Here is a 240,814-nt window from a genome sequence, read left to right on the forward strand (position 1 = left end):
AAATGGCTGTTTTTTTCAGCTCACTTTCAATATTTTTTTATTTCAGCTGTTATTTTCTGTAGGAAAACCTTGTTGGATCTACACAAATGACCCCTTGCTGAATTCAGAATTCTGTCTACTTTTTAGAAATGTTTAGCTTTCCGGGATCCAGCATTGGTTTTACACCCATTCCTGTCACTAACTGGAAGGAGGCTGAAAGCACCAAAAATAGTAAAAACGGGGTATGTCCCAGTAAAATGTTAAAATTGTGTTGAAAAATGTGGTTTTCTGATTCAAGTCTGCCCGTTCCTGAAAGGTGGGAAGCTGGTGATTTTAGCACCAGAAAACCTTTGTTGATGCCATTTTCAGGGAAAAAACCACAAGCCTTCTTCAGCAGCCCTTTTTTCCCATTTTTTTGAAAAAAACTAAATTTTCACTGTATTTTGGCTAATTTCTTGGTCTCCTCCAGGGGAAACCACAAACTCTGGGTACCATTAGAATCCCTAGGATGTTGGAAAAAAAGGACGCAAATTTGGCGTGGATGGCTTATGTGGACACAAAGTTATGAAGGCCTAAGCGCGAACTACCCCAAATAGCCAAAAAAGGGCTCAGCACTGGGGGGGGGGGGAAAGGCCCAGCAGCTAAGAGGTTAATACTTACAGGTCTTCAATCTCTTCAGAACATATCAGAGTGGATGGAAGGCCCATTGGTGAACACCCATCAGTTTGTCGACTTTTAAAGGGAGTACGTTTTGCTAAGCCTCCAGTTCCCAAATACAATGTTATGTGGGATGTTAACTCAGTATTTCACTTATTTCTAGCACGGATAATGCTGATTTATCACTGAAACATTTGTCTGCCAAATTGACTATGCTCTTGTGTTTAGTCTCTATTAAACATGTATCCGATGTTAAGGCTCTGGATGTTTCCTCCTTGTGTTTAGATGTCTATTTTCACATCAGTAGGCGTACCAAAAATAATTTATCTGCTGTACATTACCCCTTTTTTCCCTCTCCACCTAAATTGTGTATTGGTAATTGTTTGAAAACTTACATTTCTCGAACTGTAGATCTCAGAATTTCCTCCTCTTCCCAATTACTTACTTCCTTTGAGAAACCCCATAAGCCCGTCTCGGCTCCCATCTTGGCTCATTGGGTTAAATGGCTCACCCTGGCTGGTGTCTCTACCCTTTCTTATGGCGCCCATTCAGTGAGAGGGGCTGCAGCCTCTCGAGCCTTTTGGGCAGGGGCTAGTTAACATGATATTCTCAGATCTGCAGATTGTTAACGTTAGTACGTTTAGAACTTTTTATTGTAAACCTGTTGTTCATCCATTGGGTACTGTTATTTCGTTGCTTTAAACAAGCATAATATGAGCCTCCGGTCTTGTAATAAAGTCTAGCCTTTCAGACTCCAAGGCTAGGAAAATCTCAATTTTCAGAGGCCTTTGGTGCAATGGTGGACAACTCAATGAATGTGAGCAAAGGTGGCAAAAAATGCAATCTTTATTAGTGTATTGAAAATCAGGTCCTTATAAATAATACAGTCCATAAAAATAAGTGATATTATGAAACAAACCGTACATTTCTCAAAAATAGCAAGCCTCATTTAAAAATTGTAATGCCAATACAAAGATTAAAAACAGATCATTATTTTGCCTTGTAAAAAGATGGAGGGAGGTTCCAAAGAAAACAAATAAAGACATCAGAAATATTTCATGCACCGTCCTTACTGTTATTTTGCATGCCATAGCTTATTGTTATTTTGCATACCATGTCACCTCAGTTTGGACCTAGCTGGACCCAAACGGAGGTGACATGGTGTGCAAAATAACAATGGATTGGGATGCAGCCAGAGTAATTACCAGTGGCTGAGAATAATTCAAGCATTCCATCCATCACTTTTTTTGTATAATTTAGTATGTTCCCCTAAGTGGGACGGTCATGCCCAGCTTTGGGACCTTTGCACACTGTGTCACTAGAACCAAGCTGTACCTGGCTGATGACCCCATAACTAGGTCAAAACTGGTCCTGGGTTGCTTGTGTTCTGGTTCAGGGTGGACCTGGGTTGGCAGTTCGGACTGACCTGTTCTGACTGGAGCAGGGTCAAGACTGATTTGCATATGGCTGGGGCCAAGCTGAGGTGTCAAGGGGTGAAATATAATGATGGATTGGGACGCAGCCTGAGTAATTACCAGTGGCTGAGATTAATTCAAGCATTCCAGCCATCTCTTTTTTGTATACTTCATATTTATTTGGGGCACACATCTTAAAACAAATAGGCAAACCTAGTGACATTGTGGTAGAGAGAAGGCAACCAGAACCTGCTTCTGATTAGATCTTCAGTAACTCTTCTTCCTCTTCGTCTAGAGATTAAGGAATCATGACACAAATTAAGTTTTAAACTTTGTGAATGCTTCAAATGAATAAGACGTGTGTTTTGAACAAAAATCAGACCATTCGTATTCTTTACCAAAAATCAAGGATAGTGTTTGTCTAGGTGATGAATATTAAGGCCTTTGATTTCTTGGGTGATAGTCTTGAAAAATTTAGCAGCAATTGATAAAATGAAGGCCTGAGGAGCAAAGATCTTGTCAATCGTCTTGGAAGTCTCTGATTCAGAATAACATCTAGACAGGGAATCATCAACAACATTTTCTGAACCGGGACTGTAGGCTAGAAAAAAATATCAAATTGTTGAAAAAAGAATGCTTAGTGGGCTTGTCTACTATTCTGACATTCAGCCTATCAGAGAACTTGAATATTTCTATGGTCAGTGCAGATAGTAACTCTGAATTGGGCTGTGAGTAAAAAATATCTCCACTCTATAAAGGCTGACTTGGTAGCAAGTAGTCCTTTTTCCAAAACAGAATAATTTCTTTCTGCTGTAGAGAATTTGTGAGAGAAGGTGATGATAGGGTGTTCTTCACCATGTTGCCTGTGCTGAATCAAGACAGCTTCCATAGCTTGGTCAAAGGTATCCGACTCAGGAATGAGAGGCTTCAAGGCATTGGGTTGTTGAAAGACAGGAGATCAAATGAAATCTTCCTTAAGCCTTGCGAAGGCCGCAGTGGCACTATCATTCCATTGAAAGATCTTCTTTTTTAGTAGACCAGTGTTGGAAGAGACTAATTTGAAGGAATTTCTGATTAATTTCCGATAGTAATTCACTAGACCTAAAAGGTTTGAGTTTCCTTTACCAAAGGTATGGGCCAGCTAAGAATGGTTTGAACTTTCCAGGAGTACATTGCTATACCTTCTGAGGGAAGCACATAGCCTAAATATTCTTCTGAATCGTACCCAAAAAGGCATTTCTCAGGTTTAGCAACTTATTCTCTTTTAGATGCTGAAGTTTTGTTCGTGATGGGCTGAGTGGTCTAGTGGTTCTTTAGAAAAAATGAGAATGTCATCTAAATAGACAACCACAGTCTGCAGAATTAGGTCAGAAAATATGGCTTTCATAAAGCGTGGAAGACAGCTGAAGCATTGCAGAGGCCAAATGCTTTTATCCAATATTCATAAAGCCCAAAAGGTGTTCTAAAAGCTGGCTTCTGCTAGTTACCCAACTGAATTTTAGGCTCCTCTTAGCTATAATTTAGAGAATATTTCATCCTCTTGTACCACTTTGAGAATATCAGAAATGAGAGGCAGGGGATAACGATTCTTTAAAGTTACTACATTTAAACCCCTGTAGTCCTGTACTCAAGCTTGCATCACGAGGTCCTGAATCGAAAATCCCCATCACACACTGCCAGGGAAGCCGCTGACTGCTCTGAAGTCATGCTATTTGGTGACCAAGTCCTGAGAGGGTCCCTGTTTTTTTCTTTTTATTGTAGTTTAATTTAAGGCAAAGAGTGGATCCTTCCTATACCAGATCTCGAAGTATTTTGTGCCAGATAGTATCAGTGCATTGCTTTAGTTGGGATAATAGGCATAGCCCTCATCAAATAAAGGGAACGTGAATACATGACACAAATCAATTAAAGCTGTGTAATGGTTCCAGGTGGCTAAATGGAGTGACTGTATCCACCCAAACTGAGGTCTAGCTGGAGCAGCAACTGAGCATGGCCCAAGGTCGGCATAAAGGTACCCGTAGTGTTCTACTTCATTACATGTCCATATTGACTGGAACCCTATCACTCATCCAAAAAACACTCATTGTTGAAGTTGTGTCGCAATGCTGATGCCCTACAATCACTTGTATTTAGCAGAGTGTAAAATTCTGATCGGAATAATGCCACAATGTAGATAAGTGGAGAAGCTTTATGAAGGTTGGAACATATAATAAAGTGTGTGAGCTAATGTTCTTGGGCTTCCTTTCATTTCTGGACATGCAAAATGTTTCCTAATACATTGTCCTGGCACTTCTCATCTGAGTCAGAAATCGACATGGAACCAAACAAGTGCTACCAGAGCAGAACCCCTCTAACTGTGTAGGTGTATCTGCCTGATTGCTGGAAATTCAGGTAGGTTTACCAAATGCAAAATGGAAACCCTTGCCAGCCCCAGTTTACCCTACTCGTCTGAACTGTGAGGTACAACAGCCACCTTATTATGACATGCATTTGGCATCTCAACTGAGTCTTAAGACTTTGGAGATGGGAAAATCCACTGCCCTCCAATGACTATTGTGTGCCCTGTACCTCCAATAACTAATGTGTCTCCCCACTAACCATACCATATTCCACCTGCCCATGCTCAGCTACATGGCCTGTGCAGTTTAAGGCGTTCTGTGCCAATAATTCCCTTTCTTTGTTTCCTTTAAAAACATATTACTCATCTCCTTCTATTGACATGTCCTATGTACTGTACTGGAGAGTGACCCGAATATTAACAGCACTGCCTGGGCCATGATTAATAGGGCGTTGGTAAGTGCATTAGTGTATTATGGGTTTCCAAACCCTAGTATCACAAATTGGGTGACCCTTGTTTAGAATTAAACGTTGAAGGTGTGCCTGGTTATGAATTGTGGGTGAAGTTATGGCTGTGGATACTCAGCCACGGATTCATATTGAAATAAACTCCCCATCTTTAGTAAGGATTGAGTGGCATGACACGATCCACATGTATGTGACTCTCTTCTGCTCCGATTACCGTGTTCCAATCCAGTGATGCAGCTCAAGGTGTTTTCCTTATGCATTACCTTGCCCAGAGGCCTGCATCCCATTCTGGGTGTCGGCAGGGCCAGTGGAATAATGTTGCAGGAAAGGAACACATTATATGGCGGAGTTGACTAAATTATGCGGTCAGAATAATCAAATGATATGTTGTAATTCAGTACATATAGGGGGTCATTCTGACCCTGGCGGCCGGTGACCGCCAGGGTCACCGACCACGGGAGCACTGCCAACAGGCTGGCGGTGCTCCCTCGAGCATTCTGACCGCGGCGGTTCAGCCGCGGTCAGAAACGGAAAGTCGGCGGTCTCCCGCCGACTTTCCGCTGCTCGGGTGAATCCTCCATTGCTGCGGAGCGCGCTCCGCAGCCATGGGGATTCTGACACCCCCTACCGCCATCCTGTTCCTGGCGGGTCTCCCGCCAGGAACAGGATGGCGGTAGGGGGTGCCGCGGGGCCCCTGGGGGCCCCTGCAGTGCCCATGCCCATGGCATGGGCACTGCAGGGGCCCCCGTAAGAGGGCCCCACTGTGTATTTCAGTGTCTGCAAAGCAGACACTGAAATACGCGACGGGTGCAACTGCACCCGTCGCACCTTCCCACTACGCCGGCTCCATTCGGAGCCGGCGTCCTCGTGGGAAGGTAGATTTGCCCTGGGCTGGCGGGCGGCCTTTTGGCGGCCGCCCGCCAGCCCAGGGCAAATCTCAAAATACCCTCAGCGGTCTTGTGACCGCGGAGCGGTATTTTGACGGGGGAACATTGGCGGGCGGCCTCTGCCGCCCGCCAATGTTAGAATGACCCCCATATTTTGAGAATTATTTCATTATTTTGTCATTTTTATCCTTTTTAACACTTTCTTTGCAAAGTTCTCACCTCAATAGTAGGATCCCCCTAAAAGATGACCGATCAACCTATGGGAATGGCCTTCTACTAAGCGGCAACGCATGGTGCTGCATTTTTCATACCTTTTGATCCGTATGAGTCCATTTTTTAATTAGTCTGAAAAAGATGCCGCAGATGATGGATTATCTGACTAATGAGACACGCCCATAATTATGTAAAAAATGCTGCTTTATCGCCTAGAGCCAGTGGGCCTGGGTATAAGAGAAGATGGTCATGTGATCCGGCTGTAAACCAACTTATGTATAGGTGGGCAGTGTTGGGAGTTAACATTAAGGGCCTGATTACAACTTTGGAGGACGGTGTTAATCCGTCCCAAATGTGACAGATATACCACCTACCGTATTATGAGTTCCATAGGATATAATGGACTCGTAATACGATAGGTGGTATATCCGTCACATTTGGGACGGATTAACACCGTCCTCCAAAGTTGTAATCAGGCCCTAAGTGTTAATTATTTAAGCACATGTTTAATTTGGCTACTAGCCTGTGAGTAAGCAATGATATGACAAAGTTAGCAAATATAGAGATGCCATAGGTGGTCTGCTCTGCTGTAATCTGGTGTTCTAGCATTGGTGAAGGCAATTACTGCTTTGGGTTAACCTGTCTGCGGGTATGTACGGCTGGAATATAGTAGAGTGTCTAAACTCTTGCCCTGTCCTAGTGGATGCAGTGTGCTGTGCATTCTTTTGAGATAATCTGACAGGAGCCAGCTTTTAGACTTCAATAGACTATCCTTTGGAAAGTAAAAAACAGACTGGAAACTTGTTTAATGAGTATCAATAAGCAAGCTTCCAAGTAAAGTCTAACCTAAAGTCCAAACTCGCTGTAGACCATGTGACAACCCTTTGAGATACATTTCAACTAAAGCATGATCAGATAATCCCCAGAGGGGAATGTAGGAACCTTCTATTTAATCAAATTCAGCCCCGAAATGAATAGTAATCAAACCTCAAGTGACATTTATGCAGTTGCACTGCTACCAGGAAGGGATGAGGGGGTTGGGGGTGGGGGGACACCACGCAGAGCAGGGGGCACAGGTGGAGCAGTTAAAAACCTTTTTTTATTAAACTTACCTGCCCCTCCGTGATACGCCGCTCAGCTTCAGCCACCTCATCTTCTCTCCACCAATTGCGATGCTTCTTTCATGCTGTTACAGAAACGCCACTCAGGGGGCAATTGGGGCACTGCGCTTGGTCTCCACCCGACTGTAAAATTCAGCCGGTTGGAGAGTTTGTAAGTGCACATGTCAGTTTGGCTGGCCTCAGCCGGCCGGCCGGCCAAACTGACATGCGTACTTAAAAGTGTACATGCCACTCCTCCTCCAATTGACGTGGAGGAGGCTGGCCCGCCCTGCCCTAAAAAGGCATAAAAATAACATGATAATGAAATACTTTTATTATCCCTTTATTTTTCTGCTTTTTTTTTCAGTGGGGCAACGCTCCTCCATTCATGTGAGGCTGAATAATGTGTCTACTGTTTCTTGCTTGTGTGAGTATGCTGCCACATATCTCTCAGTCCCAAATAAGTCACCCATTTAAGTGGGTCCAATGATCTGGTGGTTTCAGCTAGTATTTCTACATCAAGGGTTGCATTCATAATGCCATTAAAATCTCCTCCTAATACCAGCATGCCCATAGGGGATTAGAGCAACGCTTCTGACAGCACCCATAGAGGCCTACCAACCAAGATGGGGTGTATGTAAACACTACCAGTAGTCCATATGGATCCTGCTAATGCACCTTTGAAGATGACAAACTTACTTATGTCATCCAAAACCACCAAGGGCAATGATTTATGCAGTATAATAGCAGTCTCCTAAGCACCCTAGCAAACCCCAAATCGAACACTCAGGTATATCTGCTTTGACCTAGAAAAACTACACCTACGCCCAGTAAATGTGCTTCTTGCAATAACAGTTTTTCAGGGGAGAGACGTCTGGCGTAGGCGTAATCGCCCCCCACTTAATTTTGTCAAGTTTACCATTCACAATTCAAGTCATCAATTTAGAACATCTGTGAGTCCAACAGACTGACATGATCTAACTTACATCTGTTTGTTATTGGCTTGTCTGGAACTCCATCCATTGCTTTGGGTAACCTAGTTATCCCTCTTTTAACAACCCTTCAACTCACATCCACCCCACACTTCCAGCCTAGAAGTGTCTGTTGCCCAATAAAACTCATCCCTAATCTAGAAATCAACAGACTGCTGATCTGTGTAGTTTCACCTCCAGCCTTGCTGAAACACTTGGCATCCATTTCAAAATATAATGTTATCTAATGTAGTTCCTTCTTTCCTCCTTCCTTCCTGTGTTAGTACAAGATTCCTTCTTATTTATATTGTTTGTTTTAATGTTATTTTTTTAAGGGAAGAAGGTGTGCTATGGTCTTTCTTTTTTAGGTCAGGTGCCCAAGCGCTCTGACCTCTTTGTAAGTATTGCAGGCTTTTAACCACACCCAATTCACGCCCATCACTTTAATTCGTTTATGGGCACCGACCCTGTTACTGGGATAATTGCACGATTGCCAATGTACTTCAGTGTGGGCGAACTTCTTTTTTCTTATGTCTGCACTTCTTGGCTGCGATGGCACTCACAGCGCTCAGAGCGAGAACTCGATCAGCAGTATCATTTTTACATTATATGCATTCTGATCTCCTTAGTACATGTTCTTTGCAGCAGGCATATTAACCCTGTACACTACCTTATGGTGACTCCAAGCTTCCACTAGACAAAAGTACATTCTCTTTCAAGAAAGAACATAAATCGCCAGAGTTATTTTGACATTTTTACATTACATGCACTTTGTGATTTGCCTAGTGCACATCCTTTGCAGAAGGCTCATACCACTAGACAAAAGTACGTTCTCTCTCCAGAAAGAACATTGATCGCCAGAGTTATTTTGACATTTGTACATTACAAGCACTTTCTGATCTGCCTAGTACAGGTTCTTTGCAGCAGGCTCAAACTTCACAGACTCAAACATGTGTAGTTCATCTAGTCAGGTTTCTGGTTTGTACTTGCAGCTTCTGTCACTTTATGAAAGCAGATCAGAGTGCATATAATGTAAAAATGTCAAAATAGTTGGTGATGAATGTTCTTTCTGGAGAGAGTATGGCTTTGTATTTCTGACTCCGGGTCATATCTCGAATATGAAGTCACTCGAGGTCTCTGCTACGTGTCCTTGTGACCCTTTGTTTTGTACCCACTCTACCCCATGTTTCTGACTCCACAAAGACCTCATTTCCCACACTGGACACAGTGACACTCGCCTACAGCTTGTCAAGGCATGACGGGGGACGGTGCTCTCAACACACCTCAGGACCTGGAAAGAAAATGCTTTAGAATGTGCCTGAAAGTGCTAGCTCTAAAAAAAAACAAATACATAAATATTCACCATGCATGCATTATCCGAGAAGGTAATCTGGTAACCTACAGATCACTCAAATAAAAGCCAAAAGCAAAAATGAAATGACTCTTATAAGGTAACAGTGTAAACAATGTGAGCAGCGCTCCAATACCACTGATCAAGTTCGCATTCTGAACCATGTGAGCACCATGGAAACCACAGAGCGCAGACAAAAGAAAAAAGTAGTTCGCCCACACTGAAGTTTAATGGCAATTGTGCAATAATCCATGTAACAGGGTCAGTCTGCAAGGCGGTAACAAAACTGCCCCAAGGCGGGACAAAGGTAAAGCATTTATCAATTACATCAAGTGGTTTTTGAAAGGCAAGCCCTCAAAAGAATGAAAATGATGGGTGTGAGGTTGGCGTGATTAAAAGCCCACAATAGTTACAACAGGTCAAAGCACTTGTGCACTCAACCTAAAAAATATAGTCATGTTGAATCCCGGCTTGAACCGCTTTCTATACTGGCTCAGGATGTGATTTCCAAGATTGTAACTTCATGGGTACATTCTTGTCTGACAAAGATTTTATCTCAGTGGTAACAGGGGGCAGGGAGGCACACGGGGGATTATTAATGAAAAAAAAACTTACCTGACTCATCGCTTCCGCCTCTGTAACAACCGCGCTTCTCCTCTCCTGCAGGCACAGGCTCCCATCCTGCCCTGCGGCCAGTCCTGACGCTGCTCAGAGCAGCAGCAAGATTGGCTGGGAGAGCCCAGCTAGGGCGCTCCCAGACAGACTGGGAGCCTGTGCCTCCTCTTCCCAGCTCGGCAACACAGTTGCTGGGCTGGAGAGACCCTACTGCGCATGTGTGTTTGGCCGGCCTGAGATGGCCGGCCCAACATACATGCTCAGTGAGGGGGAGTGCTATGCACTCCCCCTCAGTGCTCGTAAGCACCTGTGGCCCCAACCCATTTTCTAAAAACGATAATAAACATAGTTTATTATCGTGTTTAGCAAAAAGTTTGCAGCAGCTGCTGCTGGCTGGGGGGGCGACGCTCCTCCACCCTATGGAGGAGCCGCCCCTGCAAATAACCATATTGTTTTGCTATTAACCAAATGATTTGTAAAGTCAGCATCTGTTTCAAATCTGGTTGCTTTCAGTCCCTAATTGTACTTTACTGTAGCAATAAAACAGTATCCTCTGCTGGCCACTGTTATTGGGTGGAATCACTCATTTCAATTGTAAAGACACGAAAAGCGCGGCAGCAGTCAGAATGGTGCTCAGAAACAAAGGTTGCTATCTGTACTTGCAACAATTTACACAAAAAAAACGCTTAAATATGACAGGAGAAACACAGTTAAATCTCTTTGTTACATACACTGAAAATGTACATAACACAATCGCAAACACTAGAACAAGGAAGGAAAAAGGTATTAAAAAAAAAAAGCACTTTCAGTGTGCAGTGGGTGTGCACATCACCTGCTGAAATCGATGCTGAAAGTCCATTGGCCCTACTGTCAGGCAAGCGCATATCTCTGTAAGGAAGTTGACCATCACAGCCTAACAAGTTCTAGAGGGGCGGCAAATATAAAATGTCATTAAAGAAAGAGCTCTAAACCCAAACAGTAAAGCTTATGCATTTCCAAAACCTAACCGGTGCCTTTTGCTGTAAGCGTATTTAACACAGGGCAATAGCCATTTAAAATATATTTAATTTTTAACACTTGAACCATCCATTCACATATCACTTCACACACAATCTACAGAACATTCACTGTAACGCACAGCATGTTTCCGGCCTGTGGGGCATGCAGAACAACCGTTTACTGACAATAGGTGCTGCTTGAGGCATAACAACAGAGGGGCGGGTGAGGAGATGGTGTGGAAACAGGGTGTGACAGAGGCCGGCAGTGAGAACTAATCAAGAATGGGACACAGCGAGAAACAAATAATCCAGGGATAATGAACTCTGTCCATGTGGGTCAGTACATAAACCCCTTCAGTCAGCCCATTCCCGTAATATAAGTAGCACATGACTCTTTTATTGTTTTGGGAAATATTGGCCGCAGTTTATTTACAATTGATTTACAACCTGTTTGCCCTGCTTTTATGAGGGCCATAAATCATTCCGTCATTTCCAGTGAATGTGTAACATGGGGGTAATGCATTTGTCATAAATATTCTTTCACCCATGAGGTTAAACAGACCTTGGGTTATTCTTACATTGTTAAGGTTTGTCATTACACACTTTGCAACAGCCCCCCATACATTTTTTAATATCTGCATGTCATCTGTCCATCAATATTTAGCCACCAATCGCTCTCACGTTAGTCCTTTGTGTGTCTTGCCTCTTGGCGTTGGCGTTATTCCTTTTCTATATATAGGAGGGTACTCGTTTCTTTTTAGGCTTAACTCACTACCTTGTTTAGTCCTTGTATCCTGCTCTCTGGCGGACCCAGGCTGTGAGTGCTGTGTTTCGAGTACCTCCCCTGACTGACTTACCCTGCCGTGAGACATCCCAAAGTAAGTAGCCCTGCCACCCTGCTGTGTTGGGTGTGGCCTTTATTGTTCTTTCGCTGACCTTCTCCGCGCTCACCCTTTGCCCCCAGCCTGCGATGATCTCGGTCCTTGTTTTTAGGTGTGGGTGTTTCTGGTCCTTACGCTGCCCGGCTGCCCCAAAAAGGATGAGGGGTTCAGGTCCGGGCAGCCCAATTTAAGGCCTTTAGCCTGGCCCCAGGCGTAAACAGGGCATTTGAAATCCCACAGCAGCCCCCCCATTGGACCAGCATATTTTTATGGCCCCACAGCTTCTTTCCGCTCCGTCCTGGGGCTTAGGGGGGGCTGCTACGAGGGGGGAGACCACTTCCGGTCCCCCGCCGTTGTTCTCGCGACGCTTTTCGTCGTGATTTCTTACTTAAGGGCCTTGGCTGGGTTTATCTCCGGCCCCTCGAGTGCCCTTCGTTTGCGGGCCGTTGTTTATACCTCTCAGAGCCTGAAAGTGAAGCTGCAGAGGAGGAAAGCAGCACACTGGGCAGAGAGGAAAAAGACACAGGCATTCTTATGGAGTGCTTAAGGAGAGAAAAAGTAATTCCCTAAGCATAGCAGTGGAGGAGTGCAAGCAAAAAGGTAATGAATGTTTCAGGGGAGGAACAAACACAAGACGTACAAGGCCAGTCATTGAATACGAGTGACAATAAAGTAAGTAGCGGGTGGGCTTTACGCCCACTGTTAGATTTTGGTAAGCTTACTATAGAGCTTTTCCGACGAGACAGCTTGCACTGTCTGGTTGTCGCAGCCTAAAAGTACATCTTTTCATTTCCTACTTCAAGGGCTTTCTACAACTAGAACACTAACCAACAACAGAAAAACTATTTCATGCTTTTGTCTACAATTCTCTATAGCTTATGCAACACTGTCACCTACTGGCCAAAGTACACTACCACAGAAAACCCAAACTTCCAGCTCTGCCTATTTATTTATTTATTTTATTGCATTTTTTTAATAGAGCACAGACTTGGCCTAGATCTATTACATCGCTTTACAAGACAGAAGGAGGTACGATCTGGTTAACAAAAATCATAAAAACAAACTATTAGCACCAGGAAAGCAAGGAAAATGCAGTTCATGGCAGTAGGACCATGACAGGATAAGAATTTGGCCCTCATTACAACCCTGGCGGTAAATCCCGCTTACGGCCGTGCAGAAGACCACCAACATACCGCTGCTCCCGCAGAATTCTGCGACAGGTATTACAACCCACAGCTCGGAATCCGCAACAATACAGACACCCACACAAGTCCACCACACCAAAGGTCAGTGATAAACTGGTGATAACAAAACCGACACAGTCACACCAACAAGAATATGCCCACACTATCACGACCCACGAATCAACGCGGCAGTCTTTCAACCGAGTAAACCATTGGCGGTACACACCGCCACGCTCAAAATACACACAAATCTACAAAACACAACCACATTGGACAATTCAAAATACACAAACCTGATACACATACACATACCTCACCCACACACCCACAACACTATAAAACACACACCCACATCACCCACAAACCCTTACTACCTGATTTTTTAAAGCAGGCCAGAGAGAGACTACCGAAAACAACACCAGCATCCACAGTCACACAACACCATCACTTACACAACATCCACGCACCTCAAACAACACACACCAACACAACCCCTCACACATCACAACAGACACCACCTCACACATCACCCACACCACATCATGGCACCTCAAAGACACCCCAGGTTCTCTGAGGAGGAGCTCAGGGTCATGGTGGAGAAAATCGTTAGGGTAGAGCCACAGCTATTCGGATCAAAGGTGCAGCAGACATCCATTTCAAGGAAGATGGAGCTATGGCGCAGAATTGTCGACAGGGTTAACGCGGTGGGACAGCATCCAAGAACACAGGATGACATCAGGAAGAGGTGGAACGACCTTCGGGGAAGGTGCGTTCCGTGGTCTCCAGACACAAGATTGCTGTACAGAGGACTCGCCGTGGACCCCCACAAGTAACAACATGGGAGGAGCAAGTCTTGGCAATACTGCATCCTGAGGGCCTCGCAGGAGTAGCAGGAGGACTGGACTCTGGTAAGTCAAATCTTTAATACCTTATCCCCCCGCCCCACCTGCATGCCATCACATACTCCCACCCTTACCCTCACACCCATCACCCCAACAACCCACAGATACCCCACCAACACAACCCACACATCCCCAAAACAAGCCCTGCATGTAACACCAATGCATGGACACCCATCACCAAAGCATGTCCAGTACAGAGACTCACTCATGCCCCAAAATCATCAATCACACAAGGACGAAACCAATAATGCAAGCACAGGAGTAGAGGGTCACTCACCCATTGCACAAGATGGCACACAATGATACAATAACTATGCATTTACACCCAAACAGGACCCATACCCAACGTCACCAGACAGGAGGTGCCAAACATATCCAGTCCCCCCACAGAAGAGGCCCACAGTGATGACAGCAGCTCTGCACACGTGGATCAAGATGACCAGCCCGGCCCATCAGGGACCTCGGGACAGTCGGTTCCCCTACCACTGTCACAAGCCACCACAGAGCCTCCCCCCCTCAGGAAACACCAGCACAGCACCCACCCAGCGGGCCCATCCCTCTGACCCCAGGACACATCAATCAGCAGTGTGTCCACCACTACAGGGAACCCAGGCAAACCCACCAACCCAAGAAAATCAGGGACCTGGGGCAGTGGCAGTGGGCACACGGTTCAGGGGACAGAGGCACAGGATAACAGGGAAACTGGGAGGACTGATGTGCAACAAGGGGAGGACAGGCCCAGGGAACCGACACTCCACGAGGCCCTCTCCAACATCATGGGAGCTTACCATTATTCCCAGGAGACCATGGCAACGGTACTGGCCAAGTTTTAGGAGATCCAGCGGCTGCAGGAGGAACACTACCTGGGGATCAGGGAGGACTTGAAGTCCATTAACACCACCCTGGTCACCGTTGCAGGGGTGCTGGCAGACCTTCTCAACACCAGGAGGGACACAGTAGCACACCAACGGGCCCCTGACACTAGCCTGGATGATGAACAGCCCTCCAACTCTGCCAGCGCTAGCGGACAGGAGGCACTGCCACAAGAACAACAGGACACCAGCACCCCACCCCCTGCAGATGGAGACCCACCCTGCAAAAAGTCCCTGAGATCCAGGAACAAGACAGAGAACATTGCCAAGACCCCCGCCAGGAAATGAGACCCCCCTGAATGTCACCCTTCTGTCCCACTATGTCACCCTGTCCATCCTTAAACTGCCATTGCTCCACTTCCTATGCCCCTTTGGACAATGCACCTGTGAAACAAATAGACTGGACTGTGCCATGGACATACCTCCACCATCACCCCAGCCCATTTTACAACCCCCTCCACTTATTTGCACAGAAATAAACACACTTCAATCACAAAGAGAAGGTACTCGCGCTTTGCATCGTGTTATGCGCCTCTATACTGCGATATTATTTTAAAAGCTACCTTTATAACTATTTGTGTTCTTTTTTAGTTGTTTATTGCCCTGATTTTATAGGACTTATTGTAACCCCCTTACCTGCACTCTAATCGGTTCTCCCACCGCTGTTTGGCGGGTCCGGTCTCTGGGGTATTGATTTTGGGTGCCATCTTGGAGTGGTGGTCACTTTGGGCGCCATCTTGGAGTGGTGGTCACTTTGGGCGCCATCTTGGAGTGGTGGTCACTTTGGGCGCCATCTTGGAGTGGTGATCACTCTGGGTGGGGTTGCTGACGAGCGGTCTAGCGCTCCGGCTGAGTGGAGGGACGCCTATTTAAAGCTCCCCCCAACGCGCAGCGGATATGCGCAGCGGGCGTGCCTTCGCTGTGCCGGAGTCGTGCCAGAGTCCTGCCCGTCTGCGCTAAGGAAGCGCGGCTCGTGGCAGAACTCTGGACCTGGTAATCATGACTGTTCGTTTGAGAACCTATAGTAGGTCCGATTTACTGGCCCTTCGGGGTCAATGTACAGGTTGCGAGTGTTCGCCTGTAGGCCCGTTGTGTGGCCCATATCACTGTAGGTGCGGTGTATGGTCATTGGAACCCCCCTCCCTTATACGCTCCTTAGGGCCTGCTGTAAAGAGGATAGGACAACGGGACTTGAGTATCTGGAGCTTAAACGTCAGATCTGTGGTAAAGCACTATCAGGAGATTTACGACCTTCTTGCTGATGGTTCGCCGGATGTGCTTTTTCTGACGGAAACGTGGCTCCAGGACTCTGACTCCTCGATAACTAACTTAGCTTTTCCCCCAGAATATGCTATTTTTACTTTAAATCGTACGACTAGAGGTGGAGGTATTGCGATGGTCACCAAACGGTGCTATCCCTGTCAGTGGAAAGCCGCTGAACTTTTGGGGTGTGAGGGTGCCCTATTTAAAATAGCGTTTAGTCATCAGTTTACCTTCTCTGGGTTATTAATTTACCGGCCTCCGGGCTGTGATTCTGTTTTTAGGGCTACTCTTCCTGAGTATATTAGCATAGAGGCACTAGGATGCGCAAATTTTAATGTTGTGGGAGATCTTAATCTCCATTTGGACTGTCCTTCATTACCTACTATTAGGAGTTTTTTGGCGGATCTTGAGGCTTTACAGCTCTCGCAGATGATTACCTTCCCCACACATAAAGGTGGTCATATTCTTGACCCGTTCTTCACAAATTTAGAAGGTCTCAGAGTTCTTGGTTCCTCTCAGTTGGTCTGGACAGACCACATGCTGGTGAAAATGGCATGCTCTCTGTCTGACTCTCCTTTTGTATCTCAGGATAGATTTGTTCTTAAACGACACTGGAACAAATTAAGTCTGGAGGATTTTTATCATCAGCTCGAGAAGGCTCCTTTAGGTCCGCTCACCGAGGTCGATTGTGGATACGACTCCTTCTGTGAGTGGATTTCTGGTGCCCTTGATTCTCTGATTCCTATGTGTTGGTCTAAGTGTCACCGGAAGGAGCCGAGCCCTTGGTATGACACTTCCTTGGCATCTCTTAAGAGGGTCTGTAGACAGGCCGAAAGATTATGGAGGAAGTCATATGACTCTGATCTGAAAATATGTTATCTTGCTAAAATCAAGATTTATCACAGGGCAGTGTGTCAAACTCGTGCCTCCTTTTATGCTCAACAGTTTCAGAATTCTATCAATCCATCGAAACTTATTTTTAAAGTATTAAAGGACCTGATGGCGAAGAGAGTAATTGCAGGGGAAATATGCTCGGATTCACATTGTGAGGGTTTGGCCTCTTTCTTTCATGAAAAAGTGCAAGCCATCTATCGCACTTTCCCAACGGGTTCCCTGATGCTAGAGCAGGTTGGTCGCACCTTAGGTGAGGGGGAATGTCTTTCCATCTTACCCCCCTTATCTCTGGAGATGTTTGACTATCTCAGTGGCAAAATTAAGTCTGGCTCTCCGGCTGACCCGTTGAAACCGGCCCAACTTAAGACTCTGGCACCGGTTTGCCGCTCCCCGGTACTGTCCTTGATCAACCTGTCTCTTTCTTCTGGAGTGGTTCCCGTTAGATGGAAGCAGGCAGTAGTTACGCCAATTCTGAAGAAGGCGACCCTTGACCCCCTTAAACCTGCAAGCTACCGCCCTATCTCCCTTCTTCCTTGGGCCACGAAAATAGCAGAGGCCCATGTGAATGCCACTCTTACAGACCACCTTGGTAGGTTTAACATTCTTGATCCTACCCAGAACGGGTTCCGCATGGGTCATAGTACGGAGACGGCCCTCCTTTCGATGGTCGAGCATCTGCGCTCCGTGATGGATTCCGGTCGGACGGCGGCACTGTTGTTATTAGATCTTAGTGCCGCCTTCGACACGGTCTCGCACGGAATTCTGATTCGGCGTCTTGAGGAGGTGGGCGTTTCTGGCTCCGCCTTGCACTGGTTTCGTTCCTTCCTTATGGATAGGTCATTCCAGGTGGGGATCCCGCCCGGTAAGTCGTCACTCTACCCGTTAGACCAGGGAGTCCCACAGGGGTCTTCACTGAGTCCCACCCTTTTCAATCTGTATGTGAGACCGTTGGCTGCGGTCGTCAAGCGATGGGGCCTAACCATGGTATCCTACGCAGATGATACGCAGCTGGCGGTCACACTGAGTGGGGACTCAGACCTGGAGGCTCCCAGGTTTTGTGATGGTCTGCGGGAAGTGGCTAACTGGATGAAATCCAACTGTCTCCAGTTAAACACCAAAAAGACGGAGATTATGGTGGTTGGTAAACAGGTGGTTTTGTGGGATGATAAATGGTGGCCTTCGGAGTTGGGTGTGACTCCCCTCCCAGCGGCAGAGATAAAAAACTTGGGGGTATGGTTTGATTCTTCTCTGAGTTTCATCTGTCATACCAAGAAGGTGGCGGCTTCTTGCTATGGCATCATCAGAGGACTTCGACCTATCCTCAAATTCTTTGATGCACCTGCAAGACAGCTGGTGGTTCAAGCATCAGTGCTGTCTAGGTTGGACTATGCCAACTCCCTACTGGCGGGGATAAACCAGTCAGAATTTCGGCGGCTCCAGCGGGTTCAAAACGCTGCGGCCCAACTGGTGACTGGTCTCCCCAGGCGATGTTCGGTGTCCAATACTCTGCGCTCTCTCCACTGGCTCCCTGTGCAGCAGAGGATTAGATTTAAGGTTCTCTGTTTTGCATTTAAAATCTTAAAGGGTTCTTCCCCGCAAATCATGGAGAAATTGCTGATTCCTTATGTTCCCTCTCGCACTCTTAGATCGTTAGGCCAGAACTTAGCAGTGGTTCCGCGCTTTAAGCTGAGCAGAATTGGGGGCCGCTCCTTTCGAGTCCTGGCAGCGAGTTGGTGGAATTCTCTTCCTCCACAAATCCGGGCCATTGATGAGCTCCTTCAGTTTAGGCGGGCTATTAAGACCTTTTTATTTGTTTAAGCTTATCTGTTGTGTTTTGTCTTCTTTTGCCCGCTTTTAGTGCTGTGTTGTGTTTACCTTCTCAAAGCGCCGGGACGCCCCTTTGCTGGGGCAGCTGTGCGCGGTAAAAATAAAAATAACATAACATAACATAACATAACATAACATAACAAAACAATCTGGAGTTAGTCTGTGCTTTCACAAATGTGTAATTGCAATAACTATGGAATATAGCAATGTCAATTTATTTGTTCACATACCAATGTAACACAGCTGTAGGCCAGGAGTAAACAGAGCAGAGGGCACAAAGTGGGACCCAGATATGTGAAATGGAAAGTCAAAGTGACAAGTCAGTGTCCATACACTTAGTGAACATGACACACTTATGCTAGCTCCAACAATAGTATGAGATGTGGGAAGCAGTTACATCTTCTTACCTGTGTCTCACTGGAAGTATTGCATGTTGATGTTGTTTCGGTTGTCGATATCCTCATTTCCTGCCTCCTCTTCTTCACTGTCCACAGGCTCCACAGCTGCCACAAGACCAACATCTGGCCCATCCTCCTACAGAAAAGGCACCTGCCGTCGCAAAGCCAGGTTGTGCAGCATACAGCAGGCCACGATTATCCGGCACACCTTCTTCGGTGAGTAGTATAGGGATCCACCTGTCAGATGGAGGCATCAGAATCTGGCCTTCAGGAGGCCGAAGGTGCGTTTGATCACCCTCCTAGTTTGCCCATGTGCCTCATTGTAGCGTTCCTCTGCCCTTGTCCTGGGATTCCTCACTGGGGTCAGTAGCCATGACAGGTTGGGGTAACCAGAGTCACTTGCAAATGTGAAGGGACAACTGTTAGACACACACTAACCCTTAGGGACAACCCCATACCCAGACACCTATGTCAACTGGATTTGGAACTTGCCCTCACCTATTAGCCACACACGGTGCCTCTTGAGTTACCCCATCACATAAGGGATGCTGCTATTCCTCAAAATGTAAGCGTCATGCACTGAGCCAGGATACTTGGCATTCACATGGGAGACGTACTGGTCTGCCAAACACACCATCTGCACATTCATCGAATGGTAGCTCTTCCGGTTTCTGTACACCTGTTCACTCCTGCGGGGGGTACAAATGTCACATGTGTACCATCAATGGCACCAATGATGTTAGGGATATTTCCCAGGGCATAGAAATCACCTTTCACTGTGGGCAAATCCTCCACCTGAGGGAACACGATGTAGCTGTGCATGTGTTTCAGCAGGGCAGACAACACTCTGGACAACACGTTAGAGAACATTGGCTGGGACATCCCTGATGCCATGGCCACTGTTGTTTGAAAAGACCCACTGGACAGGAAATGGAGTACAGACAGGACCTGCACTAGAGGGGGGATTCCTGTGGGATGGCGGATAGCTGAAATCAGGTCTGGCTCCAACTGGGCACACAGTTCCAGGATTGTTGCACGATCAAGTCTGTATGTGACTAAGATGTGTCTCTCTTCCATTGTCGACAGGTCCACCAGGGGTCTGTACACCGGAGGATGCCGCCATCTCATCACCTGCCCCAGCAGACATGCCCTATGGAGGAGAACAGTGAGCAGAGGGTCAGCCAACACTGAGGTATCACAATTTGTTATTTGCAGAAACGTTATGAATCCCCAATGTGCCGGTATCTGTCTGTATTCCCGGCCTAGATAGGTGTGACGCAGTTAACATCCATCCCATGTGGCCTCATGAAATGGCGGCTGCCTGACCTGTAAGGTGGGACAAGGGGATATGAGGTAACTGCTCTGGCGTTGTACACCGTCTCGGTGGTGGTCGAAGACCGCGGCGCAATTCTGCATTGGTTAACGTTGGGCCCTATGGGTCCCAGAAGCCAATGACAATGTACGCCGGCAGTGACGGTACGCACTGCCGCGGACGTGACCGCCATTTTCTGTCTGTTCCCTCACTTGATACCTGATCTTCAACAGGGAGGACCTACACTGCAAGTGCTGCTGTGACCTGTGTCTGGAAGCGACCATGGCTTGAGTGTCTGGGGAAAGGGCCCCTGCCTTCACTTCGGAGGAATTGGAGAAACTAGTGGATGGGGTCCTCCCCCAGTACACGCAACTGTACAGTCCTCCAGACAAACAGTTGAGAACACTGTGAGCATGCTGCATGGGCAATGCCTGTTTCAGGTGGTGGGGATGGAAGATAAGGGGGCTGAGGCCTGCATGTGCAGATGCTGAGTGTATATGCATCGGGCATGGGTGGGAACTGGTGGGCAATGAGTATGATGGTCCAGACGGGTCAGTAATTTCCTTTCCCCCTGTACCATTCCTCTAGGCCAGCGCCCACCAGGAGAAGGGTATTTGGCGTGCCATCGCCAAGGACGTCCAGACCCTGGGGGTCTACCACAGACGGAGCACCCACTGCCGTAAAAGATGGGAGGACCCGCACCGCTGGACCAAGAAGAGGGCGGAGGCCCAGCTGGGGATGGCCTCCCAACGTGGAAGGGGTGCCCGTCGCACCATGACCCCCCTGATGTTCCGGATCCTGGCGGTGGCCTATCCGGAGTTGGATGGGCGCTTGAGGGCATCACAGCAGCCACAAGGGGGTGAGTACACTCTCATTCAGCTAACTCTGCACGCATTACGAGGTGTCTGGGTGGGGATTGTGGGCAGTGGGTTCCCCTAGGCCAGGGCGAACTTGGTAGGCAAGGTCCCTTGTGAGGCAGGCTATGTGGCACCCGAACCCCACCAGTGGTAAGAGCCATCTACACCTAGTCAGGCTCCTGTGACTTCCAGGTGTGCAGCAATTGGGCTTAGGCCTGGTACCCCATTGTCAGCTGAAATGTCTATGAACTGTCAGTGCATGGCATAGTGCAGAGGGCTGCTCCATGTGTGTTGTGTCCGCCAACTGTAGTGGTGTTGCATGCACTGAACATGTCTTTCTTCTGTCTTCCCCCCCTTTTTGTGGTCTCCCTGTTCTTGTGTGCGATAGCATCATCAGGCGGAGGAGCATTGGAACCGGAGCAAGAGGGAGCTACAACCCACTTGGCCCTGGAGGGTGAAGCAACGGAGTCTGAAGCCATCAGTGGGACAGAGGGCGAGGAGAGCTCCACAGCAGGGACAGGAGCATACACCAGTGACAGCGACTCCTCCTCTGATGGGAGCTCCCTTGCGGTGGCGGGCACCTCTGTACCCACTGCATCAACAGGTACAGCCGCCACCCCCCCCCCCACCAGGACCTCCCTCCCAGCAGCCCCTCAGCGTGTGTCCTGTGCCTGCTCACCCAGGAGGGTGGGCATCTCCTTCGCCCCAGGCACCTCAGGCCCTCCCCCAGTCAGCCCTGCTGCCCTCAGTGAGGAGGCTATTGACCTCCTGAGATCCCTCACTGTTGGGCAATCTATCATTGGGAATGCCATCCAGGGTGATGAGAGGCATTTGAAACAAACAAATGCATACCTGGAGGGCATTCATTCTGGCAGCCCAACAGAGAGCATTTCAGGCTCTGGCGTCAGCACTGATGGCAGCCATTGTCCCTGTGTCCAGCCTCCCCCCTCCAACTTCCTCCACCCAGACCCAATCCCCCTTACCTCCGCCTATCCCAAGCACACCATCAGACCAGCATGCACACACATCAACAAACTAAAGTGGCTCAGGCAAACATAAGCACCACACATCCCACAGGCACTCACACAAGCACCATACCCATGCACACATACCAACATCCACTCCCTCCACCGTGTCCCCCTCCTCCACGTCTCCCTCCTCCCTCCCTGTTTTGTCTCCACTCACACCTGCATGCACTACATCCTCAGCCACTACCTCCATCACCAGCAGGCCCATCACCACACACCGCTCACATGCACTCACCACCCCCACTACCATTCACACATCCCCTGTGTCCTCTCCCAGTGTGTCTGTGAGCGCTCCACCCAAAGTACACAAACGCAGGCACACACCCACCCAACAGCCATCCACCTCACAACAGCTTCCGGCCCATGCACCTTCACCCAAATTCAGCAGACGTACACCTCTTACAACCACTACCTCTACCTCCAATCCCAAGCCCCCTCCATCTTCCCATCCGAGTGTGTCTAAAAAACTTCCTGGCTAACATTGACCTCTTTTCTATACCTCCCCCCCCGTCCTTCCCATAGGGCCAGGCTTTCCAGGTCCCAGCCCAGCACCTCAGCCACCACATCCCCAGGCACAGTGGTGCCAGCAACTGCGGGGTCATCGAGTGTCCCACCCATCTGGGCTGCCAGTGTGCCACGTAGCAAGGGCAAGGACATTCTGCCACCTGCCAAGGTGAAAAAGGTGCCCACATCCCGAAGGGAGAAGCCGAAACTTCCAGCCCCCAAGGGTTCAGCAAAAACAAAAGGGGATAGTGGCAAGATAACTGCGGCACCATCAAAGGTGAAGAAGGACCAAAAGCAGAAGAGCAGGTCAGGAGAGGGCATGGTGGCACCGACTGAGGGACCAGTGTCACACTTTCTGTCCACGACCATGCCAAGCTGTACGGCGGCAAACGCCACCAGCTGCCCCGCCAAAACAACCGCCACCTGCACCACCCGGCATGTCTACAGCCTCAGCGACAGTCCCCAGCCTCTTCCCCAGTGGGCAGCCGCCCGAGGCTGCAGGAGACGTCCTGCTTTGTCCTTCAGCAGGTGCTGACGCATGCACCAACGCCAGCACCGCCGCCACAGACACCGCCGCCAGCACCGCCACCACAGACATCGCCGCAAGCACCGCCGCCACTGACACCGCCAAAAGCACCGCCACCGGCCCCGTGGCATCCTCGGACAGTGGCACCACCGCTGACATGGCTACCATCCCCAGTGGTCAGTCGTCCGAGGATGGAGGAGAGTTCCTGGACCCTGGGCAGCTTCCATGAGCCATGCCTTCCATCACTGTTTGCACCTGCAGGTGGAAGGCAAAGCCGCAGCAGTGTGGGGTATGTCGCTGCCTCCATGGCGTATCTTGCAACCTGAACATTGCCAATCTCGTGGCACGCACACCCAGGTGAGCGAATTGTACCGGCCACATTGCACGTGGAGCACTCTGGGCACCAGGCCCCCTCCAGAAACTGTGGCTTTGCACTCCCCAGGATAGAGCAGTGGGCAAACCACCCACTGGAGAGACTTGTGAGACTGTGGCTTTGCACTCCCCAGGATAGAGCTATGGGCAAACCACCCACTGGAGAGACTTGTGAGACTGTGGCTTTGCACTCCCCAAGATAGAGCAGTGGGCAACCCACTGACTGGAGAGACTTGAGAGACTGTGGCTTTGCACTCCCCAGGATAGAGCAGTGGGCAAACCACCCACTGGAGACACTTGTGAGACTGTGGCTTTGCACTCCCAGGATACAGAAGTGGGCAAACCACCCACTGGAGAGACTTGAGAGACTGTGGCTTTGCACTCCCCAGGATACAGCAGTGGGCATGGAGCCCCCTCGTGCAGCAGTGGCGTTGTGTGTTCATCAGGCTGAGGTGCCCCCCCTCCCCCTGAGGTGCCTGTGTATTTTCGATCTGATGCCCCAGCAGTGTTCTCTCCGTTTCCAGTCAGGTATCTAGTGTGGGCTTCGCCCATGCATTTTGGGTCCAGTGGTCCATGGACAATGATTGGTACACTATCCGGACTTGTGAAGTTGGTGTACATATTTGTATATACTGAATTTTGGCTTTTGACTATTGGATTTTTCATGATTACAATCGTTACAATCATTTCCTTTTGTCCTTGTGTTCTTCCAGGGGGTGACAGGGTGTAAATGTAATTTTGATGCATGTATTTGTGTGTATGTTGTTGTGGGTGAGGGTGGGGGTAGGAGTGTTGCATGTTGCGTGTGTGTCACTCTCTTTCCCCCCTCCCCTGTGTTGTAGGTGCAGTACTCACCGTGGTCGTCGCCGCCACCGTTCGTACTCCTGATAGAAGAGGAAGTAAACCAACATTGGCAACACCTGTAGTTCGGGCTCCATGGCGTCCTGGTTCCTCATTGGGTGTCGAGAGGTGAGTGGTTTCCCTTCTGTGTACTGTTTCCGCCGTGCTTTTGATCGCGTTGGTTCCGCCCCGGAAAAGGTGGCGGATAGGCATCTTGAAATACAGTGGGCGGTACATTGTCTTCCGCCTGTCTGTTGGCGGTTATCGCCATTGTGTTTGTTTGTACCACCCTGGTGGGTGGAGTGTTAAAGTGGCTGTCTATGTTGGCGGTCTCCGCCATGGTCATAATCCCATTTTTTTTTCCGCCGGCCTGTTTGCGGTATTACCGCCGCTTTAGCACGGACCACCAGGGTTGTAATGAGGGCCTTAGTCAGCTAACCATCATATTAAATCAGAGTAAGTAACCATGACGGCAGAGAGGTCTATTATCTTATAACAAGAAAGACAGATGAAGTCACCATTTGACGTGCGAGCAACAGTCCTTATTTTAACCAAAATGTCTCTCAAACAGAAGAAGGCTGAGTTCCCTTTTGTATGTGAACAAAAAAAGATTGTGCAAAGGGCAGGTGGTCCAAAGCCTTGTTGCAAAACCGTAGAACGCCTGCCCCACGCATTGTTCTTGCCTGAAATTGGGAGATTCGAGCAGGAAGGACTCAGTGTGTCAGTGTGTTTTGATCCTCATTAATCTCCAGAGACTTTCAGTTTTCCAACCAGGTAGGAGGGAGTGGAGTTTCAGTGGACTTTATGAATAATGATTACAGGTTTAAATCAGGCTTTTGCATCGATGGCCAGCCATTGCAGCGAAAGGAGAATATGAAAGATGTGGCTGAATTTCCAGCGGACTGTCACAAATCAGGCAACAGCATCAAACACTGCACTCAGAGTAGTTATATGTGCTTTAGGGAGCGCAGAGATTGGAGAGATACAATGATCTAGTCTGGAAAGAACCAGTGTCTGGGCCACAAGTTTCAAGTCCTGCTCAGCAATGGACTGCCACAGGCTCCAGAACACTCTCAGCTGGTGCTGTGTGCTTTTGGCCATGGTTGAAATTTGATTCTGTCTAAAGAATTTTCAAGGATAAAGTCCAAAGATATTTTTGGTGGGGGGGGGGAGAAGGATTCCAGGAACGCTTGGTTTGAAAGGTTGGATTTTTGGGGAGAAACGAGTAGAAATTCAGTTTTTGTTGGATTGAATCTTGAGTGGTGTTGGGACATCCGTTTGGAGAGATGGGGGAGAGAAAACAGATATCTTCAGGGGATCAAAGCATCTGGTAGATCTAGGTATCGCCAGCATACTGATGGTAAAGTAGTCCACAATATCTCAAAAACTCGCTAAGAGGTTCAAGGTGTAGATTAAACAGGGTTGCGGAGAGGAAAGAGTCCTGTGGAACCCTTTGTTTTAAGTTGGTTTTGCCCGAGACAACTCCATATTTTCACTAAGTAAACAGGAGTTAAACTACTTTAGGGCTGTTGTATCGATACTCATCTATTCCTCTAGGATGCTTATCACAGCGTGGTGAATGACTGTATCAAAGGCAGCCGAAATGTTCATGAACACAAACAGATGGTAGTTCCCTGAGTTATGGAGGCGGAGTCAACCAAACTTGGCAGAAGGGGCATTTATGTGCTACAATGCTGCCCGAAGCCACATTGGCTGTGCTGCTATGCTTTCAAATACTGCTAGGCCTTCAGATACCTTCCCTAAGGAGGGAAATGTAGAAACCAGATGAAAGCTGTTCAGGTCTTTGGTGTTGGCATTGCTTTTTTTCAGGACGATGACTATCCTGACCAAATTTCAAACTGTTGGGTAAAATACTTTGTTTCTGTGAGGAATTCAGTATTGAGGTCAAATAAGGTAACATCATCTTGGGCACGTCCTTGCTCAGAGAGCCGGGCAAAGCATAGGAGAGGTTATTGGAAGGTTTGACCTTAGTTATAGTTACAATTAAGTCTGACTCCGCGATTGTGTCAAAGTGCAACCAGGTCCACTGGGCTTTGCAGGTCAGTGTGCAATCATCTGGGATAGGGGTTTTGGCAGCAATTCATAGCTTAATAGACTTTATTTTCTTTTCGTAGGAGAATACCAATTCTTCACATTTTGACGCTTGTGTGGAAACTGTGCTAGTGGAGAAGTGAGAATTTGATGATATTGAAAAGTAGCACTGAGCGTTATTTAGCTGTTTCAATTATGGATTTAATGTGGCTAGATTTAGCTTTGAAGATGTTTGATTTGTAACTACTACTGACATTTCAGAGAATTGTAAGATTTAAGGGTGACGTTGTCTATCTTCAGATTACCTCAAGATGTCTCACATGATCATGGGCGTCTGTAGGAGGTTTTGGGGGGCAGGGGGGCGCTCCCCCCCCTCCACCCCCCGCTCCCCATTTTAGGTACAGCCGGGTGTGCAGGCTCACAGTGCAGAGTAGTGTGATACTGCCTGCACTAGTACTCCCCCCCCCCCCCCCCCCCTGAAAAACATTCTGCGGACTCCCATGCATATGTTGTCTTGTTAGTTAGGTTATTGATGTCAATAGTTTTAGTCTCACTTTTCCATGATTTTTCTCCCCTGAAATGGCCCAAAATTTTGGGGTGGGCAACTTCAAAGGGACTTCACAGGTGGTCGGACCAGTACACAACAACGGGGTCAGAACGGAGCCCCGCCTATGCTCTGCTCGGTGCGGCTCCTCGGTAAACCCGCAGCCCAAAGGGATAAAAGATGGCACTCGATGGTGTGACTTGAACTGCAGCCCCCAGCTCCAGGGGCGGCGTTCAGCCCCTGAGCTCATCAACCACCAGGACGGCGATTCTCCTCCCGTGACCCCTGCAGCCCCTCATCTGATGGGTGTCGAAGGTTGCCAACCGGCGGGCAAGCTGCTGCGGGAGGTGAGAGGTGGCTGGCTCTGTGCCCTGCAGCGCGACTCCGGGGCTTGACGGTCGCATTGGACACATCACTAGAGACAATTAGGGAGGTGCTCCCCCTACTCCCCCCTACTACATGCGGCGCCTCCCGTCACTGGCACACAGGGGCCCTCCCTTCATCGCTGATTGAAGGAGAGCGCATTTATGAACTGGCCCCCACGGCCATGAAGCAGTGACTTGGAGCCTGCTTCCCGGGGGTAACTATGGCCCCCACCTGCCTGCACACGAGACCAACACAGAGACAAATCCAGGTACTGCCATACTCCTTCTGCCCCCCTGCTTTGCTAGCCATCATCCTGGGGCCTGACAAAGGCCGCTGAGTGGTGTGGGACCCCCTTTCTGTACTATTGCATCCTTAGGGACCCACCACGAATGCGCTGAAATGGCTGGGGCCATCCTCCTTCCGCCACTGCATAGCGCCTACACTCTGGCCTCTCCCCACGGCCATTCAGGCAATTGGACTTGAGGCGCTACCCCTGACAGCCCGGGAGCCTATAAGCAGCATACTGGATAACTATCCTGTGCCATATCAGACCTGTCGCTTGCCCTTCCACCCACTGGCATCTTTGGGGACCCTTCTCACATATTGTAGCGGGGGCCCTCTACACTGCCGGCCTACCACTGCCCACTCCGGGACGTGCTGTCACCTCAGTGCACTGCATCATCAGCAACTCTGCTATCGCCCTCATGGGCTGAAATGTGCCAAACACGGGCCTTGTGGCCAACCAATGTAACATGATTTTCCTGACTCAACCAACTGGCACATCCCCAACGGCGAGGTGTGACCTGAACGTCGGAGAGGGACCCCACACCTGGAGGCACTGGGCACGAGTAAAATCCTTCCTGCAGGAACACCATCAATGCCATGGGACACTCGGTGCCTGGCTCGGGGCACCACACAGCAACTGGTTAATCACCTGGAGGTAGCAGGCAGATTCCGTGTGCCGTGACACAGCGCAGGAGGCCAGAAACTGGAGGGCGTCAGAACGCTGGGTTGTGCTATGGGCCTAACCACAGCATCATCTAGTTACTGTTCCCTCCTCTTTCCACTAATTTACTTTCCCCAGGCCTCACCCGCTCACAGTCAAAGCTCTGCACCTATGAGCTCTGCCACAACGGTCTGGACACAGGGAACCCTCTACTTCTCGAACCACTCCCCATGGGCTGTCCAAAGACCAACGTACCAGCAACTAACCCAGTGGCACCCAACCCCTCCCTCCACCATACCAGACACTTTCCAACCCAGTGGCACAGACAACCCTCCTATACCTCCTCAAAACAAATTGGACCAGGTACTCGCAGCCATCGAAAGCTCCCAGAACTCCATGGAGACCAATCCGGGATCCCTGGTTTCAGAACTAAGCTTCCTCCGAGACGACCATCGGAAGCTCTGAAGTGACTGAAGGGGAGAAGACCCTAGCCACACTGCAACCTAAAAACCTTGGATAACTAACAAGCTATCCGTGACCTACAGGAACGGGTCCAGATCTTGGAGAATAGGGCAGACGATGCCAAAGGAATGCTATAGCAGGAGCAATATCTACATCCTGGGTATTCCAGAGAGGCTGGAGGCCAGCAATCCCCTGAAATTCCTGGACGCTTGGCTCAAATACTTTGTACCCTCCTTGGATTTCACACCCTTCTTCTCCCTGATAACAGTACTTAACAACCTGCTGTGTGATCCCCACCTCACCCTATGCTTGCCAAACTTCTACACTATCGAGGCCAAGATGCCATCCTGCAAGCAGCTTGAACAGCAGGTCCCCTACATCTTGAGGACAAACACATCATGATTTTCCCAGACTATACAATGGCAGTACAGCAACAACGTGCCACCTTTTTGGAGGCCAAACTGCGGCTTCGACAACTGGGAATCCAGTACTTCTTACTATTCCCAGCACACCTCAAAATTCTAGCCCAAGGCACTCTCCTCTTTTTCTCCAAACCCAAGGAGGTCTGAGAGTGGATAGATCATCACTCAGGCACTACCCCACACACCTGTAGAGAGTACACCTCGGCCTCTTAAACCTAGACAGAACCACTGCAAGTAAGCCCAAAGGGCACCATTCGCAAACCACTAACCCTCGAGGCCCAGGTGCTTGAACAAAGTATAGCAGGCCACCATCAAGCCCTCAAGGCTGTGACCAGTCTGATCACTGAGTTGGCCCTGTCAGAAATCCACAGTGGCTCCTATATATTCTCCTCTGATGAAGATTCAGACTCATCCCTAGGGTTTATGCAAACTACTCCTCCGCTTCCTCTGGTAATGCCTCAGACTGCTAAAGACATAATATGATTACTCAAAAAATTATGACTCATGATTTGTATCCTTCATTAATCTGCATGTAACACCCCACACTCACTTCTATTTACTATGGCACACATAGGGGGTCATTACAACATTGGCGGGCGGCGGAAGCTGTAACCGCCATGCGGCCGCCAATGCGGCCGCATTCCCGCAGTGCCCATTACAACATCCCCGCTGGGCCGGCGGGCGCAAACCTAGTTTACGCCCGCCGGCCCAGCGGGGATGCGGCCGCAACATAGGAGCCGGCTCATAATGGAGCCGGCGGTGTTGCGGCCGTGCGACGGGTGCAGTTGCCCCCGTCGCGCTTTTCACTGTCTGCTGTGCAGACAGTGAAAAGCTGCACGGGGCCCTGTTAGGGGGCCCCTGCACTGCCCATGCCAGTGGTATGGGCAGTGCAGGGGCCCCCAGGGGCCCCAGGACTCCCCTTACCGCCAGCCTCTTCCTGGCGGTGCAAACTGCCAGAAACAGGCTGGCGGTAGGGGGGTGCAGTGCTGCCCTGGCGGATTATCACCGCCGGGGCTAAAACGGCGGGAAACCGCCGGCCCCGGCGATGCGACCGCGGCGGTCGTAATACTGGTCTCCGTACCGCCAGCCTTTTGGCGGTACGGACACCACATTACCCCTGGCGGACCCCCATAGTCCTTACATTTAAATGACTCCTCATACTCTACATGGGTACCTCACTACCCCTACCCTGATGCATGCAAGCTCCTCCATAGGTTGACATACACAATGCCTGTCGACCGCCTCCCTTGGGTGGCTGACCCTACAACACTCCTGAACCCCCTTGCAATAGCACTCTTGTCGGGCCAAATACATACACTTACATTGTACTCACATGGGGTGGGCCGCAAGTGCTCTCATCCACACCAACACATGGCCACGCTCGACACTGTATCATTGGTTATTTCACCCACCCAGTTAGGGCATACTGACGGTTGCGGTAGGCCCTGCGTATTTTTGGTCAAGCACCAACCTTTATCACCTGCACCTTTCCCCACCAATACCAAGGAGGTGGCTTACCACGCATTCACACAAATGATGCGGGGACTCAGACATGGCTCCTGGGTGGCATCTGGTGGCCCTCTATGCCCGCAAGGGGACTACACCCCCCACTCTTCCTACTCTATATGATATGGCTCCACTATCTGCCACTAGAGTTCCTACCCTAAATGTAGGGGAGGTTCACATAGCGCATAAGCGTTACTCTGTCCATGTATAACTCAAGAGGCACCATGCGCACATCACCTTCCTTCAGGAATTGCATACTTCAGCAGCAGAATTAACACCTTTCCAGAATTGCTGATGGGGATCAGTTTATGCAACAGCCTATTCTGCCTACCCTGGGGGGCTGATATGGATACGCCTGCGAACCCACTTCCAAGTCTGTGGCCACTTTATTGACAAGGAAGGGAGGTACGTTTTCCTGGACGGGCAACTCAATTATATACTGGTGCTCCTCAGGAGCATACATGCCCGAACTCCGAGCAAGACATGTTTTGGACCAGGCTTTCAGACAATCTGGCCCAAAGGACACGTGCTGTGGATACTGGGACTCAACCAGAATGGTGTACTAGATCTGTACCTAGCTCGCTCCCATCCTCCATTACAACGAGCCACCCCTGCCTCTCAAACGGAATGTTTTCTTAACTGGGTAACACAAAGGGCCCTGGCCGACTCATGGAAAGCCATACATCCCACTACCTGAGAATTCTCCTTTTATTCTGTGTCACATGATCTCTATGTGAGCCTCAACTGGATTCTGTGCTCCATTTCTCTGATACCCCTAGCCCGTGCTTTGGACTACCTGGGCTGTCTTGTCTCAGACCATGACACCCACATTGTAGCCTTACAGAGAGGGGCCCTACATCCCCCACAGGGTGCCTATCTTGGGGACTCTCTGGATGACCCCCCTTTTCGGGAGGCTCAAACCATACATATATGCAACTACTTTGCAGAGAATGACGGTACCGCATCCAACAAGACCCTGGAACGGGATGCCTTCAAGGTAGTCACATGGAGGGTATGTATTCATGCGATTGTGGGTTTTCGCAGAGCCCTCGATAAAGATATTCAGGAGGCTGAACGTCACCTACCACAACTACCACAAGAGGAGCGGTGGGCAGAATGCAATCCATCCTGTCAGGCAACACTGCAAGAACCGAAATGACAGCAGGAGGCACTCCTAGAACGCCTTCGACAATATAACCTCACCACCTATGTCACAAAAACCCACAGAGAGGGTGACAAATCTGGCCTCCTCCTTGCTTGGCCGATCCACCAAGAACACAGAGAGACTTCAATTCTCAAACTCCGTACCCCAACATGCCTGACCACGCAACATGCTATTCTTCTGGAATTACATAGGTATTATTCCGGCATCTACCAAACCCCAGCACTGTTATCCCTTGGGGGCACAGCCTCATTCCTCATGCATTTGCTGATACCACAGATCTCGGCAACTCAGAGGGAGGACTTCGATGACATCAAACAAGAGACACAGGACATGGCAGGGAACAAAACCACTGGCCTTGATGGCCTCCCTCTAGAATATTAGAGCACCTTCGCGGGCAGTCTCGCCCCTTGTCTGGCCGCAATATAAAACGAGGCACAGCACCTCAGGTAATTACCACCATCTTTCTGGGAATCATCATTTAATCTCTCTCCCCATGCCTGCTAGGGGCCCCACCAACATCTCATCATACCACCCCATTGCTATTCTAGGGGTGGATTACAAAATACTGGGCAATATTCTTTCAACCAGTTACGCACAGATCCTCCAGGAACCTGTCTACCTGGACCAGAACGGATTTGTCCCTGGTCGTACCACATTACACAATCTCCAGCATTTCTTTCATGTGCAGGATAGGGTACAGGACTGTTTTCCCCACGTCGCATGGCTGATCTTGGACTTGGAAAAGTGTTTGAATCTCTCAACTGGGACTACTTGTTTCAGGTCATTGGTGAGCACTTAATTACCGATACTCAACTGCTATACACCAGAACCCTCCCTTTGGTCTGGCTTAGGCGATACATTTCAGACCCAATAGCCATGGAACCACGAGCCATCTGACTTCTGAAGGGATGGATGGGATTGGGCCATTCCCCTCGCGGACAGGACACATGCAGTGTCGCTGTACGCAGACAACCTCCTGCTGTACCTCCAGGACTCTCTCATGGACCTCACCCCTATCCAAAGCGCGCTGCACTCCTTCGCCATTTGCACTGGCATGGGGGGAAACTGGGCCAAATTGTCCATTTACTCACTACGCCTTGAAATGCCCCCACAGGAGATAAGTATTATTGAGGCTCCTCTTGCTCGGTGCAGCTCCATGGTCAGGTACCTGGGCATACGCCTCTATCACACTGCTGCAGATCTCCTTGATGGGAATCTCAGACCTATCAAAACAAAAGCACATAGGAAGAAAGTCATAGGATTTGGGCGCTCACAGTGAGTCCATATAATAGCATTAACATTCCAATTGTGGCATGGTGCTCCTGGCAAGAGGATCTTCCTTATTCCTCAAATGTTTCAAGGGAAACTAACAGTGAAAAAGACAACTGTCAGGGCACTCATGATCATATGATTAGAAGTTAGTGATGTATAGAATCTTCAGTGTGGAATGGCAATAACACCATAGAGAGTTCAAACTCAATTTATTCTTGAAGCAAAAGGTTCATCATAACAATAGAAGATCGTCCTTGAGTTCAATATTCATGTAGCAACCACAGCCAACACGTGTTTCGTCCTATGAGAAAACACTTTCACAGACTTCATCAGGGCTGCAAAAAATGAAAACAATGACTACAACTGTAGTATATATTCAAAAACTGTTCAGAGCAGAACACAAACCACTCTTATCGTGATATTTGTAAGAGCCTAAACATGCCATTCGTGAGTTAATGTGCCAAACAATCTAATAGAAACTGATCTATTATCTATTAGCCGAACAGAAAGTTACCTACAAAAAGGATAACCACATTTTCTAGACAGTAAAACACTAAACTGGAACCACAATGTGACATCTCCATGTGTAAAGGATATCATAACATGAGTGTGCACGTCTCCATTTTAGAGAAAACAGTCACCCAAAAACCCAAGTAATAAAAGAGTGCCAGAAAACCAAAGATAAGTGAAAACAGTCAAGAGGTACTTAAACCCACGCCCAAATATCAATGAGAAAACCTTTAAATAATCAACACTAAATCTCCCATACAATTCAAGACATACCTTAGTTCAAGTATGTCTTATGTAAGAAACCAGTCTTTTCAAAACACTTGTAAAATCTGCGGAAACAACCATAAGCAATCTCTGTAATTATCCAAGTCTCATGCAAAGCCCGAAATAAACATCTCCACCTAAATGTCATCATATAAGTATAGCCATTGGGCCTGGACTGACCTCAATCAAGTACAATCAGTCCCAAATTAAGTCATATAATGAAGAATTCCTCTGACGTTACCTAAATGCGAAATAAGAAGAGAAAAATAATCAATACACTAAATATAAGTCTGGTGAACCTAAAAAAGACATAATCCAAATCGATCCCCAATTGTACCCTAGAGTATAACTAGGTCCTAAACAGCCACTCAGGATCACTCACCTATCATTAAAATAAGTATCTATATAGTAGGAAAACACTCCGTGGTCCAATAATCCCACGGCGTTCTCAGTATCGGAGAGCCATTATCGAAAGTCGACCGTCTGAGGCGGATTCAATTTAAATCGTCCTCACGTAAGTGGTAAGGAAATAGAAAAAGGACTAACCCAATTAACGGGCGCCATCATGGAACTGTGTGAACACCTAGTTCCGAAGTAAAGAACTAAAAACGGTACGAACAACGAGCGGACAATAATGCCCCCATAATCTTATCCTTCTTATTATCAGGCAAACATCAATTACCTAACGGGGAAAGTTTAAATAAGCATCTCCCTAATTTAAGGCGGGGTATTGACCACTAGGGATAACAACAAACATCCGGGCTCCATAAATCTAACCATAGCTGGTAATGACAGCATCTGACATTAGGTCCAAACATATATGTATATTATTAGAATGTCAACTACACATACCAAAAGGAGAGAAATATCAAAAACTAACACAAAAGTGATTGAGTAACACTCTAGTGGAATAAAGAGAGAGAGGATATAAAGTGAGTAAATGTGACGTGCCACAATCATATCATGTATAAACCCCACAATGGCAGGTCTATATACTGTATATAAAACAAAGAAAAGCAGATGTATGAAATATAAATTACTAATATTCCATTATAGTATTGTTACTAATGATATATTACAATGAATACCAAATAATACATATAGAGAAATGTTTATGCCTACTAAATATGTAGAAATGTACAACCTTAGGTTAACAAAATTTCATTATTCTCCCAAATAGTATTCCATTTCGAAATTGGTGGAATACTATTTGGGAGAATAATGAAATTTTGTTAATTAGCATGTTAATACATATTGTTTGTGTAATGTGTTCTCTACTTGTATTAACTTACTATGTTCAGTAATACTGCATTGATCATTAGCCCATTTCTAATTAGCCTCTATATTAAATTGTGACTTAGCTACATTAGGATGCTTGATATACTGAGAAATGTGCTGTTTTATTGAATGATGCTTAACCTAAGGTTGTACATTTCTACATATTTAGTAGGCATAAACATTTCTCTATATGTATTATTTGGTATTCATTGTAATATATCATTAGTAACAATACTATAATGGAATATTAGTAATTTATATTTCATACATCTGCTTTTCTTTGTTTTATATATATAGACCTGCCATTGTGGGGTTTATACATGATATGATTGTGGCACGTCACATTTACTCACTTTATATCCTCTCTCTCTTTATTCCACTAGAGTGTTACTCAATCACCTTTGTGTTAGTTTTTGATATTTCTCTCCTTTTGGTATGTGTAGTTGACATTCTAATAGTATACATATATGTTTTGACCTAATGTCAGATGCTGTCATTACCAGCTATGGTTAGATTTATGGAGCCCGGATGTTTGTTGTTATCCCTAGTGGTCAATACCCCGCCTTAAATTAGGGAGATGCTTATTTAAACTTTCCCCGTTAGGTAATTGATGTTTGCCTGATAATAAGAAGGATAAGATTATGGGGGCATTATTGTCCGTTCGTTGTTCGTACCGTTTTTAGTTCTTTACTTCGGAACTAGGTGTTCACACAGTTCCAAGATGGCGCCCGTTAATTGGGTTAGTCCCTTTTCTATTTCCTTACCACTTACGTGAGGACGCTTTAAATTGAATCCGCCTCAGACGGTCGACTTTCGATAATGGCTTTCCGATACTGAGAACGCCGTGGGATTATTGGACCACTGAGTGTTTTCCTACTATATAGATACTTATTTTAATGATAGGTGAGTGATCCTGAGTGGCTGTTTAGGACCTAGTTATACTCTAGGGTACAATTGGGGATCTATTTGGATTATGTCTTTTTTAGGTTCACCAGACTTATATTTAGTGTATTGATTATTTTTCTCTTCTTATTTCGCATTTAGGTAACGTCAGAGGAATTCTTCATTATATGACTTAATTTGGGACTGATTGTACTTGATTGAGGTCAGTCCAGGCCCAATGGCTATACTTATATGATGACATTTAGGTGGAGATGTTTATTTCGGGCTTTGCATGAGACTTGGATAATTACAGAGATTGCTTATGGTTGTTTCCGCAGATTTTACAAGTGTTTTGAAAAGACTGGTTTCTTACATAAGACATACTTGAACTAAGGTATGTCTTGAATTGTATGGGAGATTTAGTGTTGATTATTTAAAGGTTTTCTCATTGATATTTGGGCGTGGGTTTAAGTACCTCTTGACTGTTTTCACTTATCTTTGGTTTTCTGGCACTCTTTTATTACTTGGGTTTTTGGGTGACTGTTTTCTCTAAAATGGAGACGTGCACACTCATGTTATGATATCCTTTACACATGGAGATGTCACATTGTGGTTCCAGTTTAGTGTTTTACTGTCTAGAAAATGTGGTTATCCTTTTTGTAGGTAACTTTCTGTTCGGCTAATAGATAATAGATCAGTTTCTATTAGATTGTTTGGCACATTAACTCGCGAATGGCATGTTTAGGCTCTTACAAATATCACGATAAGAGTGGTTTGTGTTCTGCTCTGAACAGTTTTTGAATATATACTACAGTTGTAGTCATTGTTTTCATTTTTTGCAGCCCTGATGAAGTCTGTGAGAGTGTTTTCTCATAGGACGAAACACGTGTTGGCTGTGGTTGCTACATGAATATTGAACTCAAGGACGATCTTCTATTGTTATGATGAACCTTTTGCTTCAAGAATAAATTGAGTTTGAACTCTCTATGGTGTTATTGCCATTCCACACTGAAGATTCTATACATCACTAACTTCTAATCATATGATCATGAGTGCCCTGACAGTTGTCTTTTTCAATCTCAGACCTATATTGATGGCGGTGAAGTCCTTGGTTCATTTCTAGAAGAAACTTCCGCTCGCCACTACAGGGAAGATCACCCCGTCAAAATTGTTGGTACTCCCCCACCTACTATCCTACTTCACCAACTTACCCGTGATCCCACCCTGCAGCTTCTTTCGAGACTTAGACACAGTACTGATAGAATTCATCTGGGGCAATAGCCTCACCAGATAGTCTTGAAAATACTACCACTGCCTTTTCATGAAGGCGGCCTGGGTGCCCCGTCCTTTGAGGCATATCACCTGGCAGCCCAACTGCAATGGGTCACTAGGTGGCTGGCGAACCACAGCTTCAAAGAAACATAACTTACTGTACCTCCCCCTTACTAAGGATGATATACTCAGATTCCTGCTCCCACGGCTTGTGCCAAACTCCCTATGCTTCATACACACCGCAATAGCCCACAAATGTATCAACAGAATGCGATTTTTCACACGTCATGTCTTATGCTCCGGGATTCCCTCCGCACGGCCATCCCTGATACCCAGGGACATACTCTGCATCGACTCAGAGAGACTGGCACAAACACTCCCTGACTACTGCCAGCGAACTGTTATCTAATGGCCACCTTCTATCATCTGACGAGTTGCAGGCCGACCATGACCTTCCGCCAGGCCAATTCCTCACATGTCGACACCTACAAAACACATTCTACCTCCTTGGGGTTATGAGCCCCCTACCCACGCTGTATTGCAGGCACTCCTCACTATGGAAGGCGGATGTCATCTGATTACGTGGCTCTGCCAAGTCCGACGGACCCATATGGGTGCTTCCCTTGCCCCTCCCCCCCATGTGCGAGTTGGGAGGAGAACAAGGGGAGGGCCTTTCACAATGCAGAATGGGACCAGGCCCTGGCCTTTCCGCAGTCTGTCTCCAGAAATGCCAGATTTAAAAACTTACAATTTAATATCCTGCACGCTGCCCCAAGTGTATTTGACCCCCGCACCGCTCCACCACTATTTTCCCACAGCTGACTACCGCTTCCCCCATTGTCTGGCTGACGATGTATACCTCTGCCATATGCTGTGGTCCTGCTCTACCCTCACCACCTGACGGCGCGGTGTCCTAGCCATGCTGAGTGAAGTTACTGAACTCACAGACATTTGCACCTGGGAGGCCTTGGCCGTAGGCATATTTAAACGTAGGAAGAACCACTCCCTGTGTACTCGGTTTTTGGGGATGGCTCTCCTCCTCGCCAAGAGAACATTCTTACTGCAAAGGAAGGCCAAGTGTGCGCCCTGCTGGCGGCCTGGCAAAATGCTGTGCACCACAAATGGGGGACAGCCGAGGGAACAGTTCTCCAATACAAAGAACATCCACATCTTCGCAAATGCCCTATTTCCCAGGAATGGGATACACTGCTCGACCAATTCATCCAACACATGCCCTTAGACGACCATCCCTCCTGAGGCCCATGCCACAAAACACCGACCCTGCACCCTCCTCGAGTGCCCCAACCCTACATATTGCTGGAATATATACTCACAGTCCAGTGCTTCATTTGTGCTTGTTGTTTCCGGTACTGAGCACCGGCACTTATTTTTGCGGGCCGGGGCTTAGTTTTCTGCCTCAAGCATTTGTTGCGAGCAAAAGACACATATGGGAAGACGGAGAAAGGGAAAAACAAAAAAGCGTCACAAAGGGAGAAAGCAGAAAGCTGCAAGAGTGAGCTGAAGCGCTGGGAGTGGCTTTAAATGGGTTAAAGAAGCCCGAGATAGTTTTAGGATTATGCTGCCTCCGTATTTTGTGCTCACACATTTAACTGCAGCAGCCGCGTGATTCAAAGGAGAGCTCTTAGCACCGGCACTTTTCTATTTACAAATTAAGCACTGTCACAACCATAACTTCTGGTATCTTCCCCTCGCTCCTGTTAACGGAAACGTGCACCGACTCTAACACTCAGACCCGCCTTGCCTGCTCCTCTAATGCTGCCTGTAATCATATCCTTACACTGTAATGCAATGTCTACATCCCTACCGCATGACTGTCACCTCCATCCCTGTCCTTCCTCCCTCTCCCAGTTCCAACTGTTTAATTTAGAGGTATTCTATTTGCATTGCTCACAATGGGGGGAATCAAGTGCATTTTACCACTGCACCATTTGCATATTTTGTGTTACCCGTGAAATGTTTATATATCATTGTTTATTTACCAGAGATGTCTGTCCTCCGGACTCCCTGAACAGGTATTCGTTTGGTACCCTACACTGTTTGTATATTGATTAAAATATGCAAGAAAACATAAATAAAAATAAAAAATCAGCTCTGTTGTTATCTTCACCCCAGTGAAGACTGAATTCTTCGAGGAAGATGAGGGGCACTGAGCATAACAGCTGTGATGATACAAATTCAATGCATTCCTCGACTAACTATGTTGTTTCACCAGGAGGGTGGTATATGAGATTCATGCTGAGACTTAAGGTCTTACGGGCAACGATTTCAAGATACAGGCACTGGAAAGAGGGAAATAATCAGTTGGAAGTAATCTGCAGCCAAGTGTGCTCCTTTGAATTATTGCTACACCACCACCGTGCCTAATTTTACAGTTACAGTGAAGAATCGACTAGTGTGGAGGGAGAAGAAGGTCTAGGACACGGTTCGAGGCATCATTCAGCCACGTTTTTCTGAGGACTGGGCTATCAGTTGTGTCTGAAAGCTCCACAAAGTCTTTAATTACAGATCAGCAGTTATGTAAGATGAATCGCATAATTGAGTGAGTGGTCTTGGAAAAAGGGCATTTGGGAATTTGGAGGGAACCCGACTGAGTTTGGTGAATCCCATATTCCAGGTTGGAGGGTATGATTGCGGAGATATGCAGTTCTAGATGGTTGGGATGAGGGGGTTCCTTGGTTATGGTTGTGTTTATTAGTTACTGTGTAACTAAATGGCTTGTTGTAGGGTTCACCCTTACGTTTTGGTAATTTTGGATTGGTTTTTCAACTCTGTAAGTGCACTGCCAAACAGGCCTCAGTGCCAGTGCTCTGACCCTTCAAAAAGTATATATTTAATTGGCATAATGTAACTTACTTATAAGTCTGTGCACGGGGTACCCAGTGCTTATAAGTTCAAGTGTCCCTAATGAACTGCACCACTACTTGTGTCACCACGAGTGTGACAAATGAAAGGCCAGGATTTGTGCGCCCAGCACTGCCATTAGGCCCCTAGACATTCCTTCTGGGCAATGGACGGCAGCCCATAACGTGCCTACAAATTGGTGGCGAATGTCAACCTATCCCTCCCGTGTGCTATCTGGCGAGTGGCTCTGTGGGAGTCCCCTGGGCCTCTGGGCCGCCTACAGTTGTTGAAGGGTCTCTCCAGTGGGGGAAGACTTTGCTGGGGATTGAGGGCATCCCCTCCTCTTGGGCTACCGGAACTGCAATTCCCCCAGTCATCCTGCGGGCCCACACAGGCTGTGTGACCCCACATAATGGCACTGGACCTCCGTCCCTGGATGTGGCAGGTCTGGTGGATGACGTTGGACCAATGGGCCCAGTATTCCTTTGGACTCACTCCATCTGTCTGGCCTGGGGTGTGTGCCCCCCGTTTGTGTGATCTTCTGAGCACATGGATTGCCTTATCTTGACCCTGATGGCCATCTTTGACATGGCGCTTGTTCCTGGAGGGAATGCCTCATTATTGTTGTGGGGGCCGCCCATGTGCTGTGGGACCTGGTGTGGTGGCGTCCATCCTCCCCCCGGTCCTGCTGGCCATATGAGCAATACTGGAGTTGTGGTTACCCTTCAGGGGGTAGAGGGTTAATCCCTGCAGATCCAAGTTGTACCCTGGCCGGAACTGAGTCCCCTCCTGATCTAGGGGCCACCTGGGGCCTTACTGGACACTGTGGCAGAGATGGTGTAGTGGCGTAAGACTCACTTGATAGCTGGGGGTGACAATGCTAGTGGCCCTTGAGTGTGGCCTGCGGGGCTGCTGGATCCTTTAATTTTTCCTTTTTGGGAGGAACAGACATCTAGGATCCTCACACGGGAACACCATTGAACAATACACTATGCCGGTGTCCAATTCGCAATGACACATGCACCAGGCTACTCATAAAGAGAACCAGCAGCTGGGCAGCCTGCTGAGGAACCTTCTAGGGCAGAACTGCTGGCTACTCTACAGGGTTCCAGAGTGGCCCTGGAGGGGAAAATAGAAGTCAGTGGCACTTGAGGTGAATCTCTTCCGTACAGACCTCAGGAAGGTATGGGACTGGTGTAGCTTGGGAATTCACTATTGTGGAACTCTAGTCCGAGGTTGCCGCATTGAGGAAGCAAGTGGCCACGGTTACCTCCAAGACAGGGGCCCTAGGGGCTCGAGTGGAGGAAGTGGAGGGTAGGTGCTGTCACAATAAAGTCCTTTTTCTGGAATTCCCAGAGCGAGCTTAGGGGAGTGCCCCTGAGAGTTTTGTGGAGCGATGCATCTGGGACATGTTGAAACCTACTGGACTCTCCTCCCTTTTTGTGATAGAGAGAGCAGATCGAGCACTGGTGGAACCCAAACCTGGGTCACTGTCACGGGCTATCATTGCCTACATTTTGAATTATATAAACAGAGACTGCATCCTCTGGGGGGCCCGGGAGACGGACACAGCCTACTTTGAAAATCACAGGATTTGTATTTACCCAAGTCACACTAACAAGGTCCATGGGTCCCACATGGGCTTCTTATAAGTCAAGTCTAAGTTACGATCGAATGGGTTTCCGCTACATGTTATTGTACCCGGTCCATTTGAAGGTCTTATCTGGGGGCAGATCCAGGTGGCTGGAGGTATGGGAAAAGGTGCCCAGAGACAGGGTGGGTCCGCGGCGAGCCGGGACTGGAGGCACCATTTAATTGTATCCTGGATGGAACCCCCAGATGACGGAGTCACTTGTTTGGGTCATGCACAATTTGGGATTGCTGGTGTGTTCTTTACCCTTAGAGGAGGGAATTTACTGGTCACTCCCTTACGCACAATAGGTATAGTCGACTGGACCGTCTAGCATGGGCAGATGCCAAGATGCAGAAAGGGGTTGATCATTTGGGAAGATTCCTTTCTGATCATACAGCAGTGCTATTTCAGATTCACGGGGGGGGAGATGCTCGTGCTGTTAGATGATGGTGCATGCCTCCTGAGCTCCTGACAGACCCTGCTAGCAGGGAAACATTGGCTACTGCACTTCAGGACTACCTGGAATGCAACTGCCTCCAGAGCTATTGAATGGGACACCCGGTGATTCAAGGGGTGTGCATAGGGACCGCCTGCGGAGTCCAGAGACAACTACTAGCAGATATTGGCGACCCGGAGCGACAATTGGCTGCTCCCTGGGGGCACGTGGGGAGTTGCTCTGTGTCCAGTGTTACTTGTTGAAATTATGGGAATCCCTGGATAAGCACACTCTTACCTCTTACCGCAACGTCTGCATAAAGAAAGCAATAAATCCGGCTGGCTTCTGGCTTGGATACTGAAATGTGAAAAGGAGGGCCCCCGATACTGCATTTACGAAACCCTGAAAGGGAAACGAGTGACTAAGTGAAGGGAAATCCTGCAGGTCCTTGCAGCACACTTCCAGGACATTTATCATACTGAAGTGGATGAGCATCTGAATGCGTCAGAGGGTTTCCTGGTGAGAATAGATCTGACACGCCTCACTCCTGATGAGGTGACTGCCTTCGAAGAGGCTCTTACATTGGAGTAGCTGAGGGCTGCTCTTCGAAAGCTAAACACGGCAAAAGCCCCTTGTAGGGATGGTTCCCTACTGAGTGTTTTCAGGCCTATGCTGCAACCATAACAGAGAAACTTCTGGAGGTCATCTTAGAGGCGCAGGGGGCCGGGATCTTGACTCCCACTAATCTAAACACACTTTATGACTAATGCTAAAACCAGGGGGAGATCCAGAGGACCCCTCCTCATACAGACCACTCACTATTATCAACTCTGATGTCAAGGTCCTCTGTAAAATACTGGCAAAACGTTTGCAGGGAGTGGTTCATGGCCTAGTAAATGAGGACCAGTGTGTATTCATGATGGCCCGCAGCACAGCATACAACCTTAGGGGGTTGACTCACGTCCTGCATGAGACTACAGGAATGGATCAGGATATGCCACTGGTATTGATCGACCTGGAGAAGGTCTTTGAAACAGTCAAGCGGAACTATCTCATGGCAGTGTTGCAAGGAATGGCCTTCCGCCCGGCCTTTCGAGATTAGGTGCACCTACTCTACACATTTCCCACAGCCTGAGTCAGAGTGGGAGGGGAGATTTCGAAGACCTAGCGTGTGGAGAGGGGAACCCGTCAGGGATTTCACCTGTCACCACTCCTGTTTGCCCTGGCGGTAGAGCCTATGATAATTCTGCTGCGTAGGGAATTGGAGCTCTGGGGAATAAAAGTGGGTTAGCAGGTGCAGATTGTCTTGTTGTATGCACATGATGCACTGATTTATGTCTGGTCACCTGCAGAGGCAGTGCCCCTACTGATGGTGCATATGGAGGACTTTGATCGTATTTCAGGCTTACGTGTCAATATTAGGAAGACTTTGCTATTTCCACTGGGGAGACTGACATCGGTATCACAGGAACAGCTGCCCAAGTTTGGGCTGCAATGGGAGGGTGAGGGTTTCCGGTATATGGGACTGATGGTCATGCACTCGATGGTGGGCATCAGCATATTAACCTGGATAGAGTTCTTAATGGGCTGACCAGGTCGACTGAGTTCTGGAGGATGTTGCAACTGTCAGTTATGGGAAGGGCAGCAATCATCAAGATGGTCTTCCTCCCCAGGTGTCTATATCTAGTTCAAAACTCATTGGTCCCTCTTGAAGAAAACCTTTTTCGAAAACTCAATAGTTTTCTGATTTTCCTGGTGTGGGATGAAAAGCAGAGCCAAGTGGCCCCTTGGACCTGTAGCGTGATATGGAGATGGGGGGGCTGGCTCTCCTGGATATGCAATTATACTATTTTGCAGCGCACTTGCAGCATGCGGCCCATTGACGGACACTGATAACAGGGAACAGAGGCTGCTGTGGGGTGCACTTGGAGATGGCACCCTAGCATGCCCACTGATGAGGAAGGGCTGTTTGGGAGATTCAGTTCCATATCAGGTATGGCATACAGTAAAAATATTGGAAACAGTGATAAAGAAAGTACAGCAGATGTCCCCATTTGACAGGGAACTGCAGTTGTCGGACCTTGAGCTGTTAAGACCCATAGAGCAGGATATGTCAATGGACAGATGGAGGGATGGGGGGTGCCTTTTGGCGCATGGCCTATACCCAGGTAAAGTATTTATCACCTTTCAGGACGCATAGGACACGTTCATTGTGAGGTGGGGACATTTCCTTCTCTATGCAAAGCTAGATAATACAGAAAAAGAGACATGGGGGGTCATTCTAACTCTGGCGGGCGGCGGAGGCCGCCCGCCAGAGTTCCCCCCTCCGAAATACCGCACCGCGGTCAGTAGACCGCGGAGGGTATTCTAAGTTTTTCCCTGGGCTGGCGGGCGGTCGCCAAAAGACCGCCCGCCAGCCCAGGGAAAAACTCCCTTCCCACGAGGATGCCGGCTCGGAGTGGGAAGGTGCGACGGGTGCTGTTGCACCCGTCGCGTATTTCACTGTCTGCCAAGCAGACAGTGAAATACTTGTAGGGGCCCTCTTACGGGGGCCCCTGCAGTGCCCATGCCAGCGGCATGGGCATTGCAGGGGCCCCCAGGGGCCCCGCAACCCCCCCTACCGCCATCCGGTTCCCGTCGGGCGGACCGCCGGGAACTGGATGGCGGTAGGGGGGGTCGGAATCCCCTCGGCAGCGCAGCTAGCTGCGCCGCCTTGGAGGATTCCAAAGGGCGGCGGTACACTGGCGGGAGACCGCCAGTGTTGCCGGTCCGACCGCGGCTTTACCGCCGCGGTCGGAATGCCCTTGGGAGCACCGCCGGCCTGTCGGCGGTGCTCCCGCCGACCCTGGCGGTCTTAGACCGCCGGGGTCAGAATGACCCCCATGGTGTACTCACCCGGTGGCTCCGTCTTACTCTCAGACATTAGGAGATGGATTAGAAGTGAGAAGGAAGGACCTCACTAAGCTCTTCTACAGGGCCTTCCGGGGGGATATGACACACTGCCCATATCGAGCGAGAGTAGCCTGAGAAACAAATTTAGGGGCATCACTTGAAGATTCGGATTGGGACTATGCTTGTGGTATGGTAAGGGCTGTTTCCTGTTATAATAGGTTTAAGCTCTTACATTTCAATTATCTAAGCGGAACCTATATGACCCCTCCCGGCTTAACACAATAGACTCCAGCATGGAGGCAAAATATTTGTGCTGTGGGGAAGAGAATTCCTCCTTTTTACACTTGGCTTGGCAGTGTGCAGAAGTGCATGGATTTTGGACCAGGTGGTGCCAAGGATTGAGGGGGCAGCGGGCATTGATATCCCCTGTAGACCTGGGGCATGCCTGTTAGACATAGTAAAGAAGCCCAAGGGCCGCAAGACATAGTGTAAATTTCTTCAGCTAGCGCTGCTCTTGGTGAAACGTAGGGTGGCCATTGGATGGTTGGAGTCCCCGGCAACCAGTGTTGACATGTGGATTAGAGATGTATTGGAATAGGAGGGTCACAGAACAGCAGCTTATACGTTTCTCCCGCAGACAACACGAGACACACAGAATGGCACCTGCACTTCTGGATATGCACTGAATGTTCTGTTTATTTGTTATCTTAAATGCTAAAATAAAGACTTTAAAAAAAGTATCCCAGATTACCATTGCAAAGTGGTAGAGCTAGTGCTGACTTGACTTTGCCATATAAAGTAATGTCAAAGTTCAAACCTTCCTTTTTAGGTCTAGCCTAGACAGCGCTTGCACTGTTGCTTAGTGACCTGTTGTAGATGGTTTGTGAGGTTCAGCGCCATTCAGTCATTGTGATTTGTGAATGCCTGTGTGTTAAAAATCCTTGCTTGCTACTGGGAAATCTTACTCTTTGTCCCACCTTTTTTTAGGGTGGAGCCTGCATTGCATGCGCTCGCGCATGCGTATCGCAGCGAGACGCTTTAGTATTTAGAAAAGGGCTCGGAGCCCTGTTAACTTCATGTCAGTGTTTTTTATTGGTTCGTGGGCTTGCTTAATAAAATTTGCTTGCTTTCATTAGTCGAAGGCACGCATACCTCATGCCTTTTCCGGTGCCAAGCCCTCCTCGAGCGCAGCGACCAAGTACAGAAAACATGCGAGGCTCGCTGTTTTCCATCGGGCTCGTGGACTTCTTTTTCTCTAATTTACGAGCGCGATCTCGCTTGGCAGAAGTCAAGCGCTTTACATAGTTAATTTAACTTTTTCGGGTTATGTACATAAATGCACTTTAGCCCGATAGGTGAAAAGTCGGGTTAGGAGTTTACAACGCGATCAGCTCTAACATGAGCAAACGGGAGAACCGTTGCATTGTAAATGCTTGTCTTTTTTGCCTCCTCCCAGGAAATAGGACCAACTACTATATAAATACACTGCTCACCATTTTAAGATGAGTTCAGGGAATACTTTGAACTTTCACTAGTGCACTTGAGAGGAGTACTCGTCTTTTTGAACTCTGCTGGAAACAGGGCTGTAAATCGTAATCTTATCTGGTCATATTTGCTATGCATTTCAAGATGTTTCTCCCTTCTTCATGGGAAGGCTCTCCTTACACACAGCTGCACCCCCTGCATTTCAGTGTGAGTGAAAACAAGCCTGTAAATCCTGTCACAACGCCGTCACCATTGCGAGGTTTGCACTTGATTAGCAAGGCGCCCCACAACTGCTCCCTCAGTGCTCTGGAGACTGGGTAATTTTTGTTTGTGCATTCCTTTTCTCCGATCGAGTGTGCACTTTACAGTGCCCCCTAAGCACAAGCAGGGACTGGCGATAGTGTTTGTTTGTTATTGGCAAAACCCATTTGCTGAGGGGTTCCCAGAGACCGGCGTGCCTCTTAGAGGACTCAGGCTGCACAGATGGTAAGGGCTAAGTCCTCCAAGCCGCACTCTACTCTGACATCAGTGCTGCATCGGAGAAAAGGTATTTCCCCGATCAGAGCGGTGAGGATGCCCCTAGAGCTGATAATGTCAGTTCTTCTGTTAATAGTTATGAATTTCCTATGATCATCCAGACATGCACATTCTTCTACAGCATTCTTGCAGGCGTCTCTCAAGCTAAGGCATAACAGCGTGGACGCTAAGAAAATTAAAATGTGACAAAACATGCAACATAATAAACGAAATAAAGATTGCTCTCGCCTGAGTACTAGCATACAGCTACCGGTGGGTTACACAGATGAAGGCGAGCACATTAAAATGTGTCTTCTATTAAACAATTCACCCTCTCTCGCTCTAGAAGTAGCAATTGCTAATGAATATGCACATTTCGGATGCCGCTCATAAGAAATTTAAAAATCGCCAATGTATAGCGGAAACTGTTACAACATGTGATCATTATGTTTTTTCTGCACTGTTTCCACATTTCAGGACAGGGTTTCCAACGAGGCAAAACAAGCCCATGCTAAATATACCATGATGTCTTCCTCTCCCGCATAAAAACACAAAAGAGTTCAAAAGTTATAGTCTGCCGAAGTCAATAAATGTAATGCCTTCACCGGGTTCTGTCACTTTGCATCCATTGCTCCCATCATCCATTGTTTAAGTTTGTGTGTCTTCCGTTTGGGTACGTGTCACAATCAAGTTTTAATGGGTCTCTGTGTGAGTGCCCTGCCATCTATTGATTTTAAATCCATCCCTTTGCGAGGCGCATTCATCGTCTGCATGGCTGTATGGATACATGGCACTAGTGTGGGTGCAAAGCATGGTATTTCATTAAATGTCCTTAAGCGTAGGATCACATACACCAGTTTGTGTAAGTGCTCCCGATAGTCTATTGTTTCAATATTAGCCATTAATACAGGTGCGCATCCATTATTGTTCAAATACCTTCTACTCGTAAACATGCCATATTTAATGGATGCCCTCTGTACAAGTGTGCACCCTTTGTTTGATTACCTGTCTATTTGGAATAAAAAAAAAATGCTACTCAAACACCAGACCAGTTACATATGAAGGATTTCAGCAGCCCTTTTACATCAGTTGGTCTGTTATTGTCATTCACATCACTCCACATAACTCAAAAACACCAAATACCACATAATTAACCCACATAATTCAACTGCACACCATACCTCATAATTCCACCACATACATCCTCGCCATTCCAAAACACATAAGTAAAAAACATTTACATTTACGACGCCAATAGCTCTAACTCTCACAAATGTGAGACCTATTGCAATGCAAATGCTTGTTAATATTTATAAATGACCCCTAAGGCAGGCCTTCTGAGCCCTAAAGACAGAGGCCCTTATTATGACCCTGGTGGTGGGTGATAAAGTGGCGGTAATGCCACCAACAGGCTGGCGGTAATTTCCACCAAATTATGACCATGGTGTGGCGGCCAATGTACTACACCAACCGCCACGGCGGAAACAACAGCCACCACGGCGGTAGCCGCCAACAGCCAGGCAGAAGATGAAGTACCTCCCACAATATTTTGACCCTGCAATCCACCACCTTTTCTGGGGCGGTACCAACGCCAACAAAAGCCTTGCGGAAACAGAGCTCAGAAGTGAAAGGACTCACCATTGGAGACACTGGAAAGAACCACGCCGCCATGGATCCCGAACTGCATGTTTTCCCGATGATCTTCTACGTTATGGTCCACCTGGAACACCAACGCCGACGAAGACAACGACGGTGAGTACAGCTGCCTAGCACACAAGGGAGGGTGGGAGGAAAACAAGAGTGACACACACACGTACGACACACACCCGACACACACACCATACACACAACCAGCTGCACAAGGAAAACAATTTGTCCCTCGAAAAACTGCAGAATAATGCAAGGACAACAGGAATTGACCAAAGTGATTGTAATCAGATCAAATTCAAAACTAATTATTTGATTTATTGGTCAATGAAACAGATATGTACACATAGGGACACTGCCCAGTCCAATGTTCAAAGGGCCCACATGGCCACAGGGCACAGTCTAAGGCCCAACTCGAATCCTGACCACATCCGGATAGTACACTGCAGAGGTATCAGTTTGCAAATAGGCAGGCACCTCAGGAGGACGGGGTGGGGCACCTTAGCCGGATGCGGGAACAAGCCCACTGGTTCTGGAGGGGGCAACATGCCCATTGCTCTGTCCTGGGGAGTGCAAGGCCACAGTCTGTCACGTGGGTGTCTTTCCCACTGGTTCTGGAGGGGGCAACATGCCCAGTGCTTTGTCCTGGGGAGTGCAAGGCCACAGTCTCTGGAGTGGGTGTCTTTCCCACTGGTTCTGGAGAGGGCAGCATGCCCATTGCTTTGTCCTGGGGAGTGCAAGGCCACAGTCCCTGGAGTGGGTGTCTTTCCCACTGGTTCTGGAGGGGGCAACATGGCCAGTGTTTTGTCCTGGGGAGTGCAAAACCACAGTCTCTGGAGTGGGTATCTTTCCCACTGGTTCTGGAGGGGGCAACATGCCCATTGCTTTGTCCTGGGGAGAGCAAGGCCACAGTCTCTGGAGTGGGTGTCTTTCCCACTGGTTCTGGAGGGGGCAACATGCCCAGTGTTGTGTCCTGGGGAGTGCAAAACCACAGTCTCTGGAGTGGGTATCTTTCCCACTGGTTCTGGAGGGGGCAACATGCCCATTGCTTTGTCCTGGGGAGAGCAAGGCCACAGTCTCTGGAGTGGGTGTCTTTCCCACTGGTTCTGAAGGGGGCAACATGCCCATTGCTTTGTCCTGGGGAGAGCAAGGCCACAGTCTCTGGGGTGGGTGTCTTTCCTACTGGGTCTGGAGGGGGTAGCCCGCACAGTAGCCCCTGGAGGGTGGACTAAATGGCGTCTGCCGGCAGTGATGGCTGCACTGTGGTGGTGGTTGGAGGAGGCTCCTGGGCAGTCTCTGCACTCACTGATGGCTGTACTGTGGTGGTTGTTGGAGAAGGCTCCTGGACAGCCCCTGCACTCACTGATGGCTGCACTGTGGTGGTTGTTGGAGGAGGCTCCTGGGCAGCCCCTGCACTCACTGATGGCTGCACTGTGGTGGTTGTTGGAGGAGGCTCCTGGGCAGCCCCTGCACTCACTGATGGCTGCACTGTGGTGGTTGTTGGAGGAGGCTCCTGGGCAGCCCCCTGCACTCACTGATGGCTGCACATCCACAGCAGGCGGTGTGGGCCCCCGTGAAAGCTAATGGTGGTGGGGGTGTTAGCCTGACATCTTCCGCTGGCGTAGGGTGCCTAGTCTCCTCCTGTTCATGGGTCGGGGATCCTTAACCCTTCTTGACAGGGGTGGATGGGCTCTTCCCCTCTCTGCCTGGTGGTGCAGGCTCCTTCCCCTTCTTCACAGCTGGTGCAGGCTCCTTTCCCTTCTTCACAGCAGGTGCAGGCTCCTTTCCCTTCTTCACAGCTGGTGCAGGCTCCTTCCCCCTCCTCACAGCTGATGCAGGCTCCTTCCCCCTCTTCACAGCTGATGCAGGACTCTTCCCTTTCATCCCTGGTGGTGCTGGCTCCTTCCCCTTCAGTGCCGTAGGTCTGGTATCCCTACCACCAAGTGTTGGTGGTGCTACCACTGTCCAAGTGGACTGTTTGGCTGAGGTGCTGGGCTGAGTCATTGGTACCCTGCCCATACAGGCAGGATGGAGGGGAGAGGTAGGGAAGACGTCAAGTTGGGAAAGGATAAGCTTTTTAGGGATGTTGGGGCAGGAGGAGGAAGAAGTAATGGGAGTGGAGGATGAGGGAGTGGTTGTTGAAGATGTATGTCTGCTGGATTTGGGTGCAGGTGCATGGGCTGTATGCTGATGTGAGGTGGATGGCTGTTGGGTGTCTGAGTGCTTGTGTTTGTGTCCTTTAGGAGGGGGGACAGACACAGTGGGAGAGGACACAGGGGACGCATGCATGGCTCTTGTGGAGGTGTCTGCCAGTGTGGTGTGTGTTCTGCATGGTGTGGTGATGCTGATAGTGGATGTAGATGTAGTGCATGCAGGTGTGAGTGTGGACGTAACTGGGAGGGAGGTGGAGGAGGAGGAGGGGGAAGACAGTGGAGGCTGTGGATGTTGTCATGTCTGCGACGGTATGGTGTCTGTGTGAGTGCCTGTGGGATGAAGTGTGGTGCTTGTGTTTGCCTGTGCCACTCTTGTGTGTTGCCTTGTGTGCATGCTCGTCTGTCTGTGTGCTTGGGATGGGTTGGGGTTGAGGAGAATGGGACTGGGAAGTGGACGTTGGAGGGGGGACGGTAGAAACAGGGACAATGGCTGCCATCAGAGAGGAGGCCAGAGCCTGAATGGATTTCTGTTGGGCCACCAAACCACCATGAATGCCCTCCAGGAATGCATTGCATTGCTGCATCTGGAATGCCAGCCCCTGGATGGCATTCACAATGGTTGACTTCCCTACAGAGATGCATCTCAGGAGGTCAACAGCCTCCTCACTCAGGGCAGCAGGGCTCACTGGGGCAGGGCCTGAGGTGCCTGGGGCAAAGGAGATGCCCACCCTCCTGGGTGAGCGGGCACGGGAAACTCGCTGAGGGGCTACAGGGAGGGCGTTGCTGGTACGGGGGTTGGCCGATGTACCTGCAGCTGGGGTGGTCACAGATGTGTCCGCACCACCAGAGAGCTCCCATCGGAGGCGGTATCAGAGTCTGTGTTGTGCCCTCCAGGATCCACTGTGGTGCTCCTCTCGCCCTCCGTCCCACTTGTTCCCTCGGCATCGGTGGACTCTGCCTCCAGGGTTCTGCGGGATGCAGCTCCGTCTGTCGCTGGTGCCCCTGCTCCTCTGCCAGATGATGCTAATGCACACAAGGACAGGATGACAAAACAAGAAAGAGGGGGAGAGAGACAAAGGATACATTGTGTCAATGACTGCAACACCACCACCATTGGCGTACACAGCACCCTCACACACAGGGAACAGGCCTACGCACTATGCATTACACTACCAGTGAAATGGCTAGTCACTATGGCATGAGGAGGAGCATACACTGCCAACTGCATCACACCTGGGACCCACGCAGCCCTGCCTAGAAGTGAATACTTACAAGCTAGGTTACCTGTATTTGCCATGTAACCATTACCCTTCAGAGGACACACAATGCAATGTCTGGCCTGGCCTTAGGGGCACCAACTAACACACCACCACCACCCGGATACCACCCCACCAGCCATAAGTTGTAATGATACCCACTGTACTCACCCCCTTGTGGCTGCTGTGATTCCCTCAAGCGCCCATCCAGCTCAGGGTACTCCACTGCCAGTATACAGGCCATCAGGGGGGTCAGGGTCCGACAGGCACCCCTTCCTCGTTGGGAGGCCATCCCCACCTGGGCCTCCGCAGTCTTCTGTGCAGTCCGTACTGGGGTAGGACCCCATCCACCAGTCGCTCCAACTCCTCCAAAGTGAAGGCTGGGGCCCTTTCCCCAGTCACACGGGCCATGGTAGGTTCCAGACACAGGTCACAGCAGCACATGCAGTGTAGGTCTTCTCCTGTGGAGTTCAGGAAACAAGTGAGGAATGATAGAGAAAATAGCGGTCACGTCCGCGGAAGTGTGCACCGTCACCACCAGCGCAGATCCCCATTGGCCACTGTTTCCCATTTAGCCCAATATTATCCAATGACGAATTGCACTGCGGTTCACGACCGCCTACTGCCACGGCACACAATGTAGGCGGAATTACCTTACTTCCACATGTCCCTCCAAACAGGAAAGGCGGTCGCTATTTCAGGGGGTTGAACAGGCCTATCGATAATTGCTGCGTCACAGGATAAATGGGCACATACTTTTAAATTACACTGTCCCAAAACATGATTGCACGATGTGGACTGCTGTTGTGGTATAGTTGTTCAAATTGTGACAGCCTACTCACTCTTGTGTCCCTTAGATACCTACTGCTGCGGATGAATAGGGGATGGAGACATACCCCAGTGTACACACCCCTGGTGGACTTAGCTACACTGGAGGACAGGCACATAATACTGACCTATAGACTGGACAGGACCACAATCACAGAGCTGTGCGCCCAGTTGGAGGCTGACCTGCTATCAGCTATCCGTCATCCGACTGGGTTCCCCCTCTTGTGCAGGTTCTATCAGTGCTCCATTTCCTGGCAACAGGTTCTTTCCAAGTGACAGTGGGCTTGGCAGCAGGAATGTGACAGCCAATGTTCTCAATCGTGCTGGCAAGAGACTTGTGTGACCTGGTAAAACACGTGTGCAGCTACATTGCTTTCCCCCAGGTGGAAGATTTGGCCACTGTGAAGGCTGGATTTTATGCAATGGGACGTATCCCCAATATTATTGGGGCGATTGACGATACACATATTGCGTTTGTCCCCCCCGCCAGAATGAACAGGTGTACAGGAATCATAAGATTTTACACTCCATGAATGTGCAGATGGTGTGCCTGGCAGACCAGTACATCTCCCACGTCAATGCTAAATATCCTGGGTCGGTGCATGATGCCTTTGCCCTAAGGAATAGCAGCATCCCAAATGTGATGGCCCAACTACAGAGGCACAGGGTGTGGCTTATAGGTGAGCCTTGGTTCCCACCCAGTGTATGTTGGTATGCTTCTGCTGTTAGTCTAATAGGATAGTGTGTGGCTAAATGTTGTCCCTCAATACTTGCAGGTGACTCTGGCTACCCAAACCTATTGTGGCTGCTGACCCCTGTGAGGAATGCCAGGACAAGGGCTGAAGAACGTTATAATGAGGCACATGGGCGAACCAGAAGGATAATTGAGAGGATCTTCGGCCTCCTGAAGGCCAGGTTCAGGTGCCTCCCTCTGACAGGTGGATCCCTGTGCTACTCATGCAACAAGGTCTGGCAGATAGTAGTGGCATGCTGCATGTTGCACAACCTGGCCCTCAGACAGCATGTACCTTTTCTGCAGGAGGAGACTGGAGATGCAGCAGTGAACCCTGAGGACAGTGAGGATGAGGAGGCAGAGGATGAGGATGTGGACAACAGAACATTAGTGATCCGGCAGTACTTCCAGTGACACACATGTGAGACAGTGCAACTTCATATTACTGTTACGACTCGGTCGTCCCATTTCCAGGGGGCGCTGTAAGGGGACTGTCAGAAGCCTGGGAATCACCTTGAACACCTATCTAGAGTCCCTTGCTGACTCCTGTTTGTTTCTCTTTTCTCCATGGAACACTTGTGTAGGACTACATTTGCTTCTTGGGACTGCAAATCTCATAATGCACAGCTTGGTAGTCAGGAAAACCCGGATTCTGTTTCCCATTGTTTTCAATGGGAGAAGTCCAGTTGCTCCTTTTCACTGGATCCTCTCCTCCAGAACTTGCAAGAGTTCGAAACCACACACACCTGAAACCTCTCCTGTGCAGCCCAGCTTGGAACTGCTTATAAGCAGCCATTTCCTCAAGCTCCCCGTCGTGCATCGGACTTCAATTCCTTTGTGTTACAGACCCCTTGTCGGATGGTGTTCCAGTTTTGTTCCTGTTCTGTTCCAGCCTGATCCTGTTTCCTGTTTCTCTGCCCTGCTCCTGATTGTTCCAGCCAGAGTCTGCTCCCTATCTCTTAGCCTTGTACCTGTTTGTTTCTTCCAGAGCCTGCTCCCTGTTTCTCTGCCCTGCTCCTGCCTTGCTTCAGCCTGAACCTTCTCTCTGTTTCCCAGTCCTGTTTACTGCTCATTTCCAACTCCCTGTATTCCAGTCCTGTCCTTGCCTGTTCCAGCCAGAGCCTGTTCTCAGTTTCCCAGTCCTGTCTCTGTTTGTCCCAGCCAGAGGTTTGCGCCCTGTTTTCAAGTCCTAGTCCCGCCTTTGCTTCAGCCTGAGCCTGTTCCTAGTTCTTGCCTCTGCCTCTTTGTTTGTTCCCTTCTGTTTCTGTTTCTTCTTGGTTCTTTGTGTCTGGTAAGTGTTCTATCAGTCTTCACCAGTGTATACGTGTCCTCCTGTGTACTGGGGTTGGCTCCTGGTTTCCAGGAGGCAATTCCAGCCCCCATCCTTGTCCAGTGTTATACGTTGTATTTCGTGCCTAACAGTGACAGTGTGCTATTGCTGTTTTCTCAGGAATCGCCACTGTGTTTCGAGCTGGACCCACAAGAGCGTGTTCTGTGTATGTAAGTACTATCCTTGTTTGTGCTCTAGGGTCCAGAGACAGAATCACTTCTGCTGCCTCCTTTCTATGGGGCTGGCAGGGTGACTATCTGTAAGAGCAAACTGCACAGAGGCATTGAGATTCCCTGTCACTGTGGGAGGTTCTGCGCCTTACTCTGTGTACAACCCCAGCGTGTTTGTCCACTGGTAATCCGTTTCCGGTTTGTTCACACAAGGGTTGCTCTGCTTTTACTTTCCTGTTTCCTGTGCCTATCCATAGCTGTCCTTTCCGTGTATGCCTTTAGCTGCTCCTCTGCCCCAGTGTACTACCTCTTTAGGATATTCGGTGACCTCAAGGGGTGTCCCAACCAAAGTCCTGATCAGACCCGCCCGAAACCGTGACAATTTCTATGACTATTGCTGTATTCTGTGAGGCAAAGGCATGCTGGCATTACCCACTTGTTCCCGCTACTTACTGTCACCTATGGATTATCATTTTACAGATGTTGGTGATATGACAACAATGTCGTGATGTGATCAATACATCCAGCAACAGGTCATTCATTCTATGCTCCCACTATGTACAGTTTATTTGCAATGGATGTAGCTGTTTCAATCAATACAAATTTGCAATACATGAAATTCTAATAGTCAAGTTTTATCCAAGGGATTTTTATTGTAGTGCTAAGAAATTGAGGGGAAAGTGCAATGGAATGGGGTGATGATGGAGGAAAGTCCAGGGTATTGTTCCAGTCTGTCTGTAGCACAGGTGCAGTGTCCAAGGGGACATAGGAAGGGGAGCAATGGCAGTTCAAGGTGGACAAGGTGACTGAGTGGGACACAAGGGGGACAATCAGGAGAGTCTCATTTCCTGGCGGTGGTCTTGGCAAGTGTCTCTGGCTTCTGTCTGGGTCGCAGGGAATGTTTGCGGGGTGGTTCACCTTCTGCAGAGAGAGGGATGCTGGTGGCCTGTGGGTCGTGTGGCGGGGCCTCCTGGCCACTAGCAGCAGCGGAAGTGGAGCTCTGTTCAGTTGACTGGCTAGTGGTAGGGTCCCGCTGATGTGCTGTTGCCTCCGTCATGATGCTGGCCATGTCTGCCAGCACCCCTGCTATGGAGATCAGGGTGGTGTTAATGGCCTGGAAGTCCTCCCTTATCCCCGATACTGTCCCTCCTGCAGCCGCCTGTTCTCCTGCACGTTGTCAAGGATCTGGACCATCATGTCCTGGGAATGTTGGTAGGCTCCCAGGATCTCAGAGAGCGCCTCCTGGAGAGTCGGTTCCCTGGTCCTGTCCTCCCCCTGGCACACAGCAGTCCTCCCAGAGTCCCTGTTGGCCTGTGCCTCTGTCCCCTGAACGGTGTGCCCACTGCCACTGACCCCAGGTCCCTGATTGTCTTGTGGGCGAGGTGTGGCCTGGGGTTCCCATACAGGTGGGCACACTGCTGATTGACGTGTCCTGGGGACAGAGGTGTGGGTATGCTGGGTGGGTGCTGTGGTGTTGGTTCCCAATGGGGGAGGCTCTGTGGTGGACTGCGAGTGGGCTTGGGTGTCCGGCTGTTCAGTGGTCCCTGATCGGCCAGGTAAGTCCTCCAGATTCAGAAGTCCAGATTTACTGTCATCACTGGGGGCCTCTTCTGTTGGGGGACTGGATAGTGGTGGCACCTCCTTTCCACTGAGATTGGCTGGGGTACCTGTGGGGATGTAAATGATGTATTATGCTTCAAGTGTATGACATTTGCACTTCCGTAGCTTCCCCTCTATGGTTGGTATTGCCCTGCCAGCTTTTGCTTGTGTATGGTGATGTATTGTGGGATTGTTAGTTTCCCTATGCTGTGCATGCTTTAGTGATGGGTGTCCATGCAGGGCTGGGAGGGGTGTCCATGCATTTGTATGGCATGCAGAGCTTGGCATTGGGGTTAGTCATATGTGTAGGTGCAGTGTGTGGGATGGAGTGGAGTGATGAGAGTGAGGCTGAGGGTGTGAGATGGCATGCAGGTTTGGGGGTGATGATTAGTAAATGTTGACTTACCAGTGTCCAGTCCTATTCCAGCGAGTCCCTCAGGATTCAGTATTGCCAGTACTTGCTCCTCCCATGCTGTGAGTTCTGGGGAAGGAGGTGGGGGTCCATCGCCAAGCCTCTGTATGGCGAGCTGGTGCCTTGCTGCTATGGAATGTCCCTTTCCCCATAGGTCCTTCCACCTCTTCCTAATGTCATCTCTTGTTTTTGGGTGCTGTCCCACGGCGTTGACCCTGTCCACAATTCTTCGCCATAGCTCCATCTTCCTTGCTATAGATATCTGCTGTACCTGTGCTCCAAAGAGCTGTGGATATACCCTGACAACTTCCTCCACCATGACCCTTAACTCCTCCTCAGTGAAACAGGGGTGCCTATGTGGTGCCATGGGTGTTGTGTGATGTGTGTTGGTGAGGGTGTGTTGGGTGATGTGGTGGTGTGTGTGATGTGGAGTGAGTAAGGGGTGTATGGATGTGAGTGGTGTGTTTCTAGTTGTCTCTGTGCTCTTCTTCTCAGTCTCCTGGAAGTAATTGTTGTTGCTAAAAGGTTGTGGGTAATGTGGGTGTGTGTCTTATAGTGGCGTGGGGGGGGTGGGTGTGGTGTATGTATGGTGGTCAGGTGTGTTTATTTAGTATTGGCCAATGTGGTGTTACTTTGTAGGTGAGTGTCCATTTTGAGCAGAGCGGTATGTACCGCCAATGGTTTACCGCCTGTTGAATGTCCACTGTGGTGATTTGTGGGTCATAATGTGGTGGGCATTGGTTTGTTGTCATAACGGTATGGGTTTTGGGACCGCCACTTTATCACTGACCTTTCGGCTGGTGGATTTGTGTATGTGGCTGTAATTCAAATGGACTTCCAGGGGCATCGATCCCTGTGGCCAACATCGCTCCACTGTGTTTGTGGACCGCAGTATGGCACCAGGAAGATCCCGTCACCAGTTCAGCATCCTTGAGTACCTCCAGCATCCTGTATTCCTTGCATCAGGACCACTCCTTTAAAGTATTTGACGGTTTGCCTATAGAGCCTGGAACTGAACTGGAGACTTCTTCAACTGCGAGGTGACGGTTCTACTCAATCTTATTGGTTACAGTGACTGGCTCCATGTCGGAGTTGGTCACCAGAGGAGTGCCTTTATAGCTGTTTTTGAGTAATATGTTGTGGCTACACCTTAAACAGTGAGTCGCTGTAGAAAACAATGATTTATTGCTCTAAGTCAAAATCTGTCATTTATTCTTCATTTAAAAACTTATATCTCCAGAACCCTCCAGTGGATTCATGTCATTGAAAGGTCTATTTAAAGATACACATACACCATATTTTTATCAATTGGTTTCAGATTTTTATTGTGTTGTGTTTGCTTCTTATTCCACTGTTTTGGTACTGCTTGATGCTTTACACTTGTCCCTTTGATAAAGCCTGACTGCTCAGAAGCACACCTACCCATGGTTGAAATGAGGATTTTCAAAATGAACGTGACTGGATCCAATATGGATGTGTGTGTTTTATACACTGTGAGGTCACACACCACACCATATAGTAAACCGCTTCCCTGACATGGGTGCCTAGTGGTGGGATCCAGAACGTGTGCTCTGCACTACCATTTGGTTAATAAATTAGAGAACTTAAAATCCACCAAGACACACAGTTTGCCAACAGTATGCAAACTTTTGAAAGGTTTTGAGAAAGTCTGGAGAAGTTTTTCAAAGCTTGAAAAAGTTTTGCAAATGTTTCTGAAAGTCGCCTGAACTTCAGGAATCATGGAGCTTGACTTGGCCACTCTGTCCACCCTCAAGATCAACAAATTGAGAGGACTATACAAGGACAGAAAGCATAATCTAGGCTCTTCGGCAAAAAAGGAGGATCTTGAGGAAGCTTTTGGGAAGGTGGGAGAAGGCTTGCGGAGAGCAAGCACTCCTTGAGTTTTAACTTTTAAACTGTACAGAATATTCATGTTTCTGTTACTGTATTGTACAGTCATATAAAGGTTTTCATACACCAAATGTACAATATAGGTTATGTGTTACACCTACACTCTCCAGGCCTTGTGCATTCATGACTGCATTTGAGGACAGCCAATTAGAAATTCTGGGTCTGGAAAAGTGTCAATTAAAAATGAGCATCGACTTGAAACAGTGAAGAGCTATAAGTAAAAGAGAAACTATTAAATACCATAAAACACATACAGTAAAGCAATTAGGTCTGCACACCCCCTATACATGTGTTTGACATACATGTCTGAGTGAAATAAAAATGATCTAAGAAAATACATCCAACACCTCGCATGCCAGATGCCCATTCTGCCAATATAATACACTATACTACACCACACCATTTGTAATGTGTCTGTCCACAAATGACGTGCTGCAGGTTTAATCCCTAGTTACATAACAATAAGGTGACCCAGAAAGTCGCAGGACGTGGGTGTATTGTAGTACATATAAAAAAGTGGTCCTGCGAACACACATAAAGGGTATATACCTCAATTCATATACCACAGTCCTGTACAGTGAGCACATTATTATTTGGAAAAAGAGAAGAGAAAGCATAGAAAATGACGGAGACAAATCCATGCAAAATTCTTCAAACTATATTCGAAAACAACTATAAATACACTTCCTCTTGAAATGCAATGGTTGCTCATTTGCTATACAAGGTGCCGATAAGTGATTGTGCAAAGTTATAAAATCAACATACAGTTAATCGTACAGTTTGTTTGTAGTATACAAAGAAATAGCGGGACACTCGTAGTAAATGTGATATGTATCTAGTATATTGTGATCCAGGAAATGTACAATAATTAAGTAGTAATGTCTAGTATGTGCATAGCAACGTTGACAAGAGTTCATGTGTACCAGTCTGTATATACTCCTGATTACCAATATATAGTCCACCCAAAAGGTGGGGGTGGCAGCTTTAATTCTAACATTCCCTGTTGGAAAAGGAATCCAGTATAGGCAAAATCACAAAAATATCACTGACGTTTCTCAAAGAAAGGAGGAGCCACTTAACATCCTAAACGAAGGGATTTTTTTTGTCCCAGACAATTTACATGGATGCAGAAAGCAAATCTGACAGGAGTCTCCTAGAACTAAATAACAGGATGCCGTGTGAATGAAATTCTCAAACAGGGATTGGGTCAGGAATGTAGGACAGAGTTAAGTAATGCAGTGGATGCCATTACTGTATGTAATCATGAAATAAGGAACTGTTTAAAGTGACCTATGCATGCTTGCATACACTCAATCAGTGAGAATGTGTTCCATGATGTCGATACACAGACGAGTGCGGCTGGTGCTCCAGGGTGTGATGCTCATATTCAATAACTGAGACTGGGCATCTCAGTCCAAGACTCACAATAAACACCAAACACTGTTTCACACTGAGGTTTACAATATGGAGGCTGTTTCCAACAGTGAGATTGTGTTTCACTGAGTAAACTCTCAAGACGTCAACCAATCATAATATGCCCTGTGTAACACCCACGTTGCAAAAATTGCTTATGGGGTTGGACCCACTGCCTACGCACTATTTTATATATTTTTTACAAAAGCTCAGGATAGACAACTAACGTGGTTTCTAGTCCAGAACTACAATGAGGGCTGTAATATCAAATTAATATTTCAACTGCCACAAAAAATCCCACTAACATGGAAAAAAACTAGACTAAAAAAAGGTCTATTAATATTGTAACTGCTTTAAATTCTACAAAGAATAGGGTAAGTGAAGCACAGAGTGAGGGATGAGGAGGACGAGCAGGGTAAAACCTCTGCTAAAGGCAATGCTCAGGGTATTATCTAAATGCCTCAAAAAACATTTGGAACAAGCCAACCTGATACATATAGGCCCTCATTACAACCCTAGCGGTCAAAGACCGCCGGGGCTGTTTCGACGGAAGCACTGCCAACAGGCTGGCGGTGCTTCCCATGAGATTACGACTGCGGCGGAAGCGCCGCGGTCACACCGCCGTGACCGGCGGTTTCCCGCCACATTGGTCCCGGCGGTTTAAATCCCCCAGGGCAGCGCTGCTTAGGGGATTACCAGTCCCCTTCCCGCCAGCCTTTTCCTGGCGGTATGAACAGCCATGAAAAGGCTGGGGGAAAGGGGAGTCGCAGGGCCCCCTGCCACGGCCCCATGGAGCTTTTCACTGTCTGCATAGCTGACAGTGAAAAGCGCGACTGGTGCAACTGCACCCATTGCACTGCTGCAACACCGCCGGCTCTATTTGGAGCCGGCTCCTGTGTCGTGGCCGAGATCCCCGCTGGGCCGGCGGGGGATCTCCAAATAGCCACTGCAGGAGTGCGGCCGCGCGGCAAATTCAACCTGGCGGGCGGCGCTTGCCACCCGCCAAAGTTGAAATGAGGGCCATAATGTCTTGTTTTCTTTGTTATTTTTATTCAACCCAATGTTGTTGAATGAATTTCTGTTCAAGGATAATATGAGAAAAAATATTTAAAGCTCTTTCCAAATTCACCTCCACTGAAGTTTACACCAACCCCCAGAAGTGTACAGACACACATTCAATTCACTCAGAGGTAAAAATTAAAATGTATCTTTTATTAGCTGTCATTAAACGGAAGTTGGTGAAGTGAAAAGGCATCTTCAAAGGGTTCTCTGGCGCTTGCTCTTGGCTGCGACATAATTGGCTAGCCTGTAGCAGACGAGGGCACCCTGGAGACTCTTCTGGCTGTGAAGAAAACATCAGGAAAGAGGTCAATCTGGCACAGGCACAGTAAGAAGGCGATGTAGATGATACAGGAACTACGTTGTGTCAACTCCATACCCCCCAAAAAACGTAAGACACATATGTGTTGTGCTTGAACTCTGAAAGGCCTTTCCGTGTGTTAGTAGATTATCTTTTATGTTCTCAGTTCAATTTCCTAAGCTAGCTGTGGCAGGAGCTTGTCTACTTTGTGATCTTAAGGATCCGCACGAGGTAACAGTTGCGGATAAAGAGTGATGGGGGAATCATATATCCACCCAGATACATTGCTTTACAGTCCTCCTTTATACTATGTCATTAGGGGAAACTAATTCAAGAGATATGGAAAGATGTACTGTGCCATTTTCAACTTTTTTGTCATAATAGGATGTCAATACTAAGAGTACAAGACTATTTTTTGGCCGGCAGGATGCACTGTTAGAATCCTCCACTGACCAGCAAATTGTGGCAAATCTCTTTTCTCTTGGCAGGCCTGTATGGACAGTATTGTGTGGTTTTTAGTGTTTACAGTTCTTCTCTTTCAGTATCTGGTGATTTGTCTGCAGACCATGTTCAGGACTTCAGGTCACAGTTTACTAGATGCAAAACCACCTTTGAAAATATCAAGGGGGAGTAGACAGGTCATTGGAGACCTACTACGTTAAATATGTATGACCAGACAGTAATTAACACACATCAAGACAAATGAAAACGGGGAATAGAAAAGGTATGAGAAATAAAGGGAGGAATGAGCACAGTTAAAAGAGAGAAAGAGACACCACACAAAATATTTGAAATTTCACAGGTAAACAACCTGAAAACTTGAAAATGCAACATTCAAGTAATCCAGATAGTTGGCTACTGTGCAGCAAGAAGACCGATGGAGCAGGAAGAGGGTAATACTGGGCAATGATCTGTAACTCTTCACTATGCAACATAAGGAGATACAGAATCCTAGGACCGAGCAACTACTTTACTATGAAAACTGCAAAGTCACAAGAGCGTGCTGCTCTAGAACAATGTTGCTGCAAGAGGAAACAGTTGTACACTTGGCTATGAGAGATTGGTACCCAGCCACATAACAGTGCTCATTTACACAGATGTTTATATTCTAATGTCCAAAACCAGCACACCACTCCCACTCACAAGGTCTTCATACCAGTGCCTAACTATTGACTACTTTTGCAGACCTGCAAATAGTGCATCTCTACTGCAGCACTTAAGAGGATTGTAACAGTTGTAGTCCCCAACCTACCACTAACCTGTAGTTGTAGATGCTTTTCGACTGGTGAAAGACGGTCAGAGACAAATTTGAGTGTGACTGTGAGTGTCAATGGCATGTCTGTAGGAAGGGAAAGTCCAAAAACGACAGATGTGGATTTGACATGGACAAGAGCTGGAAGAAGGAACGAATCATAGACAGACTTCACAATAAGAGAATGTGAGCCGGTCCTGGACATCCACATAAAAGTAGGATTAGATGAACTCACATCCTGTAGCATTAGATCGTTCACAAAGGACCATTAAATGGAGTGAGGAAGTATTTGGAGATGAACCTACTCCTCCAGATACCCTTCACCCACTCCCGAGCTAACTGCTGTCTTTCGATCTCTGATATTTAGACCTCCATCACCCCATTCTATCATCCTGTTTTCTTCCTCTGTCAGTGGGTTCCCCTCCCTTTCTTGTCTTCCCCTTCTCCTTTGTCCTAAGATGAAGTTCCATTTTTGAGGACACTGAAGTCACATCCTTAGCACTAGAACAGTTAATTGGCTCATTTGTTTTACCCTAAAAAAAACATGGTTGTAAGGCAAGGCAAAAATATGAGAGATTTTGGCCCTCACTATGATCTCGCTGGCGGTCAATAGATGACCGCCAGCGTGACTACCCCACCACTGGCCACATAATGTTTTCCCTGCTGGGCCGGCGGCCAGAAACAGTGTTTCCACCCACTGGGCAAGCAGGGAAAAGGGCCGTAACATTGACAGCGGCTCCAAATAGCGCAGATCACTGCCGACCTGCGCGATGGGGCACTGCACAAGGGCCCCTGCACTGCCCATGCCAAGTGCATTGGCAGTGCTGGGGCCCCCTGGGGGCCCCCAAATCACCCCAAGTTACCCATGCTGCCAGCCTTTCTCTTGTGGTGTGAACCGCTGGGAAAAGGTTGGAAGAATGGGTATCATTAACCGTATTAATATATTGTGATTTTGAATACCCTGGACTATGATCTAGAGATTTATAGACAGCTTGAGGATGCTACTTGCTATGAGAAGATCTCTACGGATCCTATTCCTGCACTTGCAAATAAGATTAACAGATTTTTGCAAGAATGTTTAGATGCTGTAATTCTAAGAGAAGATGAATACATGTATCTTCGTGTCTTTAGACCTAGGAACCCTTGCATTTATATATTACCTAAGGTACACAAAAACCCTATTTCTCCACCAGGTAGGCCTATTGTATCAGGTATGGGTGGCCCTACAGAGAAACTTTCGGAATATGTGGACATCTTTTTGCAACCATTTGTGGTTAATTTACCTTCCTACATCAAAGATACTAAACATATCTTAAGCATATTGGCAGACATCACTTGGGAATCAGGGATGACCCTAGTAACATTAGATGTTACTTCTTTGTATACGAGCATTAACCATGAACTAGGTATAGATGCCTTGCGTCACTTCCTTCACAGGAGACCTGCGAGTCTCTATGGTCATACTGAAATGTTACTGAATATGGTGAAACTAATTTTGAATAACAATGTCTTTTTATTCAAAAATGATTGGTACCGCCAGAAGCCGGGCGTAGCAATGGGGTCTAGATTCTCACCAGCCTATGCAAACCTGTTTATGGGATTTTTTGAACAAAAAATGATTTGGAGTAAGGAGGGTAGTGAGTGGAATTCGGACATACTTTTTTGGGGTAGATACATAGATGATTGCCTTATGATTTGGACGGGTGATTTACTAAAACTCAATGACTTTATAACTTATTTGAACACCAATGATTTCAATATTCATTTCACCTCGGAACACAGTGCGACCAGTATTGCCTTCCTGGATGTGGAACTGTTTGTTCAAGATAATAAAGTAGAAAGCCGGTTGTTCAGAAAAAGCACGTCATGTAACTCTGTTCTACATGCACAGAATGCCCATCCGATACATCAAATCAATTCAATACCGTATGGCGAAATGGTACCGGCAAGGAGGAATTGTAGCCTTGAGAGAGATTTTGTTCAATGTATTGAGAATATGAGTAGTAGATTAAAATCACGGGGTTATCCTTCTCAAGTAATTGATAGTGCTCGTAATAGAGTAATGCGCCTTAAAAGGTCAGACACGCTAAATTATAAATCTAGACCAAGGGACAATAACATCCGTTGCATAGTTAGCTACACTGCAACAGCTACTCTATTCCGTAAATGCATGAATAGACATTGGCATATATTAACGGCAGATTCCACATTTAAGAAGATGATCCCAGATGCCCCGGTCTTTACGTTTAGAAAAGGTAAAACTCTCAAGAATATGTTATGCCCTAGCTATCGCATTAAGCATCATCAGGAAAATTGGCTTACATGTCGTAACAAAGGTTTTTTTAAATGTGGACATTGCGGCATGTGCAGATAGGCCAAATCAGGCATTTCTACGTTCAGGAGCTCTACCGGTGTACAATTTGACATCAATCATAACATCACATGTGACAGTAATTTTGTCATCTATATGATTATTTGCGAATGTGGTCTCTACTATGTAGGTAGCACAATTAGGTCACTTCGGGTAAGGGCAGGTGAACACTTTAGGGCTCTAAGACAGGATGATGAACGATACCCTATAGTGAGTCACATGAGACAGTGTCCTAAACAGGGTCCCACGCGTGGGTTTAAATTCTTTGGATTTGATCATATTGTTAAGGATCCCAGAGGGGGCAATAGAGAACTAGCCCTAAGAAAAAAAGAGTGTTACTGGATCCTAAAACTTAGGTCTCAATACTAACTTCGAGATGGAATATTACTTAGGAGACTAAAGTGATAACTGTACAATATGTGATATTATAGATTGATATAATTATATGTTATGTGTTTTTTTAGTAACACATTTTGATATTCTGTTTTATCTCAATAATCTTTGTTCCCTTGGTATTATGATATTTTGATCTATGGATTGTGTTTATTTCCTCACTTGAATTATTTTGCCGTGTTGTTCCACATTCCTGTAACGGTTGATTATTCTCATTTTACCCTGCTTTACTGTATGTAAATATGGTGTAAACCTTTTGTCTATACACTTTACATGTGTATACACACAGGAGTTGTGCATGGCATAAATGTTGCATGTCTTCTTTTATTCATGATGCGTCTAAATTCGATTTGAATGTGTTTTCTCTTATTGTTATTCAGGTATATTCTCCTGTTGTTATAGACTTAGTTGTGTTTAATCTTTGAGTAAGGATATTGCCAGTCAATATTATCTGCTCAGCTCGTTGTGAATCTTAGTTCATTTTTGTACTTTTGGTTTGTTTACATTTCAAGATGTCGCCCGCGCTAGCTTTTAATTAGTTTCGACTTTGTTAGAAGCATCTGAGTGGACGCTATCATTAGATTTCCCCCTTAGCTGCCGACTTTGTCTTGATCCAACTTATTTTATTAACATAAGTTGTGAAGGCAGGCTATTTATTAGCCTGATTTAGTGACTTTAATCTTATCGCATCCACTTTGGATGTAGGTATAGTATTTAAAGATGGCGCCGGCGTGTTAATAGAGTCCGTTTTCAATTTCAATAGAGGAGCGTCCTTGTGGACGCTATAAATATGGTTTCCCCCAGGTTGCCGGTTTCGATGTAATTAATTTTGGAATCAGAAGCGCCGCGCGAGGATTTGAACACAGCCTTCGGTGTTGAAATACTTAATACCGGTGAGTGTTTATACATTGGCTATTGCTTTAGCCCGCAGTACATTGAAAATGTTCCTTTTTTTGGAGCTGAGCATTTTAGTTTCAGCTTATTACTTATTGACTTTTACTTTATTTCAGTTACCCCACACGCTAGTGTTTGAGATTTCAGAATACTTTTGATTATGTTATATGAAGGGTATGTTGGACCATATAATTAATTCTATAACTTAGTGTAGTACTCGTTTTTTCTTATAATTGGTTGTGATAATTAATTTGGTTTACTTAGTGGGTTATTAATTTTATTTTTTCAGATATCCAGAGCAAATTAAAAATTTAAGATTTTGGATTTACGAGCTGTATCTTATTTTATTAAGGTATGCAATGTTGTTCTTTTAGGTTAATTGTAGGTCATATTATTTGCTAATTATTTAGGGTGCTTTGGTTGGTTCTGGTGTGTTTTTCACGTATCACTTTTCATTTTGATCTCACTTGGGACGGTCTTATTAAGGTTTATTTGAGGACATGCACATTTATGTCATGACACTCGATTGGTTATGTAATACTCTTTATTCAAATTTGTACTTACAAGTCATTTGAGGTAACAATTCTATGTTTTGGTTGTATTTTATTAATTGTTGTTAATGGTGACCTTCTGTCCTTTCCTATGTATTACTATTCTCGTGTCACACAAAGTCACTAATTATAATAGTTATGTTTTCACGGTTGTCACTGTGATAGGGTTTCAAGTTATACAATGAGATTATTGCGTATTTGAATTACAGTCATTGTTTACATCTCTTACAGCCCTGATGAAGTCTTTGAGAGTGATTATCTCATAGGACGAAACACGTGTTGGCTGTTGTTGCAATAAGGATTTTGGTTCAAGGACGACTGTTTTAGCTTTGATGGACTTCCTATCTCAAGATTAAAATTGTGTTATTTTCTCACGAATCCCGGTTTGACTGATATCTTGATGCCATTTCCATGGAACAATGATTTTGGAATTTAAGCAGTTTTATTTCATGAGTGCCCTGACACCTGTTTATCAGTATCATTAACCGGAGCCCTGCCGGATTGGAATACACCGGTGTATTCCGCAGTGGGGTTTAAGGAGGATCATTATATGGCGGTCTTGGCCGCCATGCCAGATGGTGGTATTTACCGCCACCGTCGGCATGGCGGCCCAGACTGCCAGGTTCGTCATGACGGCCAATGTCTGAATCTTGAAATAAGAAATAAGAAATAAGTGGCTATCAGGTCCAGAATGCCATAGGACCGGGCAAGTGCTATTTTTCTGAACCCGGGGACCAAAACCAACAGCATTTAGGCATTTTTTACTTCACGACTATTAATCCATTTTCTTTTCAATTATAATGCCCATGTCCTTCACTTGGTGGACAGGAGTAGGGTGTGAACCATGATGGTTTACATGTCATTAATGCCTGGCTGTACAATCGTCATAACTGTTAGTGCTAGGTTTTAGATAATTTGCTTCATAGCTAGTGTGAGAGAACGGTTCAGACAATCTGGTCGCCCTGATTTTTCACTTGTGGATCACCTGGTTTTTGACATTTGGGACTCCCCCACAGTAAACTCATGGTAAAATGGACTGAGCGTATTTACTGTTGGTGCCACCTTGTTAAGCAAAGGCTGCTGTGAGGCAGCAAGGGTAGAAGGTTCAGTGCTGGCTACACGTGATTATGTGTCCACACGTGCGCACCAGTGTGTGGGCTGTGCGGGGAGGATTCCTGGTTTGCGCAGTCCAAGAACTGCGCTTAGGTAGCCTGGTGTCGAAGAGACTATGCAGAGTGGTGGTTACCTGGAGTAGGCCTTATGAGATGGGTGTACACATGTGAGGGATAGATAGTCAGTGTGCTTACTGTCTTTTCATTGTAGTGACACTCCATTAAATGCCAATGGGAAACGATAGCCTAGGGCGCAGCTCCAGTTCCCTAGGGTCCACAGACTCCAGTCACCCCAATGCACACTGTAACATGTATGAAAAGAATAATGTAGTAGGTTACAAAAGCATACTTGTACAGCTTATGGATCATCCAGGAATGTCATCTTTCTCTGACTCAGCTCAGGATTAGGGTCAATACCAGCTAGTAGGAAAGTACCCTCTTTCTTGGCATGGTTACCCCCATTTGCTGCATGTTTGCAGTGTGTTTGACTGTGTTCACTGGGATCCTGCTAACCAGGGCCCCAGTGACTATGCTCTCTCCCTTTAAACTTGGTTACTTGAACCACATACACCCCACATTTGGCATACTGGTACCCCCTTGTAAATCCCTTGTATATGGTACCCAGGGCATTGGGGTACCAGGGGATCCCCATTGGCTGCAGCATGTATTATGCCACCCATGGGGAGCCCATGAAAAGTGTATCTGCAGGCCTGCCATTGCAGTCTGCGTGAAAGGGTGCATGCACCCTTTTTACCTCAGGTCACTGTATGTCACCTCTGTGGTAGATTCTCCAAGCTCAGAGGGCAGGATGGAAGTTACAAACATGTCGGACTCATACCCCAATATTGTTGCCAGTATTGGAAGTATGATTCCATGCACTCTGGGAGCTCCTTAGAGAACCCCCAGCATTGCTCCTACCAGCCTTCTGGGGTTTTCCGGGCAGCCCACGCTGCTGCCACCCCTCAGACAGGTTTCTGCCCTCCTGCTGCTTGATCTGCTCAAGCCCAGGAAGGCAGAACAAAGGATTTCCTTTGGGAGAGGGGGGTAACACCCTCTCTCTCTGGAAATAGGTGTTACATGGCTTGGGGGGTAGCCTCCCCAAGCCACTGGTATGCCTTGAAGGGCACATTTGGTGCCCTCCATGCACAAACCAGTCTACACCGGTTCAGGGACCCCCAGTCCCTGCTCTGGCACGAAACTGGACAATGGAAAGGGGAGTGATCCTGCCCCTGTCCATCACCACACCAGGGGTTCAGGGAGCTCCTCCAGAGAGTCCCTTGATTCTGCCATCTTGAATCCAAGGTGGGCAGAGGACTCTGGGAGCATTTAAGTGGCCAGGTCAGGCAGGTGACGTCAGAGCCCCCTCCTGATAGGTGGTTACCTGGCTAGGTGACCAATCCCCCTTTCAGGGCTATTTAGGGTCTTCCTCTGGGGTGGGTCCTCAGATTCAGCTTGCAAGATTCCAGCAAGACTCCTCTGCAGTCTCTACTCCAACTTCTGGCCACTGAAACTGCGACTGGACCTTCCAGGAACTGACAATCTGCATCCACGACAAAGACTTGCAACATTGTTTCCACAGCTCCTTCTAGCTTTTGCAACATTTACCCAGCTGTGCATCCTCTGAGGGCAGCAAATCTTCAGCATGCATGAGAAGGAAGAAGGAATCTCCCTTGGAGTGAAGGAGTCACTCCCCTGCATCCACAGGCACCAACTGCAATGCTGACTGGCTGCGTGGATCTCCTCTCATCCTGAGCTGTCTGGATCCTGCATCATGAGTCATGGTCTGAAGTGGTCCCCTCAGTCCTTTCTGCCAGTTGTCCAACTTTGGTAAAGGTAAGCCTTTGCCCTCACACGCAGGACAGTACCCCTGTGCACTGTGTCTCTTGCAGCTACCAAGGCCTGTTGGCATCTCCTCCAAGGGATCTTCAGGCTCCGTGTAGCCCCAGCCCTGAGCAATCTTCCCTGTGATGCACAGCCCTCTGCGTGCTTCCCCTGCGGCGTGGGACCCTTCTTTAGTTATGCTGCGTGGGCTCCTCTGCGACTCCTGGTTCCTCGTCCAGTGGGTCTCATGTGGGGGCTGCCATTTCTTCTGTGGACTCTCTGCCTTGCTGAGGGTCCATCCAAGACTCCCTCCATGGGTTGAGTCCTTCTGGACCTTGCTGGTCCCCGGCAGCTCCACTATTGCTTCATCATGACTTCTGCCTTTGCCAAGACTTGTTGGTGATTTTTCCACACCAGTCACCGACTGCAATCTTCCAACCAGTGTGAGACGTTGACTGCATCCTCCAGGAACCCTTCTCTGGCTCTAGGGCTGCATTGCTGACCGTCTTCATCCTATCGTCGACCAACTCCTACAACCACAGTCGAGTGGGTAGTGGCACCTGCCCCATTGGACACTTCTGTGACTTCTGGACATTATCCCCTTTTTCCACAGGTCTTCCTCTTCAGGAATCCACCGCTGGTTTCTTCGAGTCTTGCCTGGGTGTTGCAATATCTTCATTTTAGTCCTTCTGGGTGGTTTGGGGAAAATCCAGTAACTGACTCCTTTCTTCCTGGTCGTTGGGGGGCAGTTGTACTTCCCTTTGGGGTTTCCTAGTTCCTCCAGCTCCCCTCTGCGCATTCCACCTACCTAGGTGGGGATCCTGCATTCGCATTCCATTTATTTAGTATATGGTTTGGGCTCTCCCTAGGGTCACTACTAGCTATTGCTATTGCACTGTTTTCTATTGTTTTTGTATGCCTATTTCTGATTACTAGTGTACATTTCTAGAGTGTTACTTACCTCCTATTGGAGAGTTGCCTCCCTAGTACTTTTTGGTAATTGTGGCACTAAAATAAGGTACCTTTATTTCTGTAACACTGAGTGTTCTCTTTCATGTATGTAAGTGCTGTGTGACTACAGTAGTATTGCATGAGCTTTTCATGTCTCCTAGATAAACCTTGGCTGCTCATCCATAGCTACCACTAGAGAACCTGGCTTCTAGACACTGCCTACACTACTCAAATAGGGGATACCTGGACCTGGCATAAGGTGTAAGTACCTTTTTTTTCCAGTTAGTTTTTGCATATGAATAACAACAAATGACCAAGCAGCAAGAAAGCAAGAGCCCCATTGTTCGTCAACATCTCTCCAGTCACATCGTGTGAACCATCTTGTAATATGTACCCATAACAGCCCCATTTACTAGTTGCAATAATCTCAATTTCTTGTGTATAACAAGACAGGCTATCTCCAATGACTATATTAGCAAGGCAATCCAGCTCACCTAGGTGTCAAGCAGCTGTACCATGACTCCTAGGTCTTAAGTATAAGATATGTCTGGAGGGGGGACCAAATGTCCGCAGGCCGAGAATGAGCCGGCATCAAATCCCAGTAGGCCGTTAGTTGTTCCTGACAATACACTGCATCTTTCAGCCAATCCACCTTACGCGGTGCATGATTTTTCCCCCAGCACATTGCAACTCTGCGCTTCGCCAATACAAGCAGCAAGCCTACTAGCTTCCTTAACTCAGGCTCTATGTCCTTTGTAGACTCTAGGAGTGCAACAAAGGGGGTGTGCGGGGTTACCAGTCATATTGCCAATCACTTCCAACACTTCCTGCCAAAATTCCTGTATCCTGCTGCAACTCTAAGCAGGGTGCAGAAAGTCTACATCAGGTGTCGAGCACCTAGGGCACCTTGCATCTGCTCGCAGTCCCATACACCAGAGTCACTATGGGCTGTAGTATGTAGGATTTATGAACTTGAAATGTATTAACTGTAACCTGTAATTAGGAGAGAGGTCACACATATGCATGCAGCAGTACCTTCAGACATCATCCGGGAGGGGCACATCCAAATCTGATTCTCATTGTAACCTGGCCCGAGGTCTCATGGAAGGAGCGGTGGTCTGCAAGATAGCGTATAGACCAGTAACTAGCCTCCGGGACATTGGTCCATGTATAACAGGTCAAGCTCCTGAAATGTCTGCGGTGTGGAGGGGAAGTCAGGGCTCCACGCACACACTGCTGCTATAACCTGGAGATACATCAGACAGTGCAGTGCGGTATTGTAGCGTTCACGGAGCGCAGCCTCTGGAGAAATAAATTGGCCATCGGGATACAAAAAATTTCATAGTAGTCAACTGCATGTTGCGGAGGCATATGCGAACCACACTGCCTCCCACCAACTGCAATCCAGGTTAGTCTAATATAGGCACTGAGGGTGCATATAACATAGGGGTATCCGTACATCGGAATAGCGCTTGCCAGGCCAGGGCTGTACATGCCACCGTATCCATGTCCGCATGAGTCTGCCCCAGAGGATAGTATGATGCCTTAGAAAGCCTGCACGGCCATATGAAATCATGTTCAGAGGCCGAGTGGGGTAAGTATCTAATGGGGTGGATCCAGAAGTGTGCATAATGTGCCTGAGCACCATTGTAATAAAGCTCCAGGTCAGGGGCCGCTGTTCCGCCGCCCCGTTTCAAAGGGTTGAATCAGCATTTCCCCACGCGATCCTGGGCTGCTTGCCTGCCCAAACCAGAAAAATTAGTAGCAAGCAAAGTCGCTTCTTGAAACTGGTTGTGAGTGGGAGAGGAATATTAATGAATAAATACAAAAATTTGGGCAATTTCACCATCTTGGTGATCGCTATTCAACATTAGTGAGAGAGGGAGAGAACACCAGGCCAGGACCTTGTCCTCCAGCCACGTGATCGCCCAGCCGTAATTTTCAGCCCAAACCTCATTTACATCTCTGCTCAGCTAGATCCCTAAGTATTGAACCAGCTCGGACGCCCAACATAGAGGGTAATCCGAGAGGTCTGGGGTTGTAACATCCATCAATGGGAAGATCGTGGACTTGACTCAATTTATTGTGATGCCCGAGAGAAGACCAAATCGAGTGAATTCTTCTATAATGGGGTCTAAATGAACATGTGGGTCTCGTACGTACAGGGTAACATCATCAGTGTACATCAGTACTAGAATTGAACATTGCTGGAACGCTAGCCCGGATTAGTGTGATGCTGCCGTAGATAGGCTGCTAGCGGCTCCATCATTACAGCGAACAGCAGAAGTGAAAGGGGGCATCCCTACCTAGTGCCCTTCGAAATCCCAGAAGGGTTTATTAATGTATCCACTGATTTTCAGTCTAGCCGTTGAGTTTGAATACAGGAGGCAAATTAATTGGATAAACCTAGGGCTCAGCGCCAACTGTGTGAGAAGGGCAAATAGGTAAGGCCAAGCGAGAGAATCAAAGGACTTCGTGGCGTCCAAGAAGATCACCGCAGCACGGCTCTCCTGGTCCACCATGCGGGCAGTCAGAAAAAAGGCACGCAAATTATACAGGGTTGAGCGGCCCGGCACGAATCCCGACTGATCCAGGAGCACTATAGTTGATAGTAATGGTGACATTCTGGATGCTATCAGCTTCGCCAAAATCTTTCCTGTCAACATTTATAAGCGACAGCGGTCTGTATGAGTCGCATAGACAGGGATCCTTCCCGGGCTTCAGTACAGTGACTATGAGGGCTTTGCGGAGTGAAGTGGGAAGTATGCCCCACTCCATGGACTCAGAGTACATTTCTAGCAGGTGAGGTGCTAAAAGTTCTGCATATGCCTTTTAAAAAGCTGCTGTGAGTCCATCCAGACCCAGTGCCTTATCACTCAGTAGATCATGAATGACCAGAGTAAGATCCTCCACCGAAAAGAGGAACTCCAAGTATTGTCTGTGTGTCCCCTCCAGCCATAGCAGCTGATGGTATCAAAGTATTCAGTGTACTTCTCAGGGTCCAGCTCCTCTGAGGTGGAGTATAAAGAGGCATAGAAATCCTTCATAATTCACTGCACTTCCACTGTATCAACACAGCGCTCCCCCCACGTCTCTAAGTTCAACAATGTAGTCACCTGCCCAGGGTTTCCACAAAATTGCAGTGAGCCTCTTCCCAGCCCTCTCACCCTCCCCATAATGCCACTCTGTCACCTCCTTCCCTAAAAAATAAGCTTTGCACTGTGCTGTTTCCTCATACTGTGACATCTTGTCTCTTGCCTCTCCCAAAAGAACGCTATACATACTCTCGCAGTAGCTGCTCTCCAGGGATGCAAACTGGGACTCCAATTCAGCCAACTCTCGGCGCCGCCCCAGAAGCACCCCATGCTGCTTGGTGAGGCATACCCCACGAATCACTGTCTTAAAGGCTTTCCAGAGCACGCTGGGGGAGGATACAGAGCCCTGGTTATGAGCAAAATAGTCCACAATTGCCTCCCGAGCCTCTTCCCTAAATACCTGATCTCGCAGTGCCCCACTAGGGAGGTGCCAGGTGAACTCCCGACGGACATTCCTGGAAATCAATAGCTCTAGGAACACCAGGGAGTGATCCGATAATGTTCGTGGCAAGTGCTTAATGTCTGCTGTCCAGAGCTCTACATCTCCAGTCCCAAGCCACATATCTATGCACGACCAGCTGTTATGCACTGTGTTAATGCAGGTGCCCTCCCTGAGCAAGCTATGCCTCGCACGCCAAATATCTACCAAAGCATGTTGCCATTATGTCAGTCAAAACCTTTGTAGCTGCCTGAAGTGGGGGTTTCACGTGGCTGTCCCGGTCAACAGCTGGGTTGAGCACCACGTTAAAATACTGCCCCACAGCAGGGTCTCAGATCCAAGCAAACACACCAGGCAACAAACCTCTGCAAAAAAACTCTGGATTGTCCACGTTGAGGCAATATAGCGATAACAGCCTAAAGCAGAGTTCTTCAAACTTTTTGATGCCGGGAACCACCCTCTAAATATGTTTTAGGTGTTAGGCCCCGGTCTGACAAAAAGTTCAAAAACCTGATACTCCTCATCATTGACAATCATCTCCAATTCCCGCAGCAAATCAATTGTACGGTGAGGAAATAATATTAAACAGTGTTTAGCAAACCAAAGGTCAGTAGTGTGGGGGTGTGGTCAAAGATGTGGCTAAAAACTAAGGTCTGAGTATATGAGTAATTGGCATAGGGCAGTGGCAAGTCTACTTGCTACACTGCCCTACGGCAATATAGAAGGGCAGGAATGGACCGTATTTATGAAATACAGTGCATTCCTGTCCTTTCCCCTTGTGTTGGTGCACAAATTGCTGCCTAGAGCCAACAAGGCCAGGATTGTTTTTGTGCAGGAAGGGATACCTTCCTGCACAAAAACAAGCATGAGAGGCATTTTCCTCTTTCTATATGTGCGGCAGATAGCAACACACATGGAAAGAGGAAAAAACAAAGAGAAATTAAAACATTTTTCCTCATTACGCCTGCTCTGGGGAGGAGTATGGTTTTGGCACTGCTCCAATTTACGTGATTATGTAAATCTGGGGCAGCGTCAAAATCCATGGGTGTTGCGTGGGAACACCCACCACAATGCCCATGGATTTCCTCCTCGACACAAAGTAAGACAACACAGCAGCTTGCGCTGCTTTGCCTTACTCCATATCTATGAGGCCATGCAAAGCCATGCAGGGTGGCTTTGCGTCGCCTCATAGGTATGATTTTGTGCTGCCAGAGCATCAAAAAAAGTGATGCTTTGGCGGTGCAAGCCTCTCATAAATAAGACCCAAAATATTCAGTAAGTTTTTTTTGTCTCTCACCATCAGGTAGCTATATATAAAATAACAGTGAGCTGAAATGAAAAAAAAAAGATGTTACTCATTGGGAGATGCACTGTAGTGCATTATGAAACCTGTATTAGTTAGTGCACTGAAGAGGTCTGGTTGTAACCAGAGAGCAACATAATTAAATCTTGGTTGGTGCAGTGGAGAATAGTGACTTGTGTATTTTTAGTGCCACAAGGTCACAGCCTGTGACAGAAAGCACTGTGAATATGTAAGGCATTATTTTATACTTGCATTACACACAGTATGATAGGCCACTGCAAAAAGGTTTACGATAAAACTGTGCTTCCAAAATGTAGATTAAAGTAATATCAGAGCATATGCAATGCCATATTTAATAGCTGTCCCCTCAACACCTCCAGGTGAACTAAGTGCTGTGTAAATGAAATTACAATTAAAATCACACACTTCACAGTACAGTTGTTAACTCTGCACTACCACTCATAAAGAATAAATTTTGTCATAATAAAGCTTTGAATGACTGGATGATTTAAATGCAAGAATCCGCTCCCAAGCATCCTTTACAGTTGCAGATTACCCTTTACATTTGCAGAGCAACTCCTAGCGCACATTTGCATTTCATTCAAGAAGCAGGCACCCTGGCACAAAAGCGTTTTAGCTGTCTGTGAGGCTTTATTTCACAGCACAAGTGTCTCAGTAAATCAAAGTTTAGCTGAGGTATATTAATGATGGGACGAAGTGAGACTGGGGGAATGTGCGACCCCCTGCCCATGTCTCCACAGCCCCCCTGGGGGTCGCGACCTCCAGATTGAAGACCTGTGGCCTAAAGGGATGTTCATAGGCATGATGATGACATCATTACCTAGCAGCTGTTTGGGTCACAGAGCACCTTCTCAGTGCGCCACGGCAGCCCCTTGCATTTAATTATGGCCATTCTCCCATCCCGCCCTCTTGCAGGCGCAATCTTGTTTCAGCAGTTAAGTGGACTTCCTGCAGCATGCAGACATCAATCGCATGACGGCGTAGGTATGCCAATATTATTTGCATTGTGCGTGTTTCAATCCCCTTACATTCCAAGACATACATCTCACTTTAGCATGGTTGCTTTGGTATTTCATTCAACAACCCACACCTCTCATAAGCAGCGGCCCCCTCCATGGTAGCACCTACTGATTCTGAGTGCAAAAACAGGAAGAGGGAAGGAAAGGACAACAAGGGGTAGTTACCAAACTTCTAATCAACATATCCCATCCCACCCACTACCCACGTTGGTCCCCCAATTGGGCCAGACTCTCACTCTGTCTTCTTGGACTCTTCCCACAGTGCATTGGTGAGGCCGTAGTACCCACCTCCAAAGTGGGTGGGAGGGCAGGAGATCCAACAGCATGGGAAGCTGAGTGGGCGATGAGTCTCCCTAGCTAGAGACATAATATACATTGCTCCAGGCCCAGGGGCCCCCAGCATTTCAACACCTGTTCAACAATTAATGTATTGCTTAGTGATTGTCACTTAGGCGGTCCTAGTCTTCTTCATTGCCAGGTGCTTGAGCCAGGTCCACTTTCTTTGGGAGGGTTTTGAAAAACTTTGTGGCCTGCTTCGGATCAGTGAAGAAATGCAGTTTGCCGTTATGCTGGATTCTCCTCTTGGCTGGGTAGGGTAGATTAGGGAGTATTTTGCTTCTGTTTGATTCAGGGTTATTGTTGTAGACAATAGGTCTACGCTCACGGGCCAATTGTAGTACTGAGTCTCGGTCTCTACAATTTAACAGGCGTGCTACAATGGGTCGGGCGGTGGTCCCGGGAGGCGGTCTAGTGCTTAATGATCTATAAGCCCGCTCCTCCAACAGCACCGGGGGGAGCTCACGAGGAAAAAGCGTTGTCAACATAGTCTCCATATAGTCTTCCATTCAACCCATATCCATCGATTTGGGGACCCCCAGGATGCGGAGAATATTCCGCTGTGAGCAGGCTACAAGGTCTTCATTTTTGCTATGGATTAGTTCAAGCACCTCGCTCCATCCAAAAGAGGCACTTGTCCTCAGTACACCCTCCATCCTCCAAGTCTGAAGTTCGGGACTCCACCTGATCTAGATGTGTATCATGGTCATCTACTCTATTCTTCAGACGGTCCATATGATCACTGAGATGGTCTAATTTACCATCAATGCCTGGAAGGCTCTGCTTGAAGTCCAAGTCATAGCCTTGATGGAGGATGTCAGTACCTCGCCTTCCTGAAGCTGGTCCGTATCCCCACCTCCTCAGCCATTCTATCTGCCTGCCCAGCCTTCCTCCTGCTCTCAAAAGAGTTTGGCTTGTCTGTGATCTGCCTTCCCCATACCATAGGTTCAGCTTCATCTGGCCTCACTCCTAGTTGTCCAGCAGACTGTTACCAAGTGGCCAGCAGCGTTCCCAATGTTGCAATCATCGCAGGCCACTCCCGAAGCGACTTTGACTGCTTAAACTGCTGTGCAGTGTCACCCGCTGCTTGCCTCTGGGGGTTTACGATGCCCTCTGCAAGTCTTCAGTGCACCTAGGTTCCGCACACTCCAGTTGCAGTTCTCAATCGCCACTCCATCCAAACACCAACCCACCGCTCTGGCTCTGTCCTCGCCCCCCCCCATAATGCAGCGAAGGAATGGCTCCAGTTCCCCAGGGCTGCCCCAGTATGATTCCTACTATAGAATCTAGGTGGCTTCCATGCCATACCTCACCTGCGATTCCATACCCCCAGCTGATACCAAGGGTCCGCAGGCCTCGGCGCCACCAGCACACAAGGACTCTCTCCACCAGGAGGGCCTAATATTCCCTCCTACCTCCAGGGTAGGCCCTCCCTGGGACCAGTGGGCACCTGGTCGGGCAGCGGGTCCCCCCTATAGCAGGGCCCCACACACCCGGGCCCGGCACTTAGTTCCTGTGCTCCAACGGCACCAGACACACTCTGCTGCCCGCGTCTCAGCCTCAACTAGATCGCTGCCACGGATGTGCCTGTCACCTAAGGCCTGTGCACTCACCACTGCGACTCCTGGATGGCACCAAAAATGAGTCCTCAGCGCAGGGCGTATATTCCTCCAGCCAGATCACCGACCTTCCCCCGCCAGCCATGGGCTGGACGACTGTTCCAGCTATAGCTTCTCATCTCGCTGGGAGCTCCAACTCCGCACCTGGCACAATGGTATTTAGCCTCCCCTCTGACTCCCTGGGGCAGGCCGGGCACAGGGCGACCAGGCCCTCCACGGCCCATAGTCCTCGCTGCAGCTCTCCTCACAGCCGGACCAGCACCAGGCCTCTGCACGCCCTCGCCCCCCCACCGCGGCTGACTCACAGGTCCGGTGGTCACTTCTGCTCTCTCATGCGTTGGGGGGGTGCCGAGGCAGCCTCCGCTACACTGCGCGCCCCAACAGCGGCTCACGGACAGTGCCGGGAAAAGCCAACGCCATGCGGCAAGGCCCGCACCTCCACTGGGCCTTCAGGGCCTTTGATACCCAAGCGCGGTGCACCACATTTCAATCAACTTTCCGGAAATTCTGCCTCTGCTCCTGTTTCTGCCAGATGCATGGCCCTGCCGCCAAGCGGTTCCTGCGGCAGATGCCTCCTGGGCCAGGATAACTATAGGATTAATTCTCCTGCCCTGCGGAGCCCCACAAGGTGACGGCCATCTTGCAGGCCGCCAGACCACGCCCTCCCCAGGTGTAACTATCTTAGGTACCCACCACACACCAGGCCAGCTTCCTACACTGCTTTGTCCAGCTGCCCCAGCAGGGCCTTGCATCAATCAGCCAGCTGTCATTCCGTGCCAGGATCTGGGCCTGAGAGACCCTGGAAGGAATGTCAGGGAAGAGGGGGTGGAGTCTCTCCAAGCACATGTGGGAACTAACTCCTGGATGACACCATTTTGAGCTATCCCAGAAGACTGTGCAGGAAGGTTGGTACAGGGGCGGAGAAGTAATGTGGAACATCTGGATAGCTCAGAGGTTCAACTCTGCTGGACACTTCCACCCCCATTTAAAACTTCTTGCACAGGGGAGGGCTCTCTCTCTTGGCTGTTCTTTGCTGCAGGACACTGGGACTGAAGATGGGCATCATGGACAATTGGAAGGAAGAACCCCCTGACTGCCCACTGGGGCAAGGACTTTGCCCCTGAATGACTTCAGATCCAGTGAGGCACATGCAAGGGCCAGGTCAGCTGTCCCCCTTACAACCCTTGAGGATCAGTTGGGGGAAAGACTGGGAGCTGGTGCAAGGAGAGCACACAGCACCGAAGAAAAGAAGGCCTGCAAATGAAAGGCTGGCACAGGGAGTCAGTGGGACTGGCTCCATACTGAGTAGGGAATCTTCTAAGCCAGGAGGTCTAAAGAAAGTGCTCCTGGTGGCAAGGGCTCGCCATCAGGAGCAAAATGACACAGAGAACACCCAAAACGGCCCAAGAGGGCCTGAGATATCAAGATGAGAAGGTCCATGACCTTTCAGGAGCGAGCGATGAAGCACGTGGGGCTCTGCCCTGGTCCAGACTGTGCCCTCTGGGAGCCCCAAAGAAAAAGCACAGTACAGAGTAGTGCTGTCACACACCCCCATTGCAGAGGGAGGGCCCCGTGGAGTCTGGCCTGCTCATGAGAAAGGGGGGTCTCCATTGTACCCTCCCACCCCGTCATAACGGTGAAGGGGCCCCAGACCCAAACCAGGGACCTCGTGCGAATGGAGCAAAGTCGGGGAGCGGCATTCCACTCCCCATGAAGCTGTGGGCGGGACCGCAGCCCCGAAGTAAACTGTGAAGGTCGAAGAAGGGCCCAGACCCCATTCTGGGGTCCCTCAAAGAACAGAAGTCGGGGGATGTCATAGCGCCCCCTGCAAAATGACCGCCGGCGGTGGGCAGGGCCGGTGTCCGAAGTAAAGCTGGAGAGCCCCCATCGCGCTCCGCATGATGATCCTGGTAAAAGAGGGGACCCAGGAGCAGCCAGTAGGCAAGGGGGAGTGCCGCCGCTCTCCCCCGTGGGGCCCGCCTCCACCCACTCCCAATGCCCATGTTTGGTTGGAGCGTGGAGGGCGGGGCCACTGTGCATGCATGCCCGCAGGAGTGAGCAGACTGAAGTGAGGCTGCCAGCTCCCGCAGCAGCCTATGAACGCAGCGTGCCTGGCGAGCCGCTGATGGCAACTGGGAATGGGCTCCCCGAGCTGCCCTCCAATGAGGCAGCATCACGTGGGGTGTCTGGGTGGGACCATACGCCCCCAAAGAAGAACGCAGCATGAGGCCACATGAAGAAAGTAAAAAGGAAGGTGAGGCGCCTCTCCCCAGCTAATTAAATAAGCAAGCTCCAGAAGGAGTGCCCCATAATGCCCTGCGAAGCCAGGAACAGCTCGAGCACCAAACCTGCTTGTTTTGAGCTTGTGGTGTCCCCAAGAAGATGGGGTCACCCCTAACATGACCAAAATGGATGGGGAGGCTGCAGAAGGAGTGCTGCCTCCCCGCAAGGAGTGGCCTAATGTCCACACCCTAGGTTGGGTAGGGCTTAAAGATGATGTATGTATATTGAATTTATAGAGCGCATTCCGGCTCACAAAGAGCATCGAAGCGCTAGCATAGGGTGAGGAGAACGCCAAAAACCATCAGGAGAGACACCAGAAAAAAAAAGAGACCAGCAGGGAGAGCCTATAAAGAGGCTAACAAGGAAAAAGACATGTTTTAATCAGTTTCCTAAAGCATAAGTAACTGGATTCTGACCTAATATTCAAAGGAAGTGAGTTCCAACATCTAGCTGCCGCTATGGTGAACGTTTTATCACCCCACTTAGCTCTGTTGGTCCGCGGAACCTGAATTGTGTAGGCTTTGGATGACCTGAGATGTCTCTTAGGTTCATACCAACAGAGCTTAGTGGTCAGATTTTGAGGACCAATGCCATGAACTGCTTTATAGGTCAAGCAGAGAGATTTAAAAGTAATCCGCTGAGCCACCGGGAGCCAATGTAACTGTCTAAGGCTACTTCTGAATGAAATCCAGAGAGAAAGATTAAGAACAGCTCTGACCGCCGAGTTCTGGACCAATTGTAGCTTGTTCAGCGAGGCTTTGTCTAGATTAAGAAAAAGGGCATTACAGTAATCTACTTTGGACATAACCAGAGCTAGAGTGGCAGAGACCCTCCATTCATGTTGAAGATAAGGAAAAACTTTCCTTAACATTTTGATCAGCCATAAACATGTCTTTACAATATGGTTCACCTGACATTTAAAAGATAGTTGATTGTCAAAGATAATACCCAAATTCTTACTAACAGTGGTGGGGGTTGGGAGGAGGCCACAATTTGTCAGCCACCAACGTAGATTCCATTGTTTTATACCTGACCCAAAACAGAGAATTCCAGTTTTGGCAACATTCAGTTTGAGCCAGTTATTCCTCATCCAATTGCTGACTTCTTTCATACAATTATTGAAATGGTCCGCCACCTCCTCTCAGTTCTTATTAACTGGGATAATTAACTGTGTATCATCCGCATAGGAGGTGGGGATGAAGCCAAAGGATCGAATCAAAGTAGCCAGCGGGGCAACATAGATATTAAACAAGGTGGGGCTTAATGAGGAACCTTGTGGAGTCCTGCAGGGTAATAAGTAGGGTGTGGAGTTGAAATTCCCACATCTCACAGTGGTCCATCTGTTATTCAGAAAAGATTCCAGAAGTTTCAGACCCCGCTCTCTAATGCAAGCTTGATAAAGGCGGGTCAGCAAAATCTGTAGAGAGATGGTATCAAAAGCTGCCGATAAATCTAGTAAAACTAAGACAGCACCTTGTCCCTCATCCACCAATCTTCTAATGGAGTCGATGGATGAGATAAGAGCGGTCTCCGTGCTGTGCGCCTTTCTAAAGCCATGCTGAGAGGGATCTAAGCCTTCCACTTCCACAAGAAAATCTGCTAGTTCCTTATTCATGATTTTCTCCAAAATCTTTGCCAGAAAAGGGAGAAGAGCAATTGGCCGAAGATTATCTAGGTCCTGCCTGTCACCATCTGGCTTCTTTTTCAGGGGGACAACTATAGTCTCCTTCCATCTAGCGGGATAGAGCCCAGAACTAAGGACCTCCTGAAAAATCGTAACTAGAGCCCGGGCCATAAGATCAGGTACCATTTGAAAGATGGAAGGAAGGCAAGGATCAAGAGGGGAGCCAGACTTGATGTTGAGAATCAGTTTTCTAATGCTGTCCTGGGTCGGGCATTAAAAATCAGACAACATTTTACAACTAGCTTTGGGATCAGAGGAGGCCGAAGAAAATTGTTTTCTGCTTGCCTCATAAGGAGTAAAGTTTGCATGAGTACAGAGAATTTTATTCTCAAAGTGCCTTGCTACCTTATCACAGAACTCCTGGGAGTTTTTCAGTTCAGATGGCCTGGAGGGAGTAGATAATACCTTGATCACTTTAAAAAGCTCCCTCGGGCATTCAAAGCCTGCTTAACTTTAGCCGCATAGAAGTTAGATTTAGCTTTAAAACGCGCCGCTTTATAGATTTCAAAAGTGGACTTAAGTATGTCCCTTTCCTCTGGGACAGGATTCAATTTCCACCGTCGCTCCTGTTGACGACATTTCCTCTGGAGAGATTTTAGTTCACTAGTGAACCAGGGTTGACTCTGCTTATTCCGACTAGAGGGCCTAAGAGTCTTCGGGGAGCCAATTGAATCATAGCAGTCTCTACACCCTGATAAAAACTTTCTAACGAGGGCAAGGACAGCTTATTGGCCCAATCCCAACCCTCCTCCAGGGCATGTGTCAACTCTTCCAGTTTGATCTGTTTCCAAGATCTAATTACTTTACTCCCCGTATTATATGAAGGGGAGGAGCAGTTAATCACAGTTTTGAAATTCAGAAGATGATGATCAGTCCAACTTAACTGGGTGTTAATTAGCGCCATCTGTACTTCAGTACGAGCAAAAACCCCATTGAATATGTGACCCGCTATGTGTGTGGCGGAAGAAACTCTAAGGGTCCAATCTAGGGCTGCCATAAGGTCAAGAAATTCCTTAACCACTGGATTAAAAGTCTCATCAAAATGAATATTGAAATCTCCTAGTATGATTGCCTTAGTAGACATAACCATAGGTTCCAACAGTCACCCAAGTTTGAAAAAAATTTGCGAAGGGACCAGGTGGCCTGTAAATCAATAGCCCCTCAAGAAGCACCTGGTTATTCTGTGAAATCTTAAAGGCCATCACTTCATATGTTTCAGAAGGAATGCCCGTCCAAGTGCATGAGAGGGCAGCCCTGCAAATGATAACCAAACCACCTCCCCGACACAGAGGTCTATCTAATCTATAGCACGTGTACCCTGGAGGAGTTGCTCAAATAAAGTCAAGATCGGATTCTAATTTACCCCAGGTTTCTGTCATAAATAGACAGTCAATATGCCAAGCATCAATCAGCTCGCTAATTTCTAATTTGTGTTTAGGGAGTAAGCGAACATTAATTAATGCCTGACAAAGCGGCTTAGCATAAGCCACCTTATTCCCGTGGGTTGTGTTACCTGACTTCACAGTCCCACTATGCTGATCTCTAACTTCCTTCAGGGTTAGGGGAGCATGTAGTTTCCAGTTGCATGCCTTACACATCCAGTCTGACCTACAATCTACTGGTACCTTATGCTTGCAAGGTTTGGCCAACACCTTGCCAGTAGATGCATGAGGAATAATATCATTGTTAAAGTAACGGCCAGAACTTCTGGCCCCTGGGCCCGTTCGGGCGCGGACGGGCGCAGACGGGCTTGCTCCTTTCATTTTATGACGCTTGGTCAAATGACCCGCGTCAGCTAGACTGCGTCAACTAGACCTCTGACTCTTCAGTCAGCGTCTATAAACAAAAGCCGGAAGAAGGGCTCCTACAGACCCTTACTTCCACCTAAAGGTATGCCCCACTCCAGAAAAAAAGATTTTAAAATTAAAAGAAAGTGACCCCAATACAATCCCCCTGTGCCCCCAAAAGCGCTTCCTCAAGAGTTATAGATTTTTTTTTTTTTAAAGATTTAAAACGCCTAAAACAGCACTCCTCGGAATGGCGCGCGCTCACAAAGTCTCCAAAGCATTTTAAACAAAGTACCCAATGGAACTTTTGGTTCAGGGTGCTGGAACTGTGCTCTCTAGGGATGAAGATCATGGCTGCAGTTCTTGTGGCTTGAATTTTGATAACAACAGGATTGTTATAATGGTGAACATCCTCTAGGGGTGAAAGGCTGTAATTGGCGATGTTTTTACAGTAATGATATCCTTCAGGGACAATGGTACAAATGGCAGCATGTTATGCTATATGGGTTTTTAAAAATATTTCGTCACAGTTTTGAGGCCAATGGTATGACCTGTGACAAGGCACTCTCTACAGGTAAAAGATAGTATTGCACGATGTTTAACGAGTAATCTGAGAGTAATCGTAACAGCACAAGTCATTCCAACATGCCTATACAAGCTTCTTGTTCATGCTTATTTGAGTTATGACACTGACAACCACCAGTAATCATAGTAGACATACTAAAATTGCCAGTACTAGGTGCTCTCAATCCAAGTTACAGTCAAATGTTGCATTGGGTTACAAGTAAATGTTTTGCCATGTGAGTTGTTGAATTATCTCTCCCCTCTGGAAAGACAAGAATGATTATGCAATGTCATCCAAAAGTAAATCCATCAACCTGTATATATTTGTAAATTGTTGCATAGTACTGAGTAGTGTGACTGTGTAATAAATGTACTTTTACTTTATCAATAGAAAAAAGCAGACTGGACAATTGTTTAATGTGTTATTCTTGTGTGCTCGTAAATAAGGATAATTAGCAACACAACCTCCCTTGATTTAGCCTTGGACTGCTCTGCAACGCTACCCTATGAGAGTCAAGCACTAAAATGGGCTGTTTGGTTCCCATTGGTGGTCGAGTGCGGACCCATTACTTGTATAGGCCACACAAATAATGACCCACCCTCCAACAGCTAGGTTTTAGATAATGTGGTTCCATTGGAACACAGATGTCCCCAAGCATGCCTCAAGCTTATTTATTGATTCCACTCCATCAACCTTAAACTGTAGCATAAATTGGGCATCTCATTTGCACATACATAATTGGTTAAATTGAAAAGGAGAGGTGAGTTGGTACTTGTATGCATTATAAAGAAGAAAACTAAACTCCCCGTCAGTAAAATCGCCTATCATGTGACAGGAGGCAGCAGCACTGTCGAAGTGTGCTTTGAAAAGAAGAGATATCAGAGTCCCGTCCCAGAAAACACATTGATGGTTGACTGAAAGCAAGATCTGATGATCCATGGCACGAGACCATTTAGCATCACCAGGCTGAGGGACATACACTCATATTAAAGAAGCTACTGTAGAAGGCAATGCCTTTGCCATATTCTACATCATAAAACAAAATGTCTTGGGAGCAGAGATATCCTCTACAGAACTTGAAATTATCAGTCTCAAGTCAGCAACACTACATTGTCTACTATACATGAACCACCAGGTATTATCTATGTGATTTCCACAAAAGTTGCATTAAATCTACTCTAAGAAGGGTGACCTAGAAATGTTTCTAGCTGCTATACTACCCAATACACAATTACAGAGAACCTACATGATAGGCCTAGGAAAGTTGTGATGTTGTGGTCATGAGTCTAGTTGTGAGATCCATCATTTCATGCGATATTAACGTTGGATTTTTACAAAGCCCTTGAATTCTAAGTGTTAGACTTTTTTTTTAAAAAAAATCTTAATTTATACAGTCTTCACTGTTTCCCTTCTTTCTCCATCTTTCGCTAACACTCCCTAATTCTATGCTCACCTGTCCATTGTATGCTCTTTATAGGATCCCTTTCTATTTTAACTCACGGTTCAGTACCAGTTAAGAGACTGCATACTTTTTTTTCAATTGTACAAATCTCCCTTAAATACTATCATCAATTAGCTAATTTCATATTCTAAAATTAAATATATTAGCAAGGAAAGAAACTGAGCAGAACAGGACTTTATACTTTGTTAGAAATGGGGTTTCTGATTGGCTAGGGTATGCACCTATGCCAGGTAGAACCCACGACTCTAGTCAGGGCAAGTAAGTTACACAACAAAGATAACCTGTGATCAACCATGGTAGCTTGCCACAGAGCAGTCAGGCTTATCCCGAGAGGCAATGTGTAATGCGTTTTCACAACACACTTACACCAGTGACATAATAAATACACCACAAAAGAGACTCCACACAGGACTATATAAAAATATATGCTTTTTATATTGTAACTATATATCAGAGGTCATACATGACATAAGTCATGAATACTTGTGCATATCGAACAAGTACTGGAATAGTATTCGCTATCCTTACTAGGGCAAGAATCACAACGACATACATTAGGGCATCAGTGCATGAAATGCAGAAATAGATTTGGAGAAGACACCTAGATCACCATATATTACTAGCAGTACATAATTCACAAGAAATCACCATAAGGGCATGGGGTGCCTGGCCTCCTATTACCTATCATGTGTCAGTTAAAGACTCTGTGTAGGGTACTGGAGCACCTGCGCTCCTTCTAGTTATATTATGGTAATTTTCTCGTGCTGGGGTAGGCAGCAAGTTCCTTAGTTACACTCGGGAGCCTCTGTTGAGGTTCCCTCATAGCGTCACCAACCAAGAGAGACCAGAGCCTCCCAAGGTACGAGCTAACAAGGGTTGTGGGCGCTCTCACTATACAGATTGGTGGGGAGGCCTCACTGGGTCCCCCCCACCTGCAGCGTTGCTCAACAGCCGATGCCCGCAAGCGCACAAAACAGCTGCTGAGCTTCCGTTATCCCTGAAGATGCGGGTGTGCGAGAGAGATCTCCCGCACTCTCCAGGTAACACAAGGCCAGCAACTAGGTAGCTAGGGATGGCTTTACTGGCGCTGTCAGGGCTCACATATCTTCAGGGCGATTTCCTCCTCTCAGCGGGTGCAGCGGTACTGACAAATCGCAGAAAGGTGGTGCCTCCGTAGTGGCACGGGTTCCCCTGGCTTTCGCTCTGAACAAGCATGGTGTTGCCTCTCTCCCTTGGAGGCCCCGTTCTGCAACATGCAAGCCAGTCTCTCTGCCGCTCTTGAGGAAGAGGGGCTCGGAAGAGGTTGCCAAGTAATGCAGCTCCGGAACGGGACTCCTCTCTGCCCTCGGTGTTTCCTTGTGGTGCCAAGGGAGGGAAAGACGCATTCAGCTCCGGGGCACAGGCGACATGGGGCCAGAGACCGCGCCCACTGCGTGCTTTTATCAGAACCAGATAATGCACTCACTACGCGCTAGTGATGAACATAAGGTGAACGGAAAAACGCTCATCAAGCACTGCGGGAAAGAAAGGCGCTCTCCATGCGTAAGAGGTTACAAAGTGGCTAGAGTAGCGCCCACCATGCAGTGTGCTTTGCAGAGGTCCAGGGAACAGGATACAGCCCTCCCCACATGCTGGGTTACTTGGGGGGCACTTGAGGGGCACCAAGAGGCAGGCAGGTCGTCACACAGAAGTAGGTAGGCTATATGGCAGTTCCTCCTGGCAGCCCAGCAGTGCCTTGGAAGAACAGAGTCAGGGAGCAGCTGAAAGCTGGGCAACAAGCAGAAAAGCAATCCAGTGAGTCCTTTATACCATCCAGCAGCAGCAGGTAGCAGGGCAACAACAGAAGAGCAGTCCAGTTGAGCCCCTCAGGGCAGGGCAGCATTCCTTCTGACAGAGGTTCAGTCCCAGTTCCAAAAGTGCTATAAAAACATGGGGCCAGAGCCGTTGTACTTATACTCCAAAATGTCTTTATTTAAGGGTTGACTTCAAAGGAACCCTTTCAAGTGTAACACAACCCCTTTCAACCCAGCCCTGGCGCCACACATCAGTAGTGGGTACTTCAGCCCTTTGTGTGAGTGGAAGACCCAGCCTATTGACATGTAAGGTGAACCACCTCTCCCTCTCCTAGCTCAGGAAGACTATCAGTATGCAGATGAATGCAGATGCCCCTCCTGTCACACACAGCCCCTCCTGTGTTATGGCTGTCTAGAAAGTATGTACAAAGTGTAGCTGTTACTCTGCCCTGGACGTTGACTGGAGTCAAGAAGTTTAGGACTTGGCAAGTAGTTTGAATTGCCAAGTCAATGTGGTAGTAAACTGCCCATGCAGGCACTGCAGTGGCAGGCCTGAGACAAGCTTAAGGCGCTGCAGGTCCACTAGTAGCATTTAATTGAGATTTTCCTAGCCTTGGTGTCAGAAAGGCTAGATTTTATTAAAGACAAGGAGGCGAGTATTATGCTCTTCTTTTCATGCTTTATTTTAAACAGCAGCCAAGAAACTACAAATCCCAGAATCCCTGGGAAAAAACTACAAAACTGCGTCACAATGGGATCCACCAATCACACAACGATCCCTATAATAACTATCTTGACTGAGAGCAACAAGCCCTCTTTTCTTGCGAAAGTCAGTCAATAGAACGATTCGAGAAAAACAATAATAGACCATAAAGAGTCAAAAATGCTGAAAGGACGTCCATACAGAAGGCCTTGAGGAAAGGATAACCCTGTGTAGATCCTGTTGGTTGAAGAGAAGGTCCAGAAGGAGTTGAAAGAAGCTGATCAGACGGTAGCGCTGTTATTGGTTGCGGTGGAGGCAACTAGAATAAAGAACAGGGAGGGTTAAAAGAGGCGGGATAATACTCGCCTCCTTGTCTTTAATAAAATCTAGCCTTTCTGACACCAAGGCTAGGAAAATCTCAATTTTATTACAAGACAGGAGGCTCATATTATGCTTGTTCAAAGCAATGAAACAACATTTTGCAGAGGATGATCAACAGGTTTACAATAGAACGTTCTAAACGTATTGACGTTAGACCAATCTGCATATCTAAGGATATCCTGTAAACTAGCCCCAGTAAAGAAGGCCTTAGAAGCTGTAGCTCCTCTAACAGAATGTGCACCGTAAATGTTAATAGGGACACCAGCCAAATCCATCAGCCACTTAAGCCAACGGGCTAAAGTGGGAGATGATACAGGTTTGTGGGGTTTTTGATAGGAAATCAATAATTGAGAAGAAGATGTTGTCCTGAGATCTGCAGTTCGTGAAACGTACTCTTTCAAGCAATTAGCCACACACAACTTAGGTTGGGAGGGAAAGAAAGGGTAAATCACAGAAGACAAATTGGTCTTAGTGCGTCTAGCCACATTAAAAGACACACCGAAGGCAGAGAACTGAAAGGAGGAAACATCCAGAGCTCTGACATCAGAAACTCGTTTGATAGAGACCAAACAAAGGAGCATAGTGATTTTAGCAGACAGATATTTTAACGAGAGGTCCGAATTGTCGGGCCAAGAAAGGAGAAGACAGAGGACGGAGTTCACATCCCACATAGAATTATATTTGGGGGTTGGAGGTTTGGAAAAGCGTATTCTTTTTAGTAGGCGGCAAATTAAGGGATGTTCTCCCACTGGTCTACCATCCACCCTGACATGTTCCGAAGATATTGCTGATCTGTAGGTGTTAACGGTACGGTATGCTTTGCCCTGAGAGGCTAAGGAAGCTAGAAAATTTACAATTAAGGTAACGCTAGCTGAAACGGGATCGGAATCCCTGCCCATACACCAGCTACACCATACTGACCAAGCCGCTCTATAGACCTTTGAGGTACCCGGCGCCCAAGATTGTTGGATGAATTGGACAGCCTGCTGCGAAATTCCTGGGGTTCTCCAGGAAGCCCCGAAACTCTCCAAGCTATGAGGAATAGAGAGCCTTGTAATATGAGGTTGTGAGGATGTCCCTGAGGATTCAACAGAAGGTCTGGGAAGGGGGAGATCAGGATTGGAAGATCCGACGAGAGCTCTAATAGGGTCGGAAACCAGGGTTGAGACTGCCAGAATGGGGTGATTAGAACTAGAGAGGAGCCCTGACGGCGTACATGTGCCATGACTCGGGCAATAAAGAGAAAGGGAGGGAAGGCGTACAAAAGGGAAGGAGGCCACGGCTGGAGAAAAGCATCGGAAGCCAAGGCTAAGGGATCTGGTCTCCAGCTGAAGAATTTGGGAAGATGGGAGTTGAGTCTTGAGGCAAAGAGGTCTACGGACATTATACCGAAGATAGAAGAAAGACGCTTGAATATAGAAGGGTGAAGACGCCAATCGCTCGAGTCGTGGGAGTGTCTTGAGAACCAATCGGCCACCACATTGAGATTGCCTGGTAGGTATTCCGCTCTGACCGAAATATTTTTGTGAAGACAAAACTCCCAAAGACTCTTGGCCAGAAGGGCTAAAGGTTTGGATTGTGTCCCGCCCAGGCGGTTTATATAAGATACTGGAGATAGATTGTCCATTCGGAGAAGAATGGAATATTTTACTCTGTCTTTGGTAAAGGATTGGATGGCAAAGGAACCTGCAAGCATCTCTAAACAGTTTATGTGCATTGACGACTCCTGAACGGACCATGGCCCGCCAGTCGAGTGTGGACCACATCTTGCGCCCCATCCTGTCAGACTTGCATCTGATTCTAAGACAAGATCTGGGGCGGCAGAGAAAATCGTTCTCCCGTTCCAGGCGTCTAAATGACTCATCCACCATGTGAGTTCTTCCCTGGAGTCCGCGTCGAGAACAACCTGATCCGAATAGGACAGTCCCTGTTGAAGATGGCGGATTTTGAGTCTCTGAAGGGCTCTGTAGTGAAGAGGGCCCGGAAATATGGCCTGGATGGAGGAAGAAAGGAGGCCCACTAGACGAGCTAGTGCCCTGAGGGAAGTATAAGGGAGAGACAAGGCATGACGAATTTCTTTCTTTATTAAAGAAACTTTGTCCTGCGGAAGCTGGAGAATCGACTCGGCGGTGTTGACGAGGAATCCAAGGAACTCAAGAGTTTGGGAAGGAACAAGAGATGACTTTTGGAAGTTTATAAGGAACCCCAACTAAGAAAGGAGGTCCTGACAAATTTTTAGATGAGATGTTAGGGAAGACTTGTCTTGGGCCATAAGTAGGAAATCATCGAGATATACGATAAGGCGTATTCCTTGAGCCCTGAGAAAGGCCACCACTGGTTTGAGTAACTTGGTGAAGCACCAAGGGGCAGAAGAAAGGCCAAAGGGAAGAGTTTTGAAACGAAAGAAAGAATTTTCCCACCGGAACTGGAGGAATTTTCTGAATGAAGGATGCACCGGTACTGAAAGGTAGGCGTCCTGGAGATCTAAGCGAACTAGCCAGTCGTTGTGAAGAAGGATATCCCTTAGATGGAGAATAGTCTCCATCTTGAAGTGGTGATAGACTACGAAGTTGTTGAACTCCTTTTAGTTTATGAACGGTCGATGCTTTTTGTTTTTCTTTTGAACCAAAAATATATTGCTGAGAAATCCCGAAGGATCGAACACCACTTCTTCTATAGCTTGCTTTGACAGTAAACCTTGTATCTCGTCCTGAATGAGGCGAGATTGATCCTGAGAAAAATGAAGGGGGCGAGGAAGGAAGGGTTGGAAAGGGGTCTGATAAAGTTCTATGCAATAGCCTTGGACGGTCTGTATTATCCAAGGGCGGAAGTTATTGACAGCCAAACGTTTAAACACAAAGCTAGTCTGCCTCCTACTGGAGGAAGGCCAGAATTGAAAGTTCTTACCTGCAAGCTGTTCCCCTTTGGCTCTGAAACCCCTGTTGCGGCCGCTGCGGTATCTGCGAGGGTAGAATTGGGGTTTGTATCCTTGATACGCTTCAAGCTGGTTGGACTGGATGTAGGAGCCTCTGTTGAGGGATTGCCCCCTTGATGAGAAGCGGCTGGCAAAACGGCTCCTTCCTTTGCCGGCCCTTCCAAAAACCCGACTGGAAAAAATTCTCTTCATTGAATAATGAGCTTTGTCCAGGGAATTAAAAGTAGAGACGTATTTGCCCATCTCCTTTATGAAAGAGTCCCCAAAGAGTAGACCATCAGCATTAAGGCCTTCCTCTTTAGAAGCCAGAGTGCTGAGTTTTGGATCAATCCTGAGGAGGAGGCTTTTGCGATGTTCCTGGGAAATGTAGGAGTTGGCATTGCCCAACATACAGATAGCCCGTTGAGCCCAGTTGGAGAGAGTATCGGGATCCACTTGCGAGCCTTCCATCTTGGCTTCTTCAGCCAGATCGAAAATCCTGGTGAGGGACCTACCAGGTCTAGGAGTCTATCTTGACAATTTGACCAGGCCCGGTCAACTCCTTTCTTGGGATCCTTACCAAATTTTGTGAAGAAAAGGAGCATATTGGGATCAATGGCAGGGGTATCAGTGACTTTACAGGGTAGGGAGGGTCTAGGACATTCAGATTTCAATTTATTTCTGGATGATTTATCCAGGGGATGTCGGAGATAAAAGGATACATAATCGGAAACATGATCTGAAGGGAACCATTACGAAGAATTGGGATGATGTATAGAAGTAGGGTCAAACAAAGGTTCACCAACCGGGTCAACTAGGTCATCGGGCACTAAGTGAGGGGAGTACTCATGAGGAGAAATTTTACGCCTTTTCTCCGAAGGCCCATCAAAATAATCATCATCAAGATTGTCTTGTACGACATCATCATCCCCATCACTATCCGTGTCCCGCAAATGGAGGATATTAAGGGGGGAGGAGGGGAGACCCGAAGATTTCGCCTCTCGGGTTGGAGGCCCAAATTTACTAGAAACGCCTTTTGAACTGTCCCTGGAGTAGGACACACGTTTTTGCCTCTCAAAAGAGGGTTCGCTTTGGGTGCGTGAAGCAGCTTCGAGATAGAGGCTTCCAAATTTTTTGAGACGTCCAACATAGACACTGATACAGCGTGTTGGACCGAATCTTTGATAAAGGATTTCAAATTGTCCTTTATGGACTGGGTTTGGTCGTCCTCTGACATAATGGGGAAAAGGAGAAGGTCTAAATTCAATAAAAGGGAAAGGAACAGGAAAAAATCATGTTTAAACCAAGGGAAAAACAATTAGGAAAGAGTTAACTGACCTGGGAGGCTGGCCGGAGTTGAGGGAATGTGCCACTAACCTTAAAGGAAAATAACGCGCTTGGAAAACAGCAAGCGTAATGAGCCAGAGTCAAAGGATTAAGCTGGGCAGTCGAGCGTGTAAAGCTTAACACGCTGAGGAGTTGAAAGACGCTCGTAAAAATAACTCGAGCGTGAAGGCTGAACGCAGCTGAGCACACGCTGGGCTGCCGCGTGTGGAAAGGAATTCGAGAAATGCCGTTAGTTGAGGCGCGGCTGTCAGAACGTTGAGAGAACGTTCTGACAGTCGGCCTGCCAGCGCGGAATGCGCAACGGAGCGCGCGAGCGCTAAAAATTAAAATTAAATGGAAACTAAATTACGGAGGGCATATTATCCAGGAGAAGGAAAAAATCCCCACAAGAACAATGACAAATAAGGATATAAACACATAACACATCATATAATTACATTATAAAGTCATAAAAACAAACAAGAATGAGAGCAGTGTACTTATCTTGACTGCGAGCAGCAAGAAAAGAGGGCTTGTTGCTCTCAGTCAAGATAGTTATTAAAGGGATCGTTGTGTGATTGGTGGATCCCATTGTGACGCAGTTTTGAAGTTTTTTCCCAGGGATTCTGGGATTTGTAGTTTCTTGGCTGCTGTTTAAAATAAAGCATGAAAAGAATAGCATAATATGAGCCTCCTGTCTTGTAATAAAATTTACATGCTGTGGGTATATGGGATACCACTTTACAATGGACATACAGGTAAACTAAAGAAGCCAAAAAGGTGTAAGCTAACTGTACCAAGTTTTAGGGGAGACAGCACATGCACTTTACCAATGATTAGCAGTGGTAAAGTGCTAAGACTCCTCAAGCGAACAAAAAGAGGGCCAGGAAAATAGGAGGAAGGCAAACATTTTGGGGATAACCCTGCATAAAGTGCTATTTCCAAAATACTTGTTGATACAAACAAATGCCTTTCTATTACAGATATTGCATGGACAAGATAGATGAATAATATGTGCAGGTCACCAGTCCAGTTCCACTGCTTCTTTTAAACGAAACACTGAAGGCACTCAAGGCATGGGAGGCACACAAAATTTGCATATGGCTGCTATGCAGGATACCTGGGCATGAGTGCCATGCAGAATGCAACCCGGGTAAAGGTTCTATGCTGAATGTCGGGTGCCATTTTGGCATGGCTGCCAAGTTTTGAGTTTAAGTTTGAGTGACATTTCCAGGTTTTCAGTATGGTTATGTGTGACACTTCAAGGTATGATGTGTGACACTTTGAGTAGCACTTTTCTTACCAGGAAAACCAAGTAGGTATGTCAGAAATGATAAATTTTTTAATATGTTAATGGTCCTAAAATATCTGATATACCCTGTGTTTTGCACAGACAGTGATCTTGGACTTACGACTTCCCCATCCTTACCTTCTACTCACACTTAATTATGATGGACAGAACCTCAAGACCATTTATTTCTTCCAAAATTATGTTTTTTTAATATAATTCTGGTGGGAATTGAAAAACAAGTCATTACAACATGGTGTGTGCTTGCAAATTCGAGATTATCTGGGTTATTCTGGACACTCGACCCTTTTAATCTTCACCTTCAGTACTCTTTAAAATGTACATTGCTCACTTAAACTTTACTTACACTATGCTTTAAGAGAATCAAAGCCGCGAGTAGGTAGGTAACAAGACGTGTGTGCAGCGCACATTGGTGCTAGTAACCAACAAATCACTTAATTGCACTGAAAGGGAGGGTCGCCAGCCAAGTTCCCAGGGCAATAGTGCTCTCCAACGGAGCAGAGTCTAAACTGATTCACATGGTGTATAATAAAAGAGCTCGGCCTGGCAGCTGGGGAGAACGCGACTTTGCAGGTAAAGCATTGTTCACTCAGATTAGCCATGCCATATGCATGATAATTTCCGATCGGGAGGGTTAGTGGGGGGTAATATCACTGATGTCAGTTACATTAACCCGAGCTGAGATGCGTGGCACTTTATAAGCCTGTTTTAAACAGGATATTTGTATGGACGTTGTGTCGAATGTGACCTACCCAGTGTGAAAACTGTCATGGCCAATCAATATAAAGCAGCACGTAAAAATAACCACTGTCAAATAATTCACTCATACACCCCAACAGACCTGATTTTTTATACTAAAATGGCTTTGTTTCAGCAGTCCCTCATCTGAAGTCGTCTCTGGTTCAATGAAAGTCAACCCTATTTTTCCCAAAATCTCTCACTTTACAGGTTTAAATGTTGGCATGTATGCGCCAGTGCTTAATTTGTAAACAACTTGCCAGTGCCCAAAGACATCCTCTTAAACACGCGGCTGCTGCAATTAAATGTGCAAACACGGAATACTGACGCAGAGTAATCATGAAGCCATCTCGGGCCTCTCCAATCCTTTTAAAGCCACTCCCTGCCCCTTCATCTCACTTTGGCAGCTTTCTGCTTTCTCCCATTGTGACTCCTTCGTTCTTCGCTTTCTCCGTCCTTCACATATGTGTCTTTTGCTCGCAGCAAATGCTTGAGGCAGAAGGAACCGGAACAAGCACAAATTAAGCACTGGTATGTACACAATTCAGTTTCAATAAATTCTAGATATGCCACGCCAGATCCTGCCGATGTCATTCACTCACTTGACCGGCCTGGACCCCAGAAATGGAAGCTGAAGCAAACAGGGCTTATCCCGCTAGTAGTCAAAGATAAATCGGTCCGTCGCCCACCCTAATGACCGAGGAGGGACGGTCTGTGATCGGGTCCTAACATAACTCCGTACTCCGCTGTGACCACCAGAGGTCAGCCCGCCCCACCCCTCATTCGGTTGCACGTGCAGCAGCAGCCTGTGGCGAGACAGGTTAAGCCCCGACCTGAACGACCACCAGCCAAGCCCGCTCCAAACTGAGCGGCACGCGTAGGCTAGTCGTAGGACCGCTCGGACGGAGGCACGTGCCAAGTCCACAGCACGCGGAATTGTGTACAGCGCACCTGGATTGGCAGAGAACCTACCATGCTTTAAAACAAGAACTCATTTTAGACATTAACCGGTCCACTCATAGGCAACTTCAGAATATGCTCTGGCGTGGATTGGCTGCTCCACGACCCGGAAGTGCTCATATTACGAGCATATGACATACGCAGAGAGAAAAACAACGCACATTTGGCTGCGTTTATGGACGGTGCCCGTAAGAACAGTACGTGTGGTCACCCTAACGCGGTTGCAGTGTTTCCGTTCTGACTGTCCAAAATCATCGATGGGTGCACGGCTGTCTAGCTACTCAGCAGTATATTCGTCTTTGATGTACCGTTCTAGAGTAATTGCTGAACAAGGTAAGTACACTTGTCTGCAGTGAAAATTATGCTGTCATCATAGTTGAGATACAGGCAAAGCGCCTGTTTCTTAATGTGCTCTATCCCAGTCCTGAACGATTTACGGAGATGAGCATTGCACGTGTAACCTAGGCATTCCAGTGCTAAGCCAGAAAGAGCGTTTTCAAAATACCCCCCTCTTATTTGGGGAGAGGATGTGGCATTATGGCGAGAGGTATCCACTTTGCAACAGGGGACCAGGAGAGGTTCTACAGTGCACAAGTCATAAAAAAAGAAGTGGGGGGGGGCTAACCAAGTTGGTCAGTATGCAAGTGACTGCGCGTGACTGCCCTTGGCTTCTCAGAAAGTGGCATCACAGCTCAAGACCTCACAGGAGTTTATATTACAAGAAGTAGCATCAGATCTAAAGACATCACATATCTGTTTAGCAGGTCTATTATGAGTACATTTGAGCGCGTTACAATATTTAACAAAGGAGGTTTTGCTTCAGGGATGTGCCAAAAACGTGACGCAACCCCAACTCAAAATATGGGCCTCAGTTCATACATTTATTTTTTAAAACCCTACCACAAAGAAATTAACAACACAGAGACAAATGGCCATAAATCTGTTCTGCCTAATTGGCCGCAAAGTCTGCATTTTAAAATATTTTATGAGTGTAAGACATCTGCTGCAGAGATCTCTGTGTGCCCGGTAAATCATCTGTGATGTAAAGTGCTCTGACACCCTGCATTTGGATTAGTAGCGCTATAAAAATAAATACAACAAAATTGTGGCATTTAAATTGGTATTTGTGTAAATACTGGCACAGACCAACACTTCTGACATTCTTACAGTTCATGCATATGTTTTAAATACAGGGACTGAAAAAAGTCAGAAGTGTGCCTCTCTTAAATACCAGTGAAGTGATAAGCTGGGTGCCTTTGTTTCCCCTCCATTATATTTAGGTGTGAGGCTCCCCATCTCTCCCAGCCAGGATACTCCCAACAAAAGGAGGACTAATGACCCATTAACATCGGCCTTTGTAATGGGCCCAGCCATCCGACAAGCCTCCTCCTCTACTTAATGTAGTTCCTTGTAACGAAAGCAGTCAACTTGCAGGCGGTGCTGGATGTGTGTCAGTGTCTAAAAATCACACCGGGATAAAAAGTGGGCAGACGCTGTCTACCCGCATCTTCCCTTGACTCATGCCCTGAAGTTCGAGTCTCTGCATCGGCTCAACGTCTTGTGATTCTGGGCACATCACTTAATCTCCTCGAGCCTACTAAAAGGAATGTGACCTTGTGTAATGTAATTGGTGCTCATGTAAAGCGCCGCAGTACATTCAGGTAGAGTTTGCACTGTATAAAACTGCATTAAAAAAGAGTGTGTGTAACACACTTGTCGAGCTAAAGTGGTCTTGCAATTCTTTATTGAATGTACAAGTACAAAGTCCCCTACAGAGCTGTCATACTGCTCTTATATTCTACATTGCTTAGTGTATCCAGTCGATCTGGATGAAATCTCACACACAGTGCACGGGGTGATTTGGTATTTGATATTATCCCATTGCAGATGCCATTCTATAAGTCTTTTTATGCCACTGGAACCTTTATTCCTGTGCAACAGATGATGCATAATTTTCCTAACAACCATTTTGTTTTACTGAGGCCCACCAGTGCTTTAAATTAAGTTACTGCTTCTTGTTGTTTCTATAAATTAAATAGCACTTACTGACCATTCATCTGCATGCCGAATTGCACTACTTAAATGTTTGAAGTGGTTCATCCTTGAAATGTCCTTTCCAGACTGCTCTAAATACATAGCCTTTCTCTTTAGAGTAGGGTAGTCTATGGCCTTGGCCACCCAGAGCAGAGGCATAAACAGGTGTGAGATTTCTCCTCATAGATATTAACTGAATTCGTAATCATGATAAGACAAAAGGCAGGGCCTCACCTAAAGGGTCCCCTTCTCGTTGCACCTCCGACTCTGTGGTTACGCTCCCGCCCCCCAAACAAAATGTTAATTTGATTTCTAAAGCGTTCCTTGTCACCATCCTCCTCAAATCTGTGCCTTGATCTCAACAATCCAGCCACAGAAATGTAGGCAACACACTTCACTGTCTTGAGGTAGCTGCCCTCACTCTCCATCTTATGCCATACCAAACCAGAGGCATCCATAATGGCTCCTATTTTGCGTTGTAATTAATACTATTAGTCAAACTTGAGGATGAGCATCAGAACACATATGCTCCTGCATGAGCAAAATCTCCTTTCATTGCTTGGGTCTAGCCATTACTTTATTCTTTCAGCCTCTTAGCTGATCAGCCCCCCTTGCGGAAGCCATGGTCTAGTGATGGCTTAGAAGTGGTCAGAACACTCACCGGATTCTAGTGCCTACCAAACGTACCTATTATTGCACTATCTTCACATGGAATTAATGTTTTCTTTCTGCAATCTTGCATTCTCAGATTGCATGCTGTTTCAAATAGCATCCATTAAATTCCTAAAAACTGATCTTTACTTTAAATTTCTGATTTTCACCTTTCAGTTTTTCTTTCAAACTATCCTTTTATTCCCTTCTATCCAGTGCGTACCCCCTATCTGAACAACCCCATCTCTAAATAACATGCACATTTGCCTTTATCTCTATTAATGTATTTCTGCAACCTGTTCTTTTTTTTAGTCATACCTCTATGCCCTAACAATATGTAATCTCCTCTAGCTCATTGATAAACCCCACCAAACATCTGCGTGAACTCACATACCTTACCCCCCACTAATGATAACACCTACCTCCGATTAATGTAACATGCTGCAGAGAAACTGACTTGAATGCATAGAATGGTTTTAGCGCATAATACTAATCCCAGAAATCAACAATAATCAATAACACTGGACTACCCCCTAACCTAGGGTTTAGGAGCAGGGTGTTGCCTGGCGTAAAGCTCTTCAATGTCTCATTCGGGTAGGTAAGCCCTATATTAATGCAATTACAATTCAGTGCACTGCGATACCCAAATCACTTAAAAAAAATATATATTTGTCTTGAGTTAACACAAGTCTTTACTTCTGGTAAAGATAACTCAGGAGAAGGTCCACACCCTGCAAAAAAATATCTGTTTAACTTTCATGATCATAGGCTCGAATTTTCATTGAGCTTGCCAGTGGCATCATTCTTCTCTGTTGAAAACACAAGCACCTTTTGAATTTGAAAATGATAACTTCTCTTATTGAACACTGCAAGATAATTTTGCCAGTCAAGCAAAATGAGTTCTGTTGTTTGTGTGTGTGCTTTTAGTGTATGTAACTATACATCATCAATTATCCAAGAGACATATTTTTCTATTTAAAACTAACATTATTTCACAGCTAAATTCAACCAAAATGTTCTCAAGCTGTGTCTTGTTTTAAGTTTTTTGCCCTCTCATTAGATAACCTACACAGACTCATCAAACAGAATACCAGACCAAACTGAACATAGAGGGTGACTGAGGCGAAACTAATGAGCCATAACCAATGATCTTTGTGCCATTACTCCAGTCTTCCATTGCTTTTCTCGTTTACACTTTGCTTCATGAGTTTCGAATCCCAAAGAGATTGTTTTATTTCTGAAAAGGCCATCACAGCTCTAGGCCATCCTTTTTTATAGATACCAATGCATGCATGGCCAGTGCATGGAAGAGTGTGGTGGGCTGACAACGTGCCTTGAAGATTCATACAAGCAGGAAAACCGCTACGCATAAACATGTACAACTAGAAAAGGACCAAGCAGACTTTGAAAGATCTAGAAAGTAGCTTCAAATTATGTTTTTCAGCCATGCTTTCTACCTGGATCACTGGTAGTTGGTTTACATCTCTTCTCTTGAAATAATAGGTCTCTGCCAGCACCCTACTGCAGAAAAAGGCCAAGCAGACTACACCAGTACCGAGTAGCACAGCACAACAATGCATACTGTATCTAACAGTGCTAAAATCTGACCAATTATTGAGACAACTCACACCAAATATGGGACAGCTGATCTCAATCAGGTATGTCAACTTCATGAACTTTCGACAGCTGGAGACACAGAGCATCCCAATAGACTCGATAAATCATACTTGCACTGAACCTTAAATACAAATGAACAAACAACCTTATTTATAACCTCTGCTCTTGTGAAGATGGCTAACTTGGTCATTCATACTTGGTGGTGTGCCTCACACAGTAAACATCCTGGCAGCAGCACGAATAAAATAAAAAACAAGTGATCCTGTATGATCCATTGCTAACCTAATTCCAAACCACAAACTGCCAGGAGACCACTTGAACAAGGAAATCACAGCACATCTTTGGTATTTTCCAGTTCCGAGGGGTTTCCCACACTGTTCTTCAACATATCAAAGAACATTGAGTCTCCAATGTTGAAAAAACTTTAATTATAAAAAGTGGAAGTTCTGAAGTCAGTAATTCCTTCATCTTGGTATCCGTCTGTGACGCCTATGAACAAAACTACTCAATAGAATACTTAATATTTGCTAAGGCCCAGTCACCCTTCAATTGTCATTAAGATAAAAAAAAAAACTGAATTTGTGTCATAAACAAACCAGGGAGAAACAGCAATTTTTGAAACAGCAAAACACCTTTTTGGGATAGCTGTCATTAAAAAAAAAAAAAATCTGTTCTGGCAAGTCAAGATGATGTGAGATATTTCCATTTTGCAATTTTTTTGTTCCTCGTGTAGATGTTACCAAAATTAATGTTAAGTAAATCTTTGTATAATTGTGTAAATTGTATGTACAAATAATGTATTGTATTATTAATTACAATCTTCACAATAAAATGATTTGTTTAAAAAAAACAAAAACAAAAAAACATAGAAGTACAATATTGTTAAAATAAAAAAGATAAAAGTTTACATTATTCACACGCAGCACTATTGTGCCTGTTACTGGCACCACCACTGTTAAGTGCGATAAACTGCTGGTTTATAAAAATCAATCAGGTTTGTACCTGTAATAGAGTGCAAGAGGTCACTGAATGTAGTGGTCATATGTAACCACCCAGTGAGTAATAATAGTCCATGAATCGGAAGAACAGGATTTTCGGACCTTGTAGTCAGCATAGTTTTTGCGGCCACCCAGTGCAAATGCTTGATTTAGCACATGACCAATTTTGCAGGATATAAAATGCAAAGTTTGCTCTAAAGTGGAGGTATATAATAAGCAACGTTTCTGCAACCACTTAATGCAAATACTTGATTAATTCTAGGACCCTTAGTGCATAAAGAAAAAAGATAAAGTGCAGGGTTTAGTATAAAGTTCAGGGTTTCGGGTTTAAAGTAGAAGTGTGGTAATAACCATCGTATACACCATTGTAATTAACCAAGGGGTAGAAAACTGAAAACACGTTTTAAGCAGCATTTCAGGACCATACAACAGTGCAAAGTTCCTTGATAAAAGTCATCGTAATCAACATCCACGGGCTAGTGTTGCATGGGGTCAATAAAACAAAGTTTAAGGTAGACCATTCAATGCTTCTAGGAACCATGATTTTGGAACTTGTACTCAACAAAAATGTGTATGAACGCATAGTGCAAGCACTTGATTAAATCCATATGACGCACAGTGCAAAATATAAAGTGCAAGGTTAGGTCTGAAGTACTGGTATAGTAGCTACTGCCTTATATAGCTGTTGCATTTTGCCTAGGGCGTTGAAATATGTAAGGAAACATTTTGAGGAACATTTCAGGACCATACAAAAGGGAATGAAATAAAGTATTTTCCCCTTTTATCCACACTTCATCTTAAGGGGAGTTCTCTAGTGGTTCCCACTGTCCCTTTCCAGATCCTGCACCAATCAGTCTTAAAAAAATTGAAAGTGGAGGTGAATATTTGCAATGCAGCCACTCAACTTAACTCTGTTTCCTCTCTGCTGTCAGATCACAGCTTTGCTGTATGGGCATTGTCGCCACCCTCAAGAGTGGAGCAAATGAGGCTAGTGTCCTTGTGCCAAATGGCAGGAGGTTATTTGACACCAATGGGTGGACCTCAGGGATGCCGAGATGTGCAGTTCACTTTCCAAGGGTCAAATCCCCACCGACCCCTGGAGTTTACCTTCCCAGGGTCAAGTCTCCTCCTGCCTCTACAACTGAAAAATGTCTTCTGAATCCTCAGTTAAGCCATGATGTGCACATCAGTCCTCGCTGGATCTCAAAACATCTCCTGCTCCAATATTGTTTCTGTGGCGTCCAAACCATCCTCCACTTTGTCTGCCTTTCACATAAGATAACCTATCTGAACCTGAGCAGACATTCCTTTCTCTCTTTATTTGTATGGCAAACTCTACGCAACTGATCTGCTTCTAGGAAAGCATGCAACTTCTTACCTATGCGAAAACACATAAGATAATCCAGCTCTTTTTCAGATACCTGCTCTCACTTGTATACTTTTGAATGAAGGGGAGAGCAGACTCCAGAGCACAAGCTATCCACCCCGTCCCAATCAACATCTATTTCTCTTAGAGACAGAGTAGTATGGGAGGGAGTAAGCAGGCTTCCACGGTGAGGTGTGAATAGAGCTAGGGACAAGGACTACTGTTTTTTTCTGGAGGTAGTGATGACTGCAGATGAGGTTACACCAAACCTCTTGTGAAACTCAAATACAGCAGGGTTTACGGAGTGTGGCTAGACCTGTATTTTCTTTGAATGAAAGTGCTCCCTACTGCAGAATGATGTTAAAATCTAATTCCTGGTGATGGTCACTGGAAACAACTCGACAACACCTCTTACCTCTCATCAAACTTTGGGGCAGCCCAAACTTGCTCCAAAGAGCAAAATTCTTGGGCGTTTAATTCACAGTACTAAATGAACTAAAGTCAGGAAAATGAATCTCTAACTACACATGTTCAGAAAAGTCTTCCAAACTCTTGAATATCTGCGCCAAATGGCATGAAGCCATTTGGCACCCCATGTCACAGGTGGAGCCTAATGTTGTAATGAATTGCTGGTGCTTAAAGCCAAGAGGAGTTCATAAACTCAAATCTTTATACACATGATTTAGTTTAGTGTAATTTACGCTGGTCTACCTAAACACCTGATCCATTAAAATTAATAAATAAGATTGAGTAGGCTAGGCGTTACCTCAACTAGAAAAGAGACTTCCCAGATCACATCAGTTGACAAATTACTGATTCAAGGTCAAGTCATTGTGCACCATGAGTAAGGCCCTATAGGACAATTTCTCTATACCTGCAGAACCTGTCCAAGGCCCATGGTTAAACCATACCATCGCAATCAAAGTACATTTGAATAAAACGGCTCCTCTGTTATATTAGGACCACAGAAACTGAATGTTCTCATTTGTTCAATGAAAGATCAAAATGATAAACTCAAGAAACATCAATTGTCAGGCAAGCGCTCGGACTATGCTTTGATCAATGAAGCAATACTCCCCAATCTCCCAAGAACCACCATCTTCCGATGTATTTATATTTTAACTGATTGCAGAACAACACTTCACAACTCTCACTCTTATGATGTAGCGTTCTGAAGCTAACTTAAAGTAAACACACTGGGGCTACAGATAATCGCTCAAACACCTCGAAATGTAAAGTTAACATTTCCTAAAGTGCACAAAACTCTGGGAACTCATAGATATTTGTGCCATACACAGAGTGTATAGCGGAATGTATATGTTCCATTCAGCTCTTTTTTTAGGGTCGAGCACGCAAAGCGCTCTGTCCCTGTTGTAATCTCCTGTGGGCTTTTAACCAAGCCCATCAGCTTGGTTGGGGGCGTGGCCTTGCCTTTTAAAAATCACTTGATTTCATTAGTGAAAGACATGCATACATCACGCCTTTTTGGGTCTTTAACCCTCTTCGAGGGCACCGGCGAACTTCTGTTTCCTTTTGTGTGTCTGCTTCGCACTCGTAGCAGCTGTCGGCTCGCTTATGTGAAACTGTTTTACTTTTCATTTTCAGTTTATGTGGCAAGAAAAGTCCGGTTAGCAATTTACTGCGCTAATAGCTATATCTCAAGCAAATGCGAGACCCATTGCATTGCAAATGCTTGTTGAGATTTGTAATCCTCAGTCGAAGGAGTTCTGAATGAGAACTGATTATTTCGAAAAACTTAGCTTTGTTAAATATTTCTAATCTTCACTTAACCTCCTACCTCCAGACAAGGAGCTGCTCCAAATAATAGGAACTAAAAAAACATTGTGTAGTAATGCACCACATACGTTTTTGGAGTATAGAGTTTAGATTTAAATTACAGTGAAAAGGATAATGCATAGGTATGTTCTGTAAAAGAAACACATATAAGTACAGCACTAGTAATCTACATTAGGACACATTGGCAGCTTTCTGAGGTTTTCCTTTTTTGACAGTGTGATACGAGGTGTGATGCTGTGCAATCATCTCACATTAACTTTTGGTAACATTGACCTGACATTGCCATTATAAAATAAAGCTTCATATCTATGGAACACCTGATTGAAACCCAACTGAAGAAGTTACTACATTTTGCCAGCCTTAGATTGGGTTTATGTTCTGTCCTAATGCTCCACAGCTGAACCTTAGATAGTGGATTAACACTGCTGCAGTCACTTGGCCATTGCAGTTGATCAAATAATGCTAACTATTATCACGGATTATTAAACGTGCCATAAACACAAAATAACTAGCAGGTTTCTTGGTCATGAATCAATGCACACATTAATTCTTTTGGACCTTGATAGCTTAGTTGGTTGATGCACACTGCATTATTTACTTACAAACATTAGAGTCACCCCTCTGGCTGATATGTTTGCTTGTTGCGATGCTGCAAATTGTTCCCTTGTTCTACTAGCTTTCTAACTCAGAGGAATGACTGTGCTAGAGACAAGAGGGAAAGAATGCAAACGTGTGGACTCCCAGGTCAGCCAAGAGTTGGGAGCCTTGCACAAAGTAATCCATGATTTTGAGTTGCTATACGCATACAGAGCCAAAATGTACTCCACCATGCAATCCGAAATCCCAGTCAACCGCTTTATAGACATGCACTTACTATTTCCACATGTGTCAAATCTATATGAAGGCAGATGACCCTGGCTTAGAGAGAATGGGTGGACTTTGCATAAGGGAGGCCTATATGCATCTCCTCCTGAAGAGAACACGTAACAATGTCTGCCCCTTCACTATTGATCAAACTGTCAGACCTTAAAAGCCCGAGTAGAGATGGCAATAGATGTCAGTGTGAAAAAGGGAAGCACTTTGAGATTCCCCTTTAACCTCAGAGCACAATTTTGGGGTCTCTGGTCCTGAAAATTGAGAACTCTCAGCAGGCTTGTGTGATTGTTTAGCTCACTGAGGGGAAAACTGATACCAAGGCAAGAGCACAACAGAGCAGGGCAGCACTGCTCTCCAGAGTCATGCTGAGGGCTCTATACCCAAACATGGAACAACGTACCAGATTATAAAATAAATCGAATCTTCCCAAATAGTTTACAGATGCACGTATTGAGAAGCCTATGGTAGTGAAGATTTGAACAGTGTGAGATCTATTTGGAAAAGAGTTGCTTGGTGGTTTGAATGAATTATCTTTGAAGGTCTGAATTTTTAAGATATCTGGCAGTAAGAAGAGAAAAGTAAGTAGAAAAAAAAGTGAGATGTAAGTCCAGCACTTGAATATACATCAAATAAAACCTTTAGCACAGTAAGCTAGTTCACATGGTCAAATGTTGATTTCATGTACCCCACAAGTATAACTTACTAAATATTTGTGGCATATTGTACTAATATTTCAAGTTCTCTGTAAATATGTCTAAGATTTCTATTGATCCTTAGCATTGCAAGCAAACTGGTAACTGGTTAGGGCAGTTGATCAGCTTAGTTTTGCCTTATCGAAACTAGTTTTGTTGAATTACTTACAATGCTCAGCATACTTTTTTTGATTGGTATAAATGTTTTGCCTAGCACAGCTACATCTAGAAACCACACACCGAAATTATATGGCTATATCAGTGATGCACACAGTTTTGTGTGTTATGTAAATACATTACAGTGGCTATCATTCTTCTTTTACTATTAATAAGAATGAGGAGAGGTAATGAGGTCAGTGGTGGATTTGGAGGCGGATGAGGGATTCACCCGTGGACATATTAACTCTCAGTAACTCGAATTAAGGAAGTTATGTTTTTCTTTTGTGATTTTTAATTTAACTAGGATGATTTATGTAGCCTTAGTCCTCAAGTAAGTTTATCAAGTCATGATATACTAAATTGTATGTAGCTAAATGGCCCTTTCGTTTTCCTTTCATATTTATCGTTTTCTCTCAGCGTTGTCTATATTGTGCTCCAGCATTGCCCTCACACTTGAATTTGCAGGTTGGTTTATTCGTTCTCATTTCTTATATTATCTGTTTTGACTGTCATGCCAGACATGATCCAAACTATGGTGCTGTTATCAAATTATTTCAATGTCAATCTAAATAAATATGGTTATTTTGCTGTCTGATTCCATCTTGCAATGGGGCGCGAACTGAAATCTTGATGCTGTTTTCTTCCACAATTCTCTTGTGAGAACACTTGTAACACACACCTGTGTGTGTAATTGGTAGTTGTGTAACCATGGCTCCAACATTTTCCATCTTTGTAAAAAATGTTCCCTAATTTGTGGTGTCCAGTGGGCATGGAGGTTTGACAATCCTTCTTTTTTTTTTTTTTTTTTTTTGTCGGATTTTAAGCTTTAACTAACTTTGTGTGTACATTCATAACTTTTGACGCAGCCTTTGGTATGCCTATTACGTAATTTAAATATATCTATTAACATATATAACAGTTTTCATTGAAATAAATAAACAGCTGGGCTATAAATGCAATTACAGTACATCACAAGCTCCTTCTGCCGCTCTCTATCTTGCCAAACATGTTATTCATTTGTTATACCTCATCATATGTTGATTCCATCCAAACGAGTAGTTCTACCGAGATATATAAATAAAAAAAGAATAATTTGCATAATACATTCGAAATCCTTAATCTTCCATTTGTGTACAAAGTTCCACTATTGTCTTTTGATAAACAAACACACTGGTGTTATGAGGTTTAATGAGAAAACATATCCCCATTTCTTAATTTGCCATATTAAAGTGTTTTTATTTTTTATTTTTGGTAAGTATCCTACAAATTGTGTAGACCTTTCTTTATTTGTAAGGCCTCATCAGGACATATATAAAAGGACACACAGTAGCTGCTTGCACTTCAGGAGAACTAAAGAAGACATCAATTTAACCAAAGCCACCCATAGATGTCCTTGTGTTAAAAGTCAAGTTCTAATTTAAGTACTGGCTTCTTTTTAGTTTACATATGGCAATTACGAAGAAGATCTTGCAATTAGAACAACACTGTAGTTTTGTGGAAAGTAATTGTTGCTCATGGTATCGGAAGTAGCTTCTGTCTAAATGTATATTCTTGACCTCCCGACTAGCACATTATGAGGGGTGGCATGGGGAGAATGAATTATTATGGAAAAATATCTACAGTTAAAATAAACCTATTTCTTAAATGTCTATATATTAATATATTTGCAACATACGACAACTTAACATATTCAGAATAGAACATCTATTAAAATGATTTGTGACAATTTGAATAATTTTTGAAGGAAGTGAAAATCCTTGCAAACACGTCTTCCCCAATATGCAAGAATATCTATGAGACAGCCTACAAGCAACTTACTAAGAATAAATACTTTAATTGTTAACACATTCTTTGTGCTAGCAATGGTGAAAATCCCCTTGTAAAGTTTAGTGGAATAAAATGCCCTGGCATGAATAGATGTAAAAAATGAGGATCTCATTAGTTTTTTTTTTTTTTTTTTTATTGTTTGTTTTTTAAACAAGAACTTGATTGAACGACCAAGTCAGCATGCAGAATGCATATCCTCATTTCAGTCAACCATCTAAGATGCTTTCCAATCTTTTGCCAAGCATAAACTAGCCAGCCATTGCGCAAAGCAACAATTTGAAGAGAAAACGGAGTCGATTTCAAGTCACTAGTTTCTGTTATGTCACTCCCAGAGAGAATGAGTGGCTTTGATTCAGAAATGTTTTGGTCTGCATAAGGAGATTCCAAAAAGGGCTCAAATTTCAATAGGAATCCAACAGCAGGCAAAGCAAATGACAATGGAAATAATAATTTTCAGTATACCATGTCAATAATTTCTCGCAAATATTTTTGAAGACACTGAAAATAGGGTATGTGGTTGATACTAAAGCCTTGTAGTAAAGTTCCCTTGAGCTTTCAAACTAGTGCAATTGAACATTGGAAAGGCACATCTCACCTCAAAGGCATTTTCAGTTTGTTGCTGTTTGTATTTGAAACCATGCATTGTAATAATTTTATTTGACATGTCCATTCTAGTTTTCTGTGATTTAATCTTGGGGAATTTTGAGAAGCAGTCTAAGCCAAAGAAAAGTATTTTAGAATCAAGTTTAATACTAACAATATAGCAGAACACTATTTCAGATCTGTACTTCAAAGAAGACAACTGTATTGAAAAAGCCGAGGAAGTATTGGGATCACGCACAACTTAGTATTTTTTATTCTTGCATTTAATACACAAGAAACAGCTGGATTGACCTGCTAATCCAAAGAGTGGCCTCTGAGTGCAAATGCAGATTGCTCTAGAGTGGGTCAGAACACTCTATGATGTACACAATTGACTGCAAACTTCTAAGTGCCCGATCACCATAATGGAACAGCTGGAACAAATGGGACCAAATTCGAAAAGAGATGTTCACAGAAAATGGTGATTCCAGACATTTATAAATCAGATTAAAATGAATAGTGAAGAAATGAAGAGTGCCTCAAAGAAAGACCAGGTAATTTGGTAATTTCTCCACTCTGGTCTTCAAGAATGTTGGTGATCACCATCTACAAGTTTATATTGCATGATGATTTGAACAGTTGTGAAGGAGGTAGGAATTACATGAGCAAATGCTGTCATTTAATATGCACATAATATATACATTGAGGTATTTATCAAAAGTTAATACTGCGTAGAAATTGTAACATTGTGTGAACTGATGGACATCACATGTGAATCCACAGCTCTAACAATAGCCGTTGTTTAAAGTAACTGTCACATTGACGGTAAACCAGATAACTATATTAGTTTACCAATACTGCTCAATCTATCCGTATTAAACTGATTTGAATATTGATAGTTGGTGTCCTTTTTTTTTTTTTTTTTTTTTTTTTTTTTTTTTTTTTTTGCCTCATGAATACAGGGTCTACCTACCTCTAACTGATTTGAATGATACCTTTATGAACAGTGTTTCTTATTATGAGTCTCAACACTATGCTAATTGATGATCAAGGGAATGTGTAGGATCAGCCACCCCCGGTTTAGTAGTTGTCTAGAAAAAAGAGGTATCACAGAATAACTCTTAGACCTGGGTAGGTAAATATTAGTAAACACAAATTTTTGGTCAAGAAGGGGGAAGTATATACCGAGACTTCCACGGTAAAAAATAAGTGATTCTATTCACTATCGTATATTTTAGGTTGCTATACATTTTATTTCTTTGCAACAACATTCAGTATGACCTTTTTATTGTAAATGAACTTAACATTAACTCTTAATCACTAATTTCTAGGTGCTCTTAAAATAAAATAACAGCCCAGTGAAAGTGAATATTGTGATACATAAAGTGCCAGTGTTATGTACAATATATACAAAAATGTGGTTAAAAACAACAAACAGTGAGCTTGCATAAGATTCCTTCAATCCAGGAGTCTTGAAGTCACTATGTAATTTCTACAGTAATCCACATTTTTGTCGACATTTCGACCCTTATTGAGACATAAATCAGAAACGGGTCATAATCAGGACTGGGTATTTCTCTGAATTGGTAGCACCTAGAGACAAGGGGAACTATATCTATTATAATCTTGCCAAAGTGCAAGGATATTTAAATTTATATAATATGCTAGGTAGTGGTCCACTCGCCTACTTATGCCAAGGTCATCTAATGCAGTGCTCCCAGTATATTTCTTATTGGAAGTTATAAGCAATATTTATCCTTTTCCTAATAAAAGTAAAAAGGCCTATTAGGTCCTGTCTTTTACCATCGTTGAGATATATTGTCTTAAGGCAATAGTAACAATTATTGTTTCCTTTTGGCGAGAGCTAACCCTCTTGCAGTTAAATGTTAATTGAGGAATTCTAATCTAACCACCAACAGAATGAAACTTTATTATAAGCTTTAATTATTTTTAGTAAATTCTTTTAAAACTTACATAAATCCAAGATTTGGAAATTAATCTTCTTAAAGATGCCAATGTATCAACCCTGAAAAAACAGGGGATGCTTTATATAGCAGCAGTCTGTTTATATTCGCTTTTGCTGTTGTGGCGAAGTGTAACTTTTAGGCTCTTATTCCCTGAAAGACAATGAGAGATATTGTCAAAATAGTATTAATACAATCAAAAAAGTGGACTGGAAAATGAACATTCTGTTCAGTCTTCAACTTACTTCTTTTACAATAGGAAAGACATGCTGCAGGACACAAATTTGTGTTCTTCAATGCAGGCTGGAAAACCGCCATTTAAATAAAAGGTGGTCGTGCGTGCATTTAAGTTGCCACTATAGCTGTTCTCTCTCTAGTCTGCATACCAAACGGTGTATATGCTTGAATAACACCCATTGAAGTATAATATTTTTACAATTCACATGTTTTGTTTTTAAGAAATTATTGAGAGTGTATTTATTTTAGGTCAGCGCCTTTTAAACAGATTGTCATTGTACACAGCAACTGTGTTCAGAATTGTTACAGTTCCCTCTCTGGTCTGCCCAGGATTCGTACGTGCTGGATATGAATAGAAGGCAGTTGTACGTGGCGTTTATGCTGCTACTATAACAGTTCCCTCTCTGGTCCGCTTAACAAATGGTGAATGTGCTTGAATAACGCTGTTTGAAGTATAATACTTCTACAACTTGCATGTCTTCTATTAAAAAATAATGAATAAAAGTATATCTGTTATTAAGTCAGCGCCTTTTACAGATTCTCATCGTATATGGCAACTGTGTTAAAAATTGTTACACTGCCCTCTCTGGTCCGCCCAGGATTCGTACATGCTGAATCTGTCTACACTGTACGGCACAGTTTGAATCCAAACTTATATTTGCAAAACTTTTTGCCGGCCTGGCGGTGTTTCAGTGCTACTATTAATACTCAACTAACTGTTTTTTGATTATTTCCTCGATTTGCGAACAAGAGTGTTCCGCACATAAACCGCAAAGTAATTTTGGGTCTGCCCAAAATTCAAAGGCAGGAGGGAAGGTGGCCTAAAATTTCTCAATGCGTAAAAGAATTTCTTATTTTTGGGTTATTATTCCAAACTGATTGTTTTCAAATTCTAATAGCCAACCGGTATATTTTCTCTCTATTGTATTATAATTGCCATGTAATTTCAATAAAGAGATATTTTTTATGCTAATGTCAAATGTGTGGTTAAGTATCAAATTCAACTATACATTTTCAAAAAGGTTTTAAAAAAAGGGGGGGGGTCTCATGTTTGTTTAATACTTGAAGTATGTTACAGGAACTCAGTAGACCCCTGTATATATAAAAATGTAAATATAAGGGATTTATCATGACGTGTGCAACAAATAAATTGATCAAATTGTCGAAGCTTGTCTCCAGTCTTCTAGAGTATTGAGGCCATTGTTTATAATTCCACATCTTTCCATCCAATAGAGTTCACGTTTTGTTAGGAGATTATTCTTGTCACCTCCTCTTGGACCCAAGATAATTTGCTCAATGATTTGCCATCTCGACTCATTAGCCTCAGATATTATTGTTCCCCCTCTGACAAAAATGTTAAACCTTTCTTTATTCTCAGGCTTTTTGCCTCTGTCTTTTAAACATGCCATCATTAAACCCCTCCTCAAAAAACCTAATTTGGATCCTGTTTTGTCATATAACTATAGGCCAATTGCTCTCCTCCCCATTCTAACAAAAGTGCTGGAAAAACATGTTAATCTTCAGCTGACAAGTCATCTGGAGAACCAGAATCTTTTGGATTCTTCTCAGATGGGTTTCAGAGCTCAGCAAACCACGGAGTCTGCTCTTTTAGCAGTCACTGAATCTGCCAGGCAACTTCTGGATCAAGGCGGCCATGCCGCTATTATAGTACTTGATCTTAGCGCAGCATTTGATACTGTGGACCACAACCTTCTGTCTCACAGACTCTCTAAGATGGGGATAAGAGGCACTGCTTTGTCGTGGCTCCTCTCTTTTCTCACAGGAAGATCTTTTCAAGTCTTAGATAGTTTTTTTTTTTTTTTGTCCGATATTTATCTTTTACCTTGTGGATTCCCTCAGGGTTCTTCTCTGAGCCCGTCTCTATTTATTTAAGTACCTATCCTCTCTGGCAAAGGTCGTCTCCCCATATAATTTTTCTGTGGTTACCTATACCGACGATACTCGTTAGTAGTATATCCCTCTCCAGCATTAGGCAGTCCTCCTCTTCTAGTGTCTCTGGCTGTTTTGCAGACATTGCTAACTGGATGAACTTATCTAAACTGAATTTAGTGATGGGAAATCCGAAGCTATGATTATAGGTAATAGCCCTCCTGCTTTTCCTTTAACTTCTTATTCAGAGGCTTTTATTAACCTTCCATATCAAGAGCCTTGGTTTTTGGCTTGAGCCCCGACTTACTATGGAAATCCAGTCCAAAAAGCTCTCATCTATACGCTTTGGCCTCCTGAGACCCCTTAGGAAGATTTTGAATCTTCTTCCACCCAGGGCTAAAAGGATCCTTGTTCAGGCCCTGATTCTCTCCCGCCTCGACTACGGCAATGCTCTGTTTCTCAGTTCACCAGACTGTTATAAGGAAACTCCAAGTGGTGCAGAATGCCGCAGCTAGATTGCTCACCAACTTATCTATGAAGCTATCTGCCAAGCCGGCTCTTGTAAAACTTAATTGGCTCCCTATAAAACAACGTATCCAATTTAAATCACTATGGCCCTCATTCCGAGTTTGGCTGGCGGCGCGGTCAAAAGACCGCGGAGGCCATTCTGGCTTTCCCGCTGGGCCGGCGGGCGCCCGCCAAAGGAGCGCCCGCCGGCCCAGCGGGAAAGGCCCTGCAACAATGAAGCCGGCTCCGAATGGAGCCGGCGGAGTTGCAGGGGTGCGACGGGTGCAGTTGCACCCGTTGCGATTTTCACTGTCTGCAATGCAGACAGTGAAAATCTTTCTGGGGCCCTGTTAGGGGGCCCCTGCACTGCCAGTGGCAGGGGCCCCCAGGGGCCCCACAACACCCGTTCCCGCCATCCTGGTTCTGGCGGTGAAAACCATGGAGGATTCTCCCAGCTGGGGGTAATCCGTCGGGAAACCGCCGGACCCGACTGGGCGACCGCGGCTTCACAGCCGCGGTCGGAATACAAAAGGAAGCACCGCCAGCCTGTTGGCGGTGCTTCCGTGGTCGTCTGACCCCCTATGTCTGGTCCATAAAGCCCTACATGATAGGAGCCCCTTTTTTCTCAGCCATTCTTTTTCCATCTACACTCCTCCTAGACTTTTGCGCTCATCTCCCTCCCGTAAAGTACTTATAGCGCGATCCAAGAAATCCTGAGGAAGGAACTCCTTTACTGTGAAAGCCGCTCGGCTATGGAACTCCCTTCCTTCAGAGCTTCGACATGAGGCTTCCAATCTCCTATTTAGGAAGAAATTAAAATCTATTCTTTTTGCTGTCAACTCTTTGACCTAATCTTTTCTTTTCTCCTTTTTCTCTTGGACCCTCACGTTTTTCCTATATACATCAGATTGCAAGGACACCAGATTACATAAATGACATCCATTGTATTACAATTTGTAAATGAACTCAACGAGAATGTGTTGTCTCCAAAACAAAAATCAGTTGTATTGAAACTGAATTTGCATGCCGTACACTGTTCACATTTATAATGTCCCAATACGGCTGGAAGCCCCCATGGTGTATTGTTTTGTGCATTTCGTGTTTGTGGTAATGATGCCCTTATTGGTATGTCTCTTAAGTTTCTTCCTTTTTTGAAGCAAAAGAGAGGTAAATCTTGTGTGATAAGATGTTCTTTGACTAGTTCCCAATGATGCAAAATCTTTTTGATGTCATTACTGGCTGGGCTGAATGTCGTAACACAAGCTAATCTGTTGTTGCTTTCCCCCGGTTTAGTACCCATGTACTGCCTAGTAGGTATTCTGTACAGGAAGAAGCCCCACTTCCTGAGTCCCTTCGTAGGCTCTCCGCATAATATTTGCACATGTTGCACACCAGTTGAGGCCTTGCTGGCAATGACAAGACAGGACCCCTGCTCCATTTCCCCTCCCAAACCCCATCTTACCCTCTCCACCACCCTCAGACTGAGATGTCAGCAGCATGATTGTGGGGTTTAGGTGCTCCATTGTATGTGCCATCTCACAAATGTGGGTTGTTCAAAAAAAGTTCACTACATTTCAAGATCGTTGCGTCCCTGCCCCTCGTGCATTTTCCTGTGCTGCTTATTCCATTCTCCAACAACTGCCTTGGAACCATAGTCAAGTTGTTGCCTGTTTGGTTTACATCTAAAACTCTTAATGAAACAAGGAAAGATCACTTGTGCTTGCCTCTCTGGATCAGTCCAAGTTGACTAAGTCTATGTGTGTCTTGTAAAGAAACCTAGATCTGCAACGATTAAGACCAAGGGCAGGACCTTTTGAGAAACCTCTAAATGCTCATCCCCAACCTTGTGGTCTGCTGTGGAAGAAGAGAACTAGCCTAGCAACATTACCTAACTGCTGGAAGCGTACCTGGATAGAATCTCCTTTCTCCAGTGGCATGATGGATTCCTTTCCATCCCATGGAAGCAGATTCAGTGACATGTGATATTTGGTCCAAGGAAACTGTACTTTGTGAACGATGCACCTGATTCCTAATGAGTGTGCCAACCTTTTACATTCTGCATTAATTCTAATTGGCTGTTTGGGATGACACCAACCAAAATTGTTTGAAAATGTAAGCTGGCGATATGAGTCGGATAGTCCTGTTCACCATCGACTTTGAGCAGAAGCTTTGTCTGCTCATAGGAAGGACTGGAGCGGGGCCAAAAAGTTTGGCTGCCCTCATGTAGGCAGAAATCATCTCAAACAACTGAGGAAATGGCTTGTGTCTGCGGTTTAAAAGTGGTAGGTGGTATGTGGGAATCCCCCTTAAATTACTTCAAGAACAGAGCCTATCTACCAGAGTAGGGCTAAGAAGGCTACTGCCAGAGTTGAGGGATGCTTCTGAGATGGGCAACGTTTTGCCACTGTACAGGCCAAGCTCAACATAATCAAGGACCACACTCTCCTTAACCTTTGCCAAGTTGGAAAACAGAAGATCCTTTGTGCCTTTCATAAAGAATGGGATCAAAGATCACAAATACTTTAAAGGGGACCTACAATTACATGAGTATTGCCTCAGGTGCACTTCCTTCCAGTGTTTGTCTTTGTCTGCATGCCACAACATGACTTGCATTGCTCTTTCCATCTTGTTTCTCAAACTGCAGATGTTGCTCCATACCTCTTGGAGTTCATACCAGTTAACATTGTATTCCACTGGGCTGCTCGAGATCTATAGCCTCATGTTATGTTCTGATGATTCGATGGCACACCTGAGGTTATTGGTGCTTGAGCATTTATGTAGGTGTGTAGTCCCTACCAGTATGTTGTAATAGACGCCTGTTGATTTTGTTATGTGCTTGGGGGTCATCCTGCATAGAGGGAGAGCTTGGATTGTCTGGCCACAAGAACGTTGTATTTATTGCATATCGTTTTTAGATTGAAGCCTACCAGAAAATGCAGCTGTCTGATTGCAAAGACATGTTGGGGATAGGCTGAAAACCTCCTTATGAATGCGTTCTGGCCACTGCTTACCATTGGCTTTGTGTTTTTGTTACTCACATTTGCTTGCTTTTTATTTTCTAGCTTAATTTGTTTTGGCTGTCCAGCATCCCTCTGTCCCTCCTGTGGAAAATAGCCTGTGTACCACCTTTCTGTCTCCTTGTAATCATCCACAAGTGCCCTCTTTCTGGGAGCTTTTTTTTGTGAGACAGCCCATGAGAGTACATGTTTTTTGTCATTTATCTCCCTTATGCTCTTCACAGCAGTAAACGTGCTGTATTTCTTTGAAGAAGTTTCCTGCTTCCTATCTTTCTGCTTGACTGATTCCCCCTATTGCTGCCAGTTCATCGAACGTGCATGACTGTGAGAAACAGTGTTCCAACTAGAATTTTGTTTATTTTTATCAGTGCTCTTTATTAATAGCATAACTTAGACAATCCCCTTCCTTAATTTAATGCCCATAGCACAGGCACTGGTAGTAGAGGAGTGGGGGGTGTTGAAACACCCCTAAAATGCTGGAGTTCAGAATTGAATGAGCAATAAACAGACCTTTAAGTATTGTTTTTATCTTGTCACACTTGCTGTGCATTCAAAGTTGGAGGTCAAATATTGGGCTCTGCCTTTTGAGGGAGTTTTGTGTTTACTTTCTTTCCACTGAATGCAAAGTGAGATGTTGTGTTTGACTGTCTTCCTGGGTACTGGGGTTAAAAGGAAAGGCTCTGGGGTGTTTTTTTATTTTTACCACACAAACTTGAAATGCCAGTAAAAGAACTGTACAAATATTTCAAAATATATCAGAATTAGGAAAGCACATATGAAACAAACATATTTTAATACAATCAAAACAAATCAGTACATTAGTTGATGCTGATTTCCACACATTATCATTGTGCACTTTGTACGTTTATCAGTAAAACTGTATCTCTATGCAAATGTAATGGTAAATTCAGTTGATAACATGTTGTCTATAATGGCAGTGTGCTACCACACCAATCACGCTTCACTCTATAACACTGTATGCCACTCTACATCCCTGTATGCCACTCTACATCCCTGCAATCTATGACACTCCAATCTATGACACTCCACTCTACTCAATTGTAGAACATGACTAAAACACATTGGCAAAGCCAATAGGTCCTGCAAAGGTGAGACCTATTGGCGTTGCCAGTGATTGTTGTTACATGTATCTGAGTGTTCTATCCCACACCTTTCTACTTGGGTACAAGCCTTGCCTGATTTCCATCACTACCTCCGAGAGCCTGACCTAAAAAGGATTTTTTTGAGTTTGCAGAAGTCAGAACAACAATCAATACATATTAACTCCGTTGGTGCTGAGTATGGCCTTGACCCGTCCTTGGCACCAGTGCTGGTGTGCTGGGGACAGCTCCAGGTCATCTTCTCACCTGTGGCAAGAAATCCTGTGGTCTGAGCACCAGAGGAATTTCCTTTGAATGGATTCAGCCTCAAGAGCTGCGAAAGAGCTTCCCCTGCACCCAAGACTTTTTTTTCCCCTTTGAAATGACGATCATCGCACATGATGTGCTGATGCCATTACAGAGAAAATGAAAATGAAAGTGAAATGAGCTAATTTGCTCTCTTTACTTTCACTGCATCAATGCTCAGGGGATAGCTCAGCCCCCCCTCGTCCCTCACCTCCCACCACAATTACTAATTCAGATGGGAAAGGTATTGTTTGCAAGGGAAAAATCTCCTGTTTCCAATTGTGCTTTTCCCTAGTGGAACCTTGCTTGGGGATTGCCATAGGAGGGCAATTCCCCTAAGTAGAGAACCACCCCCTAGATCGCCAGGGACATTTTTTGTTTTGTTTTAGGGGATGGCTGCCCCTTGCACTGGGCTATTATTGCTCCCCTCTCCCAAGGCCCCCCAAAAAAGTATTTCTGCCTCCCCCAGCTAGCTACCTCCAATCTGTCCCAAAGGGGGGCAGAAATCCCACTAGACACAATGGTAGGGTTTGGTTTCCTGCTAAATGGGTGGTGGGCGGCCCTTCCAGGCATTGGGGCTAGCCTCCACCCTGCTAAATAAATCCTAGAAGTCTTCCTGCCCCCCTTGGGGGCTGATAGGAGGCATTTAACTCCAATCTGCCCCCAACAGGAGCAAAAAGCCCCTAGACCACCAGACCATTTATTTAGGAGGGCGAGCAACACCCCTGGCAATGGGCTAATGCTGCCTCCTCTCCAGGCTCAAAGGTTTTCATCACAGAAATGTAAGGAAAATGTGTGTGTGTGTGTGTGTGTGTTTTTTTTTTTTTTTGTCTTTTTGTTTGTCAAGGGTTTCTGGGTAAGAAAATCTTTTGAGAGCCACGCAAGTCACCCCAGGCTAGGCTACCAAAATAGTTCTATATGATATGTGAAGAAATCCCACAACAAATGTGAAAAAAGTGCACCTAGAGCAGTAATACAGTAACAACGAGGTCCTAAGCCCCCGAGAGTTGGCATGTAATCGTCGTGAATTCAGTCAGTGCCGCCATTGACTAAATTTACGACTATTACGTGCCAGTACTAAATGGCCTCGCTGTTTGTGTGAATACAGTGTCTTGGGTCCTGGAGTTCTGATATGCGATACAATTAGATATCACGGGTACGAGTGCCCGATACCTGGCCCCGCCTGACAGGAACTATATATTTTGTCATTTGGAGTTGCTGTTGACTCGATCATTCTTCATGTTTATCACTAAGCCTCATAAGTTGTGTGTATGACTGTAACAGATTTGACATATATGTGGGTGCCTGATACTCACCCCTCCTTTGATAGTGGACTTGGCACCTGTGGTTGTTTTTCTAGACTTTACCAGGGCTCAATTGACTCCGTTCTATGCCCGTGTAGCTTTGGATATTATTAGCCTTGAAAAAGCCATCATAGACGAAATACATGTCGACTGCCCGCTTCTCTTGGAATAAACAGTATTCCTTTACACTGGACTTATGTGCTAACTAGATTGATTGAATGTTACTTTTACATTGTGGGATTTACTGTATTACTACTCTAGGTGCACTTTTTGCAAAAACATGTGATGTGTCCATTTTGTGTTTTTGAGGCCTTTCCTGTAGCAGGCACTAGCTCTACCCACATAAGTGAAGTACCATTTCTATCGGGAGACATGTGGGAATACTGAATAGTAGCACATTCATTTCTTATTAAAAGTTGTATTTTTCTGCATTTGTGCCTTCCAAATGTGAGGCTGTGTGTGTAAGAAAGAAAACTTTTTGATAAATGCCCTCTGAATCACATGGCAGTATGGGTACCCACAAATTCAGAGATTTACACAAAAACACTGCTCCTAAACTCTGTATCTGGTGTATATTTCAGAAATGCATAGGTTTCTTTAATACCCGTTTTTACTCTTTATAGTTTACCATATTAATTGCTCTATGTCCGGTACACAGGGAAAAACCATTGTAAGGTGCAGTTCAGTAGTTGGCTCGGAGTAACTTGGGTTCTTGGAGAACCTACAAACCCTATGTATCCGCACAAGCAGAAGGGTCTAGAGGACGTAATGGTGTATTGCTTTTGTAAATCGGCCATTGTGCCACTAAGTTACAAATTAATTGGTCTACTTTTCAGAAATGTATAGCTTTCCCAGATCACTCATGGGTCTCACCCTGGTTTTCATCACAAACTGGAAGTGGGTAGAAAGCATAGAAAGTAGGTAAAAAACTGTGATATAAAAAAAAAAAGTTTTTTTGTTTTTAATTCAGCCCTGTATGTTCCTGATAGCTGGGAAAGTCGTGATTTTTGCTCTGCAAACCTTTCATTGATACCATTTCTAGGGGAAAAAGAAGCTTTTTTTTTTTTTTTTTTTTGTGAAGCAATATTTTCCTATTTTCCCCACAAAACCCAAATTGTTGCAATATTTTGGCATTTTTCATAGTCTCTCCAGAAAAATCCACAAATCCAGCAGCACCATGGGTGAAAGGATTAGCTAGATGCTGCGGAGTTCTGTAGTCCTGTGGAGTTATCCCGACTGAATGCAAGAAACAGTACTTTAGTGAAATACAACAACATGAATGGTGTTTGCCGCTTTCTACCTTCCATGTTGTTACCACAGAAATTATGATAGAGTTTTATACAAATCTGATCATTTACAACATAATTGCAAGTATAGCACCAGCCAATCCGTTTTCCCTTTTTGCCTGGAAGCATCTGTATATTTAAGTAAATGTTGAGCGATCTGAGAGTCCGTTGATGAAAAAACTATCTTAAAAAATATTATTGTTTTTCTGAACTTTCAACTTCAATTCATAAAGATTAGAATGGTTTGGTTGTTTTTGGTGAAGGTGCATTAAAATCCCCTGAAAAGCAGACGAGCTTCAAAGAAAAATCTGACCAGTAGATTTTCTAGGCAACAACTGAAAGCCATGAAAATGACTGATTAATTTATTATACTATTGCAAACAGATAACAATGTTGCTTTGCATTAGGTCTTTCTCTGGAACGTTAAGAAGGCTTAGAATGAGAGCTTCATCTACTGCTAATTGCCCTCTTTCTTATTCTTCCAGGTCTGAGCGACAGTGCTGAACAGTGACATCAAGCCTTATAATGAGAAAACGTGGGGTGGTTTGAGAGAGTGGCTCAGAGTGGTAGGGGGTAGGAACGAGCAGCGGGCAAAGTCTGCTGCAGGGAGGAAGTGTGGTTGAGGAGGAACAGTGAGGTTAGAAAGGGCATGGAGTAAATGGTTAAGACGAAGAGACATTGCATGATCCTTTTGGGATAGTTTTAGTATGTTAAGTGCCTGCATGGAGCTTGGGATTGATTTTTAATTGCCCTTCTTAAATTTTATGGTTCTCTCCCTCCACTGTATCTGGAGGTGTGTAATTAAGAGCAATTGGTGCCTTTAGATAACGCTTAATTAACATTTATGTTCCTTTTAACAATAGCCATAAACACACAATGAGGAGGTTCCATATCTTTCTTCACATACTAGACTGAGTGACTATTATTATCAAATTATTTCTAATGATACTACCTTCTACGCGTCCCTTCAAAATACATGGCTTATCTTCCACTATTTGCTCAAAATGTAGCTTTTGTGGCATAAAGACCTGATTTCACCTGGAGCAATGGCCCTTATAATCCGAGAACCTGTTGAACTTTGAGTTGTCTGTGTTTGGAGTTCATGTCAGTTGAATCTGATTTATAGAGTGTACACTGTTGATCAACATTAAAGACGCAAACAAAAAGTTAAACCATTTATAATTGCTTTTTACATTTTATTTATATGTTTTCTTATCTTTATTTTAAATCGTGTCTAATAGAGCAAGCTTGAGGTGCAAGCAAATACCCAGAGGCCTCTTGTTAGTAATGGTACTCCTGCATAACCCAACATTCCTGATAGCCTTTGAAAAAAAAACAAGTTCCAATTAAAAATGTACTTTAATTATATGATTTATTATGGTATTTGAAAAACACCATCGGAGGGACAAGGAAGGTGCTCAAAAGGAAAAAAAGTTTTTTATTTATGATTTCATACTCTTATAATTGAAAACGTTTGTTCAAAGCCTTTTAAGATTCTAGTACAGGTTTTTTATACTAGCCATAAAGAAGAAAGGTACTTTGGAAAGTTTAGCTAACAAAATTTTTTTGTGAAAGCAATACCCTGGGTCAATACATTTAAAAAAAAAAATACACCAGAGTAATAGAACTGTGTCAGAATGTTGATTGTGTTGTACATTTGGTGAACTGCTTTAGCTCATTTTCTTTACAGTGTATTCATTTTAATTAGCTTGACACTGCATGATGGCGGTGTGTAGAGCAAAGGTAAAAAAAAAAAATACAACTAATATTTACTTGGAAGTGATTCCCTTGCACTAGCTCTTTTAGTCTGGGAACAAATAAACCAGATGTGTTTATTTTCTACTGGTATTATTTTATGTATGCTTCTGTTTTTTCTAAGTGGATTATAATTTATTTTTATCCTTCTTACCTCTAAGTGCAATGTGTGGTTCAGAGAATCTTCGTTTCAGCCGGGCTGTCCTCCATTTCTCTCCCTTGTCCTTCCCTTTTCATGGACTTGAGTGTTCTGATTAGATAAGTTTATCACCTTCCAATGCTAACTCCAGGAGCCACCTTTCCTATTTTTTTATTTTTTGAAATTTTTTACTGCTTCACAGAATCTTCTCCTTCCCAGAACCACTTCCCACCGAGACAGTAAAAGAAAAGTGGGTTTGGGCAGTTGCACTAACAGCATTTATTTAAAAAAAAAAAAAAATATGTGAAAGAAAATACTACATATCTGGTTGGTATGATTCTTATTTCATGAGGCTTGCAAAGGGAGCAGTGGCAGCAGCAGTGCAAACTACCAGAGCTATCGGCGTTGCAGCCCAATGAAAGATGGCCTCCACTCCAGCAGTATTATAGCGATAAACCTTCTGTTTCCCTGGTGTGTTTTAAGACTGAGGCACTGACTGCGTTAATCTACTTCATACATGCTATATTAACATTCCCTTTAGCAAAGTTATTACATGCTGAAGTCAGTCGGGTACATAAAGGGTGTTCTTCCGTGCTCCCCACTGCTGCTATTGAGTTCACTCTAGCAGTCATTTTGTCCCCAGGGGAGGTCTACCACTATGAAATCTCTGACCCTGAGCTGACAGTGACAAGACATCCAAGATCAGCTGTCGTCTTCCTTCTAGTGTCAACAGTTGAACATTCTTTTTTTTTTCTGGAATCTCTACAGAATACTGCCTGAGATTGGAATACCGTGGACCCTCTGGCAGCAGCCACTTAGTCAACATACCATCATGACACAGAGAATCTGTTGGACGGTAACATATGCAGCCCACTGAGCATCACACTAGGAAGGTTCGTATTAGGCAGCGTTTAGTCATGCGAGACTAACGAGAATATTGGTTTTTGGAGGACTCTAAACCACTTTTCATCATGAATAGAGGTACTCAAGAATTCTCACTAGGAATACTTTTACAACCTTTATGATAATCAAACAATTTACTCTAGTGCACACTGTGTACTGAGGTTACAATGAAAATAAAGATTGTGCAATAATTGCTAATAGAAAAAGTAAAACATTGCAACATGATAGTAATTCACAGTTTCTCTGTATCAGTTCTCCAACCCCTCCCTTCCACTCTCTAACTAGTCTAATCTTAGCACGGACAAGGTGTCTGTTCGAGTTACTTAGATGGCTTTGCTATCACCCATAAATGGAGCAAAAGTATTTTTCAGTGAAGAAATAGCGGTGGCATTTGTCTCTGCTCTAAGTAGCCGTTGTTCCTTCAGGCAGGCTTACAAGCCTTCCTAGAGCTAAATGTCCCTTCATTTAGCCTTCAGAAAGGAAATGGTGTTTGTAGGTTTCTGCTACATGACTGTCAGTGTGCTGTCCCCTGGTACCTTAGATTCCTCTCGCCCCTAAAAACATTCTAATGCAACTTATGTACTTGACTTTTAGACTTTCAGTGTTAATGAAATAATCAGTCAATACTTAGCATCTAATATGCTTTCACTTGCGTTCCAGTGAAACATTGTTTACTATTTAGGAAAAAAATAGAAAATCTACATATAATTATACTGAAACAAACATTGAACTAATATATTCAAGTAAACTGAGTTATCACTGCAACAAAACAATTAAATGCTTCGGACTACTGTGCGTAGATAATAAAAAAGAATGTGACTTTAAATAAAACCAATCCATGATTTCTAATGAGGTGTACCTAAATAGGAAGAATATAAAGATTACACCTTTCCCGGAATTATAATGAAGCATTTACTATGAATTTATATTCATGCACAATGATAAAATATAAGAGCCAGCCTAAAAAGTCTTTAGGTCTAATTTGACTATTGTAGTTTGGTTTACAATTCAAAAGGGATCAAAAGCAAAAGATTATATAGGCCAGCACCACAATTTCCGATTGTTGTGAATAAGTTGATCAGATTGAATCAAAAATATCAAACTCCAGTGAAATAACACTGATTTTCTCCAGATGAGGATGATGAGGAGGAAGCCATACCTCTTTTAAAAAAAATGAGGCTGCTGGTTTACAGATGAATATGGTGTAAAACTTGGTGTTGAAGATGTAGAAACTATCAATGATCCAATGCTTACTGGAATAGCCATATGGGATGGCACACAATAATATTGTCAAGCATAGCCTCTTTGATGATGGGCAGCTGCATTGATGTGCAGTATGTCTCATGGCCTGTAATTGGTCAAAGGATTTCCCAAATGTTGGCAGGCCTCAAGTTGTTGTTCCAGTGGAATGTCCAGGAGACTAATTCATAGCAGTTCATACACTAAATCCAGGTCTCTGCCAAGGAGCTTTAAACTTGTGAAATGACTGTGGCCCGATTTCACTTAACCTACTCCGCAGGGCTCCCCGAAAATAGAATAACTTTGCTTCAGAATTAATTTGAGTAATATCTGTCTCCATTCGTGCTGACTTTTATGATGACCTTATTTCCTCAGTAAAATCAAGAATTGCACAACCAACTATAAGAATCTTAGTTGATTTTCCACCAAACAGATTTGAAAATAAAGAAATGAAAAACTGAGGGAGGAGTAAAAAAATACATTTAAAACCATCAGAAGTCCAGATCCAGTGGATTTAAAATCTGGATTATGCCTGTGTTTAAAGCATGAAGGCTGTTAAATAAATCTGCAAATTATGTTTGGAACTGATTTTACTAAAATGATTCAATCGTAGTTGTAGATGGGGTTGTTTGCAGCTTGAATGTTTCCGCTTCAGAGGTTAAAGGTACCGCATTCAGAGTTAGAATTGGAACAAGCCTAATTTATCAAAGCTTGTATTTATCATATTTATGTGTTACCAGGAAACATTTTTGGGGGGAGTATAAATTGTAGTAATACAGCACTTCAGTGTCTTTTGAATGTTTAGCATGTATGCAAAATTCTGGGTCAGTCCAAAAGACAATTCATTAGTACAAATTATGTAAGAACCATTTCATTGAAGTGTATGATAGGAGGGATGAAATAACTAGGTGCCGCCAGGAGTTTACAAGCAAGGCCAGTCTTTAAAGTTTTTCAAGCACACTGAATAGTGATAGAATCACAAAGGATTGCACATCCTAGTGGGTCAGCAAATGCAGATGTGCTTTTAAATAGAGGCTTGTCTTCTGTCTAGCAGTTAAATCCAAGACCAAATCTGTAAACATATTGCTGGAAAGTATTGTCTATGCTTTTATACCTCCCAAAGGATGCAAGATTCTGACAATCATTGAAATGAAATCCAGTGATTAGCAAAGAGGCTACACTTTGCAGGAGCCATATATGATGTTGATCTTCAGCTACAGGAAATGGAGTACTTTCTGTATGCTCTATTGAAAGAAGATTGTATGATGCCCCCAGCTTGTAGATGATGTTCAATTTTAAAGGAGAAAGACTGCTGACTTTTTTTCTGAGCTTTTATGACACTTTATGCATTTTAAGAGTAGCAGTGCCCGATGTAATTGTGCTAGTGTTCTCATTCGAGCCTGCCCTTGTTTCAGGAGATTTAAGTTCTCATTCAAGAGATTAACGACAGAGGAAATAATGTTTGATTCTGTGTTGTATGTTTGGAAGGTTTTTGGGAGCCAGTGACTTTAAATGAGCTTTGCTTATTTCGTTACCATTTTCTCTATTTCTGGTGAAGCTTCTGTTTGAGAATATACCTGCTATTATAGTATAGCAGCATATATATTAGATATACACAAATCTTTTGTTTGATTTTTCAGGTGTTCTTTCACAGCACATAGAGAAACCAGTAAATGTGTGCATCAGTATGTATAGGCCATAAGGCTATGCTTTTTGACTCTAGCAAAATTGAATTGCGAGCTCTATTCTGTACCATCACATTCAAATCATTCAGCAATGTTTTCATTCCATTTCCAGCCTGTAAAGTATGTCAGATTGATTTTTGCAATGATAGTGTTTTTAAACCTTCTACAGACGGAAAGCTCATGCAAATTGTTTGCTTCACAGTCTTGCTTTTCCTTTGGAAATCATACATTTTCTGAAAAAGGCATAAACTCTTTTAATCTGCCATAATTTGACACCCAAACACCCATTTCACTAATTTTCATTTTCTAATATGCCAAACCTGTTCTGAAAACAAATCAATAACCTGTGAGCAATAAATAAACATTTGATTTGTAATCAAAACTTTTTTCAGCTTTTCTGGCGCTTGGTAATAATAAAAAGCAGATGGACCAGATCTGTCAATACTGTTAACTTATGATAACCTTCTTAGACAGCAATTAGAATTATTCATTGTAGGGGTCCTGCAATGCTTCCACTGTCTGTAATGATTTAGGGCCAGATGTGGTAAAGGTTTTTACCCATTCTGTGTCTATGGGGAAAAAGTGTTCGTACATATGGCCCATAGTTCTTTTGGGTTGTTTGATATAGTGATGTCCTTAATGATGAAAACAAAACCGCTCCTTGTGATTTACTGCAATTAGGTAGATATCTTCATCTTGAGTGACACCTGTGACTTCTGATCACTCATTATTTGTTTAGCAGCATTTATGTCCCATGAACTTGCAAAAGGACCAGGAATTATGTCATTTAGGGAGATTTTTAAAACCTAAGGTATTTGAATCATTTCTGTCAGATCCGTTAAATGATGAGAAATTATTTTCCAAACACCACAGTCTAGCTCAGGATATGCAAAGTAATAGCATCATAATGCCTTTTTGCTCTGTAAGAAGAAAGCAGTTGCAATTCCTGAACCACAGCAGTCACCACTCTTTTACAGGAACGTAGCTCCCATGTATCAATGAGATTATAATCAAGATTGTAAACTACATTAGGATGGGCATGATTTCAGTAGCAACCTACATGTATGACCATGGTGGAAAAATATTTTTGACAGAACAAGAAAGAAGCCACTAGTGGCATTGATTAATTGGAGGGATGTTTATTTCTCTCAAAAATGAGTAATTGCTACACAGTACAGTTATTTGCAGTGGCATCATTTCAATTGATGTGGGCTCTGTTTGTGGTTCACAGTAAAGGACAGTTGCAGAGGTTGCCAATGTTGATATAGCAACATCTGGTTCACTTGTTGAAGAGGGTGCTTCTATTTCGCCCCTTACTTTGTTGTTTGATGTAGTTGGTACTAGAGGTAAGCTGGAGACACAACAAGCTTATTAGGCCCTGATATGGGGCAAATGATTCCACCATGGCTGTCTTCTTCCAGAGCCAGTTCCACAAAATTAAGTGGGAGAATGTATTAGTCTTATCTGGACCCACCATGCTGTTGGATGTGGATCTGCTGAAGGGAATTAGCCAAATAGTGTTTTTATTGTGATCAGTCCTCCCTGTTTTTCTTTGCACGAGAAAGTGGCTGCACGATTATTCTGTGAGTGCCTTCCAACCCAAGAACTGGACCAGGTGGTCTCTAAAATGGCCTTAAAACTAGCTTGCCCAAGATCCGCTTCTGAACTAGGTCTCCCATATTAGGGAGACACTGGTCACCCGCTGTAACAAATTTATTTTCACGGGTGGCAGAGTTAGAAGTCTTTACATTGGACAGATTTGTTCTAATTTCCTGAATATTCTGCAACAAATTCAACCATGAATCAGGGTTTGTGAATTTCTTTTTAACTCCACCACCATTCAAGGTAAATACTCAAAAGAATAGCTTGTATGGATGCGGTCTTCTAATACTCCTCTAGGAAATATATTTAGTCCTATCTGTGTCTTACACAATTTATGATACCATGACAAATCTTTATCCGCTACTCTAGCAGTTGTGGCTTGTTTTAGTGTACTGTTGGCTCGCTCTATAACACCGTTTGATTCTGGACTGAATGGGTGCAAGTATAGCAGTCATACTCGCAGAGCAAACATAGTATCCATAAACACCTTCACAAATGCAAATTATTGAAGACATGAGTATGCCACCTTCTTTTTTTTTTTTTTTCTTTCGTGGTGAAGAGAGAAGAACGAGTTTTTATGTGTTTTGGACTGTAGTTATTTGTTTATTTTTTGCTATTGTATTTGATTATTCTCCTTTTAACATAACATATGTATTTTTAATCAAGGGTTGCGAGGTGGTTGAATTGTTTTACTACTGCTATTTTTATCCATCTATTTTAACATCGCTCACTTTATTATGATATATTTATGTGTTTTTATGTGCTTTGATGGTATTTTACTTTGCCGAATAAAGCTATTACTACTACTACCACCTTCACAGTGAATGCAGGACCGTTGTACCGAGACCAAGAGGTATGTACTGATTTCATTGCTCCTAGGTAGTGAAAGTTCTTTATGACTGCTCGCGCACTGGCAGTTTCTAGAGCAGGAGTAGACCAGAGCCAATATATAATCATATTAATTAAAACTCTATAAGCAACTGATATGGTAGGCAATTACACTGAACTATTTGTTGGATATGGTGAGAGGAATATTCCTTAGTCTTGCAATATTTGAATGCTTTATTTGTTCATAAACGATACATTGCTGTATCTATTGTTTTGCAAAGTTTGGCCACCAGTATTGTTGCTGTTGCATTGAAACATTAGTGCTGATGCCAGCATGAGCAGAAGCTATTCCTTCATGAGCTGCCCTGATTGGCTCTAATGTAGCTCACTCATTAAGAATGTGCCTATCCTCAATCCCAGGTATAAAAACCATGGAACATTGTATTCGGTAAGACTATAGCAATGCTTGGCAGGAAAATTATCAGACATTTCACCTTTCAGTGTTGCATGTACTGCTATTAAAAGACTCCATCAATCTTAATTGAAATAGTTACAGCATCTTCCTTGAATGTTTGCACTGCTGTCTTTGCAGCCAAGACTGGTGCACAGTTCCCTTTGGCATGCATTCCTTCACTTTTAGTAGCTCTGATGTGCTGTAATTGGGCCAAAGGAAGCTTATGTAGAAATGCACCTTTTCCAAAAGTTGTTTCCTTTTTAGCAATTACCCTTTGAATCTCTGCATCGGTTTAGATGTCAATGCAGGAAATTCACATTGTAACGCTGTACAAAGATTGCCAAGTCGGAGACAATGTGTGTGGGTTCTCACGGATCAGCCTTCTGAAGGATGATTAATAAGGTGTTTATTCTTGATAGCTGAACAGTGGAATCACCTTCAAATTGAGAGAGAGGGGGCGAGAGATATCGAAGTCCCCATCTTAAAAAATTCCCTGCATTGCAGCACAAGCCGCAGAGTATTTGCGTTTAGTGCCAGCTGCAGGCTCTGCAAAGTCATCTGTATAAACATGCTCTTCTACCCCAGCATGGGTAAAATGTCTGGAAGTTTATATTGTGTATATTGTAATAATTCTGGAGTGCTAAATGTTTGATCATGCCCTAACCTTTTCAGTTGTATTTTTAAAAAAAGTGGCTCACTTCATTCCAAGGAGGTTTAGAGCATGCACATAGAGCTTACTACCTTTTGTTGCTGATTCCAGTGTGGTTATATGTGAAACTAATATTTGTTTCCCCCGTGCTAGAGATCAATCCTTCATTATAGCTGTCTCTACTGCAGTGAGAACTTTCTTAGAAGGAGTAAAATGTTCCAATGCAGGGGGACTATAAATGTGATCTCTATGCTATGGGAGTCATCTTTTCTTGTTGTAAGCTGCATATGTGTAGCCTGAAGTACTAGGAACAACCCTCATTGCTAGATTTGTCTTATTGTCCTGTGTAAGCACTTAGGGCCTCATTACAAGTTTGTTAGTCCATCGACTGCTATGGTGCCGGTCAGACCGCCGTCGGGTTGGCAGTCGGACCGCCATATTACGAATCATGAGTGCCTATGGAGCAGAGACCACTGCGGTCCCGCCGACACCGCCAGGCTGCACAGGCAGCAACGGTCACGAAGCAGCACAAGCATGCCGGCAGAGACCATGTTTCTGCCGGACACATTGCGAGGTTGCACACGGCCAGTGTGACCGTGGCAGTCCAACCACCACTTCCCAGCAGGCGGAAATGGGGACTATAAAGGGAGACACTCCCGTTCAGGTACTTCACACGACCACTGCCATCTTGGAGCCCACTGCACACATCCTGCAGCTGCTGCTGATCCTCGAACGAGACCAAAATCCACGCCGCCGTGGGCGGAGCGGACTGTAAGTACGCACAACCTACCTGTCTCATCAGTCGTTACAACAGATAGTTGCGCTGTCGTCCACATCATATGGGGGTCAAGCTATGGGCACCCAGTACATGTCTCACTGTGTACATAGTCCAAATCATATATCAAGATGGACACTTTCACAGTCCTAATGTGCCCCCTTTGGGCAGGTCATTCACACTGCACCGCAACACGCGTCCACTCATCTCAGGCACATGGATAGTGAAGGCTACACAACATTGTCTCACACAATACCAACACACCGACACCACATGTACAAATACAACTCACATTCCACACAGGCCATAGACTGTCGTTACATACAACACACATATGTATGGCTGTGTCATACAACACAAACACTACTCCAACAAAACAGCCCTGCAGTGGGTATACACATCACCCACATCACGTCAAGGCACAATGGAAGGACAGTGGCATGCACAATAGACACAGAGACACATAGAAAGCACTATGCTAACGATAATTGCACAATAGGAATGGGGGCATCAGGAGCACTCAGAGAAGGAGACAACACTGGAACTCATATCCCTTCGCACAGGCCCCACAAACAACACTTGCACAGCAAATGGCCCTACATATGTTATAGGGACAAACAGTACTAGACCCAAATGTCATACCTATCTGCACAATGTGAAAGTGCAAAGTCAACAAAGTACATACAACTCCAACTCCCTGGGACATATGTCTACAGGAACTAGCTGCAAGGCACACATAGGTAAATGGACACATGCACAGTTGAATGCAAAGAAAGGTAGCACAATTCAACACACTCCATGTCTTCACAAACAAAACTCAAGCTGACACACAGATAAGTCCATAAACCATTTCAGCGGAACAAGTCTAACACTGTGCATGCTCACATTGGACAACACAAGATGAAGCACTTACCATAACGAACACTACACAATGCTATGACACCACCATTGCATTTACACCCACATATCCATGCAGTCAACATATAGATTTATCTTGGGTGGCACCAGCACTGCCCTCAAAGTCAGATACTGCAAAACAGCAAATATATCAGCAAGCAGTCTCTTACACACACAACTGTGAACACAAAACACAAGTTACTCAGGAACAACATTAAGGTGGAAAAGGAATTGCAGGACAAAGGTGTAACCAAAACAGGTGTTTGGGTTTATTACATTGTGGAGAAGAAAAGTAGAAGGTCAGTGGCCAGTCCAGTAACCTTTTCCACAGTGGCACAGTGTTTTGCCAGCACTTGACTCCCAACTGCCAGAGCACCTACACAGGAAGGGGCATCTAGGGGGCATGGAGGCAACCTGGGGATCATCTGGAAGGGGTGTGGGACTTGGGCTTGGAGGAGTGGCCTCCTTTTTGAAGGAGTGGACTTCTTGTGGGGGAGGGGGGATATGGGTGCTAGTGGGGGAGGCCTTGGAGGTGGAAGGGAGGGGCTGGGAGGTGGGTGGGGGCCTTTTGGGTCTGGGACAGGGGTGGAGGGAATGGGGGGAAAATGTTAATGTCAAACAAAAATACTTTGAACTTTGTTAGGGACACTGGGATGGTCATCAGAAGGGGGTCGGGATTTGGAGGTTGAGGGAGTGGTTTTCTGCTGTGTCTGTGGTGATGTCATGGATGCGTGCTTCTGGAAGGTATGCTTGTGTTTGGTTGGTGTCTGTTGGGTGGGTGTGAGTGCGTTTGTGTGTCTTGGGGGGGCTGGGAGGTGCTGGGGGATGGAGTGGTGGATGTGAGTGTGGCTGCTGGGGTGGTGACTGCAGGTATGCTTGATGAGGTGGATGTATGTGTCTGTAGTTATGTCTGTGGGTATGGTGCTTGTGGTCAATGTCTGTTGGTCTGCTGGATTGGTGTCTGCGGGTATGGTGAGTGTGTCACTGACTGTTGGTATGGTGCCTGTGGGTATGTTGGATGTTGTGTGTGTGATGCTGGGGGTGTCTAGGGAAATTGTGACTGTTGTGTCTGTGGGTGGCTGTTGTTTGCTTGTGTGCCTGTGTGTTTTGTGGTGCTTGTGTTTGTGTGTGCTCCTCTTGTATGTTGATGTGGATGCGTGCAGATCTGTCGGTGTGCTTTGGGTATCTAGGGGAAGGTGGGATATGCAGTGGGAAGAGGGAGGTGGGGAGGGGATGGAGGGTGGGGGGTGACTAGCTGCCGTCAGTGTGGAGGCCAGAGCCTGAAAAGATCTCTGTAGGCCAGACATTGCACTATCAATGCCTTCTAGGAATTCATTGGTCTGTTGTAGCTGACTTGCCAAAATCCATGGATGGCATTCCCAAGGGGTCTCTGACTCACAGAAGTTACTTCTCAGGAGGTCAGTAGCCTGCTCACTGAGGGCAGCAGGGGGTAACGGACTGGGGCGGAAGTGCCTGCTGCAAAAGAGACACCCACCCTCTTGGTTGGGGAGCAACAGAGAGGGCGGAGATAGAACTGGAGGTGGCGGACAAGGATGGTACAGGGGATGGGTCCGCCGCTACTAGGGAGTGGCCACTACAGGAAGAATCTGATGGTGTTGTAGTCTCCCCTGTGGCACTCTCCTTGTCCTCCAGGCCACTGGGTCCCTCTGTGTCACCGGTGTCTTTATCCGAAGTCCAGTGGCCAGATGATTCTCCACTCTGCTGTGCCCCGTCTCCTTTGCTTGTCGGTGCTGGTGCTGCAAATACAAAGAGAAATAGGGTCATCACATGTCCATGATCACACATGAACTACAGCTCTGATTAGCATACATTACCATGATGTCAAGTAGGCTCCAATCAACAAATTCCATTTAAGTGGCCCATACATGTGCCATACCATAAGCGTGTATGCCATCTGAACTGTCAACAGTTGCCCACAGGACAATCAGGATCTCAGACAACTACAATTGCGTGGCTGAAGTTGTGCAATCACAACCTTTCAACCATTAGGAGACACTATCACCCTCACAGCTTTGCCCCATGGAGCAGACCTCAGTCACCTGTTGGTATAAAATAGTAGGCCAATGCAAAACACATTTCCACAGATCTCACACAAGGTCATGCACACATCTGTTTGTCACATACATAATGACCCAACAATAAGAAATGATGTAAACTCATGCTGTGTTGATTACAATAGGACAATATCCTGGAGAAGGTGACATGGAAATACCCATGTCACACTAGTGACATATCATCAATGCACACTTCCCCAAGTGATAGTTGTTCCAATAAAGTCATGGAGGTAGTATTAAATTAATAGTGCTCAGGTAGGCCATACACATGGCATGGGAATGGACACTGTAGACATTGTGTGCAATATGTCAGGGAGAGATGTCCCCAGAATTCACAACACAAGGAATCAGCAAGCCCCATGGTACTCGTCATTAATGTCTGGCAACCCTTACAATGAAAGTACATCAGTAGAAGCCATTAGTCCTTTGCATGTTGGAGAGACACAGAGATTTGCAAGTACTTGTAAAAGGCCCTCAACATGTTGCCCAATGGGATGCTATATCACTGTCCACAATTTGGTCATGCAAACCCAGATGTCTATCTGTGGATGAATGTCTTTAACTAAAATACATGTGATTTCAACATAACTGCAAGTCAGTCAGGGCACAAACCTTACCCATTACACATGTGCAGTGTACTTTTCCACATGATGCAACATCAAGGGCATAGATATTCACATTATGACTCTAAACTCTAGGCCTACCTGTCGGGTCCTTCATTGCTACTGCAGTTATACATGACAAATAACATGCTTTGACAGGTGAGAGTATGTGTTGGCCAATAAACAATGGTGATACTGTATGTGGCACAACATTAAATGTACCTCCATTGTAAATGTACTATTCCACAAACAGTGTGCCATGTACATATATGTGAGGGAATACAGACATCATCCCATCAATAGAAATAGACCATGCATGTAACTGCAGCTCACAAATGTTTTCAAAAGAGAAAGGGACATGCTGACATGTAGGCACAAGGAATGTTGGCCACAGTGATGGCACATACATTTCAGTGGACATTTCCCCCCCCCCCCCCCCTTTACCAAGGGAAAGTAGTGATATATAGCTGCATTCAAAGAACAATGTAATCCCGGTCACATGTATGTTGGACATCTTTACATTAAAGACTACAGTGAGGCACCAGCACCCATCATAAGCTGAAGACAACTAGCTTCTGGGTGACAGATACTTATATACACATTTTCCCAGACTCATGGCAGAGAGAGGTGATCCATCACCTACTTATCTTTGGCCTGGAAGATTTAGGAGTAGTGGTCTGTTGCATAGAAATGACACCCACTACAACAAACTTCATTGATCAATGTACACAGCCATATGTCATCCCTGGAGAGCAAGTGGTTTGTGGATTCCACCCAGTTGTTTCCTAGGTCCCTGGTACTATAGGAAAGGCACATCAGCATACAACACATGACATTTCTATACACACTATCACTCATCTACTGTGTGACTTGGGGCTCATCCCTAATTGTCAGGGGGAGCTGTCTGAAACTAACTGATTAACTTAGCAATGGGACAGGCAGGAATATGCACTGTACGCCTTGTGGCTGCTGTGCTGCCCTCAAACGCTCATCAAGCTCCAGATAGGCCACAGCCAGAATGTGGGCAATTGGGGGGGGGGGACAGGGGGGGGGATCATGGACCGACGGGCATCCCAGCCACGTTGGGGAGGGCATCACAAGTGTCGTCACAAATGGTTGAGTCACATGCATGTCAGTAACATTAGGCTAGAATTTGCCTATTTGACAATACTCCCAAGGTGTGATACATACAAGCCAATAAGTACAGGTACATGACTACAGACATAAATTTATCAATCTGCAGACTCACCCACTACCCTGCTCAGGCCCTACGGTGACTAAACAAGCTTACTGACATCATGTCGGCCATGCAATAACAACGAGACTGAGATGTGAGCCACTATGAGACACACCACATCTCTGTGGCTTCTGAAGGATAAACTCCTTAGGCATGAATGGACTACCACATTCACACTATGTGAGAATGACTCTGCATACAGTCCCTACAGGCAACTGCCAGAGTACAAACTCAAACACCCCAGCCTAGTCTAGAACCCATACTGGGAGATGCATGTGTCAGACCATGGTCTGTGCGGGCTGAGCAGACAGAACCTACATGACACTACATTCCCATCACTTCCATGCATGACAGTACCAACAGCCAATTGGCATGTAATGTGTGTGGCAACCTGAAGGGCAGAGTGAGGTATGATTTGCCTTTCAAACAATAGTTTAGCAAGGGCAGATGTGTAAAGAAATCTCTGTGGCACCAGATTCGCTGTGCACATTACTCACAACTGACTCGTACAACATGCATACATATACACATACATGTTGTCAGACATATACAACAATCATGAAGACAGACGTGTTAGTGGATGGCAGTAATGTCTCCTCACCTAGTTATGTACATCCAACACAAGGAGGATATAGGAACCCAAAAAACCTTACACAACACAATGTGAATGAACTTTACATTTGGCACTGGCCACCAATACCGGAACACTGTCCCTCCCATTGATGCCACACAGACTGCACCTACAGGGACGTGCGTAGTAAACCTGGCACACATGGCCAAATCCTAGCTTGTGAGGAGGGAAAGGATGGTGAAGTAGAGATACTTGTACATGAGGTACTTACCTGCCCTTCTGGTGCACCATAGAGCTGTCCATACGGGGGTAGGACCTCGTCCATTAGCCTCTCCTGCTCCTCAGGAGAGAAGGCAGGGACTCTATCAACTGCTGGATGTGGCATGATTGCTCCCAGAGGCAGTAAGTAGCAACTCAGGTAGTGGAGGTCTTGCTGGCAGCAGTGTCAGGAGTCAAGTGAGTGATTCAGCATTACCTGGCTGTCACGTCCACCATGTAGGTAGTCATCACTGCTGTTAGACACATTGGGGTGCGACCTCCACTGGCAACAACGTTAGCCTATGGCAGTTGACCGCCATGACGACTTCTGCTGACGGCCACGTCCTAATGTCCAGTGGATTAGGTCAGGCAGCCACCGTTTTTGAGGCCTGAAATGGGGTGCTGGGCTTTAAAAAACTGTGTCACACCTCCAAAAACATTTATAGGGGCAATTGTGATGCAGATATTAGGTCCAGATACATGTTGTGGACACTTGTGGAAACCTATGGGGGTCACATGTGACCCTTGTGGTGTTAGCAGCTGTGATGTTTACTGGTTGCCATGTCTTTCCCTTCTTAAATGCCTTGTCACATCATATCATTGACATGCATAATGTTTGTAGCTGGGGACACAATGACTAATCTTAGAACTCATTTCTTGTCATATATAGTTGCCCATAGGTCCACTGACAGACCTTTAGACCATGGAAGAATGACACATCTCCTCCTGTATCCTCTGAATTGGCAATTAGTAGTGGACTTATGTCATCAGTTGGAACCAGCTTTGATGCCAGCTATTAGTTATCAATCCAGCATACCACCCATTGTACAAGTAATTTCAGTATTACAGCTCCTAGCCACAGGGTCCTTCCAACATACAGTGGCCTTGTCAAGTGGCATGTTTCAACCTATGTTCAGCCTGGTGTTGAAGGATGTCCTCTCAGCAGTGTTGAAACACCTGGACAGCTACATCCATTTTCCCAAACATCAGATTTTAGCCTGTGTGAAGGCTGACTTTTATAGCTTTGCACACTTCCCGTGTGGTGGGGCCCATTGATGGGACACATGTTAGCTTGGTCCCACAGCATGCCAATGGACAAGTATACTGCAACAGAAAGAACTTCTATTCCATCAACATACAAGTTGTATGTTTGGCAGATCTGTACATTTCACTTGTGCGTGCCTGTTATCCGGGTTTAGCACGTGATTCCTTCATAATGTGGAACTGCACTGTACCCCAGTTGATGTCACAAATGTACCCATAGAGGGCCTGGTTGGTTGGCAAGGGGTGTGTGTGTGTGTGTGTGTGAGATGGCTGGTGCTACAATCCCAAAAAGAGGGACTCATTGTTGCACATGTCCCATTCCTTAACAACAGGAGACTCTGCAAACTGTCTTTGGTTGTTGACACCAATAAGGAATCCAACCACGCCAGGGGAAGTCAGCTTCACTGAGGCCCATGGAGGAACACGGCGCATAGCGTAGCGGGCTTTTGGGCTCCTGAAGGCCAGATTTAGGTATCTGGACCGGACAGGTGGAGCCCTTCTCTACTCATCCAGGAAAGTGCTAGATCACTGTGGTATGCTGCATTGCTCCACAACCTTGCCCTGCGGAGAAATATTCCATACATTCCAGAGGAGTGGCAGCCTGCAGTGCCATCGGGTGAGACTCCTGAAATGCCAAGTGAGGATGACCGTGATGAAGAGCAAAGAGCTGACTTGTAGGAAGATCTCATCAGTAGCTGCTTTCCTTGAGTGTAAGTATGTCATGTGATGTAATGACTGTGACTGTACAAAGAACTGTAGTTGTTAAAATGGGTGGAATAGGGTGTTTTGGCAACAGCTGGGGAGCTAATACTCTGCAATATTCAGCTCTTGAAGGGTTAGCCTTTCACATAATACCACCTTGATGTAGCTACTTTGTTTGCGTCTGTCTCATTGCAATGTAATTTCCTTTCCAGATACTTGCATATGATTTGTGTACTAGGAATTTTTTCAAGCCTATACTCCTTGTTTTTTCTTTGTACAGGTACCTTCACCACGACATCCTAATGTGGTCATTTCAGAGTTGTGACATTGGCAGATATCTGATGCTGTTCTGACATAGCAGCCCAAGTGGCCTTACTCCGCTGGCTCACAGCATCCCTCCCACACACCCTACCCCCATGGGCATGTGCCCTTGCCAAGGGGTTCTCCCACCCACTGGTTCCAGAACCATCATTGTCCAAGGTGTTGTGCCCCCATCCAGGTTCCTGAGTTACAGCACAAGATAGTAGACACCGTCCTAGGGACACAGGTTGGGGGGGGGTGAATGGCTGCCTGTGATGTCGATGCAGCCGGCCTGGAAGGTGGTGATGTGGGCACAGTGAGACTCACTGTTGGGGTGTGACCAGATGGGCCAGAACTGTCCTTCACGTCCAGGAGTGTATTCTTCACTGAGGGCTCCATCCATGGGGGGTGTTGTAGTCTCTACTGTGGCCTCTTTGTACCCAGTGGCAGGTCAACCTGTTAATGTGTTACTTTTACTGGTTGTGTTGTGACTGAGTTAGAAGGCAGGGGCTTTTGGACAAGTGACCAATGTTCTGATGTTTAGAGTCACTTAAACAGTGCCTCCTGGGAGTTGCAGTCAGGTCACTCTCGATAATTCCCAGCACTGGACAATTGGTATCCTCCCAGGTGAATACACTCATTTGCGAGTTCACTAACTGATGCATTGTGGCAAGTGTACACTAGGCTAGTGATTGGAGTTAAAGAAACCAGGCGTATTGGGCTTTGTAGTCAGGTCACTCCCTCTACTTCCCAACACTTAACAATTGGTATCCTTCCAGGTGAGTACACTTAATTTGAGAGTTCAGTAACAAATGCACTGTGGCAAGTGTACACTGGGCTGATGATTGAAGTTACAGGAACAGGCCCTCCCAGGAGTTGCAGTCATGTTACTTCCTGTACTACACACAGTAGATAAATGTAAACATCCCAGGTGTGTACACTTCCATTGAAAGTTAAACCATAAGGGTATTTGGTCAGGTAAACTATGGGCTTGTGTTAGGAGTTGGAAAGACAGTCTCCTGGCCTTGGTACTCATGGCACTACCCCATACACTTGAGAAATGACATCTCCCCAGGTGAGTACATGTCATTTGTGAGTTCCAAAACACTGGCCTGGTGGTTGGAGTGACAGTGAGAGAGCCTCCTGTGAGTTGAAGTCATGTAACTCCATGTACTACACACACTATACTAACGGTTTCCTCCCAGGTGAGTACACATCAATTGAGAATTAAGCTACAGGGGTCTTTGGAGAAGAGAACACTGTTCGAGTTTTGGAGTCACATAAACATTGTCTACTGTGAGTTGCAGTCCTGTCACTCTCACTACTGCCCAGTACTTGACAAATGCCATCCCCCAGGTGAGTAGCCTTTCTTTGGGAATTGATAAACAGTGGTATTTGGACAAGAGTACACTGTGCTGGTGATTGGAGTTAGAGATGCAGTGCCTGCTGTCAGTTGCAGTCATTTCACTCTCTAGTACACACAGTATACAAATGTCATCCTCCCAATTGAGTACGCTTCAATTGAGAGATGACAAACAAGGGTATTTGGAGACGAGGCTACAGGGCTGGCTGAGTGGAGTAAAAGTGCCTCCTGGCCTTAGCAGTCATGTGAGTCCCTGTACTACACACACTATTCATATGTTATCCTCCCACGTGAGTACACTACAATAGGGAGTTTAAAAAGGGTATTTGGAGAAGGAAACACTGTGTTAGTGGGTTTTAGTAACAGTGCCTGCTTGGAGTTGTAGTGATGGCAGTCCCTGTACTACACACACTTGACAAATGTTATCCTCCCAGGTGGGTACACTTCAATTGAAAGTTTGAAACAAGGGTATTTGAAGAAGGAAACACTGTACTGGTGGTTTGAGTAACAGTAACAGTGCCTCCTAGCCTTAGCAGTCATGTCAGTCCCTGTACTACACACACTATTCATATGTTATCCTCCCAGGTGGGTACACTTCAATTGAAAGTTTGAAACGAGGGTATTTGGAGAAGGAAACACTGTTCTGGTGGTTTGAGTAACAGTAACTGCCTGCTGGGAGTGGTAGTCATGTCAGTCCATGTGCTACTCATACTTGATAAATGTTATCCTCCCAGGTGAGTACACTTCAACTGTGAGATGCCAGACAGGGGTGTTTGGACTGGTGGACACTGGGCTAGTTAGTAGAGTGACAAGGAAGGTGGCAAAGGGTGAGCAGTGAGCATGCATAACATGGCATTTTGGTGACATTATTAGTGTTTGGACTTGCCAAACTCCACTCCCCCAGGTATTTCTGTCACACCTTCAGGATGCAGGATGGCAAGAACCTTCTCCTCCCAGGGTAGTAGCTGTAGTGGGGCAATGGGAGGGCCACCACCAGTCTTCTTGGTCTGTAAATGGTGCCTGGAGACCAGGGAACAGACCTTCACTCTGCGGTCATTCCACCTCTTCCTGATGTCCTCTTTTGTGCGCAAGGTGGTGTCTACAGCATCCACTCAGTCAACTGTCATGTCCCGAATTTCCATTTTCCTAGTGAGAGGAGTGTGCTGGACTTGGGCTCCAAACAGTTGTGGCTCTACTCTTATGATTTCATCAGCCATGACTCTTAGCGCTTTATCTGTGAAACAGGGATGTTTGGAACGTGACATGGTGGGACACATAAATAAGTATGGAAGAGTGACAGTGACTTACTAAAGAGGGGTCGTGCAAAAGGTTGTGAATATACAAAAGTGTGTGCAGGGTGTTGAATGGGATGGTGGAAAAAAATGGTGCCTAGTATCTGTGTAGTGTGGGGGGGGAAAGTTGCTCTGTCTTGCTGTGCAAATACAGACGGTTGTGTTGTGTGAAGGGGTGTGCTTTATAGTGCTCTTTGCAGGTGTGTCCAGTGTGACAATGTGTGTCAGCTGTGTTGTTTTCAGATTCATCCAATGTGCCGTTGTGTATAACTTTGGTAACCGCAAACTGCCATGTTTCAGACTGCCATTGGCTGACCGCCGTGTGTGCCACTGCGACTTTGGGCTTATAATACGGTTAGTGGTTGGTCACTGTGCTGTTGGGGCTGGAGGTCGGTCCGCCCATTTCTGGGCCTCCGCGTCGCTGGCAGTCTGCCTTTTTTGGTTGGCGGTCGACAGTCCTGCCTGTGTAACTCGTAGTACAGCGGTCTGTAAGACCACTGACATGGTGGTCTTTTTCGGACCGCCAACATGTCGGTCTGGCGGTCCAACCGCTAAACTTGTAATCAGGCCCTTAGTTCTGCTTGCAATCCCTGTAAGGTAGCTGTTTGTGTGTTTTCGTCCAACATTTTCTGGAAAAAGGAGAAGTGAATAATTTATACAAGGACTTGACCCTCTCAAAAGAAGGCAGTAAATGTTTCCAAAGTTAAAAGACGCTGTTAGGACATGCAACTTTCATCATGTTTTTTGAGGTTTTAAAGTAGCACACTTGTGGAGGAAGTCATGAGCCAAGCCTTTAACCTCACTGGATAATTCACATCCAAGAAAAATAACATTAAGGTATGCATTACTTTTTAAATATATTTAATACCGATGTGGAGGTAAGAGCATCACTGTCCAGACCTGTAATGTAAATATCCTCAATATCTGATATTGCTTCTGGATCCTCTTGTATTCTTGCTACAAAAGGCCCAGGGCTATTTATACCCCTGAGATTATCTCATATAGGGGAATTGTAATCCCCCAAACAGAAAAGCGATTTAGATACTGTGATTAAGGTGCTATATTTTGGCTAAAGAATCCTTTTGAAAAATCGAATGTACTTTTTGTATTTTTTGTAACTAGATTCATCATCCGTCCAATGCCGCAAGCGTTAAGCATTGGATGTGTTCGCGTGCGTTCATTTAACTTAAAGACTTAAACCAGACAATTCATATTGAATCGTGATAATACCGAAAAAAGAGGAGTGTTCAAGGTGGAATGACAAGCCACTATTATATATTAATACTATAATTGCTCTAAAATAGCTTTTTTATTGTGTGTAACCTATGACTTTAAAGGCTATCAGCCTGAACTTGGGGCTCAATCCTTAAAAGAATTTCAGTAGAACAAATTATTTGTCCAATTCTGTCTGGTTTCTATACAGTGATGGAGCCTGCTTTAAACCCTTCGCTGCCAGGCCTTTTCCCGCTCAGGTGCCAGGCCTTTTTTTGGCTATTTGGGGAAGTTCGCGTTTAGGCCCTGATAACTTTTTGTCCACATAAGCTACCCTAGGGATTCTAGAGGTACCCAGAGTTTGTGGGTTCCCCTCAAGGAGACCAAGAAATTAGCCAAAATAAAGTGAAATAAATTGGGAAAAGGGCTGCAGAAGATGGCTTGTGATTTTATTTTTATTTTTCCTGAAAATGGCATCAACAAAGGATTTGCAGTGCTAAAATCACCATCTTCCCAGTTTTCAGGAACAGGCAGACTTGGATCAGAAAACCCAATTTTTCAACACAGTTTTGGCATTTTACTGGGACATACCCCATCTTTACTATTGTTTGTGCTTTCAGCCTCCTCCGCAAACCTCAAATTTAGCTGAAAAATCAAATTGTTCCCACATTACTGTGTGTAATCACCTCACCGGGACAAATTTCCTACCACCCAACGTTCCCCTCAGTCTCCCGGTAAAAGTGATAACCTCACTTCTGTAGGTGGGCAAAGTGCCTGTGACAGGGAAGAGCCAAAAACATGTTGAAATTGAGGGGGAACCAAAGCGGGTCCAAAAGGGCAGTTTAAAAAAAAAAACATTTTTAGGCTGACCAGTGGGGCAGAATTGTTATCGGTATAGATGAGACAATGCTGGGTGGTAGGAATTTTGTGGATTCCTGCAGATTCTGGAAGGTTCCATCACAACAATGTGGAAAAAATGTGTGATTTCCAGCAAAGTTGAAGGTTTGTAGGGCATTATGGGTAAGATAATGGTGCATGTGAAGCACACCACCCTGGACTCAGTTTTTTTATTTGTCTAGGTCTTCTGGATTTTTCTACATGGCAGCGTCCCAAAGACCCAAAAGTGCAGCCCTCACCATTCCAAGTGGGATGATTTTCAGAGTTAGCCAAGCTCCCATGGTCCAAATGTAAAACCAGAACCCAAAATAATGAAATGTCCTCTTGCTTGCCTTGGGATAAGATGTTTTAGTGTGCGGTGAGAGAGCTGGAAGACTGTTACCCCCTTCATTTGGGGTGGGGGCATAACCATACCCATACTGGTTGGTAGCCACCACCACACTATTTTTTTCTATTTTTTTTTTTTTTTAATTCCCTGGCATCTAGTGGACTTGTCCCCCCCCCCCCGCCCCACTCTCTTATTTTGACAAATAAATCTTCCCTGGTCTCTGGTGGGCTTTCTGCCTCCCTTGGGGGCACATGGGCCTTCCAAAAATATGCTGATCTGCCGCCCAGGGGGGTAAATATTGCCAACAGTAATGTGCCCACATGGGAAGCGACCCTTGCCCAAGGGGCTGTCACCCCAAAAAAAACACACACACACACCAATCCCAGGTGCCTTAGTGGTTTCTGCCCCCGGGGGCTGATCAGCCTAATAGAAATAGGCCGATCTGCTCCCAAATGGGCTAAAATAAATTTGCGCCCCCGGGTTTACGACCCTTGCCCAAGGGGTCGCTTCCCTTAGTGAAATTAGCGCAAAAAAAAAAATCCCTGGTGCTTAGTGGTTTCTGCCCCATTTGGGGGCAGATCGGCCTAATGAAAATAGGCCGATCTGCCCCCCAAGGGGGCAGAAATGGCCTAAAGTATATTTGCCCCCCAGGAGAACAACCCTTGCCTAAGCGGTCGCTCCCCTTGCGTGAAATTGACGCAAATAAAATAAAATTCCCTGGTGTCTAGTGGTTTCTGCCCCCCTTGGGAGCAGATTGGCCTAATAAAAAATAGGCCGATCTGCCCCCAAGGGGGGCAGAAATGGCCTAAATACAATTTGCCCTCCAGGGGAGCGACCCTTGCCTAAGGGGTCGCTCCCTATATATAAAAAAATAAAGTAAACAAAAAAAATATATATCCCTGGTGTCTAGGGGTTTCTGCTCGTCTGGGGCAGATCGGCCTAATTATAGTAGGCTAAGGCCTAAAACAAATTTGCCCCCCCCCCCCCCCCCCCGGGGAGTGGCCCTTGCCCAGGGGGCTGCTCCCCTCATTCAATAATATGAAGAAAAAAAATCCCTGGTGTCTAGTGGTTTCTGCAGATTAGCTTACTACAAATAGGCCGATCTGCCCCCAAGGGGGCAGAAATGGCCTAAAAGTAATTTTGCCCCCAGGGAGCGACCCTTGCCTAAGGGGTCACTCCCCACATAGAAAAAAACTAAATAAATAAACCCCCCAAAAAATTATCCCTGGTATCTAGCAGTTTCTGCCCCGGGGGGGGCTTTCCTTTCCTTTGATGCCTCTGTCGGCCTCTCCCCGTGATCAGAGGAGAAATGCTTTTGCGCTTCCCCTGAGGGCCCCTACTTGGACGTAACGGTTACGTCCTGGGCCCCCTAGCTGTGCTGCTGAGGACGTAACCGTTACGTCCAGGGTACCCAGCGGGTTAAAGCAGATTTGAATTTATATTTTCCCTGAGATTACTTATTTACTTGAGGTGCATCCCTTGTTAATAATTTTGAAGACCAGTCTCTGTGAAAAATGATACCATATGCATCTGATAAATGAAACAATGACATGGCTTTAAGTTTGTGCAGCATATGGCCCGAAATCTATATACATACATCATAAACCCTATCTGGAGAGTTTGTGTCCACTTGGGTTTCAGATTGTATATATTTTTGAGTTGGACCCACCACCAGATGCTCTTTGGGACTCTGGTGAACCATTTCATTTCTGCTGTACTCTCCAGAAGTGCCATGGTAGACGCGTTCGTAATTTCCAGGGTGTGCTTTTGCTACATCAACTACTTTATTTTTCTTATAAATTTAGTTTTTAGCCCAAACCTCTTTCTTCTTTCTTTACACCGACTTCAACCTCCTGCACTAGATCACTTTTCTGTCTGATATATTTGTCTTTTCTGCCATACTCAGTCAGTTCACCCCTTTCTTTTTTCTGTATGTCCCCAGATTCCTGCAAATAACAAGAACAGCAATCAGAATACTGTTACCAATTCGGTTTTCTGACTTATCATGGTCTCTCAAATTATATCCACCCCGGCTGGACTCCTGTTGTGTCAGAAAGCAAAACAGAAAATTAGCATTGGATCGCTGTTTTTTTTTTATTAACCTCCAGTGCAGTTTTCCTCTTACCAAGGCCCTCAGACTTGTATTTTTTTGTTTTGAGTTGCAGTTTTGCAGCTTAAAAACCTAAGCTCTTGGCCTTCAAAGGTGTAAACATCTGAAAAAATAATTTTAGGAAGCTCCTGTTTACAGTCTTACGTAGGATCAGCAGCCAAATGCGTGTGCACTGCCAGAACTGTGGCTTCACCCCATATGTTATGCAGAACTATCAAGGAAACTGTTTCAAAATTCCCTAACAACCTAATTCCTTAATCAAGAGCCGGTGTAGCTCTGTCCTCATTTTGTGTTTTTAACACCTCAGGTAAACTTCAAATGAGCGCATCATGCCATTCATAGTAGTCTCTACTTGCAGGTGCGTGTACCATTCTAAGTGGAACACACACACACCGTCAGCCTTCTATGGTTATCCTGGAGTGAGTGTTGTGAGGATAGATGACTCCCCCCAATTCATTAGTTTTGTGAGCAATCCAAAATGGATTCTCGTCTCGTTTTGGGGGTTCTTTGTCCATGATATCATTAATACTCTGGTCTAACTGCCTGCACTGTAGGTTGCACTTGTTGTGCATGGCTGACGCTATTGTCTAGGCCCCTGTAGATTTTAAAACAAACAGTCTTATGTTGCCTATAGATAGCCAACCAATGATTTAATAAATGTATTTAATCCAGTGCAGGCAGATTTGTTGCTTATGGATGTGGTATGTACCCAGCCAGTACATGCCAGGTAGCTCTTTCATTGCTCAAGGGACCCTTGTGATAGTCTGAACCACATGAGAATTGTCCACCAAATCATGGTTAGTGTTCTTGAAATCGTATTGGGATTCCTAAATCAAAATATGGGATATAATTAGCTAATGCAGTAGGTGTATATGCATGAAAGTTACACGTTTTGGGATCCACAGAATCATACTCCACCCAGAAGTAAATTACTTCGAAAAGTGCATTTACAACAAAAGTGATCCTATCATCTGCATCTCCTAGCCAAGAAGTGTCAAGAAAGTGGTGTCCTGTAATTTATTCCTATTTGAATAGGTTGCTCTATTGTAAAACACATTCAAAACACGAGATTCAAAATAAGACAGGGAATCTGGTGGCCTGTAGTCGTACCCAGCTAACATTATATGAGGGAATTTCATAGTAGGCAATGTTCAGTCTTTTGAGACTTCCAGGAGTGTTTGTTTTTGGTGGACTCCAAACCTCCTTTTACCATGAATAGACACTCAAAAATTCATGCTGGGAACAACAAAAGTACTTTTCTCCAAGAAGACAGCTGTGCCCTCAATATCTGCTCTCAGCAGCTGTGGCGTCTCCAGGCAGACTGATAAGCCTCCCTATAGCTAGATGTGTTTTCATTTAGCCACCAGAAAGGAAATGGTGTTTTCAGTTTTTTTTCTTTTTTTTTTTCTTTGGTTATGTGACCTTCAGAGTTCTGCGCTCCCTTAATAGGGTAGGAATACAACTTATGTACTCTAGTTTTGGGCTTTGAATGTTATTGAAATATCCTTTTGCTTACTTATGTTCTAGTGAAACTGTTTACTGTTCAGAAAAATTAACTAGAAAATCAAATCGGAGAATACTGAAACAAATATTATACAATTTATTGAAGCAAACAATTAGCACACTGCAGTGAAGCAATTAAATGACTCTGACTAGTGTGTGTATAATACAAAGAGCATGTATTTGTATAAACTAATGTATGAAATGCAGTGTAAATAAGAAAAATATAAGAATATATCAACAGGATGACAATACTTTTCAGGGAAAGGGGCATGGCTACTGAGCTGAAGATGGCGGATCTGTTAGCCTGCTGCTCTGCGCTGGCCCTTTCTTTATCCTGAGACATCGGTGCTGGGAGACTCCCTTGACCTTATTGATGTCGGGGCACAAGTGATGGCATACCGTGGATAACATGCACATTGATGACCGGGCTACTGCCATGATTGAGGCTGGCCGAGCCGGGGCAGTGTAGGAGACCCTGAGGAGCAAAATTGTGACCAGAGCATAAGGTCACGATTGCAGCATACTAGAACAGCCTTAGTGGGAGAGGAGCCTGCAGGGCCACAAATGCCCATAGGACGCCCTTGTCACTGCCAAGGGAAGTGAGCACCACACATGCTTGGCCAGTGAGTGAGGGAGGCCGCATGGGTGGATGGCCTTTGGTTCCCCTCCCCAAGAAGGCCTAAGAACTCTGTACCCAGATCGGGGCCTGGCGGTGAAGTGGTAGTTTGACATGGGCCTACTCGGTTGCCACATTCGCCATCTATAGATTTGAGTAGGCCCCGGGGTGGCGCTTGTCACAAGGTAGAGCACTTCAGCTGAACAGAGCGGGACTCTGGTGGTCCATGGTCCCTGTGATCAAAGCTGCAAGACACTGAATTAGCCTCTGGGTGTCAATCATTCAGGATTTATAAAGCTTGGCTAATCACCCAATAGGATAGCCAGGCACTTGCAGGTCCCAGAGGCTTATTTGAACAGCTAGGTCTTGAGGGCCATTTGGAATTCTGAAAGTGAGTTGATGGTCCAGAGGTGTGTAGGGAGGCTGTTCCAGTTTTTTGCTGTGACATAAGAGAACGAGAGTCCTCCACTTCTGCTTTGGTAGATGAAGGGAGTATGGGTAGGTGAAAGGGAGGAAGAGTGTAGTCTTATTGATGGTGGCAGTTCAGGCGACGGTTAATGTATGTGATTCCTTGATTGTGTAGAGCCTTGTGTGAATGGGTCAGCAGCTTGAATTGGCATCTCCTCTAAATGTGGAGCCAGTGGAGTTGCCTCAGGAAGGGTGTGATGTGCGTTCATCAGGCAAGGCTGAGGATGAGTCTGGCTACTGCATTTTGTTTTGTCTGAAGTCTGTAGGAGGTGCGCCATTGCACCTGAACTTTGCCTTGATAAAAGTATAAGACTCTGGGATAGTCCCCCCTCCCCCCTGAAATGTACATATTCTTCCCACAGGTCAGTACTGGGGGAGCTCCAAGACTGGGCCAACCAGACTGGACCACTGGAGGCATTGGAGGACGCCTTTCTATCTTCCCGACTTTCCCATGATGCACTTTCTCCTCCCAACCACAGAGTTCTAGTATTTCCTTGCCATGGATAGCATGTGGAAGGTGCGAATGGGCCCTGCCTGGGCTCACTGTGGGCTGCTTGCAACATTACATGGTGCTTGCTCCCCTTGCCTTAGGGAGTAAGGGCCACATGTAGCAAAGGGTTTTTCCCATTCTGTGTCAATGGGAAAATGTGTTCCTAAATATGGCCCTAAATCTTAACTAGAAGCAGCTGCCTCTAAAATCTTGTGGCACTGGGTGTCTCACTGGATGCTGTACTGTGGGCCTGGGTAACCTCAGAGTGGATGACCCCCCCTCTCTACCAAGCGTGTAAAACTTCTGCGGATTCCACAATACTATCTCCCAGTACACTTGTCTTCCCACAGGGATACACCCCAGACGAAAATAAAAGGCAGAGGGCTCTTGACACAAAAATATGAGAGCAGCCAACCAGAGTAAATTACACAGGAAAAAACCAAGCACAGAAGCTGCCTCACAAAGATACAAAATCAGGATAAGTCCCTGTCTAGTTTGTCATAATATGAACAATGTAGCTACAACAACAATATATAAGGCAGAGAAATGTACAAAAAAACTATTTTATTACTTGGAAATCCTTTCATTTACTTTATCTTTACACTTCTTTTCCAAAGCAAATATACAAACCGGAATCGCCTTTTTACTTGTATACACCCCTGACGACCCTGGGACTTATTGCCTTGTTCGTTACGGGTCTGTCTGCTACAGTAATCCTGATGGAAAGCCAAGGACCAAACAGGCTGGGGCACCTCCTGACTCGGGAAACAATCCCATCCCCCGCTTGTGGACTCCATAGAACCTGGACCCCTGACAGACCCTATTCATATCCAACTGGACAGAATACTTGCCATTGGAGTCTCCAAGGCAACCCTTCAACAAGATATTGGCAGTGTCCATGAGCCTGGGCCTACTGCAAGTTGACCACCCCAAACTAGCAGACAAAGTTAACTAGGTTGAAACTTCAGTGGAGGATCTGAGGCCAGAAAGCCAAAAGTCAGATGGCAGAACTGACGGGTAGAGTGCAGGACCTGGAGCGGCAAGCTGAAGATGCGGAGGGGACGCAATAGATGAAATAATATCCAGGTGGTTGAAGAGGGGAACAACATGGTGACATATCTTGAGCACTGGCTCCGGGCAGAAGTTGCCCCAAACAACCTGTCTTCCTCGCTTTAGTGCACATGCACAGAGTACTTGTGCGCCCACTGGCACTTTTGCGAACATCCTGGCATGGCTTTGGACTGGCTGAAGGCCTGGAAAACTGAATCGACTCTCCTGATGACTCGCCCTACATCCAACGCTCCTCAACTCACAGCAAAGACTCTCCTGTGGAGCCTCACATGGCAGGTCACTTAGGAGACTATCCCTGTCGCAGACTGAGCCGGTAAGGACCACCGCCCTAGTGGCAGTGACTGAGATTGCGAAGACACAAAGGTCGGACTCGGAGACAGGTTCCCCATGTGAACATAAATCCATATCCTCAGTCAGAGTCTTCCTAGGTGAATGGTACTGTTAACCATAGTGACACCGTGACCAGCAGTTTGTGAGGGGTATTCACTTACGCCATGGTTGCTGTGGTGAAACGATGCTGCACCTGACAGCTATCACATGGCTGTACATATTCTGGGAGTTACCCGGGAGTGACAGTGACTCAAAGTTTAACGTGATTTTGAATCAATCGTCAGTACATGGCAAACCCTTGCGTGCTACTCAGAATTCCAAAGTGCTGCTTGGATTTGGATTTCACAATTGCATCTTTGGTGTGTAAAAACTCCCATTCTTCCCAAGCCATGCTTCACCAGCCTGCAGGTACCCCACATTTTGGATCAGGCAGCATTTGGTTGACAGTGACTCTTTGCGTGAGTTGCTGACCGGGCAGTAAATTTGAGTCTGGTGGTAACAGTATGTCTAGGCTCAGGATCCCCTGCTGTTGCACCTACAGTTCGGGATGGAAGTTGGAAGGACTGAGAGGAGGAGCTTTAAGGAGGGCTAGTTCCAGGTGGTGTGGATGATGCTCTGGCCCAGGCTCAGGATCCCCTGCTGTTGCACCTACAGTTCAGGATGGAAGTTGGAAGGACTGAGAGGAGGAGCTTTAAGGAGGGCTAGTTCCAGGTGGTGTGGATGATGCTCTGGCCCAGTTAATGCATCTAAGCCTCACAATGTTAATTCAGTGCAGACATAGGAGAATTAGTACTACTCACATCTCCAACTACTGGGTCACAGGTAATACAACCTTTCTACTTGTGGCCCACATCAGGGGCCAAACCATAACAGTGGAAGAGCAGGTGAAAACATAACAAAAAATTAAACTAGAGCTGGTGCAAATGCTTCACCAATTGAGTGACCAATGCATCCATTCTTGAGTGGCAGCCACCCACAGTTGTAGGGCTGACTAGGCTGATTCTTGAAGCTGCTGCCTACAGTGCTGCCTGTGTTTCGGGAGCTCAATCTAATCTAGCTTGGTGACTGAGATACTGGCTGTGGCACTAGCAGAATAGGGTGTGATGGCTCTCTCTAGCGCACGCAGTAGTGAGACTTCTGGTTCTGTGATAGTGGGTTACAGTCATAGACTGTAAAGATGCTACTCCCAACCGCACTGATGAGAGGGTCAAGAGACATAAGAAAGTACAGAACTGTCATGTAGTAATAGGTTTGGGGGGAATAGGGCTGTTTGGCTTCCTACTCTTGGGTGCAATAGAGGGAGACCAAATTGTGTGTGCTAGAATACATGTGCACCAGAGTTTTAGGTGTCACCAGGTAGCAGTGAAGTGACTTCATTGGTAGGTCTCTCATTCCCAGTGTCAGTCGATAGGGCAACGCACAAAAACCAGTGCCGGTAACCATCCTTCTGTGGTGCTGGCATGAAAAGCAAGGAGAGGGGATTGCTACGTATCTGTAAGCAGATAAGCAAGGGGTTTCTACAAAGAGGGTACGCGAGTGACATTGAGGTTTGTAGAGTCAAGTGTCTTACTCCCAGTAGTGTATTTAAAATGGTAATCAGACTCGGAAGGTGAGAAGTAGGTGGGATAAATCAGTCAAATATATGTTTATTTAAACCATAGTCTTTGAAACAATGTCTAAAAAAAAAAAACACATACAAATCCAATCTATTGATTTAAAATAAACATAGTTCTAAAACAGTAAAATCTGAACATTTAAATATAAAATTCACCCCCTCTCTCCCCTCCCCCTTTTTGGGCTATTTGGGGTAGTTCATGCTTAGGCCCCCATACCTTTTGTGCACATAAGCTATCCACACCAAATAAGCGTCCTTTTTTCCAGCATCCTTGGAATTCTAAAGGTACCAAGAGTTTGTGGGTTCCCCTAGAGGAGACCGAGAAATTAGCCAAAATACGGTTAAAATTTGGTTTTTGGGAATAATGGGGGGAAAAGTGCTGCAGAAGAAAGCATCTTGTTTTTTTCCTGCAAATGGGATCAACTAGGGGTTTGCAGTGTTAAAATCACCATCTTGCCAGCTTTCAGGAAGAGATAGACTTGAATAAAAGAACCACATTTTCAACACAATTTTGGTATTTTACTTGGACATACCCCATTTTTACTATTTTTTGTGCTTTCAGCCTCCTTCCAGTTAGTGACAGAAATGGGTATAAAAGCAATGGTGGATCCTGGACAGGTAAACATTTCTGAAAAGTAGACAAAATTCTGAATTCAGCGAGGGGTCATTTGTGTAGATTCTTCTACAGGTTTTCCTATAGAAAGTAACAGTTGAAATAAAAAGGTAGTGAAACTGAGTTAAAAAGTCAGCAATTTCTGTCTACGCTTTCTTCTGTAGCTTTTTCCAACTAAGGCAGACTTTTTAAAGCAATATACCGTTACATCTGTTGAACCTTTCTGGTTGCGGGGATATATAGGGCTTGTAGGTTCATCAAGAACTCAAAGTACCCAGATCCAATAAATGAATTGCACCTTGCAATGGGTTTTGATTTTATACTAGTTGTACAGCAATTCATTTGGTAAAATATAAAGCGTGAAAATGGGTATCAAGGAAACCTATGTATTTGCGAAATAGACATAAAATATTGAGTTTAGAAGCAGTGGGGTATGTGCACGTCTCTGAATTCAGGGGTCTCCCATTCTAGCATGTGAATTGCAAGGTATTTCAAAAAAATGACTAATTTCTTACATAGTGTCCTACATTTGGAAGGCAAAATGTAGAGAAAGACAATTGGCAATAACACTTGTTCTTCTATTCTGTGCTCCCACAAGTCTCCTGATAAAAATGGTATTTCACTTGTTTGGGTAGGCCTAGTGGTCGCAACAGGAAATGCCCCAAAACACAACTTGGACACATCACATTTTCCCAAAGAAAACAGATGTGTTTTTTGCAAAGTGCCTAGCTGTGGATTTTAGCCTCTAGCTCAGCCAGCACCTAGGGAAACCTACCAAACCTATATATTTTTGGAAAGAAGACACCTAGGGGAATCCAGGATGGGGTGACGTGAGGCTCTCACTGGGTTCTACCACCTAGACTCCTTTTACAAACCTCAAAATTGGACTAAATCTTTTTCCTCACATTTTGTTGCTGCAAAGTTCAGGAATCTGAGGGGAGCCACAAACGTCCTTCCACCCAGCATTCCCCCAAGTCTCCCGATTAAAAATGGTACCTCACTTGTGTAGGTAGGCCTAGTGCCTGCAACAGGAAATGCCCCGAAACACAACGTGGACACATTACATTTTCCCAAAGAAAGCAAACATGTTTTTTACAAATTGCCTAGCTGTAGATTTTGGCCTCTAGCTCAGCCAGCACCTAGTAAACCTATATATATTTTTTTTAAACTAGACACCTAGGGTAATCCAGAATATGGTGACTTGTGAGGCTCTCACTAGGTTCTGTCACCCAGAATCCTTTGCAAACCTCAAAATGTGGCTAAAACAACACATTTTCCTCACGTTTCGGTGATGGAAAGTTCTGGAATCTGAGGGGAGCCAAAAACTTCCTTCCACCCAGCATTCCCCAGGTCCCCCCCCCCCCCCCCAATAAAAATGTTACCTCACTTGTGTGGGTAGGCCACGTACCTGCGACAGGGAAGGTCTCAAAATATATGATGTTTATGATAATAACTAAGGTGAGTGTACTAATTAGTACTAGGATCGAGGACCATCAAACCCAGACATCTCTGTAAAGTAGACATCAAGGGGAGAGGTATTGCTTGTGAAGATTTGCCAAAGTTGTTTTTTTTCCTAGAATGCCCTGCACAGGTTGAATAAAAACACAATTTTTCCCTATTGTTCCCTCGCATTTCTGTGACGTAAACTACAGGAATATGCAAGGATCCACAAACTGCTTCCCACCAAGCGTTCCCCAACTTGTCCCGATAGAAAATGCTATCTCACTGGTGTTTCTGGGTTTACTGCCTGTGACAGGAATGGATCACACAACGGTTAGTGAAGGCTACTGTTGACCCTGGGATGATCCACTCCTGACTAATGCACTTGGCACAGGCACACAACTGGGGTAGCATTTTTATCAGAACAAGTTGGAAAATGCCTGGTGGTAGGAAGTTTGTGGATCCCTGCATATTCCTGTAGTTTGTGTGACAGAAATGCAAGGAAAAATTTAGTTTTTATTCAAAGTTTCACCTTTGCAGGGTACTCTGAGTAAGAACACTTTGGGGAATCCACACAAGCCACACCTCTGTGGACTCCCCCAGGTGTCTAGTTTTCAGAAATGTCTGGGTTTCGTAGGTTTCCCTATATGGCCCAAAATGCAGGTGTCCGCCTTACAAAATCAGGTTGTTTGTGATAGATAATTTTGATGTCTCCACAATACGATTTGTGTCATCCCTGTTGCGTCCCTGTGTTGACAATAGGGGTTACCCAAACCATGCATGTCACCCAGCAGGACTGCAAGGTGGATTTCTGTGCCCACTTTGATTGTAAGGCCCAAAACTATCTTCAACTCCACCAGCGAAGTGGATGTCCACTGTCTTGCCCTAGAACGGGGCCCTAGAGTGCCTCTATGCTCCCTCAGAAATTATTCGGAATGCAAATGTGTATGTGCATAATTTGCTGAAGAAAGTCAACGTCCGAAAAGTGATGGATGTAATCAATTGGCAAAAAGTTGGCAGTATCTACTTTACATCCAGCACCACCAGTAAAAGGTGGAATTTGGGGCTGAACTAAATTGGGGGACTGCCAAGAGAGCACTCTGTGCTTGACACCGCATGTACCTGCTCTCTGGTTTGGGCATACCTGTTGCTGTCCCGATGCACAGACTGTGCTTGCAAAGGGACAGGACAACTGTCCCCATCATCTCCCTCAGAATAACTGGAAGATGTGTCATTGGATGGGACTCCGCCAACTGAAAAATCACTCCCAAGTTCTGCTCCTGTCAAATGCACATATTTGCAGATACTTACAAATGCATTTACAAAGGAGTTTTTGACACTGAGAGCCGGAGTGAAAAATCAATGACCAAAGGTCTGTTTATTTTTGCTGCAGCAAAGAGGACAGGTTTACCACTGGCATCCCAGGCCCGAAGTAAAGTGTGCTAGCATAAAGCGTTTAACAGTGATATTTATACTCATACATCAAAGGATACATAAAATGTGTAAATAATGATATACGTCATACAGATATTTTAAGGAGTTAATCAGTTTCCACACACTGGTTCCATTCCCAGCTTTGTCCTTGCCTCCCTTCTGCAGCTGCCTGACTCCCCACATTCTTGAGACCCTTCAAAGGATTACGTGGTTCAAAGGTATAGATATCAGCCTTTCCCTCCCCAAAATACCACAGCCGAGGTCAGTTAGTTATTTGAACACACAATTATAATGAGTACAGTGCCCCAGTTAGGGAAAGAAACCAGCTGCAAACCTATGGCGTGGAACCAGGCTTATTTTACCTAAACAAATATACATAAGATAACATATGTGATAGACAGTGCGTTCAGAGACAACAAAAGCTCAAACTTACACGTGTAAAAGAAACGAAGCAATTCAAAATGGATTCTAACAATCGACCCTTTTTGAGTTTTTTTCTTCTGAACATAATCAACGTTTGAATAGTTCTAAATTTCCTCATATATGTTGAATTTTACTCCTACTTCATTGAAATTTGCATTCATGGGGACATAAACAACCGATGGGTATGAGCAACCAGTATCTGTAGTGAGGACAGTGGGGTCAATAGCCATTAGGGAATTTATCTCTTCTCTCTGCATCATAGCTCGATTGGTTTCTAGTATTTTCACTGGCGGAAGTTTACACAGTTTTAAACAGGAACAGAGAGCAGGTAAGCACTGTACTAATAAACAACTTAATACAATAGCTATTATTATAAAAAGTATGTCTTTAAACAACCAGCCCCACCCCCCAAACCAAGACCATAACCATGATAAACTCCAATCGCCTCCTTCATATTGGCCCCCCTTTTCAAATACCTGTACTGCTTCTTTTATTTTCCCAATATCCAATTCTATCTCTGATGACTTGTTGACAAAATAACAGCACTTTTGCTGGTACTGATGTTGGATTAAAACACATACTCCTCCTTGTTGTACTGTAATCAAGTCTAGGGCAAGCCGATTTTGTATCGCCAATTGGGCTGCAGAGTTTATCTCTATCTGTATACTTCCTATGGCCTCCCTGGTGGCATTAAATGCAATGGCTAATTCAGCTGACATATTCATCATTGCCAGTTGTAAATCGAAAATTCCAAATCCTGGAATAAGAACATGTAATACTTGAAATACCCAATTCTTTCGCTCCTCCAGTATGGGTGTCCCTCGTTTGTACCTATGTGCAAAACTCCCCATGTTAAGGGGCTGGGAAGATGATATATTTGATATCACAGTAATGTTGGGTGCCAAATATGCCAGTGAACATATCCCTTCCCAGTTCAGAGGTAGTACTTTATATGCAGTTCTTCCACATACGAAGTACATGCCTCCCTGGATTTGTGAATTTATAATGCTGTATTTTATTCGGGGCAATCCTACACCCTCTGGGGTGTCATGCTCAGAATTATTGCAATATTTGTAATCTTCCCAGATTGTATTTAGCAATGATACATTTGCCCAGGGTGCAACATATGAACATCTAGCCGTCCAGAGGGGGCCAAGGAAAACCCGGGACAATATTACAGGTGAATTTTTCCCATTTCTATCTTGTTCTCTGGAGGGATCATATAACAATCCTTCTGGATCTACTAGAATCTCATTTTCTCCCACAGTCAGGTTCCAATAATTTACAGTGTAATTTTGATGAGTCCCATTAATTAACGCTGTCCAATTTCTGTCTATTTTCTCCTCTCCTTCAAGATCCCAATTCCCTGTTTTTATATCAAATAACAAAGTGTAAACACACTGTTCAGGAGGGATCTTTCCCATGTATTTTGCCTCTGGGTTTTGCCCATAAAAATAGGTACCAAAACATATGGGAAACATTTTAAGTGTGGCATTCTCTCCAGGCATCGGGGAGAGCTTGTATTCTGCCTGAGTATTAGGGAGCACCGCACACCTAGGGTACCATTGATATTCTTGTTGGTCACATCTCCAAGTGGTATTTGGTACAAGACACACTTCCCCTCTTTCATATTCGCTTGGTGATACTGGTACTTCATAAAGGCCTATAGGATCCTCGGGGTGTCTAGACAAGTGCCGGCAAATCCAGCAGTCAGTGAGACTTAATGTCTCCGCTAATTTTCCATGAACCTTTATCAATGGATGTAAGGTAGGATTTTGCAACAATGATGCAACACCACTGGACATTATACATATTAACATAAGGGTCACTAGGTACTTCATTGTTGTTTTGTAGAAATAGTTATAAGGCCACTTTTCCCTATTCTCTAGAGGGATATTTGTCCTGCCAAATGGATATATTTTCATAATTTTATTGTGCTCTCCTCCTTGGTCCTACAACCTTTCTATGATACCGTTTTACTCGTCTCAACCGCCTACGCGTGTTCAAAAATATACCCACACAATTACCAAATATGTAAATGCAAAATATTGATATCACTATACTAATAATCATATACGTATAGATACAGATAAGTGAATTTTCCTTCAATGTTCACACCCACTAGGGTTCAGCACCGCCGTGCTTTCCACTCTAGCAGTTAGGCTGCACTGGTTGGTCCATGAACAAGTTTTTTTTTTTCAAATACAGGACAATAGATGTTGGCTTGATCCTAGGTCCCTTATCTTCTCCTTTTCAAGTTTTAACTCCTGGTGAGTCTCAACTCCCAGTGAGTAAGTCGCGATACTTCAAAGTTCGTCTTCAGTATAGTTTGTCAGTTTCGTTCAGTGTTTCAGCAAAAATGAGGGCGGAGGCCAGCAAGTTTCAACCAGATCAGTGATGTGCTTGGGTATTAAACAGAAAAAGGGCACCTTCTTTTTTTTTTTTTTTTACCGCTGGGACTACAAACCGCACCAACCCTAATGGCTGGCCGCTTCCGTAGAACTGGTACTTGGTTTTTTTCTCGCCAGTCACAGAACTGTTAACTCCATTTACCCACTGCTTGAATAGCGTTGCACAAGCTGCATCCCACTATGCTTGTGTTCTCGTTGAGACAATTGTTCTGACCAATGTTCTGGTGTCGTTGCACAGGCTGGTCACCCGTGTTCATGCTGGAAATTTAGTCATCACAGTCATTTACAACCTCGTCGCCCAAGGTGTGCATAACAACAGTGAGGATAGCTCGTTTTAATGCTGGTACATCAATGGCATCGGAAATGCCGGTGGCGGTGAAAGCGGGGAACTGTATTTCACGAAGGCAGGCGTGCCGTATTCTGCTGAGCAAAGGATTCCTTGGCCATTCAGAAGAGACCTCAGTTTGCAGTTCCAAGCTAGGAGCTATCAGGGTGATGTAAATGTAGCTTTTCGTAGGGGTCACCACCTTACGCACCTTCAAAATTCTGTTCATTTAGATGGGCGAGGACGCAGGTTGTATCGATGAGTTTGTTGATCTTCAAACAGTAACTCTTCGTCACTGGGCAGCTGTGTCACCTCAGGAGCAGAAGTAGCACTTGAAACCTGTGGAGGTGTTTCCTGTCTCCCTACTTTTCTGTAATCAGGAGACAATGGTAATTCTGCTGTTAGAGTACTTTGTAGTGGAATTGGTGCACGCTTACAGTGGCTAGCATGTATCCAGTTTTTCCTTCCTTCCACTTTCACCGCTGTCTGTGTTGCAAGCAGTACCTGGGCTGGCCCCCGCCACCTGGGCTGAAGACTGTTGGTTCTTTGAAAATTCTTTGTCATAAGCCAATCCCCTGGCTTAAAAGGGTGACCAGGGCCTTCAAGAGGAGTCGGTAGGCTGGCCTTGACCTGTTGGTGGATCAAACGCAAATCTTTAGTCAATTGTTTACAGTAATCTACAAACAAAGGATATTGCACTTCAGAAAGCTTCTTTGGTCGTGGTACCCCCCAGATATTGGCTGGCCTTCCCATGACAACTTCATAGGGGGATAATCGTGACTTGCTACTGGCAGTCATCCTGATGGACATTAATGCTAGGGGCAAAGCATCTGGCCATTTTAAGTTGGTCTCAGCACAAATCTTAGCTATTTTGCTCTTCAAGGTGTAATTATACCTTTCTACAAGGCCCGCTGATTGTGGGTGATTTGCAGCATGAAATCGATGTTTGATGTTAAGGGCGGTACAGACCTTCTCCATTACCTCATTAGAAAAATGACTGCCATTGTCACTCCAGACTAATCGTGGCAATGCGTATCTAGGAAAATATTCTTTTAGTAATATTTTGGCGGTAGAGAGGGCACCATTGTCTTTTAATGGGTAGGCCTCTATCCATTTTGAAAACATGCATACTACCACTAACACGTATTTCAGTTTGTTACACGGTTCCATGTGGATAAAATCCATCTGTATAGCTTCAAAGGGGAGATCAGGAGGGGCAAAGTGGCCAGGGGGCGTAGGGGTCCCTTTTCCTGCATTGTGCACTGCACACACCATACAACTTTTAACCAGGTTATTAGCAGCTTTGGATATCAGAGGATTACTCCAAACATGGTCCAAAGTTGTCTTGATGCCTTGGGCACTGATGTGTGCAGGACTGTGGGCCATAGTAACCATAGCGTGTACATAACAATTAGGTAACATCCATCTTCTTCTGTCTGTGTCATCTGTGTAACAACCCTCACTATCTAGTCTACCGTTCTTCTCCCACTGTTCCCTTTCCTCTGCTGTTGCTTCTGCTTGAATATCTCTCACACACTGCATGGTATTTTCTAATACTTCGTACTGTGGTTCTCCCTTGATGCTACTCTCAACATATGCATTGTCAACTGGTGCTCGTGCTGTTGCTTTCGCTGTAGCATCTGCAAAAGCATTTCCTCGTCCTATATCATCAGTAATTTTTTTGTGGGCACTACACTTAATGATTGCGACCTGACGGGGCAGGCTGAGAGCATTCAAAAGTGTCACAATCAAGTTGCCATGCTGAATGGTAGTGCCATGTGACGTGATAAAGCCTCTATTCGCCCAGAGTCGCCCAAAATTATGAGCTACTCCAAACGCATATTGGCTATCTGTGTAGATGTTAACACTAAAATGTTCACTTATTTCACAAGCTCTGGTGAGGGCAATTAATTCTGCAGCCTGTGCCGAATTTTGCGGGATTCTATGAGATTCAACCACTGTTTTGACTGTGGTGACGGCATAGGCTGCAGTGGTCGTACCATCTGGTAACTTGAAGCAAGACCCATCTACAAACAGCTCTCCCTGTGGGTCAGATAGGGGAGTGTCTGTTAAGTCTACCCGTCCCTTGGTTTCTTCCTCAGTGGCAAAAATGCAATTATGATCAAATTCCACATTGTCCTGAGGGAGGGGTAGTAACGTAGCTGGGTTCAAGACATTGCACCGCTTCAAAGTAATATTTGGACTGAACAATGTTAATTCGTAACCCGTTAGACGAGCACTGGTGAGGTGCTGCGTCTGTGTCTTGTTTAACAAAATATCAACGGCATGAGGAACCATCACAGTGAGCGGATTGCCACCAACAAACCCTTCACTTTGTTTCACCGCAGCTGCTGCAGAAGCCACTCCTCTAAGACAAGTAGGCAAAGCTTGCGCCACAGTGTCCAAGGTGGAAGAGAAGTATGCACAAGGGCGTTGTCTCCCACCTTGGTCCTGTGTCAAAACAGACAATGTACAGCCATGCTTTTCATGCACAAATAAAACAAATGGTTTGCTGTAATCCGGATTACCCAATACAGGAGCAGAGCACATCGCCTTTTTTAAATCTTGAAAAGCCTCCTCACATTTGTCAGTCCAAGGTACAGGAGAGGGCACATCTGAAAGTGTCAGAGCAGTCAATGGTTTTGCTATAAGTGAAAAATTTGGAATCCACTGTCTGCAAAAGGATGTAAATCCCAAAAATGCTCGGACTTCAGAAGGGGTGCGTGGTGCAGTCATTGTATGAACCAATTTAATTCTGTCTGGATGTAATCTCCTTCCCTCCTTAGAGAGGAGGTGTCCTAGATAGGTGACCTCCTCTCTACAATACTGCAATTTTGGAAGGGACACCTTATGGCCCAGAGGTGCTAAATGATGTAATAATGCAACAGTATCAGTCTTACATTGTGTCATGGAATCTGAGGCAATTAAAATATCATCAATGTACTGCAACAATGCAGAGCCTGAAGGTGGATTGAATTGGTCTAATTGACGTTTAAGACATTGACTATATATGCTCGGGGACTCAACAAATCCCTGTGGAATTCTTGTCATCGCGAATGATCTACCAAAAATCGCGAAGCTAAACAAATATTGAGATTCTTCGGCAATTGGAATGCTAAAGAACGCATTCTTCAAATCGATTACGGTGAAAAAACACGCAGAGGGTGGAATCATGGTGAAAAGACTATTCATGTCTGGGACCACGGGAAACTGGGGAATTACTATTTTATTAATTTCTCGGAGATCAATAACTAATCGATATACTGTGTTATCAGTAAATGATTGCTCACCATCTAATCTATTAGCATCATTTTGTTTCTTTACAACAGGAAGGATTGGACTGTTACATGGGCTGCTCACTATTTCCTTTATGACACCTGCATGCACAAGATCAGATATGACTGCCTTGAGCCCTTTTTCGCTTGATTTAGGTAATTTGTATTGAGGAACACGAGGTAACCGGGCACCTGGTTTGATTTTTATTACAATAGGGTCGATATCCATAATGCCTACATCATTCTTGCCTTTGGCCCATAAGCGAGGGTCTATTTCCTTTAGCTCTGGGGGTAAGTCGTATTCCTGTGAAAACATGCACCGAGTTGGGGAAACACTATCCATAGTTACATAGACACCATCCATTGAACAGTGAATAACTGCATTTAATTTCTTTAACAAATCTAATGCAAACAAGTTTTCATTGCAACCTGATGTTAAAGAGAGTGGCGTGTGTACTGTAAATGGGCCTACAGTTACTCTCATAGGTGTTGAGATGGGGCTCACCACGGGGATTCCAGAAATCCCAATTGATGTGGTATGAAGCCCAGACAGGGGAGCCCCGGGGACTGCAGAATGTGCAATAGATGTTCTGGTGGCACCAGTATCTAGAAGAAACTTATGGCCCTCTCCTTCGATTTTTACATCAATGTAGGGACCATTTTGATCTACAGGAATACTTACTCGCCCCTGGCCCTGTCTGTGGCTGTCCTAATAATTGTAGGATTCAGAAAAGAAATCATCAGCATAATATTGTCGTTCAAATGCATTGTCAAAAATATTAGTGTTACGCGGGACCTGATTCTCATTCTGCGAATTCTGATCAGTTCTACCTCTTCCTCGTCCTCGTGCATTACCTGCCGCGTTCCCTCTATGAAGTGACATACTTTGTCTTCCTTCCAGTAATGGGCAAGTATCACGCCAATGTCCATCCTGCTTACAGTAGGCACATTGGTTGATATTTAATCGGCGGTCTTGGGGTGGTGCAGATGCACCTCGGCCTCGACCCCTTCCCCGTCCCCTTGGTGGGCCACCCCTTTGCTGAGGGATTGTATCCCGCTGAGGGTATGCCTGCTGTAATAATACCTTTTTCTTCAACTCTTTTACTGACTTCTCATTCTTTTCTAATTCTTCCTTGTACCTGCTCTCATAGTATTGTGCCATCTGCAAAATCTCTGCCTGTCCCTTCGTCATCCACGAACTCTCTGTTGCTTTTAATTTTTGTGATATTTCAGGTAGAAGGCCATTAACAAAGCGTTCTACAAATAGTGTGACACCTGTTACGGTGGCGAGGTCTTGACCGCTAAAATCTATGAAAGCTTGTTCAATTCTAGTAAAATAATCTGGGACATCTTCACCTATTTTCTGTTTATAAGTGGCAAGTTTTCCCCAATCCACAGTCTGAAGAGGTATAACAGTTTCTAACTTAGTCAATATCCGGTTAGGTAAATCTAAAATATCCTGATGCGGCAGGGTTCCTGGTGCCCTTTGTGCTTCTCGTGCTTCTAAACCCCCCCATGTATTTCCCAAAGTAGGTGCATCATCTACTCTTCTAATTTTATGCCAAACTTCAGGACCCAATAAAACACCAAAAAAATAGTCAATGTCTTTGAGTGTCATGGTTGTGGTGGAAATGGCAATTCTAAGGTCCCGATAGAATCCAGCTGGATTCTTTCGAGGGTCTGGCAAGTCTTTCTTTATAGCCATTACCTCCTCCCTTTTCCATGGTATATGGACAAATTGGGCCACCGGCCCGGGAGCTGGTTGTCCGGCGGCAGCTGCTGCTGCAACTGCAGCTGCAGTGGGCATATCAGGGTGCACTTCCCTCATTGGGTACCCCTTGTCATATCTATTTAGAACATCTTCCCTGGCTATGACACAAATGCGTACTCCCTCATTTATGCTGTTACTATCAAGAATACAAGCCAGACTGTCCCGCCATAATTGGTTTAATTCTTGTTCATAAGGGAGAGGGGTAGAATCTGTAATACAAGACTTCCAATCCCTCTCCAATTTTTCAATCATATACAGCAGTGCTAATTGCTGTCCAAAATGTGACATCTGTTGTATTGTGTCCATAATATCGGTGTGGGTGTAAATAGGATGTGACATCCAGTTCTCTGACTGATTCTTGATAACCCGTTTTTCCCCATCCCCAATAGTGGAGCGAGTACTAGGGGGCGAAATCGACTTAATAGGTGTGCTCCATATGGGTGAAAGTGAGTGTATGGCTGTGCACTGTCGGCGTTGTCCATTTGGGGTATTAGGGGCAGGGAACATTATTTGTAACCTTGCAGTGCTGGCTGGTAGTGGTGGGGCAGGTGGTGGAGGGATTAGGACTTGGGCTATTGGGGTAGCTTGGGCTAGAGGCTGTGGTGGTTGTGGCACATGCTGCTGTAGTGGTGCACCTGGATTTCCCAAATTGTGTCCTTGCCCTTGCTGCTGTTGCTGTGCCCCCATGATAGGTTGGGCTACTGCAGGGGGTGTGTAAGGTGGAGGTGCAGTAGGGCTATTATCTAATAGCTGTAGCATTACCTCATCTTCCTCTAATGCATGTTTGGTTTCTGTTGGCTTTGATACATAACTTCCCTCCACCTGAGCCCTATGGACTCTATCTTCAGATTCAATCCCTTTCTGGATTTGGGACTGGTGATAAAGGGCGGCCTTTTGCATGATGGTTCTCCTATTTTCCCTCTCTATCAGTTTATCTGATTTAATTTTTCTTTTATTGGCCTCCATTTCCCATTTTCTGTATACCTCAAACATATGTTGTCTAGCCTTTTTATGAAACAAACATTCCTGTAGGTAGGTTAGTTTTTTTAAATCAAAAGACCCATCCTCTGGCCACTGGAGGTCAGGACAATGTCTAGTATATCTGCGCCATATGCTATTATACAAATTATTCTCTAAACCATAATCCTTTAACATGTCCCACCCTGGTGTTCCCTCTTTTGGGATCGGTTGCTTTTTATCTAAACGTGGCACATGATTTCGGCGAAAACAAAGACATAACCCTTGCCAACATTTCTTATTTCCCATATCTAACCTTTTTAAATTTTCAAAAGACAACACACACCAAACTTTAAAATGTAACATGCACCAAAGAAACCCTTGTTCAAATGTGCACCAAAGAAAACCTTTTTCAAATGTGCACCGAAGAAGAAAAAAAACCCTTTTTTTCAAATATTTACCAACTTACAAATTGCTCCAGGCCTGGGCAAATTACTCAAACAAGAAAAACACGTGTAATACAAATTGTCAAATGGTACCTTGTACAAATGCAAATTTACCAAGAACTAATCATTCCCAAAAATGATAAGTTATCCAAAAACAATTATTCTCTCAAATGCAAGTTAAAGCAGACAAATAGCCAGCGAGGAACAGTCTTACCTGACTATCTGCTTTTCCTGGATTTCTCTCCGGCCGCCCGTGTCAGACTAATCAGTCAAGATAAACACCGATGTTTCAGGGACTTCGCTGGGACATCATGAGAAAGCGGGGAGAGGCCTGCCCGGTGGATAAGATGCAGCTGCTTTTGAAACTAAGTCTTTGTGCAGGGGCCCCTGGAATCTACACCTCCGGAACGGCGTCCCCCCACTGGCAGCACGTCTCTTGACAGAGCCACTGAAGATATCCACTGGAAGGTCCCTGTTCGGGCGCCAAATTGTCAAATGCACATATTTGCAGATACTTACAAATGCATTTACAAAGGAGTTTTTGACACGGAGAGCCGGAGTGAAAAATCAATGACCAAAGGTCTGTTTATTTTTGCTGCAGCAAAGAGGACAGGTTTACCACTGGCATCCCAGGCCCGAAGTAAAGTGTGCTAGCATAAAGCGTTTAACAGTGATATTTATACTCATACATCAAAGGATACATAAAATGTGTAAATAATGATATACGTCATACAGATATTTTAAGGAGTTAATCAGTTTCCACACACTGGTTCCATTCCCAGCTTTGTCCTTGCCTCCCTTCTGCAGCTGCCTGACTCCCCACATTCTTGAGACCCTTCAAAGGATTACGTGGTTCAAAGGTATAGATATCAGCCTTTCCCTCCCCAAAATACCACAGCCGAGGTCAGTTAGTTATTTGAACACACAATTATAATGAGTACAGTGCCCCAGTTAGGGAAAGAAACCAGCTGCAAACCTATGGCGTGGAACCAGGCTTATTTTACCTAAACAAATATACATAAGATAACATATGTGATAGACAGTGCGTTCAGAGACAACAAAAGCTCAAACTTACATGTGTAAAAGAAACGAAGCAATTCAAAATGGATTCTAACACTCCATTGTCCTCTCCCTCAGATGCTGTCTCAGTATCTGCTGTCTGTCTCTGATCCTGCCTCAGAGCTGTCCGCCCTAACCTGAGTTATGCTTGAGCAGCAGTCCTCCAAAGAAATGCCATCTCTGCTACTGGCTAAACTGTCCATGTAAAGCACTAGCCTACGTAGGTGGCAGATAATGGTGACAAAATTGCTAGTGGGTGTGTGTGTGTGTGTGATGTGTGAAACAGTAAATGTCAGTCACCTTACAATCACTTCTTCCCTCTATCAGCAGGTTCTCTGAAGACACTGAAAAAAAACAAAAAAGACACACTATTACTTCACCTTGCCACATACCCATTATCACAGTCCTTAGCACTCGTGGTGCCCAGTGCGACAAGCTTTTTTACCCCTCACCTCCCATGACCTCCTCTTTGGATTCCATCACTACCACCCAGCAAAATTGCCCTTCATCTCTCCATAGCCCCCCTTGCACAAATATTTCATTTGTTTTAAAGCGCAGGCAACCGCTGGCTTTATGAATCCACTCAGCAATTCATATTAAAAAAATACAGATCTGTTCTTTTCTGAAGGCATATAAACCTTCTGCGCTACTTTATGGCGTCAAAACTGCCACTAGACAAAAGTCTGATCTCTTTCTCTAGCAGGAACATAATCACAAGAGTTATTTTTATTGCTACCTAAAAGTGCTATATATATATATATATATATATATATATATATATGCAAAAAACAAGAGAGAACTCTGGGAAGTTCTCAAATTTAGGCAGAGAGCAGCTCTAATAAGGAGCACCCTGCAACACCAGCGACATTCTATATTTGCTCACCTCAAATGTTTGCTTATCTAGCAAAGTTTTTGAGCATAGGATCAGCACAGTGCTATCCACACCGAGCTAGATAGTGACAAAGTCTTTTGCCATTTGTACAGCAAAATCTTTAAGCATAGGATTGACACAGTGTCATCCTTGCCGAGCTGTGAAATGACAAAAGCCATTTACCACTCTAGGCACAGTATTACAGCTTTGGACTGGTCAAATACCGTCCAAGCCAACCTGGAATGAGTAAAGCAACCCCTCACACGTGTTTCGCTCTCATTAGAGCTCTTCAGAGGGTTTAGCTTTGCCAGACACAAGGGGGCACCCAGTATAAGTCAAAACAAGGCCCTTTCAGGGTTAGAGTGCCGCATAAATTATGCAAAAAAACAAGAGATGGGTACTTTCAATGATCAATTTCAATTATCCGCAATGGTTATTTTTTTTTACATTTAGAACTGATTTCTACTCCTCCAAACATTCCTCCTCGTTACCACAGATTGTCCCCAGAATACAACGTTCTGTTAAAACAAGAAGTACAATCGCTAATATTAAAAGAAGCAATAGAATTAGTTCCAAAATCTTAACACGGAACAGGGGTATACTCACTATACTTCCTCATTCCCAACAAGGATGGCACTCTCAGACCCATTCTAGATCTCAGACCACTAAATCTATATAACCTGTCAGAACACTTCCAAATGGTAACTCTGCAGGACGTCATTCCACTACTACAACACGATTACATGACTGCATTATATCTCAAAGATGCGTATTTTCATATCCCCATATATCCAGCTCATCGAAAATACCTAAGGTTTGTGATAGCGGGAAACCACTACCAATTTAAAGTTCTACCATTCGGTAAAACAACAGCTCCAAGGGTTTTCACAAAATGTCTAGCGGTAGTAGCAGCTTACCTAAGAAGACAAGACATAAATGTCTTTCCTTATCTAGACGATTGGCTAAGAAAATCAAGCAATATTATACAATGTCAACAACACACTCAATACACAATAGAAACCCTACACACATTAGGGTTCACAATCAACTACCAAAACTCTCATCTTGAACCAGCACAGGTTCAACCTTACCTAGGTGCTATTCTCAATACACAAAAAGCCTTAGCCTATCCAAATACACAAAGGATACTATCTTTTCAAAACCTCATACCACAAATACAGCCAAATCAACATTATGCAGTAAGGTTTATCATGAGACTATTGGGAATGATGGCATCCTGCATAGCAATAGTACTGCATGCAAGATTAAGCATGGGAACACTACAACAGTGGCTCTCACAGCAATGGTCTTAAGAACAGGATCAATTGCAAGGTCTAGTGTTGTTAGACCGCCAAACGCACAAGTCCCTTCACTGGTGGAATCAGAGCAATTTAATGGAGGGGTGGTCATTTCAGGACCCTCTGCCTCAGACCACAATAAGAATAGATGCATCAATGATGGGGTGGGGAGCTCATCTCAACAACCTTACCATACAAGGGGAATGGAATTCAAAACAGTTAACTTATCACATAAACCATTTAGAATTGTTAGCTGTGTTCCTTGCCCTAAAAGCTTTTCAACCCCTTCTCAAACACAAAACTGTCTTGATAAAAACAGACAATATGACAACACTGTATTACCTGAAGAAACAAGGGGGGACACATTCATCTCAACTGTCCCTTCTAGGCCAAACAATTTGGAAATGGGCGATTCACAATCACACTTACATACTAGCAGAATACATCCCAGGAATACACAATCAGCTAGCGGACCTGCTAAGCAGGACACACTAACAGATACACAAATGGGAGATTCACTCTCAGATACTTCAACAGTACTTTCAAATGTGGGGGACACCAGAAATAGACCTCTTCGCAGCAAGCGAAAATGCAAAATGCCAAAACTTTGCATCCAGGCACCCACATCCTCTGTCAAAGGGCAGTGCTCTGTGGATGAACTGGTCAGGGATATTTGCTTACGCTTTTCCCCCTCTCCCGCTAATTCCATTTCTGGTCAACAAACTGTGTCAACCTTCTCTCACCATGTTACTCATAGCTCCTCGTGGGCAAGTAAACATTGTTACACAACACTCCTAAATCTATCAGTAGTGCCTCTTTGCAAACTTCCAAACAGACCGGATTTGTTAACACAAAACAACGGTCAAATCAGACATCTCCATCCCCGATTTGGCTCGCAAAGTCAAAGAATTTGGATACTTGCAACTTCCATTAGAATGTATGGAAGTTCTCAAACAAGCATGCAAACCTACAACTAGGCAATGCTATGCTAACAAGTGGAAACGTTTTGTTTATTACTATCAATCTAAAAATATAGACCCACTTACAGCATCAATACAAGATATTGTATGCTACCTACTTCACTTACAAAAAGCTAATTTAGCTTTTTCCTGTATTAAAATTCATCTTACTGCTATATCAGCGTACTTACAAACCATACAACATACTTCTTTCTTCAGAGTCCCTGTCATAAAAGCATTTATGGAAGGACTTAAAAGTATTATTCCACCAAGAACCCCACCAGTTTCTGCATGGAATCTCAATATTGTACTCGCAAGATTAATGGGACCACCACTCGAGCCCATGCATTGATGTGATATTCAGTTTCTCACTTGGAAAGTTGCTTTCTTAGTATTCATTACTTCATTAAGAATAGAAAGTGAAATACAAGCATTCACTCTGGAGGAACCTTTTTTCCAAGTACATAAACATAAAGTTGCACTTAGGACCAATCCAAAATGTTTGCCAAAAGTAGTTTCTCCTTTTCACATTAACCAATCTGTGGAATTGCCAGTGTTCTTCCTACAGCAAGACTCAACAGCTGAAAGAGCTTATCATAATCTTGACCTAAAAAGAGCTTGTAGGAGGCTGGCCTGGCTTGTAGTGGGTACCAAAGGTACTTACACTTTGTGCCAGGGCCAGTTATCCCTTATTAGTAGAGTAGAGGTGTTTCTAGCAGCTTAGGCTGATAGAAGGTAGCTATGACAAAGCAGCTTAGGCTGAACTAGGAGACATACAAAGCTCCTACTATACCACTTATATCATTTCATTTAACTTTATTTCGGTAAGTAAAACCATACCATAAAAGTACAATACACGTCAAAAAACTTTTTAAAAGCAAGAGAACACTAGAGATAAAAGCACAGTAAAGAAATTAGGAAAGAATAAAAAAAAATTAAAAATCAAGCAAAATGAGCAACAGGATGAGCACCTCTTAATAATGAAAAAGTCCACTCAACAAAAAAACCGATTCCATAAATCAATAAATAACTTATATCATATGCACAATATCCTAAGAAAACACAATGCACAGAGTTACTAAAAATAAAGGAACTTTATTTTTATGACAATATGCCACAAGTATCTTAGTGAGTACCCTCAGTAAGCAGGTAAGTAATATACACAAGTTATATGTACACAAACCAAATCAGGTAAGTAAGAGTCAGAAAAGTGATGCAAACAGTGTGGAATTACAATAGGTTGCAATAGGCAAGCATAGGTATAGGGGCAACACAAACCATATACTCCAGAAGTGGAATGCGAACCACGAATGGACCCCAGACCTATGTGAGCTTGTAGAGGGTCGCTGGGACTGTAAGAAAACAGTCAGGGTGTCCAAGATACCCCACGCAAGACCCTGAAAAGTAGGAGTAAAGTACACCTACTACCCCAAGAGAGCACAATAGCCGTGATAGGGGGATTCTGCAAGAACAACAAACACCAGCAGTGAACTGACAACGGATTTCCGGACCTGGGGACCTGCAAGGCATGGGGACCAAGTCCAATAGTCGCGACAGTGTCCGGGGGGGCAGGAGCCCAGGAAACCCCGGATGAAGGTGCAAGGAAGCTGCCTCCGGATGCAAGACGCTTGGATTTCTGCAAGAACGAAGAGGACTAGGATCTTCTCCTTTGGAAGACAGATGTCCCACATCGTGATGAAGCTTGCAGAGGTGTTCCCACGCAGAAATACCGCAAAGAAGCCTTGCTAGCTGCAAGGGTCGCGGTAGAGGTTTTAGGGTGCTGCTGAGGACCAGGAAGGACCAGAATGACACCACTTGGAGAAGGAGACAGAGGGGGCGCTCAGCAACTCAGAAAGCCCACACCGAAGCAGGCAGCACCTGCAGAAGCACCCCAACAGGCACTTAGAAGATTAGTGAACCGGAGTCCTCGCAGAGTTACAAAAGGGGGTCCCACCACGTCGGAGGCCAACTCAGAGGGTTGTGCACTGCAGGACGGAGTGCTGGGGACCCAGGCTAGGCTGTGCACGAAGGAAATCCTGGAAGAGTGCACAGGAGCCGGAGCAGCTGCAAACCACGCAGTGCACAGCTTTGCAGTCTAGCATGGGGAGGCAAGGACTTACCTCCACCAAACTTGAACTGAAGAGTCACTGGACTGTGGGAGTCACTTGGACAGAGTTGCTGTGTTCCAGGGACCACGCTCGTCAGGATGAGAAAGGACCTGGAGGACCAGTGATTCAGACTTTTGGTGCCTGCGTTAGCAGGGGGAAGATTCAGTCGACCCACAGGAGATTTCTTCAGAGCTTCTGGTGCAGGGTGAAGGCAAGCTACCCCCAGAGGATGCACCACCTGGAAACAGTCGAGAAAGCCAGCAGGATTAGGCGCTACAATGTTGCTGGTAGTCGTCTTGCTACTTTGTTGCGGTTTTGCAGGCGTCCTGGAGCAGTCAGCGGTCGATCCTTGGTAGAAGGTGAAGAGGGAGATGCAGAGGAACTCTGGTGCTCTTGCATTCGTTATCTGAAGAATTCCCCAAAGCAGAGACCCTAAATAGCCAGAAAAGGAGGTTTGGCTACCAAGGAATGAGGATTGGCTACCAAGAGAGGTAAGAGCCTATCCGAAGGAGCCTCTGACGTCACCTGCTGGCACTGGCCACTCAGAGCAGTCCAGTGTGCCCCCAACACCTCTGTTTCCAAGATGGCAGAGGTCTGGGACACACTGGAGGAGCTCTGGGCACCTCCCCTGGGAGGTACTGGTCAGGGGAGTGGTTACTCCCCTTTCCTTTGTCCAGTTTCATGCCAGAGCAGAGCTGGGGGATCCCTGAACCAGTGTAGACTGGTTATGCAGAGATGGGCACCATCTGTGCCCATCAAAGCATTTCCAGAGGCCTGGGGAGGATACTCCTCCCCAGCCCTTCACACCTATTTCCAAAGGGAGAGGGTGTAACACCCTCTCTCAGAGGAAATCCTTCCCTCTGCCTTTCTGGGCCAGGGCTGCCTGGACCCCAGGAGGGCAGAACCCTGTCTGAGGGGTTGGCAGCAGCTGCAGTGGAAACCCCAGAAAGGCAGTTTGGCAGTACCCGGGTTCTGTGCTAGAGACCAGGGGGATCATGGAATTGTCCCACCAATACGAGAATGGTATTGGGGTGACAATTCCATGATCTTAGACATGTTACATGGCCATGTTCGGAGTTACCATTGTGACGCTATACATAGGTAGTGACCTATGTATAGTGCACGCTTGTAACGGTGTCCCCGCACTCACAAAGTCCTGGGAATTTGCCCTGAATGATGTGGGGGCACCTTGGCTAGTGCCAGGGTGGGCACACACTAAGTAACTTGGCACCCAACCTTCACCAGGTGAAGGTTAGACATATAGGTGACTTATAAGTTGTTACTTAAGTGCAGTGGTAAATGGCTGTGAAATAATATGGACGTTATTTCACGTAGGCTGCAGTGGCAGGCCTGTGTAAGAATTGTCAGAGCTCCCTATGGGTGGCAAAAGAAATGCTGCAGCCCATAGGGATCTCTTGGAACCCCAATACCCTGGGTACCTCAGTACCATATACAAGGGAATTATATGGGTGTACCAGTATGCCAATGTGAATTGGTAAATTTAGTCACTAGCCTGTAGTGACAAATTTGGAAAGCAGAGAGAGCATAAACACTTGAGGTTTTGGTTATCAGAGCCTCAGTGATACAGTTAGGCACCACACAGGGAACACATACAGGGCACATACTATGAGCACTGGGGCCCTGCCTGGCAGGGTCCCAGTGACACAAGGACTAAAACAACATACATACAGTGAAATATGGGGGTAACATGCCAGGCAAGATGGTACTTTCCTACAGAGCTCTAATGTACTACATTGATAGAACTAAAGAGTTTAGGAAAACTAAACCACTTTTTGTAGCTTTGCAACAGCCACATAAAGGAAACCCTATCTCTAAATAAGGATTAGCTAGATGGATTGTAAGATGTATTCAAACATGTTACATTAAAGCAAAACAACAACTTTTGATAACTCCTAAAGCTCATTCCACTAGGAAAAAAGGCAATTCTTTGGCATTTTTAGGAAACAATCCAATGGCAGACATATGCAAAGCTGCCACATGGTCCACACCACATACATTTACAAAGCATTACTGTGTGGATGTATTTTCAAAGCAACAGGCCAGTGTTGGTCAAGCTGTACTGAAAACATTATTTCAAACTACTTCAACTCCTACAGGCTAGCCACTGCTTTTTTGGGAGAAGAGCTGCTTTTTAGTCTATGCATAGCATGTGCATCTACAGCTACACATGCCATCGAACTAAAAATGTCACTTACTAAGTGTACATCTGTTCGTGGCATGTAATGCTGCAGATGCACATGCACCCTCCCTCCTCCCCGGATTCCTGTAGTCATTGCACTTTTTTATTTGTACATATGTGTATATATATTGACATTTGCATGGACATCTTATTTACTTATTACATTTTGTTACACATTTACATTCTTTCACTCTATCACTCCTTCCTACACCCTTCTGCGGGAAAACAAGCTAACAAAGGGGTCGATGCCCATGCGCACTATTAAAATTATCAAAAAAGACTTCTTCGAAGAAAAACAACTTGTAACACTCCGGCTCAACACTAGATGGCCGAATTTATGCATAGCATGTGAATCTGCAGCACTACATGCCACAAACAGATGTGCACTGGGTAAGTGACATTTTATTTATGTATGTATGTATATATATATATATATAAAATCACTTTTATGTGTGTGGTCTCCCTGAGGGCCAGTCGCAGCCCCCAGGGAAACCACATATGCAATGATAAAAGTGAGAGAGTCTCTCTCTCTCTCTCTCTCTCTCTCTCTCTCTCTCTCTCTCTCTCTCTCTCTATATATATATATATATATATATATATATATATATATATATATATATATATATATATTTTGTTTTTAAATATCTGCGTGGTTTCCTTGGCGGATGATCATGGCCCCCAGAGAAACCACATATCTATTAAAGAAAAAAATATATATTCCCCCCACGGGGTCAGCCCTGCTCATGTGCAACCCCCTGTCAATTTCATTATTTTTTTTCAATGTATTTTTTTTAAGCCAGAGGGCGTGATTGCCCCCAGGGGTAAACACACTTATTTAAAATAAAAATAATTGGCCCAGGTTTTGGGGGGAGGGGGCACCGGCCCATTTTCTATAAGGCCGACCCCAGTTTTTATAATTTTTTTAAGGGGGCCGCCCTCCCCCCAGTCCTCCTGATGACAACCCTGGTGTCTGGTGGGGTGTCCTAGGCATGGATTGCAGTGCGGCTGCAATCCATGCCCAGGAAACACTTTCAGGGAGACCTTGTTTGAAAGGGGAGAATGTCCTGTTTCAAACTCGGTCTTCCTGAAGGCTTGGGAGGCCCTTTCGGGCCGTTTTCCCCACCAGAGCAGAAAGGGGCCTTACCTCCGCTTCCTGCTCCGGTTGGGAAAACAAACTGTCACAGAGAGGTTGGGGGGAGACATGAAAGCTCTTCCATGTCTCCCGATGGGTATTAAATTAAAAACCCCTCCCTGGCATCAGCCACTGGTCGTGACCACCACCAGGGAGGGTGTGCGTGCACCGGCCAATGGCCGACACATGCACTGATGGGGTTAAAAATCACCCCAAGGCACATGCCACAAATGAAAATATCTCATTTCACCCAATAATTTAACAGCTTGTCCCCTATCCCTAATCTATTTTAAAAATGTAGGTTTTAAAAAGATCTTCCTTTGGGCTGTAAACTATAGACAAGCCATCAGGACATGAGTTGAATTCCCTTTTACGTTAAGACCACATTGACATATTTTCTACTCACTTAGGAGAATTGCCAGATTGCCTGAGATTACAGCTAGATTTAATCCACATCTAAATCTGAGTATACTGCGGCGTATCTTGATATTCGGCAGCCTCTCTAAATAGGGGAAGGTCGCTCAATTTGTCCATGAACTTAATAAATGAGAGACCAATTGCTTGTTCTACAGGTAGGAGAGATCCACATCCCTTGAAACTTGCAGCGACTTTTTTCAGCTGTTTTACTGGTCTATGCCCTCTACAACACTTATTTTTAGTTTTCTGGCACATGTTTCGATCCTAGTTCTAACTGCGCAGGCCCAATGCAAGTCACTGTGGAATATCTCTTTTTTGCATAGCAGGGAGATTTTAGGGTGTTACATACTATCAATTCTTGGCCAAAATTGTATTACCTCTGCCTGTGCTAGAGACATCCACCCTAATAAACCTGTTTCCAATAAAACTGCTTGCAATATGGAGGAGGGGCGGAGAGAGAGTAACTTTTTTAGGCACCTTCCTTCCTCGAGGTCCCAACTCTTTTTGCCCCCAAGACTGACCACCTCAGCGCCATACTGAAATTGGTGCCCTATCATGGCTTGGTAGGCCTTTTAACACTGGGTGGCACAAAGTGCCCCCATATCGGGTATGGAATTTCTTTAGGCCCCCTACAGTTTTAAGTGCTTTGATTTGTGTCACGGCCAAATGATCCTTCCAACCTAAATTATGGGAGAACCATATCCCTAAATATTTGTATTTCTTAACTCTCTCTAGCTTAATCTTGTTAATTACCCAGCTCATTCTTCCCCGTTGCTTCCCTATTCGGAACATTTTAGTTTTCTCTCATTTCCAGTGTGTCGACAAAATAATGCACCACAACTAGTGCCAGTATCTATCCTTCTGTGGTGCCTGCGTGAAAAGCAAGGAGAGGTATTGCTACGTATCTTGTTTGTAAGCAAATAAGCACGGTTGAGTCACATTGAGGTTTTTATAGTCAAGTGTCTTATTCCCAGTAGTGTATTTAAAATGGTAATCAGACTTGGAAGGTGAGAAGTAGGTAGGATAAGAGTTTACAACCATAGTATATGAGGCAGTATTCACAAGAATAAACTAAATAGAATCCAGGCCATCAATCTTTGCAGATGTTTCAGCATCCGACAGAAAGTGACCCAAGATATTGTCAAATATTTCCAATTGATTGTACAGCTTTTACAATACTTACAGATTGCAGCCTCTGTGCATCAGTTCCACAAGCCATTCATTGATAGTGGGCACTGTTTATGATTTCCAGTGATATGGAATGCAGATTTTGACTGCAACTAAGAATAACGCAGTCCACCTTTGTCAATGATTGGTCATGCCTATTTTGTCATGTGTCATGTAGACCGCTAAGGTGTGCTGACTTGATTATAGGGTGAAATCAGTGGCATTTGATAATTCCACACAGACCAATACACAACCAGTTGAGAACAATACCACACAACGTTGACTGTCAGTCATTGACATTACATCACCAAAGGAGTGAAGAGTAGACATTTCTTGAGTAGTTTGTGAGGGGTTCACTGGCAATCATGTAGCATTTTGAAGCGCATTAATATCATTCTGGCTTCCGTAACATATCTGTAGTTAGTTTACAGAATAGTGCCCAGCTTTCATCAGTGTAATCTCAGTTTAATACCACCTGCCAAAACAGTTCTATTTTGAAAAAAGGTGGTTGATACGTAAAGTGATTTAGCAAGAAACCATTCCCTGAAAGGACCACCAAGTGTTAACTTAACACAAAATGGGGGTTTAGCTAGTGTCCTGGTTCAACCCCCAAATCTACTGTATAAGCAGTGCACTAGTTGTTGATCTAACCAGCAATATACATTAAGCAGGATAAATTCCATTAATGGAGTCAAAATCCTTGAGTAGTTTAACCGCAGTGAGTTTGTTCAGACGATTAAGTGTCCACTGTCACAGGTACTGATGCCTGCATTGTGCCAGAGCGGCACTAGGCTGTGGACAAGAGGCTCCACCCCTATTCTCTGGTGAGGAGTGTTCCAGAAAGCTAGGGTTGCTGTTATAATAGGATTGCTAAGTGGAAATGTGATTTATGGCCGTACAGAGGTGGTAGACTCTGTGTGCCGGGTAATGGAGTATCCATAAAGGTGGCAGGTCATCCTGAGTCACACCAGCTGTGACCATGAACGTGCTAAATAGTAAGTGCAGATATGCAGCATCTGCAGACCTCCAGTCATAGTGTAGCTGTGTAGCTTGTGAAGGGTAAGTCTGAAGCGCAGAGCATTCCACACAAATGACTGTCACCATTAATCAAGGTCCGACTCAAGAGCTGCATCACTAGGTGAAGCATGCCAAAGACATACTTATATATCTGAGTACAACCACTATTTGGTTTCTCTCTCACGTAGGCGAGTTAATGTGGGCCTAGCTCAACATACACGTTTGGGTTTTGGAGTTTGTAAGGTTCAGATTGTCTTCAGTGATCCCTCTGTTGATCTTTTTTCTTAGGCACACGGTGTGCAGGCCTAGGCTAGCCTGGTGGTGAACCACAACGAGGTAAGAGTCTCCTATTTACCCTAGGTACTGCTATAAGCAAATTATATTGAGAAGGTCCCAGGGTATGAAGAGAAGCCTTGGGGTCAATAACTGTTAACAAAATGTCAACATAGAGACATGGCATGACCACATGTCATGTCAGTTTCCTTGATTTCCTTCGATATTCGTATTGCAGATGTAGCAGTTCGAAAGTCTAGAGAAACAAGTGCAACGACTGGGGACAACCTTGTCTCATCCTTCGTGTGACGGGAAATGGCCTTGAAATTAAATTGCTGCCCTTCACTGTTGGTCCGCTTGGTTGTAAAATAAATTTTTGCCCCAATGCTGCTGTCGCCTCAGGCTGATACAGGTAGCCTCACACTACGATAAAACACTTTCTTAGCGTTTGGTGAGACTTTAAGCATCTGTAGCGTGCTGTTTATATACCTGCCATAACTGGTTTGCTAGGGTTATCAGATGATTCCTAGATCAGCCATCATGTAGCCATTTATTAATGTAGGAATATACACACTGCAAGGTGTATACATAGTTGGTTTATTGGAGAGCAGATGCACAGCCTCCTCACACCACCAGTTTCTTCTCGACCTGCCACCCACTTAAACTCCATCCCCTCATTCCAAAACAGCAGTAGTTATCTAGGCACAGGTAACCTAGATACAATATCACCCCTCCTTAATTATATAAACATTAAATAAGTCTAACCAGCTAAGATAAAGGAAAGTAAGTCTACATTCATGAATTACTGCATAAAATAATACCCCACAATACCCTTCCAATTACACAACAAATAACATAAAAATACAACTAACTTGCAATAAAATGCCTGTCCTGAATTACATTGCAATAATATATCATGAACTGCCAAAAACTGACAATTGCCTATAACTAACTGAATTGTGAATAGAATACGTTGTATGATAATTACTGTAATATAGATTGAATTCAACTTACATAACTTCATAAATTAGTGTAGTAAAGCCATTTTTTAGGCAACACTACAGATCTTCTAACAGGAGTGGATACACTTCCACCACTCAGTTCATTTGTGTGCACATCAGTAGTCATACTGCTTGTGCTTTATTCGGTAATTGAATTAGGTATCCTCACAACGTTACCCAAAAACCCTCAGCATCATACCACAACCACTCATTAGAATGAGGGGTGCTTCCATGCATCCTTTTTTTGTGCTGCCAGTTCAAACGTTTGTTAGATCTTGACATTCTGCTAAAAGGCCACACATTTTTGTCACTTAATGCAGATTTTGCATTCATTTGCTACACTCCTTCTTGGTTTTGTAGCCCAATTTTACTCACTCCCAATCACCAGGTACTAAGTACACATTCTTCACTCCCTGATTCCTTTTGTAATACTCTTTATACAGTTTCTGCATCTTAAGTAAATTACTTTTCACCACTGCGGGAGACCACTTGCTGCACAATTTCATATAAATCCACGCTGTGTTGTCTTTTGGGAATGATTCTCTTCCTCTTAGAATTCAAAATGGCCTGTATCTACTTAATGATGTAATCCTTTATTCCTATTGTGTACTTCCTAACTATCTTTTTCAGTCCAGACCCGCAGTATTGTCTGCCTGCCCAATGCCCATTATCACTCTTTTAAAGTGTTTCACAACCCTGTTTCTTGTTGGATCATAAACTGGAGTGCTCCTTCTTTTGATACCATTTCTGGCCAAGAATTTTGTAAACTTCTCTGCTGCAATTTGAAGCTCCTTATCGTAAGGATGGATTTAGGAATACCTTCCCTTAAAAAAAAAAAATTCCAGGAAGGAAATTATAGCATTGGCATCCACTACTTCTGTTACTTCAAATGCTTGCCATTTAGAGTAATGATCAGTGATAACGATTATGTGCTTAGCTACCTCCCAAACATCCAAGATTGGTCCTAGAATGTCTATGCTTGATTCCTCCAATGGATTCTCTGGACATATACGATCACCAAGCGGTAGTCGAAACACTGTTTGTGCCTTATCTGAATTGGTACAAAACTGACAATTGTTTACAAATGTCTCTGTGTCTACATCTATGCCAGGCCACCAATAAGATGACTTCACTCTTTTCTTACGTTTAACTATACCTAGATGTCCATCATGGTTTATTTCTAAAAATGTCAGCCTTAACCCCTTGGGAGCTACCCCTTGAGAATATAACCAACATGGCTAAGAGACAATTCACCCTATATTTCCCACAATTTCTTGCATTCTTCCTGTTGTTTGGGTTTCTCTGTCCACCCATTTGTAATGAACTGCCTTACTTTCACCGAGATTTAATCCTCTTTGTAACCTGCCATCCATTCTTGATCCAGTATTGCCAAATTACCTTAATTAATTATGAACACACTGTATTCGTCCCATTCATTATCAATATGTTTACCCAGAGGTAAAGGTGAATGGCTCAAGTAGTTTGTCACATTGTTCTTATTTCTGGTACTCTACATCACATACAGAATCCAACAACCGTAGTTTCTTTCTCGCAATATGCAGTGTCGCCCTGATCGCCCCATTGGATGTAAGAACTTTCATTAACGGTTTATGATCTGTACCTAATTTGAATCTGGATCCCCACAAATATTGTCTAAATTTTTCCATGGCCCATACTGCAGCAAACATCCTCTTTTCAATTACTGAACCCTCTTCTATACAGGAATCGGCGGATGAGAAGCTTGGGCTACTGTGCTTTGTTTTCCCTTATCCGACACCGGAGTTAAAACAGCACCAAGACCTTTGTCACTGGCGTCTGTCATCACAGCACTACAAGCACCAACTTCAAAACCTTGCAGTGGAACAGCCATAGATATACCACTCTTAATCCTTTCAAAATCCACCTGTAACTCATCACTCCAAATTAATTCCTGCCTTGCCTTCAACAACTGTCTTAATCCATATGTCTTCATGGCATAATTCTGCACAAATTTGAAATAGAATTCCGCAAGGCCAAGAAAGAACTAAGTTTCAGTCTTGGAAGTGGGTACAGGTGCATTTCTGACTGCTTCAATTTTGTTGTTCTTAGGCATAGAGAAATACCCTCTCTGCCTACCTCATGCCCTAAATACGTTGCAGACTTTAATGCATATCTATATATTTTCAATTCTGCATTTATTCCCTTTTCAGCTAATTTCTCCAAGACTAATTTTAACTTGGCATCATGTTCTTGCCTGTCTCTGCCCATCACCAATATGTCTTCTTGGAAGTACGTCACTCATTCAACACATTTGAATAATCTATCCATCGAGCGCTGGAAAACTGCAGCCTCTGATGCAAAGCTGAATGGCATGCTTACAAACCTGTATCAACCAGGAGTGATGAACAATGTAAACTCCTACTGGCTGGATGCAGCTGAATCTGGGATAAACCAAGGGCAAGTCAGTAGTTGAAAACCACTTGACACCTTTCGTTTATGACAGGAGTTTGACAATGATAGGAAGGGGAAACTTGTCTACAACAGTGTTCTTATTTAAATTTTTAAGGTCTATGCATAATCTTATGTGACCATTAGCTTTCAGAGCACCCACTAAGAGGGACAGCAACTCTGCGTTTTCCAAAGGCTCTAAGAGTCCCTTCCATTCTAAACCATCCAACTCCTCCCTGACATTTCCCTTCATCCCCACGGGTATATTCATGGCCTTGTGACTTGCAGGCACAGCTCCCTCCTTCAATACAATTTTGTGGACTAACCAACGCACTTTCCCTACCTTAACTGAAAACACCATGGGAAATCTTTTCACCAGTTCTTCCACAGGAATCGCAGGTTCACCCAGTAACATAACTTGGGCGCTGCTGTTGGGATCAGTGGTAATACCCAGGCTCCCCGATCTATCCACTCAAGTACTGACGGGCGTTTCTCTGCCACATGTAACTTTCCTTGGGATTTCCTTCCCCTAAACTCAAATGTGACTGATCTACACCCAACCATGGGGATCTTCTCACCCGTAAAAGTAAGAGTGCACATCGGTAGGGTTTAATTGTCACCCAGCACTTTTGTAACTTTTCCTCCCATACAGAACATTGCACAATGGTGTATGGTGACCCTGAGTCTGCTACTATTAGTATATCTACCCCACCAATGGTCGTATTGCACATGGGCTTCTTCCTGGTCACCTCATTCACATCCAACACTGCATCCTCAATACTTAGGATGCCTTCATAATTCAAAGATTCATTCTCCCCCTCCAGTTCTTCTTCATTGTTTTCCATTCCACATAGTCTTTGTTCCCTTTCTTTCTCTTCTTCCTGCAAAGCTTGCAAAATGGCCAGTAATACCAGAGTATGAACATTTAGATTTCATGGCGGGGCAATTTTTTTTATCTCTGGCCAAATGTCCCTTGTTTCTGCGTCTGAAGCATACCAGCCTCTTGTCATTCATGTCTTGTTTACCCTTAACCATTTGCTTTCACTCTGAGGTTTTTCTACCATTCTTCTCATTCACCCTTTCACTCCACTTGACATTGGTTACCTTACATACAGATTCAACTTCAATACCATTATTCTATGCAGCTTTAGCACACCATTTTGACATTTCAGTCTTTTTTTACAACGGCTATAATTTCCCTAACTGGTTCGCCGCCACACACCCACAATTTTTCTAAGATACCCATGTTGTTAGAATGCATGTCAATTTGGTCTCTTATTCGCCATGCAAATCCCCAAATTTACACGCTATTGCTAACTTCTTGATGGCAGCCACTTATTCTACTGATTCTGTTTTTTATTGTTTCCATTGCAAAAGTTACATCTGTCTATGCCTGCACACACCATGGGTTGATAATGGGTGTCTAAATCCTCTAGGGCTTCCTTAAATACTTCCACACCCCCATCAGGTCTTTTTTTTTTCTCCATCTGGCTATATAGTAGTAAGCCTTTTGGACCAAGACTATGTAGCACATTTTTTATTCTTGTCCATATAAAATGTTCACCATGTTCTTCCTTGATAGCTGATAAGTAATTAATAAAATAAGCCTTCCAATATGGCACAGGGAGAAAAGGCACAGGTGGAGTCGATCTGAAATTTTGCATGCTATAATTTTTACGGTATATTTATTATAATGATTCCTACTTGTGCAGTCACTACACCTCAAAAGGTCTATGTCACTAAGAGGTCCAACCCCAGTGTCGCAAGCGTACACAGCAAGGCGAGAACTGCTACAAACACTTTCAAACCATTGTTACTACAAGGTGTGCCTATCACTGCAGATGGAGACACGCTCTATCTACTAGGATGAATGCGATCGCCAAGGTGTGCGAATCATCACAGACACACACAATAACCAGTTGCTCAGGTGTGTGAGTCACCCCAAGGTTCATTACAGCAAACTGCTATTTAACAGATGTGCCCAATAACTAGTTGCTCATGCATAGCATATTACTTTCCAAGGGCTCCACTTACTTGAGTATCGCTAGTAATATTCAAGAGACACAACTATTCATGTGTGCACATCACCAAGACACTGGCCTTGAACTTCTTCTTTAAAAAAGCAGAGATAATGTAACATGTAGTACTGCTGCTGCCTTAAAAGAAAATGGTGTCTGCGTGAGAGTAGTGTGTTGACGTTTCAAAATAGGCTTACCAGGCTTAATTTTTCACCATCCTAATCAAGATTGCATTACGCTGGCGTAACACTCCGACATTACAGTCACAATAACATATGCACTTAGTTCTTGTGCATCAATATCCCCGGCCACTGACGTCATGGCCCAAGAATAGGCGCTTCTGGTTATAACACTCACAAATACACAGGTGCCTTCAAACCCCCTCTGGCTTGCCTACATAAGTTACGGTTCACAGTCTGGCTGCCTCCTGGCATATTTCTGTGACTGGCAGATCCCGAACTCCGTCGTCCACTGAGCAAGGACACACATCCCTTACTCCTCTTAAAACAGCACCACCGCTTCTCTGCTTGCTGTCCCCACGCCAGGTGCTCCCATAGACATGTGGGTAGTTCAGTTCATCTTGTTCATAAATTGAAGGAATACACACATTGCAAGAAGTATACGTAGTTGGTTTATTGGGGAGCAGACATGCAGCCTCCCACACAACCAGTATCTTCAACTGCCGTGCCCTTACATTCCATAACCTCATTGTAGAACACCAGTGGTCATCTAGTTACAAAGTCAAGGGTAACCTAGATACCACAATTATGTTGTGGCACCAGGTACAGATGACATGGAGGACAGCTTATAGGCTGACATACTATTTAATTTTGGAACCATCTCTACTACATCTTTCTCCTATGGTGCTGTTGCTGTGTTGTCCTTCACTAGAATGTCTCCAATCCCCCTTGTGTCCTGTTTAATTATTAAAACTGTAAGAAATGTCCAGTGTCTTAACATCTGGGAAAATTGTTTTCTATAAGGGTCTAGTTTCCTATCATTGAGCCACCACAACTTTAGTCCAGTTTGTTTTTATTTCTGTTATCAGTTGTTTCACTTTCATAGACAGAAGTTTGTGTAATGTATCCGTTCAAAGATATTTGGAAATTAGTGGTTAATCTGCACCTGTTGATTGTGGAATATTTGGGCTCCCTCCTATTCTGCAGATATTGCCAGATTCTTTGAGCATTCCAAGAGTGGTCTTACATATGTTTTAATTCTTAATTCAAAAAGTTTGAGGAGGGAGAAGGCTGTAGTGTTATGTCTAAATCCCCCAGGGCTTCGAATTTTTGATCTCATTGTTAAGAGCATCAAAAAGCAAAGTGATAGATGGAATCCTTGAATTAATCTCAGACATTGGTGATTGCTCAGGCCAAATCTCAATCCATTGTTTTTCACCCACCATGCCACATCAGTTTGGACCAAACCATATGCAAACCAGCCTTGACCCTGTTCCTCATGGGAACAATCCAGCCCGAATTGCCAGGCTTGATCCTCCTTGAACCGGAATACAAGCAACCTAGGACCTGTTTCACCCTTATTATGAGCTCATCAGCCCATAATGGCTTGAGTCCAGTGGCACAGTGAGCACAAAACACACATCTGGGCAACCCTGTCACACTTAGGGCTTGATAATTCGGGCTGGACTGTTCCAGTTGCAGCAGGGTCAAGACTGATTTGCATATGGGTGCGTCCAAGTTGAGGTGGCATGGTGTGCAATTTAACAATGGATTGGGATGCGACTCCAAGTAATTACCAGTGGCTGAGATTAATACAAGCATTCCATCCATCACTTATTCGTGTACTTTAGTCATTGCAAAGGAGCAGTATCTGATTTCTGCCCTCCACCTTCCTCATGTATCGCTCTAGTTTGTGTGGCAAATTCCTCCTTCATTGTAACATTGCTAAACAGCTTGTTAATTGTGCCTGAGAGAGAAAATTGGAAAATCCCTCTTACTTGAGCCTCAGTTGGTTCTGGCGACCCAGTAAAACTAGGATTGGCAAGCCAGCATGTCTGGTTTTCACTGTGTGAAGACCTCTGTGGAGGGCCTCCTTCAGTATTAGCAGGCTAGGTTGATATAGCTTGTGGTTGAGCTTCTATGGTGAAGCCTCTGCCAGGTCTGGAGAAGCTGCTTCTGCTGCTAAAAGATCTATGGGTGTGAAGTCAGTGGCACAGTGTAATCATGAGGGAAATTCCTGTTAATCACAGGGTTGCTAGCAGCACTACCCAGCTGGTTGTAGCCAGTTGATAAAATTATGTCCATCACTAGTTTTAGTGCGGGTTTTATTTAGTCAGAGAATAAAGTCACCAGACCAGCTACTATGAAAACTATGGGATGCAGTTAAAAAATAAATATGCCATATGTTGCGAGACAGTTTTTTCCTAGCACAGAATCACACATTGCAATTATGTAAAAAAAAAATTTAAAAAATTTAAATGCATCCCTCTTTAAAAGCACTAATCAAGGGGCTAGACTGTGTGATCAAGTGGTAAAATGGTAACACTTTGAAAGTTAATACCGACTTATTATTAATTATGAACAACACATAAGATCCCTAATCTACAATAACCGGTTTTGGGAATTGAAATAGGAAGGTTAAATGTGATTTACTATGGAGACTTTACTTTTTATTCTTTTATTATGTATCTTTAATATATATAAGTTCTACATATGGAACTTTGTAAATGTACCTCATTGCCTTGAATGAAATGTACAGGATACGAACAACAAAGATAGAACAACAAAAGTTTGTGAAAATGTACAATAGAGATACAATTCTTGGAGTTTTGAAGGAATGCTGAATGTCATTAAGGATGTAGAACATTTAAACAGTTCTATATTTGTCTGATTTGCCTATTGCCAGTAAACAGTAATGCATATGTCATATGTGACATTTCTGGTTATGCAGTCACTACTGCACCTCCATGCCCATCGTGCGATCAGCCCTAACTTGAGCTCAGCAGAGATGGCAGCCTCTGAATCACCACCACCAGCACTCCATGACCAGCCAGATCAGCTGCGAGTACACCACCGCCATCCAACCGATACCAATGCCCTTGTATTCAGGGATGAGGCAGGATTATTTTGGCGAGGCGACCTGCAGCTGGTAAGTATTTTTTATACTTAATTTGCAACTATGTTCTCAAAAATGTCTTGCCTGTACAATGTGCTTTTGTATTTAAATGACAACTAGGGCAGTTTCATCAGATATTATTCATTAGAGTACAGGGTTTGCCTCTCGTGGTCCATAAAACAAAGGTGCCCTGGTGTTTGAGGGCTATCTTGAAGGTGTTCATGATTGTGGTGACTGAGGATGAGATTTTGTTCTAGTGCATGAATGCAAGTATAAAGAAATACTTGAATATTGAGGAGGAGCAGCTGGGTCTGAAGGGGAGGTCAAGTGATGTTGGATTTGTTTTGATTTAAGGGGAAAGCTAACAGTTTTGGACAATATGGCTTGCTCGAGAGTGGGGGATTTATGGATGTGACTGTTGAGGTATCTGGAATATTTTGTTAGCTAGCCATGTCTTTCATTTCTCCAGTAGGATATTGAAATGTTGTTAAAGGCTACCCTAATCAGCTAAAGTGATTGTTGTTATGCCATTGAAAAAATGAGTAGTCTCTGGGGGTCATTATGAGATAGGTGGCCGGAAAAGGCTGTTCACCAAACATCGCCATTGCGTCCACCTTCCTGCGGGCCCCATTAGGTGTTTCCCGCTGGGTCAGTGGGGGGAAACTGTTTCCGACCGCTGGCCCAGCAGGAAAAAGCCTACAACATTGATGCTCGCTCATAATTGACCCAGTGGCAATGCTGCAGAGCGTAGGGTTCACCAGCACCATCGCTCAGCGCAACGGGCTGGCCATGGGGGCCCCTGCACCCCATCTCGTCCAGCCTTTACATAGCAGTGCTACTGTCATATAAAAGCTGGCGAAGAGAAGGGTCATAATCCCCATGGCAGCGCTGCTTGCAACACTGCCCTGGCGGATTAGGACCATCAGCACCGCCAGTCCCCCTTGTGAAGGAAAACTGGCGGTGCTGAAGACCGCCAGGGTCGTAATTGTGTCTGGTTACAAGCTGTGGTAACTTTGTATCTGTAGTGGGTACTGTCTTTGATGAGGATGGTTTTGGAGCCTCAGATACTGCTGCCCTCTAATCTGATAGCTAGATACACTCTCTACATGTTTCTTTGGAAGGGTAGCAGGTAGGGAGGTCAAGAAGTGTTGATGTTTGGAATTCTGGTATGTTATGAGGCAAGTAATTACTCTCAAAGTCCAATCTGGGTGATAGTACTAAAAAAGAATAATTATTTATGAACCGAAAGGAAATTCAAGACGGTTAAAATAAGGATCGGTGGAAAAAAACAGGACCCAGCACCTTCTGATGCTGGCATACAGCAGTATAAACTATTGTCATGCTGAGTCGGTTATGCCTTATGTCCCTTGTAACATTGGAATCTATAACCTTTTCCTACAGACTAGAGTGCCTTCAGTGACTTTGTAAACTCTTGGTGGTCACTGTCGTCTCTGTTTACTAAAGCAAGATAATGCAGTAGAGATGCCGGACAGCAAATCAGATCAGATTGAGAAATTACTCTACTATACCCTTTCCCTCTGCCCTCATTTTTCTCAGTGGCCCTGGCTAAAAATCTGAGGGCTTGCCACAGCATGCAAGAGTCACCAACATGTTCTTCTTATTCCTATCAATCATACTTACAACATGCTGCACTCCTAGCAGAATTCGTTAGGAAAAACTATTGGACACTCACATGCAGACAACCGTGCACCAAACCCATATAGTTATAAAAGCACATTCCTTTCCTCACACCGGCATACACTGCATTTTTCTCTTGTCTGTTCCACGTTTGAAAATATAATACCCTTTTTTTTAAAGTTAAATACCTAAAATAAAATATATTATTAAAAAAAATAATCGGCAACGTGTGATCTAGTCTATATTGCCATCTTGTGGTTCTGGTGACCATCGGCCAGTGATGTCATGAAAACCCAATAAGGCAATCTAGGACCATATTACATAGTTACCTTTTATATATCCAGTATATCACTATATATTTTGCATTTCTATATAGTGCAAACAAGACCCACAACGGTTTTAGAGAGCTTTTCATGAACATAGTTTCGATGCTACATAAAATTGGTTTACATGAACGCAGTGTAAAACGATGTGAATTAAGAAAAGATGCTACTGCATAAAAGCTTCATCAAACTGTTATTTCACATAGCAACCAATAGCCACTGCGTAAGAGCAGTATATAAAAAAATGGTTTCTGCAGAGGCAACCTCAAACTAAATCATTTGTTACAGTGCGAAGATGGGGAAACGTTCAACCTGGTTAAGTCTCTGTGCAGTCTAGCCTTTATGCTAAGGGTGGTGCACATGGCCGCCTTCATGTGGTTGTTGGGCTGATTTATGGAAACGCTGGAGCGGGGTGAGGTGTATCCATTTCAGTTGGGGTTTGAGGGTAATTGCATGACGAAAGGAATAGGGGCACTGTTTTTGCTTGGATCCTATGAGGGAATGGTTTTGTTTTGGTGATTGTGGAGAATAGCAATTCCCATATCTGGAATAAGAAGCTAAAGATTGCTAGTAATCACCGGAGACATTTATTCTAGGTGTGTAAGATGCAATTGTGGTTCAATTAATGGGGTGCTACAAATAAAGTGTTTTGGCAGTGATGCTTTATTAAGATCTGTCCTATCAAGAACCGGCACTGGGAGCAGTAGTCGGCTCAATTTTCTTTAATTAAGAGTTTTGAAAGTTTATGATGTGAAAGAAGTATATGTATTTATTGTTTGTGTAGTGTGCTTGTGCAGCCAGTTGGTTGCTTAAGAGTACTCTTAGAGCAAGGAGACAGAGTAAGGGAACTGGAGAAACGTTCAGAGGAAAGAAGTTATTCAGAGTTTAATCCTAAGAGATTACGTTTCCTATTGGAAACTTTGATGCATCCCACCTTGTTTCATTTTAGTATTGTTAGCTGAGCATCTTGCTAATATGGCATGTTACATTTATTTTTATTTTTATTCTGAGTTGGCTCGGAGTTATCATGTTTGTATGAAATTCATTCATTATTTTATATGTACCGAAACGGGTTTCTATTCCTATTCCTTATAATTTTTTGCTAATGGTTTTGATTTTCACTTTCAGATATTTGCTGCATTTAATGTGTACTGAACTGAACTTTAATGTACAGTATCATGATAGGATTTGTGAACGTTTCATATTGGGTTCCACAACTGAGCAGCGGTGTATGTTGATGTAGCAGCCACTGCCTCTTCTCGCCTCTCCTTTGTGGATGCCATTACAGGAGTGTGAAGGTGGTTAGAGGTGGCACTGCTGGTCCTATCTCTTCTTCTTCTCCAGTGCTATATCCGTTGAGACGAAGTGGTAGTGTATCAGCCTTTTCCTCGCTACCTTCGGACCAATGACGACCCAGTTCAGGTAATGAAATTCAACTGCAGTCTCACTGACATCACATCAGTTGACCACCAAATTAGTACTGGTGTGTCGCCGCAACAGTTGACAACAGAACTCATAAATCTTTGGTGTTTGTAATTACTTCCAGTGGAGGGCAAACCTATGTTATTGCTCAGCTAGGAAAGTCATGTTTGTGTGATTCTTCAATCACACCATCAGGCTTCTTTGCTGGAATTTGGGCCTTCCACAGTTATTAGCAATAATTTTAGGTGAGGCATTGGGAAATCATGGCGAGAACGCCTGAATCACCAGCCCCACAGAGGTGGCTGGAGTTTGCATAATTCCCTTCTACCACATCACATTGTGATGGGCCTTGGGACTTCCAGCTTGAAACCGCTGTATCGCTTTCTACTGGATGTCAGTCGTGTATTGCTTCCCTACTTTGTGTAGCAGTCTTGCGCATGTATATTTTTGCATTTTTCATTTGTTGTTAGTTTTGGTGTTTACACACAAGATTCCAAATGTAGCATTATTTTGTTTAATTGTTTTTGATCCCTATGAACAAATTTCCTTTCAGACACACGATAAACCCATTCTTTTTGATAATTTCAAAGTGATTCGACTATACATTTATTACAAATTTTAAGAGTTCCAGCTGTTGTTTTGGAGAGAATTCGGAGATATGCATACAAATAGTTAGATATTGTACATGTTATATTGAATAAATGTGTGGCATTCTAAAACAATCATCACTGAAACATCTCAGACGTACAGTTAAATAATTGAACTAATGTATAATAAACCTGAATATTTTTGTTTTTGTAGGATGAGCAAGGGGCGGTGGTTGCTCACTTCTGCACTCAGGCGAATGAAGGCACTGCAGCAGCTCTGCAGCCAGGAAGACTAGCGGTGCCTCCTCTTCAGGGAATCACGTTGGACGTGATGTACCAGCGGTACCCTGATGGGAGATACCGCTCAGTGACAAGCCGCTTTTGGGACACTGTGTCCTACCAGAGGGTAAAGGGGACTCTTCCAAATGTTACTGAAGTTTACAATATGTAACTATGTAGCAATAATGATTACAAACATGCAATTTAAAAAAAGTCAGAATTGAAAATAAATGTTTGTATCATGATTTATCTGTGGTACACAAGTAAATACGTTTTTGCAGTGTGAATATTACATATGTACTATATATATATATATATATGTATTTCTTTTTGTAGACTGGAGGAGTGGACATTTTGATCTTGAGGGCAACAGACAATTTTGAGTTCTAGTAAGTACAGAGTAGTTCAGTATAGTGTAGAGAATTATAAGTATTGTGCAGTATTATCAACTAAGTGCTATGAAATGTATTAAAAGGAGAGTGTAGTATATATGGTAGTCAATTTCCAAACTGTTTTCCCTTCCTTTCCATCACAACGCCTGGTGCCTCACTGATGCCAGAGTGATCATGGTTTTCACAGAAACACACACTGTTAGTCCCCAACTTTCCAATCCCTCGCACTCTCGGGAAACAGCCTGGCCACACCCCTCCCCTGTAACTACCTCTCTCTGGCATGATTGGCATATTGTAGTAGGCGGTAGCTTCTGATTTTGTCTTTTTTCCAGATAAATATTCCATCTCCCAGTGTATAATGTTCAACATGAATCCAAAAAGTAAATATGATGTCATCTTACAGTTTTCCAGAAAAGCCTTGGTGGATGAAACGGACACCATCAACTGTAATTCTGCTATTAATTTGCCAAGCCTTTTCATATATTTGATGATAACAGTAATTTTCCAACTAAATTATTGTGGTAAAATATATAGGCTATTAGACTCTTTCTGCTCTGGTTTCAGGCCAGCGTATGGCCAAGAGACCAGGGTACCAAGAACGAATGATGATCGTCAAGGTCTGTGATTCTGTTAGTCTCTATCCTGTGCCTCTGTGGATCATTCTGTGGTTTTTGATCTTGTGGACAATTAAATCTTTAAAGGCGGACTCCATGATATAGCTTTTGTGTGAAAACCTGTCTCCTGCTCATTTCAGTTTTACCCTTGACAGTGGTTGCACCATATCCAGCTATATTCTGTTTTTCTTCCCCCGCTTTGTTTTGTGCAGTTTTATAGGATTGACTTCTACTGTATCTAATGAATAGTTGGGTGGCCACAGTAATGCCAGCGCACTCCCATCACAATTACTGTAAGTGTCTAAGAGGCTTTAATGTCCTTGATAAGGTGCTCAGCAAAGGGGAGGAGATGCCGCTTTAAATGCTCCTCAAGTAGACAAGTGAAAGCCCCCCAGTTCCAACTACAATTGCAAGCACTCCTGAAATCATCAGAAAGAATTCAAAGTCCATTAGCTCGAATCCTCTTTATTGGCAGTGTTCTTTCACACATGTTCAATACAGCCAACGTGTATTTCGTCACATGGTAAAAACCAATGACTCATCAGGGTTAGAAATAGTGCACAGAAGAAATAGTCATTCCATCTGGCTCAATCGTTGTTGCCTTCACCGCAAGACGTACTGTAGTTTTCCCTCATCAGTATTACCCATAGTGTTTATAGGTGCGTGCTGTATACACATGATGCAATATAAATGATCACACCAATACACAAGATTAATGTACTATAGGGAAGGCAAAATGATTTTGTAAGCAGTGCAATAGATCCACAGCATATCATTAGACCCATATGCGGTTCGTGAGTGATGTTTGACCAACAAACGGTACCTAGGTGTGTAAGGGTGCATAGGAGAAACTGGAAAAAAGTAGATAAGTGAGCAAGAATCTCACCTGAAACCAAACATGGAAGCAATTGTCAAGTGACTTCTCAATCCCGTGTATGGTTTTAAAAATTCTGGGAGTATACAGATTATGGTGAATAACATAACAGGGAATGCTAATGAGTCCAAATGTGTGTTCATTTGATCAAAGTAGAAGTGGGCAAACATCCTATATCTGCTGTGGGTAAGATGACATTAACCAAGATGATCAGCACAGTTAACAGGCTGAATCAAAAAAATGGAAAGGTTCCCCAATTGGCAGTAGCCGCATTCAGGTTACCATAGTCACAAAAAAAGATGCGTGTCAGGAGTCCATTGGTAATAATACAATAAGGAATATAGGGCCGTATTTATACTTTTTGGCGCACAACTGCGGCAACGCAGTTGTGCGTCAAAAATTTTTACGCCATTCCAAAGCGCCATGCGGGTGCCTTATTTATGGAATGACGTTAGCCGGCGGAGCTGCCTGGTGTGCGTAAAAAAAAATGACTTACACCAGGCAGCGCCGGCGTATGGGAAAATGGAGCTTGGGCGCCAAAAAATGGGGCAAGTCAGGCTGAGGCAAAATTTTCGCCTCAACCCGATTTGCACCATTTTTTTTTTACTCCCAACCCCCATTGAAATGACTCCTGTCTTAGCAAAGACAGGAGTCATGCCCCCTTGCCCAATGGCTATGCCCAGGGGACTTATGTCCCCTGGGCATGGTCATTGGGCATAGTGGCATTTAGGGGGGCACCAATCAGGCCCCCCTATGCCACAAAATAAAAATAAAAAAATACTTACCTGAACTTACCTTAAGTTCCCTGGGATGGGTCCCTCCATCCTTGGGTGTCCTCCTGGGGTGGGCAAGGGTGGCAGGGGGTGTCCCTGGGGGCATGGGAGGGCACCTCTGGGCTCCTTCCGAGCCCACAGGTCCCTTAACGCTTGCCCTGACCAGGCGTTAAAAAATGACGCTAAAACGGCTGGACGTCTCTTTTTTGGACCCGCCCACTCCCGGGCGTCATTTTTGCCCGGGAGTGTAAATACGGCGCACATGCCTCGGAGTCATTTTTTAGACAGGAACGCCTACCTTGCATATCATTAACGCAAGGTAGGTGTCCACGCTAAAAAATGACGCAAACTCCAAGATCTTTGACGCTAGACGGGTCTAACGCCAAAGTATAAATATGGAGTTAGTTTTGCGTCGGATTTGCGTTAAAAAAACGACACAATTCCGGCGCAAACAGAGTATAAATATGCCCCATAATACCTAATTGCGGCAAATAACATGAGGATTATGGCACATGGTCTGTGAGAGGCAGTGAGTGTGGAGCAGAGTATTACCTTGGATACTTACAAAATGTGCTCCGCTGGAGCATTCAGTGATATGTCAAGCTGGCATATTGTGAATAAAGGGACAATTACCTTAAAAGGTGTTGTGTGTCGTAAGCTACTTCAAGAAGACACTGAGTAAAATGGGTTAAGGCATAATCTTTAATGTAGGGCTTGAGTGGGACAGAAACTATTCAGAGACGCACCCACAAAAGTGTGTCAATGTGTAAACAAAACTACAACAGCAGTCAATAATGTGAGACTTACTAACATTTTGTAAAATAAGCCTGTAACTACATAAACATGTATAAGCATAGAAAATTATTAAACCCATACCGCAAGGCATAACTCGCCAGAATATTGCGATGTGTGTAAACCTAAATCTAGAGGTACTAAGTGCAGGCTAACGTCTTTTTAACATCTGCTACTGACCTCTTCCACATCATTCTATTTTCGAAAGTCGGTTTTTTTCATATATAGATTATTTCTTCATATTAATCTTAAACATTGATGAGCATTTCAAGCAGTCCAGCCAATCCTTTCTTAATTCCACTTGGATTCAAAATGATTACACTAAGTATTTATTTATTTATTGTTGTAAGTCGGCACGTTGAGTCAAGTCTCACTTCTAATGCTGCTTCATCTGTTCCTTGCATTGCACTCTTTGCCATTCTAGATTGATGTCTTCCCTGTCTTCCTTGTAAAGGTAAATTTGTTGTAACATCTTAATTGTCACTTTTCAAAATGTTCGCTTATGGTGTTCTATTGTCCGGGGAGAAGGGTATCATCTTCTTGCCTCTGCTATTTCATTTCCTAATGGGCTCTAATGCCCTGGTGACAAGGTCTGTTGCCTAGCAGTCATTTTGTGGTCGGAAGGCCTGCGATTTGTTATGTACTAAACTAATTTACTGATCTCGTAACAAATTTACCAAATTGCAAAATGGATTAAAGGACTTCTATTGAGATATGAATGTTTTGCACCCCAAAAACCCAGCCTCTTAACATTGATGTTTTACTGACAACTCAAAGGAGGTGTTAGCCCATTCACAGATGGGAAGGGGGGGTCCATTGGTCCCTGTTCCCCTTTGTGATTGTTTAAAAACAAATGTTGGGGTGTAGTCAGTGATCCATGGGACCACTGCCAGCTTTCAAAAAAGCAAAACAAAAAACTTTTTCTTTTTAAAGGCAGGCCAGGTTATTTTAAGGAGAACTGGTTGCAATAAATAAAAGTAGACTTCTATTTAAAATACAGTCACAGACATGGTGGTCTACTGAAACCAGCAGGCAAACATTCCTCCAGTGCCATCAAATTGTATTGACTTGCAATTAGGACCTACCTCATGAATATTGATGAAGAAGGTCTGATTGCCACCCACTACTGTTTGGAATTTTGTGAACTGACCAATCAATAGATAGATCAGCTTTCAAAATTCCTTTCCATTCACAAACATTAAGTGCACATTTTGTGACTTCTTTTTTCGACTGGAATTTTTATACATCAGGGTCTTGGTGTCATAATATCTTTGAGGGCTAATTTCTTGATATCAACAAAAAACAGGCCCTATTCTGTCATGCTTTTGAGAGGCAACTTATTAACCAAAAATTTGAAAACCTGCCAACAAAATTCACAGCCACAGTTGGTGTTGCAAACATACTTTTTCCCTATTTAGAGCTAGGGTCTCCAACTATTTCATTAATAAGAGCTACTTTTGTTCAATGAAAATCATCCCAAGCTACTATTATTTGTGTTGCACACATCCGGCAAGTTTATTTTAGTGTTCGTCATGTGCAAAGTTACCAGCCATAATCACCTCAGAGCAGCAACAATAATGCAAAAAGCTTTGTGAATTTAGAAATGCCTCTACAAGGCTAATACATAAAGCCACTGCTGCAATGCCTCTGTCACCAAGATAATAATGCCAGTGTAATAACATTAGTAATGAGTCTCCCAATACTGCATGATTTTATTCAATTATCAGCTTTAAATATATTTTGGAAATTCTAGGTTCTAAAAATACACACATTTTTCTCTTGACTACACATTTTAAATTTTGGTAGACATATATTAATTCAACCAAGTAAATCCTAATTTAATAGGCTGGATTCACACAGGAGAGCCTTTTGCGGGTAGCTGAAGAGCTACCAGTATGTCACAAGCTACTCGTTGGAGAAGCCTGATTTAGAGTAATTTTACAATATTTATTTTCATGTGAAACGTGTTTACAGTTACACAAATTTGCTCTTTGATTAGTCTGTCACATCTCAAGAAAGTCCATCAAGATTGTTGCAGCATAGCATGTTACTTTAAACTTCCAATTTGTGCAAGGTGTAAAAATTCAAGTTCCTGGCACAAGAAAAAACTTTTTTTCAGAAGACAGCTAACATTTGTTTTGCAGCGATACAGTTTTGGTTGGTAGAATTTTCAACCATGTGGCTAGTAGCCGCCGGAGTAGGGCCATTGCCATGGCTTTTTCTGTCACACTTCTCTATATAATCTGGTAAAAACCTTTTGGTATTACAAGTTCTTGAAATATACAGATAATACCCTCTAATACCAGTAGTATTTTTATAGACTTAAGGCCTGATTTAGATTTCTGCAGACAGGTTACTCTGTCACAACGGTGACTGATATCCTGTCTGCCAAGATATAAATCCCATATTAAGTAATTAGATTTATATTTTGGCGGACAGGATATCCGTCACCCTTGTGACAGAGTAACCTGTCTGCAGAAATCTAAATCAGGCCCGTAGTTGGTAATGGTCTCCAGCATATCTGGACCAGCTCATGTTCCCAGTTCTGTCTTCCTTTCTTTGCTTTTTATATCCATACTCCCTCCTTCTTAGGTTTAAGGAAAACTTTCAGGTAGATGGAATATATCACATAAAAACCCTGTACTTCCTATATATTCCGTCCACTTGTTTCTTGTAGCCCATTCCCCCATTTTCCCCTCCTGTCCGCCGGGCTTTCCCCGTTACCTCAATTATTCATGGGCGAGTCTCTTTAAGCTTATGTATGTCAGCTTTGTCCCACTCTACTCCACCCCATGCATCCTAGAATGTATGAAAGAAAATCAAATTTTCTTCTGCAGCCAGCCTCTGCTTTGCAGGAACCATTCACAAAATTAATCTGTAACTGTTTTGACTTTCCTATATTCACCAACGTAGTGGTCTGCCTTTTCTGTGCTGTTGAGGTCTAGCCTGAGAATGCAACAAGACTGTGTCCTACTTTTTTATTTTTTTATTTTATTTTATTTTTTATCAATTTTATTATGGGGACAAAAGAAACATCAGTACACAACAAGATACATTGTCACTTTCACAAAATGAAACAAAAAGAAAGATCAGCCAAGCTTGTCTAAGAAATAATTTCCCCAGATTAGAGAGAACTTTTTAACATTACCTGTTCTACTAGCATATCTCATCTCCTGAAGTCTAACAAGGACCATCCTATTATACCATCCTTGACTAGTAGGAGATAATTCAGACCGCCAGTTTCTCAGCAACAGTGACCTAGCCACTGCAGTGGCTATAAATATGAGCTTCTCCAATCTAGAGGAAAGGGGGGGGTGTCCTACTTTTCAAGTCAATTTGTTTCTCTTTTCGTATCGTATTTTTCTGCTTTAGAATTTGTGTTGTGGTGATAAATCTTTTAAAGTTTAATTACTCAGTTCACTGTTTCTCCAGATTCATTTCATGCAGTCTAGCAGTCCTGATGTTGGTCCTAAACGGTTTCTCTCCTGCCTTCTTCGTGCTGTAGACCAGCACCTTTGCTTTTGAGATCTGATCTGAAATCTGAGCTTTTACTGCATGGACAAGGCCTTGCATGCTGGGAACTCTTCCTCCCACATCGGTGATTCAGGAAGAGACCTTCTCTTCATTGCGCCGAGTGAGGGAGTGTTCCATGCTGAGGGAGCTTCGTCAGATTCCCTAGTGTTTCATAACCTCTATGATGCCTTCTTGGAAAATGTTTTCTTCTATTATAGACAACTCTTGGTTGCCTCATGTTTTGGTTATTCCGCTTTTATAATTGTGTTTCTCTTCATTTTTTGTTGAGCTGTTGGGCTACCCCGCTGTTCCCTGTGCATTATGCTACACCACTTACTCTGGACATATCGCCCTGTATCTATTTAAGTACTAGTGGTAGTAAAAATAAAAAATAAAAGTTTTTTTGGAAATCAGTAAGTGCATCACATTAAATCAGTTTAACTATAATCGCAATCCAAAACTACAAAGATGTGATTTCTGTTACATAATAACACATTCAATTAGCTTGTGTTAAACATATGATATATTTCAGGACGTTACTGTTTAATTTAATTATTCATCCTTCAGTTAACTAATATAGACCCTAGGCAGCACCGATTTCGGTCTAAAACCTTCCACTAAGTGGAATATGAAACAAAAAGGTTAAAAAATACATAGTTGCAAGCTCTGCAAGGACATGGCGATGTAACCTAATTTCATACCTTCTTGCAACGAGGGACTGCTGCAATGCCCCAGCTACGAATTGAGCCAGTGTCAACAAGATGGTGAATTTTCCACTGTGAAGGACCAAAGCTTCAAACAATAATAGTACCCTCACCCTGTTGTCAATGAATGATAGTTTTAGCCAGGCAGAATCTTTAACTTACTGCAGAGCGGACACATAAACAAGACGTGGCTTACGTTATTCCTTGCACTGCACTCAAAGATGTAATTCTGGGCATTGGTTTATCTCCATAGCACCACCAAGATGATTGTTACTAGAATTTGTCTAAACCACAGCAGTCTACTTAGCCTCCTGTGATGGGGCAAGTTTATAAAATTCAGGGACATCTTGTATCCTTCAGCTTGTTTTAGCAATACATACTCTTGTGGGTGTGGGTGTTGCTGTTAACCATGTATGAAGGAGTACTTTTGTGGGGTAGAAAGAGATGACTTTGCACATCCCTCCCAGACGATTTGTTTTTATTAAAGGAGGTACCATGGGATGGTTACCTCCTGGTTTGGTGGCAACATGCTGGCCACTGCTCTGGAGCATTTAAACAGCACACCATTACTACTGTTCTAATTTGTATTGCAGTTCCCCTCTGAGACCGGCCTGCTATGCTGCTTCCTCTCGTCCAATAACTAACCCCTTCAGCCTGGTTCCTAGGTTTCCTCTCTTCGAGGGGCAGCTGGTTAGCTGGTCACTGAAACATCAGGACCACTTAAAGGGCCACACTTGCACATGTGCTTCAAACTAGACTCCAGACAGAGGGTGCGCAACGAGACTCCTGCCTCTCTGTCCCCACATGGCTTTTCTACTACATCGTTACAGTGAGATAAATATTGGTTTACATTTTTTACCTGGAAGTGTGTGCTATGACAAGCAAGACACATATCGGCTAGAGAAAAAGATTAAAGTAAATGTGTAGTGTTATGGCTTGCGGCAACGGCGCGCGGTGATTTCTTTGATCCGCGCGCCGCTCTCGTGAACCAGTTTGGCACGAGACGCGTTCTTTTAACGCTCCGTGCCGAACGGATTCGTTGGTGAAAAGGGGTTGGAGAGCGTCCGATGAAGCTGGATTAAGGAGCTTCTTTTTAATATATTGCCAGGGTGGTTTCTATTAATTAATAAACCTGGACGAAATCTACTCACGTTTTCTGACTTCATTACTACATTTTGTGGCGACGAGCAGTAAGAAACCACCCAGCGAACCCACAACTCAAGATTTGGAGGTGTTTTCCTTTCGTCAGGAGCAGTGCTTTGAGTCTTAACCCCGCCCCTACATCTAGACAGCCATCTGAGAGACTTTAATTCAGTATTATTTGTGGCCTCTCCAACAAAGCTTCATGTTGCAACTAGAGCGCTAACTTCTTATTGTGAATTTGATGTGGAACAAATCAAACGCCATTTTTTTTTCTCTTCTACTAAGGATTTCTGAACTTTTATTTTTTTTAAAGCACAAGATTTAAAAAATAAATAAATTGGTGTTTGTTATCTATATAAAGTATTTGCGCTGGTATCAGTATGCAGGCTGTTACACCTCCACCACCTTTCTTAGAAACTCCTGGTGAACCACCTATCACATGGAAACGTTGGTTTGATGCATTTGAAACATATTTAGGAGCGTTAGGAGCTACTAGATTTAGACCTGAAAGAAAGAAATGTCTTTTATTACACTCGCTTGGCTTTGAAGGGAGATCTACGTTTAAACATCTACCAAATATAGAAACACATCAAGATGAAGAACTTGATGAATTCCAAGAAGCAGTTAAAAAATTGGAATTGAGGTTCAATGAGCCACCGAGTTTAGTCGTTTTAAGACATAAATTCTTCAAACGAACACAGAAATCTAATAAAGACATTGATACTTACATATCAGCTTTAAGATCTTTGGTAGCTGAATGCGAATTTGATAATTTTAGTGATCAGCTTATAAGAGACCAATTCATTTGCCATTGTTTGGACAAAAATATTCGTCAGAAGCTCTTGACTTTGGGGAATCCTAGCCTTAATGAATGTATCAGAATTGCTAAAAGCATTGAAACTTCTGTACGATCTGTGAAGGAACTTGAAGACAAGCCTCAAGAACATGTCTGCCCTGTTTATAATAAAGAGACCTCAGTCGTTCAAAGAAAAGGAGATTCCTTGAAAAACACCAACTCCAAATCGTTTTTTTTCTCAATCCAATTTTTGTTTCAGATGTGGAAATAATTTACACAAGAAAGGGAGTAAACCTTGTCCAGCAAAGTTTGTTACTTGCAGATTGTGCAACAAAGTTGGCCATTTTGCTAAGGTTTGTCAAAGCACGAATGGTAACAAAATTAATGTTGGTGCTATCAAAGATGAGTCTCAGGATTTTCAAGAAAGTGATCTTGTCTCTGATTTACAAGACATGGTGTTAGTTGTTAATGATGATGTCAAGTGGCGTGATCCTTCAGACTGTGTTGATCCGTATGTGGAACTGGGCGTTGGAGACAAAGTTATTCGTCCGTTAGTTGATTCTGGTGCACGAATTACAATGATCACTAAAGAACTTTTTCAAGATACATGGAATAATCGACTTCTTCATCCTCCAGACAGATCTCCTGTGTCATACGAAGGACGGAAAATTGACTTGTTGGGATATTTTGAAGATGTTCTGAAATTCAAAGGGAGAGTTATTTATGGAAAAATGTACGTAGCTGTAAAGGGTCTTAATATCCTTGGTTGGTTTCATCAAGGATTGTTCGGTATGATATTAAGACCAGGTACACGTGAGCAAGTGCTCGCCGTGAGGGATTCAGATATGGTGGAAGATTTATTAAACGATTTTCCCAAGGTCTTTTCTGGAGAATTAGGGAAAATTAAAGGTTTTAAGCACAGAATTAAAGTGAAAGAAGGTGCCCTGGCCATTTAACACAAGATGAGGGGAGTACCTTTTAGTGCACGGAATGATTTGGAGAAGGAATTGATTTCTTTGACCAAGTCAGGTATTATTGAACAGAGTCTTCACTTTGGCTTTCTCCTTTGGTCGTTGCTAAAAAAAAAGAATGGAGAGCTTAGGGTATGCATAGACTTACGTGCTCTGAACAAAGAGATTTGGGTTGATTCTCATCCTTTACCGAAAATAAATGATTTGTTAGGTCTTGTCGCTGGTGCTAAGTTTTTTACTAAATTAGATTTAGCATCTGCTTACCACCAAATTGAATTGGAACCTGATTCCCGACATTTCACCGCTTTTGTTTCACCGTGGGGTACCTATCAGTATGGCAGGTTACCTTTCGGTTTAGCATCAGCTGCGTCTGTGTTCCAAAGAGTAGTGGAAAGTTTACTCAAGGGCATTGATAGTGTAGCCATATTCCAAGACGATGTGTTGATTTTTGGGCCAGATCGTCATTCTCATGATGCCTCACTCAGACAAGTTCTGTCTATTTTTCAACAACGAGGAGTTGTGTTAAAAAGGGAAAAATTTGAATTCCTCAAAGATGAGGTAGAATATCTGGGCCATGTGATTTCTAGTTCTGGTCTCAAACCAAAACCCGGTTTGGTTCAGAACATTCTCGATGCGGCTCCTCCCACTGATAAAAATGGTGTTAAAAGTTTTTTAGGCCTTTGTGAATTCTATTCTCGGTTTATAAAAGATTTTGCTTCCAGAGTTAGACCTATTTCAAACTTACTGAAAGCGAAAGTAGATTTTAATTGGAATAGTGATTGCAGTGAAGCATTTGAATGGATTAAACTTCAGCTTTCCAAATGTGTGGGACTGAAACCGTTTAATCCTGAGCTCAAATCCGTGCTCACTGTTGATGCCAGTAATGTGGGTTTAGGTGCAGTTCTTACGCAACAAACTCCCGATGGTGAAAACACTGTGGGTTTTGCTTCCAAAGTCCTAAGAGATTTGGAATGCCTGTATTCGGTTATTGAAAAGGAGCTCTTAGCCTGCTGGTGGGCGATAGAGAAATTCCGCACTTATCTCTGGGGTACTAATTTTTTGCTCCAGACAGACCACAAACCTCTCATTTTTATATTAAGTGTGAAAAATTGTTTGCCTAGGATTGCAAGGTTCTCAGCTCGCCTCCTTCAATTTCAATTTGATATTCAGCATATTTCTGGAGGAAAAAATGCACGAGCTGATTTTCTGTCTAGGTTCCCTGCGGTTTCCCCATCACAGGTCTTAAAAGATGAATGTGACGAGAGTTGTATAATAGCTTCTCTTGAATTGGATGACGCTGGTCCATTTTCTGAAGCAGAATGGATTGCGGCTACAGACAATGATCCTGTCTTGAAAACTGTTTCTAAATTTATTAGTGAGGGGTGGCCTAAGGAGAAGTCTTTGGAACCGGGTATTCAGCCTTTTTTTTAAATTAATGAAGAATTATCTTTGGAGGGTGGATTGGTTATGAGATCGGACAAGTTGATACCTCCTCATGTTTTCAAACAACAAATAATAACAAAAGCCCATGAGGGACATCTAGGTTTGACTTTCACTAAACGTAGGGTACGTTCTTTTTTCTGGTGGCCCCAAATGGATACAGAAATAGATAATCTAGTCAAGGGTTGTGTTATTTGCGCATCTAGCAATAAAGTTCTCAAAACATCTGTACCTCCCTTAATGCCCATTGAATTGCCGGAGCGACCCTGGGTGAAACTAGGTGTTGATTTGATTGGTCCTTTTTATACCCTGCCGTCTAATGCTAAGTTTGCTTTAGTTCTGTTAGATTATTACTCAAAATGGCCAGAGGTCAGATTTATTAGCGAACCAAATTCTAAAGCTGTGGTGAAATTTATTAGAGATGTGTGCATGAGGGAGGGTTTCCCTGAATGTTATTTCTGATAACGGGGTTCAATTCGTTTCCAATGAAGTGGAACAGTTTTTCAGGAGTAGTAGTATTAAACACCTAAAAAGTTCTTTGTTTCACCCTCAAACTAATGGCCTTGTAGAACGCTTTAATCGGGTCCTGGCTGATTGTATTAAATGGGCCATACAGAAAAAAGTTGACATTCACTCTGCTACTCAATCAATGTTGTGGTTCTATAGGACTACACCCCAGTCTTCCACTATGGTTTCTCCTTTCGAATTATTACGAGGTAGGAAACCAGCCACTGAGTTTAAGCCTGCGTGGATGTTCAAGTTATTGAAACAAGAGGTGTGTGTCCATAGATTAGATCATTTTGTGAGAAGGAATGTAGCAAGGGCCCAAATTTCACAAAAATTCCATTATGATGAAAGGAGGAAAGTGTCCGAGTTGGAGGCGAATGTGGGAGATGTCGTGAAAATTAAATTTGGGGGTTTCATCAAGAAAGGTGACTCTAAGTTTTCGTCACCGGTTTTAGTCAACAAAGTATGTGGGAATGCTGTCAGAGTTGAGGGTGGTCATTGGTGGAACAAGTCTAAGGTTGTGAAAGTTCCTTGTCCACCCAATATGGGCCTGTTAGTTGGTGAAGCTGAGTGTCATAAAAATTGTGTTTTTCAGGATGATTGTTCGAATGAGCGTGTGGATGCAGGCAAGGTTTGTGATGACTTCTCTATGGTACGCAGAAGTACTCGTATAAGACGTAAGCCTCACAGATTTAGATGAATATATGTATTGTTATTTTTTTGTATTACTTTGGAATATTGTTGTTATAAATTCAAGTGTTCTTTGCCTATCGTTGTTTTTTTTTTTTTTTTTGTCAATACTTATATTTCATTGTAATTGTATAAATAGTGTTGTAGTATATCTACATGTGGAACCAGTGCTGTATTCTGACTCTAGCATGTATAGTTTTCCAATGTATAGTTATATGTTTTCTCGTCCTTTTTGTTTTGTTTTGGAAGAAGAAAACCCATGTAGTGTTATGGCTTGCGGCAACGGCGCGCGGTGATTTCTTTGATCCGCGCGCCGCTCTCGTGAACCAGTTTGGCACGAGACGCGTTCTTTTAACGCTCCGTGCCGAACGGATTCATTGGTGAAAAGGGGTTGGAGAGCGTCCGATGAAGCTGGATTAAGGAGCTTCTTTTTAATATATTGCCAGGGTGGTTTCTATTAATTAATAAACCTGGACGAAATCTACTCACGTTTTCTGACTTCATTACTACAAAATGATTTCATTCCGAGTGTATCATTTGATGTGTCGTGTCTGTATGCTTCACAACACTAGTCAGCGTTGAACTTATAGTTGGGTATGAGCACGAAAGTTTACAAACTCCGTAGCTATTACAGTGAGAGCTCAGGAGTAACAATCTTGCCAATTTGAACTAATTGTGCTCGTCACATAAAATTGCAATTCGACCAGAGTTATCCTCATCAATTTTTAAATTCAGTAATGGATTATTATTTTACGATGCCCATTGCCACCACAGTTAATTTAATCCCACATCTTATCTGCTTCTAAAACTTAAAAATAAAACATTCAGTTGACTCGAAACCAGAGAACAAGAGATCATATCTTCCAAATTCAAGATTTTGCTTGGCTACCAGTTGCCAACAGAATTATATTAAGAATTATAATCCTAAGAGGTAACGTGAAGATTTTGGAAGTCATCTACTTCTATACATTTTTAACTTTCGAAACAGATAACATTGTTAAATAACCTGAATTCATCCCTTTTAAAGCATAAACGTACGCAGGCAAAGATTACCTTATATCACGTACACGCTCCCTGCCTATGCCCCTGTATTTGCTGTGAGAGGGGTGGCCCACAGACACTTTGTACCGCACTTGTCAGGAATGCCTTTTAAGTTTGGGACCCAGACTCTGAAATTATCCGTCACTTGACACCAGGCTCCAGGCCAACATCGTCCACTTTAAATATCATCAACAGCATTTTCCTGAATGTCTGAAACGCAGCTGCAGGTGGGATTCTTACAGCAGACGCAGTTCACTCTGCTGTGTGCTGCATAAAAATTATAAAACAATAATTCATTTAATAGAATACAAGATAGTTTGTAATTATTTTGTATCACAAGCATTCCACACAATACTTGTTTGGCTGCAGTAGCACACTGCTATAAAGTCCATAGACAGTGTTGTATAAAACATGAATTCTGCTTCATTATCAGTGATATAACCCTATGTCTTTTTGTAGGAACATGAATGAATTGAAGTGTTGTCTCACTATTGCTGGTGTTTTAATTGAACTGTTTTTACTTAGACGTCCAAACCCCGGTCCTCTTTCCTTCAGACTTGTGCAACATTCATACAGCATGGAAGGGAACCAGAGGTGTTTTGCACAGCACAAACAAATAACTATTTAGAATTATTGGTAAATACCCTACCTAATACTGAATCGCAGTGTTACGTGTGACTGTTTTGCCACCGACATGCATTCGCAATTGCCAACTTCAAGTTGGTGGTAATCTGTTTGCAAATGGGAAGTGGTCCCCAGGAGACCCCTTCCTTCCCCTTTGTGAAGGTTTCTAAAAACGTTTCTTTTTTTTCCCAAATGCATCCTGTTTTCCTCTAAGGAAAAAGGCTGCATATTAAAAATAAATTACAAAAAGATTGCTTTATTTAAAAGCAATCGCAGGCATGGTGGTTTGCTGCTGCCCAGCAAGCCACCATCCCTGTGATTCTTGTGCAATTCCCAATGAGTCGCAAACCGAGACCTATCTCATCAATACTCATGATGTAGCTCTATTTGCGACCCACTGGGAATCGCAAAATGTGTCAGACACATTTGTACATTGGTGTTAGCGATTACCAACTAGCGAATCACAAAAATTAGCTATTTGGTATTTGTGAACGATTACGTTTGTACACGTGGCCCATAGTTTATGACGTGCATTTTTCTCACTAATCAGACAGCCTTTTGCCGCTGGGAACATTATCTGACTAAATGACTTCCTAGTGTGTGTTTGTGTGTTCTGAGCTCCCGAAATAGGACGCCCTTCTGTGGTTTCACCAATTCATTTTGGTGTCCCAGTGTCATGGGGCAGAGAGCAGCAATTTGCAAGTTGGTGGGGATCATCATAGACATTTTAGTACAAATAGTTCACTGGAATAGTATGATGCACCGAATTACTTGATTTAGTTCAGCACGAGGACCATAGATTTAAATGAACATAACGGGAAGCTGTCAACTCGTGTACAGTTAGATAATTAAATCTTACTCAAGAAGATGAGAGTAAATCAGGTTCTACTTTGGGTACGTACAGAGTGTCCTCCTTTGTACCTGTGCATATTCATGAATATAGAGCAGAATTGAGAGGCGAGAGTAAAATATGATTGCAGCATGTGTGGCTGTAGACACACATGCTCTGCATGCCCCTTTCATCTGCTGCTGGGCTTGGACATTACAACTTGTTTTCTTTTGATGAAGTTTTTTGTCACAGGATGTGCTGTGGCTCTTCCCTTATTCTGTAATGTGCTTGGGCACCGACTCCAGCCTAGATTGTGTTTTTTACTTCCATCAATTTCACATTTATCCAGCAACCACTTCTAGACCAACGTGTCTCCTCTTGGCTTTTTTTAGGCCTTTTTCGAGCTGAAGGCTCAAAAGACAGTCCCTGCACGGTCAGCACATGGAAGCCTGTTTTTCTGCCTGTTAAAACTCTTGAACTTCTACGCCAGCTGTGGCCATTGTGCTTTATGCCACGACTGGGCCTTCTCTGAACCGGCTAAACCACTTTCGTTTGTTTGGAGCATTGTTTTGCAGCTTGAGCAGAGGAAGAGAGAAATGGAACGCATACCTTTTCAGTTCTGCTGAGGTGCTATGTAAAGATATCCTTGGTAGGGCCAGTATGCGGTTTGTAACCCGTGCTTCTCCCCTGATCACAAAAATGCCTCTTGCAAATTCTGCCTTACCTTTCATTGCAAGAACACACTGAGATAGCAAAGACAGAGGTTTTGGATATACAGGAAAATTCGGCAGACACTTTCTTCAAAAACCATGAACCTCTTCAGAGAACACAACTCTTTTGACATCAAGGAGGAAGAAACTGGCCACTCCAGCATCTAAGCAACTCCTGAATTTGAGTTGGTGGTTGCAGGTGGTGCCATCTGCACTTATTTTTGTACACCAGCGCTTATTTTTCATTATCAGTCTTTGGCCCAGGACAACGGAGAGAAAAACACAAAAGGAGAAAGAATGAGGAAGAGGGACTGACAAAGAGTGACCAGGGTAGGAAGCTGGGACGAAAAGAAATATGCAGGAGTGAGGTTGATGGGCAGGGAGTGTCTGATCATGGATTAAAGATGCATGGGGGGGATCACGACTACTCGGCCTTCATATTTGGCACCTCGACCTTCTGCAGCACCAGTGGCAGGTTCTTTCAGTGCTTAATTTGTAATATAAGTGTCTGTCTACATGCGTACAAGCCAGCAGGTCCTTGAATAGAGAAGACTCTGAGGGGTGTGAATGTGTGGGCTGCGCAACAAGGTCAAGGAATAAAACTCCACTCCAACAAAAGACCTGACACTGAGGCAGATCACCACTCCCACAGATGTTTGGCATCGAGTCCCAAGCAAGGTAGAAAATGCAATGGCCTGCTAACCAGCTGCCAGTCTCCAGTCGACACGGCAAGAAGGCTTTAGAGCTGATTAGATCTCCCATGAAAGGCATTGAGCAGTGATTGCCGTTGACGTCTCCTCGAGCCATGGGCTCTAAACATTCTCAGTCAGAGTCATAATTGATACAGAAAGTCCCCCCGAAACAGAGTGCCAAGTCCACAATGAGTGGTTCTGAGGCATAGAGATCAGAGACGCCTATCCTGCAGAAACTGGTAGAAGAGTTTGACGCCAGACAGAAGCGCCTCCTCATCCATCCAGAGAGTAGAAAAATCACTGCCAACCTGGTCCCAGGATGGCCATCAACCACACTTCTCTGAATTCCAGAAATGCACACTGACCTTCAAGGAAGAGCTGGCCTTCAACACATTAGGACGTGGTGCCCAAGAGACCCATTCTAATGCCCCAACCACATACACAGAGGCAATCATGTCCTCTTCCACCATTCCTTCCTATGTCTCCACCACTGCTGCTCCCATGCTATCCACCAGGGAGGTCAGTGCATTCCCATTCTACCCAGGCAGTCCTAGACCTATATGACCAGCCCCTAGGGCACAGGATGGCAACGTCCCCTGGGAGATTATAATGTCAACCCTACAGACGTCCCTGATCTGATGCCACATCTAGCAAAGACATCCCCAACAGATGGTCCACTGCATACCATGTGGTAATTCATAAGGCAATCCACCACCACAAAGTGGATATGTTTCTTAATCAGAAGGATAACGTCTTAGTGAAGGATGAGTTTGTGGTGGCAGTCACTTCTAAAACTGAGCGCAGAGTCCTATTCCTGCCTAACCTTCAAGGCATGTTAAAATCAGCTCTGGATAACTTCAAAGATCCCATCAAGGCAAGGGTTGCCACACCATGCATCGATAAAAATATTCTAGCTTTTCCATGTGACCCCCCCCTCTATATGTGTGGCCAGGCCCACTCCCATGCCCTCTCCCCTCCCAAAACTCACCTGGTGGTGCATAGACGACACAAACATATTCCTGCACAAGCCACAGGCGGCATTCCCCTACCAGACAAGGAGAGCAAGCACCCCAAGAAACCTATAGGAAATGAGAGGAAGAGTTTGTGGCTAAAGAGAAGATCATATCAAATGCAAACATCCTTTGCACTGTAGATCCTGTGGATACTCTATCCCAGAAATGAACAAGCATTGTACTGTGCTGCCATGCTTGGCTAAATCTCTCTGGGTTCCAATTGGTGGTACAGTAGCACCTCCTCAACATCCCACTCGATGGGTAGCACTTCTTTGGGGCTCAGGTTGAAGAGAGGCTGCAAAAAATAGAACAATGACACAGAAATAGTGAACTTCATAGGTGCCCATGGAAACGGCAAAAACCTATGGGTGGGGGAAAAGACCACATCTCCTGGTCAGGCACACCTAGCTGGACCAGCAAATAGCCCTTCTATTAGTCGCAAGCAGGCAGGGCATTACACTGGTGATTAGAGGCAACAACAAGGTCAGGGGTCGAGGTGGCCCTGGTACAGGGGCCTCTACCTCCTAGCCTGATTTGTTGGCGGCCCCATCTGGAGGAAATCGACTCTGATCAATGGGTTTTAGAATTAGTATAGTAGGGCTACTGCCTAATCCCAGCCCCATCTGTACATACCACACTTTCATCACATCCTATGCCAAGACCACCTCACAATTGGAAACCGGATGTTCAGCTGTTCTCCAAAAGGTCACAATAAAGGCCATGCAGCATATCAGTGGGCCAATGGTGTGTACTTGCTTTAATTTTCATTCCAAAGAAGGACAGATCCCTCCACGCTTTCCTAGTCCTGAGGTTGCTAAACTTGTATATCTTTCTGGAGCACTTCGATATAAAAACCCTGCAGGATGTCATCATGCTCCTCTGAGCGCCTATTTTCATATTTCCATCCACCCTGCCCATCACTAGTACCTTTGTTTTGTGGTACATGGACAATTCTTTGGAGTTACTGCAGCTCCCAGGGTGTTTACCATGTGCCTGGTAGTGATGCAGCACATCTGCACAGAGCTAGCATTCATGTCTTTCCATACCTCGATGGCTGGCTGGTCAAGAGCTGGAGTGGGCAGCAGTGCCTAGTACACACTCAGACAGAGGTAACCTTATTTCACAGCCTTAGGTTCACCATACAAGCGGAACAAATTGGGAGAATTTAGTATTGATAAAGGCTAGCACTCCGTGCTCTCTGTAGTGATCGAACAGCAGACGCCTGTTGCTTGGCAGGCCTTTCTTGGACTCCACTTCTGCAGCTGACCATCTCCACTGATGCCTTGCTCACTGGGTAAGGGGGCACACGTCTCAACAACAATACTGTGCAAGGTGCATGGATCCCTCACCATCATGTTCAACATATTAAGTACATGGAACCACTGGCCATACGCCTAGCCCACAAAGTTTTTTTTTTCTACCTTGTCTGAGCTAAAGTAGTCCTCAGATAGATGTACAACAGTGGTACTCTCTTTCTCCATCTGTCTGTGCTAGTACGAGACATCTGGCACAGAGCAATCTGCGACAAGATCCACCTGTTAGCTGAGCACTTTTCCTGGAGTGGACAACAACTTTGTAGGCATGCTAAGCAGGACGAATTAACAAGTCTATGAGTGGGTACTCCTCCTGCAAGCCCTACACAGGTACTTCTAGCGTGGGGAACCATCAACTTCTTTGCCTCTACCCCAGAATATACAGAATACCCAAGCTTTGCTTTCAGTATCCCCATCCGTACGGATGAACTGGTCAGGGATATTTGTCTCTGCTTTTCCTCTGCCTCCTCACTCACTCATCATGTACATGTTAATGAAGAGGAAGCAGGTGTCAATCACCCCCATCCTGGTGGCCCCAGGTGGGCCAGATATCTCTGGTTTTCAAAGCTTCTGGAGATGTCCATCAGTGCCTACGAGACTCCACCAATCGTGCCAGACCTTCTCACTCGGCAACATAGCCAAACCAGGCACCAAGACCCCAAGGAACTCAACCTAGCGATCTGACACCTCTAAGGTCTTAGAGTTTGGCTTCCTAAATATCCCTGTTGAATGTATGGCCATACTGCGAGAGGCTCATACACCTACTACAAATGCTTGTTATGTAGGGATGTTGAAGATGTGGGTCCACCATTTGAACTCTTCCACTCTTGCAATCTACAGTTTCTTTGCTGAAAGTGTTTGCGTTTTTTTTTTTTTTTAGTAGCCATAACCTTCCTAGCCGCGCAATGAGCTGCAAGTGCTCACTATTCAAGAACCTGCACAAGGACTTTCCTCATCAGCCAGACCATTGAGCTCAATATTACTTCCACAAACAGATTCAGTTACTGAAAGAGCTTTGCACACCTTCAATGTCAAGCAGGTGGTCATGTACTATAGTGCCAGGAATAAGTCCTTCTGTAAAAGTACCCAGCTATATGTAGTCTTTGCTATACCAACAAAGTCACCCCATTTCCAGAGTAGGCATGGCAAGGGGGATTTTTAAGTGTACCCAAACCTGTTAAGCTAAAGCTGAAAATTAACTCGCTGTCCCTCCCAGGGCACACTGCATGTTAAAATGTGTGGCCATGGCTTTCCTCTGTAACATCCCATTAGCAGACATCTGCATAGAAGGTAGCTCGTCAACACAACACCACGGTGTGGATGGTGAAAGCATTACATTGCGGATATAGTAGTTCATCAACATACTATAGCTGGCCAACTGTGTAAAGAATATTGTTCCAAACATTTGTCTGCTAGCCACCGCTTAGGAGAAAACTGCTTTGCAGTCGATGCAAGAAATTGTTACCCTGTAAGCATATTTTCGTAGCATGTAATGCAGTAATTTCACATGCACCCACCCTCTTCTGAAACTGGCAACAATGGCACATTTCTCTTTACACACATCTTTAACAACTTACAATGCACACAGCACTCTGTAGGATTCTTACCCTATACTAGACTTTCACTGCTCACCTGCTGAGCTAAAACAATCTGGAGTGAAGTCGGGACCCATGCTTAATGTGGACTAAGGGGAGAAGGCCAGCACATCCCATAATGAAACTTCTTTGAAGTTGTAATGTCCAAGCCCAACACTAGATGGCAGGAATATGCAGAGCATGTGAAACTACAGCACTGCATGCTACAAACAGATGAGGGTAGGGCACACAGACTTGGCTTCCTAAATGTAAATGTGTGATTTAACCTACTCAACAATCTTGATTAAAAAAAAAAAAAAAAAAAACAATTATGCTGGAGGTGGCACCATTACCACCTCCTCTTTCTCGGTCTCCTCCACCTCATTCTCCTCCACCTCATTCTCCTCCACCTCCTTCTCCTCCACGTCCTTCTCCACCTCCTTCTCCCTCTTTCAGTTGGACTTACAGACAACACCTTTGGTAACATGATAGTTTGGATCAGTTTTGGAATCCGCAGTAAATTCTTTCACCAGTTTACATGTGGCACAAAAATTAGGATATTGGATAATATTTATCTCTTCTCTGATTCAATTAACTAACACAAAGCTACCATAAAAAATGCATTTCTGTATAATTGACGGGTCAAATTATTTACTAATCCCTGTAATGCCAGGCGTATCTGTACAATCCCATCATAAATTGTGAAACTAAAGCTGGAGATATAGGGCTTTTTTTTATAGGTTTGTGGTACCCAGTTTCTTTTTTCTTTGCAGGTTTTACCTGAAACAATTTGACTATAATGGAATTCCTACTTGCAAGTACCAATGATGTCCATCTTAAGGTGCTATGGAAAGTCAACTATCCAAGATTTATAGAAAGTTTAATAGTGACTATTTAAAAACCAACCTATCTCCACATCATGACTTTGAATGTCTTGTAGATCTTGAACCAGGGACCAACACTACCTGTTGCAAGATGGAGCTTTAAACCAAGACCTATTCTTATGAGTCACTACCAGGATTCTTTAAAAGTCTAAAATTGTCTGATATGACACTAATATAATAATGAAAAGCAAGCATAAAATGACAAAAATTGCAGCATTCAGTGTTCACAGATTGCCTCACTTCCACAAAGTCACTAGTACTGCAAGAGGATCTACCATTTTGAGGTATATCAGTATGAAATATCACTCTATTCCAAAAAGAATTCCGTGTGTCCTCCAACATCCTCATGCTTCATAAATAGGCTTTTTAATAATAATACCTTTGTTCATAACGCAGAAGCACCTTTTCAGGGAGGTAGGATCAGTTGCTCCACAGGACTGCACTATTTCATTTAGCAAGCACCAAAACCAGGCTGAGAAGGGATTTTGTGAACCAGCATGTTTCTATATTGTTGAGTATGTATAAAAGGTCTAATCTTGGCACAATTGGAACTGGCCATCTAAAGACTAAAGAGAGGCAGTTAGCTACACCAGTCTAGAATGTCTGATTTTTCAGCAGCCCGCTTAGTATGGAGAACATTTCTAACAGTTGAGTGGCATCAGAGTCTTTGTGGAAAGGTATCCCTGTTCATCTGCCCCAGCTTTTTCCCAGTATAATACATTTGTTAGAGATAATTGACCTGTATCAGTCTTTATGGGACAAAAGTTACAACTTCTTTCTGACACAGATGACATTTTCTCACTCCTCTGTCAGGGTACCCATGTCTGCCTTTCATACCAAGCTCAAGGCAGGGAAGGAATTTGGTGTGTTGATGAGTTGTTTTTTCTAAGTCAGGGATACCTTGTTGCTCATAAAGCGCCCAATGAGTTTTGCTTCTTTCTTTTGGATTGTGATCAGGAATATTAACTGAATCTTTTAAGTTGGGTAAAAGACCATATCTAAACTACAAAAAGTGAAAGATTTGAGATTTGCAGAACTAATCTGCAGACTGAATTCAGAAACCTTTCAGCAGTACCTCTGAATGCTGGTAGGTGGCATTATGCGGCTTCGCACTGACGCCATTCTGGAAGTGATGTGCTGAGCCTAAATAGACGCCACCCCTGTGTGCCGATGTCAGTTCCTTTCTTTTCACAACTCCAGACACGGATATGGAGCTCCCTCTTGTCTCTCAGAGACTATTATCTTTACAACAATGTTCCAGTGTGCAAAGTATGTCACCCCCAAAAACAGCAGGTCTTAAACAATTCAGGGACTCTCAGAAGCAGATGTCCATGATAGATCCCCATCAGGTATGTCGCTGGTATCTTGGATCAGGCCATGACTTCAAGGCCAACAGCCACTGCACTTCGATGAACCAAAAGGACAGGAAACAAAAGGTTAAAACTTTACATCACAAAGTATTTAAAAAAAACTCTCCTGCCTGGGATGGCTCCAAATTGACGTCCACCTCAAAATTCAGTCTTAGTCTCAAAAGCCGACACAGTCGTTCCAGAGGCCGTTCTTCTTGATCTAAGTAATCCGGTAAGTCTAAAGAAAAAATAACACAAGAAATCAAAACAGGATGTCACCTCCCTCTGGCCATTTGTATTCACTTGAGTAGGCATGGAGGGGGTGTCATTCTTTGCGATCTCACTCTAAAGGTCGCCTGACTTCTGAGTTGATCCTACAGCTGGTACTTACAAAATCTGAGTTTCTGGGGCCGTCATCCACACCTAAGCGAAATTGCAGTTATGAACAGCTATGTTCTGGCTTCAGTTCCCTTCTGACTCTGTCTCTGACGTGCCATGGGGCCCCAAGGAGCCGGGAGGCCATCCATCTGGTATACTACTGATGGGTTTGTCTGTGGTGCCATGGGATACTACTGACTGGTTTGTCTGTGGTGCCAGTTGGACCCTTCAAGCCCATGCCTGCTCTGGCTCCACCACAGACCCCACTTAAGTCACCTTGGCTCCTTGACACCCATGCTGACTCTACTGATGCCAGACAATGAGGCCCGATAGTCCTTTCCGACACCCATCTGACCTTGACCAATGTCGCACATAATGCCACCCAAGGCAGTACTTAATCACCCACCCCACCCATGCATTACCACCTCAGGGAAGGCGGCATACTTTGCATGCCCTTTTTGGAACTGACCTTGATAGTGGCTATGACCCAGGTGATGAGTTTGCACAACCATACCAGAATTATAATTTGTACAATGATCTGCAGGACGCTAACAGTTTTAATACCTCCCTGGAAATGGGTCTCCTCTCATCCCCTCGTCCCACCCATTGAAGAATCCGCTTCCTTTGCCGTGGTCATGCTTAGGGCGGCCTAAGAACGTAATCTCCAGCTCCCCACCATGAAGGTTGCGACCAGTGACTTAACAGCGCTCCTTCATCCTGGTCAGACATATTTTGAGCTTGTCCTTCCATTTAATGAGGCCCAGACGGATAACTTATTGGGGGCCTTGGTGAAACCTTGTCTGGCCCCTGTGGTCAATTGACAGATTGCCAGGTGCCATTCCTGCTCCGGGTGACCCTGCCTTCTTGTCATAGCATTCTTACCCTGAAAATGTAGAGATGCAAGCCTCCACGAGTCAGTCTAACCCAAGAACATTCCCTACTATTCCTCCAGATAGAGAAGCTAAATGGGCGGACACATTTGAAACGCAACTGTTTTTTTTTTGTTTTTTTTAACACCAGTCTGGAACACTGATCTGTCAACACAAGCTGCTTATTGGTACTCATCTCCACACCCTTTGGGACAAGACGCCCTTGACTTGCCTCACTATTTACACCCTGTTCTTGGTCAGATAATTCAAGATGGTCGTCATTCAGCCAAGTTCCCAATTCGTTGTGACTTGGAAACCACCAGTTTCATCGGGTGGTGTTGTAGTTCATTGCCATGCATGGGTACATTGCAGTTTTGTGGTCTAGGCCGTGGTGCCCACCGCCACCATGGCCTAGTCGTGCCCACCACCACCATGGCATTGGGCTACCCAGTACACCCCTTCTCGTGAGGACTCACCTGCCAAACCACTTTAGCATTCTCTTACAGGAGCACAGACACCTGATAGGAGGCAGAATCAGACAATTCTTAATGGGTTGGACAAACATTACATCAGACTAGGAGGTGCTTCCAGATTGTCTGGAAGGGCTAGGCGATACACATTCTTTCTATCCTACCACACCTTCCACCATCCCCAAACGACTGACGGAGGACCATCTCTCTGTTTTGCAGCAGGAAGTGCAAGTCCTTTTGGTCAAAGGTGCTATCAAGAGGGTGCCTATGCCAGAAGTGGGTCGTGGTTGTGACTCTTGCCACTTCTTGGTGCCCAAAAAGGATGGGGGCCTTTGTCCTATTTTAGATGTGTGCTCTACAGAAGGAGGAATTCAGAATGCTCACCCTGGTCTTGTTTGCTCTCAACCCTGGAGACTGGATGGTGGCGTTGGGCTAGCAGGATGGGTGTAAGTAAATAGGCGTCCTGCAGGTTCATCAACACTATCTGTGGTTCGTGGTGAGACGGAAGCATTTTCACTTCGATGTGCTTCACTTTGGTCTCACCAGTGTCCCTCAGGTGTTCACAAAAGTGATGTCAATGGTGGCAGCACACTATCAAGAGGTCAGGGGTGCTAGTCGTCCCCTACCTTGACAACTGGCTACTGGAAGTGGGGGGCGGTGTCACCTCCACACTACAACGAACATCCTGTTGTCTATGAAGTTCACTATCAATGTGCAGAAGTCACAACTGACTTCTTCTCAGACCCTCCCCTTCATCTAAACCTTTCTGGACATAGTTCGGTTTTGTGCTGTTACACCCAGGCCTTTTCAGTCTCCACATCCGTGCTTGAAGATTGAGTGGTGACAGCTAAATGCTTTCGATCTTTCTTTGGAGGGAATTGATGTCATTTTGGCAGCCAGATGTCCCTCAATGAAAATTGTATTTGCCTGTCCTCAGGACAGATTTATCGTTTGGTGTTAACACCTGTCAGATTGAACACATCCAAGCCACGTTATCTGACGTTCTGTTGTTCGTTTGGTCTCTTGTCCAGCAAGGCCTTGCCTTGGGAATGGTCAACAGTTCTCTTCCAGCCTTCTTACAGGTGCCTGATCAGCCCTCCGTATTTTAGCTACCAGTTGTGATGTGATTTTGAAAGGGCTATACCATTTATTTCCTGCCTTTCCCTTCATCATGCCTCAATGGAACCTTAACTTGGTCCTCACCTTTCTGACGTGCACTCCATTTAAGCTGCTTCAAAACTGTTCCTCGCGGCTTCTAACCCTTCAGACATGGGGTGTGAGTAAGCATTAGGCTCTCTGTATGAACTCTCATACATCACTTTCTTTCCAGACAAACTAGTTCTGCAGACTCCGGCATCCTTTCTTCCAAAACGTTTTCCACTCTTCCTTGCTCCACCTTACCCCTTAAAGGAGGAGGAGAAACTTCATCTCTTAGACCTCATTAGAGCGCTGAGCTTTTACATCAATTCTACCAAGGATCACCAGGTGGACGATTGTGGAGTTTGCTGGTGCGACAAAAGGCTAGGCCATGAAGAAAAAAACATCTTCTGCTAGATCTTGCTCTGCGTTCAGATATGCTATGCTAAAAAGAAGTACCCGGAGGGAATGTTTGCACTATCTACCATGGCCAAAGCTGCTACTACTACACTAGCATGAAAAGTCCCTGTCATAGACATGTCAGGCAGCTATATTGGCATCCCTCCATACTTTCACAAAGCACTATTGTCTCAACTGTCTGGTTCACTGAAAGGGGCAGTTTGCTCACTCAGTGCTGAACGACTTTCTGATCGGGGACCATTCACTGGCTCACCTCCTAATAGGTATTACTTTGGTATCTACTTAAAAGGTGAGGAATCTGCAGCTAGAAGTCTCTATCAGAAGAGAAATGTATTTACCTTCAGTAATGCTCTTTCTGGTAGAGAATCTATCTAGCCGCAGAATCCTCACAAACACTCCCATCCTCCCTATTCTGTGTATGGACTCTCTTATTAATAAGATTTCAAGTCTAGGAATCTGCACACTGGTCATACCAGTTTGCTTTTGGAACTGTCTGGAGGTGCAGACACTCTCGAAAGCAAGGAATGTCAGAGTGCATGGGTGGCACCTGTATAGGCTCCCCACATCCTTTCCTGAGTGGAACAATGTCAGTGTGATGCCGCAATTCACCACCAACCGGCGCACATAGGTGCTGCTGAAAAGTTTCTGGATCTAGTCTGACACCAGGGGAAATATTCAAAAGGTGAGGAATCTGCACCTACATATTCTATACCAGAAGAGCATTGCCAAAGGTAAGTAACTTGTTCTTCGGATGTCTGGGTGATGGCATTCATTAACATTGAGGACTGCATCTGAGAGTGGTTTAGCAAACATGCTATGAAAAAATGGGCCAAGTTTAGAGAAGATGTACTGCAGTAACTTTGATGGGAGGCCATTCACCTTGGCATCTTCCCCATAGGGATCTCTGCTGTTGCTGCATTGTGTTCTCTGATCTACTTTCATCTCTCTGGTGAATCACTATCTACTGAGGATAACTGTGGACTGCAGTCACGTAGGTCTCCGCTCAGATGACCAGGATTGAGCCTGACTGTACAGCTCACATTAATATGACACAAACCCAATAGATAAGGGTGTTCATTTGGTGAGCAACATGCAGCGTCTGTCTCCTATCACTCCCACATATCTATTTGGGTCTACTTGTCTGCCCAGCCAGTGAATTGGTCTATCGGACCTATCCCTCACATTCATTGATTCAATGTTGGTTAAGATCACACCCAATGATGGGCAGCGCAGGAGGAGCTAGCAAGTCTGGTAAGCGTGGAAGCGTGATTTACCTTGAGCAGGATAGGCCCATCTTGCAAGCCTTTTGTAAATCCTACACAGGAAACAATTGAAAACACATACCTACCAGAAACGTTACACTGAGACCCCCAGTACGTCCATTTCCTGTGGAAAATGGGATGTTACATGAGTGGCTTTTAGGTGCGCCCCTTTTTGATTTTTGGTTTACTCTCTTGTCATGAGGCCTCATTTGAGAGTGGTCATAGCTGGTTCTGTGATGCTCTGACTCTGGTTTGGTGCAGGTGTTCTCCCTGTACTCTGCAAGATTGAATGGTGGCATCTCCTGTTTTCAGCTTCTTTTCCTTTGAATGAACTCTAGTGTGTTTGGGTGTTGGAATATGACTCCGATTCTGGATAAGACGATGGCTAAGTTCCTTCTCTTCAGCAACCCAGTCCCACACAACTTCAGCAGTGTGAAAGAAATTTGAGGTGGAGTTCATTAAAACCGTAACCCATACTAGGAAAAGATGCATATATTTCAAGTGCATCTCTTGAAGTTTCTGCCAGACAGTCTGTATGCATCCTGTTAGAGAATGCTTGAGTTTTAATTTCTCAAACTACATCCGAACTGAACTCATTAGGGGTAGCCTTCATGTATCTGTCCTTGTAGGTCTGGAACTGTGCCAATATCTGATGCTGCATAGACCTGGGAAGTGGCTGCTGCTTTGCTGAGTGCGCAATCTGCCACACAAGCACAAGAATTCTTCACGTACCCATGACAGAGTCCACGTTTCCAGGAATTGTTCTGGTTGACTGCTTCCAGAACCCTCTGCGATGCCTACCAGTCAAAGAATGTTGCGCTGCGCCCTCCCTTATCGTCAAGTGTCTTGGATGTGCCTGTCAGGTGAATAACTGTGATCAAGAGCCTCTGTCATATGTCTGAGCTAGAAAACATGGTTAAAAGATCCTAACCTGGCAGGCCCAAATCCGTCCCCACTTTGCCAGTTTTCAACCCTACCACACCGTGCCTGGAGGCCCTCGCTTTGAGGATAAACTCTGGTGCTGCATAAGAAGCCATAAGAGCATGGCTGCGGTCCACAGGTGCGGTATGAGCTGTGCTGCTGGACTTGGTCAATTTGTCCAATTTATGTTGATTAAAGAGGAGAGTGGATTTCTCCTTCACCATGCCTGCAAAGGATAACCACAGAACACCATACTACAGGTAATTAAACGAAATAAGGTTCTAAGGATAGGCAAAGCAGGGGTCAGAGTCCCCCAGTTACAGGTGGTACTTGGTGTTCTGGTGACTGTTGCTGAGCTACTTCATCCGAATTAGGAACACCCAAGTATAAGACCCAGGCACCACTTAAAGCACCCCTGCAACAGGCTGCTGTTATCATACTGGCAACTTGCGCCATGTGCTATACTATCTTTGCTGCAAACTGGGCTGTCAGAGGGGAGGAGAGAAAATGTGGATGAGTACAGAGTGGCAGGGGAACCTCCACCGATGTTCCCGTCTGGCACACAAAATGGCTGGCAAGCCGTCCTATTGCTGTATTAGCATACACCTTACCCCTGCTCTCCAGGGCAATACTACTCGAATATCTGTGATGGTGAGATGTATCTCCTCTCTCTGGTTTCAGTCTGGAGGCTTCAAGCACCGCCTCCTCTTGTTTGTCTGGAAGGGGATCCTGCCCCAGTCACAACTGGGATTCCCACTGGCAGGCCGTGGGTCATCCCCTCAGGATGGCTCTCCCTAGTGCAATAGCAGGTCCCTTCACAACTCTGGCTCTCCAAGACGTTCCTCTGTACTTTTGATGGCTCTCTCGCTTAAACCCAAAATGAAAGTGGACGAGTTCTTCTGCCTTTGCACTGTGTGTTAAAATGGAAAGTCTGATAGTAAATTTTCACATGGACTGTTGTCTGTGTTTCCTTCACAGCTTTGGAATACTATTTCTTTTGAGGTTTTTTTTGTCCGCTTGTCTAAAACTCCAGGGTTTCTTCACAGCTTTGGAATACTATTTCTTTTGAGGGGTTTTTTTTGTCCGCTTGTCTAAAACTACAGGTTTGCTCAGCGTATTGGTGGTGGTTGATTTGTTAGGTAAAATTAGCCACTCCACCAAAGGGAATCCTAACATTTGATCAACTGACACATCTTTATGGTGAGTTGTTTAATTATATTATCTACCCTTTCCTTATATCTGATAATGGATCATCATTTGTTTCCATTTTCTTTTTTAATCTTTTTATTGCGCTTCAGCAGTAGAAAAATCAAAGGAAATAAAAGTGAAACAAGGTGACATTTGCGAAATGCAATCTCTTGAGGGCACATATTGCCAAAGTCCCCCTAGTAAATAAACATCCGGCCCCTTTCTCCCTGCCTCAGCCTAGATCTCTGTAGTCCCTTCATTCTCACTACACTTTCTTGAATTTCCAGGGACATCCTCTGGCCTTGGACACTATTTTTTCAGCTGGCATGCAACAGTCCTCCCCATTGCGTCACAGTCTGAGGCTTCTCCCCTACCCAAGGGGGTGGGGTGATATCTCTTCTGGCCACTATGAGAGCCAAGTTGTAGAACAGTAGCATATATCTAGTTAGCAAGCAATAACCCCATATCCTTAGTATAGCCAGTTTGTTACCCAAGGCCACTGGCTCGTAGGAGGCCTGTGAGAGACTGCGGCTTACGCAGGCCCATAACGGTTGTATCTTTAGATAGTCTCAGATCCTTGCAAGGCTGTGGGTGCCACGGAATGTTACTGCATACACTATCAGTTTCTATCCTCTCATACGGAACAGCCTTTTTATTGTATAGTTATTCGTGGTGAAGTATTTTAAGTTATACCAGTCTGAGCCCTGCTTTGATGGACAACTTCATGCAGGGGCGCAACTAGACCCAAACTTTGTGTGTGGGGGGGTGATAACAATTCCAGCAAGTGGTGCGTGCCATGCATTTCAAGCAATGCAGGCAAAGCTATCTTTATTGACAATATGAGAGAAAGAAGTGCCAAACTGTGCAGTTTAAACAGTAGACAAACCCAATGTGAATATGATTGAAAGATTGGAGTCTGTGGTTACTCCGATTTCTCACTTGGCTGAGTTGTTTGGTGGCGGGGTAGGATGCTGACATCATCTTGTGGCGTTTGATCCATTTGCTGCATATGAATATTTTTTGTAAATTGTTTTGTACTTGTTTATTTTCCTGTGATTAGAGATCTTCTTTTATTTGACCATTTGAGGCATTGTCCATTTAAGTATCAGTCAAACTCAGATGGGTTTTCATACTTAAATGTGTATTAGCTGCATAACAGTAATAGTTTAAATTGATGAAGGAGATTAGGTCTGGTGTAGAGCGAAGGCAAGTGCTATAGCGGAAGTAGATCTGTTACATCAGTTGTGAATTGAATGGAGCTGAACTGTAGGGATAAAGTGAGATGATGATCTTTCTGATAGAAAAGATGCAATCTGTTTCAGTTCGCCCCTGTTTGTTTTGAAGTCTCTGTAGAAGATTGGGATGATGAATAGTATCAAAGGCAAGGACGAGTTTGAGTAATGAGCATACTTGTACTCAATTGCAGATATTTGTCTTAAAGCAGATCTTTCTATCTTTTATGATTAAAGCAGCCTGATATTGGCCAGAAGTAAAAAGAATCTCTTATTTCAAGGCATGTTTGTTTTAGAAAAAGTTTATGTAAGCCATTTAAAGTTCCTTTGGAAAGATACCGGTATTAAAGGAATTGTTGACAGTTCTAGCTTTATTGTCTACAGAGCTACTTAAGAGGACATTGGTCTGCAGGGACGTAGCTTAGTCAGTGAGATTCAGGGGATGTGAATCTCATGTTTCCCAACTAAACAAGTGGGAAAAACCAACACAGGTGTAGCAGACCTGATTCTTGGCACCCAGACCCAACTGTCAAGCCAAGAATGCATTTATTTAGGGGAGGTGTCACACCCATACCCCCTGAAGCTATGTCCCTGTTGGTCTCCTGGGGATTCTGTTGGCCTACATGTGTTTGCAGCATTGATTAAGTCTTCTGTGGTCAGGAGGTTAAAGGGGTTAACTGTAGTTGTTTTCATGTTTTATCATCTGGTGTACTGAGCAAGGCTGGTAGAATTGTGGTTGAGCAGTGGTAAGGCATAAAGGAGACAGACTCTGCTAGGTAGGAAGCAATTCAGATATGATATGCTATCAACAAGGGTCACTGATGAGTAGGCCTTTTGCTCTGTTGCCAAGGAACCAAGATGCCATAAGGTACTGCTATTTAAGATACTGCGTTGAATAACCCTTTTTCCTCTGAACTCTTCTAGAGGGGTTGTTGTGACGTTTAGTCCCCTCATCAGGGCTAGAGGTTGCTCAACAGCTCTCCCTATTCAGATCTCTTTCCCTATTGTACGTGCATTTGGCCACTGTCATCTCACCGGGACATAGGGCAGGTCTCCGTTAAGCAAGGCAGACATCAGGTATTGTGGTTTGTTAACTTTAATTGCTCCAGTCAGCTTTCCTCACTACCCTCTCCAGAAAAAAAAAAAACTGAAGCATCCATCTCGCTCCCCATATAAACGCTGTGGAGTGGCTATTACTGCAGTCATGCTGCCGTATCCTGAATGCAAAACTGTAAGTATCTAGTTTCCCAGATTAGGTCTCTAGCCTCGTGCTAGTCTAGTGTATAGAAGCTTATACTGTCTCTTGACATGATTGAGGTACTAGATGTGTCCTGTAACCTGGAGGGGCCCACTAAGCATGTCCTCATTTTGCTGATAGTGGTACGTGGAATATGTGCACGAGTGTGCCAGAGTAATGGAGGCCCGTGGATTACTTTTAGAAACACCTAACATGCTCCTGTGCACAAGATTGAAGATAGTTTACGAAGATGGTGGAAGAGTTTTGTTGACACTCCTTAAACTGGAGGGAGGAGACCTAAACAATGAAGTGGGTACAGAGTAGGCTAGACCCTTTTAGAAATTCATGAAGGCCATTTTGCTGGGAGGAGCTGCTTATTAGTCTTTCTTCAGTACTGCAGTGTGGAAGATGATTGGGATGAGGTTTGGGACTGAAGTTTCTTTCAGTGTGGAAAGGATCTTTTTAGGTATGCCAGCCTTTTGTATTTTCCATGATCATTGTACAGTGTGGCTGTTACCCAGGTAAAGAAAGATACAGCAGGTGTCTGCTGTGAGCATAGAGCTGGTTTCTGACTAACAGCCAGTTTCTCAGGTGAGAGGGGTTATTCCCTGGAGTCTTGCCTAACTGGAATTTGCACCCAAAGTTGTAGCTACATTGCATGAGAGTAGAGAGCAGGAAAGCGCTGTATCTGTTAATTTAGTGCTGGTGAACAATCCGTGCAATACACACATCTTTGCATGATAGTACAAGGCTGTGTGCGCAATGTGTGGCGCAGGTTTTTATGTGATGTGGACAAAATGCTATATCAAGGCAAAATTTAAAATGTTCCCCACTTTGGATGCATGCTGTACTCTGCAGCACAGATGTTAAGTGGGAAACATTTGGAGAAATAAAAATATATTTTCCTTTTAAGCACCTGGCTCAAAGAGGCATCATTGTTTGGCACAAAGCACTTTCTACTATAGTTAGTAGATAGGGCTTTGCATTAAAAACCATGGAAACATAGAACATTCATGCACTGCTCTTGGAAAAGCCCTTTGACTTGAAGTAAAGCAGAACGTAGCACTGCTTTGCATTACTTTCAGGCAATTTGCAGTGCAAAACAAGTTTTGCACTCAAACATGAATTCCAAATAAACGTTTACAAACCTAAGTGCATAAAGTTAGGAAATCTGCTTCAAGACTTCTGAGAAATGTCACTTAATGCAGCAGTCCATTCTAGTGTTCAGAAGTGAAAGGCTTTCACAATAAATAAATACACTCTTTAGCGCATTTTTTTACATGGCCATTTACATACATTGCAGAGGGCTTTGTTTTGCATTATAGCGCTTAGTCAAGCCTGGTAATTCGCTGAGCTCTGGCTTGGCACTCCCTATTAATAGTCTGCTTGCCCACCTCTATATTGTCCCTGAAATATACTCGGGGTTACTGGAATTATGTGATTGGGTGGCCCTTTCAGCCCAATGGGCGTTGCACGCGTCCCTTCTTGGGATGTCGACATGCCTCGCCTCATTCCTTGTCCCCCTAATAACTCCCAGATTCCCCCTCCCATTTCCCCGCAGTGTGTCTAGGGTTAGTTGGCAGTTATTTAAGAGAGTTTTGTATGTTCGAGAAATTGCAGGGAGGCCACCAGTAATCAAAAGTCAAGGGAGGTTTCTTCTGTCACTTCTTGTAGAGGCTTTTTGTATCTCCCCAGCCCATGGTGCGGCTGCACATAACAAAAGTGTAGGTATTGTGCCAGCTGGTACTCTTACTGAGTTCTGCAAAGGATAGCAATCCCTGCAGGCCACATACGTCCCCTGTCTTGGATATTCCAATCATGTCTCACTGCCGCCTGCACTCCAGGCTGCTAAACTCACTCCATAAATGAGTCAGACTCCCCTGGGGTGTCTCGGGTGCTAGTCTCCCTTTCCTTTCCATTTTTTTTTTTTTTTTTTTGTAGCCCTCCCAACAGTGGCTTCTTGTAATAACAGGCAAAGGGATTGGGGGTCCACACTGGTGCATAATAAAAAATAAAAAAAAGTTAAAAAAAAAAAACACCTCTTATCTGCCGCATGCTGCCTCTGTGTTCCTCGGTGCTTCTGTTTGTTCCTATCCCCACCCAATCGCTCAGCTGGGGACCGGGAGCCTGCACTGATTCTTCACCCATGTTGTGCTACACAGCCCGGGTGGAGAGTTCTAGTCGCTCATGTCGGTTTGGCCAGCCACTTCCCTGAAAAATTATTCGGACTTCATACAGTGTGTTCTGGAGCCAGTACAAGAATTTTAGGAGTACAGTCATCTTAGACAGTGTGGCCCTTCCCATATAGCTGGAGCCTCCTCAAGTGCCCCACGTCTAGCCTATATTCCTCTAGTACCTGTCCCAGGTTATGCCTCTAATTCCCCTCTATCCCCTGTGAGATGGAGCCCGAGGTATCTAAATCCCTCGGGCGACAACTTCATGGGACATGGCCAATCTGCCCACGAGCTCCAGCTAAACAGCAGGAACTCCACTGATTTGTGCCAATTGATCTGGATCTGTATTTGTTTCCATCCTTCCTGACATTATTTCGTACTGAGGTTGCAATAGACATCTAATTTAATGCTGATTAGTATCCCAGGATGACTGGTCAATCTAACAGGTTGAACCAAGGGTTGAGCAGTAAAGACACTTATTTACAACTACAAAAAAAACAATGATCGGATGGAGTATCTTTGCCTAGGAGGATATAAAAAAATGGTTTCATGTATCCCTCCATTCCTTAAAACTTTGTATGTAATTACAGTATTCCGCCAGTGTTCTTCCCACAGAAACTTCAGCTTCTAGCAAGATGACTGCAGTTAGGATGGCATCTGTTGTTCCAAATGCCCTGTTGAACTTTTATTTACATCACAAACTCCTAATCTTTTCTAACCTTTCTTTTGGTCATCCCTTGATATGGTCTGCCATGGTCTTTATGTTTTAGAGAGCCTTCATATCACACAAACTCCTTTGTATCTATACTCTACATGTTAACCTTACACCTAGCAAATACGCTTCCAAGATCACTAATGTATATTGGATTGTGGTTTGTATTCTGAGTTGCTGTAAAATCAGCATGTATCCTTCCGTAGATGGTGCCCATGTTCCTGATACAAGGGCCAGAGTTACATTCTGTTCTTTCTTGAAATGACCTATCCACTAGCCCCATTTTCTTTGCATATTAGTAAACCTGTTGCATACAGAAATAAAACGAAGCCTGTGATCATGTTAGGGCAAGACCTGGGTGGATACTCGGATTTAAGCGTCTAGGTACTCTGTTGCTGTTAGCCAGTTTTGTGCAAAAGTGCTCTGGGTGTCTCCCATACTGAGCAATTGCTTAGTCTGAAGGATGAAGGGCTGTGGGGTTTAGAGTTCAGTAGTCACTACGGTAAGTTGTACTGCTTGAAGGATAATACAGTAAAATATTGGTACTTTGGGGGGGGGGGAAACTGTGCTTGAGTTTTATAATGATATTGTTTTTTTCATTCTTAATCCACAGGTGACCTTTTTCAGAACACCTTCATGAATGAAACCAAATTAAAGAAAAGAGGAAACAAAATAGCAAAGATTAAAACCCCATATTTCTTTTTCTTTATTTTTGATGAAAGATGGATTGAGGGGAAGAATTATTTATTTTTTTATGTAATAAATTATTTTCCCTTATTACTAGCTTTGCCCTGTGTTTTTACTTTTACACCACATAAATGACATCCCTGTGCAGAAGTACATTTTTAAGAACAAATTATTTCACTTGTACCTTTTCATGAGTCCAAATGATGCACATATGCCCTATCCTTTCAAAGAATACTGCATCTCGGGTGAGTAAGTAAAAACACTTTCTCGATCTTTATGAAGAGTGGACTGTTTGGGGGTGGTGTTCCACCAATTGCATCATCGTTGAAGGTTTTTGGGTTAGAAATAAATGGACCTTAAGAAGAGATCAGAACCAGCAATTGGGTACTTTTGCTTTTAGGTAACCCGAATATACCAAGGGCACGAGCCAATATGATGGGGAAGCAGGATCAAAAAAAATGTATCAGTGGAATCCAATAACCTAGATACCTGGTTGCAGCAAGAAAGATTCTCTTTTAGGTAGAAGCCTATAACAGGTTCTTATGGGCATTCTGAAAGCTTTCCTGGAAATGCATTCCACCTTTTGGTGACCATTGGCTTTGTGGTTTGTAACTCACATTCACTTGCTGGCTTTATTTGTTTTTAGGCTGTCCAGCTTGAATTAATCTGTCTGGAGGAGTTTGCCTGTTCACTGTATCCTTCCGAGTGCTCAATTTCTCCAAACAGGCCTTTACATTTTGTTCTTATCCTGTCTAATTGGCTGTGCATTTCAAAGACAGTAAAATGTAAAAAGAAGTTTGATGTCAGAGAAAGAAAAGTAAACGCCAAAGTGGGAGAATTTATGGCAATCTTGTTGTGAGACTAAGATTTTTATTTTTACTAGCACACAATAAAAAAGATCTGTACTGATATTTCAGAAATTATCTGAATTGGGAAGGTACGAATTGAGATACTTTTTTTGTACTTGCCAAGTATTGTGGGAACAAATATTTGAATACAATCAAAACATACCAATAGGTGATGACATTTCCACACATTATCGTTTGTGCACAGTAAAACTGTATGTCTGTGCAAATGTAATAGTTATTTCAGTTGAAAATTTGTTGTCTGTAATGGCAGTACGCTACCGTGCATGCTCCACGCTATTCCACTCCACTCCACACCACTCCATTCTCTGACACTCCACTTTACTCCCCTCAACACCCCTGCATGCCCCTCCACTCCACGCTCCTCCACTCTTTACACCACTCTACATCCCTCTTCTCCAGTCCATCCCTTTCTACTCCAATCAACCCTACCCCACTCCACCCTACCCTACCACAGTCTATCTCACTCCAATCTACCTAACTGCAATTCACCCACTCTACACCACCCCACCTCAGTGTACCCCAATCTACCCCACACCACTGCACTCTACCCACTCCAATCCATCCTAATCCAACACCATCTACCTCACTCCAATATACCCCACACCACTCTGACACACTCCACTGTACCCTGATACACTCAGCTCCAATCTGCCCCACTCCAAGCTACTTTACTCGAGTCTACCCCAGTTTACCCCACTCCACTTAATTTCAATCTACTCCACTCTACCAAACTCCATTCCAGTCTACCCTACACCACTCCAATCTGCCCTTCTATACTCCACTCCAATCTACACTACTCTACTTCATTACAGCCTACCCCCAAACTCCCCACATCACTAACTTTTAGCCATGCACAGAAGCAGCCACACTAGTATACATCACAGCTAAACACATTGTCAAAGCCAGTATCTCTCACATAGGTGTGACCTCTTGGCTTTGACAAGGTTTGTTTACGCCAGAGGAATATCTGCTGTGTGTGACTTCTATTACATGTGTGTGTATGTATGTGTATGTATATATATATATATATATGAGTGTTATTTTGCCTATTCCCAGGTGGTGGATACCGTAGGTCCAGGTTGAGGCAATCCATCACACACTTTTAGAAGTGCCACATAAATCAAGTTTGCATATGACAAATTTTAAGAGAAGCTATTCACACCGTTATTATTGTGATTAATATTAAGATGTATTTGTAAAGCTCATGGCTACCCAAAAAGGGTTTCCCAGCGCTTAGCTACCATAAGGAGCATATAGACCCCATACACCACGGTTAAAACAACCAGGTTTTCAACTTCCTATGAAAAAGCTTCGGGGAGCGACAGGCTCTTAATTCAGGAGGTAAAGAATTCCAGATCTTTGGGCCTAAGCAAAAGAAGGTACATCCACCTTCCTGAGCTTTCCTGGTTCGAGGAATATCAGAAAGGTCCAGGTTATTGGACTGCCATGCCCAATTGGGTGTGTATGGTGACACCAAAGAGTTCAATATCTAGGACCTGAGTTGGAAAGACAAATGTGAACATAACGGAATGCTTTGAATTGAACTGTACGTTCAATTTGGTGCCAGTGACGTTCTCGAAGCAGACTAACTCTAGAATAGAACTTGTGGGGGAAGGGATGTAGTAGCAGTCTTGCTGCCGTATTTTGCAAAGTCTGAAGTCATCTAATCAATATTTTCTTGACTCACAGACAGAGACTATTTCGGTAGTCAAACCTAGAAATGCTTAGAGCTTGGACTACAGTTCTTTGTGAAGAATAAGCAAGACATCTCACAATTTTATTAAGAGACCTTAAAATGCCAAAGAATGTGGCTGCAACCTTAGTGACTTGATGAATCATGTATAGGGGTTCATCGAGACATATGCCCAGATTCGTAACTACGAGCACATAGGTAAGAACTGCACCCATTATAACAGGCCACAGATGAGGGTTCCACAGGTTGGGATTGTTGCCCACCAGTAATATAGTAGTCTTTTCTCCATTTAACTTGAGAAAATCGGAATTCATCCCACTCGACACTTACACAAGGCAGCTATTCACCTCTCCACTGTGATTTTCTGAGATACAATAATTTGATTGTCATCACCATATAAAAACGAGAGTAAAACCACAATTCTCCACAATGTCGGTCAGTGGTCTTACATACAGGTTAAACAGAGTTGGGCTGAGTGGATCCTTAAGGGATACCCGAAGGTAGCGGGTGTGGCTTTGAATGAAGTTTATACGAGTGGACTCGAAAGACCCGATTTTCCAGGAAAGAGGCAAACAAAGATAAGACCATATCTTTTACCCCCATGGCTTCTAATCTTTGAAGTAGGATTGTGTGATAGACAGTTTCAAAAGTGCTACAATGCTTCCATTATCAAGTTGTTGCCTAAGATGGTCCATCACTGCAAGGAGGGCAGATTCCGTGCTATGGCATACCCTGAAACCTGATTGAGAATGGTGCAGCAAGCCATCAAGTTCTTTGTAACTCATAAGCTGCTTATTTATGTGTTTTTCCAATACTTTAGATAAGATGGACAGAAGAGAGATCAACCTATAATTAGACCAAATGGATGGGTCAAGATTGGGCTTTTTTTTTTTTTTTTACTAAAGGCTTGACCATAGCATGTTTCCAGGCATTTGGAACAGTGCCTTCCAGAATTGATGTGTTTAAAAGTTGGGTAACCAGTTCTATTAATTTGGCTTCCAATTTATTCAATATCGAAGGGGGACAGGAGTCAAGCGGTGAACCTGACTTGATGGTGGCAAGAAGGAATACAAAAGTTGAACAATCACTAGTTGGAAGGATCTCGACGAGCAGGACCCAGTGGCAAGTGCATGGGCAGTGCAGGAGCCCGGTCTCCACCAGCCTTGGGCACCAAAGATTTTAGGTTTAAAAAGATAGGGACAAGTAAATGACCTGTCTGATGCGTGGGACCCTTGTTAGTAAATTGAAGCTCAAGGGCCATAAAATCCTCAATAAGAGTAACTGTTGGCCCTGGTAGACAATAAACCAATGCCCCTGACAAAGAAAAGTTCTTGGAAAGAAATAGGGAAACTATCAGTGTTTCACAATCTGGAATGCAAAGTTTTTCAATTTTACAAATGTACTGTGTTTTCTCCCCCTTTCTTTTCCATACAATCCATTCCAAGAATACAGTAGTCAGAGGGCCGGGCGGTTACAATATCTGTTGTTGAGGCATCATTCAGCCAAGTTTCTGTTAAAAAAAAAAAAAAAAAAGACAGCATCCGGACTATGTTCAATAAAAAAAAAAAACTAAAATTTGAAGCTGATGTTTACCAAAAGAATGGCAGTTGATATAGAATTTAAGATGAGTAAAATTATCAATGTTCATAACCTAGGTAACTTGGAATTTGTAATCCAAAGGTAGGAGCAGGTAGCTTACAGTTACAATTTGGACATTCTCCACCCGCTTTAAAATTTGAGAGGAGATGGCAGTCTCCTGTTATAATAGGGTGGAGAGCTATGCTGACGTATAGAGCTTCCTACCTGGGGATGATTGTCCAGGGTTCCTGGTCCCGGTCCAGTGCAGACAGGCTTGTCTTTGTCAAGAATTATAGGAAATGCACGAATATTTTCATTTGTTTTGTCCAGTTGCATCTGGAAGGGTAACATCTCACAGGGCTGTAAACGGCTACATGGCAGTGTCAGAGTTTATAAAATGTGTTAGTTGCCCAAATTATTTAGATATTTCAAGGACAGACATGAAAAGATAGGTTTAAAGTGTTTTCTGTAATTTTCCTTCTCGCCTTCCGTGATATAGTAGGTTACTGCTCTTTTGTTCTTCCTTGAACCCGTGGTTGCTTCTCTAGCTAGGAACTGGGACAACTTTCTCTAGCCGATTTTGAAGCATTGGTTAGATGGCGAAGCAACCTCATGAAGTCCAGTGTTACCCTTACAAATATACTATATCTGCCATTTCATTGGGTGAGTGGAGATTTTTTTTCATGTTGAAATTGGTTTAGTACAGTTTTCCATTTATGTTATTCTATTGGTTCCCTGATCTTTAAGAATTTTAGACAATCAACCCCCATTACTGTAAGGGCACAACCTCAGGAGTCACCGCATCACAGGAGACATTACACCTGGGTAAGTAAGTTGAAATATTAACATAAAAAAATATTTAAAATATACACACAGCATGCAGATCCACAATATGCTAGTTATTAGCATTGTTGAGTGTGTGAAACATATTAAGCGGCATATAGTTTGTCATGGTATTTTTTTTCTCCAAAATTGGGATGTAAGAGGTTAAATTTGTGCATTATTGTAAAACACACTGAAGAGACCTAATTACTATAGAGTTGTTTCCCAGTATTAAGTGATTGTTGCAAAAAATCTGTGAGTGAGTAAAACATGTTTTTCTCATGTTAGTTTCATTGTGGTAATGAACTCTGATTTGACTTTTGTGCTGTAGTAATAAATATAGGAATGTTACTTTATTGATATGTTAACCAATGGAGGTTGTCACTAGGTATAGTTTGGACCATGTTTACCATAGATAGAGCATTTTTTGTTTTGCCAATAACTTTGCCACCATTTGATGAATCTTTACGAAATTTTCAAAACTTATATTTTGGTTAGTTCAGCTGCTGTCTTGAAAGTTTCAGGGAGATCCTTCAAGGACAGAGAAAAGGGGGGAAACACTTATTTTTCCGCATTCTGTGTAAATGGGATTTTTCAAACTTTTGAACACAACTGCAGCCTGAACCGCTGAACGGAATTAAACCAAATTTGGCAGAAAGCTAGATTTTGGTCCCAAAAAACGTCTTTTTGCAATTTGGTGTAAATATGTTCAGTAGTTTTGGAGATATTTAAGGCCAGAAAATACAGATTTATAGGGAAGCGATTCTCCACAGAGCCAACTGTCCCTATGCTGATAGCTGAATGGCTAACAACACTTCAACAAGGACACCATCTTCAGCCGAGTCCCAGGAAAAAAAGTAAAAAAAATAAGAAAGCGGCTAGGGTAGAGTCACCTGACCCCCTTAGCTCTGGTGCTGAGGTCCCAGAGGGACCCCACCAGGGCTAAAAAGCATTTTTTTTTTAAATAAAAAAGTTGGGAAAATCCTTGAATCCGCAGATTTTTCTGAGATTGAAAAAAAAAAAAGTGGATTCCTGCCTGTTGGTGTTAAGTGACCTCAGGGTGGGCCAGGTCCTCTGGGCATTCAGAAAAGAGGGGTGCATGGGGCCCCCCTTTCCTTGGGCTTAAATTAGCCCTGGGGAGGTGGTGGTCTCTGGGGCTGGATTGGCCTGGGGAGGGGGTCCACACAGCCGCGTTCCCCAAAAAAATATATGTATATTTAGGCCACGCCCTTTGGGGGATCGGGTCCCCGGAGCTGAGATCGTCCAGGAGAGGGGGACATTCAGACCTGTGGTCAACTACCGATGTGCATGGCCAATGTTAGGACTGTTGGCAGCACATTTTAAATGTACAAAGCCATATAAATTCACTTGTTATAATTAGTCATTTCAACTAACTCTAACTTGTGGCCCAAGGTAACTATAACTTGCGCCTTCCTCATGCACTGCTAATTACCCCATATGTTACAGCACTAATGACAACTTTTATAACGTCAATAAAAATATCAATAAAACATTAGAACTCAAATTATTGAAGACAATTTTGTGCAGGCCGGGGACGTGAGTTATAATCAGCTTAGACTTACTTGAAATAACTCAGGTGAATTTCTGTGGTTTTGTACGTTTAAAATGTGAGCCTAACTATAACGTCCTTGTAACCTTTGTTTATTTTAAATTGAATTTCTATGTTTTTATTTAATTCTGTTTCCAAATGATAACGCCTCTGTAACCTTTTTTTTTTGTGTCAGTGAATATATATATATTTATTTATACTCTCTATAGCAGTCCCGATCCAATCAATTTCAGGACTATCAGCAGCATTCTAGAGAACATGAGCTCACCACTTTTGTTTATTCACCACATCAAATATGAAGGCAATAACACGGCTCACACATTTCGTCTGTTACCTTCTACTGGACCATATACACATGCCCTTGCAGGTTTTGTCATATTTCTTCTCAACGAAAATGCCAGTGGGCTTATCCTATTCCTAAAACTTCTGCTAGAAAAACTGCCATATGAGGTGAGCAGATTAGGTGTTGTAGATATGCACCATACAGTGGAGCAGCATTTCACATAAAACCTGGGATCTTCCCAGTGCTCCTTACCTATATTTTGCATATATATTAGTAAAACCCAGTGGCAGTTGCCACTGACTAGGTCGAATTACATCAGCGTTTCTATGTGAAATGCCTTTTTATTGTTTTGCTTATGACTTTGGCACGGTTTGAAAAAATCTACACAAACCACTATAAAACGTTTCTCTTTTTTTTTTTTTGTCTCGTTTGGGCATGGAAGGTTTTGGGGTGATCTGCCAAGCAGGGCCCAAAACGAAAATCCCTATCCATTTTCTATATACTCTAAGTAGCACTACCGCAATAAATGCTGAATGGAAATTTACCAAATTTGGCTGGAAGCTAGAACTTAGTCAAGAAAGTGTGCTTTTCGTGATTTGGTGCAAATCAGTTCAGTGGTTTTGGAGATATTAAGGTCCAAAATAATTGTCTATCTGGATGGTTGGGTTCGAGGGACTCACAAGAGTCCCTCAAAACCAATTTATAAAAAGTAGAGCATTCTGATTGGCCTAGGTAGTTTTTTCCCCCTTCGGCCAAATCACTCCCACGGGAGTGAGCGCTCTGATTAGCTGACCGCAACATAGGAAAATGTTGTTGGCTGCCGTTACAGGACTCAGGCACTTAGTACCCTGATCTGCAATTATTTAAAAAATATATATATAAACGTGCAGGGTAGGGCTACTCTGCCCCTGTTAGAGGCACCCCCTGGGACCAAAAAAATAAAAAATTAAATACAGGGCACTAGCGCAGGCATGGAAACATATGTTTGCTCCTGCCTGGCGGGAGCATTTTTAAATCTCTCGCCAGGCGGGAGCACACATGTCTTCCCTATCTGTATCAGCACAGACAGGGAAGGCCCACCTGGCACGAACATGCCCCTGCCAGGTGAGAAAATACTTTTTTTTTTTTTTTTACCTGCCTGCGCTCTTGAGAGCAGGAAAACGGATGTTGCTCCTGCCCAGAAGGAGCAATCATAAACAGCTGCTCTCTCTTGGCGGGAGCAATGCTGGCTCCCGCACTGTGTGGGGAGCCTGCAGGGGGTCCTGGGGCTCCCTCCGCAGTCCCCAACTTGTGGTTTGTGAGTGCTCTGAGTGGGCACTGGGGCACTCGCCTCTGGCCCTGGGGGGGATGGTAACCATGGGGCCGAATAATCCTCTGGGGCGGGGGGGGCTGCACACCCCATTCCACTTAATGTAATTCAGCCCCTGGGGATGGTGTCCTGGGGCCTATTAAGGCTCAGTTAGGGGGGCATGTGGCCTCTCTCTCCCCTTAATAATGGAATTCAGGCCCAGGTGCCCAGGGCCTTCTAGAGCTGTGGGAGGGAGTGCACTCCCTCCCCCTCTGTATTATTAGTGGTTGGCTCTGGGGGATGGGTTCCCTGGGGTTCATTTGGGCTCAGAGTGGGCCACATGCCCCACTCCCCAAAAATAACTGTTTTTGGCCCCAGGGGTCAGTGACACCAGGACCTCTTAAGGCTTGGGGATTGGGGCCATGTGTCCCCTCCACTATTATTACTGTATAGCCCTGAGGTCAGGGCCCCTTTTGGGCTCGGGAGGGGGTCAGCATGGCCCATTACCCTAATATAAGTATGTTTGGCCCTGGTGCCTCTTAAGGCTTGGGGAGTGGGGCACAAACAAAACAAAATTGAAATTCACCCAAAAAAAACAATGGTTAAAGTTACGTTATAGTTAGGAATTGTAATTATATCTTAACTTACATTTAAAAAAAAATAAAAAATAGAAATTCACTTAAAAGCAAGGGTTAAAGTGACGTTCTAGTTAGGTGAAAATTTCAGTGCCAGCGTAACATTTTGAACTTAAAAAGCACAGAAATTCACCAGTTATAGTTAGCAGAGCTAACAATAACTTGTGTCCCCGCCATGCAGGACTATGGAAGGCAGGTGGAATGGAAGACAGGGCAGCAAGCCAATCATTCAGGACTGGTGAAAGAGGCTGTGACAGCACAATGGACCGTGCAGGGCAGAAGGAAAGGGCAGTGGCAGCACAATAGGTCATGGAGGGAAGGAGGAATGGGGTGTGGAAACAGACTCAAACAGTAGAGGGTAGGAGGGACATGGCAGAGAAAGCAAGCTGACCATGCAGGGCAGGGGTAGTGGCAGCACAATAAACCCTCAGGGCAGGTGGGGGCAGTCGCACCACAAAAAACCATGATGGGCAAGAAGAAGGGGGCAGGAGCAAGCACACTGACAACAGAGGGTAGAGTGAGGGGGCAGGAGCAGCAAGCAGACCAAGCCAGGCAGGGGGGAGGGGGTACTGGCAGCACAATGGAGTAATAGGAAGGAGACTGCGACATGCACACTGATAACGGAGGGCAGAGGAGAAGAAGAGGAGGGAGACGAGCAGCAAGCTGACCATGCAGGAGCAGCAGTGACAGCACAATAGACCATGGAGGTCAAGGGGAGGATGCAGGGCACACCAACAGCCCATGGAAGGCAGGAGAGGGGGCTGGGGCACAGACTTGTATAATGGAGGGCCGCAGGGGCAACAAGCTTGCCACGCAGGGCAGGTAGTGGTGGAAGGGGCAGCACAACAGACCATGAAGGGCAGGCTGCATGGTGAGTGGCATCTCAGAGGGCTATGCAGGCCAAGAGGGAGGGAAAGTGGCAATACAACAAACCATGGTGGGTGTAGGGGCATGGACTTGGACAACGGATGACGAGGAAAGGGATAAGGACAGTAAGGCAGGTGGGAGGCCAAATGAAGGTGAAGTGACCGCACACTAGACAATGGAGGGCAGGAGGGAGGGTGCATGGTCCAGCACAGGGAGAACTGAGGGAAAGGAGCAGTAAGCTGACCATGCACGGCTGCCAGGAAGGGCATTGGAATCGCAATAGAACATGGAGGGAATAAGGGTACACATGCAGACAATGGTGGGAGGGGGTCAGGGGCAGCAAGCTGATCACATAGGGCAAATGGGATGGGGAGCACAACCGCCTTCAGACCGCTTGTGCTGCCTGAACCCCGCCGGCCCTAATAGGACTTTGCCACAGGGCCAGCGGTGGAAAAAGTGTTCACACCATGGTGTGAACCACCATGGAAAGGCTGGCGGATGGGGAATCCTAATCCCCAGGGCAGCGCTGCAAGCAGCGCCGCCCTGGAGGATGGGAAACCACCGGGACCGCCAGGTTGCCAACTTGCGGCAACCTGGTGGTGTTGGTGGTCCAACTGTGGCGGCTCCACCACGGTCATTATTTGGCAGTCCCACCACCAGCCTGTTGGCGGTGGTACCGCCACCGCGAGTCTGGCGGTCATGCAACCACCAGGCTCATCATGAGGGCCCATGTGTGGTAGGTGGGAGGGTTAGTAGCAGCACAACCGACAGTAGTGGGCAAGAGTGAGGGGGCAGGCGCATGCACAAAGGACCATGGAGGATAGAATGGAGGGTGTAGGAGCTGGATTTGGACATTAGAGGCAGGGGGCAATAGACTACACAGGGCTGGCACTGGCAGCGCAACAGACCATGGAGGGCAGGAGAGACACCATGGAGGGCAAGAGGGCAAGAATAGGGGCATGGACTTGGACAATGCAAGGCAGGATGGAGGAGGCAAGGACAGCAGGCTGACCATGCGGGGCAGGCGGGAGGGGTAGTGGCAGCTCATTTGAACATGGGGGAAGGGGCTGGTGCATGCACATTGGAGGGCAGGATGAAGCAGGGCAGTGGCAGCAAGCTAAGATTTGAAACCATGCAGGAGGACAGGGGCATAGACTCTTGACAATGGAGGGGAAGGGGCAGCAACAGCAAGCTAACCGTGCAAGGCAAGTGACACCACATTGGCTTATGCAGGAGTGAGAGAGCAGGGGGATGGACTCTGACAGCAGAGGTTTGGGGGAGAATGTACGAGCAGCAAACTAGCCATGCAGGGCAAGCAGGATGGGCAGTAGCAGCAGAACATCTTCATGGGGCTGGAGTAAAGTGGTAGGGGCATGGGCGTGGGCAATGGAAGGCATGTGCAGCAAGCTGACCTTGGAGGAAAGGCCTGCTTTTGTGGGGGACAGCACAATGGACCATGGAGGGAGAGAGGAATGGATCAGGTGCCCACACACTGAGAATGAAGAACAGGGAGCAGAGACCGGAGCAGGGGCAGCAAGCTGACCAAGTATGGCAGGCTGGCAGGGACAATAAGTTAACTGTGGACTGACCAGATTGTGGGAGGAGAACATGGGAAGCCAAAAAGGGGTATGGAATACAGATGCAGCCTTAGAATGGAATCAAGCTGATGCTTTTTGTTTTTATACTCTGAATACTTGGACCCCGTTAACCAAGCCTCAGTGTATGAACTTCCACCCCTAAAAACTTATCAAATTAGTTAACAATCCTGACTGGCACATTTACATTAACTAAAAGACCCCAGTAAATGGTATCCAGGGCCTGTAAGTTAAATGTCTCTAGTGGACTGCAGCACATATTATGCCACCACTAGAATGACAAGACCAAACATGTTTTCAGGCCTGCCGCTGCAACCTGAGTGTGCAGTGTCAAAACTGCAAACTCGACCTGGCAAAATAAACCTTTTGCCAAGCCTAAACCTTCATTTTTCATACTGGCAAGTCACCCTAAGTTAGGCCCTAGATGTCTGTAGGGCAAGATGCTTTGGGCCATATTTATACTTTTTAACACACAACTGCGCCGACGCAGTTGTGCGTCAACAATTTTACCGCCGGCTAATGCCATTCCTACGCACCATGTGGGCGCCTTATTTAAGGAATGACGTTAGCCGGTGCTGCGGACTGGTCTGAGTAAAAAAAAAAAATGACTCAAACCAGGCGGCGCCGGCGTAGGGAAAAATGGGGGTTGTGCGTCACAAAATGGTGCAGGTCAGGTCTGAGGCAAAAATCATGCCTCAAACCGGACTTGCGCCATTTTTTGACGCACAAGCCCCATGCAATGACTCCTGTCTTAGCAAAGACAGGAGTCATGCCCCCTTGCCCAATGGCCATGCCCAGGGGACTTTTGTCCCCTGGGCATGGACATTGGGCACAGTGGCATGTAGGTGGGGCCCAAATTAAGCCCCCCTATGCCACTTTAAAAAAAGAGAAAAATACACTTACCTTAACTTACATGCACTTACCTGGGATGGGTCCCCCCATCCATGGGTGTCCTCCAGGGGTGGGTGGGGGTGGCAGGGGGTGATCCTGGGGGCAGGGGAGGTAACCTCTGGACGCCTTCCGAGCCCACAGGTCCCTTTACGCCTGCCCTGACCCAGGCGTTAAAAAACAGCGCACATCAGGCTGTGCGCCGTTTTTTAAGGCCCAATCCCTCCTGTCCGTCAAAATGACGCTGGGGTGTAAATAAGGCGCACAGACCTTAAAGTCATTTTTTGGAAGGGAATGCCTACCTTGCATATCATTAACGAAAGGCAGTTTCCCGCATCCAAATAATTACGCACACAGTGGAATTTTTACGTCCGCGGGGTCGGGTGTCAGAGTTTAAATATGGGGCAAGGTTTGCACCGAATGTGCGTCAAAATTTTTGACGCACATTCGCTGCAAACAGTATAAATATGCCCCTTTGTATTTAAACAGTAAGATGTGTACTTAAGTATTACATGTCCTGTCAGTAGATCACCAACGTCTTTTTTCACTGTAGTGAGTCTGGCTCTCTCATGGAAAAGCACTTGGTTATGTTATGACATCGCATACCTTCAGTATGGAACTATCTGAAACCATGGCTCAAGGGCACAAATACTCATTTAAAATTCAGTATGATGGCCCAGTTGGATTTTAAATTACTATTTTGAAAAGGCCATTTTTAGAAAGTTGTAATTTTCCTGTCTAAAGCCTCTAGTACCCTTTCAGAGTTAATCCCTAATTGTCACCTGGTAGCCTGCTGGCCTCCAGCAAGGAGGTATGAATGGCTCCCAGGAAAGCGAAAATAAGGATCTTTGCAGGGAGAAAGTGTGACCTCTTTCTGACAGGATGACCTGGGGGAGTGTGACCACCAACTACAAAACCTTCAAAGGGACATCCCAGTCACAGACCTATGTAACGCACACCTAGGCCTGCCACTGACATTGTCCAATGAGCCAGAATGGCAGCAATCCCAATGGGGGGTTGGGAGGACCTGTTCCAGGATTGATTTACAGAGGGAGTTCATCATTTTGCTAGACGCATGTCAGGGGTGTACCCAGACCTCTCAAAGGTGCTGCCATGTTTGATTTTGACAGAACAGGATTCTGTGGGATTGTTTGGAGCTAAGCCCCCAGGAAATTATGTCAAAGTAGGCAGGGTTGCACCTACGAACATATTACCTATTGGCCAGAGAGTTCTCCCCAACTACAATCTATTCCCAGGCATAAACGTTGCACCCCTGGGTACCGTCACCAGAATATCTCTGGGCCTGTGGAAAACAAAACTATTGCACCTGCTGTTGAAACCCCATGGGCAGGGACCTGCTCCCCACTTGTACCCAAGGGAGAAGAGTGAACTCCAAGGGCTAGTTGGCAGACCTCCTGTTCAGCTCCAGGAACACAAAGGGTGCAAGAAGACCAAGTCTCTGCCGAGCCCTGCTGACTAGTTCTAACTGAATTTGCCCTGGACTCTACTGGTGGCTTCTGGGAGATAGGGTCTTAACCACCAAGTGGTGCTCAAAAGGTCCAGGACCCATGGCGTTTCTTAGAGTGTACTTTCCTAATCATAAACTACATGGCTTGACACAAACTTTTTCCAGACCTTCTGCAAAACCAACCAGACAACTGCTGGCACTGATTTTGAAGGGCTGGTTGATTTCAACTGGCTGATTTACCCTGTTGCAAGGATCCAGACTTCCAGAAAAGCTTCTAAGTCTGAACATAGAGGACTTCATTGGGACCAACACCAAGCAGCAACCCAATGACGAAGTCTTCACGGTCCCAAACACTGAACTTCGCTTGCTTTGAGTTGTCACGCCTTCAAAGTGGACATCCTGGAAATTCCCACCGGAGCGGAGGATCCCACCAAGGT

The 240,814-nt window shown here is 44.6% G+C and overlaps 1 protein-coding gene across 3 annotated transcripts; it reads left to right on the forward strand.

The window, feature by feature from the left end:
* The first annotated feature begins 97,429 nt into the window (after nt 1-97,429).
* On the forward strand, nt 97,430-226,911 carry TCL1A (TCL1 family AKT coactivator A). Of its 3 annotated transcripts, XM_069216185.1 has the most exons (5): nt 97,430-97,643; nt 186,483-186,680; nt 190,832-191,023; nt 191,233-191,285; nt 226,748-226,911. In XM_069216185.1, coding segments are annotated over exons 2-5 (387 nt in total). In that variant the 5' UTR covers nt 97,430-97,643; nt 186,483-186,539; the 3' UTR covers nt 226,749-226,911. The 3 variants fall into 3 exon arrangements, with proteins under 3 accessions (XP_069072286.1, XP_069072288.1, XP_069072287.1); XM_069216187.1 differs by lacking the exon at nt 191,233-191,285 and having other exon boundaries at nt 97,431-97,643; XM_069216186.1 differs by lacking the exons at nt 191,233-191,285; nt 226,748-226,911 and having other exon boundaries at nt 97,431-97,643; nt 190,832-191,164.
* The last annotated feature ends 13,903 nt before the right edge of the window (nt 226,912-240,814 follow it).

This window comes from Pleurodeles waltl, chromosome 12 (assembly GCF_031143425.1).
Source record: "Pleurodeles waltl isolate 20211129_DDA chromosome 12, aPleWal1.hap1.20221129, whole genome shotgun sequence".
Lineage (NCBI taxonomy): Eukaryota > Metazoa > Chordata > Amphibia > Caudata > Salamandridae > Pleurodeles > Pleurodeles waltl.

Coding starts and splice junctions, on each gene's coding strand:
- TCL1A (XM_069216185.1), top strand. CDS start 186,540: ATGGCAGCCTCTGAATCACCACCACCAGCACTCCATGACCAGCCAGAT. Junction 186,681..190,831: donor GGCGAGGCGACCTGCAGCTG/GTAAGTATTTTT, acceptor TTGTTTTTGTAG/GATGAGCAAGGGGCGGTGGT. Junction 191,024..191,232: donor ACACTGTGTCCTACCAGAGG/GTAAAGGGGACT, acceptor TTCTTTTTGTAG/ACTGGAGGAGTGGACATTTT.